The sequence below is a fragment of the Gobio gobio genome, assembly GCF_949357685.1.
Source record: "Gobio gobio genome assembly, chromosome: 4".
In the NCBI taxonomy this organism is placed as follows: Eukaryota; Metazoa; Chordata; class Actinopteri; order Cypriniformes; family Gobionidae; genus Gobio; species Gobio gobio.
Window position 1 is genome coordinate 43,189,901 of NC_137100.1, and position 242,133 is coordinate 43,432,033.

Genomic DNA, 242,133 nt, shown 5'->3' on the forward strand with positions numbered 1-242,133 from the left:
TGATGCATTTGTATGGTTGAGATTCATGTTAAGTACCTAACAGGAAAAGATTAAGTATGCCATCTCTCTGCACAAGCCCAACACCTTGCCTCAGTTTTGTATTACAGAATAAAAAACTTCCTGATAATAAAAGAAACAGATCACATAAACTGTAAGATATATTGGAAGATATATTTGGACTAATGAGATGGTCCAAAACAGCTCAAATACACATAAAAACACGAACTAAATCAATTTCTTATTATATCACTATTTTTTTAAGGGTTAGTAGGAGGTATTTTGTACCATGATCACTAATAAGACAGCATCACAGGGTCCTGACATATGAATTTCCATATTTGACCTATCACAGTGTACTGGTGTTGAGGTCATTGTGGGTAACGACAAGATGGGCTATAACACCAAAAAGAATACTGCTTAGCTGGCCATTTTTGCTTATTGGCACTTTTCTTCTGCTCTGAAATATTAAAGGTGCACTCAGTAACTTTGTCCGTCCCTGTTATTAAAAGTAATTTTGGCAAAAACATGAATAGTAATTTTTGTCCCTTTTATTCATTACAATAGTTTTGGACTATGCAGTTGACTCAGTGTCCTTCATTGTTGTGTATATTTAGATGTATTTTTATTGATCATTAAGTCTTAACCACTGGGAAGGCATATATCAAATAAACTTCCCTGGAAACTGAATGTCAACAACGACATGTTAATGTATCATTGTAATCATAATAACTTTCAAAAGTGCTGTTTAATTCTCTATATAAAACTTTTAATAAGACATAAAATTAAGGAGTGCGCCTTCATATGGATCAAAATGATAGCTCTTGCAATCTAGTATCTAGTTCCAATACATTGAGGCAGCACAGAAACTAGTCACAGCCTGCCATCTAGTGACTAATAAGAACATTTCATACATCTGCAATAGTAAAGGGATGGTTTATTAAAATGAAAATTCAGTCATTATTTATTGACACTCATTGTTTTTCCAAACCCTTATGCCTTTATTTTACTTTTTCTATGAAACACACAAAAAAAAAAATATTTAAATGATTTTCACACAGCTCCCTACATTCATTGACAGCTCAGAATGACAACATCTGTCAAGGTCTAAAAAGAACAAGAAAACAAAAAGCATAATACCATAAAAGTATCATAAAAGTAGTCCATATCACTCATAAGTTTTCTGAACCTTATGGGAAATGGGGGGGGTTGGGGTTGGAACAACAAGAGCTAGTAAACAATGACATTTTGGGTTAACTATCACTTTCAGAGACACTTGAAGCACATTTGTCCAATTTTTTCACCTAAACCAACTGATTTAAATAAGGCAATATCTTAGTCATACATACGAAGAAAAATCTGAGATGGGAGGTAAAAATAAATGTCAATGCTATTGCGTTCTCTCGCAAAAGCATTGACATAATTTTTCCTAAAATATCGTATTTGTTTCCTTCACCATGTCCCTTTAGGGGCTCCGAACATACACAATCTCGAATGCATATCCATGAGTTCTGCAGTTTCCAGAATACTGTGGTGCATGATTAAATACACAACTTACTTGAGTGAGAGGGCGTCTTTCAAGTCTTCCATTAGTATGTCACGGATGCAGCACACTTTCTCCTCTGCAAAGACACAGCAAACACGTCCTCATTGCTGCACAAACACTCAAAGTACTAGAGACTCAACATTAAAAAAAAAAAAAAAACTATAGCTGTAGCAGACTTCAACACCATGAACAAATACAGGTCTGAAAACAGGTGCAGTACATCTTTCAAGCCATACTTGCCCATCTGCATCTCAACAGTTTAATTTAATTTTTAGATTAGATTATATTCCACTGTATTGCCATTGAGCAGAGTTCAAGTACAGACCCAAGGAAATGCAGTTAGCATCTAACCAGAACTGCAATAGCAATAATCTCTGAGGTAGCCTACATACCAGCTAGAGTGCACATGTGCAAAGAAAAGCGCAATTGGATGTAACGTTACAAATATGGGCTTCCATTCAACATTAACGCATTTCAAATTAAACTGGACACAATAGCATCATTTCAACATTAGATGATTTCATCATACATGTTTCTGTGTATAATGTATTTGAAAAGTAGGGTTTACCTGTTAGGATTATGGCAAAAATGAATTGTCAGGTCCAGTCAAAATGCTTTTAAATAGCATTCAAATGCAAAAAGAATACGGGATGCTAGCAGTCAGTCGATGGCAAAACAAGAGGCCCTTATTAACTTTTCAAACAATTTGCTATATCAAATATTGTTGAACTCTGGACATGTCAATTTTATGGACTACAACTATGGGCTCTTTTTTATATAAATTTACCAACCTGTCATGGTAGTTTTGTTGACAACTCAACATTGAATTACTTATTCCAGAGTTCAGAGAAGCTTCGAAACGCCGCCTCACCTGGCTCGGCTGGCTGGCTGGCTACTAGATTAGCCACATCACTCACGAGCTCGTGCATGTGACGTTTGCAGCGAACAGCCAATCCCGAAAAGAAAAATGTGAACACATTTACACATTAATATGATTATTATGAACAAAATAAGTCACACATTAATTTAGAGGGAGAGATACCAGGAGAGGAACTTTATTGCGTCAGCTTACATCCATTAATATTTGTGATTGAAAACGTAACGTATGGAGCATGTTAAGTTTTCAGTCAGATCATACTGGATGTTATCAATGGATATTAACAAAACGATATGTTAATACAATTAATAATACACATGATATACTGATAAAATTATTAGAAAATATCATTTAAACTTTAGTTTCAAAATGATTACCTGTACAGGGCCCAACAACCGGCACCCTTAGTAAAGCAATAACAATATAGCCTATTATTTGTTAGTAGCGTAGCCTACCCTTTACTTAGTTATGTCATTTCAATGAAAGAAAAAACTCTTCAATGCAGGATGACAAAACATTTATTTGCAAACATGCTTTACAAACGTTACGCATTAAAATAAGTCGTAAAATAAATGTCAACAATCATATTTAAAAAGATAGTTTTGTGGTGGAATGTCATATGCTTTTGGAATCTCAATTCAAATTCTTTACGCACTGAACTAACATATTTTTTTGTGCAGTTAGGCTATTTCATGAACAACTTTTCACTATGAATTGGTTAAATTTGCATTTTCTTCTTGTGCATGCAAGGATCAATTTTAAGCTTCTGAAATGCCCCAACATTAAATTTGAATAACTTGAAATAAATCAGATGACCTGAATGAAAGCATATATTGATAACTAAACATGATTCCAGGCAGGACCAAACAACAGTCAAAACTAATAGCTATAGTAATCTGTAATATCTTTATTTTTACCCCTATATTTCTTACTATTTTGCATTTAGATTTCGTATATTTATAGGTTTCCTCAGTCATTGATCAGAAAGGGTATATAAAACATATTGGGTGTCTAAGTATACACCCCTAGGAAAATGATTCATATATATATATTTTTTAAAATCAATGAAGCACTTTGGCTCATATTACACTTCATTTTAAAATAGTCAGAAGAAGTTGCACACATAGCATGCTTCTGAAAAATTACACAGTGACAATATTACCTCTCAGTGAATCAAACATGGTCTGGATCAGCTTTTGACAAGCTGTACATTCAACCCTCTGTGGTAATATACACACTGATACACTTGATGGGGTAGTTGTGTGTTGCCATTTTTGGAAGAACAAGGATCTATTCATGGTAGACATGTTGTAATGGCAGACAAGGGCAATTTAATAAGGTAAGCATTTTCTTTTTCTATCGTATGAACACTCAACCACACCCCCACTCACGCTTAGACTGGGTTGACCAAATAAAAATCTTCATAAGTTCACAAAGTCATCTGTGCTGAGATAAATGTCTCATTTAAATTAATGAGTAGGAAGCCATACCAAATTAATGAAGAAAGATTTGTCTCAGACTCCCTGCAATCAGAAATGTTTGAAAGGAATAGTTCACCCAAAAAAAAGAAAATTCTGTCATCATTTACTCACACAGGTTCCAATCTTGACTATAACTTTCTTCCATGGAACACAAAAGCAGACTGGTCTCTATATGCAATTACAATGAAATGATTATAAAATAGGCTGAATGTGCAATAGTACTTTTTCAAGTCTTCTGATGTCATATGATGATTTGTGTAGTACACAGGCGAAAGTTGTTATTCACTGATATCTTGCCCTTGTAGGTGAAATGGAACCGGATCATTGAGTTGAGGCCATTAATTGATTTATTAAAAAAAGATCTCAAAAGAAAGCTACAAGTGGTCATATGCAGTCACACTAGTCCTCATTTACTTTGATTATCTTGAAAAGATCATTGGTTTATACCATATACATGTACAAAAAAATATTGAATGCATAGCCTTCTCAAAATTCTAAACTGTGATTGTATAAAAGAATGACTTAACACGGCTAAATCAGCAACTACTGATAACTGGAAATTCTTCTCTTTCAAAATATTAGACTGTAATAAGAAAATGCATTCTTTTTTAATGGATCCTACTATTGATCTGGTGTTTCTGTTGTTTTCCCCTGTTTGTTCATTTTTGATGTTTCCTATACATTTGCAATGTTTTTTTTTATATGCAATACAAATTTTGGTCACAAAAAAAGGAGAGTGGCCCAAATATTATTTAAAAATTCAGCTTTGAAAAGAAATTTTGGGTGAACTATCACTTTATTAGTTCCAACATTTGTCCTCTGACAGGACTCATTTAGGCAAGAGATCAACTCTTAAATGCAAATAATAATAATAATAATATTAAATAAAATAAAAACAGCAACATCATAAAACTGTCAAAAACATTATGGCAGATCTATAAGCTTGTTTGCACACCCTTGGCATGTTTGGCCGAGCCTAACGTCTACATTTACCTTTAAGTAAATACATTAGATCAGGACATATCGAAAACTATGCCAAAAATTCCATAAAGCTCACTTGATTGTGCAATGCACTGCACACCTCATTATGCATGCCTCCTCCTTATCATCATTAAATGTCAAACCATGGGTGGGCTAAAATAGTTATGAAGTTCAGGGAACACAGATGGCATATTACAGTAACCGTAACAGATATGCTTATGTAAGTGCTTGGAGTGGAGAAAAACACTGCATTATATAGTGATTTATATCGTCATTTGCTATGGCTTGATTTCTCTATTCCAATAACAGGAAATAACAAACAAAAAACCTGAAGCACCAACATCTCTTTACAACTATCTTATGAATATATAAATAAATGCAATTATAATTATTCCATTTAAAGGCGAAACACATCAAATGGATGTTACTATGTACTAAGTATATACAGACACATTATGCATTAATGTACAATTCTTTACATTGTTGAAGCATTCTTTCCTGTTTGGTTTGATTTTTCAAGTGCTCAGAAAGTAAAGCTTGCCTTACACCAATGCGTTCCTTAACAGCTGCACATAACATTATTTAAGCTGCTGCTTAAGAAGTTTTAACCATGTGTGGCATTGTCTTCGAATGTTTGATGATGCCTTAGTAGGTTTATCATCTTCCGTTTCGCAAAATCGACCCTACATGCGAAAAGTGCGACAGTACACTGTTAAATACTGTCTCCAAATAAGCCCTAACTAACAGTCCTCCCAATGTGTCCTATAGTTGCAAAGTGTTTAAAAGTAGCAGCATGACAGCAAGGCACAGGACGAATGTGCTGTCCACCAAATCCATTTCTAAACGACTTTAACGCTGCTTCTCAGTCTATCTGATTGCCAGATTATATTCTTGTGCTTTCAGGAGGTTGGTGAGTGGGCTTGTAGAAGGGGAAATCTTGATGCAAGAGGTTGTGCATGTCTGCTTGATTCACAGTGTAATAGGGAGAAATCTCGTTCCCCTACAGAGTCTGGTAAAATGGAGCTTATAAAGGGTGCGGAGACCCACCCCGAGTCCAGCGGCATCCATTTTGGAAGTGTTGGATGATGACTCTTCAACTTCGCACACTATTTCCTCCTCGCTGAGGCAGGAAACCTGAGTTTCTCACCGTGTATTAAATTCTGTGTATGATGACGTATGTCTTTGAAGCGCTCAGATTTTTAGTTACGCCTGGGCTACAGTTGGAAGCAAGAGTTCTGCTGCAGCTTAAATGGTGTTTAAGCACATTATGGAAATCTATCGCAAATATTTCTGCTCTTATGCTGTATATATATTAAGACAGAGTCAATGAGGTGTACTGTAGCAGTGCAAGAACGTGGCTATAGAAGCAGGAGCTTTTTATAGTGCTATAATGCAGGTCTGTATTGATGTGACTGTAAGCTACGTCTTTGTTGCCTTTGGAGGAAGAGCAGTGATGGTAAAGTTGCAGCGCCTCTCAGTCCTGCAGCAGCGTTTCTCTCCAGTTAAAGCTGTGATTGGGTCCATGGGTGAGCGGCAGGATGGGCGGGTCCACAAGCTGCCAAACGCCTGTCTCACCCATCTCTTCAGAAGCACAAAAGCCTAAGTAAGGTATCTGTGAGAGAAAAAGGAAGGGGGGAGAATATATAGATTGTTTATCATATGATATATATGAGGTATGTTTGTCATATGATATATATATATCACATTAAAAATCTAAATAAATATGGAAATTGACAAAAGTTTGGGGTTGGGATATTTTTTCATGTTTTTGAAGTCTCTTATGTTCACCAAGCATTTATTTTGTCAAAAATACAGTAAAGAAAAGTATATTGTAAAATATTATTACAATTTAAAATAACTATTTTCTATTAAAATGTAATGCATTCCTGGGATGGCAAAGCTACATTTTCAGCATCATTACTCCAGTCTTCCAAATCACGTAAATCATTCTAATATGCTGTTTTAGACAAGAAACATTTATTATTTATAATCAATGCTGAAAACAGTTGTGCTGCTTAATATTTGGTTGGATCTGTGTAACATTTATTTTTCTTTGATGAATAGAAAGTAAAAAAAAAGAAGCATTTAGTTGAAAGTCTTTACTGATCAATTCAATGCGACTTTGCTGAATAAAAGTATTAATTTATTGCAAAATAAAATCTGACCTCAACTTTTAAACAATTATGTATAAATCAAAATATTTTTAAGTTTCTTATATTAAATATCATCTGTAATTTATATAAATACATATAGTCAATATTCACATCCATAATGTATGTATGCATGTATGAGATCTGACCTTTCTGACCACTTGCACAAAATCTTTAGAGTTCTGTGGGGTCAGACCCTGTATCTGCCTCGTACAAGCCTCAAGAGAGGAAGCATGGGCCACAATCAGCACTGTGTTTCCTGTTGGACGCAAGAACAACTTAGTAAATATAAAACTTCTTAAAGCATTTAGATCAGTATAGATTCAAACAACAACAGAAAAATATAAATATATTTTGCTGTTGTTGTTTGAATCTATACTGATCTAAATCGCCTGCATAATTATTAGGCACATTGATTTTCTGATCATATTTTGTTTCCAGGCACATTTTACCAATTCCAAACCACATTAATCTTAATAACTATTATTAATTTTAATTAATATTAACATGTATAAGTGATATATAATTGTTCATGAAGGCTGGAAATGAAAAACACCTTATATTCAGGTGTGCAGAATTATTAGGCACGTTTTCTTTTACAGATAAAATGAGCCAAAAAAGAGATTTAACTTATTTTAAATTATTAAATGCCCATGAGAAGGATACAATACTAATGCAATACTAGACATTGCAGTTAAGGCATGACCATTGGACCGTGAAATGCTCATTGGGTCAGCAGGGTCAGACAAAAACAGGTGGCGCAGAAAAGACAAACGTTAACTGCAAAAGAATGAAGAATTAAGGTGAAGAATTAAGTGTGAAACCACCAGCAACCCTTTAATTTCCAGCGCCACCATTTTCCAGAACTGCAACCTACCTAGAGTATCCCGAAGGGCAAGGTGTCAGGATCTCAGTGAATCCTAAAAAATTACCCCCACTTAATAATAATCACAAGCTGAAGGGTTGTAAAATACATGAAGTGTTACATGAAAAAGACTGTTATTTTATAGGCTTTATGGACAGATAGGTTGAGAGTGACTCTTGAAGGACCAGCACCACATCCTCTTGTACCACTGTTTAAAGAATTCATCTTCCAGAATCTGTCGGTAAGTTTTGGGAGTTCATTTTTAGTCCATCTCCTATCCTGAAGTCCGTTTTGCAGAGATGGACTAAAAATGAACTCCCAAAACTTACTGTCAGATTCAGGAAAATTAGTTCCTCAAACAGTGGTACAAGAGGATGTGGTGCTGGTCCTTCAATGTGGTGCTGGTCACTCTCAACCTATCTGTCTAAAAAGTCTATAAAAAAAAAAACAGTCTTCATGTATTTTACAACACTTCCGCTTGTGATTTTTATTAAGTGGGGGTTATTTTTTTTTTGTTGCATTTTTTAACATTAATACGAGTTTCCCTAGCTTGCCTATGGTCCCCCAGTGGCTAGAAATGGAGATAAGTGTAAGCCAAGCCCTGGTATCCTGCTCTGCCTTTGGGAAAATGAAAGCTCATAAGGGGCAATCTGGAATCTTCCCTATATGTCATCATACGGGGAAAGGTTACCTCCCCTTTGTCTGCTTTGCCCGCCCAGAGATTTTGGAGAAAATGGTTTCAGTTTATGTCATTATGATTGTCAGTTTATGATTTAATTCTGTCGCAATGTCAGAACAGCCTTTACAAACAGACTTTTACGATATGGATTCGACAGCATTGCCGCAAACAGTAAGTAACAGTGTTCATTAATGCCTGATCTGTGATCAGTGATTTCTGATGTGTAGCTAATTATTCAAGTTCCTTACATGCCTTTTATTTCTAAATTATGACATTTTATGATGTCAAAATCATACTAACAATATAAGTACACCTCAGGAAACATTATAAAATAATACAAAAATCCACATCATGGGACCTTTAAGTCTCTGAGATCCTGACACCTTGCACTTCTGGAGACTCCAGGTCGGTTGCAGCCAAAATGGTGGCTCTGGAGACTAAAGGGTTCCTGGTGGTTTCACACTTAATTCTTCATTATTTTTCAGTTAAAATGTGTCTTTTCCTGACCCAAAATGAGCTGACCCAATGAGCATTTCACTGTCCAATGGTCATGCCTTAACTGCAATGTCTAGTATTGCATTAGTATTGTATCCTTCTCATGGGCATTTAATATTTTTTTACTTTTCAGTCTGAGTTAAATCTCTTTTTTGGCTCATTTTATCTGTTAAAGAAAACGTGCCTAATAATTTTGCACACCTGAATATAAGGTGTTTTTCATTTCCAGCCTTCGTGAAAAATTATTAAGATTAATGTGGTTTGGAATTGGTCAAATGTTCCTGGAAAAAAAAGCAAAAGTACCCACACTCATGACCTACCCAGATTATTGCACTCTGACAGAATTTCACGTGTCACTTGGAAGCTGCGACTGATGTAAGTTTCATAGGACTCAGACACAGCCAGTTTACTGATGGGTATTTGAGGTCTGCAGGGCAACAAGACAACTTAATAATTCCATTCACTGCAGGAAGTTACTAATGAAACCAAATGGAGCCATATAAATAATGCTATCAATAAGCAACAATACAAAAAAGGACGTATAGTACATTCGGTTGTTAAGTCTGACGTCACGCGGCAGCGCTTCCGGGTCCAAACGCTCTCTCTCATACCACAAGAAAAAAAACAACAAATGCTAACATACACACACAATGTGGTGTAATACTACAAAAAAATTATAATCATAACCTTTATCTCCATACCAAAATTCCAGATGGCCAGACAGTGATTCATCTTTTATAAATCGATAAAATATTAATATATGTGACGCTGTGAGCACAGAGACTGTTGTGTAGACTGTAAGAATTTAAAATATTTAATTTTTTTTAATGTTTGATGTTTAATATGAATAAATAGCGCTCATAAACAGTCGTCGATGGCATTCTCAAGTGAAACGATTTGAGGCTTGGACCCAGAAACGGCTTTCCTTACGTCATGACTTAACAAGCGGATTGAATGTCTAATGAAATACCTGTACGTTGTATCCACACTAAGGTTAGCAGCCGCCAGGTCTGCAGGAGGGATCCAGGCGGGTAATGAGGTTCCCGACACCCATTTAGTCCACTCAAACAAACCCGGCTCAACTCTGATCTTAGTCTTCCCATCCTTTTGAAGACCTGAGACATACAGTCCATAACAGCGAAAGAGGCACATGGGAAGAATTGCTTTAGGGATGTAAATGGGCATGGCTAATGAAGTAGAAACCAATTCATGAAAAAACTAAAGAAAGATGAAAGAGTGATGAAGGAGCTATTTTACCTCTGAGGATATTATGAGCTGTTTGCACACAGCGCAGAGATGGAGAACAGTAAACAAAGTCTAGCACTGTATTACTTTCTAGAAGAGCCTCCCCTGTGAAACAAATCACACATAAACACATGCTAGTGCAGATAGTGGAGCAGAAATTACACCGTTAATGCAATTAGTATGAGAAATAGAAAGGAATTGATGTGATCTTGCTCTTAATGTGTATTTAACAGTGATGGACTGACCAACTAGGCGCGCCTGCGTGGATCCAAACACAGTGATAGGGCAGTCTTTATCATAGTCCCTGTACCCCCCACTCCTCGCTGGGAGACTCTGCGGCATATTGAGGTTTGACCGCACATACCGACCTGCTCAACACACAAGCATAGACAAATGAGTATACATCCAGAGATTAAACATTAACAGGGTTCTCACACATTTTGGCAGATACATTTCTTTCATTTTTTTCTTCTGGATATAGTATATATTTGTCAATTTATAGCTGATGAAATATTTTAGAGCATAATATAACTGTTTATAAAACTTGCTGATATTTCCAGCTTTTTTCCTGATTGTGAGAACAACCACAAAGAACTGATTTGGAAAATTGAAATCAGACCTTTGGCATCAAAGCACTGATTGATCCAGTGTTTCCCAAACACTACGTCCATTCTCTCACCATGGCGACACACAAACAATGTTCTCTTAGGCAATCGTGACTGATTGGGTCGTAGGATCTAAAACAAATCATTTTGAATAAAGCATTATACATGAAAAAGATTTAATATTCTGTAACATTAAAACAAGACACCCACCCCCCTCAAAGAATGATCAGCTAAAGACAAAAAATAAGTAAAACTTGTCCACACCCCACCCCCAGCAATTATTATTATTTTTTTAAAAAAATTGAATGAATAAAAGACATATCTTGTATTGCAATAATACATACTATTGTACTGTAAAATATAAAACATTTAATAATCATGATAATAATATAATATATTGTAATACAATAAATGTTATGATTAAATAATTAATATAAATGTTATTATTATTATTAATAACAATGCTAATAATTATTTTGAACATTATTATTATTTTGTGTAAAGTTACAATACAAACATTTATGGCTGTCTTAATTTCTGTGCTTTCAAACGTAAAAACCCACTGAGCTTTGATTTTTGCGGAAAACCACAGGAAGATCTTATCGCTTCTCTTTGTTGACAACAACAGATAAACGATTCTCATGACAAATTTGGGAAGATGGTTGGCGCATGTTGGCGCAGACTCGTGCAGCACTGTCAGGTGCAATCTGTGCATGAAATAAATGTATTTGAAAATGTAACATTTTGCTGTTTATTTAGCAATTGTGAGATTTCAACCATCATACAGTAATCAGCACCGACACCCAACCACCCCCATTTTTTCTCGGATTTACGACCCGGATTTCTGATTCACATCCCTGAAATGTTTTACCTGCATAGGCTGACATATGACGCTAAGACTGGAGTGATCCAATGGCATGGGATCATCAAGGAGACGACCATCCAAGTGTGGGTCAAAAAACATTCCACCCATTGCACCTCTGATATTGGATGGGGGGGTTCCATTAAGGAAAGAGAAAGACCTGAAAAAAGTAAATAAAACAAAGAGGTAATGAGAAGCAGATATTTCAGTTACTGCTTTTAGATCTAGCATACTGTCACCATGAGAGCTCAACACCAAACTACCATTCAAAAGTTTGGGTCAGTACGATTTTTATGTTTTTGAAAGAAGTATATTACACTCAAAAAGGCTGCATTTATTTGATTAAAAAACCCCAGTAAAAACAGTGATATTGAGAAATATTACAATTTAAAATAACTACTTTCTATTTTTATGTATTTTAAAAAGTTATTCCTGTGATGAAAGCTGAATTTTCAGTCTTCATTGTTACATAATCAATGATCGTTCAGAAATCATTCCAATATCTTGTCAAAAACATTTCTCATTATTATAATTCATGGCTGCATATCAATATTTATGTTTCAGGATTCTCTGATGAATAGAAAAATAAAAAAGAACAGCATTTATTTGAAATATAAATCTTTTATAACATTTTAAATGTCTTTACTGTCACTTTTGATCAATTTAAAGCATCTTTAACTTCTTTCATAAACAAATCATACTGATCTCAAACTTTTGACCGGTAGTCTACAATCAGTTTTAGTTTAGTTTCTTCATGATCCATCTTACCCATGAAAGACCCAAGTGTCACACTCGTCTGCCCTACTGACATAATTTTCTGGCAGTAGCCCAGATAACCCTGTGCTCATCGAGGTCCCGTAGACCCAGCCCTCACTGGCAGTGGTCTGTTCTATAGATGACATGAAGATGAAGTCACCGGGCACCAACTCCAGTTCATCATCATTCTGAGGCACATAAGGGTACATCACCCGCAGGGTCTTCAAACAAAGAGACAGAAAGTTACAAAGCCACCAAAGCCAAACAGTCAGTATTTGATAACATAATTATTAATTGGTAATCTTTCAGCATTTTCAAGCATTTGTATTAAATATATTCAGTGTTCAAAGTATTAACCCATGTGATACCAAAACCATTGTACGATAAAGTGTATCCATCTAACTTCGTTACATTTTAGAAATTATTAAAATGGTTGTACGGATGCATATGAATGTAGCGATACAATGATACATTTTATTTTCTATAGACTATTTCTGTAGCAAATATTTGGCATCAACAACGGTAAATGATATGCTAAATAATGCTAAATTCTCTTGAAACAAAACATTATATTATTTAGGATGTTAGCAAAAGAAACAATGGATGACAACCATTAGACTACCTCATGATTGGCAAATCGGATGTCTCGTGAAAAGAGTACAGCTTGCCAATCACAGCACAGGGTTATGTCTACACCTTTGGCAAGTTTTTCTAATGATGCATGATGATTGGTTTGGAAGTGGTAGGCCAGAGTTACGTGAAGCTGCTTCTTATGGGGCTCCACATGAACATCTGGAGAGAAAGAATATACATCGTTTTACATTGCACAAACCTATTGGCAATGTAAATATCGGTTTTCTTCCATGCCAGAAAAGCACACTAAAATTTAACTAAATAAGGAATAAAGGGAGCAAAAAAAAAGAAAGAAAAATCAAGATTATTGCTCCACAGTGTCATCATCAGTAGCAATAACAAACAAACAAACACACACACACACACACCTGCTTTGGATGCCGCCTCAGTGGCAAAGTCTGCAGCAAAGCTCTTGATCACCTCAGCCACCTTCTCTTCCACAAATAGGCCAATGAAGTTTGAGGATGAGTAGAACTCGAGGGGGAGTGGGGAAGGGAAACGACCTTTCCACTGACCTACCACAGCCTGCAGAGCTTCAGAGAGTGCCTCTACCTTAGCGTCTGCACACTACAGTGACAAAGAGAGAAATCAAGTCCTACAGAGATGCTGTCAACAACACCGAACATACACTACTTCAAAAGTTTAGGGTTAGTACGTTTTTGGTTTGGGGGAAAAAAAAGAATACTTTTATTCAGCAAGGACACATTAAGTGGATCAAAAGTGACAGTAAAGACTTTAACATTCAATTTCATATAAAGGCTGTTATTTTAAAATGTCTATCCAAAATCAGCATATTTGAATGTTTTCTAAAGGATGATGTGACACCGAAGACTGGAGCAATGATGCTGACATTTTAAAATATATTAAAAGAGAATTTATATTGTAATAATATTTTGCAATATTACTCTTTTACTGTATTTTTGATCAAATAAATGAAGCCTTGCTGAGCATAAGAGACTTATGTAGAAGAAAACAACAGCAATTTTGAATGGTAATGTATATCATACATGCTGGAGAAAATTATCAATAAATAATGACTTGAATTTGGTCTGTTTGTCACACAAAACTGTTATATCACTTGAAAGGACAGTCTGAATATTGGACCACTTTAAATGGTACTTTTTATATCCTTTTGAAGTGCAGTCCCCCCCCCCCAGAAATTATATTTGATAATATTCAAATATAATTAAAGCTGCAAGCAGCATTTAACAGGGTTCAAGCATTTAAGGCCTTTAAGCATTTAACGCTTTTTGCAATTAAGGCCTTTAAGCAGTAAATTAGTTAAAACAGAGCTTAGGTGAAATGAAGTGATAAACTGACAAAATGTGATTGTAAATGTTATAATAGTGGCTTTATAAAGTCTAAATGTGAATTATAGAACCATATTAGCGAGTAGTATGACAAAAAAATGACTATTTTGACAAGCAGGTGGCAGCAGAGAACCATTCATTGGCTCACTTTCATTTTAAAATATTCTGTTTGTTTTATGGCACATTTTCCATGTTAACTCCTTTAAATGTGCTTACAAATACGCATTTTCTTCCAAATATAAATATTGTTATTTGAAAAAACGTATTTTGACTAAATGTGATTGTAAATGTTATAATAGGGATTTTATAATGTCTAAATATGAATTAAAAATCACTATTACTAAGAATTAAGACATAATTACTATTTTGACCAGCAGGGGGCATCAGAGAACCACTCATTGGCTCACTTTCATTTTAAAAGTGTTCTGTTTGTTTTAAGGCACATTTTCTATGTTAACTCCTTTAAACGTGCTAACACACATACACATTTTATTGAAAAATATAGATATTTGAAATAAATGTATTTTGACTAAATGTGATTGTAAATGTTATAATAGGGATTTTATAATGTCTAGACATGAATTAAAAAAACAACATCAGTGAGTAGAATGACAAAATGACTATTTTAAGCAGGTGGCAGCAGAGAATGTATTTTTTTTATTTAATGGCACATTTTCCAAGTTAATGCCTTGAAACCTGCTCACACGCGCACACATTTTGTTGCAGATATCGATATGTGAAATAAATGATGGGTAACAAATTGCTTATTCCAGTTTTTCCCCTTTAAAACATATTTTTCAGGTCTTATTGTAAATGCAATATAATATTATTGCAAAAACATGGTACATTTTGAGAAACTGTGATTTGTAGTGTTATTATAATGATTTTATACAGTTTAAATATGATAAATTAGTGAGCATAATAAACCAATGAGTGGTCCTCTGCTGCCCTCTGGTGGTTTTGTAATTGTAATTGAAAGGAATATGTAATAGGCACATTTTCCATGTTAACTCATTTAAACTTTAATTTTGTTGCAGATATATTTAAAATAAATTATTTTGACAAAATGTGATTGTAAATATTGTAATAGTGACTTTATAATGTCTAAATAGGAATTATAGAACATGATAAGTAAATAGTATGACAAAATGACTATTTAAGCCAGCAGGTGGCAGCAGAGAACCACTTATTGGCTCATTTTCATTTTAAATGTCTGTTTTTCATCTAATGGGCACATTTTCCAAGTTAATGCCTTCAAACCCTTAACTCACATGCACATTTTGTTGGAGATATAGATGTTTGAAATAAATGATAGGTAACAAATAGCTTATTCCAGGTTTTCCCCTTTAAAACATATTTTCAGGCATTATTTTAATTGTAATATAATAATTATTGTAAAAACATACATCAAATGAACAAATTAATTGGTAAACATTGACAAAATGTAATTTGCAATGCTATTATAATGTTTTTTTAAGTGAATTTAATACAGTGCAAGTCATAATGTGATTTTAATTCTAACATTTAAAAAAAAATTTGGTGTGACAAAAAAAAAAGAAAACCACTGCTAAAAATACATTTAAAAAGTGGGAAGTAATACGCATGGTTGAGATATGTTGATGAAGTGCTCTGACCATGAAGAACTGGCAGAGGGTTATGTGAGGGAAGATGTTGTGGGCTTTGTTCTTTCCACATGTAATGCGACTCTGCTGCCAAAAGTTGGAGAGCTGGTTGAGGAGGGGACCGCTGGGTTTCAGGTACAGCACATACTCCCTGGGTAAAGGATCATCCAGGAACGGGTCATCCACATGGGAAAACAACCTGTAGAAAATAGATATTCATGCCATGTTTGATATACTTTGCCAAGACATTATGAATAAACGAGCATGATTGGCTTAAATTTCATTTTTATAGTGAGAACATATCAACGGTCAAATACTTAAATACTTCTGACTCCCTGCCAGCAGAGGGCAGCAGTAATCCATTACAAATTACATTGAACTGCACATAAAGCGGAGTTCATGAGTACATGTGAACCTATCAGATAGTGTAATGTTTCTTTTCTGTGTGTGTGTGTGTGTGTGTGTGTGTGTGTGTGTGTGTGTGTGTGTGTGTGTGTGTGTGTGTGTGTGTGTGTGTGTGTGTGTGTGTGTGTGTGTGTGTGTGTGTGTGTGTGTGTGTGTGTGTGTGTGTGTGTGTGTGTGTGTGTGTGTGTGTGTGTGTGTGTGTGTGTGTGTGTGTGTGTGTGTGTGTGTGTGTGTGTGTGTGTGTCTTCATGTTAAAATGCCTTATATTATCATTTCAAAGCTCAAGGAGTGTCTGTGGATCAGCATGGTTCAACTGGAATGAACGACTGTCAAATACAACATGGGTCACGGTGCATGTGTGTGGGCGTGAACACTCACCAGTCACAGGCGGCTTGTACATTTCTGCCCCCAGTCGAAACCAGAGCTTTTAGCCTGTAACAGAAGAGAGAGAGAGAGAGCTCAATTGCTGTACTGGTCACAAAATCAATGGCCTTCTTTCCGGAGGATGTTTATCAGTACATTAGCACTGAGGAGTTTTCTCAGAGATCTGAATTTCACATTATAGAGATGTTCCTCTTTTGTTCCGATCTCTGTATGTGAAACATATCACGCATGAAATCACACGCAGAGCAACACTGGGAGGGAAAGCTAGATAATCATTTGTTTCCTGGCATTTATGAATATCGAGGAGGCTTACTTCTCAGCAAATGTTTAAAGAGGGTCATGTCAGCCAAAACCACCTATAAGAAAAGCTCAAAACACTTTTATTGAGGCAAGTCTACTACATTTTTTTTTAATTCTGCACTATTTCTAGGTCACAAATAAAAATAGCAAATTTGTGGCATTTATCATGTGACTATCTTTATGCAAAATGTCTAATTTCACTTCAGAATTCTGGAAGCCTGAGCACTGCTGTCATTAAAGCAAAAACTGTATATACCTAATACTAAGAAATCTGAAACGATTAAAGTCCCCCTCAATAATTGTATCCCTTAAAACTTATCTTTGATCACTAAAATGATATATTTAAAAAAAATTCCTGTGAAAAAAAATATTAATGCGTTAAAATACATTGAATGTAACTCTACACCCTTGCTTTATTTAGTTGGGATGATGGAACCGAAAGTACTACAATGCTAACTTGTTTCTACATTTTGGCCTACAAAGTGATGTCATACCTGCACCACTCTATAGCTGATCGACTCGCTCAACTTTACTGTAGTAAACGCTGCACAATGGCAAGTGGAAATACTGGTTTAACACTGGCACTTTTGGGGCCCCTAGAGATTGGTTTTATTAGTAGCAACAGTACTAGTACTAATGTAATAGAAATTATAAATGTATAATATACCAGAGTAACAAATAAAACAAAATCAACTTTCATGAGAAATCAACTTTCCCTTGAGCTTTTGATATATAAAAGGTCATGGTAATATAAGAATATCCTATAAGAATACCCTAATAAGTTTTGGAGCTGAAAACTTCCTTGTTAGTCAAAAAAAAGCTTTTATTGACACCAGGCCCAGCAAACGAGAGATATCAGAATGTGTCTAGATGTGACGTCAGAGTGTAGTGAAACACCGCCTCAACAGAAGAAGAAGAACACCTGATTGTGTAGCCCCGCCCACCGACTCGTGCCTGACATGTTATAGATAAATAACATAGGCCAACGTAGAGCTAAACCGGATCGAACTTCCAAGCAATAAATATGCCGCATAAGCTTCATTCGGATTCCAATATTATGCATAGATGCATGGATGAACTTTATTTTTAATGAATATCCAGCTCACGTGGGCAAGTCATTGCGCATCTGTTCCTTCATTTAACCACGGATTCGTTTGTAAACAAGAGACTGGATTTGCAGGCAGGATGAGATTACATGAATGAATGAAGCAACACACTTGTGTGAGTAAAATAAGTTTTTATTTTATGTGATAGTATTGCATTGTTACAGATTGTTTGATATCTATTGATTTATGTTTACATGTCCAACTGAACATAACTTCGCACGCTGTCACAGGCTGGAGAATCCTTTATATGAGCTGTTGTTGGTTCATTGTGATTCGTGATCAGACTATGGGCCAGGGCTCACAAAGCCCAACGTCCCGGGGCTATGCGTTTTCCAGACATTCTACCAAAACATATCACCGGCCTATCTTAAATATTAAAATAGCATTCTTTTTTGAGGTGCATTGTTCACTCTCTTGACTTGATATTTGAAGGAAAAATAGCTTGTCCGCTTGGCACTCTGCGATGACGTAATTTTTGCCGTGCGCACCCTCGCGCTTGTGCGGACCAAGCGGCAACCTCCCGCAGTTTCTCTTGAAGCCAATACGGAAGTGACTTAAACTGCAATTCCTCTACTTATTCATTATGATGTTTTTGAATGTAGAAACCACGCAAACATCATAAGTTAACTTCAGACAACAGTATTAAAAAAATGTAAAAGCCAGTTTAGGACCCCTTTAACACGTTACATAGTAAAATATCTAGCTTCCGGTGGACCGCCTTCCAAATTCGACTTACGGGAAAAGCGTAACTGATGCAACGATGACGTCAGACGTAGCGTAAGCATTGCCAGAGGCGTTACACTTTATTCATAAGTTGAATACGCAAGGCAGTCCGCCAGAAACTAAATATTTTACTTTATAAAGTTTTAAATATGGATATTTTTCTTACAAAAACCCATCGATACGCTTCAGAAAGGTTTATCAACCCCCTGGAGCCTCCGGATTACTTTTATAATGGATGGATACACTTTTTTGGGCTTCAAATTTTGGGCTGACTGCCACAATGTATCAAAAGTGACAGTAAATACTTTCCACTGTAACAATTCTATTCAATTATATGTAACAATTCACTGTAAATTAATTTTCAAATAATTGCTGTTCTTTTAAAGATTCTATTCATCAAGAACCTTGAATGAAATGTATTATGGTTTCTACCAATGATACTAACAAGAAATGATTCTTGAAAAATAAATCATCATATTAGAATGATTTCTGAAGGATCACAAGGATCTGAAGATGGGAGAAATTCAGCCATCACAGAAATAAATGTCAAAATATATTAAAATAAAAAAAACAGTAGTTTCAAATTGAAACAATATTTCATAATATTACTGTTTTACTGCATTTTTGATCAAATAAATACAGCCTTGGTGAGCTTCAGATACATTTCAAAAACATTTTAAAAATCTTACCAACACCAAACTTTTGAACGGTAGTGTATATATTCATAAAAAAGTTATATTTTGGATTACGTATAGAGCAACCCCCTGAATTTATCAATGCATTGAACATCTCACAATTGCTCACCAAGTCTGACTCATTTAGCAGGTGTATGAGGCTTATTAAGATCTGTGGTTAGCAGTGTTGAAAAAGTAAATGTCTCTTTCAATCTCTCTCAGTTCATAAAACACTCGCCACTGCCTCCTCCTCTCTCTCTCCCTAGTTCTCCTCTATTCTTGCTTTTTATCATACATAACTAAAAGGTGTAATTAAGAGCAATCTGACACCTATAGTACAATAATTTAGGGTCACAGACCCACTTATTTGTGCAAGGCCATATAATACATGCACACACACACACACACACACACACACACACATTCACAGTTAGAGGAAGTACATTACTTGGAAGAGATAATTGCACATAATCTTCTCATGTGTAGGATGATATTATTTCCTCTGCTCGCATCTATACAGTAAAACGACATATAATCCAATCTAAGGTCACGCTAAACTCACTGTGTCATTTCCTCATGTGTCAGCTGACATCTCAAAGGCTTTTTTCCTGAGCAGATTAAATTATCTTCTAAATCTAATTAGCGTCTTTTTATAAAAGCTCAACAAAAAAAAATCACACACTCTGACTAACTCTCAAGGGAAATTGGGTGTTGTGCACTGTGGATCAGTTTGAAACCTCACAGTAAAACTGAAAATGCTGCTTGAGGTTTGAAGAAAGCAGAAAAAACACACCAAAATGACTACAGACAACATAAAGGGATGGTCTGCTGATCAACAATGAGCAATCAGTGAAATTATGAGTACTATGAGATACATTTAATCTCATTCTATCATAAACATTTCATTTCCACTAATTCAGGATCACAAAAAGTTATTTAGTGACCGATTAATGAAGCAAGACGAATGAACCAGAGAAACATTTTACTACAAGTGTACGTGCTTCGCTTACACCTTGCGAGAAAAAACATGACAAGACACAAGAACAGAGTCACACGTCAGAGATGAGGGAAATTATGCAGATTATGCTGATTGTTCAAAGTACAGGAAGCCTCTGGTGATCGGCGCTCCACAATGCATATCTGACAATATATCAGTGCATTATAAGCAAACTAACAACAGACATTTATGTTTATTGCAGATGCACCAAAGCATTTATAATATTACTGTATGTATAATACAGAGCCTCTACTATCTGCAAAAAAGTATGAACACAGTCAAACAGTAATTTTATGATATAATTTAACAATTTAAAATAACTTATAAACTGCTCAATAAAAAAATCTCAATATTATCAGTGTTAAAAACGTTAACTTTTGTAACAATATAAATGCCTTTACTGTGTCACATTTAAACATGTTTTACACACACAGACACACATATACATATATTTGTGTATTGTAGTGGGATCCGGTATTTATCCCAGTTCCTGATTAACCCTTAAGATACAATTATATTAATTGCAGATAAGCAGTCTTGTGCTGTCAGGTCAGTATTAGGTCTAAGCCTACACTAGCTCGTTATCTCATACCATTAATCTAGTGATATGAACATCTCGTCCCTTAATGAACAATACAAAATCAATAAACAGTCAATAACCCTTGTAATGAGACCATACTCACCACCCGGTGGTTTTTCTCAACGATGGTTGCTTGACCCCTTGGCCGTGTCAGATGTGATAAAAATGCTCTATCTATTCTTTATGCAATTGACTTTATAAGCTGAGGTAAAAAACTGAAAAATACTTTTTCTTTATAAAATGAAAATTTATTTATACAAAAGATAAAAGTACTGGTTAAACAATGATCCAAAAGTAATTAGCAAAATAATAAAAGGTTACAGGTTATAATACTTCAGCTTATCCAATCTCAGACAATCATGAATGAGTGGGTCAATATAAAGGTTTGAAATACCTGGTATGCAGTTTCAAGCAATAGATGTAAAAAAGTAACTTGTTCTCGTCCGAGCAATACAAGTCAGAATGATACAGCAGAGCAATGCAAATAAAAATACAGAGAGAGAGTAATTCTCAATGATGGTACATCAATCAAAAGAAATCGAAAAGGAATGCACACCGACAGAAAAAATACAGGGGTATTTATACCGAACTGTTTACATGTTAAGCAATCTGGGTTCTTTCCAAAGAGGAAGTCTATTTTGTCTGCAAAGGAAATCAAGTGTGTCGATATCTTGTCATCTTAGTTACTCTTGTACAGACGATGCTGGCTCTTGCAGATTCTTCCATACTTTATGGTTCTTCCTTCCTTTTCTCCCCGTCATCTTAGGATGTCGTTTAACATGAGTGTGGGTGTATAATTCAGGAAGTGTTTTCGTTAGTTCATTTATACTCATATTGTAGCTTTCCCTTACACCCCCTCTTGCACTCACGGAAATACTTTTACTATTAACTTTGTCAGGGTATATTACGTTCAATTCATCCAATCTAACATTAAAAACATAGACAGTAGGAAGTACATAATCCAAACAACACTCATGAAACCGATACCTAGTCTCACTCTCTTTCCAGAAGAAACCAATCACGAGAGTCCCGTACTGTGCGGACAGATTCTTAACCGTCTCCCGGTACCATGTCTTCGACACGGACATCCATCGGAATGAGTTCCTTCTCCTCGGGGCTCGATCCATTGCCATCAGCACTTGCGGAGATAACGCCAACTCGGCACCACTCTCCAATATGCTTTCGTCTACCATCCTTGGAACCCAGTGGGCTCTCGACAGACGTACAAAGCAGAGCTGTTGGATCGAGCACATAGACAAAGACAATTTGGCCGTTAACACGCGCCATCCTTGTACAAAACCCCGGAACAACCATTTTCCGCCATAGATAGGTTTGAATCTCCGCACAGCACCGTCCTTTCGAAATAGTTTCTCTGTGTCCAATCAAAAGCTCAACAGCTTCGTCTAGGTCTACAATTATCCATTTCATGTCAATAATAAAGCTCAATGCGTGATAATCGAGATGATGAGTGCTCTTTGGGTCAGTAAAATCCGCCATCGCTTTATAAAATGTAATAGATCTTATTTCAGCCATGTAATAACCCTGTTTGATTACACATTCTGTACAAAAATTCACATACATCAACATTTCTCTCTTATAAACTATTAATTTCAAAGGATAACAATATTTTTCACATTCGTGACATCTTCTCTGCATTGCCCCGCCCGGTGTCTTTTTCATTATAGGCACCTAATTTAACACACAATCATAAAACAATAAATCATTTATCCTGCCCTATCTAGGATAGTTAATTCAAAAATAAAAGAAAACAAAAATAAATCAACTTATCGTCCTATTAATCATAATAAAAGAAGCAGGGAGAGAAAAATAAATCAACTTATAATGTTGCCGTTAATCATAGTTCATTCAATGACAGAAAACCTAATACCTCCAAACCAAATCAATGTTAGATGATGGTAGATTATGTTAAAGAAAGAAAAATCAACAAAAACAAAAAGAAATCATTTATCAATCATAAAGAGTGAAATCCTCTTTGTTGTCTGCTTTTATTTGGCCAGAATAAAAACAGAGAACATTTTAACATACTATTAAAAATTTACTATCAATTACTCGTAAATCTGTTTTAGTCTATAACTCAAAAAAAAATGAATAATTTGAGCAATAGATCATAAATTTTCAAAAAAATTGTTTTGAAAGAAAAAATCAAAATACAGAATATTCGTCTTCTTCATCTCTCGTCATCAATGATAACAAACTAATACAATTCAAGTTCCAAAAAATGTCATATCTTCCTATTTACCAAACTATTTGGAAAAATCTATGGAGAACTAAAAATAATGAAGACATTATAAAAATAATCCTTCTAATTTTATAATAAAAATAAAATGAAAACAACTCATCATGGTCATAAAAATAAAAAATGATAAACAAAATCATCTTGGTCAAAAAACATAATGAAATGAAAACAAAATATCCCCGACCCTTTCAAAAAGAGGGCAATGACTCATTTTTTTTTTTTTTTTTTTCTTCATGAGTCATTCTCCTCCTGTGTTCAACTGTGTTTCAACAACACCAAAATTTACAATTATCTAAAAATTTGAATAATCGGCTGTAATCATTAATGCCCACAAGAATTGAGAGCATGAATAATTTTGGCTCTTCAGTGTGCCGAGAACTGGCAGCCATTATAATTACTAAAAAATACAAAACTGCCAGTTTTATCACAAGTGGTCTAAGCATATTATTTCTCTGATAGCTTAATGCGATCAGAAAAATGTATGTTAGGATAGCAATCACTATTCCAACATATTTCAGCCAAAAAACGTCAAGATAACATCTAGCGAAATTGTATACAAAAATTGCGCCTGCAAAAATCATTACCGCAAAAATGCCTCTTTGACCAAAAAGTTTTACATATCTAGCGCTTCTCAACAGCTGTGATACTAAAATCAGAACTAAAGAAAAATCATCCAAAATGTTAAAAAGACCTAGGCTCAAACACATTATCAAAAATTGTTGGCGGTGATTATAGAACAGCCCAGAAATCCAATACATAATTAACCAAAAGGTTATAATAAACATACTCACTATATCGCGGTTCGCTTGTTCTTGGCTGGGCCAGGACGAGCTTGTGTTTGAGCAATTTAGATAGGCCATTATCTTTTTTTTTTTTTTTTTCGTAATGACCGCTGTTGTAATTCAGTTATGTTCAGTCACCTTCCAGTGTCAGTCTGTGTCAAGTTCACTAGTCAACATGCCATGCTTATAAGGCCTCGAGGGGCCTTTTAAAATTGCGTAACTCTCAGTCTTCAAACTTTTCCATCCTCAATGTCAGAGTCGAACTCGCTTGCAGAGAGAAGCGCTTTCCGGTCCTTTAAGGAACCGTTCAGTTTCGACAGTCGATTGCAAACCAATCCTAATTTGGAAAATTTAATTATCATAACTGTCGATACTGTCACTATAAAGATGACAGCCAGGCAGATTACCACTATTTGTATGTAAAACCATGATTCTACGAATAAATCCCAAATGGAGACAGCAAGCTCCTTAACATTATCCAAAGCCCACAGAATCGCTTTAGTTTGTACTTTCCAATAAACCGTAAATAGATTCCCTGTATTGGGCCTTATTAATTGAGATGAGAAGTCTGCAGAAAACATAAAATGCGGGCCCATTGAAAGGCCTTCCAGGTAATCGTCGACTAAATCAAAAATACCCCCCAGCTCAAGTTGACTTTTCACCATCGATGAAAATGCACATTTTTTCATTATTTGATTTTTTGCTATCAACATTAAAGGAGCCCCTGGCGTAATTTGACTTATATCTTCCCATCGTTCCTCACTTCCAATCTTGTCTTGGCCCAATTTCATCAAGTCTTTAAATGTACAATATAAGTGTTCCCCTTTATACATCCATGTTATATTAGGGCTGAACATGTCACCTGGGGTTTTAACAGTCCATTCATCGAACATCTTTTTGTCGCAAGCCTGTTCTATACCCGGAAACCACAAATATTTCTCCTCTTCATCTCTTTTAAATTGAAACTTGCCAACTCCAAAATTCCATGAGCTTGATCTAATTTTATTCACGTCCTTTAAATAGTCATCAGACCGTAGACTATGCCTAGAAAAAGGACTCGATCTTTTTATATTAAAATTAGATGATGCCATCAATACTTTATAATCCTTACCATTGCTACCCCGATGTTCGCTAGGTTTCAACATTGGTAAATAGTATTTATTACTCCAATAGCCATGGGTCAACACTAATTTGTTCAGTCCTATATTTGATTTATTATTCCTATAAGATATAGAAATTGGGAATACATTCTTATTTTTGCTCTCTTGGAACGTTCTCCAAGTGACTGTTTGGCTAGATATCTCATCCAATCCCATTGCTACAGGGAACACATCCCAAACACGGTACTGGAAGTTGGATAGTCCAATCCATCTTAATGTACCTTTATTCATTCCATCACTATGATTACTCCAAATACCTTGATTTGTATGAGTCCACCGAAGTGGGCCTTCAATTGCCAAACAATAAAGCACTATAGCGGATCTATATTGTTGATCAGATATATTAGTTAGAATATAACTCACTATCCCTGATGCATTCGCTAGTTCTAACGATATTCCTGCTCGTGGCGCATAATCCAAAGTCAATGGGTGTAGTCTACTACCCCCTACTCCGTTTTTCCACAAGGTGTCGTTAATCGTCCATGTGTCTCTTTTTGACTCGGCCTTAACCATTTCATTGTTTGCGTCTTGATAACTCATCCAAGAATGCCACAGCTTGATGACCTCAATGCCATACTCTTTAAATTTATCGTTATCCCATTTGGATTCACTATCCAAATAGCAAATCCAGGCACTAGTCGTACCATATTCCGTTTTACAATGTATATCTAAGTTGTACCATAACTGGTTTTCAGGTTTATTACTCAAAAACCTATTTTTAGTCAAATATGGGCAATCTTTTCTGTTTTCACACAATGCAAGCGGCACAACCTTTTTCTCACATGTCACCCAGTCTAACTCTGCATAGGCTGGTTTGGGTCTATTTTTAAACACCCCCAAAATTAATACATGTGGCTTCAGTCCTATCGGCCAATAACTTTTCTGTACTGGGTTGCTCAAATCTGCATTATTCCACGTGTTCTTAGTTATTGTAATTTTACTAGCAGATCTAATTTTTCGTTTTTTGTTTGCTCCAATTACACTGTCATTTTTTATTTCCATAGTTATGGGTCTTTCTATGCCACTTTTCCCCATCCAGGTTTCCTGCACTGTAGTACTGACCTGTTTAGTTAAACAATCCCATTTGTCTTTTTGCGATACTTCCACAAGAGGACTATTCCATATTTTGTACACATGCGACCTGAACGTAAGGTTAGTTATATCTGAAAAATTATAAACCAAACCCTTCAATTTTACATGTGTCTGGTTATGGGCTTTTAAACTACTCCATTGTAACTTTGTTTTATTCTTTATTACTTTATTTCCATAAAGAACTGGCCCTTTGGTTGCACTGATTCGTTTTGTACCCTTACAATTCCAAAAAGATTTATCTATTTTAGCAATAAATCCCTTGAACATTTCCCTTATCATTCTTGGCCCATATATTTCGCCTTTTAAAGTTACATTTTGTTTATAACAAATTTTACTAACTATTCTTTCAATTGCAGAACACGAGGCTACTCCTATTTTACTTTCTTTATTTTCTACAGATATGCCCAAGCAAACTATGAAAAAACTTATTAACAACGATATTAGTGACGCAACCAGGAACAGACTTAAGGTTCTCCTTTTTCCTCTCAGCGTCCTCTGCTTTCGTCTCGTTTCCGTTCCTTTACGCCTCATGTTGCTGCAAAACAGGAAAAGAGACACAGAGAGACATGTCAACCTAAACTTTCCCTAACTGCTTTCTGAACCAATTGGTTACTTTGCTCAGCGAGTTAGGTTTAGGGATTACTGATCGTTCCACATGAACCCCCTCTATTGATCTTCCAACCCCCATGTAATCTGAGGTAGTTGTTAGTGAGACTTTCACTTCCCACTCTATACTGTGCTGTCCAGGTTCTATCTTGACCTTTACTATTTCTGACCCTGTAAACGTCCTCTGACGACGTGCTTGGATAGTAAGGTTCGTTTCCCAGACATAAAAACTATACTCTCTCGGCATATAAATAGGGAAGTCTTCCTGGAAAGACATTTCTTTAATTACATCAATCATCAAATCGTATAACAATTTTTCCTTGTACTCTCCCTTTTCTTTATAGTTCACAAGACCATCCCCGTCATGCAATGATTCTTTCACCACTTGCTTCCATAGATTCAGGTCAGTGTCTCTAGACAAGGTTTTGTCCAGAACCTCCCCTTTTCGGAACGGGTCGGAATCTAACGGTATTTGTTGTCCACAAATAAACAGCCTGTCCCATAAAAATGCCTTTTCTTTGTCAGAGATTAAGGCTAATGGGTTCACTTCCCATTTTTCCATAATTTTACCATGTTGGAAACATCCTAAACTGGTACTACTTTTCCTAGTTTGCCATACTCCTTTCTGGCTGGTCACAACCATCCAGCGTTTTTTCAGAAGAATGACACACTTGTCACACCTTTTAAGTTGTCCTTGTTCAACCAGAACACACTTACACTCTTGGCCTCGTAGATTAAATTTTAACTTACAATCTACACAGTTTTTACAACCACAATTCCCAGTGGTTAGTTCGTACTGCCAAACGATCCAATTCTGCGTTTTTATTCTACATGCCCCACAGATTGAAATGTCTCCGATTGCACATGGGCCAACGGTTCGTTCACTACAGAACCATTTTGGCACAGTTTCCACCTGCGCTTTAAGCCAGGTGTGGCTTTCCCTCATTTCTCGAGGTCCTGCCCAGAGGAGTTTGCAAACTTCCTGTTTGCCACAGATCACACAGTCAGTTGGTCTCCGTCGGATAGAGATAGTGCCCTCTCGACTTTCTCTATGCCACGTTTTCACCAAAAAGGATTCACTAGAATCTTTAACAACTACTACAGCACCCTCAGCCGGACATTCAAAATCCTGCTGAAAGGTCACTCGCTGTTTGTTCATTATAGTTGTCTTAGTCTTTGCTCCCCACAAGATTTCTAACTGACCAAATTCCGTTTGCCTCAAGTTTAACGGTGGTATTCGAAGTTAATTCTACTACCTTATCTTCAGTTCCTGTTTTACTTCTAAAACGTCCCTGTTTTTGTTTTAATAAGATATAAACTTTTTGGCCTACCTTAAACGGATTTTTGCTTGTGTCAGTCGGTTCAGTAATTTGATTTGTCTTTGAAACCCTATAATTCAGAAAATGGAGGCATTCTGGAATTAGTAGGTCCCAGTCTCCTAGACTCTGATTTTTAATAAACCAATTTTTACATCTTTTCACACAATTCTCAGCTATTCCATTTGAACTTGGCTGATATTTAACTGCTTTAATTAAGGTGATACCTTGTTCTTTACAAAAGTTTTCAACCTCTAGCCCTGTCAAATTATGTGCATTATCACCACGAATACGTTCTGGCGCACCTCTGTATTTTATCCAGTCCTTTAAGCTATTTACAACCACTGTGCTCGTAGCCTGTGGACATGGGTATATTTGTGTGAAATTTGAGCAATTGTCCACTATTACTAAGAAATAAACATTATTTCTCTTCGTTTTAGGTCTCAAGGGACCCGCGTAGTCGAGGCTTATTTCGACATTCTCTTTTTCAGTTTTTGATTTTTCCAAAATCATGATATACACTGGTCATTACCTTCCTACAATCAGGACAGTTAAGCTTGATTTTGTGATAGCTGGTTTTCAGGTTCTGCACATACAAACCCATTTGTTGGCAGTATTTCGCAATATACGCTCTGGAAGGATGCTTCAGTTTATCGTGCAGTTCTTGCAATAGGGTCCCCTCGCTTGCTTTCGTAACTGCTCTCACTCGAATGTATTCATCGACCTTTCCTCTTGCAGCTTCCGTTTTTTGAACACTGTGGCTTGTCTTATTCAATACTCTTGGTTTAGCAATCTCATAGTTGTCTTTAATATTCATCCATAATTCTCTTTGTGCTAAAGGTTTCCCTTTTGCATTATGGAATTCATTCTGTTGCCCTATGTCCAAATTTTGAACTATACCCATATATACATATTCACTGTCCGTTACTAGTATACAATCTTTATGATTGTTATCTTTCATATGTGAAATTGCTCTGTCCACTGCAGTTACTTCAGCTTCCTGAGCACTTTTACTATCCTCCACTTTTACTATCTACCTTTCTCTCTATGGATAATTTTTCCATTTAGCTTGACTAAGAAACCCCACCATTCTTGGCCTTTTTCTGAACTACCATCAGTAAAGTAACACATTTGTTTCGGGTTTATCATAGTCTGTTTTTCCTTTTTAGGCGTTTTTTTCATTTCTAAATTCAATCTGTTTATCAAAGATTAATTTCTTCCATTTCGCCCATGTAAAGGTTTGAATCATCTTCTGTTCATTCACAAGATTTTTGGCTTCTCTTACCAATAAATCTATACCTTCGCCTTTAGCTACTACTATTATCAGTTTCTCTGCAGCTAAGGATTTAATTGTCAGTAAATTTCTAGCTAGCGTTGCTAATATGTCAACTGATGACATATTTTCATGCTTTCTTTGATTTGCCGGTTTTTCATGCGAAATGAACATCACTGGTGATTTTGGGCTACCTTCATTATACAAGATAACTTCCATTTCCTCATTCGTGTTATTTACTTTAACTACCAGGTTCTTATCAGGATCTCTTCGGATAATCCTCCCTGAGTTTAAAGCCATTTCTATTAGGTCACATTTGATTTTTTCTAGGTTTTCATCCCATTTAAAGCTATCCCCGGCTGTGGCTTTATACAATGTTTTCGCTTTCGCACTATATCCTGGAATTAAATCTCGTATGAAATTTAATCTCCCTAGCCAGTTTTTGCAACTGTTTCAAGTTTTTTATTTCTGTATTTTTTAACTCTTTAAGTTTTTCTTGGGTTGATTGTGCAATTCCCCTTTCATTTCCTGAAATTTCAAACCCTAGAAAATTGACCTTCTCCTTCCCCAACTCTAGTTTTTTCAGATTTAACAGGAAGCCAGCTTCTGCTAATCTGCCAATGGTGTCCGTTAGGACTTCCATATGATCTTTTACGGTTTCCGTGGCAATTAATACATCATCAATGTACACTGTGACAGGTAAACCTTCCAAAATTTCCGATATTATTGCCTGGAATACCTTAGGAGGGTTGCAGAACCCTTACAAACGGTTAAATATCATCTGTTTCCCTTCAAAGGTGAAGGCCGTACGTGGTCGGCTTTCTTTAGCCAATGGGACTGACCAGAACCCATTAGCTAAGTCTATTTTAGACAGGATTTTACCACCTTGCAGGCCATTTGTTGCGTCTCTCGCATTAATTAAATACCTGGTGTCAGGTACTGTTACTTTATTTAATGCTTTGAAATTTAAACGATAGGTCCCATCCGGTTTTTCCATGCTTTGAATTGGGCTGTTGGTGGGACAATTTTCCTGTATACTTATAACCTTTTTATGAAGCAATTCCCCTATAGTTTGTTTTATTTCTGCATATGCAGCTTTATTTAGCGGCTATTGCCTCTGTGGTGTTGGGATTCCTCCCACTATAGTATACTCATATTTATCTGATAACTTCCCACAATCGTTTTTACTTTTTGCGCAGTTATTTTTATATTTTTCGAGTAATTTTCTTAACTCGTCTTTTGGTAGTAGAGTCTCGTTTACAACTCTATTTATCTCTTGCCCCAGGTCGACTGTTTTAAGCCACTTAACTTCCCTGATCTCCTCAGGAACCTTCTCTGTCATTTCTTTAACGAAAATAACATCTTTCAAACACATTAAATTTGAGCTGCCTAATATGCAATGCAAACCTTCCCAAAGATATCTATCTCTAGTGACAGGCCCCATTTCCTTACTAAATCCATACACTCTATATTTGCTTTTTCACTAGGCCTGAGCTTATGTCGGTCATTTGATAGGAATTTATCTTTTCGAAAGTTAGATTTTTGTTTGTCTCTCGCTCTCTCCGCTGGTCTGTTCCTTTCTGGTCCTGAACTGTCTTTCATTCTTTGTCTTCTATTTGTTTCTCGGTCATATCTTGCTGCAAATTTAGACAATTCTGACCAGTCAGTTTCCGCCCCCCAACTTGCAATTTCTCTGCAACCTGGTAGGTCTACAACCATCTTTTTTTTTTTTTTTTTTTTTTTTTTTTTTTTTTTAATCTGGCTAGCATTTTTGTTTCAGTCCAGCCTTCTCCAGCCTTTTCAGATAAATATGGCCACAATCCTGTGGTTTTTACTATCTCTACTTCTTTCCTAAATTCGGCTTCCTCATTTATTCCAATTACTTTTGAATTATGATCTTTTAATGTTTCCAATCTTAGAGACAACCCGGTATGATACTTAATCATTTGTTCAATCAGTCTTTTTGTGACATTTAACGTTTCCCCCAATTCAGCTACCATCCTAGCTTTGGCCATGTTCTTTTCGCCTTCGCCCTGTAATCTCATATTCTGCAGTAGCTGAATTGAAGTGACGCTGTCAGTTTTTGCCTGTCTTTTCGGCCCACGCCTCAGTTTAGGCCTTACTTCCTCATCTGATTCTGAGTTTACTCTTCCCTTTTCCTGCCTAGAGATGGCTGCCATTAGTGACAAATCTATTTGAGGCTTAGGAGGAAGTAACTGTTTCTTGCTGCTGGTCTCCTCTCTGTCATAAGTTGAGTACTCAGATTCAGACAGAGATTCTGAGGATTCTTCTTCATCCTCTATTTTCCTTTCATATTTTTCTATTCTGTAGTATCTTTCACTACTCTCCCTGATAAGCTTTCTAGTTTTATCAGGTTTTAATTGTTTTCTGGGAGCTTTGCCCTTACGGGGCGGTAGCTCCTGATGTGTGTATTCTCTCAACTTCCAAATTTCGTTGTTAGTCGGTTCTTGTCTGTCGTTTCTGTTATCATCTAACAGCATGTAACACAACGATTTCTGCATACAATCTAATTGTTCTGCTAACATATCTATTTTAGCCTTTGAACCTGTTCGATTCGATTGAACAGAATCGATTTAAGTATTATTCAGTATGATAATCAGATACTTAATACTTTTTTGGCCTGGTCCCTTTATATTTGTTAGGTCCGAATATCCTGCTTTAAGAACAAGACCGTGGTAGGTTAAGAACGTTCTTCCTCCCAAACTGTCATGTTCTCTTTAATGAGAGCTACTTAGCCCCTCACGAGATTGGCTTCTAGATTTTTTTGTAAATAATTTTCTTTCTACGAGGTATTTCCTCATCCTCACTATATTCTGAACCAGAACTTTTATCAGATCTACCTTCTACCCGTATTCTGTAATTATCTTTTACTTTTTCTTTCCGTGGATGTTTAATACGGTCTAAACTCATTTTTTCCAAATTCCCATGATCCTCCCCCCGTTATCAGAGGCCTGAATCTTTTAAGGAAAGCACTATTTTTAGGAATCGCCCCTGCCTCCATTAGCATTATTCTACTTCCTTCTTTTAAATGGTCCGCATCTCAACCCGTCGCTCCCTCCCTGTCAGATTCTGATGGGGTAGGCGAGTTTGCTAAGACCAATGCTTCCGTATTGGGAACACCGTTTTTAATCACTCGTATGTTAATTCCTTTAACAATTGGAACTGTGGTTTCACTGTCTTCAATATCTATTATAATTTGTTTTCTTTTACTCGATTCCCCAACCTTTTTGACTAGTTTTCGTAAACTTTCTACATTAGCGGTGTATAAAGTGTTTCTAGTGGTTAACATTTCCTCACTTCCTTCATATCCCGCATTTTTTAGTCGTTTAGTTAATTCATCTTGGGAGAGCAAATTGATATTAGTTATATTATCCATAGCTGTGTATCTGTTTCCTCTCTTTTGGTAATTATCCTTTTACATTTGAGGTCCTAGTATTGGGTACTCTCTTGGTCCCACAGCGCTGTCCTCCAGATTTTATTACCAGTTTTAACAACAGAAATATCTTTTCTCAGGCGTCCCTGAAATATATTACTGAAGTTAAAAAATGCGGAAGTTACTTTCCTAGTAGCTTCCTCTCTGTGCTTTGAGACTCTGATGGAGCATTTGAATAAAAACGCTTTATTGATTTAAATTATTATTGTTCACTCGGATTCTTTTTAGGTTTGTCAATATTAAATTATATTAATATTAAACAATCCCGGACGATAGCCCCCATGTAGTGGGATCCGGTATTTATCCCAGTTCCTGATTAACCCTTAAGATACAATTATATTAATTGCAGATAAGCAGTCTTGTGCTGTCAGGTCAGTATTAGGTCTAAGCCTACACTAGCTCGTTATCTCATACCATTAATCTAGTGATATGAACATCTCGTCCCTTAATGAACAATACAAAATCAATAAACAGTCAATAACCCTTGTAATGAGACCATACTCACCACCCGGTGGTTTTTCTCAACGATGGTTGCTTGACCCCTTGGCCGTGTCAGATGTGATAAAAATGCTCTATCTATTCTTTATGCAATTGACTTTATAAGCTGAGGTAAAAAACTGAAAAATACTTTTTCTTTATAAAATGAAAATTTATTTATACAAAAGATAAAAGTACTGGTTAAACAATGATCCAAAAGTAATTAGCAAAATAATAAAAGGTTACAGGTTATAATACTTCAGCTTATCCAATCTCAGACAATCATGAATGAGTGGGTCAATATAAAGGTTTGAAATACCTGGTATGCAGTTTCAAGCAATAGATGTAAAAAAGTAACTTGTTCTCGTCCGAGCAATACAAGTCAGAATGATACAGCAGAGCAATGCAAATAAAAATACAGAGAGAGAGTAATTCTCAATGATGGTACATCAATCAAAAGAAATCGAAAAGGAATGCACACCGACAGAAAAAATACAGGGGTATTTATACCGAACTGTTTACATGTTAAGCAATCTGGGTTCTTTCCAAAGAGGAAGTCTATTTTGTCTGCAAAGGAAATCAAGTGTGTCGATATCTTGTCATCTTAGTTACTCTTGTACAGACGATGCTGGCTCTTGCAGATTCTTCCATACTTTATGGTTCTTCCTTCCTTTTCTCCCCGTCATCTTAGGATGTCGTTTAACATGAGTGTGGGTGTATAATTCAGGAAGTGTTTTCGTTAGTTCATTTATACTCATATTGTAGCTTTCCCTTACAGTATTTATGTTTATTTTTTTATATACTTATTCGCCTCAGTTAAATTTGAAAATTACTGTAATAATAGTAGTGTCAGTAGTGTTGTGTGTACATTTCTGTGTGTGGCATTCACAGCCTATGCACAGCGCTCAATTACTCTATATTTAGTTGGCTTCCAAGAAAAAAATGGTCATCATGCCAACTAACCCTCAGGGCCCAAAGCCACAATGCATGCTGGGATGGGGAAGCCCACAATGCACAGCCATATGTCTACAAATGCATAAACATGCAACGATGTATGCATTTGTACTCTCACAAGATAAACACATATGAAGGAATGCAAGCATTCACTGTATGTAGTGCCAAAATATGTTCAAAGTGTGCATAATCACACACACAAACAAACTCTGGACATGACTTACTCACCACATGGCATGGTTTACTGACATAGAAACACGGTGAGACACATATTCAGACTTTCGTACATGCATGATCAAGTTCAGATATCCTGTGCAGTCTCGCATACGCAAATTTTTCATTTGTGGTGAGCTATTCTGTCATGAATGAAAATAAAACAAAGATTGTTCCGCTACCTAAAAACTTGCTTTACAGTTAATTACAAAAGGTCTGATGTACAAAATATATGTATGAAGTTTGGTGTCGATATATAAGGTGTTGATTGTAGCAGCAAAATCCCTATCCAACTGCAAAAGCACTACAATTAAACTTCAACTTCCGGTTTGTTATGAAGTTAATATGTAAAAGAAAAAAAACAGAAGTTTTGCACAGGAAATATATTCCTAAACCGCTCAAGGTTGGCCTGAAGTTGAAGACTAGCTGTAGTCGCATATAAACCTGCATTAATCAAAGAGGTTTACACAGGTTTTAAGAAGCATTTGAACAAACTCTACGGTTGCATGTTCAAGACTTCATCACACCCCAACCTAACACTCCACCCACATGCTTAAACTTTCATCACGTATACATCCACAAACAGACACAAACACACAAGTGATGCCACACACAAGAAATAAAAGTGAGGCCACACATACCAGTTCCTATACAGACCATACTAAACAGCAGAGATATTTATTCTACCTAATGCACATAAGAGAACTGAAAATCATTGTGCATCCGGGATCACACACACACACACACTCATGTTTGTTTTTGTGAAATGTGAGGACATTCCATAGGCGTAATGTTTTTTATACCGTACAAACCGTATTTTCTATCCCCTTACACTGCCCCTGCCCCTAAAACTACCCATCACAGGAGACTGTGCAGTTTACTTTCTGTGAAAAAAACCTCATCCTGTATGATTTATAAGCATTTTGAAAAGTGAGGACATGGGGAACGTCCTCATATTTCACCCTCTTTTTGTAATACCTTTATAATAAATAATCTTGTCATACCCATGTCATTATACACATTTGTGTCCTGATATTTCTCACACACACACACACACACACACACACACACACACACACACACACACACACACACACACACACACACACACACACACACACACACACACACACACACACACACACACACACACACACACACACACACACACACACACACACACACACACACACACACACACACACACACACACACACACACACACACACACACACACACACACACACACACACACACACACACACACACACACACACACACACACACACACACACACACACACACACACACACACACACACACACACACACACTTTACTCGTTTGATTATCCACCAGCCTCTATATATGTGTGTGTCTGTATTGTGTTACAGGCCATCTCCTCCTCCCTTCCCCTCTGGTCAGTGCTCAAGGCAGGAACTCAATGATTTATTTATAACCTGTATTTCCTGTGCAGCATTTGAGAGGGATGAAGAGGCTGGTCCAGGGAGTACATTTATCTGGGTGTGCTTTTGTGCATGGGTTTGGTTGAATATGACTATTCATGTAAGAAAAAAAAACTATTATCTCGGGAGGTTTTTTCTATCTTTCTGTCTGTTATTAATCAGCCCTTGTAACATTTTCTTGAGAGGTGGAGTACAAATGTGTAACATGCATAGAGAATAGGGTCTAGGTCTGTGCATATTTTCACCATCATTCAAGCTGCTTTGGCCCAATCTCCAAACTCTGGGGAAATAGTCACTTCCTGTTTACAGAGGAGTAAGTTAGCATGTATTCCCTTTCAGCAATACAGCGCAACACCCACCCACACATTCACACACACAAACGCACATATAGAGATATAAAAGGGTGTCCTAAAAGGGGTGTCCTCGGTGCGAATTTGCTCATGAAGACTGAATGATATTAATATTGAGGGGATTTCATCAGACAATGAAGCCTGATTCAGTTCCTGGACACTTTTGTCTCACAATTCTATTACAAAAAACTGTTTGTTTTTACATTATTTTTTGCTGAGGAACTATCCACATTTCACATGCATTTTAAGTTAAGCTGAGTAAATAACAGTGATAACTTTCTTAGTTTGTCTAACTTGTGTTTCAGAGTTACTTCTATACTCCAAAATATATACTCATTGAAATAAAAAGAAACTTCACAGAAGAGAACATTAATCACTTGTGACTTGAAACAGAACTTTTACTATCAAATATAAATCAAAAATGCTGTGTAGAGCTAAAACATCAAATCAATCTGAATAACAAATACTTATGTCATCATAAGTGCCCGTGCTTTGTCCAACATCAGTGATCAAACGGAGCATGCTCAGAAGCCGGTTAGTTGGACCCTTGCCACCAAATTTGAAATTACAGGTTCATGCTTTGTTTAAAGGGATCATGAACTGGATTTTTTTGTTTTGTTTCCTGAGGTGTACTTATGTTAATGTTTTTTACATTTAAAAAAATTGTCATAATTGCCTTTGTCATAACGTTTTCTACATTCGACAGTTCAAATAGAGTCTGACAAAACAGAAGTTGCATTTTTTACAGTGTTTTGAGAACAAAAACCTTTCCCAATAAAAAAAATTCCTCTGAGCACAAACTTGCACACATCACACATACATTAGTGAGGGTCAGATTATAATTTTGATTCAAACCACATATTGCAGTTCGTAATAAGTTACTGGCCAACTAGGGAGCAACTCCACTTTACTTGGCAAAACCTATTGGGCGCTTGAACAGTGTTCATTTTGGATCTTATCATCACACCAGCTCTCTTTCTCTTCCATTCTTTTTATTGCTCCTCCATCCCACACAGAGAAAATGAGAGGAAAGAATAACAAATGCAGTGTGTGATGTCTCTGATTGTTCTGCTTTCTCCCTCCGTGAACATATCCTCATGCACAATTGTTATCCTCTGACAATAAGCCCTTCTCCCTCTGTAACAGAACTGGCTGGTCGTGAAGATCTTTTCACACTCATCTCGTGTTCTCTAACCGCCTTGTTAACAGCTTATTATGTTAAAACTACAGGGAAGACACTCGCAGCTTTTGTGAGTGTGTTCTCGCTTGGTTAGGGTGCATGAGACTGGGCAGATGGTGACACTGTTTATGTAGATAGAGACGGGAAGGACCAGCAGGGCATTAAAGAAAGGAAGAATCAGAAGATTCATAAAGAATTTTTTTTTACTTATTCATGTAACAAGCAGTTTTAAAGAGAGAACTGAAAATGGCTTCTTCTTCTGAATTACTGTACAAGCAAATACTATTAATTTAAGCCTATGAAACTGTAGTTGAGCTAAACACTCTTTGAGATAAAGAGTGTGTCGGTATTTAGGTGTGACCATGGGTTTGAACATGCGAATGCATGACTAAAAGATGATTCATTGTGACTGAACAATTAACAACCATTTCTGCCATTTGGAAATGTCACAATAGACAGAAAGAGACGTATGAAGGTCTAGATTCAAAGACATAATAAGAATCACACTGCTGCTTCTTCCATTACAGCTCATCATCCGGAAACTTTGAGCTTGATTCTGTAGTGTTTCTGTCTCATGTTCTCAGAGTCAGTGTTCAATTTGGTTCAAATATAATCAGGAAATATAAGAGATGTAACTGCAAAAAAAAGTGCTTGCGTGTTGTGTGAAGTGTTCCAACATGCTGAACTTGACAAAAAAAAGGCTAAATGGACTGTGGTAACACCATGGTATTCTATGACGTGCAATGCAAATACTGTGCATCTTCATTCAGTAGCATAAAATATATCAAAGTACCATGGTATTGCCATTTGATACCATAACTGACTACTTTTTTGTAAGGGGTCCAACACAAAAATCATGCATTATACTGAAAAAGATGTTGTAACTTTTACAGGGAAAAAAAGTAAAAATGCTACAGTGAAAACATGTTAGTCGGTTAACAGTAAGTTGCCTTACCATATACGGTGAAAAACTGTGAATAGTTTAACATTGCATTATATGGAAATTTTAATGTATGGTTTTTGCAAATAAAAACTATAAAATATTATATAATTACAGGAGATTTTTTTAAAGGATATTCCCAGAAGTCCCAGCGCATGATCACATATAATTATATTTTTTTTATAGTTTTGTTTCTTCTTATTTTTGTTATCAGAAATGCAATTTGTTTTGTGTTACATTTACTGTTATTTTGTACTGTAATGGTGTTTTGTCTTTGTGTGTATGACCCTGTGCACCGTCTACGTAAATGATTGGCCATGTTTTGTGGACAGACCACTTGTGATAGACTGATTCATCATGTGGCTTTCTATTTCACCTTCTGTACTATAATGATGGTTATTAGTAGGCCTACATTTTAAGGTAAAAAGCAGGTTTTGGTATTTTAAGTAGATATACAGACACCAATATGCTATCCCGTAATATCTGAAACATTTGCTGCTTTCCGGTACGCCTACTGATACTAAGCCTTAAAAGTATGTACTGTAAGTATGTTTTTGTGAAGAAGTAGTATATACTATTGCGTTTGTAGCAAATCAGTAGGCAAGCTTTGGGACATACTCATTTTCAAAACGCTCTGTTGCTTGGTTACGTGCATCCTGTCACTGTTTAAACTGCCCTGTTAATCATCTTGTCACAGTTAAAATCCTCCACATTCAATTTAATTTAATTTCCTACCGTTTCGGAGAGAAATGTAATAGCATGTTAAACTGCTAGTCGTGGGTCTTTCATGCAGAGAACTCACTTCATGTGTTTGCAATTTGCATAATTATGCATTTAAAAGTTAATGACCAAACGTATCTATAAACATAGTTCACAATGCTGTTGCAGATTAAATATAATGTGGATAACATTGAATAAATATCTTTTAATCAGGTTAGATACTGATTATCAAATCACTCAAACCCCTTTATCTAAACGGACTCGCACATCAGCCATTTTTTATTTGTGTTCGTAGTTCTAATCGAATCCTTGTTTAATGTGCAATGGGTTGTGGGCAATATTAGCCGTTAAAGTGTGCATGGATCTGCACTTTGGATTCCAATCAGGAAAAGTAGACCATTCAGATATCTTTAGAATAGTCATTTCAACATACTACGATTTGGGACACACTAATTCTAATTTCAAATACTATTTAGGACAGATAGTATGCGAATTAGGTTGCAGCAATTGTCGCCATATTGTTTAAAGTGAATCTCTGGAAAACACAGCTGCTACAAAACGTTAAATATAGTTATGGCAAATCTGGTTTCTGCCAAAGTTCCGATAACATAACTGTATTAATTTAGTATTAGCCACTGTTGTCATCAAAAAGAAAATATAAAATTAGAGAAAAACAGAGGAAGAAAAAGATAAAAGATAATATCTTGCATTAATTGATTATTACACTATAAACTAAAGGCATTAGTGTATTTGGGATGATGATTGCAAGGCACAGAGGAAACTTTGTTTACCACGATCAATTTTGAACGTAAAGCCACAATGTCATCTGTAAGTGTGATATTCATCAAAAAACAGCTGTATGAAAGCACAGCAAGCTTTAGAAGCTACAGTACATTATGTCCCAAACATTTTTAGATTATTCATTATGACTTATTCATTTCTGCTCTATGATTTATTCAGCATTAGTTTATTCATAGCCAGAGGAGACAGGGTAGATGAGAAAAGAAACATCAGAGAACGGTAAAAATTTAAACCCTTCCGTTTATGCCTTTCTAAACAAATGCCCTATCACCCTATTAGACGACACCAGTCGACTGTCAGCTCCAGGAAAATACCAGTTACTACAAAAATATTGGTCACTTAATAAGATAATAATAAAATTAGTAACATTTAGGGATGCACAATATAATCGGCCACCATATATCGGTATCTGCTGATATATACTCCTTTTTTAAGTTATCGTTATCGGCCCGATAAGAAAATGTGGTCGATATATTAAAGACGATAAATAATGGATTATTTGCTTCAACAGAGACACTTCAGATGTGGACTGTTTGCCATGATAGTTTTGAATCACTTGAAATATGATTGAAAGCACTTTAAAAAGGAAAACAGTTAAGTGCAATATGCACAGCACAGAACAAGTCTGTCATATAGGCTACATACAATTGTAATGAGAACATTATAATTGTGTGCTTGGGACATGGCTTTTGGTGAGACTTTTGTTTTTGTAATCAGGCCCACACAAATTTTAAATTTGGATTTAGATTTAATCGGCCAATATGTCGGTTTTCAGCTTTAAAATGTAAAGAATTATCGGTTAGAGGTATCAGCCAAAATGTTCCTATCAGTGCATTGCTAACATTTTACAAAAAGGTTCCATTTGTTAACATGAACTAACAATGAAAGATAGATCTAAAGCCTTTATTAAGCTTGGTTAATGTATATTTCAACATTTACTAATACATTATTAAAATTAAAAGTTGTATCTATTATTATATATTATTGAACGGACCTGATAACATGAACTAACAGTTTTTTTATTAATGTTAACAAAGGTCAATAAATATGGTAACAAATTTATTGCTAACTGTTGATATTATAGTTAATCGGTATTGTAGAGTGTTACCATAATATCTGTAGCAACTGTGGTATTTAACTACAGTTAGCATAAATGTAAAGGCCTTCATGGAAAATGGAAATTAATTTTAATTTGAATAAACGTGAGGACAGAATATCAAAAGCAAAACAGAGATGCATTTGTGTCTGTTTGTTCTCTTTCAGTACGCTCACCTGACTTCACACACAGTTCAGTGTATGGTTGGGCTCATATTTACTGTGACTATAAAGGAGGCTCATATACGCATTTGCCTGTGCCACTCACTCTTTTGATTCAGTTTCTGTGAAGTCTTGCCATGGTATTTCATATTATGCATGCAAATGTCTATGTATGTACCTCACTATATCTGAAGTTGAGCGTGCCGTGCATGTGTCTTTCCACCCCCACGTCTCTGTGTCTCAGCACATATGGGTTCCTTTATGTCCCAGCAGCCACGGCGCTCTCTAAAGGTCACAAACCACTTCCTGAAATGGGGCACTTCCTCTTAGCGGACAAACTTTGCACTGTGAGTTTACATGGAGTCTGCAAGCATAGGAGTACTGTTCATAAACATGCTATTTTAATTTCAAAGACATATATGACTTCTTTTAAACTTAACATTAATTAAAATTACTTGTAACTTTAAAAGCTCTACTTGCAGTTAAAAGTACGTCTATTTAACTTAATAAATAACAAAGTTACTAAGTAACCGTGATTTTGTAAAACTTTCTAAAAATCTGTGCTCAGGGAATAGAGTTCTGGAGCTGTGATTTCACGTGTTTGCATTCTCAGGTAAAAATGACCAAAGGTGGGAGACTAAGAAAAAAAAACAATTTCACCATGGAAAAATATTTTTCATAACTCAGGAGATTTAATGGAGTTCTCAGTTACGACCCAACAATTTGTTGCAGATGTTTCTCCTAAAAATAAAATAAAAAAACCTAGGTGAACATAGAAAACAGAAATATATACATTATCATTCAAATGTTTGCAGTCGATAAGATGTTTTGCGAAAGAAATCTCACCAAGGCTGCATTTAATTTTTCATATTAAAATTTTCAAATTAAAATTATTTTCAGCATTACTCCAGTCTTCAGTGGCACATGATTCCTCAGAAATCATTCTAATACGCTGATGTGGTGTTCAATAAACATTTCTTATTATTATCAATGTTGAAATCAATGTTTGGAAAACCACATTTTTTGTGGAAACCATATATTATAATTTTTTTGTAACATGTAAAATGCTTTACTGTCACTTTTCATCAATTTAATGCATCTTTGATTAATGATAGTATCAATTTCTTTAAAAGAAAAACTTATATATACATTTGCGTGTGTGCATTCTAGCTTAGCTGTGATGTTCCTCATTTGTAAGTTGCTTTTGATAGAAGCGAGAAGTGTCTATTGAATCATAAAATGTAAACGTAAGTCTGATAAGCACAATGACTTGAGAAAAAGTTTCCGTTTGCTCGTCAGTCAAATCTCACCTCTGTATAGAGGAAATACATAAGAGAAAGTTATTTTTCCGATATTTGGCCGAGCACAAATATAAATTCCATTTAAAATGTTTGTGCAATTACAAACATCAAGCAGACATGCATAAATCCATCAGTGCTGAAAAGCATTCAAGGCATTCATTGTATTTTTTAAAAGCTGAAACAAGCTAACTTTTATACATCTTTTTCTTTGTGTTAGGTCTCCAACTGCCTGGTTGTTTGCAATAATTTTGTGGGACAGTAAGGGTTGATTGGTTTTTGTTGAGCTCAAGCCTCTAGATTCTGCACTGTCATGGCCTTCCTACTTCCCATATTTCCTCTGAGAGAAGCTCATCATGTGATGACTCCACACACACAAAGCAGAGGCTTTGTTGTCATTAAGAGTCTTTGAGTCATAGATTATTACTGAGTATGCGAGAATGGACAAATATTCCCATGTCCTGTAGTATAATAAAGAATAGACACGCGATGTAGTCATATTCATTAGGAGCTCCATACCAGGTAATGGGAGTCAACGTAACATAATGCAAAAATGAGAACAGATACAAATCTACACACCCTACAGGTGATGAACCAGAAAATATGACTCATGTACAAATACGTGCACACCAACACATGGCCGAACCCAGAACGCATAAAAAGTTTGGCTTTCATCCTTACAAAGCATACGAGTACATGTGGACAAGCACAATAAGCGGACAGGCAATATGCTAACGTTTCGTCTTGACGTCACAAAGAAACGGCTTGAGATTTATTTAAAAAACTATTTGTTTAATTGACTCAGAGTCGACTCTTACTTTTGAGAGACAATAACTTTATATAGGGTGCACTTTCAGATTTAAAACTTTGCAGGATGTTTTCATTCACTTAGAACTATGTTACACACTACACGAAAGGTACTTTTCAAAAATCCATAATAGGGGCACTTTAAGTTAAAATACACCCCATAAAAGGTATATGTCTACTCTTATCATTTTGAGGACAAACTTCACCCTGACCGGGAGCTGTGTGTAGGATATGGGCACCCATCGAATGTAGCTAACTCTGAGCAGCTTCATGTCATCTACACACTCATTAAACTTTGACGGGTGAGACACTGACAAAAGTGTACATTTTGTAACACTGTACAGTGGTGGCACTATGGAGCCATGTTTTTTTTAAACCATTTTCATAGGTTTAATGTTACATTATCAGCTCGTAAAATACGCTAATTTAACCAGAAACACCAGAGACTGGAAATTTAAAGCATCATTTCGCAAATCATCTATATGATTCAAGAATTAGACTCATTTGGTTCAGTGAGCTCAACTTCCAGATTTAAAGATTTGGTGGCAATTTTGGTCACATTCTTCATTAGAGTATTATCATTCATATGGGTTTGGAATGGCATTAAGGTGAGTAAACAAAAGCGGATTTTTCATTTTTGGGTGAAATATCCATTTAAATAGGATATTGGAAAACACTTTACAATAAGGTTGAATTAGTAAACATGAGTTAATGCATTAGTTAACACGAACTAACCATGAACAACACTTCTGTTCAGAATTAGTTCATCTTTGTTAACGTTAGTTCATAAAAATACAGCTGTTCATGGTTTGTTCATGTTAGTTCACATTAGTTAGTGCATTTACTAACGTTAACAAGATTTTAATAATGCATTAGTAAATGTTGAAAGTAACATTAACAAAGATAATAAATGCTTTATAAGTGCAGTTCATTATTTGTTCATGTTAACTAATGTAGTTAACTAATGTTAACTAAGGAACCTTATTGTAAATTGTTACCATGATATTCTTTATCGCCAGTATCGTCAATATTTAATACCACCATCTACTTTATAAAAGCCTCGACTGATACACAAAATTAACTTTTTCAAACACAAAGTAGCTTTGAATTTTGTCACAATGCTGTGTTCTTTGAACTGAGTGTTTCCACTTCGAGACAGACTCACACTCTCCTTTTAAAATTCATTGTATACTCCCTCTCTCTATTCTCCTCCTGCCTTTCTCTGGCGGAAAATGTGTGCAACTCCTGCATCATCAGGCGAAACTGGAAAGAGTCCCTAAGCAGCTGGGACACAGAAACATCAGTGTTTCCACCCAATATATGAAAGCTTCCCACTCAAACTGACCTTAACACACACACACACACACACACACACACACACACACTCACATGGAAACCTCCAAAAAGACCAACGTTTCAAAACTTGTACACATCTGGTTATAACACAATTGAGTCAACAGACACTAAAGTGGTTTCTACCACTATAAGAGATACAAATCTGGATGCCTTTAGACGTAAAATGTGTATTTCTGACCGGGTTTAAAGGGCAAAAAATACAGTGGGGTCTAAATGTTTGAGATCACACTGAAAAAGTAAGATTATTTGAAAAGAAAATTTTACAAATTAACAAAAATAGTTATGAATAGTGTGTGTGTGTGTGTGTGTGTGTGTGTGTGTATGTGTGTTTATATGATTTATGAGGAAACAAATCTGTATAATGACATGGGCATTACAGAGTAAACATGGTTTATGTGAACATTTCCTGAGTCTTCATATTTAAAATGGCTTAAAAATAACATCCTAAAAAAATGTTTTATTAAAAATGCAGAAAGCTTTCTATGATGGGTAGGTTTAGGGATAGGGTTAGTGTAGGGGCACATAATTATATAATTATATATATATATATATATATATATATATATATATATACATATACACACATACATGCACACATACATATATATATACACACACAGTGGGGAGATCAAGTATTTGATACACTGCCGATTTAGCAGGTTCCTACTTACAAAGCATGTAGAGGTCTGTCATTTTTATCATAGGTACACTTCAAATGTGAGAGACGGAATCACACATTGTATGATTTTTAAATAATTATTTTGCATTTTATTGCATGACTTAAGTATTTGATCACCTACCAACCAGTAAGAATTCCGGCTCTCACAGACCTGTTAGTTTTCCTTTAAGAAGCCCTCCTATTCTCCACTCATTACCTGTATTAACTGCACCTGTTTGAACTTGTTACCTGTTTAAAAGACACCTGTCCACACACTCAATCAAACAGACTCCAACCTCTCCACAATGGCCAAGACCAGAGAGCTGTGTAAGGACATCAGGGATAAAATTGTAGACCTGCACAAGGCTGGGATGGGTTACAGGACAATAGGCAAGCAGTTTGGTGAGAAGGCAACAACTTTTGGTGCAATTATTAGAAAATGGAAGAAGTTCAAGATGATGGTCAATCTCCCTCGGTCTGGGGCACCATCCAAGAGCTCACCTCGTGGGGCATCAATGATCATGAGGAAGGTGAGGGATCAGCTCAGAACTACACAGCAGAACCTGGTCAATGACCTGAAGAGAGCTGGGATCACAGTCTCAAAGAAAACCATTAGTAACACACTACACCATCATGGATTAAAATCCTGCAGCGCACGCAAGGTCCCCCTGCTCAAGCCAGCGCATGTCCAGGCCCGTCTGAAGTTTGCCAATGACCATCTGGATGATCCAGAGGAGGAATGGGAGAAGGTCATGTGGTCTGATGAGACAAAAATAGAGCTTTTCGGTCCAAACTCCACTTGCCGTGTTTGAAGGAAGAAGAAGGATGAGTACAAGCCCAACAACACCATCCCAACCGTGAAGCATGGAGGTGGAAAAATCATTCTTTGGGATGCTTTTCTGCAAAGGGGACAGGACGACTGCACCATATTGAGGGGAGGATGGATATGGCCATGTATCGCGAGATCTTGGCCAACAACCTCCTTCCCTCAGTAAGAGCATTGAAGATGGGTCGTGGCTGGGTCTTCCAGCATGACAACGACCCGAAACACACAGCCAGGGCAACTAAGGAGTGTACCGTAAGATGCATCTCAAGGTCCTGGAGTGGCCTAGCCAGTCTCCAAACCTGAACCTAATAAAAAATATTTGGAGGGAGCTGAAAGTCCATATTGCCCAGCGACAGCCCCGAAATCTGAAGGATCTGGAGAAGGTCTGTATGGAGGAGTGAGCCAAAATCCCTGCTGCAGTGTGTGCAAACTTGGTCAAGAACTACAGGAAACGTATAATCTCTGTAATTGCAAACAAAGGTTTCTGTACCAAATATTAAATTCTGCTTTTCTGATGTATCAAATACTAATGTCATGCAATAAAATGTAAATTAATTACTTAAAAATCATACAATGTGATTTTCTGGATTTTTGTTTTAGATTCTGTCACTCACAGTTGATGAGTACCTATGATAAAAGTTGGGAAAACCTGCAAAATCGGCAGTGTATCAAATACCGGTTCTCCCCACTGATATAGAGAGATATATATATATATATATATATATATATATATATATATATATAGATACAGAACACAAAACGCTTGATCCATGCGTGGCGTGCATTTGGTCTTAAAGTGACAGCATCCTAATAATCCTGCTACTGTCTGCGATTTTAATCAAACAACAAAGGACAAAGAAAAAATCCCTATGAAGACTATGCAGTGTTATTTATTTGTTTAGCCTACTTTATTAAATTTCGGCACCTGAATTAGACCTGCCTGTTCATTTAATTTGTATTTTTGTTGTATTGTATTTATTGGTGCTGATGCTTATAATTTGATTGTTTGTTCTTAGCTTAGGTTTGAGCTGTGGTAACGAAATTGGAATAGAGGATTGTGACATTCACTAGTACCTAAACTTTTGATGTCATAACTGCCTGTTTTTGTGTCATGGCTGGACTACACACAGTATTATATATATATTTCTGCTCTAACTAGTGCTATAAAAAGGGTGAAATGAAAGTGAGATATGTTGCTGCGGTTTAACATGGTGTACACATCACTTCATTTCACAGAAACCTGGGGCCTATACCATGAAGCCGGTTTAGCTGGCTAGCCAGATATGTTTAAACTTAGTTAATCCTGGGTTTTAGGTACCATTAAATTGGTTTTAGCAGTGTTCATCTCCATAGTAACTTGCGCTCCACGGCTAACCTGCTCCAGGGCAGGTTATGTTCTGGATAAAAGATGCCAAACTGAGATTGGACCAATCGGCTGTGAGCAAAGTGACACACCTCTGATCCAATAAAGTCACTCCCCCTGTTTCTACTTCAAATTAAAGGTCACTACATAGCAAATGGCTATTAAAGACTAAAGTGTCTGTCTTTAAACAATGCTTATTTATAATAATAATTTTGAATGATTTAGATATCATTTATGTAATTATTATACCCTTAATCAATTACACATGTATAATTTTAGTTAATCAATCATTAATAGGCACTTAGTTGAAATTAATATAAATGGCCTATATAAAAGGTCATACAAATAAGTTTTAAAATCAATAAATAAAGCTATAAAAATGACTACATGTGAGCTTAAAGGGTTACTTCAGCAATTAGCATTAAGCTTTGTATCAGTAGAAACCCGGTAGTATATTCAAATTATCATAATTTCCCCCCTCATGTCCCCCTGAGAATTGCATTTTATTTCTGGAAAAAATCCGCAGATGACGCAAATATCGTCATTTTGCGTCGTCGGAGGATTTTTTTGGCCAGAGGCTAGGGACTACAGCCAGTAGTAGGAGTTAGTTCCGCATGTTTTCAACCCGTCCACAGGGGTGGGATCTCACTCACAGAATGTAAATGCGCACGGCCGCTCAGCTTGGGGATTAATAAGGGAGCGGTACGGAGCAAAGTGAGTGTTTCAACTTTTCAATGAATTCCTAGGAAAGTTAAGCTTCCATAGGCATGATCTGAAAACGCGCCAGACTGGACACGCGCCCTGAATGACTGCCGCACTTACCTCAGCTCTTCTCTTGATGAATGAAATCGGACTCCTGCTGCGTCTGTGACGTAACTTTCGTTCAGCTCACTCACGCGTTATTGGTGCCGCAGTGGGCAAGTTAAATAACCAGTAGCGTGGCTTTGGGACTGGCCTTGTAGGGCAGCGAAGCAAGTGCATTCTGGGATTTGTTGTCTTTCATCCACATGAGACAAAAATAAATGTTCTGTCTTTTCTCGGTCTAGAAGCACCAAAATATCAACTAAACTACAACCCCAAATCAGAAAAAGTTGGGACAGTATGGAAAACGCAAAAAAAGAAAAAAAAAGAAGTGATTTCTAAATTTTACTTTGACTTGTATTTCATTGCAGACAATATGAACACAAAATATTTCATGTTTTGTCTGGTCAACTTCATGTCATTTGTAAATATGCATCATTTCCTGTTATTCAGACCTGCAACACATTTCAACTGTCCCAACTTTTTCTGATTTGGGGTTGTAGTTTAGTTGATATATAGAGAATCAAACATTTAAAGGGGTACTTCAGCGCTGGGAAGATGAATGTGAATTTAAATTGGGTCATTTATGTAGTAGAAATGTGAAATTATTTTTGAATTTGGTGCCTTCTAGACCGAGAAAAGACAGAACATTTATTTTTGTCTTGTGGATAAAAGACAACAAATCCCAGAATGCACTTGCTTCGCTGCCCTACAAGGCCAGTCCCAAAGCCACGCTACTGGTTATTTAACTTGCCCACCGCGGCACCAATAACGCGTGAGTGAGCTGAACGAAAGTTACGTCACAGACGCAGCAGGAGTCCGATTTCATTCATCACGAGAAGAGCTGAGGTAAGTGCGGCAGTCATTCAGGGCGCGTGTCCAGTCTGGCGCGTTTTCAGATCATGCCTATGGAAGCTTAACTTTCCTAGGAATTCATTGAAAAGTTGAAACACTCACTTTGCTCCGTACCGCTCCCTTATTAATCCCCAAGCTGAGCGGCCGTGCGCATTTACATTCTGTGAGTGAGATCCCACCCCTGTGGACGGGTTGAAAACATGCGGAACTAACTCCTACTACTGGCTGTAGTCCCTAGCCTCTGGCCAAAAAAATCCTCCGACGACGCAAAATGACGATATTTGCGTCATCTGCGGATTTTTTCCAGAAATAAAATGCAATTCTCAGGGGGACATGAGGGGGGAAATTATGATAATTTGAATATACTACCGGGTTTCTACTGATACAAAGCTTAATGCTAATCGCTGAAGTAACCCTTTAAGCTCACATGTAGTCATTTTTATAGCTTTATTTATTGATTTTAAAACTTATTTGTATGACCTTTTATATAGGCTATTTATATTAATTTCAACTAAGTGCCTATTAATGATTGATTAACTAAAATGATACATGTGTAATTGATTAAGGGTATAATAATTACATAAATGATATCTAAATTGTTACGTCTATGACATATTGTATGCTGTGTATATGTTCCTGTGTGTCCTCTCTGACAGGATTGGCCCAAGGCTTAACGAGAGACCGTCGATGGTTGGACCAGAGATGAGGCCTGGACTATAAATTCCTCCAAGTCTCCCTGGAGGGCGCTCTCACTTTTTGCACTCTCTTTGTTACTTGTCATGATCGCTGCTGTGTGTCTCTCTCCTTGATCCTTATTGCTCATGTGTTAGCCTTGGTGTTCAGCTTTAGTGAAAATGCTGTTTAAGTAAGTTACAGAGTGCTGTTAACCATTGTGAGAGCTTTATGTCCTGAACGTCCATGTCCCATGAACCTGTTTGTAAATCACGTGTGTAGCTGTAGGGGGTGAGTGCCTTATTTATCACCCTTTTCTCCCGTTTTGTTGGATAGATAGGGAGGTAGGTTATGTTGTTGTATTTTGGTTTCTTTATTTTGATGCACAGGGAAGTTAGTTTATTAATGGGAAGTTAGAGTGTTGTTTGTTCATTATTTTGGCATTTGCTCACCCCTGATCATTTGCTTCAGTTCTTTTGTTTACTTATTTTGTTTTTGGTTGGTGTTCTCCAATGGCTGCTGCACAAAAGAACTGATCTGAAAGATCTAAGAAACTGAGAAAATAAAATGAGTACTTGAACAGCCATTTTGTGTTGTGTCATTTATGTTGCGGTCCTGACCTAGACCGGGGCCGTAACAAAATCATTCAAAATTATTATTATAAATAAGCATTGTTTAAAGACAGACGCTTTAGTCTTTAATAGCCATTTGCTATGTAGTGACCTTTAATTTGGAGTAGAAACAGGGGGAGTGACTTTATTGGATCAGAGGTGTGTCACTTTGCTCACAGCCGATTGGTCCAATCTCAGTTTGGCATCTTTTATCCAGAACATAACCTGCCCTGGAGCAGGTTAGCCGTGGAGCGCAAGTTACTATGGAGATGAACACTGCTAAAACCAATTTAATGGTACCTAAAACCCAGGATTAACTAAACCGACTTCATGGTATAGGCCCCAGGTTTCTGTGAAATGAAGTGATGTGTACACCATGTTAAACTGCAGCAACATATCTCACTTTCCTTTCACCCTTTTTATAGCACTAGTTAGAGCAGAAATATATATATAATACTGTGTGTAGTCCAGCCATGACACAAAAACAGGCAGTTATGACATCAAAAGTTTAGGTACTAGTGAATGTCACAATCCTCTATTACAATTTAGTATTTGCGTTTTCCACACTGTCCCACCTTTTTCTGATTTGGGGTTGTAACTTCATAACTTTTACTTGCATTGACCTAGTGAATATTTTCTTTAAGTTGTACTCTTTTATAGACAGCTCTTTTCTTCTTGCGGTGTAAATTTGTTTAAATTCATATTATTTTTCAATCATGTAATATTCTGCAGAAGAGAGAAATTAATCTCGCTGCTTCTCTCGCGAGAAGTGAATCTCAGTTTTACTGATCCACAGCATGTGATTGGCTGTTCACTACTGATGTCACAGCTTAACTCCTAAACTCAGGATCAAAGCCTGAGTTGACAGAGAAAGCTGATGATCAGCATCATGGGACCAACAAAGCCTGAATAGATTGGTTTGGTTTTGTCAACTCTGAAACTAATCCCGTAACCCTGAGTTTGTTAAACTACCATCATGGTACAGGCCCCACGTCACTAAGAGTCTCTTGCCCAGAACAGATATTGAAACAAACAGCTAGTGCTTGTCAAACAATGCTTAAGGCCCTTAAAGTAGTACACTTCAAAGAACATATATAAATGGTATGGCAGATTCTTATGATTTAAAATACAAAATAATGTCTAAATCTCAGATCAAACATGATGGGAACTTATTTAGCTTAAACAAATTTAACAAATGCAATGTAACAGCCACTGAAAAAAAAAAAAATCTTCTCATTAGCTATTCGTAGTAACATTTCACTTATCTCCCCACTGAAAACAGTCTCCCGCCCTTCCATCTCAATGACAATTCCAGCTGGGTTACTTGTGTCCAGCAAGACTGATGGGGAGGGACTCCTGGCATGTGTAGCCATGTTTAGGCTATTACGTAGCATTCAGAACAAGAAAAGTCTCATACAAATGTTAAATATCTGACTTTTCAGTGTGTCCTTTAAAGACCCTTCAGTGCTGAAACTGTCGTGATCGGTTTCGGGCCTAACCAAAATAAGTAGTTCCTGCTGACTGATACGTGTCTGAGTTCTGTTCAGGGACAAAATCTGTATTCTTTCAATCACTAACTTAAGTAGATTACCAGTGTTAATACGGTAACACTTTACAGTAAGGTTTCATTGGTATACTTTAGTTAACACAAACTAATAGTGAACAAGACTTCTACAGCATTTATTAATCTTGGTTAATGTTAATTTCGAGATGTATTAATACATTATGAAAATCAAATGTTGTATTATTTGTTAACATTAGTTAATGCACAGTGAACTTATATGAACAAACAATGAACAGATGGATTTTTATTAACGAACATTAACAAAGATTAATAAATAATACTGTAATATATGTATGGCTCATTAGGTAATACACTTACTTGTAAAGTGTTACTGTTATACTAACTGGTATTTTGTGAGAATGTGGGTTACAATTACATGTGGGTTGAAAATTAAGTGAGTCAGTTAAGTCATGAATTTCATATATAATAGTCAAATAAAATATATTTTTTTATATTATAACCTAATTGCGTCCCATTCTTCAAAGCTAAACCTTGACATGGTATGGCAGATAATGTATAAAAAATTTAAACTGAATTAAACATAACATGGACATACATAATATAACATTGTTTTTGTTGTTATTTTAACTGAGCTATAAAAACTTTTTCATTGATGATGAAATAATTTCCTAATCGCAATAAAATCTTAACAAATTTTTACCGTCAAAAAACATTCATTTGAAATGTCAAATCAAATTACTCTGTATGGCCTTTAGAGGATATGTCAATATAAGGAAATTTATTACAAACATGGTATGCAAAAACAATAATTATACTGTTCTGTCAACATACAATTACCCATATGTGGGAGAACCAGTATAAAGGCAGTGCATATTGTACATTATGTTGTACAAATTACAGGTCTGTACACCTAAACATAAAAAAACAACAAATACAAACATGGTCACAATTATACCTATACTCCCATACTGATGTACATAAGTATATGAAAACATCAGTTCAAGTCAACTACACTACTTTGGCAATGAATGGTTTGAATTTATTTACTTTCTCTTTCTCCACTTGAGGACATGGTCAGTTGCGTCCCATGTATCCAAACACAATTTATGGTGTGCCTTTTTTTTTTACCAACATAAAAACAAGACAGATCACTATCATTTAATCCATAATACGGCATTAATCACATTAGAGTTATTAAAAGCATGTTATGCCAACCACCCAAATGTGACCCTGGCCCACAAAACCAGTTATAAGTGGCACGGGTATATTTGTGGCAATAGCCAACAATACATAGTATGGGTCAAAATTATCGATTTCTCTTTTATGCCAAAAATAATTAGGATATTAAGAAAATGTTCCATGAAGATATTTTGTAAATTTCCTACCGTAAATATATCTAAAATGTATTATTATTTGTAATATGTGTTGCTAAGGACTTCATTTGGACAACTTTAAAGGCGATTTTCTCAATTTTTTTTTTTTTTTTTGCACCGCCAGGTTCCAGATTTACAAATAGTTGTATCTCAGCCAACTATTGTTAAATATTATCCTAACAAACCATACATCAATAGAAAGCTTATTTATTCAGCTTTCAGGTGATGAATAAAACTCTTTTTTGACCCTTATAACTGGTTTTGTGGTCCAGGGTCACATAATATGCAACTTGATGTCTAACACTCTTCCGCCGGAACTAGACCCGCGTATAGCCGTTACCGGAAGCAAGTGGTTATAGTTTATAAATTTGTAAATATGGATATTTTTCTAACAAAAATGTATCGCTTCTCTTTAGAAGGCCTTTATTACACCCCTGGCCTGGAGCCGTATGGATTACTTTCATGATGGAAGGATGAGTTTTTTTGGGCTTCAAAATCTCAGGTACTATTAACTCCCATTATAAAGCTTTGAAGAGCCAGGATATTTTTTCATATGACTCCACTTGTGTTTGGCTGAAAGAAGAAAGTCATATACATCTAAGATGGCCTGAGAGTGAGTAAATCATGGGATAAGCAAACTTTGAAATGTTATCAGAGGCAGACAGACTAACCATAGAAGGTTAGAAATCTAGCATACCACTGCTTCCGATGTCAGCAAATGACAAATATTTGGTCAAATGTTTAGAATTCTCATGCCAAGGACTCAAGGACAATGACCAGCTTAATCCACTGACTGCATACATTCATGAACAAGATCAGCGTTATTCACATAGCCACAAAGCCTTGATCTGCATCAAATTTACCCACAACATTCAATAAAGACATCTCGCCCCATTCACATTTGTTCGCTCTCCCTGGATTAAACATGAAAGGAATCATTTGGCCTGTGCAATCCCAATCTCAACATAAACCGTAATAACACACAGAGGCAAGGAGGATTCCAAACAGATTATGGAAACTGCAGGATTAAGCCCAAACGGAAAGTTAAGACGCGAGTGAGTGACAGAGAGAACAGGAGGGAGAATGTGTGTGGCTAAAAGAAGCAGAGATGAACTGTAATTATGATAAATGAAAACCTTGCTCCTCACTGACAGCACCTAATGCAGCCTTCATGGTTGGTTGGAGGTACCTTACTCCAACCGTCTTCCTTAGAGTAGAACAGTGATGGAAAGTGCAGATGTACAGCTTTGGCAACTTGATCTAAATCAAGAAACTTGCTGCATCAAAACGTGGAATGGTACCACATATGGTATGATGTCACTTTTTGTAAAGACCTGAATTGTATTAATTGTATTGATCTCAATCAGAAAGAAGAAAAACCCACTGGAACCCAATGTTTCTGAAAGTGTTTCCTGCATTATTAAGTGGTTCTGCAATAGCACAACTGAAACAACACGAACAACAAAGCACAACGAGTGAGGTTCCGAACAAATGACCGGTTCATTCCGTACTACATGCCTTTTTGTAGAAAACTGATACGCTTAGTCTTCATTTCATGCGTGTCAAAATTAAATTTATATTTTCATGATATTTATTTTCAGTTCTATTCTTTTCTTTATGTTTTAATTAGCAAAAAAAAAAAGGTGTTTTCTTGTAGGCCTAACAACTGGTAGTTTATAAAATAGCCTAAATATAAACGGTAACACTTCACAATAAGGTTCAATTTGTTAACATGAACTAATAATGAAAAATAATTGATTTAAAGCATTTATTATTCTTCATAATGCTAATTTCAACCTTTATTATCAAAAGTTGTGCCTGCCATATTTAGTGGACCTGAGGTACTAACAATGAACAGCTTTACTTTTATGAACTAACGTTAACAAATGAATTGCTCATTGTCAGTTAATTTCAGTAGGCTAAATTAATTTTGGGTATGTTATTATAAAGTGCTACCATAAATATGCCACGTTTTGTTTGTTTAGAAATTGTACCGATAGTAAACAGTTAGCTTGCATTTTATTTAATAGCAGTCTGTAAAAAGTAATTAAAAGTCTGTGCAAACAAGAACTGTACTTTTACATTATTTCTGATTATAACTGTTATTGTAAATGCGGTTTTGGCACAGGGACTAAAGAATCATTCGTGGAATAGCCAATGTGTTACAGGACATACCAACATTCCTTACATACATGTTCAATCGCCATGATGCCAGAAAAAAAAAACAAGCAGCCGACAGTCATGGATGCGCTGACACAACGCCAATACGACGGACAGCGGTGATCTGACCTCCTCAGCTCGAGGAAGAGCTGGTAGCGCAGGAACATGTCCTGTCTGGACAGATGCAGCCCAGACCACGTATGACTGGTTTAAAAGAAGACTTCTTAATGAGGCAACAGGAAGACAACTTTATAACCGATCGATCCTATTTCCCACTTCGTCATATTAAATCAATAACACAACCGGACCGACGCCATTACAAAACTTGCTCTACATGTTTTTTAAATATCTGCCATGTTTCTGTATTTCCAAAGGGGTTTTGTAGTGCTCTTAACGCATGTGTTTGTTTGCGTTCTTAACGTTTACAGCTGTGATTGCAGCTGCGTGATGCTCGCGATCTGGGAGAGATGAAACTCTGGTACTTACGCCCTGGTTTTTGGGAAGCCCATTGACAGCAGTACATCCAGACTATTTCCATGTTTGACAGTTCCTGGCCGGCTCTGCCGCTGCATCCGTGGAGCGACTTTGGCATATAGGTCCTCTTTTGCAGCCATGGTTCAGCTTTCCATTTGGTTTCAGAACAGCGATGTGCTTACTTTTGATGTGTCCAAATGGACGGACACGACACACATTTAAAACATCGAATCAAGCGCTACAGTAAAGGCTGGTTCAAAAACGCCCCATTATCTCCCACAGTCGGACAGACAGAAGTCTTGGCGGACGCGCTACAATGTTTCTAAACACAAAATGATTTGAGCTTCCTGCTGGAGCGCTCATGTCATTACAGTTTGAGAAAGGGGTCACCAGTCGGAAGTCAATCTCATTTGCTTCGCGAATCGACAACCATCGTTGTCGCCTGCCACAGGAAGAAATATCTTTCGAAGGAGTCTATCGCGGCTCGGCGTATAGTTAGAAATGCTGTTGCAGGCTCGTCGCGAGCGAAATCTATCAATACTTGTTACATCGGTTCCTCCTAGACATGTCTTATTTATGAATGGGGCTTGACTGAAAGCGGAAGCAGCCTATCAGCAGACGGGGCACGCCAAACCCCGCCCCCTCATCCTTAAAGTCGCAGTTTTGAAAGGTGACGTTGAGCAGATCAGATGCATTCGAATGGCAGGCAGCGCAGTTCGGTGAGAAGCATCGTCGTCATCGACGTTCTCACATTCAGCCGAGCGTTCTTATGTAACAATGCGCAGAATGGAACGTGGAACGCATCATGTGGAAGATACTTATATTTTGTAAAATGTTAAGGGTTGTATATGGCCATAACAGAGAAAGGAGTAAAGTCTTGAATATCATTCATTCAGAAACCAGTGAATGAACTGTAAACAAAGCTGCCTTGTGCAGATACTGTATTTGATTCAATTTTATGGAAGAAGAAAAAAACAGCCTATGAAAATCAATAAAATTCCAAATTAATTTTATTTTCCAGACATCCTGTTGAACCTCATAGATACATGCCAATGGCAAACCGATTTCAAGAGTTCAAAGCGGTGCAAAATGTGTTGTTCCTACACTGCCTCCTAGTGATCATATTCAGAACATTTTAGATCTCATGAGGTTATTGACACGTTAAGAAATAATTAGAAAATAAATATATTAATTCACAATCTCATTCCACGTGATAGAACATTTATATTTCCAAAAAGAGAGTCAAACTGTTCAGTTGAGACAACCACAAATAACATTGCTTAATTTCACATTCAGAGGTCAGCACTACATATAATATTGCATAGGTAATATTCAGTAAGTTTAATTTATTGGAAAAAGGGGATCAAGTCAGACATTAAAAACAAACAAGAAAACTGCTTTGTAATTTGTTTCCAGTTGAACAATGCAGAGAGAGGTCAATAAACCATGATTTTAAATCCAATAAAGTCCAGAAATAACTATTTACATTTATGAATGAAGTATAAAACACATAAAAATACAAACAAAGTACACTATCATAAAAAATACCAGTGAAGTAAACAAAAACATAGGATGACTACAATGTAAGGCAAATGTTTATATCAAGGGGAAGGGGGATTGTTTCCTGAATGGGGAACATTCAAAGTACCTTCTTTTCCCCCAAAAGCTTTTATCCCATAGTGCAGAATCACATAGAATTAGCCTTGGATGCCTCGATCCATAAATAACTAATCCAATGAATATAATTTGAGCAAATTATATTAATAAAGGATTGCTAATAAACCCTTTAAGTTTGTTTTCCATTCACAGATTAATCGTGGTTCAATAAATTACATTTCTATTCATTTCTGCAAAAGAGAGAGACAGAATTTAGACTCCTAAAACTAAATCTGTATGTTTAAGCTACTGCATACACATTTATGATGGCTTAAAGCTTTTGGACATTTCTATGGTCAACTAGTATGGTAGACAGGACGGGGAGGCACATTAGATGTCACACTTTTCACATACAAACAGATCAGGATTTGTATGAACTTAAATAGAAAAAAAAAATTGATCTAGGCAACAAATCTTGACATTTCATCCAAAGCAGCACAGGCTACACCACAAAAGATGATTTCTGTCTGAATTCCCCCTGAAACAGACACACAAAACAGTGTAAACAGAATTATTTTACCAGTACCACTTCTCTGGTGAAGAATAGAATAGAACACAAATTGAAAAGGACATTCAAAATGAACTACTGCAAACAGAATTGCAAAGAGGAATTCCATTCAGCGGTTAAATATAATTTACACAACTAAGCAAGTGTGTTGTACTTACATCCCCATCATCCCCATCAACTGCTCTAGGCTGTGTATATACAGCTTGTGATTTCGGTTTGCTGCAAGAGATCATTTATCATTTTAGAACATATTTAATGCAAGATATAGTATTACATGATTATGCCCTGGTTTCACAGACAGGGTTTAGATTAAGCCAGGATTAGGCCTTAGTTCAATAAGGACATTTAAGCAGCTTTTATAAACGTGCCTTAGAGAAAAAAAAAACATTAATGGTGTGCATCTTTAGACAAAACAATGGGACTGATATATTTTAAGATTTGTCAATGCAAGTTGCTTTCAGTTAAAACAACTCAAACATGCATTTTAGTCTGGGACTAGGCTTAAGCCTTGTCTGTGAAACTGGGGGATAAAGATTTAAAATTGTATGTGGCATAGAAATAAACTCATACCTTTCAGCCATTACTGTGGAGGAAGAAAAAAAAAAACAGCAAATTAGTCAAATAGTTTTTAATTTCTAATTATTATAGCCATGGCATCTAATGACTTGAATTTAAAATGATTCCCCTCTCCCTCTCTCAGACACATACAAATAAGCAGTAAGAACTTACCTGGTAGATATCCCTTTTTATTGGCAAACCAGAGACCAAAGAGGAGCAACCCTACTGCCAGCAATGCCACAATAACCCCCGCAACAATGCCACCAACATTCAGATCACCTACAATAAAGAAAAACAACAAATTAAAGTCATCTGTTCGAGAAGCAAATAACAAAAATCATACTTGGTTGGTTATCTCCTCTATAGAAGGTCGTCATAAAGATCAATATGTTGCTTTTAGAATAAATATAGAATTTTCGAGCTATGGCAGAGAGCGGGAGTTAAAGCTAGGCCTGTCACGATAACTACTTTTTGTTTCGCGATATATCGTCCCAGAAATAATTGCGATAAACTATATTATTGTCATTTTAAGACTATTTTATGCCACTGAATATATAATCCTAATATAACAACATAATAATGCAAGTAGACCTACACACTTTCAAATGACAACCTTTTAATTCTTTAGATCATGGAAATTAAGGGTAAAAAAATATATCCTAAATAAATTTGAATAAATAGTAAATAAACATTTTCCCTTGTGAAACGGCTTAAACACTCGTCATTCTGCGTTGACATTTATATGTGCACCAGAATAGGGTATTGCGGCTTTGAAATCGAGTACATTTGGGCTTATTATTCCAAACTGTCAGTAGTTGTCAGGAAAACACTATAACGCCTCAAATGGTGCCTATTTTTCACCTGACGATAACCGCTCTGTGTATGAAGGAACTGCCCGAGAACCACTTTCGCCTCCGTCACGGAAAACATACAAGATGACAGCACAATTGAGTTAAATGTTGGTGACATTCATTATCATGTAAACATAATGGGCGATATATTGCATCACAAAAAATTATTGAGGTCATGTACATATATTGAGCGATGATATATCGATGTATTGATTATTGCGACAGGCCTAGCCCGTTCAAACTAAGAATGAGAACTACATCAGCATCCACACCAACACACTGATGTTCTGTTCGTTAAAAGCAAATGCTGCAGTTGTCGTCTGTAGCTTTAAATGCTCAAGCTATTTAAAGTCAAGTGGATTCTGATTTGTTGTTGACTAGGTCTGCCCCAGTAAAAATTTCCTCTGTTACAGTAGATGCGTCTAAGACTAAGACTAATGACTATTTTATAATACAACGTTGTAGCTGAGGAGAGGTAACTACCAGGCTAACGCTTACCGTTGTGATGAGTAGTATGTGAATTCATATTTTTTTTGTTGACCAAGGACATCCCGTTTTCCAGATCTAATTTACTTGGCACACATTTGATGGATAATGTTAGCTTGTTAACCTGCTAAAATAATGTTTGCTTATCTCTTCAGGCATCATTTGTAAAGTCTTTGTCTTGATTTAGTCATCATCAGTGAAAGCTTTTTGAAGTGATGGACCCTTTTTAAACAAATTAGTGGCGGCATTTTGGACATCTTTCCCTCTTCTGAAAGCTGTAATCTATATCAGTGTTTCCCAACCTTTTTTCAGTCATGGTACCCTTTGAAAATGTTCTCAATTTTGTGGCTTATTGTTACGCTAGGGGTGTAACGGTACAGATTGCTCACGGTTCGGTTTGTATCACGGTTTTAGGTTCACGGTTTCGGTGCGGTTCAGTATTTGCTATGTTCAGGGAAAAAAGGACTACTATCAAATAAAAATAAAGAAAAGAATAAGAACAAATAATTTGAATACAAGCAGCAGGACAAATAAATACTATCGAGCAAAGATACTATTAAATTAAACTATGCTTTTCAGGTTTTTCAGGTCCGTAAATAGTTTTCAAGTACCGAAAATGATCAAATGTAAAATAACTGCATATTTGACTGTATAAATTAAAGATTAATCCTATTAAACTTACACAAGCTATTCAATCAAGAGCAGTGAGTGAGTGAGTGATGTCCTTGTCTTTTGTTGTTGGACATTAAACAGACAGCAGTAAAGGCTACTGCCCCTTTAAGACCTAAAGCACGGACATGTGTCGTCTTTCTCGAATGTATAAAGTTTACTCAAGGCATATACAGACTATGTCTGCTAGAATACTCATCAAGATGGACATGTTGACATACTTTTTGTGTGAGTTTGTCCGTTCAAGAGCAAGACTTGAAACTTGAAAGAGAACTCAATATGTGTGCACTGTGAGACGTGTGCGCGCTGTCGGATGAGTACGCAGAGAAATTCTCACAGCACGCGCGACTTCTCATTCGCGTCTTCTGGCACTACACCCGGGTGATGACGGCAAAAATGACTGGTCATATTCGAACATCCGGCAGCACTCGCATGCATTGAACATAGTTTACAAAGAGAGAATTATTTGAAACGTGAGAAAAAAAAAAAATATATATATATATATATATATATAAATTAGGGATGCACCGATCCACATTTTTCCACTTCCGATCCCGATACCTGAATTTGGATATCGGCCGATACCGATACTATTCCGATACCAGAGCTGTGTTTGCTTTAATATTATTATTATCATTATTGTTGATTTTATATGATGCTGACATAAACTCCACTCAACAGGCAAGTATGATATGAACATAATAGTGACCCAAATTATCACGGTTATCAATTTATATTTGAAAATCAACAAACAAAAAATAAATCAAGCAGCTCTAAGCACTTTTTTAAGCTAGATTCTGTGGGATTTCCTTCCTTATAATAGCCGTCGTCAATGGCAACGCATAATGCATAAATCTCTAATATTACATCTGTAGATATATTCTCAAGCAATATTCTCAGTGTTCTATCAGCTATGACACATTTAAATCTAGCATATTTTGTGTAAGAGCCCATACAGTATTCTAGTGAAATAAAGCATATATTTTCATATGACTTGACAGTTTATTTGATTAAATATCAAAAATCCAAAAGGTGTGCATCATACCGAACACCTAGATGAACACTTTACAGTCAGTTTTATGACTAAGTCATTCTCTTCAAATGCCATTTAAGTTAGAAACGTGTATAGCCTACCAATGTTGTATGTAACTTTAGAGACGGTCCCTAGATTCGCGAACGTCAAGCCAACCTAATGCCAGATGCGCTGTGGTTCTGCGTTGTTTTTTTTAAACTATTTTCGGTGCTGAAATATAACTAAAACTGTCAATCACTGTATGATGAATTAATCTCCTGCGTGCATCGCACGTTCATCTCTGCTTTGAGTGTAGATTTCAGCGAGAGCCGCGCGCGCTCTGAACAAAACTCCGCTAATCTGAACGCCTCTGATTATTATATTCATAATCTCAATATAAACACGTGTGATTGGTTATAATGCGCAACGCGATCATAACAGATGGCTTTTGAGAAAACCATAATAAGTTTAAAGTGGCTGGTGTGAGTGTTACACAGCCGAAATACACGCAGATGGCGATTGTCAATGTCAAGCCCTGATTATTATCTCTTAAATGTCACCCTAGTCTTGTCTGCTTTTTTAAATGTTTGATTGCGTTCGTTGTGTTGTACGACGCGAGGGAGCTTCCACCAGTTTTGCAAACATTGTCTTGCTCTGCGGTGTTTCCAGTGTGAAGTATTTCCACGCAGCTGACATGTTGGCTAGCCACAATGCTGCTCAATGCTATCCTGCTGCAAACTGCGGAATAGATTTCCTGAGTGGGGCGTGTCTCATAACTCTGTGTCTCATTGAGCCGCGCCTCCGTTCAGGAAATCCATTCCATAGTTTGCAGCCAGCTAGCAGACAAGCCGGCGGGAATCACTTTTGGAAAGCGCAGACGTGGCTCATGGGTATCGGATTTCTCCGCAGGTTGGATTGGGAAAATCCGATACGTGAATTAAGCTGGTATCGGTCTCGATACCGATACTGGATCGGATCGGCCCCATACCTAATATAAATATATATATTTGAAGGACTTTTACACGGCACCCCTGCTCTCGTCAGGCGGCACCCCAACACTGCTCTATATATTCCCCTAATATCTTAAGTCGTGGAAATGCTATAATGTATTTTTTTTCTTTTGCTATTGGAGCAAATGGAAATACAAAATGTTAATTGCCGTCATCTGACGACTTCCACTTCTGAAAACTCCAGAAATGTGAAACGGATCCATTAGTTAATTTAGGGGGCTGGCTAGTTAGTTTGCTAATGAAAATCCGGGGGGGGGGGACCAAATTAAATCTGTTCATCATTTAAAGCAATCAAGTCTCTTCAGAAAATTTGAACTAAGCCACTCAATTCATGTGGATTCGTTTTACGATCTCTTTATGAACTTTTTGAAGCATCAAAGTGGTATTTGCGTAGACTGTCAATGGAGGAACAGAAATCTCTCAGATTTCATTAAAAAGATCTTCATTTGTGTTCCAAAGACAAACAAAAGTCTTACGGGTTTAGAAGAATTTTCACCCCACAATGAACGAATCACTCTCTGAGACAACTTGTTATTACAGAGTCATATAAAAGATTCGTTCAAAATTAACAAATCATAATTCATAATAGACCCATCTCTATTACTTACGGACTTCCATCTGCATGGCATCGCCACGCTGAGGGGCACCTTCTCCATTACTGGCCTCACAGAAATATGAACCGGTATCCAGCTTAGACACACTCGGGAACTCCTGATCAAACAAACAAAACAATTTATCTTACATAAACCTAGAATTATACTGAAGTGCAAAATGACATTTCAATAATAGCAATATACAGTATAGTACTGAATGTTTTCACCAAAGAGTTTGATGTGATTTATACATACCCACTCATTAAATATGCTATTTTGTATTTCCCAATATTTTAGATCAACACTCACCAGGTTACCATTGAAAGCGTTAATCTTGTAGGTGAGGTTTTTAAAAGAGGGGAACTTGCTGGGATCCTCAGGAAGGGGAGTGTTGTCTTTGTACCACTTATAGGTGGGTGGGGGGGAACCAACGTTATCGAAGCAGGTCAGAAGGGCGTTACTGCCTGTTGTGACCGATGAAGGAACTCTGGATACAGGCTTGGTAGGAGGCACTGGAGTGGAGGGAATTACAGTGGGAATTGTAAGGCTAATTATATATACAACAGGGCTAAAGGCACACCTTAAGAACATTTTTGTATTGAACATTGATGGAGCAATGGTTTATTTGGTAAATGTATCTTATAAATGTATGAGGTGGCATGATTGGCCTTTTACCCCACACAATATGTTTAATATCATATTTTTAAATATGATGGTTTCATTATAAATATGGTGATTATCTCTAAGGTGGACACCCAACTTAATATATGATATTTACCATCTGAATCGAACCATGTCATATCAACAAATGGAAAAGTCAGCCAGATTTTTCATTTTTATGTTAACTATTGCGTCTTTTGCCCCAAATACCATACTTTCACATATTCTTCCGTTATTGAAAAACTGTTGCATTAATTAGCTTGAACAAAACTTAGCTTGAAAATCATTAAGATGACATTTGTCTCAATATATATTCAATAATTTTAGCAATTCTCATTTGCTAATTAAATCTACAACATTTAAAAAAAACATCATATATTAGATCAAATTAGCGCAGAATCAACTTTGCATTGCTGTCCGCGACTATGTCAAGAATCAGCCATCATGTGCATCTTGAAAAGTGGGTTTTGGAAAGTGCTGCAGCAATTTTTGCAGTGGTTTACGTTAAAATAAAATAAAACCTTTTACCCCATTTCGCTCCATTGTACCATATATATATATATATATATATATATATATATATATATATAAAAAACATTATTTAGATCAAAGCTATATATTGTAACATAACACTGGAACCCACTGACTTTCATTGTATGCATCACTTTTTCAAAATATATTCTCGTGTTCCACAGAAAAAATAAATGCATATAGACTTGGAACTAAATAAGGGTGAGTAAATAATGACCGTAGTTCACATTTTTGAGTGAACTATCCCTTTAAAACAGCAGGACTGTAAGCTATTTCAGCAGTTTTGCTGATTTCTAATAGGCTTAGCCACTGAATTAGACCACCCATGAACATTGTAATTGGCTAAAAGTAGGCTGGGCCACTCCCAGACACTTTGTTTGCTGTTTATAGTCTAGGGTTATGATTTCTCAGGTATCAGGTATCTATCAGGTAGTAAATGTTTATGTGAACAACACAATATGATTTACCAAGGACAGTGAGTTTGATTGTCTTCTCGCCATATCCACCATTTCCAGACACCTCACAGTCATAGTCTCCAGTGTCTGCTCGCGTCACCTTGTTAAATCTCAGTCCTCCATTATACAAAGTGATACGGTTTGCATACTGAGCTGATGAAAGAAAAAAAGACGCACATCTTTCCTCAAATTGTCATTTTTTCAGATCAATAACACACAATAAGGAAATGCAACTGCAATGATGACACTGGATGACAACACAAAGGTAAACTTTTCATCCATACCAGTTGGCTTGCTATCAAAGTAAATGAACGACTGAGAGCCCTTGAGATCCTTGAACTTCCATTCCACTCTGGGTGTTGCTCCAAAGTCAGCGGTGTAGGTACATTGCAAGTCAACTCCTGAAAAACAGGTAGTACTTTGAATAATAACCTGTCCTTATCCCAGTCAGTAGCGAGAGGCTCTCCAATAAATGATTACATGTGTAACAAACACCACACAAATTACTATGAGTTACTTCAGTGCAAAACCTATGCAGGCAGGCACCTTATCAACCACACCACATTCTCCATTAGTAACATCTGACAGACAGCTCATGACGACACTCAGAAACTATTATAAATGAAACTTACCCTCATTCTCTTTCACTTTTACTGAGGGACTACCAACATTAACCGTAAAGTCGACAGATAATATGCCTGCAGATAGAAAGAGACAGAATGATTCAGTACTAAATTACATCAGTAAGAAGAAAATCTTAAAATCACATTAATTAAACACTATAAATTGCATAAACAGTGCCATCCAGAGTTGAATGGTGTTCTGACAACGTCATCATATAAGCCGGACACTTATTTATTATTGTATTACATAGCAACATCAGGATATGAAGTATCAAACATGTAAGATGGAACTCTGTTCATTTGGGCAGGCTCAGAAAAAAAATGTAATTCCTGAAGCTATGCAAATGAAGAAAACCTATTATGGTATTAAAAACATGAAATGTCCATATAGTTTACAAACATCCCATGTAATCTTCTAATGTGTTCTATACTTATTGGACATCCTAGCCTGGTTTGAACAACTGTAAATGTTTCAGATAGTGTTCAAATGTGTTTCAGACATATATCTTCTCAAAGAGGCAAAGGTTGAAGAAAGACATTTGTGTTTTGAACATTTACCCTTTAAAATGACCTACTTTATTGACAAACATAACAGTAAAGGATGTTGGGTCACCAAGTCCAAAAGGAGAAAACAAATACAGGTCTATTACAATACAAAACACATGCTGATATGTTGCTACAAACATCATTCATAATTATTTCATAAGTTTCCCACACTATTTGCCATTCTAACCTGTTTTTCCCCAGGGGACTTGAGGGTGACGTTATAAACAAACACGATACTCAAATACTCTGAATTCATGAGTTCCCCCATCTGCTCTACAGGATGTTGTGTGTGCGCGCAGTCGATGCTATCAACAAACAACTGTCCGCGTCACTGCCTGAGTACTAATACAATTCGATAACAAAAAAAAAAAAAAATCAACACACGTTTACTATTTTAGTCTATTGCGACTATACTGTTAATGTAATTTGTTTTTATTTGGTCACGCTTCCTGGACTGCTTTTCCGCGGTCACATATTCCTGGTTGTCGAGCTCAGGTTTCGGGTGGGGGATGGGCGAGGTGGAAATACAGGTTCTCCAGGTGATACCGCCGAGCCGTGAAAGACCTTCTTTCGCGTTTAAACAGCATTGCTATTACATTTAATCTGCTGGTTTTATTGAAAAAACGTAACTTACGATAACTAGGTATCATATGAAAACAGAGAAGCCTAGTTTTGCTACGTACAAGTTGTTTTATCCAAACGGTTCTTAATTGACAAGAGCCGATTCAAAACAACGAATCGTTACCTGGTTGAATAATGTCACATTTGAGTGACAGGTAACGTTACAATGATGGTTTCTGTTCTTGCAGACCTGTACTAAATAAACTAATCATTTAAACGCCGAACTCCACTATACGCAAATAGTAATTGACGACGTAAATCGACGACGAGTAAATAACATTGACGAAACTCAAGTATGAGTAAGTATTTTAGCAAAGTAGCAGCTAATTAAAAAAGTTCAAAGTTTACACTGAATAATTCACAGAAGTCAATGACTCGACGTAATACAAAATGAAATGTAAACATGATTCAAACACTGAAAACATGGACGCCTAAGTTACCTGTGACTGAGATAGAGAGGCACACAAAGACGAAGGTCAACATATCCACTCTGAAACGATACAAGTCTTCCAATATATTCCACTTTTCTTTTCTAAAAAAAAAATACCTGGTTTAATATTGTTACTACAACTTTTAGAGAGGTGTGTATTTGCTAGCCCCTCGCAAAGCCAAGTAAAGATAAACTGAAAGGTTGAAACTAAACGCCCTTCCGAGTGATACCGTGCTACCTGTGCCGTGCTGTGATTGGTTAGATACGAGACACTATGGCACTCCCACTGCATGACGTATTGAAAGTAAACGGAGGTTCAAGGAAGACAAACTCTCAGAATAAACCCATCCTTATTATGATTTAGACATTACCTGGGAATTATACATAACTCAGTCAGTATCTCAAACGATAAGATCTTCAGGAACAAACTTGTCAGGAATGTGGAGAACCATAAGGTACAAGTCTTGTCAAATAACAAAGTTTGGGAACTTTGGATATACACCAGTCAAAATTTTGGAAACTGTACTATTTTGATTGTTTTGTTTTTGTCTCTTCGGCTCACCAAGGCTGCATTTATGTTATTAAAAATACAAAAAAAGCTGTAATATTGTGAACTGTTTTCTATTTGAATATATTTTAAACTGTAATTTATTCCTGTGATGCAAAGCTGAATTTTGAGCATCATTACTCCAGTCTTCAGTGTCACACATGATCCTTCAGAAATCATTCTAATATGATGATTTGCTGCTCAAGAAACATTTATGATTATTATCAATGTTGAAAGCAGTTGTGTAAAACAATTTTTAGGATTCTTTGATTAATAGAAAGTTCAAAAGAAGCTTTTGTAACATTGTACTACCGTTCAAAAGTTTTGGGTCGGTAAGAATAAAAAAAAAAAACAATTGTGGAAAAGAACTTAAAGAAATGAATACATTTATTCACCAAGGATGCATTGAATTTATCAAGTGACAGTATAAACATTTATAATGTTGCAAAAGCTTTATTTTTCAGATAAATGCTGTTATTTTGAACTTTCTATTCATTAAATAATCCTGAAAAAAATTATACACAACTGTTTTTAATATTGATAATATTAAATGTTTCTTGAGCAGCAAATCGGCCAATTAGAATGATTTCTGAAGGATTATGTGACTAAAGACTGGAGTAATGATGCTGAAAATTCAGCTTAAATCACAGAAATAAATTGCATTTTAAAATATATTCAAAAAGAAAAAAGTTATTTTAAATTGTAAAAATATTTAATAATACTACAGTTTTTGCTGTATTTTGGATCAAATGAATGCAGCCTTGTGAGCAGAAGAGACTTTTTTCAAAAACAATCAAAATACAGTTTCCAAACTTTTGACGGGTAGTGTATATGAGGCTATTTAATTTGAGGTGCTGTGAAAACGTTTAATATTCAAAACCTAACGCACAAACCTTATTTTACACACATAAATTGATAGCCTTACCTTCTTTATTAGGGACATGATAAACACTTTCACATTCACATACTGCAATGCCATAAAACTCCATATGGTTCACGACAGATTTGTTTAAATTATAATGAAACATTTTTAAATGCAAAGCCACGACGCATGCGCAAGAATATGACGTAGCGCCAGCGTTCGGGAATCCATGAAATGCACACTTTTGCCCGATTTTGAGAACTACGCCGAGACCTAAAGCACGATCAATGTAGAATTCAACAGCTTAGATACGTGCGTCTTCCTCTGCTTGTAAACAAATCGCTTCTGGGTCATGTGTCCGAACGCCGGATCTGCGTCATATTCTCGCGCATGCGTCGTGGAGGCACACACGGAAGACAAGAACAAGTTGGATAAAGGTGTTATTTAGATTTTTTTTTGCGCACAAAAACTATTGTCGTCGCATCGTAAAATTTTACGACGTTTTAAGTGCCTTTTATGCGTCTTGGGAGTGTAAATGTACTGAATGCCAATGGAGGCCTATCTGAAGCCTTTCTCAGCCATCAGCTTTCAACTAAAATATCTTAATTTGTGTTCCGAATATGAACGGAGGTCTTACGGGTGTCGAACGACATGAGGGTGAGTAATTAATGACATAATTTTCATTTTTGGGTGAACTAACCCTTTAATAAAGGCCTTCTGAAGCGAATTGACACGTTTGTGTAAGAAAAATATCCATATTTAAAACTTTATCAAGTAAACTTTCGGCCGACCGCCTTCCCTGTTCAATTTATGGAAAAATTGTTGAAAGGTCCTTTGCCGATCGAAAGACTAACGCGACCAGGTAGGCTCGTCATGACGTCACGTACGCATCTTGAGTTTCACTTTCAACGTTCAACACTTTTCCATGGAAGGCGGTCGGTTGAAAGTTTACATGATAAAGTTTTAAATATTAATATTTTTGTGGGAAAGTGTTGAATGTTGAAAGTGAAACTCAAGATGCGTACGTGACGTCATGACGAGCCTACCTGATCGCGTTAGTCTTTCGATCGGCAAAGGACCTTTCAACAATTTTTCCATGTCGGCTATTGGTTGGAGCACTGTTTGTTGTGCTTCAACAAATGTTTTGGCCTAAAGACATCGCTTAGAGCACCTTAATCTTCGGCAAAAGAGATTTGAATCACGTTGGTTCTCACGAGAAGTGAATCACACTTTCTCTGTTTTGAAAGGCATGTGATTGGCTGTTCACTATTGACGTCACACTCTCATGTGTACGCGTTCCACGAACTCAGGATCATAGCCTAAGTTGACAGAGAAAGCTGATGATCAGTAGATGATCAGCATCATGATACCAACAAAGATTGGATTGGTTTGGTTTTGTCAATTCCAAAGTAATCCTGTAACCCTGAGTTTGTTCAGCTACATTCATGGTACAGGCCTCTGAAGAGAATAAAGCCGCATTTCCACCGCAGGAACTTTCCCCAGGAACTAGAAACTTTGGGGTGGTACTCAGTGCGTTTCAACCGCAGGAACCAGGGTCTAAATGAAATTCCGGGTAAATATTTCCCCCTCAGAACGGCCCTGCTTGCGAGCATCTTGCGAGTTAGTACTTTTTCAAAGTTCAGGAACTTTTGGGGGTGGGAAATATTTCCTTGGGCACTGAACATGCTGATTGGTTGAGTTCATGCAGCATTTTATTTCAACCGGCATTTTTAAAAGTCAAAGGTCAATGTCCGTAGCTGATAACATACGTTGTCTTATTTTAAATCTAGCTTTACAAGCTTTATAAGCAGAATACGCTTTAGTATCAGTACTCGTCTCTTTTCCACCGTTTTGTTAACCCATAAGATCCCACAGTGACACGGGTGTCACAAACACTGGTGATTATCTGGAAAGGTCTTTTTAAAGCAATATCCCTAAATTTCAACTCAGGAAGTCCCTAAGTGACATATAAGGAACACCCAGGTTCAGTCATGTGACAATTTGTGCATTTTTGTTGCCATGGCAACATTTCCAAAATGGTGGCCTGTCTGGTTAGCACATGTTGCAGTGTGAGCAATTTTTTAATACGCTTGTTTTTGTTACAAAAGGTATGTTTCTTTCAACCCATGCAACAATTCTAACATTTTAATAACTTATCATAGATTACACTTAACCTGATTTTAATACACTTCTTAAAGCTACACTGTGTAACTTTTTTAGTTTATTCTTAGCTAAAAACACTTAGTTCTTTCAAAAATATATGTGCTCATTAATGTATATTTACTTCTTTCAAGTAATAAAGTATTCTCGTAAGTTTATAATATGCCATTGAAAATACATACGGGTAAGGGGTTCGAATTCGGGTCGCCATGTTGCCCCTCCATCTTGAAAGTACATTAGACAAAGAGGGACATACCTGTAAATTCAAGTTTCATCTTTCGCGTTTTAACACTCGATGGCACCGTGTCGAATGTGGACGAGGTCAAACTGGAAGCCATGTTAATCTTGGACTAAATCGGCCACCGCAGGAGTTCAAACGAAATCGGAATTGAGAGGAACAGAAACTAAAATTCACTGGATGGTCATATACATTTTCACCACTAGATGGGGGAAAATATCACACAGTGTAGCTTTAAACAAATTGATATAAAACAAGTTACGAAAATATTGTGGTGACATATATGTCACATTGGGCTGTTAACATTAAAACAGTGGTGACATATATGTCACATCGGGCTGTTAACCTTACAACAGTTGGTGGAATTTTGATGTTATGTATTTGTCATATTAAGAAAAATATTATTGAGCTGCTCAATTAATTTAGCAGATTCAATAATTTTGTTAGTGTTATACATTTTCTCTATGTTTTATATAAAATCTGGGACTCAGAAAAATTTTAACAGCACTGTTTAATATAATTGAAATATTGATTGGTATTGATCTGCGCATGATCTGCACCAAATGTCAGGAAATCATGCATACTTGGGAAAATGACATACCATGGTGGCTGACAAAATGTCACGCAACTGTTTTCAGACTCTACTAGCATGTCTACATTTCACTGACAACAATGATTCTTAAAATCAGCAAGCAGGGGATAAGTGTTGGAAGATCCGTCTATGGCTTGATATGTTTTGTTAATCATTTTTTAATAATATACATAATTTTGATAAATGTTGTGGAAAAGAAAAGAAACAGAAAAAAAACTGCTATTTAGCAAAAAAATTATAAAAAAAAAAATTTTAAACTGAGAAATAAATGCCCAATGTGACATATGTAACATAAAAAATGATCATAAACGCCCAATGTCACATATGTGTAACATTATAGTTCCCTTTTGAGAGTACTCTCGTATTGCGTTTGCCAGGGCCGTGCAGAGAGTTCTTCATGGGCAGGGGCTCAAATGTAAAAAAGGGGCAAAAAAAAAAAAAAAAATTTGTATATATATATATATATATATATGCTCATCAAGCCTGCATTTATTTAATCAAAAATACAGAAAAAACAGTAGCCTAATATTGTGAAATATTATTACATTTATATTCTTTTTAACTTTTTATTAATCAAAGAATCTTGAAAAGAGTATCACAGTTTCCATCATTGACATTAAATCCTCATATTAGAATGATTTCTGAAAGATCATGTGACACTGAAGAGTAATGATGCTGAAAATCCAGCTGTGATCACAGGAATAAATAATATTTTAAATTATTTTAAAATAGAAAACCATTATTTTAATAATATTTCACAATATTGCTGTTTTTTTATCAATGCAGGCTTGATGAACATAAGAGAGTTCTTTCATAATGCTGCATAATATTCAAAAATGGTAATATAGCTAATAAAGTCCTTTCACGTAACCATTTAACACTTACCATTAATGCGACTTTTGCTGCTGCATGGTTTTGTTTGTTGTCAGTTAAAATCCATTTTGTCAGTGATGCAATTTATAAAACGAGACAAACCGCAGGAAATCGTTCCACAAACGTTAGTTCGTCTGTCCATGTAATTTAACCGATTTATGAATAAGAACAGAAAATGACCGCTTCACATCGCCCAATGGAATTTGAACTTGCTTTGCCAGATCACGATTGGTTGGTGTATATACATGACAAACGGGCATTGGTGAATTGTGTAATACTTTAAATTATATAATATATAGATTTGTAATTAAATCAACACATTAGCTCTGATTATGGATGAAAAAAAAAATGTGTTTACTTTTTTCCCGCGAGGCCACAAACTCTCTGAAAGGACCATATTTGGCTCGAGAGCCGTTTCCGAACAGTGGAAAATCAGCTGTCAATCAAAACGCACGCAACCCATAGCAACGCGTTATGACAACGCCTCAACAGAAATTGTCTGACTTTTGAGCCGTTCGTTACTATTGTATACATTGTCATGTAATAATAATCACATTTATTTAGTTTTATTGACCACGATATTATCATTGATATTTGTCTGAGAGGGGCACTTTTGATTCATTTTGAAAAAGGGCAGGGGCTCGAGCACCCAAAGCCCCCCCCCCCCCCCCCCCCCCCCCCCCCCTGCACGTGCCTGGCGTTTGCTGAACGCTATGGGGGAATTCCTTTCCTCGAGATATTGAAGCAAATTTTTATCCAAAAATACCAAATACACGCAGTGCAGCTGCACAGCTCTCAGCAGGAAGCAGCTGCGTGCTGATTGGCTGTGCCGCTGCAGCTGCAGCAACCTATGGCGAGACCGCGGGGCGGGACGAACCAATCAGGTCCTTCTAAATTCCCGCCACAAGGGGCAACAGAATTTGCATAGCCATGGGTATATAAGACCCTGTCTCGTAAGGTTAGTCAGATTAATTCTTCTTCGCTCTGGATCGAAGCCTGCCGTCGACATCCACCCAGCGGAACTCTGCAGCCTGAGGACGTCGGATTCTCCGCCTTCAGCCTGCCTTCCAGCTGCGCCATCCGGCACATATCCTTTTATATACCATTCTGTGTGTTTGTTTACACACTCAAAAAGAGCCGAGACGTTGTTTCAAATGTCTCGTTCCTGCGCCTCGTGTAGAGGTTTTCTCTCGGATGAGGATCGGCACATCATCTGCGTCTCATGTCTCGGACGAGACCACGCGCAGGCTGCACTCAACCAGGGCGGCTGCCCAGAGTGTGATGAACTGACACTGCAGACCCTTCGGGCTCGGCTCGCCAGTTTCGACCCGAATCCCGTCCCTTGCTCTTAGCCTCTCGAGCCACGGAAGAAGAAACGTCGCGACCAGAGGCCCCCGGAGCGCTCTGACGAGCACACGCCGGATATGTCCCCGCGTGCCTCGCCATCGCCTGTAATGTTCGTTGAGGAACAGCACAGCTCCCCTCGTCTGGCGGCTGCTACTGTTTCCTTCGGCGGACCGGAGGAGGAGGAAGATGAAAGCCATTCTCTTGCTGCATCCGAAAGCGGGTGGTCGGATACCGTCTCAGAGCATGCCACTTCGACGCGGACTGCCACCGGCGCCAAAACCTCAGTCGACGCTGAGCTTATGCGCCTGCTCACGAAGGCCGTGGACGACCTCGGCATTGACTGGTCTCAACCCGAGGAGCCCACGAGAAGCAGACTGGACGAGTGTTTTTTTGAGAACTGTCGTCAACCGACCGCTCGAAGACCCGCTCCCTTCTTCCCAGAAGTCCACGAGGAACTAGCTAAATCGTGGAAGGCGCCATTTTCTTCTCGCGCCAAATCCTTTTTTTCTCCAGCGCTCTCGGTGGTCGATGGCGCTCAGAAAAAAGGATACCAAGCCCTTCCTCCCCTCGAGGAAGCCGTCGCTGCACACTTTGCCCGCCCTCCACCAGAGGATGGCAGTCAAAAGCTGTGCACCCTTCCAAAGCCTGCCGCACTACTTCCAGCCTCGCCGGTCGAGCATACGCCTCCGCCGGCCAGGCGGCCTCAGCGCTACACTCGATGGCGGTGCTTCAGGTCTTCCAGGCCAAACTCCTCCATTCCCTGGATGAGTCTGTCCCTGATAAAGAGGCTCTGAAGGATCTGCGCGGCGCCACTAACTTGGCCCTGCGCGCCACCAAGGTGTATGGCCAAGATGCATGGCCAACTTGACGGTGTTGGAGCGCCATTTGTGGCTCAACCTAACCGAGATGAAGGACTCGGACAAGACCGCTTTCCTGGACGCGCCCATGTCGCCTTCAGGACTATTTGATCCCTCCGTGGTTGGGTTCACGGAGCGCTTCACCGAGGCACAAAAGGCTTCGCAGGCAATGCGACATTTCCTGCCTAAGCGTTCCAGCTCCTCTGCTAGCCATCACGCTAAAGCTGGACCAGCCCAGCCCACCAAGGCGGCGCCATCAGCTCACCAGCCTTGCGCGGCTTCTAAGCCCGGACAGCGTTCCCGCTCTACGAGCCGCAGCAGACCGCCGGAGCGTCGAGGTCCCCGACCCAGCAATGTGACGAAACCTGAGCCTCCGAAGCCGTCCTAGCCAGAGGCACAAAGAGAAGGTGGAAAACACCCGCTTCGGCCGGTGTATCACCTCGCACTCTTCTAAAACGTTCCCCAGCTCCCTTCAATCAGGTGGCTGGGAACATCACATATACAGCCAACGAGCCCGCAAGCAAGCGCGCTCGCCTGTACACAAACGCCGTTTTCACGGCGACCCATATGAGTCACACAAAGAGCTTTTTCTCTGTAGGCAGTGTGCCAGCATTAAAGCATGTACCCCTACACTCAATCACTCCCCCATGTTCCCTGGCTGGAAACACTATTCTCACAGTCAACGAGCCCATGCTCAAACGCGCTCGCCTGTACACAAGCACCAATATTCAATGTCCCCCGGCCCCCTGCACTCAGGCGGCGGGAAACAATTCCCTCATAAGCGCCACCTTGGCGCAAAATTATCGGGCCACCGAGTCCCTGTTACTCAGCGACTCGCCCCACAGATTAATTCAGCCCCTGGCTTCGAAGGCCGAGGCCTGGCAGGCCATGCCCGGCATTTCAAAATGGGTGTTGAACATAATAGAACAAGGTTACTCGCTACAGTTTACTCGCAGACCACCGCGCTTTCGCGCCGTGGAAGAGACAACGGTGAGAAGCGACACAAGTCACGTGCTTCGAACCGAGATATCAAAACTGTTAATAAAAGGGGCTGTGGAAGCCGTACACCCCTCACAGAGCGAGTCAGGCTTTTACAGTCGTTACTTCCTTGTACCAAAAAAGGACGGTGGTCTCAGACCCATCCTAGATCTCAGACATCTGAACAAAGCCCTTATGAAGCGCCCGTTCAGAATGTTGAGAATGAAACAAATCCTCGCGCACATTTGCCCGGGAGATTGGTTTTTCAATGTGGATCTAGAGGATGCCTATTTCCACATACAAATAGCCCCTCATCACAGGCCATTCTTGAGATTCACCTTCGAGGGGAAAGTATACCAATACAAGGTGCTACCTTTTGGTCTATCTCTGGCTCCTCGCACGTTTACGAAGTGCATGGAAGCAGCGCTAACCCCGCTGAGGCTTCGGGGAATGAGAATTCTCAACTATCTCGACGACTGGCTCATAATAGCTCAGTCAGAGATTCAGTTATTAAACCACAGATCTTGGCTTCTCAACCATTTAGAATGCTTGGGACTCAGAATCAACGTGGCAAAGAGTTCATTGTCTCCCACACAGAAAGTTTAGTTTCTGGGAACAGTATTGGACTCACTGCAGATGAACGCGCGACTGACGTCACAGTGCGTGCTCTCTGTTCAGAACCGAGCGGTTTCCCTCAGGTCCGGTGCACTCACTCCTCTCAAACACTTTCAGAGGATGTTGGGTCTCATGGCCTTGGCGGCGCCAGTTCTCAGACTAGGTCTGTTACACATGCGCCCTCTACAGCGCTGGCTGAATCGCCGCGTTCCAGCTCACGCATGGCTCTCGGGCCGATTGCAAATCAAGGTAGACCACAGCTGTGTGTTGGCTCTGGCCCCTTGGAAAAATCCCGTCTGGTACCAGACGGGCGTGAGTTTGGTCACTGTTACGAAGTGGAAAGTTATCTCAACAGATGCATCCAACCTAGGTTGGGGAGCCCTTCACGAGGGCAGGCCAGTCTCCGGTCTCTGGTCAGACTCGGAGAGGAGCCTTCACATAAACTGTCTAGAGATGAAAGCGGTCACGCTATCGCTAAGAGCTTTCCTTCCGTACATAAAGCACCACCATGTCCTGGTCCGAACGGACAGCAGGTCGGTGGTAGCCAATATATTTCGTCAGGGCGGTCTGAAATCTATCGATCTGCACACAATGGCGGAAGAAGTCCTAATATGGGCAGAGCACAACCTGAGCTCGCTGAGAGCGACTCATGTGCCAGGCATTCTGAATTTGGGTCCGGACATGCTGTCCAGGGGCAAAGTGTCCCCAGCAGAGTGGTCTCTTCACCCACATACGATTCAGACAATTTGCGGCAGGTTTGGAGAGGCAAAAGTAGATATTTTCGCCTCACAAGACAATGCTCAATGCCGAATATATTTCTCCAAGCACAAGGATGCGTTGGCCCACGAATGGCCCAACCATCCTCTTTATGCTGTTCCCCCAATCTCAATATTACCTCAGGTCATAGAGAGGATCAGGGAGAGCAAATGCGCTGTGCTTTTAATAGCCCCGCTTTGGAGAAGTCAACCTTGGTTCTCACTACTGAGTCAGATGTCAGATACAGCTCCGTGGCCGATCCCGCTGAGGAGAGACCTCCTCATGCAGGCGGAACGGCAGATCTGGCATCCCCGTCCCGAACTATGGGCGCTTCATGTCTGGCCCATCAACGGGTACATGAGAACCTCTCTGAAAATGTATTGAATACTATTACTGAAGCTAGAGCCCCCGCGACCAGGCGGCTCTATTCAGGCAAATGGTCAGTCTTTTCGGACTGGTGTAAAGCACGAAGTCTGACCCCACATGATTGTGAAGTGTCAGAAGTGCTCACTTTTTTACAAGAGCTACTGGACGTGGGTCGTTCCCCCTCCACGCTCAAAGTTTATGTGGCCGCTATAGCAGCGTATCACATTCAAGTGAACGGACTGTCACTTGGAAAGAACGATCTTATCGTGCGCTTCCTCAAAGGGGCTAGAAGGCTTCACCCACCTCGCCCCCCTTCAGTCCCTATATGGGACCTGTCCACGGTCCTGGATGCCATGAAGAGCTCTACATTTGAGCCTCTGCATTTGGTGAGCTTAAAGCTCCTATCACTAAAGACTGCTTTTCTGCTAGCGATCGCGTCAGTTAAGCGAGTGGGTGATCTGCACGCGCTCTCAGTGAGCGCCTCGTGTCTGGAATTTGGGCCAAACGACTCCAAAGTCGTCCTCAAACCAAGACATGGATATGTACCTAAAGTGCTTTCAACTCCGTTCAGAGCACAGGTCATTTCACTTTCAGCACTTTCATCATCGTTAGATGAAGAAGATGCTAATTTGCTCTTTCCTGTCAGAGCGCTGAGGATATACATAGAGCGTTCCGCTGCTTACAGGCAAACTGAACAGCTCTTTGTATGCTTTGGCGGCCGCACCCGAGGGTGCGCGGTTACAAAGCAGACCTTGTCACGATGGATAGTGGATGCCATCTCACTGGCTTATGGGTCTAAAGATCTCAGCTGCCCTATAGGCATCAAAGCCCATTCTACTAGAGGCATGGCCTCTTCGTGGGCTTGGTCTACTGGCATTTCTCTGAATGATATCTGTGCGGCGGCAGGCTGGGCCTCCCCGTCCACTTTTATCAGATTTTATAATGTAGATGTTCCGGCCTTACAGGCTGGGCTTCTTGCTGTGAAATAGATTTAACCCCTTAAGGCTCGAAAAGTCCGGTCTGGGTTAAATATTTGTATAAGTCAAAAGCACATTCCTTATACGACTCGAATTATCTGGTCATTCACTATTCTTGGCCCGACTATGTCTGGTCTATATATATATATATATATATATATATATATATATATATATATATATATATATATATATATATATATATATATATATATATATATATATATATATATATTTATATATATACTACACGTATCTTGTGTGTTATTCTCATTAAAGGCCCGACTCAGGTCTGGCTCATATTGGGACTTCATGATATCATATTACGGGCCCACCTAGGTTGGCCTGGGTATGGTGTCGCCGGGCTCTAAGAGCCGTTAAGCAAGCAGAGCGTTTTGCATTGGTCCCCCATAGAGTTTAGCAAACGCAATACAAGAGTACTCTCGAAAGGGAACGCTTCGGTTACTAATGTAACCTCGGTTCCCTGAGATGAGGGAACGAGTATTGCGTTTGCTTGACCGTGCTTTGCTTGCTCAGGAGTCGCTTCAGTCGATTAAGTTGACTAACCTTGCGAGACAGGGTATTATATACCCATGGCTATGCAAATTCTGTTGCCCCTTGTGGCGGGAATTTAAAAGGACCTGATTGGTCCGTCCCACCCCGCGGTCTCGCCATAGGTTGCTGCAGCGGCACAGCCAATCAGCACGCAGCTGCTTCCTGCTGAGAGCTGTGCAGCTGCACTGCGTGTATATGGTATTTTTGGATAAAAATTTGCTTCAATATCTCGAGGAAAGGAATTCCCCCATAGCGTTTAGCAAACGCAATACTCGTTCCCTCATCTCAGGGAACCGAGGTTACGTTAGTAACTGAAGCGATCTCTCGCAAGGAGGGGTTGTATTTCAAAAACAACTGCAGAAACATGTTACAAGTGGTCCATTAAGCCTGTTTTATATGCCCCATAATTTTCCTAAAAGGATAAATTGGTCCGGGTTCTTATGGGTTAATTACCTCTTTTGTAAACAATACATAACCAGCTAAATCAGCACAGCTTGAATCTCCTCCACAGCCTACTTGTTATTGTTGCAGACAGTGTCGCACTAATTTCCTACATCACCGGACTAATTTGCCTAATCTTCATGGTACTTTAGACCGCAGTGGAAACGCAGACAGTAGCAGGTCTGGGGGAAAAAAGTTCCTGGTACAAATTGTTCCGGGTAATTTCGGTGGAAACAGGGCTTATGTTATTATTTTGGCGTGTAACTAACAATAAGCTGTGGAAGAAGTTCCTCCTATAACACATGATGATGGAATGAATGAAGTGGGGCTCATTGTTCTTTCAGTGAGCTGATGTTTTGAGTCTGAAAAAAATGGACACAGAGTGGCATTAAAGGAATGACATGCTCCCTTTGCCATATGAGCCTATCCTTTTCAAAAAAGAGAAAAGAGGCAGAATGTGTGGAGAGAAGAGTGCACAATTTGCCAAAGGTATGTGATTTCATTTAAAGACAATCTATATCTCTGGGCCTCCACAAGTAGGACTTTTTTGTTAAAAAGTTTGTTTGTTAAAATTAGTGTGTCTATTCATTTAAATTGCTTGTGTGTAATGGGTTTTATATATATATATAAATTATAAATCATATACAATATTAAATTAAGCAGGTTAGCTGTGGAGCTTAAGTTACTATGATAATGAACACAACTAAAAGCCAAGCCACCTTCATGGTACCTAAAACCCAGGATTAGGCACAATCTAAACTGAAACTTACCTGGCTAGCCAGCGAAACTGGCTTCATGGAACAGGCCCCAGGTTTTTAACAATAAAAGTTCTCTTTCACCATCTCGTGTTCGAGATCCACCTATGGGAAGGGCATCCGTACCTGACCTCTGCAGAAGCATCCAATTGCACCAAGTCTGGCAAGACAGACAGGAGCGCGCAGCCAATGCCCGGTAAGGCCCCGCCCCTTACCTGCGGGCATAAATAGCCTGCACGCGCTACTGTACTCCAGTTGACATTCGCTTCTCGCGATCTCTGCTTGTACACAGCTCGGTTGAATTGACGCTGCTCACTAACTGTCTACAGGAGGAAATATCCTTTCGATCAGCCTCCGCCAGGCGTGACAGTTTTCTATTCCGCCAGATTGTCTGTGTCTGCTCTCGGAGCCGCCCACGCTCTCTCACGTTTTCCTGTCCCACGGCTGCCCGCCACGGATTTCTCTTCGTTTTTCGCCGGTATGTCGCTCTATCCCTGCTTCCTCTGCCATCAGCTTGTCACGGGCCTGCCCGGCCGCGTGTGGTGCGCTTATCGCCGCTAAGGACCTTCACTCGTTCTGCGTGGTTTGCTTGGGCCTCAAGCATGCGGAAGAGGCCTTGGAGAATCCGGAGAACTGCAGCCACTGCCTCGTGCTGCCTAGGAAACTCCTGCGACGCCGCCTTAAAGTCGCTGCTACCCAGTGCGGCGAGCTCGACTTTTCGGATTCGGACGTGGGACACGGTGACGACAGCGCACCACCGGGGGCCTCCCGGGACGCGACTTTTCTTGTTTGGGCTGACCAGCCTAACTCTGAGTTCCCCGAAGAGGACATCTTCGTGGGCAACCTCCCGCTCGTCGACGAACCGGCCGGGTCCGGTGACGACGACGACGCGGGCCTTCTCGGGGTCTCCGAGGACGAGGATGCCATCCCGCCCTCTGGTATTCCCCAGGCCAGCGTCCCCGCGGCCTCCCAGTCTATTCTCCTGGATGTTTGTGAGCGAGCGGCCGCTCGTCTCAATATTGAGTGGCCGGCTCCACAGAGCGCCACCGACCAGGAGAGAGACATTTATGATGGGAAAGTGTTGGGAGCGCCTCCTGGCCCAAGGAAGCAACTCTTTCCCGCCGTTCCAGCATGTGCTAAGCACATGAAACATTACTGGAAGGATCCGCTCGACTTCAAACACGGTCTCGCGGGCCTGGAGGTTAAAGACATGGCGGCTCTTGGCATGGGTGAGCCGCCCGCTATAGAGCCCTCTATCGCCAGGCACCTCCTTCCAGCCCAGGGAGGGCTGCTCGCTCCCCCTAAACCGGTTCTTCCTAGTAAGATGGACCGTTTTTCTGCCTCGGTGCACCAGGCCGCCTACAAATCATCGGCCTTGGCTGTTAGAGTCCTTAACGTCTCTTTGCTCCTTTCTGCCTACCAGGCGGAAATCCTAGAAGACCTGGGCCAACAGCTCGACAAGGGATCTCCCTCCCCTTCACTGTGGAAGGAGATCATCACGGTGAACGATCTCGTCCTCCGCAACACTCGTCAGGCCGTCCAAGCCTGGTAGTGCAACGGCGGGCCCAAAGAGAGCCCGGCCGGGCTCTACCGGGGCGCCTGCGATGCGCCTCTTCTCGCTGTCCGGGAGGCCTGACAGATTGAGCCAGAGCGCGCGCTCCCCTACAACAGAAAGCGCCATGGAGCGCCCGCTCTGGCTCAATCTGTCAGGCCTCCCGACGACAAAAAGAAGGAGGACGAGGCTTTTAAGTTATGTCTTCCTATGAAGGCGGCTCCACGCCAGGCGCCCCCTGCGCGTTTGCCTAACCCGCCGGCCCCGGCGCGTCACTTTCATCAGGGCAAGGAAAGGCCCCACAACAAACCCGGCCCGCAACGGCAGAGCAACCCACCCTCGACCAAGCCCTGGGGGAAACCTACTGCTGCTGCCGCCGCGGGAAAACCCCCAAGCTCTACCCCCAGCGACTCCAAACGCAAGCGGCCTGCCAGATGTTTGGCCGATGAGGGTTTGGGGTCCATGTTTTCGAGCGACAAGCTCTCTGGACTCGCTTCCCGCACTAGAGCCCCCGTCCAAAAGACGACGGGTCACTTCTGGAGGGTCCACCCCTCCCATGGCTGCCCAGCCCATGTGTTCAGTGGACGTTGTGTGTTCTCCCCCGTTCAAGGGGTCTGTTGTGAGGATGTGTTCAAAAGCAGTGTCACCACACCGCACATGTTGTGTTCCCCTCACTCAGCTAATAAAGGCTTCGGCCCCATTGTTTCCCCGAAAACAAAACACACAAAAAAACACAAACACATTAAATCAAACGAATCAAATGAATTCGTTACAGAGGGATGTCCTCCCTCTGCAGGGAAATCACTTTTCTCTGCAAAGGGTGGACAGCTCTCTGAACCCACGCATGCAGTTCCTAGTTTCCCCACTAGAGGGCGTCACAAATAAGCCAGCTGGGCACACACGAAGCCGGCATCGCTCGGGTGGGTACGCTCGAGAGCCGTGCGGCAGTTTGGCGAGCTGCAGCGGCACCAGAATGGGTGATGCGCACAATAGTGCAGGGCTATCGTCTGCAGTTTGCTATGAAACCCCCGTGGTTCAGCAGTGTTCTCTTTTCACACACAGAAGAGAGCACTGCCCACGTTCTGAAGGAGGAAATCTCCTCCCTTCTGAGCAAAGGTGCGATTCAGGTGGTTCCCCCCAATCTGATAAACCAGGGTTTTTATTCTCGTTATTTCCTGGTCCCAAAGAAGGACGGTTCTCTCCTTCCCATTCTGGACCTCAGAGTGTTGAACAAACATTTAAGGAAATACAATTTCAGAATGTTAACTCATGGTTCGCTCGCCCGCGCCATAAAACAGAACGACTGGTTCACATCGGTCGACCTGAAAGATGCTTTTTTCCACATAAGCATTTATCCACCACACAGGAAGTTTCTTTGTTTCGCCCATCAAGGCGTTTGTTACGAATTCACGGTCCTGCCATTTGGTTTGAGTCTAAGCCCACGCTCCTTCTGTCTGTGCGCGGAAGCGGGCTTGACTCCTCTGAGAATGTCTGGTCTACGGATTTTGACATACATTGACGATTGGCTCATCATAGCCGACTCGAAGGAAAAGGTGTTGCAGGACACCTGCCGTGTGCTCGCGCACATCACATCCCTGGGCTTCAGGGTGAATGTGAACAAAAGCAATTTTGCACCCAGCCAGAATGTGATCTTCTTGGGCCTGGAGCTGAACTCAGTCTCCATGCGAGCGCTTCTCTCTCAGGAGCGCGTTCTCTCTCTGATGAACTGTCTATCGCAGTTCAGGGAGGGGGCGAAGGTGCAATATCGCACATGCCTCAGACTACAGGGTCTTATGGCTTCATCTATCCAGGTTTTGCCACTAGGACTCCTGAGGATGAGGGCGTTCATGAAATGGGTTTCGTCACTACATTTCAGCCCGTTACACGATCTCTGTCGCTCGGTAACAGTGACGCGCACCTGCGCCGCAGCTCTGCGCCACTGGAGGAGCACAGACTTTTACGCACAAGGTACCGTCCTGGGGACGGTAATGTTGCGGAAAGTTGTGACGACGGATGCGTCCTTAACAGGCTGGGGTGCCACCCAAGAGGGCAGAACTGTGAACGGCTTGTGGCCGAACAAACTACGTTCAGAGCACATCAATTATTTAGAGCTTCTGACCATTTGGAAGGCTCTGAATCATTTTCTGCCTCGTCTGCAGGGACATCATGTGCTCGTACGCTGCGACAATACCACGGCAGTGGCTTATATCAATCGTCAAGGCGGCGTGCGCTCGTCGAAACTTCATGCCCTAGCTTACAAGCTGCTGGTATGGAGCAGACGTTTTTTCCTGTCGTTACGCGCGACTCATGTTCCGGGAATCCTGAACAGAGGCGCGGATCTTCTATCGAGGGGGAACCCGCTCTTCGGAGATTGGCGCATTCACCCTCAGATAGTGAGCATGATATGGATGAGATTCGGACAGGCGTCCGTAGATCTATTCGCCTCGCGCGAAAACAGCCATTGTCCTATGTTCTTCTCGCTAAAGGACTTGGACGCGCCCCTCGGGGTGGATGCACTGGCCCACCCGTGGCCCAAAGTGCTGCTGTATGCCTTTCCTCCCCTGTGCTTGATAATTCCTACACTGGCCAGGGTGAAAGAGGGGCACCCGTCTCTCATCCTGATAGCTCCCAGGTGGCCCAAAGCACCCTGGCTGGCGGAGATAATCCCTCTGTTACATGCTCAGCTGTGGCGCCTCCCCCTCCGCACGGACCTATTGTCTCAAGCGAACGGGGAGATTTATCACCCACACCCAGACAGGGTAGCTCTCTGGGCCTGGCCCGTGAAAGGACGAACCTGAGCGCGTTAGGGCTTCCCCCGCACGTGGTGGCTACTATACAGAATGCCAGGGCCGTTTCTACACGGTCCTTATATGGCTGTAAGTGGCAAGTGTTCGATGAGTGGTGTGATGGGCGGGGTCTCACGTCATATCAGTGCTCAGTCTCTGATGTTTTGTGTTTCCTCCAAGACCTTATGGATAAAGGAAGGTCCTTTTCCACTATTAAGGTCTATCTGGCAGCTATCTCTGCTTGTCATGTGGGTTTTGAGGGCTCAACGGTTGGGCAGCATCTTCTAATCCGCAGATTTACGAAGGGTGCCCGCCGCTTGTTGCCAGTCATTAAGGGAACGATCCCTGAATGGGACCTCTCCTTGGTGCTGGAAGCTCTGTCTCAATTCCCTTTTGAGCCACTGGGGGATATTTCCCTAAAGTTGCTGTCCTTTAAGACAGCTTTGCTCTTGGCCTTGGCGTCTGCCAAACGTGTCAGTGAGTTACATGCACTCTCGGTTCACCCCTCGTGCATTAAATTCTCTCTGGGCGGAAATAAGGTTTTCCTTAAACCTAATCCAGCCTTCATGCCGAAATGTTTTCCTGCGTTCACATCGGGGGTATTGGAGCTGTCCGCTTTTCACCCTCCGCCCTTTTCCTCCGCGGAGGATCAAAGGTTAAATGCTCTGTGTCCGGTCCGTGCGTTACAGACGTATTTGGCTAGGACCAGTGCATTCCGGAAGAGTGATCAACTCTTTGTTTCATGGGCTCCTCCCCACAAAGGATCCCCTGTCTAAACAACACCTTTCGCATTGGCTTGTGGACGCTATCATTTTGGCTTACGAATCAAAGGGAGAGCAACCTCCAGGGGACATCAGAGCTCATTCCACGAGGGGCTTAGCCGCCTCTTGGGCTCTGTTCAGGGGAGTATCACTGCAGGATATCTGCTCTGCTGCCAGTTGGGCTTCTCCCCATACGTTTGTGCGTTACTATAGGCTGGATGTTACCAAAACTCCGGTAGCACATTCGGTTTTGGAGGTGGGGTCTTCCTAACCCTGCCTTCTCTTGTGTGTGCCACACACATTTCATGTCCTGCTTGCACACCGCAGTTACGTGTGTGCGTCGGTGTGGCGGGTTCATGAGTATGAGACGTGTCAAGCACCGCCCCCTTGGGGGTGACCGTCTTTTTCTGGCTAACAGAACCTCACTGTGAGTATATTGGGCAATCGGGGAGCTGTCCATGTCTCTCCCATAGGTGGATCTCGAACACGAGATGATGAAAGAGAACAATAGGTTACTGTCGTAACCCCGGTTATGTGAAACATCGAGTGGAGAGATCCACCAGCCTTGCCCCGCTTGCTGCACGAGAAGCGAATATTCTTACTGGAGTACAGTAGCGCGTGCAGGCTATTTATGCCCGCAGGTAAGGGGCGGGGCCTTACCGGGCATTGGCTGCGCGCTCCTGTCTGTCTTGCCAGACTTGGTGCAATTGGATGCTTCTGCAGAGGTCAGGTACGGATGCCCTTCCCATAGGTGGATCTCTCCACTCGATGTTTCAGAGAACCGGGGTTACGACAGTAACCTATTGTTTCTGTCTTACTTCCTCCTCAACACATAAAGTGACTGGACGAATCACGGTTTTGGTCATTAATTAATGTTTGATTTTCTGATGATCAGAATTTGGAACAAGCTGTTGTTGCAGCTTAGTTTCCGTAGTTTTTGGACCAAGGAGGAAGTTTTCAGTTCTGATGTTTACATTGTTTGTTGAACTATTTTAATTAAAAAAACACTAGACCTGAAATATTCTTTTAATTGTTTTTACTGTAGGTCAAGTGAGGAGGGAGCATGTTCTCTTAATGTAAACTAAACCCCTTTCACAGAATTCAGTATAATTTTATGACGGACAGAATACACTGTTTAAGGACATGGCCTAATAGAAACAGTTGGTCAAGCAGCAAAACATAGTTAACCAATCAAATTGAATAAAATATATCAAAATGTCAAAAAAAAAAGACTGTTTTCATATCAAATGTAATCAATATTGTGTATCTTGGCATTATATGAGGTTCAGTAAAGATTTTTTCAAATAATGGTATATCAAGACATTCTGTTCATGTTAAGGTTAAAGGTAACTAAAACTGATGGTCTAGTGACTGTAAACTCATGCTGGCTAATAATAAACTTTCTGAAAGAGATTAGGAGAAAGTGTGATTTTCCACAGTGAGAATGATTTCTTACATGTGATTTAAAATCGGTATAATCGGAATGAATTACAAGACCACAGCAGGAGAATCTTATATAGCGGATCTACAGTCCTTCACTGAGAGTCCACTGGTTTCTGATCATCTGATTCTTTGATTTCCACCAGTGAGTGTGGATGGCTGAGAGGCAAGAGAGAGACAGACTACATAACCAAATGGAATTTTTGGTTCATACACTTCGGTATTTGGAGTTTCATTCTGACAAAATATTAATGTATTTAAACAGAGAGCACATCCTCTGTTAGTGCAGTTACTATTTTAAAGCAAAGACAACATTACTTAGGAACTTCTATCTGCACTAAAATCATTGATTTTGTAGGGGAACTTGCTTAGATTTATAGGAAAAATCCCCTTCACATGAGTTAACAATACAAAATGATATAACATAAGCAATTGGGAGTCACGTTTCTTCATGTAGCAGATGTTTTTTTCTCAAAAGCGACTTACAAATGAAGAACATCACAAGCAATTTTTCTTAAAAGGCATCAATATTTCTGGTAATGAGTGTTTGTGGGTATTAAAAAGTAACTGGAAGTAAGAATTTTTATGATTCAAATTTAACAAAGACTGTTAGTTTGATAGTCTTCTCATCATACTCACCATTGCCAGACACCTCTCCGCCATAATCTTGCTTGTGTCGCCTTGTTAAACCTCAGTCCTTCACTATACAGTGATATAGCTTTCACATCAAGAATAAAAGAAAAAGACAATGCAATCACATCCCCCAACATCACATTTAAAATATAAATAATCATGGAATATGAATCCCTGCTTCACAGTACACTTTGTTGACATGCCAAACACATTAACTTCTATGCTGGGGCAAAAGTTACAATGATAAACTGGAAGACAACAGTTCATAACAACAAGTATAGTTTTTATCCATACCAGTTTCTTTTTTTAAACATTTTTTATTTATGTGCAACATAATCTGTCTGCATTGTTCTACACAATATGGCATGGTAAGAAGAAATACAAACAATTCGACTGTAATTTGGACTTCTGGATTCTACATTTCCTCTGAATACTCAAAAGCTTTAAGGTAAAGATCTTTCTTTGAACAGTCTTGCACTCTCAGACCTGGAGGAAGACCGAGTGCTCTGGAGATGTTTGACAAATGATTGTAGAAAACAGGCCGATCAACACAGAAAATTGAAACAATGACTAGTTGGAATATGTATGCAAAATGTGGTTGAATACATTGAACAGAAAAAAATGAATAATACTAGATTATTCTAGTTCATCACTCACAGTATAAATGAAATTATGTATTTTTTAAATGAAAAAAAATATCAGAAACCGTTACATAAAATAAATTCATGGACTCTACACTTCATGTCCACGTTTTTGCAGTTCCAGTTTTAACTTGGTTATTTCTAATTCCAGTTTTTGTATCTCTAGTTTTAGTTTCACCTCTTGCAAAGTAAATACACCATAAATTTTTTCCAGCATGTTGTTCATGGTGATCTTGCTTGGCACATTGTGTGTCTCCGTGCTCAAGGTGCCCTTCGCAGCTGGCACTTGGCTGCTGTCTACATCAACTATATTGCAAAAACAAAATTAGCCAAAATTTAGCAATGCTAGAGAGACATTAAAAAGCTTAGTTTATTGACAAATTTGTAACGAGTTGTACACCGGCAAAACAGTGATGACGACTATCTAAAATAGAGGCAATTAAATTTTTAACGGCTTTCTGAGCTTGGGCCGACTCCCTACATTTTTTTAACATGTTTGAAAATTATCGGGAGGTTGGGATGTGCTCGAGCATACTCAGCTTGTCTCATAATTCCTCTCACACATTGCGAGCCGTGACTATATATCAACAATTTCCACTTAATTTCTTCTGAGTAAAAAAAAAAAATGCCTGCGAGCTCGTACGGAAGCAAAAGAGTATGTTCCTGGAAAGTCCCCATAAAACATGAAAACACAACGTGTGTGTGTGTGTGTGTGTGTGAGGGAAAGTGCATTCCCTCTCTTCTCCCCCTTGTAGTCACATTTACCTAACGTATCTACTATTAAACACATTTCTTACCAATTAAACTTACTTGAACTTCATATAAATGTATGACAAAAATGTGTTTAATATATCAAAACAAAACAACTTTAATTATTCTGTTTATACATTAACTGGAACTCTCTTGTCATTTAGCTTTAAACGGATTACAAGGATTCACAACCCTGGGTCACACAACCACAAATGATAAAATGACTTCCTTGAAGTGACTATTGCATGTACTCTTTGCTAACAGGCTTATGGAAAGGCCCTTTGTGAAGAGATTCAGCTATTCACTTTAGTTTAGAACGCCCCTACAAATGGTGTCCTCTACCCGAATTGCCCAAATGCCATTTGGAATTCGCCCCAAGATGATCGACTCGCTCTCGTAGACAATTTGATATTACAGAGTTTTATAAAAGATTAGTTAAAAATTAACAAATCGTTCACGATCGACCCATTTCTATTACTTACGGACTTCCATACGCACTGCATCGCCACGCTGAGGGGCACCTTCTCCATTACTGGCCTCACAGAAATATGAACCGGTATCCAGCTTAGACACACTCGGGAACTCCTGATCATACAAACAAAACAATTTTACAAAAAATAATTTACCTAACAAAAACCTAGAACTATACTAAAGTGCAAAATGACATTTAAATTATAGCAATATACAGTATAGTACTGAATGTTTTCACCAAAGAGTTTGATGTGATTTATACATACACACTCATTATATACACTATTTTGTATTTTCCAATCTTGTAGATCAAAGTAAAAAAAAAAAAAAAAAATGTGCGCACAATCCTCAAACCCAAACAGGGCTCAGGTGCAGGACAAAGGAAACAACTAAAGCCAAAAACTAATGTGATGTCCACACACTGATTTAACTGCTCCGAATTTATTGCAACATTTCGATCAACGGGTGCCTGATGAAAACCCATTGGTCGAAGCATTGCAATAAATTGGAGCGGTTTTATCAGTTTGCGGACATCACATTTGTTTTTTGCTTTAGTAGATCAACACTCACCAGGTTACCACTGAAAGCGTTCATCTTGTAGGTGAGGTTTTTAAAATTGGGGAACTTGCTGGGATCGTCAGGAAGGGGAGTGTTGTCTTTGTACCACTTATAGGTGGGTGGGGGGGAGCCAACATTGTCGAAGCAGGTCAGGAGGACGTTACTGCCTGTTGTGACCGATGAAGGAACTCTGGATACAGGCTTGGTAGGAGGCACTGGAGTGGAGGGAATTGTAATGCTAATTCTAATTATAAAACATTATTTAGATCAAAACTATATATTGTGTTAAATATAAACAACACTGGAAACCACTGATTTTCATTGTATGTATCACTTTTAGCTGATTTCTAATAGGCTTAGCCACTGAATAAGAACACCCATGAACACTGTGATTGGCTAAAAGTAGGCTGGGCCACTCCCAGACACTTTTTTTGCTGTTTATAGTCTAGGGTTATGATTTCTCAGGTATCAGGTATCTATCAGGTAGTAAATGTTTATGTGAACAACACAATATGATTTACCAAGGACAGTGAGTTTGATTGTCTTCTCGCCATATCCACCATTTCCAGACACCTCACAGTCATAGTCTCCAGTGTCTGCTCGCGTCACCTTGTTAAATCTCAGTCCTCCATTATACAAAGTGATACGGTTTGCATACTGAGCTGATGAAAGAAAAAAAAAGATGCATATCTTTCCTCAAATTGACATTTTTTTTCAGATCAATAACACACAATAAGGAAATGCAACTGCAATGATGACACTGGATGACAACACAAAGGTAAACTTTTCATCCATACCAGTTGGCTTGCTATCAAAGTAAATGAACGACTGAGAGCCCTTGAGATCCTTGAACTTCCATTCCACTCTGGGTGTTGCTCCAAAGTCAGCGGTGTAGGTACATTGCAAGTCAACTCCTGAAAAACAGGTAGTACTTTGAATAATAACAGACCTGTCCTTATCCCAGTCAGTAGCGAGAGGCTCTCCAATAAAGGATTACATGTGTAACAAACACCACACAAATTACTATGAGTTACTTCAGTGCAAAACCTATGCAGGCAGGCACCTTATCAACCACACCACATTCTCCATTAGTAACATCTGACAGACAGCTCATGACGACACTCAGAAACAACTATAAATGAAACTTACCCTCATTCTCTTTCACTTTTACTGAGGGACTACCAACATTAACCACAAAGTCGACAGATAATATGCCTGCAGATAGAAAGAGACAGAATGATTCAATACTTAATTACATCAGTAAGAAGAAAATCTTAAAATCACATGAAAGGGGCTATATGCAACTTTTTCCCCAAAATAAACGTAACAATAGCCTTTTTATTTTACCATTTATGACTCAAACATCTCCTGATGAGCATACTGACACCTTGTCCGCTCACAGTGGGTGCACCTATAAGCCTGTATCCTATTTTTCCTATTTTCTGGCGGGTCGTTTTTTCCCGCGCTGTCTGCGGATGTGACGTCACCACCGCTGCGAGAGCGAGCAGAAAATAAGAGCAGTTCTGTTTTTTGGCCACAGGTGTCAGTCGCGAGTTTAAATTTCAGAAAAACGCATATAGCCCCTTTAATTAAACACATTATGAAATTGCATAAACTGTCAGGGTTCTGCCCTGGCACTGGGTTGCCACCTTTGGTGTGGCAAAATAAGGGACACCCATTCACGACCCCCCCCCCCCCCCCCCCCCCCCCCCAAAAAAAAAAAACACGTCATGAAATTATTATTTCTACATTGACAACTTGACAACTTGGCTCAATAATAAACCATAAGAAAACATGAGATCAAGTATGTGAACTTGCAACAGAACACATTTTATATTATTTTACACTTGATTATTTTATTTCTTTCTAAAGAACTCTTTAGTAACCTATTTGGTGCACTTTAAAGGGACAGTTCAGCCCAAAATGAAAATTCTGTCATCATTTACTCGCCCTCATGATGTTCCAGACCTGTATGAGTTACTTTGTTCTGCTGAACACAAAAGAAGATATTTTGAAGAATGTTTGTAACCAGGGGCCAGTTGCATAAACCGTTAAGACTACAAGTTAGACATACATTTTTTTCTTTAAGAGTGTTCATCATTTTTTAAAATCAGTTCCATAAAAACATAGACTGGCCTATTTTGATACGATAAGTAAGACTGAATGCCACTTGCCTAACTGCTGGTGGCTCATACTAGATCTTAAGACACTGTCTTAACATAATGTCTTAGTTTATGCAACTGGCCCCAGGCTTCTTTGGGGGCACATTGACTTCCATAGTAATCTTCCTATGTGTTCAACATAACAAAGAAATGTATACATGTTTGGAACAACTTGAGGGTGAGAAAATGATGACAGAATTTTCATTTTTGGGTGAACTGTCCCTTTAAGCAGTCATTCTGAACCAGTCATCACTTTTTTTAATTTCAAAAATGTAATTTTTTAAAATTAATTTACTTAAATTATGACTATATTATCATGTAATTATTTGTCCCATTTTTATCTAAACATTTTTTTTAAATGTCATAAACTTTATATGACAGGATTATTGGTTATGTATGATTAGCTAAATTATAAATTAATAATTACATTTATTAGGCTGTAATCTATTAATTAACCTGTCTAAAAAATAATAATTCTGTCTGCCAAGCTCTGATAATCTATGGAATATTATATTAATATATTATCCATTAAAAAGAACTATAGGTTAGAAGCACAGATGTGTCTGTCACCGCTGTTGCTTTAAGACAGTCAGTCTGAGCAACTGAAATGCTTCTCATAAAGTGTGCAGTTGGCCTGAGGTTCATCATGAGTTACTGGACAAACCCATTGATACCTTTTTGATATTCAGCTCTATATCTGGAGATCCTCTTGCGTTTAAACGGTGGATGCACGCGACGCGAGCTCGACATGTTTTTTTAAAAAAACGCGCAAGTTTAGAGGCACACGGCACAGCGCATGTTCTCGAGACTCCGCCGCTATGACAACAAAGCCGCTAAAACGCACAAATGAGCTCCTGTACTACTTATTGTGAAATTGATTTGTTTATATTTGCTATCAGTATTCTCCACACTGCAAAATCCTTGTGTGTTTACTGAACTATGTGTGGACCTATGAAAAATACGGAACAAATCGCGTCCCGTATTGGTTTGATACGGAACGCGTCATTTTGCTTGTAAATACGGGACGATTCTGTATTTTACGGGACGGGTGGCAACCCTACCTGGCAGCCTTGTCTGTGTTGTCCTTGTATAATGTTTGTGTTGTGTCTAAGCACATGGCTCTGTCTCTGTTTGTGTTTGCCATGTCTTCCTCTTGTCCTGCCTCCTTGTTTCCTGTTACCACGCCCCCTTGTTTAGTCCTTGTCTATTGTGCTCACCTGACCCTCGTGTGTTAATCCCTTTATATTGAGCTCCTTTCCTTCTTGTCTTTGCTGGTTTGTTGTATGTACGTGTTCGCTCGTATATCTAGTCCAGTCCTTTGAAGAGTTAGTGTCCCTGTCAGTTCTAGATTTGTATTTCATTATGTTCCTAAATTTTTAGTCTAGTTTACTATTTTGCTCTATTTTATTTCTTCTTATTTGTTAGCCACTCTTTTGTGTTTCCCCTTTTCTAGCTTCAGTTATTTAGTTTCTCATTTATTTTCAGTTTTTTCTAAATTTGCCAGTTTGTGTTTTTTTTTTCTTTTCTTTTTTTCTTTGTCTTGAGTGTAGTGATGGCCAAATGAGGCTTTCTGAACCACTGAGGCTTTCCAGCCCATTGGTTCACCAAAAGGTTCATTTAGCCGAAGCCTCATGAAACAGTGTGCTCCCTAGTGACACCTGCTGTGCAAAGCAGTGTATCGCACACAAATCTATTCATCCTGAGCAACCAAATTGTCATAGTGTGGGCACACCCTTTTTCTATTGCCTGTGTATTAAATAAAGTATTTTACTCTGCTTGTATTAACCTATGCACACACAACTCACACAAACACACAACTTTGTGTTCAACTATTCAGTAGTTCTTTGGGTTAGTGATGACAGTGAATGGCCCAAATGATTGTAAAGAAATTATTGTGTGCAGTGCTGATTGGGAGTGCAATAGTGCATGGAACTGGGAGGCTATACATATATATATATATATATATATATATATATATATATATATATATATATATATATATATATATATATATATATATATATATATATATATATATATATATATATATATATATATATATATATATATATATAATTTCTATCTGTATTGTCTTTATTGTTTGATGAAACTTTTATCTTTTGTGTGAACTTTGTAAGGTGTCCTTGAGTGTCATGATTGGCGCCTATAAATAAAATGAATAATAATATATATATATATATATATATATATATATATATATATATATATATATATATATATATATATATATATAGGTATAGGTATTACAACTAGATATAGGCTAATTTACTCTAATAATCTACTGAACTAATTTACTCTAATAATCTACTAAACTAAGTATAATGTAATATAATATATAATACAAGCTATGATATATAATGATAACTATGCTACTACAAACACGCTACTACTCGCTACTATGTACAACCAACACCTCAACACCAATGCAAACGCCTACTGCAGACCCCACAAGAGGCGCGAGGTTTCGAACCACTTTTATCCGGAAGCGATACTCAGAATGAAGCAATGACGTATTCAACAGAAACCGAGGCCTCGTTTGTCATCGTCACGTGATTTTCACGGAAACGATACAAGCCTCGAATCGGGGCTTCATCTGGAACGCCCCTTTTTGCTCGACACAAGCTCCGGAGCCTCGCTTCAGATGTCCCGTCACTACTTGAGTGTAGTCTTGTGTTGGTTCCTGGCCTCCCTGTGCCCTTAGTTTTCCCTGGCCACTGTCTCTACTGCCTGGCAACCAAGACTGGAGAGGTTTCTGAGAGAGAACATCAAGCCTCAGGTTCCTGGTGTTCCTGCCTGGTTTTCCCACCGTTGCCCTGCCTGGTGTTTCCTCCCAAGCTCAAGTTCGTTGTCTCCCTGGACTGGTCATCCTCCCTGCCTGTCATTGTGGCATCTTTCCCCTGCCCTGCTGTTTGAACTCTCACACCTTGTCTTGCCCTGTCTGGTTAATAAAGTCTCATTATTTGTTCACTCTGCATCTGGATCCTCCTTCATTCAGCAGCTCTGACATAAAGTCATATCCAGAGTATCATCATCATATAAGCCAGACACTTATTTTATTACTAAGTACTAATAACATTCGATAAAAAAAATCTCACTTTTACTTTATTGATCTACTGCGACTGTGTTAAATGTTTTTGCTACCTACGAGTCATATTTCGAACCGTTCTTAATTGACTCGGTTCACTGATTCATTTGAGTCAATGTAAATGAAAATATTTCATCAACTGGTTCGACTTCAAATATTTGCGAGTTGTTTCTCAAGGTTCATTGACAAGAGCCACATGAGTGATGGAGTTTTTTTATTGCAGACTAAATAAATTTTAACGCTGAACTCCACACGCAAATGTGATATTTAAAGTAACAAAAATAAGAAAACATTGACGAAAATCAAGTCTTTTAGCATGGAGGCTAATTAAAATATTTTAAGTTTATACTGAATAATTCACAGCAGCCAATGATACGAAGAAATAGAAATGTAAACATGATTCAAACACTGAAAACATGGACGCCTAAGTTACCTGAGGCTGTGACTGAGATAGAGAGGCACACAAAGACGAAGGTCAACATATCCACTCTGAAATGATAAAAAAAAGTATTCCAAAATATTAAACTTTTCAAAAAAAAAATGGTTTAATATTGTTACTTGAATGTTTAGGGAGCTGTATATTTGCTAGTCTCTCACAAAGCTAAGTCATGATAAAACTGAAAGGTTGAAAAACGCCCTTTTGAGTCAAAGACATTTGAGTCAAAGACGCCTCATTGGCCCGTTGCTGCGATACGTCAACGAGTCCACCGTACAGTCAATGGGCAAGAATCTCGATAGTTAGATCTCGAAAATTATTTATTGGAGTCGTCAAAGTTATCATATATATAATATGTATATTTATACATGTATAGTTATCAAATATACATATATATTTGGCTCACACTGACAGTCTGCTTTCTGTATTTTTAAAACATTCAATGAACTGATACAGAAAATGAGATATTTACAGATAGATACTCCAAAACAGACAATAAAAAAATAACTGATGGATCCTTTATGGTAATACATATTGGTACAATTACAGTGCAATGCAAATAGTATCACATTTCAATGTACAGATAAATTGAGAGGTAATAGGCCAATTAAATAAACAGTAATGAATAGTACAATGATATAATAGTTCAAGTAGCCTACAATAATAGCATAATAACAGAATGAAAATAGCCTATAGTAGGCTATATGTTTAATACTCTAATAATAGATTAATAAAATCAATAGAATATGTAATATCAATGCAGAATAAATAAAATAATAATAAAATAAATAGTAAGTTAAATAATGTGTGGAGAACAGAACAATAATATAATATAATTATTATATATATTAGCAAATGGTATAATATAATATTAATAATTAACAATAATAGCAAATAGAATGTAATAGCAATTGGAGAATAACATAAACAATAATAAAAAATAGTAAATTAAATAGCGAGTACTAGTAGTGAATAGTACAAAATAAAAAATACACAATAAAAATATACAATTTTCAGATCTCAAAAGTCATTTCTTTGTGGCTCGGTCATCTGAGTTAGAGTGTGTACCAGCGTAAAAATGGAATACTGTACTTTTCAAAATGACCACTACTGTAATGGGCAGATGTAAGATGTTGAATGTGATCAGCATGTTGGCAATGTAGTTTGTGGAAGACAGACACAACTAATGACAAGAGAGAACATTTATGCCACCACAGTGTGTTTGTATCATCCAATGTGTGGATGTGTATACTTGTACACATATGTGAATGTGTCTGAAAATAGTGGCAGAGAGGTTTGAATATGACCAGGGCCATAATGCTCACAGCTGTTGTGGGTTTGACAACAAATACTCACAGCATTAGTGCATTAGGAAGAGGAGATACAGACTAGTAAGGTAGTAAGTAAGATACTTTATTGTCATTGTACCAGTACAAGTACAACGAAATGTAGAATGGCAGCTCTCATAACAGTAAAATAAACATTTACTCATTAACTATAGACATAAAGAGAACTCTAAAAACATATTGCACATTGTATAAAAAGTGATATGATGCATGTATTGAATGTCTTTCAACATTTAAAAACCCAGTCCTCAATCCTTGATATTCTAAAAAGTTATAGAGTTACTTTGATAATAATAAAAGGGCTGAGGAGGAGTAGAAGGTCTAAGGGCAGCTAAGTCATGACAAATAGGTTAAAGTGCAGCTTCTTTGCCAAAGCTGTACTTTAACCTATTTGTTCTGGACTTAATGGCCCTGTACCTCCTCCCAGATGGTAAAGGGACAAACATTCTGTATCCTGGATGGGTGTGATCCATAAAGATGCTGCTGGCCTTTGTGTGTAACCGACCAGCATAAACAGTATCCAAACTCAGGAGCTCCGTGCCTATGATCCGCTGTGCTGTTTTAACAACACGGCACAGTTCCTTGTGATTTTCCCCAGTACAGCTAGCATACCATACAATAATCCCATAGGAAAGTATGCTCTCTATGGTACAATGATAGAAATTAATTAAGAGCTGTGTGGGTAACCTGGCCTGCTTCATTTTTCAAATTAAGGATAGCCTTTGTTGTTTATAACTAGATGAGTCTCAGTCTCTTGGAAATGCAGGCTCTCCTCAGCTTTCCTTGAGGATTGTGTTGTCCTGGCTGCCACTGGCTAAATAGGTCATAAAAATATAAACAAGTCACGATTTAATAAACTATCAAATCATAATAATCTAATGATGATAAACCTACTCTTTGTAGATGAGTCGGGAAACTGAAGACCGATGGTTTGGATCCTGACTGTCTGACCTATCCGGTTAAAGTCCTCTGGCTTGAAGTGCTTACTGCAGTAGCACAGAGAACTCGCTTGCAAAAAAACTTCCCTTCTTACAGCTACTTCTGTCTCCTCAACTGTTTGTCTTTGGGAAACCTTCATTGTGTGTGATAAAAGTTAGCTGGCCAACTCACTACAGTAAGATTCACAATATGTCAGTCACTCGTCCAAAACGAGCAGCTTGTCAAGTCGGTTTTAAAACTGTAATAGAAAACATGAAAATTTTTTGATTTCTTATCATTTCTCAACTTTCATTGCGCTATTGCTAGCTATTAATTTTATGTGGTGCCAAATGAGGTCTAGACCTACCTCTCTGGACGTCATGGGTTGACCTAGTCTAGCTCCACCTTTATGGATCTAATGGGTGGAGGGATAGTTATGAGCAGGGTTAGGGTGTGGTTGGACCTTCTAGCTCCACCCATTATGCCCAAATTACATCCAGAGAGGGGGAGCTGAACTTGCATTCATTGGTTCGTGAGTGAGCAGCCTCTCATTAATTCTCCAATGGAGTCTTCTCGACTGACTCCGGTGGCCAACTACTGTCAATATAATTACTGTATATAGTAACCAAATACAACTAGCAATAACTGTTCAAAAAATTCATTACCATCCAAAAGTGACTTACAAATGAGGAACATTACAAGCAATATTTCTTAGGAGGCAACAATATATTCCAGTAACGAGTGGAATATATTGACTACCAAAAAGTTACCAGAAGTAAGTTAAATAGTTAAACTAGAAAAAGTTACAATGATAAACTGCAATACAACAGAACTCATAACAAGTTTCCTTTTTAAAACAATAAAAAAAAAAAAAATGCACTTAGAGCAATCATTTGGAGACACATTAGGATTCAAGCATTCTCAGTATAACACAAGCCAAAACAAATCCTTGCATGGAGATCTCAGAATGAAACCAGAGCATGAAATCATTATGTGCAACATAACCTGTCTGCATTGTTCTACACAATATGGCATGGTAAGAAGAAATACAAACAATTCGACTGTAATTTGGACTTCTGGATTCTACATTTCCTCTGAATACTCAAAAGCTTTAAGGTTAAGATCTTTCTTTGAACAGTCTTGCACTCTCAGACCTGGAGGAAGACCGAGTGCTCTGGAGATGTTTGACAAATGATTGTAGAAAACAGGCCGATCAACATAGAAAATTGAAACAAAGACTAGTTTGAATATGTTATACATATATATGCAAAATGTGGCTGAATACATTGAACATAGAAAAAAAAATCATCACTCACAGTATAAATGAAATTATATATTTTTTAAATGAAAAAAATATCCGAAATCATTACGTGAAATAAATTCATGGACTCTAAACTTCATGTCCACGTTTTTGCAGTTCCAGTTTTAACTTGGTTATTTCTAATTCCAGTTTTTGTATCTCTAGTTTTAGTTTCACCTCTTGCAAAGTAAATACACCATACATTTTTTCCAGCATGTTGTTCATGGTGATCTTGCTTGGCACATTGTGTGTCTCCGTGCTCAAGGTGCCCTTCGCAGCTGGCACTTGGCTGCTGTCTACATCAACTATATTACAAAAACAAAATTAGCCAAAATTTAGCAATGCTAGAGAGACATTAAAAAGCTTAGTTTATTGACAAATTTGTAACAAGTTGTACACCGGCAAAACAGTGATGACGACTACCTAAAATAGAGGCAATTTAATTTTAAACTGCTTTCTGAGCTACTGAAAAAAAGCAAAAACATCAGAAACACAATATTCTACTTACATTCCAGATTCTATGGCTATGTTCATGGCGAGGGCCAGATTTAGTTATTCAAAATTAAAACTAATTAGATGTTTAAGATTATTTTTTTTCTAAAACCCTTAAGACTACATTTGGATTTACTACTTTAAAAACATTTTCAAAAGTATCAACAGAATTATAGTTTCTCAAAGGGGTAGAAGTATTACAGTCCAGTAAATTCTGACAAGATGAACACTTTGGCGAAATTAAAATTATGTGTGAGTCTCGAGTGTCCCATCTGGCATTGTGTGCAAATGACTTGATCCCAGCGATTATTAAAATGGAAAATATGTTTTTATAATGTCTATTTCGTGTAATTGGTTGTTTAAGTACTGATCGCATTCCAATTGCCATTTATTTTTGGTGTATGCGTTTAATGTTAGTCTCAGATCTGTGATAGGTATAGAGCATTTTACTGGTTCAATCTGTATATAATGCTTCTTTGGCAGCACTGTTGTTTGCTAGGTGGTACCCAACAGAAAATAATAATAATAAAATGTTTGAGATGACAATTTGATTAAAATCTTCACAGTTGTTGGGTTGTTGGGTGCACAGTTGTCACAGTTTTTATAGATTCCTCTTGCAAGATTGCCTAAGCGGCGCTGGGATTATGGATGTCAAAAACTGAATGCCTATCACCAATACTGGATTATGGCTTGTCAAGTGTTGACATTTTTTTACAGTCTATGAACCGACATAGCATCAATTTTGCTTTACCAATTCGAGCCAGAGTCCGACGAGGAAACATCCAGAGTTTCTGATGAACCAGAGAGTCAAATGCAAACAACGACTGGAGCAGGATCTTTCTCAATTGTAAGTGGCAATGTAGTTTGACACTTCAGGCCGATTGAACACTGTAATCTGATTAATCTTCCTGTGTGTCGCCATTTGTTAGTTCAGTGTAACACGTCACAAACAAATTAATTGCTGAATTTATTTAGGTGCATGTGAGGGAACTGGAAATGTTGGCAATATACTAACGTTTCGTCTTGACGTCACAACGAACGGCTTGGGATTTATTTTAAAAACGATTTGTTTAATTGACTCAGAGTTGACTCTTACTTTTTTATATACGGTGCACTTTCAGATTTAAAACTTTGCAGGATGTGACATGAACAGAAAGGTAATTTTTAAAAATTTAAATTAAATTGATGGCTATGCTTATGCAACCAGCCCCAGATATATAATGGATATTTATTTGTTTGCTTACATTGTATTTTGAATTTTTAAGGAGGTACAGCTGATGTGAAATGTAAAAATCTTATAGTGCCGTAACAACTGAACTGAATTGAGTATTTTGATTTAAAAAATAGGATATTCATTTCTTTAAATTGAGAGAACATCATCTGGTGACCCCTATTCTGAAGTTATGTAACTGCCAGTCTGTGTGAAAATGTGCAGTTATTATTTGAAAGCAATGACAAAGTTACTTACAGACTTCCATCTGCACTGCATCGCCGCGCTGAGGGGCACCTTCTCCATTACTGGCCTCACAGAAATATGAACCGGTATCCAGCTTAGACACACTCGGGAACTCCTGATCACACACAGACAAAAAATAATTTTACATATTTGATTTACCTTATAATAAATTACATGATAAAAAATCTATAATTATTTTAATGCACAAAATTACATTTTAAATATAGCAATATATAGTACTGAATGTTTTGACTAAAGAGTTTCAATCATCTGATGTGAATATAGACACATATTATTTATGCCATTTTGTATTTTCTTAAAATTATAGATCAACACTCACCAGGTTACCATTGAAAGCGTTCATCTTGTAGGTGAGGTTTTTAAAAGTAGGGAACTTGCTGGGATCGTCAGGGAGGGGAGTGTTGTCTTTGTACCACTTATAGGTGGGTGGGGGGGAGCCAACATTGTCGAAGCAGGTCAGAAGGACGTTACTGCCTGTTGTGACCGATGAAGGAACTCTGGATACGGGCTTGGTAGGAGGCACTGGAGTGGAGGGAATTACCAGACTGTTTTTGTGCGTTACATTATTTAATCAAAGCAATGATCTGTGCACCCCGCCAACCATGTCCAACAAAACGTCTTCTATAATCAAACCTCTACTCAAATGTACCGAGGACCGTGAGTTTGATGGTCTTCTCATCATATCCACCATTTCCAGACACCTCACAGTCATAGTCTCCAGTGTCTGCTCGCGTTACCTTGTCGAATCTCAGCCCTCCATTATACACAGTGACACGGCCTTCATATTCAGCTGAGGAAAGAAAAAAAGATGCACAATCCTAAATCTTTTCCCTATTCTCATTTCCATAAGACACACATCTACACACATTAAGGGAATGCTACTGCAAGGTTACAATTATGACACAGGAGGGTGTGACCACTTTATACCAGTTAGCATGCTACTGAAGTAGATGAAAAACTGATAGCCATTGAGATCCTTAAACTTCCATTCTACTCTGGGTGTTGCTCCAAAGTCAGCGGTATATGCACATTTCAAGTCAACTCCTGAAAAAAAAAATTTAAATTTAAAAAAAAAAAAAAATTTGTTTCACCTGATGCATTTTTCACATCAAAAACGGAATCCTTGCCCACAGGAGAGAGGCTCATTTGTAATACCACACAAAAATGGTACCATATCAACAAAGACAAAGAAAGTAAAATAAAAAAAAAGTCAAATGAAACTTACCCTCGTTCTCTTTCACTGTTATTAAGGGATTACCAACGTTAACTATAAAAGATGCATTTAGGCCTGAGGACAGAAAGAGACGAATTCAAGCCTATACAAACTACATCAGAGCAAAAGAATTCCTAAAACATTAACATTAAATGCATTATCAGCTGTATCCAGAGAGGAATGTTCAGACACCATCTAGTAAACACCAGGACAAAAACTATCAAACAATAACATGCGAGCTGTTCATTTGGACAGGCTCTGAAAAAGATAAATAGGCTATGTAATTCCTGAACCCATACACATTAATCAATATTTCAGAAAACTCTCCAACAGTATTATGACACACACACAACATAATCTACTATATTCTGTATACTCACCGGACACCCTGGCCAGCTGTTCATCGGCAAAAAACAATTCAAAATACGACTGTTTATGAAATTAGGCCACATTTGAAAGGTTCACAGGCACACAGATGTGCTTGCAGACTACTAAATAAACTATACAATTCATTTTACTATACGCAATAGTAGGATACTAATTTATTATTAATTGACTAAAATAGAGAGAATAACTATGCTGGAAACGGTCGCAACAAAATTTAGCAAATTTTCAAAAATTGACACGATGTAATACTTTTTTAAAAATCTATAAACAAACAGAAAGCACAGACTCCTACCTGTGACTGAGATGGAGAGACACACAAAGACGAAAGTCAACATATCCACTCATGAAATTATACAAACTTTTCAAGAGTAAATGTTTTTCTTTTTAAAATGATGTTAGCAGAACTTTATTGCAGTTGTTTATTTATGTTCCCACAAAACTCCAAGACTAGGCTACTGTGTTACCTTTGCCGTTTGTGATTGGTTGGATAATGGACACTCCTGCTGCATGACGCGATGAACGTAATCACAGACTCGAGGTTAAACAAATAATTGGAAATCGTTCTTAGAATGAACCCTGTTTAGGAGTCCAAACTTTTGCCAATAGGTCTTTTTATCCTACATAGTAAGTAACCCGTATAAGATCTACAGGAACAAACATGTCAGTGGAGAGTGGAGACCCAATAAGATGGGTCTTGTCAAAGACAGAAAAAAGTTTGAGGATTTTGGGATATGTATTATTTAAAACCAGGTGTAAAACATTTAACAATCAAAATCTAAGACACTTTGTTGAAACAACACGTTAATATTGGAGACAAAAATATTGTATTGAGCTCTTTGCTCGTCAGACATGTAGGCTACTTGTGTGAAATGAGATTTGAACCTGTAGCTTGACCTGAAAGATGACTAGCGTAAGAAAACGAAAGAAAAGCTGATTTTCTTGTTCTTCTTTTTACTAGCTGGCCCTTTTTTTAATGTTTAGATGTGGACAGCAGAAAAAACAGCGGCATACTTCTTCCTGACAAAAACAGAATAACCAGTGTGTAAATGTGGTGTAGCATTTCCTGTAGGGGTGGACCGAGATGGGATCGAATCAGCTGTGTGGAGACTGGTTACCATGGTACCAGCAGATGTGTGTCTGTGATAGCATTTTTCTCCAGTCTAGACTAAATAGACTATAAAAGTGTTTCTGCTTTCAAATATTTAGGTAAATATTGTGTACATTTTATTTAATTACAGCAATTTAGTCATCTCTACTTTGTTCATTTGTACACAAAGTATTATTTCATTAAGACACAACATACATAAACATAAAATATTTATAAAAACATACTTGTATAGCAAATACAATCATAAATAAAAGAATTAATCCCTCATAATCAAATTATTTATAATAAAAGAAAACTCATACTTGTATATGAAGATTTAAATCTGTATTTCTGGACAATGTCTCTTTAATTCATTAACCCTTAGTATTTAATCTGAAATATTTCTATAATTTTTTTACTTGCATTATTGAAATAAAAGAAACTCAATTTAGAACTTGCATACATTCTCAAGAGACTTCGGCTGTGATGTGTGTTATATAATCATAAGTGGCATGATGTGACGTGATGGATGGTAACCCCTACCCTACACTAAATTTGTCCTCTGCATTTAACCCATCCAGGTTAGTACACACACACAGAGCAGTGCCTGTGGAGCGATTGGGGGTTACTTAGGCGCCTTGCTCAAGGGTACCTCAGTCATGGGATTTGAGGGTGGGAGACAGCGCTGTTTATTCACTCCCCCACCAACATTTACCTGCCAGTATTGAATCAGCAACCTTCGGGTTATAAGTTCAACTCTCTAACCATTAGGCCACAACTGTATTATACTGTATTTATGCAGTATTATGTCTATATTAACTGTATTTTGGTGTATTATACATACACCCAAAATGACTTACTCATGTCTGGTCTAATCTTTTTATACAAATGCTCTATGCATGGTTTGCTCCAGCCAACCCCTTCCACACTCTCCTGATGTATACTAAGGTAATACTCTTGATAATAGTATATGTGAATCTGCTGTATTAACAGACAAAATCTACGGTTCAAATTACAACAACGTTGGTTGCTTTGTTCATTTGCAATTGTTTATTTTTTTATATTTAGCAAATAAATGAACAAACTTACCAAGGGTTTCCATTCAAAATGTAATCAAAATTGTGCTATGAACCTTTATATGAGGTTCAATAAAGACAATGTTATGTAAAGACATTGTGTAAATTTATTGGTGGTATGTACTTTTCATAATTACAATATAAATGACCAAAACTGGTGTTCTGGTCCCAGTTGATTGTCCAGTGTGTAGGAAATGGTTTTATCAACAACTTCGGATTGAATGGACATAATTTCATTTTTTTTTCTTAAAGAACCCAATCAACTGTAAACACCAAAAAAAAAAAAAAAAAAAACTGAAACACCGCCACAGTAGTTCTAAAAAAGTAAAGTCATTCATTAGACACCGATCTACAAATATACAGATCTGACAATTACACACAATTTCAGTGCAGTTATAATACCAGATCACCCTGAAAAGAATCTGAAACAATTAATGGCTGTGTGTGTAAAGTCAAACAATAAAAGAGGGAAAGAGAACATTTGTGTCCACAATGAGAATGATTTCTTACATGTGATTTCAAACCTGTATAAACGGAATTAATGAAAAGACCATAGCTTGTGAATCTTATATATTGGATCTGCAGTCCTTCACTGAGAGTCCATTGATGCCGCCACTATGCCGTGCTGTCTCATCTGGTTTCTGATCATCTGATTCTTTGATTTCCACTCTTCCATCTGTGTGTGTGGGTGGAAGCAAGGGATTAGACAGAGAATGACTGGAAGAGGAAATGAAACTCTGTTTTCCGTTCTTCAAATCATTCATGTGAAGCTTTTGCTGTGGAATGTGAAATACCTCTTGTTTGAGAAGCTGATTGTCCATCCTCAGTCTATCCACAGTGTTAAGCTCCTCCTCCAGTCGTGCGTTGCTCTGACGCAGCTCCTGGATATAGTCACATGCCTTCGACAAGATCCCACCTTTACTCTACATGGAAGAGCGAAAGAAAATCTGAATAACCAGGATTCTCAATCTATTTACATGATGGTGTACAAGAATTTTGATGTACAAGGAGCTGTACAGGAGGAAAATCAAGGGCAGAGCTGTGAGGTGGGTGGCTCTTTTCAATGCAAGTGCTACAGTTTTCAAAAACGTTGTAACTTTTGGTTAAATTTTATCCATTTCATAACAAATTAGGTGGATTATATTCACTGTAGGTGTATTATGTCATTGGTAAACGAACATACAGGTCAAAGGGCAATGCCAACATTAATAATGTGTGTCCAGGAATGTATTTATACTATGTAGTGTGTTGGTTTCTTTTTGGTTTACAGTAAAAATGTATTGTATAACAGATCTAACTAATGGAATAAGGGATAATCCACAGCTAGCTGTGCATGAAGCGATTTTAAGGCATAGAAGTGCATATATACATTACACCTACATTACAAACTTCCAAATAGGATACTGCTGGTGCTTGTGCTAACTAAACTTACTTGACCATTTTTGGTTGCGTCCACATTACAGTCGGGGATGGTTTTGGAAAGCTGGACAATCCAATTGTTGATCTTGTCCCTCCGTCTGCGTTCCACTGAGGGCAGAAAACAAAAGCTTACATTAAAAGATTTGTTCACTTTTAAATAAACTTTTGCTGATAATTTACTCACCCCCCATGTCATTCAAGATGTCCATGTCTTTATTTCTGCAGTTGAAAATAAATGATGGTTTTTGAAGAAAACATTCCAGGATTTTTCTCCATATAATGGACTTCAATGGGCTCCAAATGGTTCAAGGTCCAAATGAGTTTCAGTACAGCTTCAAAGGGCTTTAAAAGATACCAGACGACGAATAAGGGTCTTATCTAGCGAAACGATCAGTTTCTGCAAGAAATCGAGCAGTATTTATGCTATTATTTGACCTCTTATCAGACGAACGTGATCATCTCTGAGCTCCGCCATAACTTCCGCTAAGTGAGGTCAAAATACAAGCGGGGTCATAGATATATCGATCGTAGATGCCTCATTCTACTGATCCGTGCAGGCGCTAATGAGGCATCTACACATACATCTATGACCATGCTCGTATTTTGACCTCACTTAGCGGAAGTAATGGCGGAGCTCAGAGATGATCACGTTCGTCTGATAAGAGGTAAAATAATAGCATAAATACTGCTCCGTTTCTCGCAGAAACTGATAGTTTCGCTAGATAAGACCCTTATTCATCTTCTGGTATCGTTTAAAGCCCTTTGAAGCTGTACTGAAACTGTCATTTGGACCGTGAACCGTTTGGAGCCCATTGAAGTCCATTATATGGAGAAAAATCCTGGAACGTTTTCATCAAAAACCTTAATTTCTTTTCGACTGCAGAAAGAAAGACTGGGACATCTTGGATGACATGGGGGTGAGTAAATTATCAGCAAAAGTTTATTTAAAAGTGAACTAATCCTTTAAGATGTATCTCCACAGCACGTTTAAAGGTAAATCTTTTTCAGTGTAATAGGAAATAAAGCAGCAGGGAATAGACAACGAGGTGAAGCTGCTAATTTTAAATGAAAGAGAATAACCTTCATTGTGTTGAGCCCTCCGTTTGTCATCCCTGGAAACGCGTGGTGTTCCCGACTTACTGAAAAAAGGAGGATATAGGATTGGTTGAAGAAGTTGAAAAGAAATAGATTATAGTGATTGGACATGTGGTTTTATGTAGGCTAATGTGATACGAGATGACAACCTCTGCTGTGTTGTGGCTAGAACATCCTGAGGTGACATCATTACATAGAGTTGACCTGCAAGAAAGGCAATTTAATCTATGTATAGTTGATTTATTGCATCATTAGACATACAATGGAATTAAAAGTAGTGAGTAACTTTTCTGCAACAAAATAACAGGATAACATTATATACACTACCGTTCAAAAGTTTTGGCTTGGTAAGTTTTTTTTATGTTTTTGAAAGAAGTCTGTACCAAAAATACAGCTAAAACAGTAATATTGTGAAATATTATGACAATTAAACATATTTAAAACGTATTTAATTTATTTCTGATATGGCAAAGCTGAATTTTTCACCAACATTACTTCAGTCTTCAGTGTCACATGATCCTTCACAAATCATTCTAATATGCTGATTTGGTGCTCAAGAAACAATCCTAATACCAATACCAATATCAATATTAAAACAAAACATATGCTGCCGATACTTTTTTCAGGATTCTTTGATGAATAGAAAGTTCAAAAGAACAGCATTTATTTAAAATAAACATTTTGTAACATTATAAATGTCTTTACTGATCAATTTAATGCAGTAGTGTAAATGGAGTATGGCATTACCTGTAGGGGTGGGCTGAGATAGTACCGAATCAGCTGTGTGGAGATTGGTTACCATGGTACCAGCAGTTGTGTCAGAGATAGTGGCAGGATAGTAGTATTGAGTTTCCGACGTCTCTCCCTCTAGACTCTCAGACTGAGAGATTATAGCCTATAACCACAAGCGCAAAAGCACCTAAAGACACTTTTCCACCATCAGGCTGAGCGGTTCTAAGAATGGTAAGGAACGGTTCCCTTTGTATTTCCACTTGAGCCTGGTACGCAAAGGTGTCAAGTAACGAAGTACAAATACTTCGTTACCTTACTTAAGTAGAAATTTTGAGTATCTACACTTTACTGGAGTAATTATTTTTCAGCCTACTTTTTATTTCTACTCCTTATATTTAAGCAATTATCTGTACTTTCTACTCCTTACATTTTAAAAATAGCCTCGTTACTCCTTTTTTTTTCTTTCCGGCTTCTCATAAAAAAAAACCTATCCAGATAAATCGCGCCATCTGGACAGAGTGAATTTGATTGTGGTTGGATGAGAAGGATAAACACAAACCATTCCGACACCCTACTGGGTTGTACGCGATCAATCCCGCATGCACCTGCACAAATCACACACCATGTTGCCAGATAGGGCGGGTTCTCGCCGACGAGCACATACTTTCAGCCAATCAGCGATCAGCAGGCAGACGCGCTCATTCATGACTTTAGCCGGGTTTTTAGCGTGATAACTCGTAGCTGTATATTCCAGTGATCGCTATGCCAGTGGCATAAATATACAGTAAGTTGTATCTACAGTAAAGAGTGGGAGAGTGACTCAACTCTCAAACGTGAATTACACCTGTGACTCGAAGACTCTTTATAAATATAACCGTGACTCCTGTCCATCATCATATACACACTTAGGACATCTGCAACTAGCAACCCCGACAGCTGCTGAAAGAGGTTAAAATCAACGATTAATCCGTTTTGACTGTGCTAAGTTTATGTGCCATGTACTTCACGAAAGACATACTGTAGTTTTGTCAAAGCAAAGTGCAACATAAAGGTAAGCGCATTGTTGTTATTTTTTGTTGGCAGATTATTGTACAGTATCAATGAACTACTCATTTTGGCAGTGCTGTATCCATTAACGTGTGAAATGACTGTTTATTACATTGCTTTTTCCAATCTCTATATTGGGCACTTTTTGCACGTAAATTGGCTTCTTACTGTTGACATTGAAAATTATGTATGTGTTTTTCTGAGGGATAGCCGTTTTGACCGTTTCTACCTGGACATATAGTCATATTTGATCCGTTTTACTGGGATTTTTTTATTTTTTATCATGTTTTAAGGAGATAAAATGGTAACTTACTTATCAAAATAATACATTATTTTGGCAGTTAAAGTTTTGGGTGTTTTTCTTGGAGTGACTAGTTGCCTATAAGTATTGTAAAGATGCAAAAAGTCAAAATTGTTATCAATAACCAGGCATGTTATCAATAACCTTTTTTTTATATAAATGTACATTTGGTGAGGTTTTTGGGCTGGAAATCGTCGACCCAATCTGGCCACACTGATCACACATTCAAAAAATGGTTATTGATAACATGCCTCTGAATTGTGACTTTTTGCACCTTTACAATATTTATAGGCAACTAGTCATCAAATCTTCCGCTCCATGAAACACGTTAATGCTCAGTAGTACACATATGGTTCTTTAATGAATTAGCATTGTCCTAAAATGCGTTCATTTTCAATGGGAATATATGCGGCTGAAACGCGTAGCCAAGTGCATCTAAAAATGTTCAACATTAACTTTTTAATATAACATAGTCATTATGGCCTTTAGAAAAATGTTTCTTTGAGCAGGTGGGGTATGCACTGTGGCGCGGCCTAATCTTTTGTCCTTAAAGGGATACTTCACCCAAAAATGAAAATTCTGTCATCATTTACTCACCCTCAAGTTGTTCCAAATCTGTATGAGTTTCTTTGTTCTGAAGATTGAAGAATGTTTGTAATCAAACAGATAGAGAAACCATTGACTGCCATAGTAGGGGAAAATACTATGGCAGTCAATGGTTGCATATAATCTACTTGGTTACAATCATTCTTCAATCTTCAGAACAAAGAAACTCATACAGGTTTGGAACAACTTGAGGGTGAGTAAATGATGACAGAATTTTCATTTTTGGGTGAACTACCCCTTTAATGGCATTTTTTCCCCTTACATTACTTTTACTGTTATACTTTAAGTAGTTTTGAAACCAGTACTTTTACACTTTTACTTGAGTAAAAAGCTTGAGTTGATACTTCAACAGAAGTCTTTTTAAACCCCAGTATCTATACTTCTACCTGAGTAATGAATGCGAATACTTTTGACACCTCTGGTACGGTATGGCACGATTACAAACCTTATTTGGCCCGTAATTCTTGTTAACCAACCGTGTCGGTCGAATGAATGTAGTGACTCAGGATTGGTCACTTGTCTGTGGCCTGGCAATCAGTTTCTCTGTAGCTGGCTAAGCGCGTTATTTGAACGACAAACACAAATGAATAATAACATTTTTAAAAATATCTGATCATCCTCCATAATGCGGTCGCTATTTACATGTCGTATTGTCTGTAAACTAGTGTGTTACAGAGGCAATGACTGAAACATTTCTATTGCATTCCAAAGAGCTCCGTTATCAGTCCCACAGTAGAAAATTAAACCATATCCATACTGGCTGGCCCTAATCGGCATGGAATGGAACGGTTAGCAAAGAGAGCAGTTTGGCGGAAAAGCGACTTAACACAACTACCTCTCTTATGTATATACACATACATATAAAAGATTTTCAGAAACAAGCTCAAAATTATATACGTGTAAAAAAAAAAAGTAATACCTGGGTTACAGGTGGTGTTCCTGCCTGTGTTGCCGTTGGAAACCCAGTCACCACACTGACCGCTGCAGCCCCATCCACCTGTCCTTCTACCTGCCCATCAGCCAAGTGGATTACCCGGTATGTTACCTAAACCAGGGAGGTCAAGGGTTAATCGTCGTAACACATTTTCTATATTTACTATGCATTCATGTGCCACTTACCTGCCCCCCTGTTCCTTCCGTTTTGAAAAGATGATACTTAATTTGCTGATCTGCGGAAAATGCGGTAGCTGGCTGGATGGTTGTGATAGTCAGTGGGTCATCTGCTGTTTCATCAACACCTGGTAAAGCAGCACATAGAGGTTATTTTTTGGTGGCCCTCTCTTTTTGGTCCAACAACCCCTAAAACAACAGGAAGTACATTTGTTTTATTTTCAACATGAAGTTGTCTGTTTTTTTGTTGTTGTTTTGGCAGTTGAGAGGTCAGATATTTTAATACACTGACAATCTCACCGATGCTGGATTTAACAGATGGGGTTTTTCAGTCTTGCTAGGGGAATATACGTGACTTTATTTTTTGCACTTTATTTAGCACTATATTGTGCTATACAGGCTATGAGCTGTCACAACTAAACTACTGGCTGAAACCAAGCATTTTATTATGCTGTTAATTTCCCTACACAGACACACACTATGACCTAAAAGGACAAAGGAACCTATGAGACAGTTTAATTCAAACAATCTCACCTTCCTGCAGTATGGGAGAATCTTCAGGATCATGACTTTTCTGTTCTCTAAAACGGAAATAAATGTAGGAAATAAAATAGTAGATTTTATATAGAATTAAGAGATGTAACGTTATATATTACAATAAAATAAAAATACAAGAATCATATAATTACACTAACGGCCTGTCTCGGTTTTTCAGGGCATGTAAAGTCGACGTCAAAATAGTGTACTGTATTTTACAGGAGTGTGGATTTCAGAAATTTGATTAGCATAAAGTGTGACTCGATGACATTGAAGATGAAACTCACCTCATATTTGTGCGTGAATGATGATCTGTGCTTCAGCTTTGTGGTCCTCAAACGTAAACATCCACTGCACAAACACAATGGTCAGTAACAACAAAGCAGATTTGATACATAGACCTTAAACTATAGCTCTCGTTGAGTAGGTCCAAAAAAAGCAGGTGTGGCGTCGGCAATCCGGAATGTTATGAATTTTTAACGCTGCTGCGTTAAAAGTCCCACCACACCAATCTGTTGAAAAACCGCGTGCAAAGCTATAAAAAGCTCACTTTGCCTTATCATAACCGATATGTTGTGCATCAGCTCTTTACGTATGAATGTGATATTTATATCACCACCACTATAATTACTACGACGAACTTCGCAAACAAAAACCAGAAGCATTTAGCATTTGAGCTAAGCAAACAAAGAAGCGTGAAAAACAATCAAGCACAAAAAAAGTTCCATTAGGATTCAGAATGTATGGCAGTTTAATAAGAAGCCATATTAACGTTTCGCTAAAAACATATATTTCTTTGTATAAAATTAAAGAGTTACCCGTTTATGCTTGGAAGCAAACGTTCATGAGACATATCCTCTCTGCGCATGTGCAGTAGTGTTTTTTTTTTTAACTGGCAGTCACTAGAGGGCGCCATAGACAACGTCACTATTTTACTTATTAGGGCATGTTTTTAAGGCTACTCACACACAAATTCATGCCAAAACATCACATCGCTCACCACACCAACGTATGTTCCCAATCCGTGTACAAATTTTATTTTAGAATTCATTATACTCATGCCAAACAGTGGGTTCACGTGACAACTTCATATAGCATAATTCAACATCCAAAGTACATGATTTTACATGGCATTTAAAAAGGACATGCATCACAGCGTTTTTGACATCAGCATCATGCAAACCAATATATATGCGGTGATTGAAGGTGCTCTCAATATATGAACCCCTTGATTTCTGAAGAAACACACAGATTTCATTAACATGGTATTTTTGTTACATGGTGTAGTACAAGCTAGAGGATTTATAATTTGTATTTTTGGGGAAGTGGAGTTGTACAGGGAGATCCATTCTACACTCAAAGAAGCTCGGACAAGAGTGGGAAAGTGAGGAAAGCTAGCAGGAGTGCTGCTCCACTGTGCTGCACAACACACCAGGCAGAACAGGTCTGAAGCTTACCTAAAGAAAAACAAAAACAAAATCATTCACCAATGCAGAAAAAAAACAGCTTAAATACAATTGATATGAAATGTTATTTTCTTTACGGAAAGCAAGACGTAATAAATGTTAGTTTTGTTGTCTTACTCTTGTCCAGAGTTGCATAGATTGACACTGGAGTGGCAGTCTGTTTGATGTAACAAGTGTAGTTTTTGGGTTTGTCATCTGAGAAACCTTTCAAATACAGGTCACACTTGTTATCGGAAAGGGAGACACTGGCACGGCCCTTGAAGGTGGGTTCTGGGGTGCTGCTGGTGTTGGTACTGCCAATCAACTTATTCTCCGTCATGAAGTAGCAAGTCTTCGAGAGCTTGGTGTCTGAAGCTGGAGTAAAACTGCAGGACATCTGCAGGTTTTGCTCCTTCGTCAAGCAGGACGAAATCTGAAGGGCAGTCTGGCCAGTAGCAACACCTAGAAAATGAGAACACCAACTTAGCCAAAGTTTGAGCCCAAACTGGTACAAGACTGTCCTGTGTATTTTAATAGGATCAGGTAACGTTTTGTTAGAGAACATCATTTGAGAAGCAGATATGACTTTGGTGTATCGTTTGGGGAGATTCATTAAATAGAAAAAAAAGAAACAAGAAGAGGACCACCACATGTGGTTCTCTTCTCTTTTCTACATGCATATGAAAAACTTCAGTTTACCTAACAGGATCAAAGTGGCAAATGCGGTACAGAACATCATCCTGACCACAGTAGACTTCTGCATATTACACACACAACAGAACCTGGGGAACAAACAAGACAAGACAAATCACACAAAGTAGTAGACTACCTCAGTAGTGCATCCTACTTGTAGCATGCTTAAAACATGAGCATCAATTACTTTTGAGGACTTCAGGGTGTTCACCTACACCATTACATTTTTATGTGCATGAGGTTTGGGGCGTGGGGTTGAGGGTAATCTATATATTCCTGGCAATTTGTACAGACATTAAACAAGCTCTCATAGCCACTGCAGCAAATGTCTCAATATGGGTGGGGTCATGACATATCGGCGCACATACATACATAGGCCTACATAAATTATTGTAACAAAAGCACACATATACATGACCCAAACTACACACAATGCTCTGGCAAAAAAACCTCAGGACTCGTAATAACTAGACTATGTGAAGAACATCCCTACAAGGCAACGTGTATCTCTTATCTTAGGCAAGACTGAACTCGTGAAGATTCTTTTGAAATGACATGTCGCATCCCATGAGACATTCTTTAGCAAGAATTCAGCTCGAACTTCTGCAATAAAAGTAAAAACTGATTTTCGCCGCCATTTAATGCGATAACGGGTTTTATTTAAACTTAATTGCACTTAAACGCGTCATGCACAGAAGTCAAGGTAGCCCTGCCAGTCCGTTGAGGAGTAACAGGGACCAGACCGCTGCCAGCGAGTTACGTTATCTAGAGGCGTCTTTGATATTTATTTTGATATTGGCTATATTTTTTATATCGACGTTCTGGCGGGATGAAATGAGTTTGTTGTGGTTCTTACCTTATCTTTTCTGCTTTCGGATGCTGGAGCTGTTGATTATTGAGGCAACTCCCTCAGTGAGCACTTGAGTGAGACGGCAAGATGAGTAAGGGCAGATGCACGCCCATATATATCACGTTGTGTCATTATAATACCACGACCTCCCCATTATGACCAGCTGAAACTTGTGTGGACAAAATGTTTAAGAAATCAACATGATAGCACCCGTGTAAATAACCTGGACAAAGTCATGTAACTAAAGTTGGCTGCATTGTAAAAAGATACTTGCGCCACCATTTGAGGTCGCCACACCCTTAAAAGTTGTTTTTATTTATTGCTTGACATAGGCCTACACACATACAAGATAGGCAACACAAACACCCTTTGGTACCTCGGATGTTTTATTGTGCACACATACCTTTATTTCAAGCTTGTCTTAGAGACTGTGTTACTGAAGGAGTTCTGGCAAGAACTTATGAGCTCCATTTTGTAAGTTCAGAGAACTGCCCTTTTTGAAAAGGTGCCTAGTTTCCAGAGGGTTCTGCCAGTGTGGTAGTCTGAGTTGCTGCCTCAACTGGTAATGTTTACAGTAAAAATTAAACCAAATTAAAGTCCAAAGACATAACAATGTTTCGTTTCGCACTAGTTACAGACAAAACGTCGGCAGTGTGATTAAAGATAGGCTACATTGTCAAAATATAGTGGTTACATTGAATGTAAAACATGAAAATAAATCAATAGGCCTATATGTAACATTAGATTATTTTGCCACTGCACTGCACACATCTTTCATCTCCTTATTTCTCTTTCTTCTCGCACAATGTATTTTAACATTAAGAAAAACAAATATGCTTAATTTTGTGGAATGCTTATTTATTTTATTTTTTAATTGGATCAACCACTATGCAGAAAATTATAGGGTTGATGTGTCCTCCTTAGTGTAACTGGTGGTCCTGCACATTTTCCGCAAAGCTGTTCATAATATATTTTCCCGATATTGTTTGTACAACTTGTTTTTGCTTCAGTACAAGGACAAATAAAACCCAATCATTTAATTTGCAGAAACAATGTGTTGTATTTGTAACATCATGCTTACTATTTGTAAGAAGGTGATCCCTCTTAAGGGTATCATCATATTTCAGGGTCCTCTGCATTAAAACGTTTGAAAACTAGTCTAAAATAGGTTTCTGATATACAGCATTTCTGTTTCTTCCTAAATATTGTTAAATCTCTTAAAAAGCAATTAGAATAATTTGAATCATTCATAACAAATGACAGCATTCTAAAAAGTGTAACAAAAATAAAAATATCTGCACGTTACACTCTACATTCCTTTATTGTTCTCTGTGACATATCTCAGTATAGATCCTTCAAAAAATAAGATAAGCATTGGAAAAAGATACAGTGAAACAAGGGAAGACCAATGTTTTCCATTCAAATATGAGTGCGTGAAATGTGCATGTTGCTTGATCATATTGCTATGCAGTCTTTGTGAGACATTATGGTCAAAATGACAACAACAAAAAAAACAGACAAAAGCACTACATTGCAAAAGCTCAGGTCACCTTAAGTCAACCTAAGGCACTTAAGGTTAGTGCAAGGAAGCATGTGCGAAAAGCAGCTAAACATGTGAAAGCAAACAGTGCAATTAAGCGTGTACACAGCAGCTTCATGTGAGCGCAATGAAAGACACATTAATACATGTAAGAGTACATTAAAATACTTATGTAGCCTTGATAGTCTCATTCTTATGCACTTGTGTTCTGTTCCAGGCCTGTATCATTCTTTCCCTTGAAACGTTACTGGGCAAAAAAGTCCTTGAGTTGTTTGCGCATACAGAATATTTAGTTGCATCATGTGTGAGTGCTGCAATATAATATGTCAACAATGGTGATGTCCTTCAGACAGAGCTGTCCTTATTCAGGTGACAAACAGAGGTGCTAAGACAATGAAAAGTAGTATAACGCATTTTGCACTGGACAAATAGCAAGGATCGATAAACCAGCCAACCGATCAATGAGATTATAGATTACTCTTACAATGATTTCACTCAATTATTTCTATAAATATTACAAAAATGTTTGCAATAAAAAGTATATGACTTGATTTGAAGGAAGCGCATAATTGGCATTACCATATAAAGGTCCCAAGCATATCAAAACAATATTATATATTTCTTATAACAGAGAATATTTTAGGTGATAAATATTTTGGATGCCTGATCAACTCCAGCTTCAGCATATACTTTTTGGTGCCATCCTTCATCTGAATTCAATGAAATTGACAAACATGCTGCAATCATTAATACTAATCTTACTGTAAGTGATCATTCATTAAACAGTTGCAATAACTGCTGTTACAAACATCTTGTTTGTAAATGTATTTTAAATCAGTGTACACTACCATTCAAAAGTTTTGGGTCTTTAAGATTTTTTTAAATGTTTCTTGTCCCTGCATTTATTTGATTAAACATGCTCTAAAAATAGTATTGTAAAATATTATTATAATTTAAAACAACTATTTTCTGGTTTAATATATTTTAAAATGTAACTTATTCTTGTGATGGCTGAATTTCCAACAGCCATTACTCCAGTCTTCAGTGTCACATGATGCTTCAGAAATCATTCTAATATGCTGATTTGGTGCTTGATAATCAATTATTATATTATCATTGTTAAAATGTTGTGCTGCTTCATAATTCTGTGGAAACTGTGACATATTTTTCAGGATTCTTTGATTAATAGAACTTTCAAAAGAACAGCATTAATTTGAAATCGAAATCTTTTTACATTATAACATTATAAATGTCTTTACTGTCACTTTTGATCATACAAATATTGATTTCTTTTAGGGTCTTACTGACCCTAAACTTTTGAATAGTAGTGTAATTATACATCTTAGTTTTAAACAAAATTGTGGCCATATGTACTTGAGTGGGTAACGTCACGTGCATGTCCGTTTGCTTTTCTCAGTGAATCCTGATGTTGTAATGACGATGATCTCAACAGAAACTTTAAATGGGCCTGTAAAGCAAAAAAGAAAGAAAGAAAAGAAATCAACATAACCATGTAAGATGAAAAAATAACTAAATATAAATGTAAATGAAAACGTGAAAGGCGTGAGAATGGCTTTGAGTTTTAGGTTGCTTGATGTAGGGCTGGTCATGCTGACAGAAAACCAAGAGAAATAGGAAGTGATATCACAACTGCAAGAATCCATGGTCCAGTGTGGAAAAATATGCTCAATGCAGAGCACACCAGAAGATTTCCTGTTTGAAACAGAGAGACAGTTAATTAAGCAACAGAGCAATGACTAAAGAACACACAGATTACAAAAGCACATAGATTGTGGAAACCCACAGATTTTGAAAGAAGACAATTTCACAAGCAGTGACAACACCTTTAATTTCAATTTGAGCATGCTTTGCCACTCCCAGGTAATATTGTCTTTCAGCATATGTTAAGGGGGTCTTGTCGAGGCATGTTTAAACTCACTTTGGTGGAATGCCATGCTGTTCTCCTTCCAGGTGTTGCCCTGATAAACCCTGCAGGTGTAAGTGTAAGCCCGGTCATCGGACATAGGCATCCAGGTGAGGCGACAAATATTAGGTGGCACCAGGGAGACATTGGTTCGGCGTCGGGTCTCAATAGGTGGGATCATGTGGACCGGGGTGTTTGGGTAGGTGGATCCCATCAGTCGCCCATCCTGTTTGAATTCGCAGAAGGGCCCGGGAATCTTGTGGGTCTCTGGGAATTCACAGTCAACCCGGAGGTTCTTTTCCATGTAGGTAAGGCAGGAGTACATCTGTGGCCCTCGAGGGGTGTTCCAGAACCAGGAGTCAAAATCCAAGAAGCCGGGTTTCTGGTATGGGTTTGTTCCAGTGACCACACACACCATACATAACAGACATGCTACTGGGAGAAAAGCAAAACCAATGTAATTTTGTCTTTTTGTTGTTTTAATAGAATAGTTATGCCCCTACATACCTATAGACATATATTTCAGATATATCTATATGCTGTCACAGTAGGTCAGGAAAAAATTAGAAGGGGATCTAATTGGAGCACTTTTATTTTAAAACAAAACAAAGAATATTAAAGGATGGAATACATGGCAGCATAAACAACACAAGGCAAGCTTTTTGTTGTTGTTGCAACAGGACGTTATATAATGTATTTCTATAATAGAAAGATAGGCTTATATATGATATATGATTTTTTTACAGCCATGTTATATTTGCAAGCACAAACTGTTACTTAGTTTAATCTTTTTATAATATATTTACCATCAAACAATATAGTTCACAGTGATTAAAGATTATTAAACAAAAAGATTGAAACATTTTTGCACAATCACCAAATAGGTGGCGATATGCACTAAGTATGTAATAGCCAATACATAAAATTCAATTCAATTAAATGTATTGTCATTTTGAGCAAGTACGAATACAAGCCAACGAAATGCAGTTAACAACCAACCAGGATGCAAGATAAAAGTATTAATCTTAAGTAGTGCTAAAAAAATGCTGAATATGGCCATGGATATGCATACCTATAACCATGCATACACATATTAGATGTACATATTCACGCGTTAAAAAATGTGCAGTTTGATAAATGCACAATTATGAATAAATAGATTGAACACTTGGAGGTGTTCAGCTAATGCTAAAAGAGGAATAGGAGAGCCACTAAAAAAAATACTGTGATAAGTGATGATAATGTCTCAAGGCAGAGAGTTTAACAAAGTCACAGCCTCAGGAAAGAAACTCTTTCTGAGCCTGCTGGTATGGGACCATAGGCTCCTGTAACGCCTACCAGATGGAAGAAGAGTGAACAAAGAATAGTTGGGATGAGATTCATCTTTGATGATGCCATTTGCTCTTCTCAAGCAACGTTTCCTGTAAAGGTCCTCGATTGATGGTAATTGGTAACCAATGATTCTCTGGGCCATTTTTACCACCAGCTGGAGTGCCTTACGGTCTGATGCTGAGCAATTGCCAAACCATACTGAGATGCAGTTGGTCAATATGCTGTCAATGGTACATCAATAAAACTCAACCAAAATCTCGGGGCAAAGTTGAGCTTTTTTAAGGCTGCATAAGAAATAAAGCAGCTGCTGTGCTTTCTTGTAGATTATGGAGGCGTCCCATGTAAGGTCATCAGAGATATGAATCCCCAAAAACTTGAAACTTGAAACACGTTCAACTGTGACTCCATTGATGTTAATGGGTGCATGTGCATGGTTCTTAGTCCACAATGATCTCTTTGGTCTTCTGGGTATTGAGGACAAGATTGTTATCAGCACATGCACTGGACCTCATCCCTGTAGGCCGTCTCATCAAGAAGAAAGTAGTAGTATGGCTTTTTCTTAGTGTCTGTTTCCATGGTGACTCATCGATTCGTCGCTCTGTTTAGAATGTCTTGCGTTAACTTTTAAAGGTGCTATTTAAAGGTAAAGTTTTTCACTTTACTAAAGCATAAAAATACCATAATATGCTTGCAGATATGTAGGAAACATGCTAAATTCACCAACTTGTTTCTTAGAAAAACAATGCAACAGCCAGTTATTCTACTTTGAATAGTTCAGTGTCAGAATGTCTGTTCTTGTTTTGGTCTGTGCGATACCGCACACCACCAGTTTACCCAATACTATTTCGACACCACAGGTTGCCAGTTGATGGAAAACACATCGTATTGCTGCCATGGAAGCCAGCAAACAAACTGGATCAGAGATCGCAGATTCTACCTGACCTAAAAAGCCTCAGCATCCATCAAAAATCTCTATGAACGAGAGCATATTAAAAATGTGGATAAAACAACTCATCAACTTACAGTGTGGCTTTCATTGTCAATTGTGCTCACTTCCTATGCATGTCCTCAAGCTGGCAACCTGTGTGAGCATCAAGTCTCAGGAGGAGGGGGCGGGTGAAACAACTCACTCCAATATTTTGAATTTGGACTGCAGTACCCATTTCCATCACTAGGTGTCATACTACATACAGCACCTTTAACATACTCTGAACTTACTCCCGGATGCGTTTTTGGAACCTACATTCCTCGAGTAAGCAAGGTTTGGAATAATCATAAAAAAGTGTTAGGGGTGCATTTCAGAACCACCTTCTAGTACAAAGCAGTCTTTTACATGCTAAAACAGTATTATATTAAATAGAAACTATTTTTGGAGAAGCAGATGTCAGGAAGGGAAATTGGACCGGATTCATTTGCCCAGTATTGTACGGCACTCTCTGACCTTGGGATGTTTGGCTCAGGTATCTTTATTTCCTACAGCACGTCGATTGTTCTTCTAATAAAAAATGTTTATGAGTGCTAGATTTATTTTTGTCGATGCCTGGGGAAAAAAATTATGATGCCAATATTGAGTATAAATACTCAATATTGAGTTATTCAAATTAAGTTTTGACACAATATGAAAATAAGCTTTTAAAAAATTGTTAGTTGCAATGAAACGGAAGTAGCAACATATATTTTTTTCTTGTATTTTCAAGTACATTAAGTGAAATGGATTTCAGAAAATGTAAGGTGGGGACGTGGAGGCAGATCTGAATGTGAGGAGTTAATGGTGTTTAAGGTTTAACCATAGACTGTAAAAAAATATGGACGTAGTGTCCGTGACGACACCCATAGGATTCTGAAGAGCCGTTTTGAAGTAGGGTCGAGCTGGCCGTTGCCATCTTGTCAGCACGTCATCGCGCATCACTCCCGGATAATAGAAAATGGGCAAAGAGGCGGGACGTGGGTGGAGCCGAGGTGACGCGATAACTAACAGACAGCAGATAAATGGCTATCCACCTGTCACTCAAAATGGCCACGCCCTTAATTATGCAGGACTTTAAAGCTTTATATAATGTAAACGAACGAGTTATAAAAAAATTCACCCCCCTCACAGTTGTCATGAAGGGCAAAATTAGCCGTATAGACCAAAACCACAATTTGTACCAGGCTGTAAACATGTTTTATTCTGCTGTAAAGTTGGGCATTTTAAAATGGGGCTCAATGAGATTCTGCTCCTTTCTGGAACCTAGCCAGTCGATGAATTGCAGTTTAAGTAACTTCAGTATTGGCTTCAAGAGAAACTGGGGAGGTTGCCGCTTGGGTTTAACCAGTCTAACCCCCGGTTTCACAGAAAAGGCTTAAAGGGTTAGTTCACCCAAAAATGAAAATTCTGCCTTTAATTACTCACCCTCATGTCGTTCCAAAGAGTCCTACATAGGCCAGAAGAAACTTTTAAATAAAGTAGTTATTTTTGTTTGTTTTTTGCGCACAAAAAGTATTCTCGTTGCTTCATAAAATTAAGGTTGAACCACTGGGGTCACATGGATTTTTTTACCAATATTTTTACTAACTTTCTGGGCCTTGTAAGTGTTAATTAAATAGCTGTCGATGGAGAGTCAGAGAGCTCTCAGATTTCATCAAAAATATCTTCATTTGTGTTCCGAAAATGAACAAAGGTCAGGTTTGGAACGACATGATTGTGAGTAATTAATGACAGAATTTCCAGTTTTGGGTGAACTAACCCTTTAGCAAAAAAAAGGTAAAACAACGATATATACCTAATTTTGAAGTTGAAAATTGAGTGTTTTTGGTAAAGGCCGTTTGTATTAGTCTTCACACGAGCGCTTTGTAAACACGGGGGCGGTACTTCTGCCTACCTCTAGCGTGACCGTTCCGACGTGATTACGTCATCCTTAGCACCTTGCAGAGCTGCACAAGATGAACAATTTAGGTTAAAAAATTATATTAAATATTTTTTTATATTTTTTTATGACCGATCGTTTCACTAAATAAGACCCTATTCCTCATATGGGATCACGCAGAGCCTCTGGAATCCACTGCATTGATTTGGACCTTCAGCATTTTGGTTGCAACTGAAAACTATTATATGATGAAAAACCCGGGAACGTTTTCTTCAAAATACTTAATTTCTTTTCGACTGAAGAAAGAAAGGCATGAACATCTTGGAGGAGATGGGGGTAAATGAGTAAATTATCAGGAAATTTTAATTTAGGGGTGAACTAAACCTTTAACCCAAACTTTTGAATGGCAGTGTATCATGGCCCCTCCCCCTTGGAATGATTAGAAGATCTTATAATGATTTCTGAAAGATCATGTGACAGTGAAGACCGGCTAATGATGCTGAAAATTCAACTTTGCCATCACAGGAAGAAAAATATTAAAAAACATTTAATTTAAATTGTAATAATATTTCACAGTATTACTGTTTTTACTGTATTTTGATCAAACAAATGTAGCCTTGGTAAGATTAAGAGACTACTTTCAAAAACATTAAAAAACCTTAATGTTTTCAAACTCTCTATTCTTTTAAGAAGACCCAGGAAGAATATGTGTCCTTCCACGTGTCTTAATTATCTCGATCAAATTAAAACTTTAAAGAACATGTTACTTACATAACACAAAACAAGCTGCTAGTGATGGATAAGACTTCATTGCCTCTTCTTTGCAGGGACCAAATTCAATTTCTGTCTCTCAATAACTGTAGAAAAAAAGAAGTTAAACATGTTGGACATCTTACCTACGAGACATAAAATAAAGAACCCGAGAGAGATTTAAAGGTCATTACCATGGTGACACAACCTGATATTTCAATATACTAGCTAAATCTCATAGGCCTACACCTTTCAATCAAATTGTGGGAAGGCCTAAACAAATAACAAAAATTAGGTCGGGTTAAATAGCAGGTGATAAATTGCCGAATAGCCTACCGCAGACCGACCCAACCCATATCTGTTCAAGGACAGTTCAGGTCATTCAACTGGGTTTTTTTTTCCTTTTTTTTCTTAGTCTACTGAAATAATCCATTGGGCATATCATGAAAACACAGGCAAATGCAAACGGTCATATAGCTAAAGGACAATGTTACCTCAAAGCCGGTATATTCGTGCCGTTGCTTCGTCTTGCAAATCAAGGCACTCTAGATGAGAGTGGATGGAGATGCTGATGCTGCCGAGGAAGCCGCAGCTCCGCCGCAGTCAAACGATGACCGCAGTCACCGGGTCCCTCCTGCATGCACGAATGTCAACTGAAAACTCTCCTTAGGGCGATTAGCCTTGCCCCCTGACTAATGCTGATTGTCTTGTTCGATTTTTTTCCTTTTGTGAAAATAAGTCAAATTACATCGCTTTAAACTGGCATGCTGGATGTGCCTGGGCTATAATTGTAAACGCATTTTAGACATTGTAAAGGATGTGGTAACTCCTAAAAGAGCTCCATAAGACCCGTAGGCTATATGTGGTCATCTGTGGGAATTTAGTCAGTCGTAGATGAGATCGCGCAAATGATGACGCAGCAGATCTAAGAAATTGCGCGCTTGCCAGTGTTACAATGTCCACCAGCAGATGTCGCTATAAACAAGAAATGAAGTGCTCCCGCTGCTCTTCACGCGAAATGGGGTCGTCTAGGGCAGTTTCAAAAGTCCACCGCCTCTCAGACCATATCAGGAGGTGCTCTGAGTTTTGTTTGCTTGCTTGCTTATAACCTGCATGTTTAATGCACAATTCAAAAGGTTTACTCTTTTTTTGTTCATTGGATCAAATTACATATATATGGTTAATTGCCCATTGTTCTTAACTTTAGGAACAAATGTTGATAAATAAATGAGTGTGTGTGTACCCAGCTAACAACAATAAAAATGAAGAGATTCATTTTATTATTTTTTTGCAGTCGAACAAGTGACACTATAAGACCTCACAGACTGAGATGTAACAATTGGTAGTACAAAGTGCTACATTAAATAAAACAAAAAACAAATGTATTAAAAATGTAAATAGCCTACATAAACACTGTAGGGGGTTATACAAAATCATACTGGTTAAACAAATCAAATAATTTTCTGGCTTTATAAGATCTCATCATTTCTAAGGCATCCGTACAGGCTAGCTCTTTTTTATATATATATATATTAAACAGGGATGCAGTTTTTAAAACTTTACATTTGTGAATAAAATATTTTACTATAAGAAATAGACAATTCACAATTCAAGTCTACATTATTGTCCTCCAAAATTCACCATGTCTCAAGTAATAGATGAAAAAAAAAGATATATGATGTTTTATCCAATTAAGCACCTCATTCCAAAATGGATTCACCAAACATTGAAAAAATAAATGTTCAATTTATTAGGGTTTCAATATCATTGTTTCAATTAGAGTTTCATTATCATTATTACAAAAAGTGTTTGAATCCACATTAAAAATTAATCTTAGAAATTCTTTAGCAGGGTAAATATTTTATTTTATTTATATTTATTTTTTTATTGCAAGAGAAAAGATATGAATAGTATAAACAATACGAAACGCTTCGGTTACTTACGTAACCTCGGTTCCCTGAGCAGAGGGAACGAGTATTGCGTTTAGCTAAACGCTAGGGGAATTTCCTTTCCTCAAGATTTTGAAGCAAATTTTTATCCTAAAAATACCATGTAAAACGCAGTGCAGCTGCACAGCTCTCAGCAGGAAGCAGCTGCGTGCTGATTGGCTGTGCCGCTGCAACTGCAGGAACCTATGGCGAGACCGCTGGGCGGGAAGGACCAATCAGGTCCCTCTAATATTCCCGCCACAAGGGGCAGCAGAATTTGCATGGCCAAGGGTATAAAAGACCCTGTCTTGCCAGGTTTGTCAGGTTAATCGGCTGAAGCGACTCCCTGAGCAAGTGAAGCAACGCAATGCAATACTCGTTCCCTCTTCTCAGGGAACCGAGGTTACGTAAGTAACCGAAGCCGAATATATATATATTAGGGATGCAACAATACAGTTAGTCCACGGTTCAATACATACCTCGGTTTTTAACCACGGTTTTCGGTTCGGTTCGGTTCTGATGGCTTGTCACATCAGTTTTTTGCTATTCTATTCTTAAGCGACAGGAACAGCAAGAGGTTAAGGAGAAAAAATACTATTTTTTAATTGCACTTTTAATTTAATTTAACTTTCTTTATTTTACTTAAAATAATTGAGAAACCTTACTTAAACTTAAAACTTTACTTTAAAAAAAAACCCTTGTACACATTCCTAGTGTATTGTATAATATATATATATATATATATATATATATATATATAAAGATTTACACTGGCAGCTCAGAGCTGTACAGCATTTAAGTATGAAATTGAATGAATAAATGTAAAAATAAAACGCTACATAGACTTCACAAATATACACTGATTCTTATTAAAGCTGTATTAAAGTTTTTCAGTCAAGAGCAGTGAGTGATTTTCTCTTTGTCTTTTGTTGTTGTATTAACATTAAATGGATAGTTCACTCAAAAATGAGAAATTAATACAGGTTTGGAACAATATTAGAGTGAGTAAATAATGACATAATTTTAGAGGTGAACTGTCCCTTTAAGGACAGCGTTTTCACTAGGCTGCCTGCTGTCAATGTAAAAGACCTGCGTGCATCTAATACAGATATGCGCCGATTTTACTTTCACTTTAGACATAACCGACTGTGTTTATGTAAACCTTGTGTGTATTTGACAGTATTAGCGCAGTAAGACGACTTAGTCCAGTAATCACGTGTTTGACAAGCGTTTAGTGCGCACGCTCGGAAAAGCGCATGTTAAAACCGCACACGCAAATGAGCCGGCAAGGCTTTAAAACGCATGCAAATAATGAACTTTCGTGATTGTGAATTACTATAGTGTTCCGTGAGTATAACTCTACCACTAACGTGTGATGTGAATGTATATCGCATTGTTCAGTAAGGCAAATGGAGGCAAATTATAGAATTTGTAGAAAAATACTTAATTAAATGCAAAACCGAAAAAACGCAATTCACAGGCGCGTGTTGAACCGTGAAGGCCGTACCGAACGGTTCAATATTATATTGAGAATTGTGGCAGTCCTAATATATATATGTATAGACCAGACATAGTCCGGCCAAAGAATATTGAATGAACAGCCAATTCGAGTCATGTAAGGAATGTGCTTATGACTTATACAAATACTTAGTACTCTAGTAGAATGGGCTTTGATGCCTATAGGGCAGCTGAGATCTTTGGACTCATAAGCCAGCGAGATAGCATCCACTATCCATCGTGACAAGGTCTGCTTTGTAACCGCAACCCCGCGGGTGCGGCCGCCAAAGCACACAAAGAGCTGTTCAGTTTGGCTGAAAGCAGCGGAACGCTCTATGTATATTCTCAGCGCTCTGACAGGACAGAGCAAATTAGCATCTTCCTCATCTAACTATGATGAGAGTGCTGAAATTGAAATGACCTGTGCTCTGAACGGAGTTGAAAGCACTTTAGGTACATATCCATGTCTTGGTTTGAGGACGACTTTAGAGTCGTTTGGCTCAAATTCCAGACAAGAGGCGCTCACTGAGAGCACGTCCAGATCACCCACTCGCTTAACTGATGCGATCGCTAGCAGAAAAGCGGTCTTGAGTGATAGGAGCTTTAAGCTTACCAAATGCAGAGGCTCAAATGTTGAGCCTTTCATAGCATCCAGGACCGTGGACAGGTCCCATATAGGGACTGAAGGGGGGCGAGGTGGGTGAAGCCTTCTAGCCCCTTTGAGGAAGCGCACAATAAGATTGTTCTTCACCAGTGACAGTTCATTCACTTGAATGTGGTACGCTGCTATAGCAGCCACATAAACTTTGCGCGTGGAGGGGGAACAACCCGCGTCCAGTAACTCTTGTAAAAAAGTGAGCACTTCTGACACTTCACAATTATGTGGGGTCAGGCTTCGTGCTTTACACCAGTCCGAAAAGACTAACCATTTGCCTGAATAGAGCTGCCTGGTCGCGGGGGCTCTAGCTTCAGAAATAGTGTTTAATACACTTTCAGAGAGGTTCTCATGTACCCATTGATGGGCCAGACATGAAGCGCCCATAGATCGGGACAGGGATGCCACATCTGCCGTTTCGCCTACATGAGGAGGTTTCTCCTCAGCGGAATTGGCCACGGGGCTGTATCTGACATCCGACATAGCCGTGAGAACCATGGTTGATTTCTCCAGAGCAGGGCTATTAAAAGCATAACGCATTTGCTCTCCCTGATCCTCTCTATGACCTGAGGTAACATTGAGATTGGGGGAAAAGCATAAAGAGGAAGGTTGGGCCATTCGTGGGCCAACGTGTCCTTGTGCTTGGAGAAATATATTAGGCATTGAGCATTGTCTTGTGAGGCGAAAAGATCCACTTTTGCCTCTCGAAACATGCCCCAAATTGTCTGAATCATTTGTGGGTGAAGAGACCACTCTGCTGGGGACACCTTGTCCCTGGACAGCATGTCCGGACCCAAATTCAGAATGCCTGGCACATGAGTCGCTCTCAGCGCGCTCAGGTTGTGCTCCGCCCATATTAGGACTCTTTCCGCCATTGTGTGTAGACCAATAGATCTTAGACCGCCCTGGCGATTTATATAGGCTACCACTGACCGTTCGGATCAGGACATGGTGGTGCTTTATGTACGGAAGCTTTTAGCGATGGCATGACCGCTTTCATCTGTAGACAGTTAATGTGAAGGCTCTTTTCCGAGTCTGACCAGACACCGGAGACTGCCTGGCCTGCCCTCGTGAAGGGCTACTCAACCTAGGTTGGCTGCATCTGTCGAGATAACTTTCCACTTCGTAACAGTGCCCAAACTCACGCCCGTCTGATACCAGACAGGATTTTTCCAAGGAGCCAGAGCCAACACACAGCTGTGGTGTACCTTGATTTGTAATCGGCTCGAGAGCCATGCGTGGGCTGGAACGCGGCGATTCAGCCAGCGCTGTAGAGGGCGCATGTGTAACAGACCTAGTCTGAGGACTGGTGCCGCTGAGGCCATGAGACCCAACATCTTCTGAAAATGTTTGAGAGGAGTGTATGCACCGGACCTGAGGGAAACCGCTCGGTTCCGAACAGAGAGCACGCGCTGTGACGTCAGTCGCGCGTTCATCTGTAGTGAGTCTCACCGTTCCCAGAAACGAAACGTTCTGTGTGGGAGACAATGAACTCTTTGCCACGTTGATTCTGAGGCCCAAGCATTTCAAATGGTTGAAAAGCCAAGATCTGTGGTTCAATAACTGTATCTCTGACTGAGCTATTATGAGCCAGTTGTCGAGATAGTTGAGAATTCTCATTCCCCGAAGCTTCAGCGGGGTTAACGCCGCTTCCATGCACTTCGTAAACGTGCGGGGAGCCAGAGATAGACCAAAAGGTAGCACCCTGTATTGTTAAACTTTCCCCTTGGAGGCGAATCTCAAGAATGGCCTGTGATGAGGGGCTATTTGTATGTGGAAGTAGGCATCCTCTAGATCTACAGTGAAAAACCAATCTCCCGGGCGAATGTGTGCGAGGATTTGTTTCATTTTCAACATTTTGAACGGGCGCTTCATAAGGGCCTTGTTCAGATGTCTGAGATCTAGAAAGGGCCTGAGACCACCGTCCTTTTTTGGTACAAGGAAGTAACGACTGTAAAAGCCTGACTCGCTCTGTGAGGGGTGTACGGCTTCCACCGCCCCCTTTTCTTAACAGTTTTGATATTTTTTCGGTTCGAAGCCCGTGACTTGTGACGCTTCTCACCGTTGTCTCTACCATGGCGCGAAAGCGCGGTGGTCTGCGAGCAAACTGTAATGAGTAACCTTGTTCTATTATGTTCAACACCCATTTTGAAATGCCGGGCGTGGCCTGCCAGGCCTCGGCCTTCGAAGCCAGGGGCTGAATTAATTTGTGGGGTGAGTCGCTGAGTAACAGGGACTCGGTGGTCCGATAATGTTGTGTTAAAGTGGCGCTCATCAGAGCGCGTTTGTTCACGGGCTCTCTGACTGGGAGAGAAAGGTTTCCTGCTGCCTGAGTGCAGGGGGCCGGGAGAATATTGGTGCTTGTGTACAGGCGAGCACGTTTGAGTACGGGCTTGTTGACTGTGAGGATAGTGTTTCCAGCCACCTGAGTGCAGGGGGCTGGGGAACATGGGGGAGTGATTGAGTGTAGGGGTACATGCTTTAATTCTGGTACACTGCCTACAGAGAACAAACCCTTTTTGTGATTCATATGGGTCGCTGTGAAAACGGCGTTTGTGTACAGGCAAGCGCGTTTGTTTGCAAGCTCGTTGGCTGTGTATGTAATGTGCCCAGTCACCTGGTTGAAGGGAGCTGGGGAACGTTTTGGAAGAGAGTGAGGTGGTAATCCGGCCGAAGTGGGTATTATCCACCTTCTCTTTGTGCCTCTGGCAAGGACGGCTTTGGCGGCTCGGGTTTCGACACATTGCTGGGCCGGGGACCTCGCCGCTCCGGCGGTCTGCTGTGGCTCGTAGAGCGGGAACGCTGTCCGGGCTTAGAAGCAGTGCGAGGCTGGTGAGCTGGTGGCACTGCCTTGGTGGGTTGGGCTGGTCCAGCCTTAAGCCCCGGGTATTCATCACTTACCGCGTCCGGACGCATCACGCGCGCAGCCCTGTCCGCGCGTCTTTCAAAGTATACTACACCACGGATGCGCGCGGATGATCGCATTCGACACATGCGCAGTAAAAAAGTGTCTATGCTCTACCAGACATCGGATGGCAGCACTGAGTCCTGTCATCAATGGGACATTCGCTGGGCATGATCGGAGAAGAACTGTAGTGCATCCACCATTGCAACATAGTTTGGAAGAAACACAGAAGAATCAAAAATTCTGTTTTTTTTCAAGCGTGTTGTTTTTAAAGGGTAACTAAACCCCTGCTCAGAGCTTAACTCCACCCACTGGCAATTTTCAAAAAATGCTGGAAAAGTGGGCAGAGCCCGGCGGACACAGAGGGGACGAACCGAGGGCGGAGCTGAGCGGAGGGCGTGCACCTGAGACCCGCAGTGACGGATTGATTGACAGCTGTCTGACTCGCGAGTCACAAAGATGGAGAATGACTGGAGTGACGCCAGCTTTGCAACAGAGCGGTCATTTCTCCTACCTTCACCTGAAGTGGAGGAGGGTGGATTGTCTGTAACAGACACAAACCCGGAGCCTTATCAATGCGAGCCGCTGGCTCAAACTGCATTAACTCCCGATGCAGACGATGCTAGCGAAGCAGCCGCGCAAGAGAACTGACCTAATCTATCTGCGTCCGTGGCAACCACTTGCGTGTCAGGGTTTGAAAGCGCGTCTCATGTATGAAAATTATCTGTACACATGACGGGCGGCAATAATATCGCAAGAAAAGCCTGACGTGTACTGACAACTGCATTATTTAACCGTATTTTCTTCAATACAATGTTAAAGCAAGTGTCAAGTGAGTTTCATTCATAATGTTTACTTCATGTAACATGACAGTTCATACTGGAGTGAAGCCGTTCTCATTTATCCCAATTTTTGGCGTCCTCGTGAACGAACTTACGAATCATGGCTTTTAATGTGCGCTTAAAACGCTCGACCAGACCGTCCGTTTGTGGGTGATAGACGTGGGTGCGAATCGATTTAATGCCCAACAATTCGTAAAGCTTGCAGATTGTCCGTGACATAAACGCCGTGCCCTGATCGGTGAGAATCTCTTTTGGGATTCCCACCCGGGAGATTAAAGAGAACAGCGCGCTCGCAACACTTTTCGCCGAAATAGTGCGGAGCGGAACTGCCTCAGGATATCGCGTTGCGTAGTCGACGAGGACTAACGCAAAGCGATGCCCTCGTGCTGACCGTTCTAATGGCCCGATGAGGTCCATACCAATTCGTTCGAAGGGGACCTGCATCAACGGAAGGGGGCACAATGGTGCTTTTGGAGTGGCCGGTGGATTCACCAACTGACATTCACGACAAGACGCACACCACTTGCGTACATTCTCGTGAATGCCCGACCAGAAAAACCGGGCCATGAGACGGTTTAGTGTAGCCGTTTGTCCTAAATGCCCGGACATTGGATTAGAATGAGCCGCCTGGAAAAGCATTTCCCGGCGGCTTTTAGGTACCAACAACTGGGTTGTATCTTGTTTTGACTGGGCGTCTTGGGTCACCCGATACAACCTATCTTTTATAACTGAAAAATAGGGATAGGAGAGCGGTTGGTCAGGGTGGAGGAGGTGGCCGTCGATGGAACGGACCTGACTAAACGCGTGTTTGAGCGTCTCATCCTGGGACTGTTCCAGGGGAAAGTCATCGCGGTCTGTGAGAATGGGAGTCTCCAGAGCGCTCTGTTCCCCCGGAACTGACCCCAGAGGTCCCGAATCCACCTCCTCCAACTGAGCAAGCGTCACCTTCCTTTTTACTCTTTTCCCCCAAGAGCTGAAGAGAGTGTGGGAGAAAAATAGGATTTGGCGCCTTCCATGACTTGGATAATTCCTCGGACTTCTGGGAAGAAGGGAGCGGGTTTTTGAGTGGTCGTGTGGCGGCGGTTCTCGAAAAACCACTCGTCCAGCCTGCTTCTCGTGGGCTCCTGGGTTTGAGACCAGTCAATACCGAGGTCGTCCACGGCCTTAGTGAGCAGGCACATAAGCTCAGCGTCAACTGAGGTTTTGCCGCTCATGGCAGTCCGCGTCGAAGTAGCGTGCTCCGAGGCGGTGTCCGACCACCGGCTTTCAGGCTGTCATTCCCCTCCTCTTCCGGTCCGCCGAAGGAAACAGTAGCAACTGCCAGACGAGGGGAGCTGTGCTGTTCCTCGGCGAACATGACAGCCGATTGCGAGGCGCGCGGCGAAATGGCCGGCGCGTGCTCATCAGAGCGCTCCGGGGGCCTCTGGTCGTGGCGTTTCTTCTTACGCGGCTTGAGCGGCTGAGAGCACGGGACTGGATTCGGATCAAAACTGGCGAGCCGAGCCCGAAGGGTCTGCAGCGCCGGTTCGTCACACTCCAGGCAGCCGCCCTGGTTGAGTGCGGCCTGCGCGTGGTCTCGTCCGAGACATGAGACGCAGATGATGTGCCAATCCTCGTCCGGAAGAAAGCCTCTACACGAGGCGCAGGAGGAACGAGACATTTGCAACAACGTCTCGGCTCTTTTCGTGTCGACGGCAGGCTTCAATCCAGAGCTCAGCGAGGTGAGTCGCTGAAGAAGAAATAATCTGACGAACCTGGCGAGACAGGGGCTGCGTCCGAAAACGCGTACTATGTGAGTATGTACTACATTTGAATTAGAACGTACTTCACGACCATTAAAAAAGTATGTTCTATATAGAATGAATACGGGTAGTATGAATGGAGTCCGGACATACTACATGCGCCATGATGGAATTGTCACGTGTCATAACAGCGCATGTCACGTGACAGATGCTGTCATAACAACGCGAAAATTTACAGAGCCCATTCCACTGACTGCACCAACTTCGAGCGATGTTTTTAGTTTTGCTTTCCGCTTTCATCTGCGTTTTTACGTCGTTCGAGCTCACAATCCAGAGGAGGCGTCGGTCAGCTACTTGCAGATCACGCCTACGTCGAGAGCTTTTAAGGAATTTCTCAAATAACGTAAGTATTATAATTTATTTAGCTATTAAATTTTACCTCAGAAAAAAACACACACACAAACATGTGAACAATGACAGATGTTGATTTTTGGCAAGGAAAACGTACTTTATTTGCTTGTGATATTATCATCAATGAATAAACATGAATTAATCAATAGAGATAAATATATGTGTGCGTCTCTATTGATTCATTCAGCCTGTCAGAAACAATACACATGTATACATGTGTACATATGAAGAATTCAGATGTAAAAGCCTCTAAATGCCGTCTGAAATTTTCTTCTAAAATGAAAATTATATCAAGCACGTATGTTTAGGTTCAGTAATTTAATTTTAATGGCAATAGGTCATTTTCATTGTCATTACATGATATGGACATGATATCTTCAGGTAAAGGGAGTCCTCATAACTCTTTTATTATATAACTGTTTTTTTTTACTTAGAGGATGAAGTTAGAAATATATATTTGTCATTACAGTGAAATAACTGAACGGAAATATACAAGTGATTCGGTGATACTTTTAATCACCAAAAGTATTTTACTGAAACTGTAGCATCTTTCAAAGACAGAAATTCAGAAAAAGATAGAAGGTCCTTGAGCACTAAACAAATCAGAAACAAACAGAATATTTTGATTCACCCATTCCTTGAAAAAAAGGTGATTTTTGTTACCAGACAGTAGCCTACATTTTCATTATTCCAAATAATAGGCTACACGTGTGTGTTGAGAAATAATGTTTGAAAGCAATCTTCCAGGATTCTAGAGTTTGTTTGTGAAAATTTGAGAGTTTAATAGGCAATTTTCTGCACATAAAATGACAAAATAAGAATTTAAGTCACCACAATGTTTGAAGGTTAGTTTAGGGATCCAAAACCAGGGTAATCCAATATTCGATATAATATTCTTAATCCAGATAATTTTGAATGACTGGTTGATAGATTAAAAATCTAAAGCGTTAAGACCACCATCCTTGTAACTTTTTACCAAAGATTTCCTTTGGACACATTCCGAGAGAGAGAGAGAGAGAGAGAGAGAGAGAGAGAGAGAGAGAGAGAGAGAGAGAGAGAGAGAGAGAGAGAGAGAGAGAGAGAGAGAGAGAGAGAGAGAGAGAGAGAGAGAGAGAGAGAGAGAGAGAGAGAGAGAGAGAGAGAGAGAGAGAGAGAGACTAAGTCTTTTTGTTATAATTTCTATTTATACATAGGGAAAGAGCTGGGTAAAACAGGCGTGATATGGCCTCAGCCTAGCTGGGTAAATAATATCATACATAATTTTAAAATGTAGCCTATTTCTTTATATTTGGGGGTGAAAGGGTTGGAGTGGTCTGGTCTCAGTCTTGGCTGAGACTGGCATGCTGCCCTCTATCGTACTGGAGGCGCGAGCATGACCATCAAGACAAAAAGTTTGAGCTTGGAATTTTAGTTACGGAGGTTATTTCTTTCAAAACAAGCATATATCGCGATAATTATAAATAATTAACGAATTTTTTTAATGAATAATTATCGTCAATAATAAAACTGCGTGCTTGCAGAAGCGTCCCATCTCCATGACAACGCAAAACAACCAGAAGGAAGGTTTGCCTCACGGCCTGTGAAATCGCTGAAGTTGTATGTAAGTTAACACACTTAGTATTTTAGTGCTTTGAACTGCAATTACCACAACAAGGTTCGGCAAGGTTTGTTTATCCACAAAACAACACCCGGGAACCGTGTTTTTCAAGGTGTTGTCTCACCGAACAGGTTGGAGATCTTCTTTCAAATAATAACGTTAACCCTAACAATTACGTGACCAAAATATGTCGTAGCTGATAATTCGGCGACGTTGCAACATAATCGATATGTACTATAGTTTTTTTTATAACAATATATATATATTTTTTTATTTTACCAGGGATTCAACGAATCAGAGATGGAAAGTCCTCGTGTTGGTGTGGTGAGAGAGTCTATGCTGCATCGTCCTCTATTAATTAAGGTCAGGACTGATGTTGATGGATTTGACTAATTTACAGTAAACTAACGCTGTAAACTTATTTATCTGCACTGCTATGCACCATATATATGAATCTTTTTTTCTAACAAATATATTTAATATATCATTAATATTCTCCCATGCAAATAATTATTCTTTAGGTGTTTCACAAATTAATGGTGGAATCATTCATATTGTTTGGAAACGCAACAAATAATAAAATAATAAAAATAAAAATAAAAATGACCACTAGATGGCAGAGTTAGTCTCTGAATAAATCTCACCATGACAGTCATGCTTGTGTGATCTAGTCCAGTGTTTCTCCGCAATGTTCCTGGAATACCACAGCAGGACTGCACAGCACATTTCTCACACACTCTTTATCTCAGGTCACGTAGCACTAAGCTAAAGAGTAAACCATAGAGGTTCCAAAAAAGGGTTTTCACTGTGATGCCATAGAAGAACTTTCAATGAATTTATTTAATTGAACGAACCGTTTTCCGCTGCAAGGAACCTTTAGTGCAAGGAAACATAGAACATAGAACTTTTATTTTTAAGAGTGTGTGGTACTGAAATTTGAGGAATGGTGTTTTCATGCAAGATAGTGTTTTTCCTCAGCTTTTCCCCTCTTTGTTAGACCCAGCGCAAGTCTCGAATCTGTATCTAAGTACTTCCAGCGTATCTTTCATCTAATTCTGCTTCATTTCAACTTCATCAAGTCTTCCATTGGAGCAGAAGGGAGAATGAAATGAACCTTCACAATCTTCAATGTTTCTCCTTTCCCCTCGCTCCCATGGCCTTTCTCTCTTTTCACACTCATCCAATCATCCTGTCCATCCCTGCTGGGATAAGAGGCCTCCGCTAGACCTTTGCTTGCTCTCACCCCTCCTTTCTTTCTAATGTTCTCTAGGGTTATTTGATATGCCCCTTTTGACTGATGCAGAAAATAGGATTACTGTATTTAAATGACTATGATAATGAACTGCGTGCATGTTCCCATAGTCCCACGAGATCAAGGATTTCTCATTCTTTTTCATTGTGTGCAGTCATAGCTACAGGTTTTGGCAATGCGCTGGAACAATGACAGAGTCATCTGTGAGGATTTAAGCTTTTGTTCTTGTGGCGTTGCCTGATGTTGCTCTATTTCTTCCCTCTCGTGCATCTAGTTTTGAGAGCTGAAGGTTCGAACATTCACCCTCATCCTCCTTCAATCAGCGGAGACTGTCTTTGCTTGCTTGCTATGTAACGGGAGACCCGTGAAAGGCTCATATTCATTAAGAAATAGGCCAACTGCAGCAAGTCCCTTGTGCTGAGAGCATCTCTTGTCGGCCTGCACAGCAGTTCATCATCGCTGGAGTTTTCTCTGCTTATGCAGGGCTGATGTATAGCTGTCCCGTGGGGAAAAGGGACATACATCTTAGTAATGTGCTAATGGGCCTCAAAATGAAAAGGAGATGAATTAGTCTGCATCTACACTCTTAATAAATAAAGCTTCTTTATTGTCATCAATGGTTCCATGAAGCTTTAACATCCATAGAACTTTTCCACTGCATAAAAGGTTATTAAAATGTTCTTCACAAAAAAAAAAAAGTTTGTTTAAGAACTATTCACTGACAGGTTCTTTGGGGAACCCAAAATCATTATGCTATGGCATCACTGCGAAAACCCGAGAGTAGAACCATTTTCTGTGTTTGTGACCAAAAAGTTGATGGTGAGAAAAAGGTACAAAAAAAGGCCTCTCCTCTCCTCTTGTTAATTCCTTTTTGATGAGGCATGGCCAATAAATCCTGTTTTCATGCCTGTATTCCCTGATGACCAGTAAATTAGAGATCAGGGGAGCAGATTTGGGGCTTTTGTTGTTCTCTGGTGTCTGAGAGAGACCTGCTGTGCAGCAGGCTGGCTGGGCCCTATTCACAGTCCCCTCTTCCCACTCATTACCATTCACTTCATTCAGCCTATGTAGCTAATGTTAGACACACGGCAATCTGCGGCTCATTCTTAAGCAATTCTGTACTGTAGCCGATATTTGCCTGCACAAATTTATTATGTATATGTGGTCTGGCCTAAAGCTGTTTTTGCCTGAATTAAACTTTGGTGTATAAAATTAAAAAATATATTTTGAAGGCTCAGTGTGCTTTAAAAAGCATTACAAGAGTGTGAGATTTGGCAAATGAAGCTAAAAATGTTATACAGTTGCCTACTGACTTTAATTGGTCCCTGGAATTTATTTGAATTGCAAAAGAACTGGCCCCAACCTTGACCTTCACCCACCTCAGCTGTTCATAGGCATCTACAGTTAGGCCCACGCGTACAGTGCCTCATAAGCCCTCATACCACCTCTGCAAGGTGCTTTAGCTTCCACGCGGTCGCTGTAGCAACACAGGCCCTTATTATTAATGGGATCCAGCTGGGACCACTGTAGACACAGGCACAGAGAGACAGATACATATCCATGAACCCAATACATAACTGTAAAGTGCTTGCATAATAGATAAATGTAAATGAGATATGTAAAGAGGCACATGTAGTCTGTCAAAACAGGGGCCGTATGCATTCATTTATGGATTAAGAGAATGAAAACACATATATCATTCTTGTCCATGTTCAGTTGTAGTGCTAACTATTTATGTTCTCTATTTATATCTATTTACTAACAGCTGGGTCAAAGACAAATAAGGAAAAAGTTCTTAAGGCCCATTCACACCAAGAATGGTATAGCGATAAACGATAACAATTTAGCTCTAAAAATCAGTCTAAATATAAAGACTAGGAGGGTCTACACCACAACTATAACAATAACGGTAGAGAAACAATATTCTTGGAATCACTTTCAGAACGATTCTTCCTTTGTTGAATGATAAAAACATTGACAGCCAATCAGTATCCCTCCTGCTTTAAGAGCTTGAGCATTTAAAGCAGCAGACAACATAACTGCAGCGTGCGCTTAGAATAAACAAAACAATATAGATAATATACAGTAGTTATTGATATATGGTATATATTTCAAATGGGTTTAAAAAACTTTTATTTCATATTTAAAGGAGATTAAATTTAATAAATTCATTTTCAGCAGCCATTACTCCAGTGTCACATGATCCTTTCGAACATGCTGATTTGCTTGCTGAATCAGGAGACATTTATTATTATTATCAATGTTGAAAACAGATGTGCTGCTTAATTTATTTCTTCAGGATTATTTGATGAATAGAAAGTTCTGAAGAACGGCATTTATTTGAAATAGTCATCTTGTGTCCTTGCTAAATAATAATTTCTTTAAAACAAAACGTTACCGACTCCATACGTATGCAGAAGAGAAAAAAGAAAAAGAAAAAAAGTAATGTCACTGACCCAGCTGCTTTTTTTGTAACTGTCCATGTACAATTTTAGTCCAGGTTGAGGACAGCTCGAATCATTGGATATGTCTAATTACTATACTGCTTGTTCACATGGTTTAAACACAGTTTGTTATCCATTTTTTTTATTAAACGCACCCACACGTACATACTTAAGCATACATACATCTAAAGAGGTAGGATAACACTCATCTGTATTGAAGAAGGGTAGCACAAGCTTGCCCAGACACATGCTCCCAATTAGCTGGCCCTCTTTATGGAAATGCCTCATCAATTATACCCAAAGCTTCAGGATTTGCCACACATAAAGAGAGTTAGCATCTTAATAACCAGCCAGACTATAGAGGAGATGAGATGAATGTGCGTGTATGTTTGCGTTGCACATATGCGCGCATTGACATTCTGGGGATTTTAGAAGTGGGCTGATTTTAATTTGGAGTTGACGGATTTAGCTAGAGAAGAGAATAGCTGTGATCTGATGAAAAAGTTAGGGTTATGATTCCACTTCCTCTCCTCTCAGCATTTTTGACCTAATCCTTAATTAATACATGTATTTTTTCGCTGACTTAAACATGTTGACATTTCCCAGATTCCCTTCTAGCACATTATGATTAAAAACCATGTTTCATTCTCCGCTTCTTCATAACAATGGCAATATTTGAATTCTCGCCCAAATGAATTGTATCAGATCATCACACAGCAACAAAGATACAGATTCTTTCTAGCGCTTTCCCCACTTTCACTTTCTCTCTGCCATCCATTCCCCCAATTTAGCTTAGTTGAGATGAAGAGATTAATTTTAAGCCAATGTGCCCGCTGTCCTGTAATCAGGCACCAGATGGCGCTGAACCGAGCTGGAAGAGCGGGATAATAATTAGTGGAGACAGTTCGGTGAGCATTACTGCAGTTATCCTCTAATCATCATCATGGGCACTTTTATTTGTAAGTCTGACAGAGGAACTCATGGCAAAGCTGTCTGTCAGTGCTGATGAGATGAGATGATTAGGCCTGGCTCACAATTCTCCATGCCGCTGCCTGACTAGATTAAACCGGTTCCACTGGGACAGCGCAAACCTAGTAGGTCTTGGACAGGAGGTGCAGAGCAGTTTTATCCAGAAGCTTCCTCCCTGAAATTTGTGTAAATCTAGTGGCAAGGCTGCCGGGAATGATGTCTGGGTGAGAGATTTAGGAGAAAAAAGACAAATACTACATGGTATTCGCTTATAGAGACAACATCTGAGAAAAAGCAACTTGTGCAAGTGTTCAAATAGGACCGGCGGCGGGACTGTGCAGTGCAGTGATAGACTCTCAGGGTCAGCGCTAAGCTAATCTCAGCAGCTCAAGCGAAATCCTAAAAGCACACATGAGCAAGGGAAACACAAAAGGACGGTGAAATTAAAGCACGGGTGCCTGAATAGACTGAAGGGGTCTCCTTAGTAAGAGATGATTATGTCCCCCTGTTCTCTGTCTCTTTTAGCCTGTGCGAATAATCTGCTCCCGCTGACCCTCGTGTAGCCTCTCCTGAAGCCGCCCTATTCTCATGCCGGCCTCTGGCTCATTCAGCAGGTCCATGCCTGGTTAATGAAAACACAATATAGAGACAGATCACCAGTAAATGACAATATAAAAGGAGCTTTTGCTTAACATAATCCTTTGCCCGACTTGCCTTTTCTGTTGTCCCCTTCTCTTTCAGCCCTTTTTTTGTGAATGAAAGGGCCAATAATGTTTTGAGGGGTCTGATTAGCCGTTTTACGCCAGCGGTCAACACGTTCCTTCAGGCATCTCTAAGTGATCTCCTCAAAACAATCTGCAGATTAAAATTGCAATGGGGATTAAAGGGCTGGCCGAGAAGCCTGGTGGCACTTGCTCAAAAGATTGGCGCTTTTAAGAAACGTTTGATACGTTTCAGCAGATATGTTAACAAGAGGTTGGGTGTCTGTGAGTTAAAAAGGCCCAAAAAGATTTAGGATATCTCAATTTGGTCGTACTTAGGGATTCGGCATAAAAAAGAGCCGAGTTTGGCAGTTGTATTCGCTTTTTGGAGGGCTTTACTTGCCCAGCGTGATCGGTGGGGGTCCAGTGACAAATACCTTTCAAATCCATTTTTCAATGTAGACTATTCAAAGCTCAGAATGAAGGATTGAGGGTTTTTAAACAAGAATTAAGTCTTTAGAACACAGCAAACACACAAAGATCTCCAGAGATGACGACAGACTCACCACGCTAATTCTTTTCTCCTTCCAAAAATCGCATACGGCAGCGTGAGGAGAACCGCCGACATGAATGTAACTCTGTGACTGACACATGAGCACACCTCCCTCATGTTCCGTCAAAGATCAAAGATACCTGCTTCTGGAACGCTCAGGCACCATATTCCACAGATCACTTTTGATACATCCGGTTGTCACCTTTGCCGTGGTTTGATTCTCAATTTTCCACCTTTTCGAAGATAAGCTGCTCTTAAAACAAGGCTTTGAGCTGTTTAACAGAGCTCAGAGAAAAATAGTGGGCTTTTCTTTTGCCCCACGAGAGATTCTTTTTGAGTAGATTAAGATAGGGGGTAAATCCCCCCACCCAACCCCCCAGCACACACATGGCAGGATAAGTGTTGCCTTTTTCAACTCTTTAGCTGTCAATCATCTTACAGTTATGACTCTGGAGACATAAATCATACTTTACATGAACTGACTGGACTACATTGTGCTAGTGATTCAGACTGAGTCCTGACTGAAGAAATCAGCCATCAAGATCACTCGCATCAACGTTCAATGGGAATTTGTTTTTACTGAGCTGCCAGACACTGCAGTCATTTGGGCTTCTTTTGCGGCATGCTTTATGGTAATAAGTTTGTGCATAATTATGATTTTATTAATAGACACAATCAGATGCTTTTGGTGTGCTAGAAGTTATGGGTCGAAAACTGCCTGTCAATCAAGAAATCAGCTGCCACTCTAGAGGTCCATAAAACTTTGACATTGTGATGAATGCATTGTCTTGCGCTGTTAAATGCTTCAGTTTAACGGCGTGTTTATTGGGGAGATGTAATTGATGCTGATTGACAGTTTGATTGACAGCTTATGGGTTCAGATAAAAATTGCTCAGAGCTACTGTTCTCTATCAGAAAATATTCACATAAAATGGTATTTGGAGAGAAAACTAGATGCAATTAAATGTATTTAAAATAATTATTTCATTTTAATTTACGTTTAGAACAAGAATCAGAGAATTGCCTATATTTATTTGAATATGCATCATTAAAAGATAAGTAATATACAACAAGACAGAAAATATTACTTAATTTTTAATTATACCCCCTAAAATAAAATTGGGTTAAACAAATAACACATGAACACAATAAAAAATAGACAAAACATCTATAGATACAGCTATGTGAGGGAATGTGAATAAGGAAAGTGGCTGGATATGTGAAATAAATATGAGTTTTTTATTGTTATTATTGCACAGCGGGGAGAACCTGGGGGCATTTTAACTGTTCATGAGGTAGATGGCCTGTGGGAAGAAAATTTTCCTTGTGCCTTTAATACATTTTTATCTAAATGTATTTAAAAAAGAAAGCATAAGGACACTATTCATGAAATAGTTGTATTTATCTCAGTCCTGTATGTTCTTTTTAGCCAGCTCTTGGAAAGACCAAGTCGAGAGGTTTGTCCTGTCCAGGACCTGATTTTGTTTTTGGGACGGCGACTACAGTTCAGGATGGAGGAGTGCCAGAGGGTAAGCGGCAAACTGATTTTGTAAAATTGACACTGGAGTAGTTCTATATTTACCTTAAAAACTTGAACACTGTTGGTTTTCCATTGAAAACATCACAATGAAGCTACATCTACACTAACTCAAAACCTTTTGTTTATGAGACACCACACCCGTTCCCCATCAACTCTTGTCACAGGATGATGTCACAGTGCGTTTTCTTGAGTAAGTGTCCCCTCAGGCTCTTAGCCTGTGCTGTCAGTGCGCTCCTGTTAGCATACTAAACTGTGCCTGGCTTCTGCACTGGCTCCCCTGTCTCACACTTTAATTATGCACTTCCAACGGACGACAGGCAGTGACTGCAAGTGTCAAGCCCTTATACAGTCCCATGAACTATGATGCAGTTACCCTGTCATTCTTATCTAAGCTTACTCATCACAAATCCTAATGTAACTATTATTTCAGAAAACACCCCAAACTGATCTCTGCTTGTTTTTGAACATGTCAACCAGAGCCCTGCCGGAGCCTATGCCTACTGTTATTTACCTGGTGCCAGAGAACAGTTTCTCTTGCTGTCTATGATAATAGTTGTAGTGATAAAAGTGACACTATGATTAAAGTGTCTAATAGTTTGAATACTGTTAATATTTCTAACTGAAGTGTCCCAAAGAAGCTAGAAGTATATCATTTATATTAAAAAAAAAAAAAAATTAAGTTGATCCAACTGTTCACATTTTAAAGTGTACTCCATCCAGGATACTAGTTTTTCTAGTTATCCTGAAGACCTTGGTTAACTGGTTTGTGTGTGTTTAATTAGGGTTTGAGCTAAACTCTGCAGGACAGTGGCCCTCCAGGAACTGGGTTTGACACCCCTTGTCTAAGTTGTACAGAAGTCTTTTGGTAAACTAAAATATGACTTATTTATACACATAAAACCAGCTGCCACACTGCAAGAAAAAGGCAATTTTTTTTGTACTTTGTCTTGTTTTTAACTGAAAATATCCATAGCACGTTTACTATCATTATCCCAATAGCAAGACAGTTGGCATAATTCATCCTCTGAAAACCATTTTGAAATTACCATTGAAAAGGTACTTTAAAACCTTTTAGCAGGCTCAACTTTTGTTTTATCTTCAAATTTCAAAAAATGAAAAACTTCAAATTTGGAACACAACTTGGTTAGACACATGGTTTTGATTTTCTAGTGATTTCACATTTATTTGTTAAATATATATTATGTAAAAAACTAAAATATTTAGTTGCTTTACTTCTATAACTTTTTTACACTTTAGTGAAGTGCTTTTACTTCTGCAATAATCTGCTGAGTGTCTTTAAAAAAAAAATGTATTCCAAAAGCGCTCATGAATTACAACCATTAAAGTGGGGGGTGTTAACAGTTAACATGTTAAAACAAGATAAATGTATAAGACTTGCTTTCAGAGAAACGTCTTGAATTACCTCTTTCTAACCCTGTTGGCAAATTGTTTTTCTTGTTTTCTTGATTTATTCTGTATGTCAAAGATACTTTATATCCTTTGAAAGCAAGTCTTTGTAGCCTCTGCATTTTTGCTTCTCAAGTAAATTTAAAGATGTTTTGATATTTAATAAAAAACAAGACAAAAATACTGATTATAAAAGTTTGTAGTGAAAATCCTTCCTCAAAGGAATTATGTGTGCTGAACTGTATCACTGGAGTCTTACTTGATTTCATAGTATTTTCCTCCTGTGATTTCTCTCTCTTTTAGCAATCTCCAACTGGCACACTCACACTATGTCTACCAGAAACAGGGTAGCTGAGAGGGATTTTATTGCCCTTAATCGAGAAGGGGTCAAGTCAGGCTTGGTTACTGCTAAAGAGCTGCAGCAGTACCGTGCCACCCACGACATTCAGCGCCAACCACTGACCAGAGAGGGCTTTCGTAGGTCTGCCCCAACTCGCGTACCACCAGATGCTTCATTTGGTATTTCTAACAGGTGAGTGTAGTTGTGTTCACCATAACGGTCTCTGTCTCATTCATGGTTTGCTCATCTTAAGAGTCTCAAACCAAAGCTGTGCTTAGAAGAATTGTAAAGAAGCAAACCATTAGTCGTAATGAAAACAATCCTTAACATTTTTAATATTTCTATTAGTTAGGCTGTTACTACGTAATTTGAAATCTCAGTCATATTTTTTTTAATAAAGAGGAATAGACCATATTAACAGCATCTCTATTTATTGATATGCATCTTAATGACGCCTCCATCTGCCTTCTGTCTTTGTCTCTTTCCCACTGTCTGTTTACATCTGCCACCCACATATACACATCCTTGCTTCAGATATAGGCAGTGAATGAAAACATTCAAAAACACTTGGCTCCGAACAGCAACAAAGCCTAATCTATAAAAATGTCAATAAAAGTTGTTCGTACAAAACCATTATATTTTAGATATTTTACATATTTAATAATCAATAATATTTCTGGTAACACTTTACAATAAGGTTGTATTAGTTAACCATGAACAACAGCATTAGTTCATCTTTGTTAACATTAGTTCATAAAAATACAGCTGTTCATGGTTTGTTCATGTTAGTTCACAGTGCATTAACTAATGTTAACAAGATTTTAATAATGCATTAGTAAATGTTGAAATTAACATTAACAAAGATAAATAAATGCTTTATAAGGGCAGTTCATTATTAGTTCATGTAGTTAACTAATGAACCTTATTGTAAAGTGTTACCATATTTCTTACATTATTATAATAATAATTGGTGGAAAATTATTTGGAAAATAATTATACAATTTTAAAAATGTTGTTTTGCTTAGCCACAAAATGTAGCCCAGCTGTGTAAATAAATGTCTGAAGAAGCATCTGCCAATTGGTTGTACACTGTAAAAAAGTATTTTTTGTTGGAAATAAAAAAAAACAAAAAAAAAACTATTTCAGTCTTTCTACTTCAGAATATCAACATGAAATCAAAATTGGCTATTCTTATTTTTTAAATGGAATATTGCAGTATTTATTATAAATCAATGCACATCATTATTATGTTTCACCATTAATTCATGTGCACTCATAATCTTTAATCAAAATAACTTCCCTTTGCTTTTGCATCAACATCTCTTCTCTCCTCTCCTCTTCTCTTCTCTCCTCTTCTCTCCTCTTCTCTTCTCTTCTCTTCTCTTCTCTTCTCTTCTCTTCTCTTCTCTTCTCTTCTCTTCTCTTCTCTTTTCTTTTCTTTTCTTTTCTTTTCTTTTCTTTTCTTTTCTTTTCTTTTCTTTTCTTTTCTTTTCTTTTCTTTTCTTTTCTTTTCTTTTCTTTTCTTTTCTTCTCTTCTCTTCTCTTCTCTTCTCTTCTCTTCTCTGATGACATGTTTACTGGCGTAAGGGCTGGCTTTCACTCACAGAAATAGCAAACCACAACCATCCAATCAATTCCAGATGGACAAAATCAAGTCCTGCACTAAATGTTTTCTTGTATGAGAAGCCGTCTCACTCTGATATACATCAGAATAGGAAAGTAAAGACTATCACAACTTCAGTTTCATGCTGACTTTAATTCAAAGCGTTACTTTTGGCATTTCCTTGTAATTATTTTGTGAAATTTACTAGCAATTTCTAAGTGAAAATGGTTTCAAAGTAAATCCCATGCCATTTTTCCCCCTCAGTGTTATTAAACTGAATAAATCTTAATATGGCCATCAACCACTTACCAGCCTTTCAGCAAATGTCCCTTAATTGATATTCATGAACAACTCTGATAAGGCTTATAATGTGTCTCCCTCACTTCTCATATCGTTCTTACTTTCCTGATATGTTGAGGGAGTAAATCTGTAAATAAGTGTAAGAACAGGACCCTCTCTTGCATCATTTTTGTGTGGGAATAAGACGTGGGTGAGTTTTGATCAGTTTACAAAGTGATTTGTGCTGTCTTGTTTTACTGGATAAGGCAAAAAAGTAAAAGAGGTACAGGTATATCTGTAAGAAATAGAGAAAGAGGGAGAATGAAAGAGGAGAGCACTCATCTTTGAGCTCTGTGCCCACTGAGGTATGACACGAGCGCTCTGCTAAGAGCAGAGGTAGGGTTATTACATTGGTCCACAGCACCACAAGCTCCCTTCACTCCTTCCTTCTGCCTTCCACCTGCTTTCTTTTTTGTTCTCCTTCTCTTGGGCCTTGATACTGTTGAAATGGAGCTGAATTATTTAACTGAAAACACAGCTTTGTGTCCAGACTCTCTCTTTCACTCACACACACACGCACACACACACTTGATGTTGATACATCCAGTGTGAGAAGTGTTGAGTGAGAGTGTGTTTCAAGAGCCAGTCAGGAGGAAGGAGGTCTGGAGCAATGAGAGGTAAGATCAGGGGTCCACAGGGACTTGTTTGGCCCTGCACTCTATCCATCAAATGCTGTTTGCCAATGCCACGGTCAGCCCTAATGAGGGTGTGCTAGGATCCTTGCACAAAATGTCACCATCCCCATACACACACATGAAATACAGCATACATACTGGAGCAACACTACAACATCTAGGGATGTCTACTCGAGAAAAAAAGAATTGCTTTCACAACTTTACACCTGGCAGTCCTGGATCAAATGCCAGTGAAAGGAAAGCGCTCAGCATTCCAACTCCACCCAGTTTTGGGATGATTGGATTGGGAAGCTTTCTTAGCAGCCTATTTAAACTCATTAGGATGTTGAGCCATTGATCACAAGGCCCAGATAGAAAATGCATCCACATTTTTTTTATTTTAAATAAAGACATAACAACATGGTATGCATATTACTGGAGATTATGAGTCTTATGTATCACAGGCTTACTAGTGCATGTTATTATTTATACAGAGGCCATGTTCAAAGCGAATATGCTTGTAAGTCCTGTTTTTGAGGGCTCTATTTATTTACAAGAGTGACCTTTTTGGCAAGCCCCTGCTGTGCAAACGGAATTGTATACTGGAGTTGCCTGTTATGGCATTCGAAAAGAACCCAAAATAAGACTCGTCTCACTGAATATGACGTCTGCATCTGCTGTATGTAACATCTGTGTCTGTAGATTACTCATTCGTCTGCATAAACGTGACACGTGGGATGATAATTCATATATTCTTACTGTACATTGTATTCTATTTTGTTACATGGGTTTCCAGCACAACACCAGTTTAATGTTTTAGCAGCGCACCATGCAAATCGTTAACAGAAAGATTCTTTCTTTTTAAGACTGTTAGTAGATTAAAGCAATAAATACATCATTTTCTGTCGTTTTAACGTACTTGCCTCTATTTATTAAAGGGATTGTCCTCTCAAAAATGAAAATTCTGTCATGTAGTTCCAAATCTGTATGCCCTTCTTTTTTTTCTGCAGAACACAAAAGATATTTAAAGAATGCTTATTTACTTCCAATCTGTGGACAAAAATAAGAAAGAAATTTTTTTTAACATTTCTCCAAATATCTTCTTTTATGTTCCAAAGAAGAAAAAAAGTTATACAGATTTAGAACAACATGAGGGTGAGTAAATGATGACAGACTTTGAATTTTTAGGCAAACTATCCCTTTAAATATATCGTCTAATAATTTGATTTTGCTTTTAAGTACCAAAACGAGTGTAAATCAGTTCCACAGAATTGTGCAGAGACAGATGTGGGCAACCTGAGAAAACTGTTTTGTTTCATTTCAGACCATCTACCCCAATCTCTGAGATCATGGAGTACAAGTACGCTCAGAGATGGCTGGAAGAGCAGCAGGCCAAGGACAGAGCCCTACAGGCCCATCAACATAAGAAGGTCTCACTAAATCACTTTGATAATAACCTTTACTGCAAAGAGAAAAGTGATAAGGCTGTAAGTGACAAGGCGTCAACAGAAGCTGCCCCCTTTCTTTACAGGCTAGGCTTGGACGTATACAGGACACGCGAACCTCCCTGCTCCGGAAGAGTCTGCCCTTGCCTGAGGCCCCATCCATGTGGAAACTACCTCGTTTCCAGCAGGTGAAAACTGAACACTCTGTAAACTTCAGGCTGTTTCTTCGACTCAACTAATCATTTTAAATAATTTGTCATTTTTGTGGCAAATTTTCAAAACTATATGCATTATTTGTTATATTTTTTCATTCAGAGGTTTAGCTGAGTCAGACTGAAAGGATAACCATGCACGATAAGTGTACTGTGTGTGTATTATCCATGCAAGAGAGAGAGAAAGAGTGTGTGCACACACGTACATGTTTTTCTATCCCGGTGGGGACTTCAACCTGAATGCGCACAGACTCATGGGGACTCGTGTCACTGTCTGTGGGGACCTAAATTGTGGTCACCATGAGGAAACAATCTTATAAATCATACAGATTTCGTTTTTTTTAAAATGTAAAAATGCTGAAAGTTTTGTGTGATGGGTAGGTTTAGAGGTAGGGTTAGTGAAAGGGGATAGAATATACAGTTTGTACAGTATGAAATCCATTATGTCTATGGAGAGTCCCCACAAAGATAGCGAACCAGACGTGAGTGTGTTGTGTGAGAGACATTCCTTTCGGAAAAATGTAATCTGAAAGTTACAATATCTGCCTCAAGCTCTTACAATTGTTCAAATGTACATAACCCCTTCCATTTTGGTCCCTCTGCTGGCCTTAACGCAAAAGCACCAAGTAAATCAAAAGTGCTTTGTTTTTATTGGTCTTTTGCGTTGACAAGCACACAACCTGACAGCTCTACCTGTCAGCGGTGCATAAAAATTCTCCATTGACAATCCCCAATGCTTCCAATTATGAAGGAATCAGACTCCCGCTGAGCTAATGATGGCCCTTACACACATCATAACACACCTTTACAAGCACTGACGGAACACCACAAGATATATAATGCACTAGCCACAGTATTTATTTACACAGGGCTCCAGACCACGATTAAAATAGTTGCAATAAATACAACAAAAATAATAATTTTGTATCCGTGTTAAATCATTTAAAACCCAGCCGGGAACGCTTAATGTTTAGTCCATATGAAGTTTACTTTTGTGAGATTTATATCTACTTAATTTGACAGTGTAAAAACAAAGATATATATTCACAACAGTTTTGTTGGATAAATGAATGATGTTATTCTAAAAGACGTAAAATATTTTATAACAAATGTTCCTTCATAATCTTTTACGCAACAACATATATGTGTGTGTGTGTGTGTGTGTGTGTGTGTGTGTGTGTTTGTTTGTATATATATATATATATATATATATATATATTTGCATTGTTCCACCTTGACACATAAACATGTATATTATGCTTGTACTGTACATTGATATCCCATACTGTTAGTTTTTCTTTTAACTCTTTCCATGCCCTCCTCCTCCATTCTATTTTTTCTCTCTGTCTGGATATCCTCTGCAAATTACAACCCCCTCCTCAACACACACACACACACGCACACACATCCCGTGGCTGCCTGTCCTGTCGTCCACCCTCAGTCGGCTCTAATGAGGGAGGGAGAGTGTTATTTTGGTTGCACGCCTGCGCTAAATTCTCTCTTGTATGACAGCTGATGGAGAGAGAGAGGAGCGTTAACCTTATAAAAGATTTACCTCTGCTCATTACAGCTTGTCAAGTAGCTGTCCTGATGGCGCCAGGTTCGACATTTGCATCCTTGACTCTCTTCTTCATTCTACACTCATTTTCATCATTCCTGTTGTTTGTTTGTTTGTATTGTCACCTTCTCTTACATCTCTTTCATTCCACCTTTCTTGAGACGTGTGTTCCTCCTATTTAATTCAAAAAGGTTTGGAGGTGTTAAAAGTGTTTGTGGGAGGCAACAGATTTTTTTAGGTTAGAAAAAGATAAAAAAGTAAATATATTTAAAACATGATGTGACACACTGGTAAAGTTTAAGTGGGTTTCTGCTGTTCAGAAACATGCCAAAAAAACATGAACTAGCCTTTGGAAGATGTAAAACGTATAAAATACATATTTGAATCCGCTTGGCTCACATACTGAGCCATTGTTCAAATTATAAATGTGCTGTGCCAACAAGTTCTATTATTTAATAGCTGTCAGTATACATTTTTACGTGCCAGCTTAGATGCTACAGAAGTAAAACGTGGGCAAAGCATCCCTGCCGCCTTTTACAGGGCTATGTTTTTTAATGTTCAACTATTCTGACTACACTTTTTTGTATCAAAACAGAATGTCTTCCATGTTCCAATAGTGCCATCCGTGTTACTTTCCTCTGTCATTCATATTTTTTGTTGAACTGCAATAGGCCTCAATCTAGGATCTATCAATCTAAATCTCTAGGACAATGTATCAGATCGGATGCTATTGTATGCTCTTTTGCTATATTATATAAATATCAGAAATGTTATGTTGTATACACTGCCCGGACAAAAAATAAGTCGGGATTTAAATAGGTAAATGCTTTAAATAAATAGGCAAATGAGTCCAGACCTTAAAGAAATAGTTCACCCAAAAGGAAAATTCTGTCATTAATCACTCACCCTCATGTCGTTCCAAACCTGTAAGACCTTTGTTCATCTTCAGATCACAAATGAAGATATTTCATAGACATAGACAGCTATTTAATTAACACTTTTAAGGCCACGAAAGGTAGTAAAAATATTGTTAAAATCGTCCATGTGACCAATAGTTCAACCTTAATTTTATGAAACGATGAGATACTTTGTGTGTGCAAAATCCCCCCCCTTCTAGCCTGTGTCAGACTTGCGATGTTGACGCAGTGTAAACAGTGCAGTGATTCCAGAATGCCGGCTTACCATTGGCTGACGCTGTTCACGTGAGCACCACGATGCATGCGCACGAGTCGTTCTACCGTAGAACAAGGAAGCGCTATTTTTGTTTGTTTGTTTGTTCTTGATGATGTTATTTCCATCAAGAGGTGCATACATTTTTGGTCAAGATCTTGTATTGACAATGCAAGAGTCAAGCACTCTGTAAAGTTTACTCCCGCACATCCCAAAGACTTTTAATTATTTCTTTGAATGAATCCCAATTAATTTAAGGTCAGGACTCAGAGGTGCCAATTCATGTGTGAAAATGATTTTTCATGCTCCCTCCCATCCATTCTTTCACATTTTTAGCCTGATGAATTTTGACATTGTCTTCCTATAATATGGCCATGATGTGCCTTCCTACATGGTTGTTTAAGACATGAAAAGCTACACAATCCATCAGTTAGAGTTAGAAAAACTATTGCCAAATATATAACATGCTAGAAACATAATAATCACTGCAATAAGGATCCAATCATAGACATATTACACACACACACACACACACACACACACACACACACACACATCTCATACAATTCCTGATATATATTAAACGCACACTTGACAGCAGTCCACTGAATATCAGTGTGATATTTATTGGATACTCTGTTTTGTATTCTGTAGGTGGGACCAGCTCTGGACACCTTTCGAGATCCCGAAGCCCGGAAGAAAGCCATGAGCGCCCACTACGCACAGTCTGCAAGCCGGAGAGGGATTCTTGGCCAAGGCACTTACACGGTGGATTAATAGAGCTAAGATTATTACATCTCAGCCCCTTTGTTTAGCAATAATCTCTCAATAAAATAAAAAAAATGGACAAAATTTGTTCTGTTTTTGATTTTGTCAAACCTACACATACACCCACACACAGACAACATAGAACATTTCTGACTATTTGAATAAATATCAGATAAAACGAATGGACCGATAAGCATAATGTAATAAGTGTTATTGATAAATCTTTATTTTTATATTGGTCTCTGTGATATCTGAGAGTTCGGGTGGTGGGGGTCTGTCATTCTGTACAAGTTTTTTTTGTTCTTTTGTTTTTAAAAACCTGGTTTAGATGTTTTGTTGAAGAAAAAGAAACAAAAACGGTGGCAAAGTGCTAAGTGAAAATACGGCATCTTGTGCTGGATCTACATGTCACGTATTACGTGTCTGCGTTTTATTTAGGACAAAAAAGGGGGGAGGGTTGACTATGTTTCTCCCCCTCCCACAACACATACGTGATCATCACCCCCCAAAAACACCCTTTAACCAATAACGATGTGGCGCTCGGGACAAACGCGAAATGGACACCTTTAAAAGCGTGTTCCTCCTCCGGTATTGGCTGTTTCCTTGAGGGTGTCATTTTCAGGTCGCGGAGATCACTGCCTGTGTTTATACTCTGTTACACAGGTTTAGTCCTCGCAGACCTGGACTAGAACTTTACACATCAGCATCGGGTTTAGGTCAGAGGATTAGGGGGTTAGTATGGTTGTAGTTGTGCCTCGAGAAAGCCAGATAAGTTTTCAAGCTAATGAATAGTTGTATAACGAGTGCGGTTGAGTAGTTGTACCTGTCCTTGGTGCTGAAACTGACCTGTGCACTTCCCGGATTCGCTTTGGAGGGACTGTACGAGAACAATTTAAACAGAACTGAGCTGCGATTAACAACGGAAGGAGGATCTGGTTGGACCTTTTTTTTCCTGGGACAATATCAAAAGGAGTTTGGAAGACTTTTTTATTTTTCTTCTTCTTCAGAATTATGATCTGATTTTACCGTTTTGAATCTGCTAATTTTCTCAGCTACATCACAAAAACCAGTGTCACAAAGGACAAATGCACATTTGATATTAATTTGACTCGCAATGGAGGTATCAAACGGGTCGAGCTTTGGGATCGAGTCTATACTTTCTCACAGACCTACCAGTCCATGTATGTCTAAGGGGGAATGCAGGTCTCCAGCGGAGTTGAGCCCGCGGTCGGACCTGGACAGCGGCTGCTCGTCGCCTCCTTCCCCGAGACGGACCTCAGTGGAAGACGCGGTGCAAAGACACGCTCGCGCTCTCGGACTCGGACTGGACTCTCCTTTACAAATATCCCAGCAGCCGAGAACAGTCACGTCCTCGTTCTTGATCAGAGACATACTAGCGGACTGCAAACCTCTGGCAGCATGTGCTCCTTATTCCAGCACTGGACAGTTAGCACAAGATGCTGAAGACTGTATGGACAAACTTCACAGCAATTCGTCCTCGGACAGTGAATACAGGGGTGAGACACACTATCGGTCACATTTCGCAAAGAAACATTGAAGCTACATGCATAGGATTTTTAATACAAACAATTCAATTTTGTTTTAATTAACATATATATATATATATATATATATATATATATATATATATATATATATATATATATATATATATATATATATATATATATATATATATATATAGCCTATTATTTATTACGGTTTGCTGTAGGCCTGATAATAAGAAATATAGTCAAAATATATAGGCCAATCTATATGTAGCTAAATTATTATGATGTTTAAAACCAAGATCTAAAATAAGAAAGCCTGAAAACCAGGTTTTTCTAACAGATCGCAAAATAAGTATCCTACGAATAAATAGGCAGCATTGCTGACACCCGTCAAGAAAAATGTATCAAATGATTTAGATTTGTATGATCATACTTTCGTTTTCGTTTCTCTTCGTTCCTATAACGCAGTTTAATGTGATTAATTGTCAAGTTAAGGTATTTAAATGAGAACTAATCTAATGTTTGACACTTCACTTTCAAAACCAAACCAGATTTCCTTGGTGATACATGTCCAATCGAGAGGATCTGTGTGCTCACAACTGACAAGCAATAAAGGTGTTTCATTAAATAATTTTGGCTATGGATTTGGCCATCTGATATAAAATGTGTAATCCAAAGCGCCTCATAATATCAATCCGCATTTGAGAGATTTTCAAATTCTCATTGCAGCTCGATTAAGCATTTTAAATTATTTTAATGCTACATTACAACAATATAGACCTAATATTATCAAAAGGTTTTCTGTGCTGTTGACACGTTTGTCTAAACCACAGACATTTCAAATAAAATGTGAAGAAATTAACTAAGGGGAAATAAGCAGTAAAACAAACACGAGAATGTAGCCTACAATAAAAATGTGTTAATGTAATTTCTGTCGAAATGCCAAATGTTTATGGTGTATATGTGCATGTTTTTTTCAGTGAGAGACGAAGCTGATCGAGAAATCTCCAGCAGTAGAGACAGCCCCAGCTCCAGGCTGAAGAAGCCTCGCAAAGCCCGCACTGCGTTCACTGATCACCAGCTGGCGCAGCTCGAGCGCAGCTTCGAGCGTCAGAAGTATCTGAGCGTTCAGGACAGGATGGAGCTGGCAGCATCTCTCAACCTCACTGACACACAGGTCAAAACATGGTACCAGAACCGCAGGTGAATACAAACATCTTCTGAAACATAATAGCCTATTTTCTTTTACAGTCAACGATACAAGTAGCTGTTAAAGGCTAGCAGTCCTAATGTGGACTGGAACACTTTAAAAGGCAAACATATAGGCCTGAGGTTTTATACACACACACAAAAAATCACTAAAGGTTTTAAATGTTATTAATGTCAACATTATACTGTAAAATAATTGTTTGTTGCTGTTTGCTGTCAAATTAAACCACAACGGGAAAAAGTTGTGCATTTACAACCTCGCACACCATGAGTCCAACACATTTAGTCATAAATAATAAATTAATGCATCGTGTATCAATAATTTAGCTTCCGAGTAGTAATTAAACAATTGCCAAAATTATGAATTATTTATCTGAAATGGCTCTTTGCTGAGTGACAATTTGACGGATGAGTGTTCAACAGGATACACGGATTCATCCTCGAAGAACCAAACTTTACATGAATCAGCAAATATTTGTTTACAGTTTATATTTTAACATTCAGAAAACTAGGCTAACTGCATTAAGGCGATGTTGGAATCGATTATTTGTATTCATGTTGGTTTAAGACATAATTTTGCTGCACCTTATTTAAAAAAAAAAAAAAAAAAACCTTTTCAAATCACAAGGTTTTCTTAAGGTTGTTTTACATGACTTTCAAAAACGCTCGTTTTCACAATGTCAATTCACGTGGAAAATTTTTTTTTTTAAAAAAGACGTAAGAAAAAGGGTCATCTTTGTTTTAGGGTTTGTCACATGACAACAAAATGGCTTCCTGCATGTTAGTTACGCCACACTTTGAACGGGCTTACATGTTTTTCCGAAAATATTGTATTATAATATTATTTTAAACTACCTGAACATTTAATTTCCCCCCCAAGAATTTCAGCTATTTAATGAGTATATTTTAAGAAAACATGAACACAATAATGTAGCTAAATCAACGAGGCCTATACTATTTGTTTCAGAACGAAGTGGAAACGGCAGACAGCAGTTGGGCTGGAGCTCCTCGCGGAAGCAGGGAATTACTCGGCTCTACAGAGAATGTTCCCATCACCCTATTTCTACCCACAAAGTTTAGTCACTAACCTGGACCCGGGACCAGGGTTGTATCTCTACAGAGGGCCGTCCGCGCCTCCACCGCCGGTTCAGCGGCCTCTGGTCCCGAGGATCCTCTTGCACGGTCTCCAGGGCGGCGGAGATCCAGCATCTCTCTCCGGAGTGATACCGCGACACACGCCGCGATGAACTGATCCAACCTGACAACAGCTCCAACCTCAGGAACGACAGGGTCGCGCTTGGACAATACCTATGTAACGGAAAACCTAAACGCGCAATAATAAGACTTTCCAAATGACTATGACCAAAAGGTGAATGCTAACTATTTATTAAACTTTAACGTGAGAAAGAAGTTATCAGAAAATTATTTGATGAGGTTCCATCACCCCGTGAACCTCGTGACTGTGTTCTGATAAGAAGTTGCTTTTCCCCTAAGAAATTGCGTGGTTTATTTGCACAAAATTATGACGCAAACAAACCAAAATAAACATCATGCAAACAAGTTTAGTCAATTTCAGTGGAACCATAGGCAATACTGAATAATTGTGGATTTTTTTTTTATTCTGCCTAATGATAAAAATGCATTTTACGAACAAAAATAATAAAAACTAAAATGACTTATTAACAAATGATTGTATACTGAAATGTAATTTGTCACCGATTGTTGTGATGGTGGTTTTATTGCTGTGCGGCTGTTAAAAAAAAAGTTTCCTCAATGAAATACACAGTTCAGCGCAAAAAAGCCACTACAACCTGTTTAGACATTTAAACCGTTTTTGTGGAAATGGTGTTGTGGTTATGGGTACTTTACAACCCCAATTCAACAGACGCCAAAATACTTTTCTAAATAAAAGACTGCATTTGTCACATCTGACGGAAGTAATTTATTCTTCGATATCCTCTTGATCAAACAATTATTGTATATTGGTTGTGGATATGTGATGCATAATATGGGCTTCAAAAATAAGCAAAAATGTGTATACACACTTAACAAAAATCGCATTCTAAAAGTGCATTACAGCTGCAACGGGCCATCACACCCAACAGCCCGTGAAGGCAATATAAATGTCCTGTTTCCGGCGCTCATATTGTAACTACAAGTACACTTTCTCTCAAACTATTTGTATGTACATCAATATTTACGTTTTGAATGAGCATAAGACTGCCAATGGAAACCTTTTGTGAGCTCTCTTCACAGGCGCTTTGTAAAGAACAGTTCAGCCACACCGAAATGAGCGTAACTGGGTAAGTGGTTTGTTGTGTGGGTTTAATTGACCAATCATAATAGGCGTTTCATTATTACAGACCAATCAAATTTTACAAGCGGCCTTAGCGGTAATAAAGCGACCGTGAAACGTAATATTCAAGTCAAATTTCTTCTAGCGCTCGCAGCGAAAACTCGGCCAAAAGACAGCAGCTGGTGACCGGGAGAGACAGACTCAACGCTTGGACAGCTGGTCAGCGTAAGCCTCCATACATATCCACCCCTATTTACCTGACCAAATCGAAATTCAAGCCAGGGAAAACGAGCTAAAAAGCTTTTAACGAAGACGGTGCTTTTTTATGCGGTGTTCTCATAATCTTGTGTACAACATAAAAGGCATGCCATGTTAGCAAATTCTATGTAGAGCCCAAAATCAAATTAAATCAGACACAACATCAAATACATACAACTCACTTTTATGTCAAATTCATTTTTTACAACGTTTTGATGAAACATCACATTACTCATAGTCATATTTACGGCACCACATTTGTAATAAATTCACTGAGCAATAAAACAGATGCATTTCACTCCAATAGGCGTATTTCACCATCTGCAAAGCTTTTGCATGGAGCAGGTTTTCAGACCACTGCTGACCTGTCGTGCTTTGTTCCAGGTAAAAATGTCACTGTGTAAAAACACCTGTGAGTTCATCCATGAGAATGCACCTGGCTACGAAGGCTCCGACCTCAGCACTTCTCGGCTGGAAAGAGCATCTCGGATAACTCCTATATCTTCCACTTCATGCAGATTCCTCTTCCTCTGCTTGACCCTTCTTCTTTTTCCTCTTCTTCTTAGACTTGGATTCTCCCTCTATCCCACTGAGATACTCTGAGCGCATTAGGTTTGACACCCGCTCCTTTGATGTGATTTTCTTGGGAGGCCTGAAAAACATTTCAATGAAGACTATCACTCATATGTGTATTAAAAAGTCTTTCCTCTCAACAACAGCACAAAAAAGCGCTCATGATGAACAGGAACCGTGTGAATTGCTCTAAACATTTCAAAATCATACTGAATCTGAGATTTTTTCCTGTAAAGAGAGGAGGTAGAGTCTTGAGCCTGGCTGAACAAATTTCCCACTGTCGTCAATAAAAGGCTCGTAGACAGCAGCGGGGGCCTGATGTAAAACTAGTGACTGTTTATCTAATCAATAACTCTGGAGAATGAAGCGGCGCTTTGCCCCCGTGGGGCTGCTTAAGGATCCAATACACACACACCTACCTCATGGTGACACACAACACACTCTACCCCCAGGGCTTAGAGCGGCTATGAGACAGCAGTTATTGTTCTTTTGGTCCCCGAGCGCTTTACAGGGACCCCTACAGGCGAAAAGCAGGATATATACAGACACACAATGGTCTATATTTTATATGTATAGAATGACACTGTATTTACACTTACTGAGAGACATGTCATAAATATGATATATGCCTCTGCAGCAGTGATCTATCAGCTAGGTAACAGAGTTACAGAAACCCATCAAAGTTCTCCCCAGAAATAAAGAACGTACAGAGGGAGATCTGCAAGCAGGCAAAGCAACAAAATGGAGTGAAATTAACAAAAGCACCTGGCCATAAAATGAATACAATGATATGTCCATAATTAACACCCTCAAAACTATTCACAGCCAGACTAAGATGATGCGCCAAATAAAGACAAAAAGACAATCCTGTGGGATGCTACAGGGTTCCCATTCATTCTGATCAATGAGTCTCTGATTTGTCCATGACTTTTTCAGCCATTTATGATGACTAGATAAGAAATAAAATGATACTTAATCTCTGTTTTATAAATATTCTCTTTTTTCTAATAGTAATAATTAACTAATACATTTAAAGCAATTCAATTTAATGCATTCTTGTTAAAAAAAAAAAAAAAAAAACCTTACTGGCCCCAAACTTTTGAGTATGAGTGTGTGTGTGTATGTATGTATGTGTATATATATACACACACTCACCTAAAGGATTATTAGGAACACCTGTTCAATTTCTCATTAATGCAATTATCTTATCAACCAATCACATGGCAGTTGCTTCAATGCATTTAGGGGTGTGGTCCTGGTCAAGACAATCTCCTGAACTCCACACTGAATGTCAGAATGGGAAAGAAAGGTGATTTAAGCAATTTTGAGCGTGGCATGGTTGTTGGTGCCAGACGGGCCGGTCTGAGTATTTCACAATCTGCTCAGTTATTGGGATTTTCACGCACAATTTTTTCTAGGGTTTACAAAGAATGGTGTGAAAAGGGAAAAACATCCAGTATGCGGCAGTCCTGTGGGCGAAAATGCCTTGTTGATGCTAGAGGTCAGAGGAGAATGGGCCGACTGATTCAAGCTGATAGAAGAGCAACTTTGACTGAAATAACCACTCGTTACAACCGAGGTATGCAGCAAAGCATTTGTGAAGCCACAACACGCACAACCTTGAGGCGGATGGGCTGCAACAGCAGAAGACCCCACCGGGTACCACTCATCTCCACTACAAATAGGAAAAAGAGGCTACAATTTGCACAAGCTCACCAAAATTGGACAGTTGAAGACTGGAAAAATGTTGCCTGGTCTGATGAGTCTCGATTTCTGTTGAGACATTCAGATGGTAGAGTCAGAATTTGGCGTAAACAGAATGAGAACACGGATCCATCATGCCTTGTAACCACTGTACAGGCTGGTGGTGGTGGTGTAATGGTGTGGGGGATGTTTTCTTGGCACACTTTAGGCCCCTTAGTGCCAATTGGGCATCGTTTAAATGCCACGGCCTACCTAAGGATTGTTTCTGACCATGTCCATCCCTTTATGACCACCATGTACCCATCCTCTGATGGCTACTTCCAGCAGGATAATGCACCATGTCACAAAGCTCGTATCATTTCAAATTGGTTTCTTGAACATGACAATAAGTTCACTGTACTAAAATGGCCCCCACAGTCACCAGATCTCAACCCAATAGAGCACCTTTGGGATGTGGTAGAACGGGAGCTTCGTGCCCTGGATGTGCATCCCACAAATCTCCATCAACTGCAAGATGCTATCCTATCAATATGGGCCAACGTTTCTAAAGAATGCTTTCAGCACCTTGTTGAATCAACGCCACGTAGAATTAAGGCAGTTCTGAAGGTGAAAGGGGGCCAAACACAGTATTAGTATGGTGTTCCTAATAATCCTTTAGGTGAGTGTATATGCACAGACACACACACACACACACACACACACACACACACACACACACACACACACACACACACACACACACACACACACACGAGTTTGGGGCCAGTAAGATTTTTTTTTTCAACAAGGATGCATTAAATTGAAAAGCTACAGTAAAGAATGTAAAAAAAAAAAAAAAAATTTCAGAGACACAACCGTTTTTATCACTGATAAGAAATGTTTCTTGAGCAGCATATTATATAAATATGAGCAAAAAAAAAAGATATATACATAAATACACACATATATATATATATATATATATATATATATATATATATATTAACAACATCCTACAAAAATAAAAAATAGAATTAAACTCTCAGAAGGATTGATGCGTGTGTATTTTTGGTTGCCTGTAATGGCCTCTCTTCTGTGTACCAGAGGTCTTTGTTGTTCAGTCGCGAGTCCATAAGTGTGTGTGTGTGTTTATATTGGTGTGATCTGCTCATTAGAGAAATCTTGTCTGGACATGGACAGTGTATACCACAGCCGCTGTAATGAAGTCTCTCCTGACAGGACGGCTAGACTCGACTGAGACTGTAAGGCACAGCGCAGCACAACACAGCAATGTCACACACACACACACACACACACACACACACACACATAATTAGGCTGGGAATGGTAAATGTTAATAGGGCCAAAGCACTGACCAGTTAAGTTGCATCGACATAGTGCAGCATGAATATTCTATATAGAGTGATGGTTGGTAAATATAGATGTCAGCTGTCAGCTATGACGGCTGATAAGTTCATTACGGGTGTTGTCTGTTGTCTGGGCGGTAGAGAGAGAGTGTGAGTACGTTTGGCCTGCTCTGGGGGCAGCTCCTGTGGGACTGACCTATTGTCCCGCTCCATGGGTTTCATTCACAGGTCCTGCTGCAGGTCACCCTGCCAATTACTAGTGGTTAGACACAAGCTTCTCCCTATAGTGTCTGAGCCAACATGTGACAAGTTAAAACTCAGCACTACCATAAAGAAGTGCACATGTACAAATGAAGCCATAAAATGATTTAATATAGAATTGTGAAATAATTAATTAAACTAGGTAGTTTTTGTAGTTGATTCAATATACAGTCAAACCAAAATTTATTCAGACACCGTCAACATTTTCTCACGTTATCACAGTTTATTCGCTATAGGATTCTCCCTCTATATCCAAATGTCAGTTTTATATATTATATTTCCTGTTGCTGATTACGTTCCCCTCCAGTGTGTAGTTCTCAGTGTAATATAACATGTCGCGCTCAGTCTCAATGGTCTCTATCCACTTTTGTGTCCTTAAACGCTCGTTTTTTGGGTCGACAGCTTATAAAAACTTACTTCTGGGTTTTTGGTTCCGGGTTTTGTTTAGCTTGTTTGCATTTTGTGAATTTTGAGTGACTCAACAAAAATAACCAGTTTCTTCATGATTCGGACATTGCAACTCACGCCGTGTTCGTAGTTGTGTAGAAGAAACTCTGGTGCATGTTTTAATTTTTTGTCACATTTTAAATCATAGCCTAAAGCCCTAGAAGTACTCTATCCTAATAGTTTTACATATCGCGAACGTTCAAAACGCCCTTCCGCAACAGGATAAGTTCTTCTGTAAAGAATGACTATTGGGACTCTGTTTTCCACCAATAAAATGACGCTACTCAATTAAATTTAATGTGTCACTAACCTTGAGTTAAGCAACTTTAACATCAGTTTTACCAAACTGTACCTGACACCCCCTTCATAGCACAGACGGCACGCAGAGGCTTTTGAGCCTTTATCTCAAAGGCACACTGAAGAACAGAAGGTGGGATGAAAGACAGGGGAGTAAAATCTAGCAGAATACACCGACAATAACAGAAATGTTCAAGTGACAGTTCTTGTCTGACAAGAGAACTGTGATCATTGCATGTGTGGGTCAGCTATGAAACACATTCTGAACCCTAAAGAAGAGGCCTGTATGTGAATATTCTTTATTTACACAAATGCACGCAGATACAGATAAAGCTCCTCACTGTGACTAATGACGTTCAGGACGATCTTTGGCTCTGACTCAGTTTAATTAAGTGTCCTGTGGATAATCTGAACACACACGGATGCACTGACAAATACACGCTCAAGGGCTAGTCTGGACATGGCCTTTGCTAACCAGACCCCACGCTTGCAGCAGCACCACATTCAATCCTATGGGAAATGACCACTAATAACCCTGCAGTGTCAAGCACTAGACAAACCTCATATTTAGTGATGTACTGGCCACATCATCAGCACCTAATCAATCATCACCTGCCATCACAAATTACACCTACTTACAGCAAAGACTGCTATCAGACTAAGTAAATCCGACCTGAATATAGTATGCATCGAAAGCAACAAAAGCAGCTCTTTATAAAGGATGTCATATTCAATATGCTTTGGGAATAACGCAGCTAGGGCATCACAGCATAAAGGAAACCGAGGGAAACCGAGAGGGGTGAGTGTATCAAAGGTGAAAGGTAAAACATACAGCTGGTAAAGGCAGGATTTGACTAGTCCTCTTTGACCCTGAAGAGCTCTGCTCCAGTGAAAGACTCGCAGCTGCCAAGAGTGTGTGTGTGTGTGTGTGTGAGCTGTGGGCTTTTCTCCAGCGCAGCCGTGCTGGCAATTTTCAGAGCAGCCTTTACAAGACACTTACAGTAAAAAATTGTCCAAGCCTCGAAGGCATTTCTCTTCTCTTTAAGAAGTGACATTAGATAAGTGGTTGAATGTTATAGGATATTGGTGGTTTAACATAGGCTGTGTTTTGCTCAACACAAGCTTTATAGTCTTGCTAAGAAATGTCAAAAGTACCGGTACTTCGGTGCCTAGTCGCTACAAAAATAAAAACGTAAACAATTCCTATTCACTCTACAGCATAAGCAGTACCGAGTCTACAGACTCAGAATTAAGTTTTGCTGATATTGAGAATCACAGCTATTGGTATTGATTACTGAAATTTGCTTTCATGACAATCATAAGTTAAATAATGAGCTGTATTATATATGCACTTTTTGCCTAATCTAATATATGATGTTCAAATGTCTGAGGTCAGTACGATTTTTTTCATGTCAAGATACAGCTAAAATATCAATATTGTAATATAACTTTCAGATGATAAATAACTTTCAAAATGTCATTTATTCCTGTAATGTTAAAGCTGAATTTTTCAGCATCATTACGCCGATCTTCCGTGTCACATGATCCTTCAGAAATCAGTCTAATGTGCTGATTTGGTACAATTAATATTTCTTATTATCAAGAATAAGATAATAACTGTTGAAAACAGTTGTAGTGTTTAAGATTTTTGTACAAACCCTGACATGTTTTTTTCTTCCAGGATTCTTTGATGAAGAGAAAGTTGAAAAGAACAGCATGTATTTGAAAAAGAAATCTTTTGTAACACTAAATGTATCTTTACTGTACCTTTTAATCAATGTAATGCATCCTTGGTAAAATTTATATATTTTTTTATAAATGTATTTTTGTACTGACCCCAAACCTTTGAACTGTAGTGTACATGCCATTTGAGTTAAACAGAAAACCTCCCTTTAATTTATAATCCATGAGTGAAAAAGAAAAATGACAAATATGAAGTATTATATGGGAAAATATGAAAACGTTACAGAAGCCACTGAGGAAAATGTAGCATCAAACAGAACACAGCTAAATTTATCAAATAGAAGAACTAGATCATGCTATCAGGCATCGCTAACTGTTTGACAGGTTCATAAATTACTGTCCAATTTCTGAAAACTTGCAGTACCTCTTGGCTTTGTCTTTGCCCTTCTTGGAGTCTTTGCTGTTGGCAGGATTATTGGTTATGGAGCTGCCCAGGCCCTGGGGTGCGTCCCTCAGGCCAAAGCTCTTAGCAGCATGGCCCAGGTGCAGGTTGCGGATGTGGAAGACGTGTTTCAGACTGGAGGGGTATGTGGTGTATGCTCTCAGGAAAGACTGCAATGCTTCAAGACCCAAATAAAAAAGGGCATTTAGAGTGCAGGTAGAAGACATTTCCAAGCACAATAAAGGAATAATTTTAACCCCAATTTTGTTCCCGTTTACACCTGGTATTAAGATGGGTTTTGGTCGGTCGGATAACAAGAGGACGATGCTAAATACAGGTGTAAATGGGGTCTAAACCTTTTTGAGCTTGTCCGCTTTCGATCAATTATAGACATAGTCGAAAACGCATCCAACCGGATTGCTTTCGTAATGTTAAAACTCATGTGGTCGAATGCTTTGAACAGAAACAATAGACTGGCTGCTCTTCTACTGGCCAAATGTATAAACATAATGGATAAGCGCGTTAGCCAGCTGGGATTTAAACTTTGTCGGCTGAAGACCCAAGTTTAGTTTGAAGACGAAAAACTTACCAAGCACAATGTTCTCTCACCATTCCTGATTTCTAACATGCACTCACAGCGTTTGGCAGGGTTTTGTGGCTGTCACAGCAGAAACTAAATCTGCTGCTCTCTGTGTGTTTTTCTGTCGTCTCCAGTCGCATTCATATATAAATTGCATGAGATTATTGCATCCATTAAAAAAAAAAAGACACATTTACCCGCCCATAGACCCCCCCCTCGAAAAAATCAGGACAGAAGTGGTTGAAAGTGGACAGAAGAGACGGAGTAAAACACCAGGTGTAAACCGGTACGAGTCTCCCTCATCTGCTCGTGATCTGATCGACCTGACCGCATCTTAATACCAGGTGTAAACAGGGCCTTAATGTTAATGACATTCCTTAATTTTAATTAATTATTCATTACATTTTTTTAAATATTTTTATTCTTAAATAAAACATTTTATATTTAATATTTAATTGTTGTTGTATAATTATTAAAATATTTGTTTATTTTATTAAATACAATTTCAATATCAAGGAAAATTATTAATTAATAATTATGATTTAGCAGTTAAATCATTGTCAAAAATGTACAAATATCTATATTTAGATATTCAACTAAATGTAGCTGGGCTGCAAAGCTGTAGAACAAAATATCAGTTTAACACAGTAACCCTGCATGATGATTCGTTTTTCATCTTACCGCTCTTCGCTGTTTGCAGAGACTCGTTATTGGCATGAACATAATTCTCAAAGTCAGTCTGTAAAACGGTGGCTCTCTCTCGCACCTCCTGCTCAAAAGCAGCGGCTGATCTCTGTACAAAGAGACACACATCAAAGATAAACAACAGAAATCAGTGAAAAATCACATTTTATTATATTAAAAGACAATAAAAAAAACAAGAGCAGCACATAAATGTTATTGGTTATACACACACTAATGATATCACCCCTCCCCATCAATGACCTTTGACCCTCAAATGAGGCTGCTAACAAGGGGGGTGGCATGGGTTAGGATTACAACCAGCTGATTGGTGCTGGGAGGGAAAAGGACATTAAATCAGGATTAGGACTGACTGAGCGCTGGCAGAAACATTCACTCATTGTTGTCAGACGGCTCTCATTGTCGAGAGAGAGGGGAAAATAAGAGATAAAGAGAAAGCCATTCTTCTCGCACAGCTGTTCTCTAGACGTGCATTTTCAACCAAGCTAGGAACGTTATAATAGTTTTGCAGCCAAACAAGTCAACATTGACTCTTTGGGTCAGAATCACCGTTTTTAAGGTTTAGTTGTCAGAAGTTACCTTACTGTCCCATTTCCCTCTGCCTTTGAAGCGCTCGTCCTTCATCAAAGTGGCCAAGATGTCCGCCATCTTCATCTCTGACAAACTGAGGGAGAGAGAGAAGCCAAAAGGTGTAGATGGATATTTTAAATGAAAATATTTATCAATGGGGGAAGAAAATTGCACCAACATATTCCAGACTGTGAGTTTCCAAGTTTATCTCAACATATCGAGCTTTGCTAATGCTACCAAACTCCTTCCGATCATCCTTTAGTACTGTAAACCATAATGTGAGCCAAATATGATAGTGCTTGTGCCAGGAGAACAGATTCATTCTGCTCTCATGCAGAGAGACTGAGAGTGTGTTTTCTCTTCACACAGGCTTCCAGTACCGAGATCAGCACAGAGTCATCAGTCCAGCTCTTGACTGTTATATTGTGGGCTTTGGAACAGAGACAAGACCTGTTTGACCATCTTTAATCACTATGTCAGGGACTGGACTTCATCCACACATCAGACAGGACCTGCCCCACAGTCCCCTACTGCTGTGTTGGAGTTCATCGAAATGATCAGTAAATCTGATATACATGAGATGCCAGTCAGCACACCTGATGTTGTGATTGGCCAGCACATCCACAAAAGCCGTCTCAGAGGGGGTGAGGAAGAGCAGGCTGCTACCCTGAGCTCCAATTCGTGCCGTGCGGCCCACACGATGAACATACTCAGCGGCGGAAATGGGCGGGTTGTACTGCAAAAAAAGGTGATATTCTTTTTTTTAAAAATGAAGAACTAGAAGTTTGAATTAAGCTCAATTATAGTAAGAAAACTGGCTAAATTTCTTGTTGCACACTGGCTATTATGCAAATGGTGAGATTTTAGATGAAGAAATCTAACCTGTACAATCCACGTAACCTGAGGAAGATCCAATCCACGTGCAGCCACATCCTAGGGGTAAAATAAACAACAAAAACATATTTAAATATGAATCTATTTAACCATTAACACAAAGCATCTATTGAGTCTAGAAAAAAAGACCTCAAAACTTGTGCATTAACTAACTGGCATAGCTAAAGCTACATTAAATCAATGCATCAATTAGCCATTTAACAAATGTACTATATCATAAAAGAAAAATCAATTACATGTGGGATTGCAGATGTCACACAGAAAGAAGGACAGTGATATGTATGGAGGGGATAATAATTTGTAAATTAATAAGTATTCCTAGTAACTGTGCAGGTTGGCCCTCAAGTATGCACACACCTGTTTGGGAATCGCTGCTTTAGACTGCAGTCAATGTCAGTTACAATACAAATGGCATGAAATTGAATGACTTACTGTACACAGTAGAATTCCAGTTTTACACAGAGAGAACTCCTGGAACACCTCAGTGCGCTCCTGAAGGGAGAGAAACGGGCAAAGAAAGTGCATAAAAGAGAAATACTTGAGCTTAATTTGTTCACAGCAAAAGAAGTATCTGCACTTATATCAGAACAAAAGACGAGGTAGAAACACTGATAAGAGCCCATCTTAAAATGGGATGTCCGACAGATCCTCTCTTTTTCTCCATGGAGCACAATCTGTTGTGTGCTGGAACAGCTGCTTGTCTCCTGCAGTTCATCTCATCGGAGGAGACGTCCAGAGCCCAGCCTGTGCTGTCCCATTACCAAACCCATCCATAACACTACAGGCCAGCACCACACCCAAACCTGCTCTCCCATACATCTGACCAAGAGACTCCTGAGTCTCCTGCCCTACCAGTGCCATATGGGCGACCTACGGCAGCTCCATTTGTGTGGGGGTAAGGGTGCAGGTTGGACAGTGGCAGGATGCAGTTCCCTTGACACTGCCACAGGGCACCGACTGCTGCTGTTGCCTGAACGCCAGCTGGCCGAGAGCCGGCTGACCCCACCGTTCAACCAGACCATGATGGTCTAACTCAGTGTCATATGCTGCTAGTGCTTCTGGATGCTTTTTAAAGACATGGTCATTTTAATAAATAAATAAAAATTAAAACAGAAGGCTATATACTGTTCAAGCATGATTGATGCATAGACATACTAGCCTTCAATGTATATAAATGCTAAATAATTCGTTTTGTATTTATACATTAAATATAGAACTATGAGGTCAAGACTCATGATTCATGGATAATTTTTTTTTTAAAGTGATTGCACTCAAAAAAAGTCATTTCTAGCCAATAAAATATTTTAGAGCTTTGCATAACATGTAACATGTATATTCATTATAGAAATGTACATTAATTTTAGATTTTATTACTTTGCAGATCTGAATATCATACTTTTAAAGTTTTTCAAAAACTTTTAAAAGTTTTTCATGACTGTGGGGACCCTGATATATCCACAGACAACTAAAAATACTTTCTACTGATATACATTAAAGAGAATATCATGGAAAATTATATCTACACTACCGTTCAAAATTTCAAATGAATGCTGTTCTATTAAACTTTCTATTCATCAAAGAATCCTGATAAAAATTTCCACAAAAATATTAAGCCGCTTAACGGTTTTCAGCATTATTAATAATAAGAAGAAATGTTTCTTGAGCACCAAATCAGCATATTAGAATGATTTCTGAAGGATCATGTGACACTGAAGACTGAAGTAATGATACTGAAAATTTAGCTTTGCCATCATAGAAATACATTTTAAAATACATTTAAATATTTTATCTTTTTTAATTATAATTATTTTAATATTATTTATTTTACATTTTAATAATATTTCACATTATTGTCGTTTTACTGTATTTTACTAGTTTTCACATTACAAAATAATAGTGAAGTCATTTACTATAAAATAACTGAAATGGAAGAACAGGAATTATGTAGTGACCAAAAATACATCAAAACCAATTTAAAGGTGTTCAGGGGTGTTAATAATTTTGCATGCAAAGCGGATAGTCAGTAATTATTTACATACATCAAGTCAATTGTTAAAGACACAGCAGCAAAAACCGACAGTTTAACTGTAAGTGTGGGATGAGGGAGTCGAATAAAACTGAATTACAACTACACTCCTGGGCATTATGTCTACAAAACCTTGACCAACTAGAAACCTTCGGAAATCTGGGAATTAGCCTCTTTAAAACCCATAGCTCTTTTCTGAATTGGCACATAATGTCTCACCTCTTGTCTCATATTGCCGTGGAGCCTGTAGAAGTTGAGGAATGAGGTACGTTTGGTTGATGTGGTGCTGGGATTCTCACAGAGGACTGCAGTGAAGAGAGTGAGTAGGAACTCTACAGCCTCACAGCTGGATATGAAAATGACCATCTTCTGGCGCTGCTCAAACTATGTACAAAAAAACAGCAACATACTTAAGTCCAGTGACAGCAAGGCATGTATCTAACAAGCATGTAACATGAACAAATGACTTTCTTGGTTACAGTAAGCTCTAGAAGTAATAACATAGTTGGTTATCAGTTAAAATAGAAGATAATTAAAAGAAATTCACAGAGTTTTGGGGTCAGTAAGATTTTTTTTTTGTGAAGAAATTAATACTTTCATTCAGCAAGGATGCATTCAGTTGCTCAAAAGTGACATATAAAGACATTTATAATGTTGCAAAAAATGTATATTTAAAAGCAATGCTGTTCTTTTGCACTTTCTATTGATTAAAGAATCCTGAAAAACAGTTTCCACAAAAATATTAAGCAATATCAATATTTATAATATTAATAAGACATGCTTCTTGAGCATCAAATCAGCATATTTGAATGATTTCTGAAGGATCATATGACACTGAAGACTGGAGTAATAGTGCAAAAAATTCATCTTTAACATCACAGGAATAATTTATTTTAAATTGCAATAATATTGTTTTTTCCCCTGTTGATCAGATAAATGCAGCCTTGTTGATCACAAGACTTTTTTCAAAAACCTAAACGGTAATGTATAAGGTAGTATAGTTTTATAATGCCATGTCAGCATCTGAGGCAATCTTCACGGCAAAAACAGGTTTACAAAAATACAAAAGTTGCATATACACAATAAAAATAAAAGGTAAACAAAAATAAGAAAAGAAAAACAGCAGTTAATATTATACAAGATGTTTTACATTTACATACATAGTGTATATAAGAAAGAAAAATTACTATACGTATATAAAGGGTTCATCTAAAACAGTTCCAGCTTTCTTCTACACACCTTTGGCAGATTATAAAACGTTTGAATGATTCACTTTAGTCAAACTGAAATGACATGAGGTGATCTACGGCATAACAAACAAAACCATGGAGCGTTAATAACTGGGTTTTAACATATGGTGTGCTCTACCTTGCATTTGGCCAGAATAAAGGCAGCCAAACAGACCAGGTGGAGTTTGCTGGGCACCACCACCACATGCTGCTGCAGTCTCTCAGGAACCGCGTAGCTGTCTGACAGAGCCTGAGGGGCCGCCTGGGGACACGCTTCAACTGTCTCCCCACTCCCCTCTGACACATGGATACTCACAGGCTCCTTCATACTGATACTAGCTAATCGGGACAGTCCTGGAAATGCAGAGAACAGGATCAATGTATGTACGTAGATTGTCACCAAAAATGCTTTTGTGATCGAAAATGTTGTAAGAGTAAGACGTTTTGTGACGTAGAGCTGCTTAAAACTGAAGGGTGCTATAAGAGGCTCAAAAACTCAGTTTTCATTGAAATAAAGAGCCTGTTTTCTCACGCCAAGAGGAGACAGAATGGACCTGAGAGACAACAACTCCTGTCAGCTCATCCCAGTCTGCTTCCACTAGAATAAAGTAAGTACGGTACCTCCCACAGTCTAAAGTGAGCGCTTAAGCCACTGTCTCACTTTACAGCCAGACACATTCTCTCATTGTGTGACCGTGATAGTGAGCGGATGCTGAGCTTACCCTCGGTGAGTGTGGCTGAAAGCAGCACATTCTGTCTGGCAAGTCCAGTGGCGTTCAGAGCATTCAGAATCACAGACAGATCTTTCTCAAAGCCCAAATCCAGAATCCTTCAGTACAGAACACATATAATGGTAAAATCCACATGATACTGATACATCTGCTAACAAGGCTGCAAGAACTAATCTATGATCTAATCATTTTTTCCGTTATCGCACTCATGGTTAATGTTTGCTTGCTGTCGTCTGCTGTGTTGTGACCGAAATAGCGTGCGAGAGTTTTGTGATATAAATGATATAGCCTATCATAATGATAAAATAAAAAATGATATATGACAGTGAACAACAACATGAGAGTGAGTAAATGCAGAATAATTTTTTTTGGATGAGCTAAACATAAATTAAAAAAAAAATTCAGATTGCATTGATCATCTGAAGCGCTTGCGGAATGACACTCCTCAAAGTGAAAGCGCAAACATTATTTAAATCACCAGATCATATTTAGTTTTAGTAGTGTGATTATTCAAAGCATTTTAGATGGTTTATTCTTATATGTATAATGCATTAATAGTGGGAGAGGCAAGACATAGCGAGCACCGGGAGAGTCTGAGTGAGGGTGTTTACGGCGTTTCAGTGACATTACTACATTAAACGACTATATATAATGTTAAATATAATGTATAATGTAATGGGGGAATATTTGTGGATCCTGATAATAATACAATAATAATATTTTAATAATAATAATAATAAAGTAGAAAAAAAAAAACATTTCATTATTTTGGCTTTAAATATTGCGATACGTATCGTATCGTGAGTTCAGTATCACAATTTGTATCGAATCTTGACATGAGTGTATCATTACACCCATACAAATGATAAAATGTCATAAATGAATTAGCTAACGTAAACCACATAATGTCATTCTTGGTTCAAATCAGCAAACACACTGACCTGTCGGCTTCATCCAGAATAAGCCAGCGCACAGCACTGAAAGCTATACTTAGAGTGTTCTTGATGTGGTCCACCAGTCGGCCTGGAGTCGAGATCAGAACATTAATGCCTTTCCTCAGTCTGAAGTCAAGACAAAGACAGACAAGCACAAACTGAAGTGATACTGCAGAATAAAATATACACTTGTTCAAAAGTTTGGTACGGTCCGTAAGACTTTAATCTTTTTAAAAGAAGTTTCTTATGCTAACTACGGCTGCATTTATTTGATCAAAAATACAGTAGAAATAGTAATATTGTGACTTATATTATTAGAATATGAATAAACTGTTATTTTAATATATTTAAAAATGTAATTTATTCATTTAAGAATCATGACACACTGAAGACGGAAGTAATGGCTGCTTACATAGCAAAGCTGAATTTCCAGCATCATTGCTCCAGTCTTTAGTCACATGATCCTTCTGAATCATTCTAATATGCTGCTTCGGTGCTCAAGAAACATTTCTTATTATCAATATTGAAAACAGTTATTCCGCTTAATATTCTGTATAAACTGTGATACATTTGTTTTCGGGATTCTTTTATGAATAGAAAGTTCAAAAGAACAGCTTCAAAAGAAACAGAAGTCTTTTGTAACTTTGTAGTCTTTTGTTTTTACTGTCACTTTTGATACATTTAATGCATCTTTGCTGAATAAAATAATTTATTATTTCTTTAAAGGGTAGAGTATTTTCAGCAAATTTGAAATCTATTAAAAAAAATTATAATACTGATACAATAATTTTACATTTGAATAATCAACAGAAATCTACTTCAGAACTCTTGCAGTGGATGCATTTTGTGTGTGTTTTTTTAACCTGGCTTTTTCTGCTTTCCTTTTCTCTCCTCCCATCAGAACTCCTGGCACAATCCAGGTGAAAGGCTGAAAGGAATAAATACATCGAGTGAAGATTGGAAATTTACGTTAACTCAATTACGTCAATGATACAGCATATTCATTTAGCAAAAATGCAAAATCTCACTCTTAAAAGCTTCTGAAACATCTGAAAGCTCTGCAGGGCAAGCTGGGGAAATAAAAAAGGGTATATAAGACGGGTATATAACAAATATATATGTATATAACAAACATATATGTATGTATGTATGTATGTATGTATGTATGTGTGTATATATATATATATATTAATGATGGGAATCAATAAAAAATTTTATAATTAAGGTTTTGGATGAAAACATTCCAGGGGTTTCCTCCATATAATGGACTTCAATGGGATCCAAACGGTTCAAGGTCCAAATGACTATAATGTTTCAGTGCAGCTTCAAAGGGCTTTAAATGATACCAAACGACACCAGACGATGAATAAGGGTCTTATCTAGCGAAACGATCAGTTTCTGCGAGAAACCGAGCAGTATTTATACTATTATTTTACCTCTTAACAGAGGAACGCGATCGTCTCTGAGCTCCGCCATAACTTCCGGGGAGTGAGGTCAAATTCGATCGTGGTTATAGATATATCGATAGTAGATGCCTCATTCTACTGATCCGTGCAGTCGCTAATGAGGCATCTACGTATACATCTATGACCACGATCTAATTTGACCTCACTCTCCGGAAGTAATGGCCGAGCTCAGAGATGATCGCGTTCCTCTGTTAAGAGGTAAAATAATAGCATAAATACTGCTCGGTTTCTCGCAGAAACTGGTCGTTTCGCTAGATAAGACCCTTATTTATCGTCTGGTATCGTTTAAAGCCCTTTGAAATTGCACTGAAACTGTCATTTGGACCTTGAACCGTTTGGGTCCCACTGAAGTCCATTATATGGAGAAAAATCCTGGACTGTTTTCATCCAAAACCTTAATTTCTTTTCGACTGCAGAAAGAAAGACATGGACATCTTGGATGACATGGGGGGTGAGTAAATTATCAGCAAAAGTTTATTTAAAAGTGAACTAATCCTTTAATCTTTAAAAAAAGATTTTTTTTTATATTTTGATAGTGTAATAATTTCAGTTACTCTCCAAATTAATGTAGAAACAATTTAAAGACAGTATATTTTAAATGTGTTGTAATGGCATCTTTTTATGAATGAAGGTCAGTATAACTATTACTAATGTCTCTATGAAACATTAATGACATTACATTACAGTATAAATGAAAGCTACCAATTTCAACATTTATTAGGCTTTAAAAAACTACTTTTAATTTAAGTGAACTTAAAACAATCTTTAAATAAACCTATTATAATAAATGTTGTATTTACCTGTGGCCTACCCTGTTAGACATATACAGAAATGTAATATATACTCGACAAAACTGGCCTTTTGGCAACATTCTCTGTGTTGTTGTTATTGTTTGTTCAAGAACGAAAGAGAACTCGATGTGTGCAAGAGACTGGCGCAACTAGGGATCTGATTTTAAAGCATTTACATGAGTAAGAGCGTGATCATATAATGTAACGCTAGGCAAAAATGTATATAAAAAACGAACACTGCATTAATTGCGTTGAATATTAATTCTATTAAATATTAATTGCATTAATTTGCCCAGAACTAATATATATATATATATATATATATATATATATATATATATATATATATATATATATATATATATATATATATATATATATATATATATATATATATAAATGTATGTATATGTATGTGTTTGTGTATGTGTGTGTTCATCCACAAGATCAATCAGATATTCAATCAGTACAATACCTCTCTGGTTGGAACAATCACAATAGCTAAAGGCCCATCTGATCTCTGAAAAAAATTAATTAAGTTGAATTCATAATATCAAAAGTTGTTGAACATAACTACAAATACACTATTAATGGTGCAGTGGCTCTTTTATTGATCACATGTTCAATCTGACTCAAAACTGATTTTGCCAATTTGATGAATATATATTGTGTACCTCATTTTAAATGTAGAATTTTCTAACTTTCATGTATTTCTTGTATTGTATGTTATGCTGTGTAATGTACAGTGTTGAATGTTTTCAAAGTAAACAAGAATCTGCACAATGCCACTCCAAAGGATTTATTAAAAATAAATGTATAAAAAAAATAAAGACATTCAGTGTTGAATGTCTGACTGCTACCGACCCCAATTTCTCCACACAGGATCAATAAATGACATTTATATTGCAAAATAAACAAGTGTTCTCCTTTTTTAGCCAACTATAACAGATTCTTAGCCAAGAATGATTATGTGATCAATCAGTAAAGTCCTGATGTTGAGTGTGCTGTTTTAGAGATTCAGTTTGACTTACCTTCACTTTAGTTTGCATCGCTTGTAAGAACTGAACCACTGGAATTCCATATGCCAATGTTTTTCCTGTACAAGACATATAAATAATAACAATCTTTTAAAATTATTTTCAGTTTTTTTTTTTGTTCTTCTTACTCATCTAACTTTTGTGATTACTATTTTTTTTTAATAAGAAATACAATTGTCAAGTTAGTACTGCATGTAGGATTGTTGTAAAAAATATGAATCGTGAACTGAACACTCAATACAATCAATTTATGACATTCTTGATGTATTTCTTTATATTTAATTTAGTCATTTTAATATAAAAAACATGAAAGAGGCCAGAAATCCCACCTGATCCAGTCTGTGAGCGCACCACGGCATCTTTACCAGACATCAGCACTGGTATGGTTTGTTTCTGGACACTGAAAAAACAGATGAAAATGAGAAGAGAGACAGAGGAGGAGGAGAACAATACAATGATAACATGAAGCTACAGTACCTCGTCATACTGGTCACGTTCAACACCTTATGGAGCGTTGCCACCTGTGAAATTGTTTAGATGAGAAGAAGTAGTTATGAGACTAAAGACAGGAGAAGCATTTCAGAGAGACTTGTTAAGAGATATTGAGGTTTGTTCTTACCAGATGAGGATGTAGATTTAGTTCTTCAAATGTGTTGCTGGTGAAGACTTTCTCCTTTACTAGATTTACAGCAGGACTGAGAGGAGAAAAGAAAGAAAAATAAATTGCATGGAAAGGTCAATTTTGAGAAAGACCCGAGTCCATTCACACAAGCTCAAATGTGTTGCATCTACCTGAGGACATCAGGGATCTCTGGGTTGTTTCTGAAGAGAGACGATGTCTTGATAAATGGTCTGCCATGGTCTCCATGCACTTCGGGAGCTTTCTTTGGAAATGCTTTCACCTTTGATGGCGACTTTGCTGCAGAGATTTCACTCTGGTCTCCGTTCTCCTCTGTGTCTCTATTATTACTCCTCTGAGAGGGGCTTTTGGGGGTTTGCAGCTTTTGCTTATGTGTGTGCTGTTGACCAGTTTGATTAATCTTCCTCTGTTTGGAGGCACTGCTCTCTTGGGGCTCAAAGACAGCCTTCCTCTTTGATTCTTTCTTTTTCTGTAACATAAACACAGACAGTACAGCACTTCACAATCAGGCTGAAATAAACTTGTGTGTAAAGCAGAGTACATCAGTGCGTATGTGTAATGAAAATGACAACAGAGGATGCAAGACTGACTCACCGGTGTCCATTTCTCTGTTGGTGACAAGGGTCCTCGGTCTGTCTTTCTGTGAAACGTTACGGGAGCTGAGGAGATGTTGAGCATTAGCATGTCCTCAGCCATGTCAGCAAGCAGGAGGCTTTTTTTAAAGACTCTGTAGTAGCTAAATAACTGTTATACTAAACTCTCACAGATACCGACTAACGTTACTTACAAAATGATAAATGGCGTATTATACTTCGTTTGAATAGCAGAAATGTCAGTTTCAAGCTAAATGCGCGTGACGTTAACTTGTGAACAGTAACAGAACATAAACAGCCGTACATCTACAGAGTAAACTTTCACACGTGTTTTCCCTCCGTACACTACAACGTGAGGAGATTTCCGGGTAATGACGTTACCAAAATAAAAGTCCCATGCTGTTTTCAATTTTTTTGACTTGTCCATCACAATATGGGTATATGCCTCTCAAATTTAATATTTCGTGCGGTATGTTCTGCTGTAATTATAAAAAAGCTGCTTGTTTTCAAATTATTTTATTAATAGAAATTGAAAGTGTCAATATATTACATTAACTACACGAGCTGTTTTCTTTAACTAAAATGTTTTTACATTATTTTTTTAATTAATAAACATATCAGAAAACCTTTTTTTAAATAAAGGTTGATTAGGAGCAATTCATTGATACATTTTAAAAAAATATCAGTTTACACATTGTCTATCTTTAGCATTTTAATAAAGTTATATTATTTTAATATAACTTCATTTAAATTATTTTAAGTCATCCCTTAAAAGTTTGCTGAGGATTCCTGGTTGAAACCCACTGTTTAAAATATTATAAGATACACCTCCTATTTTAAACCTCAAACATAATCATGCTTCCTATTCAAATTTTTTTACTTTCTGCTATTAGTGTAGCTTACTTTTACTTACCATTTTGATTTCAACGAATTGTGAACTCATGTGTTGCAGTGTGTGCCTGTGTTCATTTTATAATGTAAATGTATGCTGTTAAGCGTCTTTCATCTGCACATTATTTAAAGCATAAAATGTGAATCTTTCTAACAATCAAATAAAAAAATTCTGCATAGCACTTCCCATCCAACAATTTGAAATAACCAAACCTTTGTTAAAAATTAGTCTTTATTCCGTGTATAAAAATATTAAGGTGCTACAGAACCAGAGGGAGCTCAGGGAATACTTTCTCATTTAGACGCATTTCATTTTTGTAGCCTCCTCTCCCTTTGGATATACACTGGCCCTCGTGTTTACACATTCAGAGGAGATGCATATTCTGGACCTCATCTGCTATAATTAAGTCAGTGTCTGCCTGTCATAGCATACTATCTGAGGGGAATTTGAAAATCAGCCTGTTAACATGTTACACTAACCAGTGTATTTAACTCCATTCCTCCCTGTGGGAGACATCAAGTGACCTCAAAGAAAGGAAGATAGAAGGAGAGGGAATTTAATAATCAAAGCAGCATTGGCTGGTTTCTTTAGCATGTGAGCACTGAAGCGGGACTAATACTGCCCACCACAAGGGCTCTGGCCGGTCTGCCTTTTCCTGTTATGTTAATTAAACATACGTCAAATTAGCAGGTGCCATGCACTCCCATGAGCTCACACACAGTCAGATGGCAAGAATGACTACTTTAGTTGGGTAATGTATTTTTCTGTGATAAATTTGGAGACATGCCAGTGTTCATTAAAATATAAGATATAAAATATATATAACTATGACTAAGAAAAGAGAACTGAAGTCAAATTCAAAAAAAATTTATTAAGTAGCCTTTCAGATGTACAAATGACAGGAGAAAAATAAAAGCACAAGGAACAGATCTAGAATTTGCATTAAAGCTGATCTATGTGTATGCTTAAAGGGATACTCCATCCAAAAATTTGATGTATATGACTAACTTTCTTCTGTGGAACACAAACAGAGATCTTAAAGCAAGTGGATGAGTCCCTCAAAGTTGATGGCTCAAAAAACAAGCAAAACGAACACAAAGGCAGAGGACGAAACGATATGTGTGTAAAAAAACTATTTACACTATAGACCATTGCTTACAGTCAACTGTTATATGAGTTCAAGCTTGACGCAAATGCCAGCATGTTGTAAAGCGTGATGAAAGCGCATTGTGAAACTCAAGAAGTGACGTCTTCTATGCTTCCACATGACATCTTGCGCGAGTTTTACAAGGTGCTGACGTTATGCCAACACATTGATCCATCCACTGGCGTCGTATGGATTACCATCGTGTTTGTTTTGTGTAGTTTTTGAAGAATCAACTTTGAGGGACCCATCCACTTGCATTATATGACCTCAGAGAAATAAATTATCTTTCTAAAAATCTCCATTTGAGGTCCACAGAGGAAAGTCATATACATTTTGAGGTGGAGTATCCCTTTAACAGTGTTTAAAGAGAATTAGCCCTCATATTTTTCTCGGCTAGACAGGACTTTGGGTAGTCGGCTCACTAGCCTACTCTCCAGTGACTCAAACACAGTGTGTGGTTCCTGGTCAGCATTGATAACCACTGCCTGTGGGTAGAAGGCCTGCAGGTCTACTGCTTGGCTCCAGTACTCCTTAAGCCTTTTTAGCAGCTGTTCCTCTGAATTCCTCGGGTCAAACCGAAGCCGGGCCTGCACTGACGCACTAGGGGCAGGTTTATACACTGAGTGATACCTGGAGAGTTTAAACGCAACATTCAGAATGTAGTTATGCATTTAGTAAAACCCGAAGGAATGGTTTCTTTACATACAAATTTACAATTTGCTAAGCAGATTCCTTCTCACCATTCTCCAGTCACAGGATCCACAGCCCTAAGTGTTACCCTCTCGATAGCAATGTCATCAGTCATCTCCAGGAAGAAGACCCTAGAGGGGACAGAGGCAGAGATCATGTGGAAGTGTGTCATGATATCTGTTATCCTCTCAAATCGCCGGAGTAACGATATTGCTTGGTAAAAATATTATATACCAACCAAACACATAAAAGGCATCATGGTCTAATAAAGGATGATCAAAATTTCAATCAAATATAATAAAAGACAAAAACCCACAAATAAAAAAAAAAAATTAGAGAGAGAAAGAGAGAACCATGACTTATGAGTCACTATTAAGGTGTTCATTTATTTATTTATTTATTTTTAGAAGATCTTAGCTTACCTAACTGTAAGACCAGTCATTTAGTTAAAGACAAGCATTATGCGTTTTGTCAGTGGTATTTTATTAATAAATGAATGCAATATGCTACAAAAACAGCCAAAATAATAGTATTTAAAAGTCTGTGTAAACATACACTATTTTTCAAAAGATTGGCATTAGTAAGACTTATTTCTTTGTAGGAAACTAACACTTCTATTCAGCCTTAAATTGATCAAAAGTGCCAGTAATGACTTTTATAATGTTACAAAATATTTATATTTCAAATAAATTATGTTCTTTTAAACATTCTATTCATCAAAGAATCCGGAAAAAAAGTGCACCACGGTTTCCTTAAAATAATAAGCAGCACAACTGCTTTGATAATAAGAAACATTTCTTAAGCAGCAAATCAGCATATTAGAATGTGCCATCACAGAAATAAATTACATTTGAAAATATATTACATAAAAAAACAGTTATTTTAAATTATAATAATATTTCACAATATTATTCACAATATATTTTAATCAAATAAATGCAGCCTTGTTGAGCATAAGAGACTTCTTTCAAAAACATTAAAAAAAACTTTCCAACCCCAAACTTTTGAACAGCAGAACCAGAATTGTAAGAGCACCTGGAATCGTCAAATTCATTATGATTCTCAAAATGTCTTCAAAAATCATAACATGTCATGCGAAAACCATACCAATCCATTACTCAATTATATATAGACTCCATCTAGCATTCAAAGAGAAATAATCATAATGCGCTGGTATTAGAGCTAAATAAATGATGAAGAAAATAATGGAAAACAGGGATACTCTCCTGGGTCATGAGAGGACTTCAACAGAGGAATGTTAGGGGTTCTACCCAGGGGTCATTGTGTTTTGACATTGTCCAGACACAAAGTGGGCCTAATGGTGTGGTCAGGTGGGGGGTTTACATGCCAGTCTTATCCCAAATGATTTCGATCAAGCCTCCAGAGGACAGGGACCTCCCAGCCTCGTCCACATTATTTAATATTTAGCCATCTAAACATTTTACACAGACTGAGATTGTAGTGAGATGCAATTTTGAACCAATTAAAGCTATAGAGAAACACAAACAGGAATTGTACATTATAAGGTCTCCTTTTCCACCAAAAGGGGTTGAGAAGGAAAAAGGGAGAAAGAGATCTAAGTTGGTGCTTTTGATAAAATATTTAAATGTCTTTGTGTTCCTGGCTCTCAGTACCACTGTGAACCACTAGGCCCTCTGAAATGGACAAAGGAGACATGGTGCTTTAACTGACTATTAGTCTGGACCGAAAATGCTAGATATTTGATGTGTTTAAGAGCCATAATAATGTGTGTGTGTGTGTGTGTGTGTGTGTGTGTGTAGGTTTAATCATTTCAGAAAAAGGCTTCTCTCAATTTTTAATGAATATTTGTCTTAAAAAAGAAATAATAACTACTCTGCAAAGCTATTAGAATTAATATTTATGCTTCCTCATGAAATATTTATACATTTTGAGGAGCAAAAGGATGGTGCGTTGTGTCTGGGGCTGGAGGATGGGGGCTTGTGTTCGTCTTTCTTCTCATTCCCCCCACTTTTTATGTGGGGGGAGCTGTACAAGATGAATTGATTTACATTAGATGTTTCTTACATGACAGCTTGAGATCCTCTAACAAATGACTGACTAAAACAAGGCAGATAACAAGAGCCTGACAGTCCTCAGCTGCTACAAATGATCCTGAATTGCACTAGTCTTAGCATATCCTACCATCAGTACGTGCGTGCGTGTGTGTGTGTGTGCACGTGTGGTTTCTATTCTTCCACGGGTATACGGTATACATTAAGTAGATGGTAGTAACCTTTGACCCTTTTGTTCTTCAGTTTACTCGCTGAGCTGAAGTGATCCAAGAAGGTCTCAGTCTATCCGATCTCTCGGAGCGCTGCCGCTCCCGTCGGCCCCTCTGCCTCCCTTTCTATCTCTCCAAATTAAGAAATTAATGAGGGAAAGATTCTTTACAGGTGGCCACGGCAATGTTTACCACTGATTAAATTGTAATGCTGCCCCTGCTGTATAATTGATAAGCCAATCAGAGGAAGTGTTGCTTGATTTGATGGGAAGCGGACACATGAAATACATTTTACTAATAGAGAGCAAGAGCTCTGTGCAGGTGGAAAGAGAGAGAGAGAGAGAGGGCAGGGACGGGACGAGAGCAGGTAATTGGGCCAGACTCTTAGATTACATGGCTAATTGCTCTTCTTTATCTACCTGTCACAGGTAGCCATGCATATTTCAGAGCTTCCAAAGACTCTGATTGTTTGCAAGCGTGTCAAGGCTGTAAGAGGCTGATGACTAGCCAAACTAGAGAGTAGTTAAAGACTGGTAGGAGGGGTGGGAGTTAGACCAGCGAAACTAACAAAGTAAAAATGACCTGCTATACAGTCTGAGATTGAGAATGATCATTTAAGAGGGTGGACATGGGTCTTTAGAGAAGCTCAGGTGCTACGTTTCGTTTTATATTATTCTTAAGGGATATTTCAGCCAAACTTGAACATTCTTGCATCATTCGCGGTTTTTCCAAACATGTATGACTTTCTTTATTTTGTGGAACACAAACACATTTTTGTAGAATATCATGTCGACTGTTTTCCTTGAAAGTGAAAATGAATAAGGGCGTTCAAACCTTGACAAAATAAGCAACATAAAATATTATAAAAGTGGTCCATATGGCCTATGTTCTACATTTCAAGTCTTTTGAAGTCAAACAATCATTTTGTGAAACAGACCAAAGAGTTGAATTCAAGAACCGGATCAGTTTGATTCATGAATGAATCATTGAGACCTGTTTAGTGAACTGGATCAAATGATTCACTGAAAGGATCTGAATTAAAAGAATGATTCTTTCATGAATCGGACACTCCTATTCACTCATGACTAGGGCATATGTCATGCTTTGCAAAGGATAACAAATTTCTGTTCCTCAAAGTGCAGCTTCAGAAGTTTTGAAATATAGAGCCAAAAACTTTATATACAGAAAGACGGTGCACTCGTATTACTATGAATGGGAGAAAGTGCAACACGCAATATGGGGGAATAAGTCCCGCCTTCTAAAGAAAAGAGCCAATTGCCGATTGGTAAAGTCAATATGTCACTGCAGCTGCCGTTAAAAGCTTTGGTTCCTATAGAAACTGATCTCATCTCAGTCGAATTTAAGTGAAGTATAACTAAATCTTAAGTGTCCGTCTTAGAGATGATTCACGACACTTTGCTGTGCCACGAATGGGATTTTGGATGATGACTACGGACCAATCACTGAATAGATTACCTTATTTAAGAATATTCTCAGATAAATTCACATTGAATGGTGAAATTCCAAAGAGGAGTTTGCATTCAACACACATTTGACAAAAAATAATTTAAAAGAGAATACATCATGATATACACATTGGAAATGAAAGATAAACACATTTTCCACCATGTCTTAAAGGGTTAGTTCACCCAAAAATGAAAATAATGTAATTTATTACTCACCCTCATGCCGTTCCACACCCGTAAGTCCTTCGTTCATCTTCAGAACACAAATTAAGATATTTTTGTTGAAATACGAAGGCTCAGTGAGGCTTGCATAGCCAGCAATGACATTTCCTCGCTCAAGATCCATTAATGTACTAAAAACATATTTAAATCAGTCCATGTGAGTACAGTGGTTCAATACTAATATTATAAAGCGATGAGAAGTGATAACAGATTTCAAAACACTGCTTCATGAAGCTTCAGAGCGTTATGAATCAGTGAGTCGAATCATGATTCGGATCGCGTGTCAAACCACCAAACTGCTCAAATCACTTCCTGTCTTACGAGTGTGGAACGGCATGAGGGTGAGTAATAAATTACATTATTTTCATTTTTGGGTGAACTAACCCTTTAATTAAAAATTTTAAACCTGTGAGCTGTTAACTGACCTGCCTATATAGCTTAGATTTTATGATATAATCAGCCACCATGGATTTCAAAATAAAACCGAACTGGCGGGAGCAAGAAGCGCTGACAAAGATGCTCTGTCCAAACAAGACTGCTCGTCGTCAAACATTTCTTCCTCCCTGGGAGTGTAAGTGCTTTAAGACATTTAATAACTTGCTTTTATACTTAAGTTTGAAAGTAGGAATACATTTCATGAATTCTCAGCACATAAGACTAAAATGGCACTTTGAGAAGCTTGATAAATACGGGCCCTGGTCCTCTCTCGTTTATATGAAATTATATGAAAAACGTGGCCAGGAAGTTCACCTAAAAATTCATACATTTGGTATGATGACAGAATTTTAATCTTTTGAAATTAATATGTATTCCCTTAATCCAGTGGTTCTCAACCAGACTTCCAAACTTTCAAGGGGTCCTCAAGATGAATTAAAATGATTTGAATTATGAGAAAACAAGCATTAAAATGTTAAAATAGCTTAATTAAGTAGCCTAATTTTAAAAGTGTGATTTCTAGACCTGGAAAAGTCATGTAAACTAACAAAATATTTTAACTCCATGGACATTTTTAATGATGAGTATACATTTTTGAATATACAGTTATTTCAAGCTCTAAAATATTTTATCTTTTTTTCCCTTATCCAGTAAATCACAAATGACAGGAGAAATCATGGGGTCTTCAAATATTGTTGAAGGGCCTTGAAGTCAAAAAGGTTGAATACCACTGCCTCAAACATAGCTCTGGGGTTCACACTGTAGACAATAGATAATGATTTTAGATTTCCTTCTTAACAAAGTGTCATACGTTCAAAGCTAACTGTGACTGATAAGCTTTTGAAAGAGGATCAGATGATTGCGGCATGAGAAACCAGAGCAAAGGCATCTTCATTTATCTGATGAGGTAACTTCATTAGCGAGCGTCCTTTTTCTTTTCTTCCTCTTTTGTCTTTCATGGATCAGGTAACTTCCTTTACATGACAAAAGACTAGCACTAACTGGAACAGACAGCCACTACTGTGGATCGCCTGCAACTACAACTTCAGCAAAGCAAACAGGTTATTATTGTATGTATATTTTAACAACACACAAAAAACAAAAACAACACAAAGCAAAATAAAATTAAAACCAGAGCAGGTTTATTCTGGGTTAGAGATCACAAACCAAAATTGGACCAATCAGCTGTGAGAAAAGTGACATATGTCTGAGCCACTACCCCTGTGTCTGTTGCTTCAAATGAAAGCAGTTTGTAGTGACAAAATTGCCCACCTTTTGTTGCTAATTATTTATTATATTCATATAATTAAATAAAAAAAATAAAAAAATAAAGCTTCTTTATTGGCATCTGTGGTTCCATGAAGAACCTTAAACATCCCAGAACATTTTCATTGCACAAAAGGTTCTTTATAGTAGAAAATGGTTATTTAGATTATTAAAATGTTCTTCACACTAAGAACATTTTTTGTTATTTTCAGAACTGTTCACTGAAAGGTTTTTTAGGGAAACAAAATAGGTTCTTCTATGGCATCATTGCGAAAAACCCCTTTTGGAAGTTTTATTTTTGAGAGTGTGTATATATTAAACTTTGCATTTAAATTAATGTACATATTTACATATAAATACAAGCTTCAATATATAAAGCTAAAACGAACTAAGCTTACAAGTTTTCTTTTGATCTCTTTGTGAATCTATACATTATTATTATTTAAATTCAGTTGATTCACTTGCATTGATATATTCAGATATTTTCTTCAAACTTTCGCTGCAGCAGCACTGTTTATTCCTGAAAATTCATAATATATTTCATAACAATCTCTTAATCTTTATCAGAGAAGTGAATTGCAACGGCTCTCTTGTGAGAAGTCAATTAAACGGATGATTTGATTGGCTGTTCGCTGCACGTCACACTTTTTAGGTCCACACACGCTCCAGAATCAATCACAAACTCTGGATTAAGCCCTGAGTTGACAGAGAATGTTAATATCAAGCGTTGTGAGCCCACTGAACCTGATCTGAACCAGGTTGGATTTGAATGGTATTGTCAACTCTAAACATACTCTGAAACTGCTACTTCATGCAACAGGCCTCTGGAGTCACACAAACAACATCGCCTTGGCACTTATCGCAGGCAGTGACTCTTTGTTAATGGAGCCCTTTCAGGAAATGGGTAAAGGGATCCACTCTGTCCCCTCTCTCTTCTGCCAGTGACACCTATTAAATGCCCATGCCCTGGCACTGCTCCAGGAGGAGCTGACTTATTCATCCTCACTAAAGCCTGGTAACCAGAGAGCTGTTAATTAATAAAGCTGTCAGGTACAGCGCCGCCATCGGGCCATCATCGGCCCATCTGAAACATTATCTCCCCATTGTTTCAGGGCCAGGCTAACCGCGGGCCTTCGAATCAATTACGCTAATGCTATGTAAATGAGGTCTCCTGCCATTAGCCTAAACAACAGGGGCTGTTAATGGAGGAAATAAGGCCTTGCTACGCTGAAGCAGCGAGGGAAGCGGACACCATGTCTGCTTGCTGACATATGGGATCAAATTTTAATACCACAGAGCATATAAAGCGATGAGAAATCATGACGAGAAACAGCAGGACAGGAAAACAGGTTGAAAAGGGGGCCCTGCGGTGAACAAGTAGATTTTTCTAATGTTACAGCACAGATTTGTGCTCCTGCTCTTGTTTCTGTGTCAAAGGAGACAGAATTGGGACACGGTTATTTTCACTGATGACCTAACCTCAAAGTGAGCTCTCTGATGAGGGGACACACACAGAGGACAGGTTGTATAATCTAAGTGCCATCAGATCCTCCAGGGCAGCTGAGTTAAGGGTAATCTGAGAGGGCAATCTGAGCCCTGCAGTTACACTCACTATTTAGGATAGAATAGGAGACGCAAATCACAAATAATAACCAGAAAGATTCACAGTGCAGTTCATAAAATTCTCTTGTGTTTTGTTTTCATTAGCTGTTTGTCACTGTGAAAGTCCTACAGTGTTCAGTGAATGGGAATACAGTGGATAGATGATGCATGGGTTGAAATCGATACAGGAATGGACAGAAGAATTGAATGTAAAAAAAAAAAAAAAAAAAAAAACAGTTTTCAAAGTGTGGTGCATCCCCTTGCTCTCAAATATAGTGCACTTCCTTAAATTCAAATATGCCATGCTTGCATAGTTGCATATCTACTTACTCATCGTGACACATACTGCCATTAAAAGTCAGTACATCAAGGATGCGTCAAGACTTTTATATAGTTATAAAAAAAATGTATTTCAAATTTTGTACTTTCTATCCATCAAAATAAATCCAACGAAAAAGAACCACTGGAACAAATCATTGTGATAATAGTTTAGATCCCTGCGCAGTCATATGCCTTTTATGGCATGGCAGTTAACATGCTAAGTTTTAAATTTAAATCAGTTTATAGTGACTGATATACCTGTTTGGTAGGAAATTAGACTCTTGGAGTCTTTCTGCCTGCTCCACATCTTGAGGAAATCCATGGAGCACCCAGCCTCGTGTGGTACAGTCCATCCTGCTCAGTCTCTCTGAAAGGATCCCCATGACTATATTGGATGGCACTGTATGGATTAAACACAAATACAGCGATATCATGATACAGTTATCGCCTATTTATACATTTGTTGTGCTTTTTCCTAATTACGTGACAGAAACACAAGAATGCAAACCGTAGAAGTAGAGAAATCTCATTAAGGCAAACTTCGAGAACCTCAAAAATGTTCAAGAGGTTCAGACTCCAGAGAATCAACTTGCTGTGTCCTTTGAATGACACTCGTCCTATATACTGTAAACATGGTGTTCAGAGGGGGTTACCCCACGAGACACACACACACAAACACACCTGCTTAGCATTTTGTTTGAAATACTGTATACGTTCCTCCCTGTAGGACGTCAGATCACAGTGTTATAGATCTAAAGGACGGGAGAAAGGCCTTTCATTTGCTTACTTCTTTCCAGGTACTGTGAAGAAGACTTTATAGAAAGAAAAAAAAAAACAGTACGAGAACTTTTTGAAATATGAAAGATGTTGATATAGGATGCCGTTTTAAGGGTTTAAACCCACAAATAAACAGTTAATTTGGTCTGATTCAAAAACACATGGGCAGAAGCGGACAGAAAACGGAATATGTCACTTAACCGGAGGTGGAGGCCATCTAGAGCGCTGGAATGCCCCATTAAGAGGATTCAATTAAAGGAGATGGTCTGAGTAGAACTGAAACAACATCATCTCCATGCAAAGCATCAGTGATCTCATCATCAAGCGGTATTGTCAAGGACGTGCCTTTTGTTTGTATCTGTATCAAATCAAGGCGGTTTATTCAGATGTGAGGTGATAAATAATTAGCAGACACGGTGTCATTTAAATTCATGTATGTACATTTTGTCTTTTGAAGATATTTCACGTGTCCCTCTCAGAGTACAAAAGCAGTCAACGGCTGGCTGACAGGCAACACGAGTGAATTGTTTAAGGGGATGATGGCACCTCTTAAAACTGACGGACAGCATGGTAGAGAAGCGTAGCGCTTGTAATGCTGTGGGAAAATTAACGAGAGCGGCGGAGGACAAACAAATAATGAGGGTGAAGAGAAAATAGAACAGCATTCTTTAAGGAACGCAAGCTGGCACCCAGGGGGGTCCCCGCAGCTGGTGAAAAATTAAAGTCGACGGTTTCAAACTGTCCAATTTCCACATCAAACACACGCAGCCTCTTGCCTATCTCTGCAGCCCTGCTTCAAACATCAGGCAGCCTGGAGAGGCTTTCTCTTCTTTCTTTCTTTCCTTCCTCTTCTTCACTTCTGCTAAGACTATTTTTTTTTGGTTTGCTTAATAATCTGGCTTCTCAAATCCCAGAAGCACTGTACTGGTTACACTAGCCACCATCTCTCCATCGCCTAATTATACCCCTGTGAGGCCATTAATCAACTTGTAAATTATTTAGGCAAGCTCCCTGCCTCAAATACTCAGTCACAGGGAAAGGGGGGAGAAAAGCAAAGGGGAGAGAACGAGAAGGCACAAAAATCCCCCTCTCCCAAGATACCGCAGCCCTGTTCAACAAGGCAATGAAATACGAGCTAACAAAACATTTACATAGCATTTCTTATGCACACATTGCTATTTCAACAAACACGCAACATGAATTTATGAACATAAGTTGCACGTGACAGATACTGCTAGAGCTGAAAAGATACTTAACATGCTATGACAATCACATGGGGTGTGCATGTGTAGTCATCGGAGGCAGATGAGTTTTTTTATTGAAAACAATAAAAGTTGAGTCAACTCTCAAGACTTTCGTAAGGTTATATTTTCACAACATTCCATATATAATTAAATATGAATTGGTAGCACTTTATAATAACTTTCATTAATAAACCACAAACATTGTATCATAACAGAAAATTCATGTACAAATATTTGCTCTAATATTAGCAATATTGAATTTAACAGTTTTGTGATGTGTAAATATTTCAATGTTCATGAACTAAGGATCTGTTTTAATAATGCTAGTTACAGTTATCCATAAATTATAATATGATAGAAATAATTATGCATTGCAGCTGTTTTCTTCCTGTGAATTACTAAAAATCAGCTTTGAAACAATCTGTTTTGTATAATGCACAATATAAAAAAACGTTATATTATATTTATTATATATTATATTATATTTATTTGTTTTCCCAGAGTGTTATACAAGCCTTTAGTTCAAGTCAAGATTTTCGTATGTGTGATGCAACTGGTAAAATAACATCAGGCTGAATTCAGATTTAACTCTCAAGCCCACCCAAAATGAAAATTCATTATTTTTGCTGTGAAAACAAAAGAAAAATATTTTGATTATTTTTCTTTCAATAAAGTTTAATGTTGTTTGGACACAACTGACTTTCGAAATGTTTGTGTTACACAGAAGGAAGAAAGTCAGGTTTGGATCACTATGAGCTTAAGGTGAGTAAATGATGACAGAACGTTTATTTTTGGGTGAACTATTGATTTAAGGCTTGAAATAATGACATGCTGCTTATCTAAGCGATGCCAGTTTGAATCTGGCTTGCATTATTCCCAGTCCCATTCTCCATCTTCTCCCCATTCTTTCATGCCCTCTCTGTACTATTCCTATCAATGAAAAGACCAAAGATAAAAATAAAATAATAAAAACACACAGAAAAATGCATGCTTACATTCTGTGCTTTGCATCCCTTGGGAATCTTTATTAAATTAATGAAAACTTGCTCAAGGCGAGTGACTTGGGTCAGAGCTGTGATAAATGCAGTGATTGGCAGTCCCAGCGGCTGAATGCATTCTCTGAGGGGTGGGACTATATATCTATATTTATTTACTTATAGTCTCTGAGGGATTTAGAACAGAGAGGTGTTGGGCAGACACAGAAAAGTGTAAGATGAGAAGGGGATAACAATGATGAGGATGAATGAAAGGTCACAGACAGTCAAGACAAGTAGAGCATTATGGTGTGTTCTAACTATATAAAAAAAAGATAAATAGTTGTCTTACAGTAGATGCAAAACCTATAGGGTAAGAAGCCAGAAAGTACTGTGATGTTGTTTAGACACATCTGGACAGTAACAAAACATTTCTGTTTACAAGTGTAAGTTATATGATAGTCATAATTAGACTACAACTATCATAAACCAATATCATATCTGTGAATATGTGAAAATAGCACAACATGTTCGCTGACCAGACTATTCTGACTATGGGGGAGGGGGTCCAATTATCTGGTCAAAAGCAGGAAACAGAACTCTACATTTTACAGACTGGGGTTTCACTTGTTCGGTGTGATTGACCTATTTGGCAGTAGGTATAGAGGAGGTAAGGAGGCATACCTTGCTGTTCTGACTCCAGGTAGGGTTTAATGAGCTCCCCCATATGGTTCTCCTCAGCTGACACAGCCTTCAGAAGCTCACCACAACAGACTACAGCGACAGAGATATGGGAAGGAACAGAAGAAAGTAACAATAATATTAATACTTTTAAATAAACAACATACTACTATGGACAATGTACAATGGTTCACTTAAAAATTATCTAAATAAATGATTTACTCACTCTAAACCCTTACACCCAAAACCCAAAAATGATGCATTATTTTAGGTGTTTTTGTCTACTTTTGTGTTCTTCAGAAAGAATATAAGCATAGGGTTTTGAAACACCATGAAGATGACTTTTACATAATATAATAAATGTTACATTTTGGCTAAACTACAATTTTAAACTATGTTGAACCTTGCAGATGATGAAGAGTACAGTTGAAAAGTGACAGTAATTAATAACATCATTAACAGAAGATGTAGAGTTGAAGCAGGAGCTTACTGTTGACAATGCCGTATTTCTGAGCAATTAGTTTTGCCTGAAGACTTTTTCCTGAACCTGGGGGTCCAGACAATAGGATTCTGGGAGTGTAGGGTGAGGCAGAGTGACGTGGAGTATGGACATAGTTCAGCACTACAGTATAAATACAAAATAACCATATAGGAATGAATGAGAAATTTCATGTGATATGTAACAAAGTGTCAAATGTGTGGCAGAAATGCTTAGAATAAATACATTTTCAGGGAATAAATGTGACCTATTAAAATCTATTGTTCAAGCTGAAATGTAAATATAGCTATCAGTGCCACTATAAAATGCATTAAAAATGTTGAATCAGTGAGATTTTAGTTTTTTCTAATGTTTTTGTTTTTAATGATAAGTCTCTTATGCTCAACAAGGCTGCATTTAAAATAATACAGTAAAAACAGTGTTTAAATAACTTTTTTCCATTTATATACTTTAAAACGTGATTTATTCCTGTGATGGCAAAGCTGAATTTTCATCAGCCATTACTCCAGTCTCCAGTGTCACATGATCCTCTAGAAATCATTCTGATTTGGTGCTCAAGAAACATTATTTATTGTTATTATTATTATTATCAATATTGAACTCAGTTGTGCTGCTTAATATTGTGGAAATCTTTTTTTCATGATTCTTTGAAGAATAGAAAGTTCAAAAGAGCAGCATTTGAAATGATCTACGACTTGTGGGTCCTTTTCGTACCGTATGCATTACAAAACATTTTTGTTTGTGCAATCAAACACAGATTAAAGCTGCAGTCCGTAACCTTTTACGCTCTAGCAGTTAATAAACAGAAATGCATGCGTTTTACGGAAGAACATTGCAGCCGGAGCTACTTCTCTCTGTTTATGTCTATGGCGAGTCACACAGGGACTGTGCTCCTCCGCAGCGGTTCCTACCAGACCGGTCTGAAATAGTTCCAATTTAAACACTTATTATAAGTGTACCATAATGATTCAGGCTAAGACAAAAACACGGTTTGGAAAATGGATTTATGTAGTACATTCTTATTATATATTTTTTTAAAATCTTGAACATAAAAAAAGTTACGGACAGCAGCTTTAAATATAATTTTCATCAACCCTATGGTCTTACCATACTTTAATACAAAACAACACAATGCAGGCACAGATAGACTCTACTGAATGTTTAATGGAGTAAGATAATAGAGCACATTCGTGAGGCTGGTGACAGCCCATTCGCTCAGATCATAAACAGAGATTGCCACTAAACTGAATATAAAGCCACTTGATTAATTAATCATTAGAGTCTTCCTTTCATGTCCACGGGGGCATTTGCTTGTAGTGTCACATCCACGTCGAAGCCATCTGTTTGCAGTTGGGTTTCACTCACAACAATGCTGTTTGTCTGGAACCTGTGCTGAGCCGCCATTCTAATGTGCAATGATTAACAACAGCCTAATCATAACTAATGAGTTCCTCTCATCCAGCCCTTTATGCTGCTAATTGTTATACAACAACATGATAAATGCTTAATATGCGAAACATGTTAATGCGCTAAAAGGCTAAGTCAGGGGGAAACTAGCGACGTTACAATCAAACCGCATGCTGAATTAGCGCTAATCAAGATTTAGGATGACAGCCTTATTGCTGTTTGCTCCTCAGTATGGGTTTATGAATGTTTTATGGCAGAGTTTATCTCAAATATTTATTTAATGTCCTCCATTTAGACATATCAAGAAAATCAGGTGCAGTTAAGTCAAGATTAGGCATAATGGCACACTGTGGTTGTTCTAAATCTACAATTTACAAAACCAGCCCACAGCGCAAAACCATTAGGCTGGAGGATCGCTTCCTTGATGGGTAACTCAACGGAGCATTTTGGCTTTAATACTAATGTGCCATGAGACTAAATAAGCCTTTATTTCCCCCCAGATAAGCCTAATTTCTATGAGAAAGCGAGAAACGGAGAGAAACCAGTCCAAAATTGGATTTGAATTTCTCCCGGCTCATGTTTATGTAGCTTGAGCTGGCAATATATTGTAAAAGTGATAGATAGAGGTCAGTTTTGACATCTCTAAAAATGCTGCCCATAATATACAGTGACTAGCTATCAGTTCCATGCATACTCATTCCTATGATAAATATGCATCTTTATAATAAAATAAAAAAACTGTGGTATGAATTTAACAAAATGCTGCTAACCTGCCTAATGCTACAGTCAAAGTGATGTATGCAAAGAGCGGTTTAAATATTCACTGCCTAGCTCTACCTCACAACTAAAGGAAGGGAAGTGACAAAATTATTTTGTCAAGTTGAGCGATATAATATTTAGACAGGTTGGATTCAGATGGTTTTAATGTAATTGGCGAGGACCGCTCATCCCTGCCCAGGTTCTCATGGGATAGTCTGTGCCTGCAGAGCTGCCTGAGGCAACCTCCTCAACTGGAAGAGTGCCTGACAAGCAGGTCAATCACAGCCTCTGAATGCAGCCGCCACACTACTGACCTCCGACCAATATGGGGCGGTAGATTGCAGTAGGTGATATTACTAGAAATGTTTGAAAAGCTCTAAATGTAACTCAGTGACCTACCCAAGCCTAACCTGCACGCATTTTTAAACCTGCAGCCTATATTTTGAATTCAAATGGCTTGATTAAAAGAGCACCCAATGGAAAATACCACCTAAGATCAATTTTATACCTCATACAAAGTCAGTGATAACCGGTAGCTTGGCAAGAAGATTTGTAAACATTCATTTAAAGTGATGGTTCAGACAAAAATGACATTTCTGTCATCATTTACTCACCTATATGTCAAGTCAAATCTGTATGACTTTTTTAGAAGATAAAAGAGTTAGAACACTAAAACCGTTACTAACATTCTTTAAAATATCTTCTTTTATGTTCCGTGGAAGAAAAACATGCAGTTTTGGAACAACATGATGGTGAGTAAATTACTTTCATTTTAGGTAGAAGTATGCCTTAATGCAGATGTACCAGAGCGGGTGAAGATGATGGTGAAATTTACCTTGTGAGAAAACATCTACATGGGGCTGGTCAGCATTGATGGTCTTCAGGCAGCTGTGGTATGTGCGCTTCAGAGCATGAGCTTCCGTGTGGTATTTCTGCAGCTTTTTTGCTATAAGTTCAGCTGGCATCAGTGTTCTGGGTGTTTCTAAACGCTGTGCAACCTCTTCACATTCAGGCCACATGAAGGTGACGTGATATACATCTGAAACATAGAATGGAAACATGTGGATAAGGTCATCTCATATGTTTTATACTCCAGGATATACAGGAGCTGGTCATATAATTAGAATATCATCAAAAAGTTGATTTATTTCACTAATTCCATTCAAAAAGTGAAACTTGTATATTATATTCATTCATTACACACAGACTGATATATTTCAAATGTTTATTTCTTTTAATTTTGATGATTATAACTGAAAACTAAGGAAAATTCCAAATTCAGTATCTCAGAAAATTAGAATATTGTGAAAAGGTTCAAGAGCACTTCATGCTTCCTGCTGCTGACCAACTTTATGGAGATGCAGATTTCATTTTCCAACAGGATTTGGTACCTGCACACAGTGCCAAAGCAACCAGTACCTGGTTTAAGGACCATGGTATCCCTGTTCTTAATTTGGGTCTAGCAAACTCGCCTGACCTTAACCCCATAGAAAATCTATGGGGTATTGTGAAGAGGAAGATGCGATATGCCAGACCCAACCATGCAGAAGAGCTGAAGGCCACTATCAGAGCAACCGGGGCTTTCATAACACCTGAGCAGTGCCACAGACTGATCGACTCCATGCCACGCCGCATTGCTGCAGTAATTCAGGCAAAAGGAGCCCCAACTAAGTATTGAGTGCTGTACATGCTCATACTTTTCATGTTCATATTTTTCAGTTGGCCAAGATTTCTAAAAATCCTTTCTTTGTATTGGTCTTAAGTAATATTCTAATTTTCTGAGATACTGAATTTGGGATTTTCCTTAGTTGTCAGTTATAATCATCAAAATTAAAAGAAAAAAACATCTGAAATATATCAGTCTGTGTGTAATGAATGAATATAATATACAAGTTTCACTTTTTGAATGGAATTTGTGAAATAAATCAACTTTTTGATGATATTCTAATTATATGACCAGCACCTGTAAGTGCTGAGGTGAAAATATTGAGGGTAAAATATGAAAAAAAACTGATTTCATAGCATTTACTTTGACAGTGAATCTCCTGAAAAAGATTCATAAAAAGAGATCATAAATAAACAAAAGGGAAAATGGCAATTATGTGGAAATGGTGCATCCGCACCATCATAAATCTGCAGGGAGCTCTGGCTTTTGTTCATTACAGCTGGGCTTTCCGAAACCCTAAGGACACACAGGCCCGATTTGGATTCGGCAAACAAGTCGAGCGCTGTCAAGGTCCACAGATAATGAAATGCATTCTAACAATCGTGCATGTTAGCTGCCTGTCTCGCAGTCCCACACTCTGAACTAAGAAATGTGTAATGATCATACAGACATTACCTCCTGTGACAGGGTCTATCCTCTTGCCCGAGCTCCTTTCCATCAGGACGACATCAGGAGCTTCCAGCATCACTGCGAGGAAAGAGTTAAAAGAAGGCACTAGAGTTTGACACATCCTCTGGGGAGTGATAGTGAGTCCCAGAGAGATATTTGGACGGTCTCATTATCGAGTCCTGATTCAAATCTCTTGTTTTTCAGTTGGGAACAACAAAGTGTTTGGACAACATGCCACTAACCAACATGATGTGGGGTGATGGCTGCTTCTTGTAGACATAGTGCCTCTTCCTGCGTCTTGGGAATGGCCTCCAGAACCCAGCCCTGGAAATACAATGCATGTTATGCACACTTGAGAAGGAACAAACAATTTGCTTTAAACAATAATAAAACTCCCTGGTGACATATAGAGTCCAACTTTGCTAGTGACAGACAATGCCGACACAATCTGCTATTAACACAGCTGAAACCTTGCATTTTGTCTTAAATAAACACCCACACAATTCTCCTGTTTACATTTCTATAAATGAACTTGCTTTTCCCCATGGTCAGCTACTGTGCTTAAATTGTTGTTTAAAATACTTTTCATATAAGCAAAACAATATCCTGCCTGGGAAAATACTTTAAAAAAACAGTAATAGGCTTTGAATGAATAATTTTATATGAATAATTCATATAAATTGCTGCCCTGTACCAGTGTAAATAATGAATGTATAAATTGTTGTATGAATAAGGAGTAAAACTGGCCCATATGGGGTCTCATGCAGGGAGGCAAATGGAGGGTTAAATCCATAAAAACCTTGAAAATGTGCCTAATTCTCCAGCTCCTCTCCACACTTCTCACTTAGCAATAAAAATAACATAAGAAGAAAGGAAACGCATGCATATCATTCATTAGCTACAAATCCATAAAAAATCCTCCTCTCTAATAGTCTCCTAAATCCCAAGGCTTGCTGTGCAATGGTGCGGAAAAATAAAGAAAAGTCAAAGAAACCATCTCCCAAAAGTGCTTGTTAGGGGCCAACTTATTACTGCAGTGAATAATCTTAAAATAAATAAATATATGCAACAAACATTTATAGATCTAAGTATTATCAGAGGAGCTGTGGGTTTTTGCTTCCGAGTTTCGCGTGTCTGTTTGATATCAGCCTTTGTTTTTTCAGGCTTTGATCTTTAACGGCAAACCTATCCTTTGCTTCACCTGATCTCAGCGCGCAAGTTTCCTCCCACTTACTTTCCCATTAAGCATTTGATTGCCTCTGTGGCTGGGAAGCCCATGAGCAGGGCCTGACGCACCGACTGCATGAAAGGCCTCTAGCCTACACAATCTAACTGGCATGAATGTAGGGAAAATACAGGGTTGAGCTACAGCCTCTTGAAATATAAATGTCAGTAGTGTGGTGTCTGTTTAGTTTGTTGATGATGTGCAGCATGTCTAGAAGAGCATGATGAAATAATAGGTATTACACAACACAGAAATCATATAAAGAGCAGATTATGTACTAATATGCATCTGTAGATGTTCAGAGGTTTGACAAGAAAACTTAGGTAGAGTCCAAACTTGCTTCAGTCAAACTACCGTACACACATACGCTCTATGCACACATTAACTCCCACACAGACATCTGAACACAGCCCCACTGCGACTTGCTCCATTCCGTTTCATCCCCACATCAAAAGGGGCCGTGGTGCAGAAGCAGTGCGGAGACAGAGACCCCAGGACTGGAACATCTGCAGTGAGGCCAGCTATCACAGGAGGGACATGCATAGAGCAGATGTCACCAGCCAGCCCAACAGCAGGCAAGGCAGGGAAGCAGAAGCGGCACCCTGACATGTCACTCACAGACCCCAACACACAGCTCCCCCACACAATAGATTGACAACATGGCAGCAGTAGCGGCTGCAAAACACTCCACTTGACTTTAACAATTAGATCTCAATTAGCTGTTCACTTATCTGTTAACCACTGAGTCGCTTTAATGTTGCTCTAGTTTCAAAATAATATAATAAAATCAAATAAAAAAATACAATAAAAATAATTGAACTGAACCCAGGTCAAGAAATTCTTTTAACTTGATATTATATCTTAAACACAGCACTCATAATGCAAACACTGAAAAAAACTGTGAGACGTCACAACAGTCAAAGACATCAATCAAGCATGTGTTTAATAGAAAAGAGATTCCAAACTATGTGCACATACATATATTATATACACTACAGCCTAAGTTTAAGGTCAGTTAAGAAATATTAATAGTATAAATACTATTAATATTAATTAATATTATATAATAGTAGTATATAATATATAAATACTATTTATATATATATATATGTGTGTGTGTGTATTAATATTTAATAAATAGTTTAATAAATAATAAATAGTAATATTTATAGTAAGTTAGGAAGAAATATTTTTATTCAGCAAGGATGCAGTAAATTGATCAAAAGTGACAGTAAAGCCAACTATAATGTTACAAATGATTTCTATTGCAAACTAATGCTGTTCAACTTTTATTAAATTACATAAAAAAATATATTGAAATAGAAAACAGTATCAGAATATTACTGTTTTTTTCCTGTTTTTTTTAATCAAATAAATGCAGCCTTGCTGAGCATGAGACTTCTTTTGAAATATTTAAGTCTTACCCACCCCAAACTTTTAAATGACTTTAAAAATCTTGTATTGCTGTACATATTACTATATTTTAAAATTAAATATCAGGCAAAACAACTCCGTAAAGCATTATTTGCATTGCATGCTCTCAAAAAAGTTGAAATATTTAATTTTCAAACTTTCCTTTAGATTCCTCCTTTCTCCCTCAAAATAGAATTACAGGCACTATGCAAATTCAAACAGCATAACTTTATTTGGAAGCCTCATTAGGGATCCGGATGACTGTGACATGCGCCCCGTGATCTTTCTTTCTTTCCTTCCTTTTTTTTTCTCATTTACTTTAGGGTCCATCTTTTTTTTCCAGGACTGAAAGGCACTCATTAAATTGACATTTTACTTTAAATCACTATTCATTACCTATGCTCCGTCTCTTCATTTTCCACAAGAGTACAAGTCTAAAGTTTTACAAACAGCAGCCTCATGAGAGAATGAGAGAGGGAGAAAGAATTAAGACAGCTTGAGAAGCAGTGACAGGCGGAGATGAACTAGATGCCCTAGATTAGGCATGATTAACATTCATTGTTGCTTAATTTGGAAAAACAGGTAGACAAGCACACACACACACACACAGGCATCAGTGGCAGAGCAATTAAGCTTAGCTGTCTAGGCTCCAGTGGTGATGTGACATGTCAATCATCCCATTCTTTGGCCCATTTAAGTGTGTGCGAAGCAAAAGACCATGAGATGAAGGCTCCTTGTGGTGAGCCAGAGATGCTTTGTCAGGTGTCTAAATCTACAGAGGAAAAACTCTACATCAATCCTCTGCTCATATGCAGATCAGTCGGGATGGAAAATAATTAAATAACCTGATAAATACTATCAGACAGTTTGCCTGAAGGGATAAACATCCATTACTAGATTCAAAGGAGTCGCTAATCACAAACTACTGAGATTAAAAGGTGAAAGTTAAAGGATGCCAAACGGAAAAAGTTTCGCGATGGGATTCTTGGCTGAGTAAAGCCATTTGCGGAGTTTAGTGAGGAATAAAAGGAAATGCCGTTTGGAGTCGGATGATTTACATATTCCTCTGTGCGGCTGCACAGAAGAAACTGACACTTCAGAAAAAGAAACGATCGGGGAGTCCGTGATTGATTGTGTGATTTGACTGAAAGATGAAAGGAGGAATCAAAAGGTGTGAGATCTGAGAGTAAACGTGAACGGACACCTCAGCGGTGAGGTTCTTAAGTGGCATTAGTGCTGAGATCACATGTTACTGGCAGCCGGTGAGGGGCCTGCTGGTGATGAAAGGTTTTCTCTGAGAACTCTCACCAGCAGTCTTGCATTCCCCGAGACCCATCCCAGCAGTCCTCAAGGGAGGCAGAGAAACACACGTCTAATTATTTATCATAGGAGGTTGAGTTTAAATAAAGAAAAAATATGACACGTTTTTTGGGCATCACGCTTGTAAACATTACACGCAGTTCAAAACGTGGAGGTTACGTGCAAGTTCAGGATGAAAATATTTTTCTCTCACTGGATTGTTTCATTTTTCACATTTTAGACAGGTTGAGTAAAACATGCAGTGTTCATTGTTCTAAAGTAATTACAAAAGAAATAAAAAGAAAAAGCAAGTCCTTACCTTTCGAACACAGTCAGGTTTTGATAGGCGTTGCAGAATCAACTGACTCCAGAGGTCCTTGGGGATCTTCTATCAGACCAACATTAACGACAATAAATCGCAGTGAATAAATGTTTTAATGAAATTAAATTGTTAAAAATAATATATATATATATATATCAATTAAGTTAATGACAATCCTATATATCAATCCTATATAATAAAATAATACATATTTTAAATTAAAACAGCTTTGTACTGATGGCCATTTATTCAGATCATCAAATAATAATAAATAACAACTGACTCCAACATTAACAACCATAAATCACAGAGAATAAAAGTTTTAATCAAATTTAATAATTAGTAAAACATGAATAATAATGAACTTAAATCATGTAATATAATATAATAGAAATTTAGAACAACTGACTTCTGTCGTTCTATCTAAACCTACCTGAGATATATCTGTTTTTTTACTAAATGACTGTCCACCAAAACAATCCAATTATTATTAAACAAATACATTCAAATATGCTGTTGAATCTCTAATTATTTATGACATCCTCTGCTGCTTTCATCTCACTCTCCTTTGCGAATTTTGTGAAAATGATAATAATTGGAATCTTTTGGATCGTTCTATTTTAAACTCAAGGCCATGGCGAGTTTAAGTGAGAGGATAATTAGAATAATTAAACCATTGGGAGGCACTTTTCCTAAGCACATCTCTCTCTTTTCTTCTAATTCTATTCAACTCTCCTGATTTATCAACTAACTAGCCTGCATTGCATTTGCATGATCAGACTTCAGACAAAACCAGTTCTATGTCTTTACAATACCATAGAGACCGCAATTACCGGCATCCAGAGAGTGTAGCAAATGCTGACAACATTACCTTTCCTACTTCCTACATCTAAAATGAATATAATGATCAAGGCATTCCAGAATACTTTTCCTTGAAGATACTTTGCAATTAAGTAGTAATACACACAAATACATGCAGACTCCCAGTTCTAGGGCTGCTAAAAAGGCAAATTTAGTCATAAAATATCTATGGGAAACCTAACAGTATATGAGTTTGCAAGAGAAAGGACAGAGAAAGAGAGACCCCACCTGCTTTTTGTCTTGATACTGCTTTGCAGCTCTGGTCAGGTCACTGTCATCCTTTAAGATATCACTAAGAGTTATGTGAATAGCCTGTGTGAACTCACACAACTTCTTAGCCTGCGGCAGGACAAAAGAGGACGCAGCATATAAAATGTGGAAACACTGACAAAAAATTCTCAGAAGCGCATGATGTGCTACAGAACAGGTGATTCTCTACAGATGACTGAAGCAGCCAGTATTGGGATCTTTGAGGCCTGACAGTGTAACTACGATGAATATTTTATTTCATTTAACTCTAATGAAACTCAGACACGACAGGCCTATTTATAAATAAACTTCAAGCCTGAAGAAAGCACAAAACACTCAAATACATGCAGAGGTACATACAGGGAGCACAACACTTGCTGGATATCACCTTTAAAAGACATAAACAATAAAAATATACACTAGAATCGTTTAATTGTCACTTAAAATAAAGTTCAATTAAATTAGCTACTCATTCATTTAGTACTTAAAATTACTCTTACTATGGTTCTTTTCCCAGACGCTGGAGGACCCAACAATATGATTCTTGGCACTGAAAAAGAAAACTGTCCTCAATACATTATTGATGCGAGATGACATTGATAGTTAATTAAGTCTAATAATGTATATCTATTTATAAAAAATAAAAAAGCTTCCAGTGGGTGTCATTCCATAATTATAATAACAGCCTTTTTCTCTGAACAATGTTAAACGAGTTGGATATCTGCTGCTCCTCCAACTTATATATTATATACGACTGCGCCATCTTGTGGTATGGAATATATGTTTGTATTGCTGTAAAAATGTATTACTTTTATAAGATAATTAAAACAAATAAATACAAATAGGTAAGGATTTATCACGAGTATAATGACAAAAATATTACCATCAACACTGTCCCTTTTCAGGAAGTTAATCAGGTATTGAATGGGGTCCTCTGGTTTGTCCACCATCACATTTCTCACTAGTGTCTGCAAATGTGTCATTTACTTGAGTGAAATTGCCTTTTGATCATAAACTTGTAAACCATTGTCTAGTAAAATGTCTATACCTGGACCAGAAGAAATATGTCATGTTTCTCAGCATAAATGGCCATCTCAGGAGGGATTCTGAGGGGCCTAGTTGCATCCATCACTGTAGTAAGTTAACGTACACCACGACACTGAAAGTCACCAAGGGCTTGAAAACCTGTAAATAGCTGTTTAAAAAAAGTGCCTTTGTTCACAAAGAGAGATCATTAAATCAACAAAACACATTAAAGGGTCTTTTATGAGGCTAAACCACATAGGTCCTGTACAAAAGTCGGGAAAAGACCTAAACTTATGAAGTAAACAAACCGTAGGTTTTCGGGTTGACCTTTCAAAGTCAGACAAACAGAACAAAATGACTGCATTTAGATTGGTTTTCTTTTGCAGCATTGACTTGCTCTTTGCTGTTACAAAAACGGAAATTAAGGAATGTTACGTAAACTACGTACCGTTAGGTACTTGATTTAAAGAAGATGGTTCTGACGGAGAAAATATTTGATGTTACCTTGAAATGTAACGTTAGTTGTTGATGCCATAGATACATATGGTTGATGAGGATGATATAGGTCAGTGTGCGCACGCGTTTGTTAATGTTTGTTGCCATTGGTAACTTGGTCAGCCAATCACCATCACCACCACCAGAGGGCGCATGTGTTTCTCAGAGCCGTTGAAAAACGGAGCTTGTTGCTAAGCAGCGCACATTCAATGCAACAGAAACACTTGACTTTACAGATGTTTGACATAACTTACCTCTACAGTACGTACGAATACAGGTAGGTTCTAATACGTGTGAATTATGTCATTTTTTATGATGAATACAATAACTGTTCATCTTCCATCAAAACCGCTTTTTCTTTTCATAATAAAATACCACTTTCACAAACATTTTCAAACGGCTAACAACAATCTAACTTACCTCGAAACAGTAGCCTACAGTTCTTATGCTCTTTATCCATTTCAAACAGGTAACGTTACTTCCACTGAGATGGCTGGCGTCAGAGAGCAGTTACTTTCCATTGAGGAGAAGTATAAACGTTTCAAGCAACAGCAATTTATATTTATAACAGCTCTTGAGCGGTCGAGGGAGCAAGCCAGGGACAAAACTGAGCATGTCTCCACCGTCGAACAGGTTATGATGCATGCATAGTTTCCAACTGTTAACAATATTGTATGGTGTAACATTATTATTACTTCAAGTAGTGCTAGCAGCAATAACTACAAAATAGTTGGAGACGCGGTAAATCTCATGCCTTTAGGCTGCAATCGGTCAAAAATACAGTAACAGTTAAGACAAAAATGTTCTGACATTTTACCATTTAAAAAATAACTGTTTTCTGTTTTATATTGTATATGCAATGTATTTGTATGATGGTATTTATCTGTCATTACTAGTGTCGCATGGTACTCATTCTAATATGGTGCTCGAGAAACATTTATTTTTTATCATAAATGTTGGAATACGCAGTTGTGCTGGTCAATACATTTTTGGAAACCGTGACGCATTTCTTTTTCCAGGATTGTCTGATAAATAGAAAGTTCAAAAGAACAGTATTTATTTGAAATCATTTACAAGTCTTTACTTTCACTTCAATTTAATGCATCCTTTCTGAATAAAAATATTAATTAAAAAAATACCCCAACATTCTGAATGGTAGTGTGTGTATTATAATCCATTCCACATAATATCAAATAGTGTTTATTATTTAATATTATGCCATTATTAACTGATGTTCCTCTGTAGGTCCAAAGGTACATGAATCACCACTGCAGCAATTCCACAGACAGACGCATCTTTTCGCTTTTTTTGGAAATTATTTCGGATCTCGGAGGTGTGTTAAATCATCTGGAGTCCTCCCTGTCCAGCCAAAACACTTCCTGTGAAGGCCTGGATACTTGTAGGGACCTCCTCGGCCCCAACAGCAACATCAGTCAGCTAAGGGCACAGTTAAGTAAAATAAATACAATTGAAATTGCCATCTACATTATTAAAGGTTCAAATTTAGATCCAGGATAAGGATGCTAATCTTTTTCTTTTCGTTGATTGATATCACATGGTAACAAGAAGCTCAAGAGTCATCTTAACATGAATAATAGCCACAATTAATCACCATCCATTACTTTTTTCCCCCCTTCACAGCTACCCACACAATGAGATCAACCGGCTAAGCTGTGATGAAGCAAGGAATTTTTATGGTGGGATTATTAGCGTGATTCCACTGGCTTTAGACCTCCTCACCACCTACAGTAGAGGAGGTGCTCAACGTCTCACTCCAACGACTACAGAAACATCTCAACAAACAGTGGCAAAGAATGTGGGGATGGTTGGAGACCTTGATAAAGACACTAGTAAGAACCTGAGTAAAAAAGGTACAGGAGGGTGGCATGCTGGAAAACCAGCCTGGAAGCCACCAGGAAATACAAGGAGATAGATAACACTTTTTCAATAGTTACGTATGTTTTTGCTGTGAGTTTTCACATTAAGTATTATATACAATTACCATTTAAAAATATATGACTATGACAAAAAATATGCAAAACATATATTTTATTTTTTTGTTGACCATAGCAAGTAGAACACAAATCTGTTTTCTCAAATTCAAAATAGAGTCCCTGGTTACCCGTTACACCAATCACCGTCTGATTGTACCATAGTTCAGATAACTTTCGACAAACGACTTCAGGTGATGGACAGGTTTCCTACTTTTTTCAGTAAGGCATTCTGTGAAACAACAAAATGTTTGAGAGGACTTATGGTATAAAAACAGAACGTAAAGTCTGGGTGACGGGGGAAACAAAACACAAGCTGTGAGATCACACTCATAGTGAACTGTGATAAGAACAGTCTGAACAGAAAGAAAAAAAAAGCAGTGATTTCAATTCTCACTGTAAACTCTCTGAGCCTTTCCCCAGCTGGCAGGCCAAAGTCAGCCTTTTATTTTCTTTGCAACAGCACTTCACATATTCCATTTATATCTTGCACTGAAAACAAAGCCCTGGGGCAAGTTTTTTAGAAAGAGAAAAGTATATTGCTCTGCTAGGGTTTAGCAATCTTAAGAGGGCCTGGATTAAAAAAGAAGTGCTTTTACTTCAGCCAGCTGCAGCCCATTATGCGAAGCCTTTTTGCTGAAGACGGGGTCTGACCTGTGTAAAACAGAAATGAAAGAAAATAATAGAGGGATATAAGCCTTCTGGGCTTACAGCGAGCAGCTTCCTTTCAGAGTTTAGTGTGTCGAAGTATTGCAGTGGCCACTATTAACACAAGTACATTCACCCGTCAGACACATCTTAGACCACAAAGATATTTCCATTTCACCGGTCTCAACTGGACAAATGCACATACAGCAGCCAGGCCTATGTTCTGTAAGGCTCTGACGGTCCTGCAAAGCAGCAATCTAAATCTGTTTATATTTCCCATCATCACTCATACCTTCGAGCTGGCATGAAGTGTTAGCTAAGAAGTATTGCACTGGTGACTGGGCGCTACAATCCCAGTGGAGAACATTAATGCATAAAAATAAAATCTATTACTAGAAATACAACACAAGACTTGCTTATTCTCTATAGGCGAAGCGCACAAAGCACTGCTATGGCATTTACACTCGACTTGCCTCAGCAATGAAATGTGATTTCTCATTCTACTTCACCTACGCCACATAGCTTTTTAGTTTTTCACATTTTTATCGGACTGATTGACTGTTTTTTTTCAGAGGCATGATCTATTTACAGTGCTCCGTTTGCAGTGATCACTCTGTATTGTGCAATTTTTTGAGTCACATCAGTTGAAATGAATGATGCTAATTTCGCAGTGACTCAAAGGGACATTTTGCATGGACAAATTTAGGAGGATTGGAAACTGGGCAAATACAGTGATTAAGTCAATACATTTGCTGGAAAGTACAGTACAGAGGCCCAAATAACATCCAGCCACCATGCAATATAATCACCACGGTCGCTTACTGAATGCCAATTATAAAAAACAAAACAAAAATATACTGAATTACAATTAATTTGTATTAGACAGGAGATAAGTGAACCATTTTTTTTGAAGACAAGATGTTCTCTTGCCACTGTGGTGACTATATGGCAACTGCCAAGCGACAGCCTGTTTTGGCCGTTTCATAGTACAAGAGCTTTTAAAATGAACTAAAACATTGCAAACCACTCTAACAAAAAGAGCGTTGCGTTCTAATACTGGGTCCAAAATGATCCTCTTCTAACTGCGGACAATCATGTCAGCAGTGTACAATCAATGCTCATGGAGGGTCTCGTTGTAGTCCATGATCCGCAGATCCTGCTGCCTCCGCCGCTGAATATTATAGGCCCGAGGTCTGTCCATGGGCTGCAGGTCAGCCTGGTCAGTAGCCCCTTCAAGCTCCATACTCTCTGTGGGGTCTGTGATTGGCTGAACCTTAAGATCCTTGGAAAGGCAGGTGAGGACAGCCGGCTCGCCTTCATAGTGGCTCTCGCTCTTATTGCGAAACATCTCTCTGGCTCTCTTACCCAAAAAGCTTCTGGTACTAGGGTAAGAGCCAACAGACAGCGGGGAGTCACAGGGGAGGGAAGGAAATGAACGGGTAAGGGCGGAAAGATCTTCTTCCTGGCTTCCATTAATGAATGCTGTGGGTGTTTGTGGAGACGCGGCAGATATTTCACCATTGAAACACATATGCGCGCCTTCCTCTCTTTTCATTGAGTCAGCTGATAGAGATGGAGCAGATGGGCCTGTGCGGTTGCCATTTGGCCTGAAACACAAATGGAAATATAACTCTTCTACAAAATTCAGCAACCCATCATCTTTCTGTTTTATATTATGTCCTGAAAAGTCTAAAATGCATTACAGAACGCATTGTTTGCATTTGTAAATCAGTATGTGGAGGAGAAACATCGGTGCGTGACAATAATATGGAACACACCTCTGGTTGATTGGGCTGCTGGGCTCAGAAGTGGGCTCTGCTGGTGCATTAGTGTTCAGGTTTTTGAGCTCTATCTGGCTGTAGAGTTCAAGCAGCTCAGATTGTAATGCCCGAGTGATGTTCTTCTGGGCCAAATAGCGGTTTTCTGAAGCCTGTAGCTGCTCCCTACAGGAAAACACAATGCAGACAAGGATTAAATTAGTAGGGCTGGGTTTCGATTCAAATTTCAAGAATCGATTCGATTCCGATTCTCAAGATCTTGAATAGATTATCATTATTCGATTCGATCCGATCCGATCTTCGAGATTTAGATAAGTGTTTTTTAAGAAAGCATTTTTTTCCAGCTGTTACCTGAATTACAGGACTGTAGTTATGCAACATATTGATACTATTATTATAGACATTCAACTGCAAATTAATGGAGGATGGTTGCAAAGAACAATCCCCCTTCCAGAGTGTTGATACAACTGCTTTCACAAACTTGCACTGGTGTAGACGACAGAGGACGCAGAGGTATATCAGCAGCAGTAGACCAATTATTTAGATGCAAACCTGATATATTATTAAAAATGACATTAAGAATTGACATTAAGATCGCAAAGGTAAAGGAGGCGCTAAGCGTCACTGTAAAGTTTTGCGCGATAACATCCAGGGAATCACCAAACCCGCCATCCGTAGTCTGGCTCACCGCGGCGGTGTCAAGCGCATCTCCGGTCTGATCTACGAGGAGACCCGCGGAGTGTTGAAGGTGTTCCTGGAGAACGTGATCCGCGATGCCGTGACCTACACCGAGCACGCCAAGAGAAAGACCGTCATGGATGTTGTGTACGCGCTGAAGCGGCAGGGACGCACCCTGTACGGCTTCGGAGGATAAACGCCTGAAATCAAGAGAAACCACAATCTGCCAGATCGCAGCTTTTAGCGTTTCTGGAGTTTTCAAAGATGCCATGTTCATTGTTTTAATGTCCTTCCACCTCGCGCGAATGCGTGAATTCAATGACGCGGCAAATTAAAATTCACCTGGAAAATGTAAGCCTATTATTAAATCGATCCTCTGAGTTACGGATCGATCTTTAGAAATTAATATGAAAATCGATTCAGAATTGGTGAATCGATTTTTTCAACACAGCCCTATAAATTAGTACATCCGATCTTACATTAAGAATTGATTGAAGAGAAGGACAGAAGCTGATGATCCATATTCTACAGATCAATAAAGTACCAATTTATAAGATTTATCATTAACTAATCATTATATTACAGGGGTTCACGAGCTGATGAAAAGCTTATAAACAATGTAAAATTAACTTTTATTATATATAAAAAAAAGACTAAATATATGTGTGACCCTAGATCACAAAACCAGTCATAAGGGTAATTTTTCCATTGATGTATGGTTTGTTAGGATAGGACAATATTTGGTCGAGATACAACTATTTAAAAAATCTGGAATCTGAGAGTGCAAAAAAATTGAAATATTGAGAAAATTGCCTTTAAAGTTGTCCAAATGAAGTCCTTAGCAACACATTACTAATAATAATACATTTTTGATAGATTTATGGTAGGAAATTTACGAAATATCTTCATGGAACATGAGCTTTATCTTTACTATATCCTAATGATTTTTGGCATTAAAGAAAAAAAATCGATAATTTTAACCCATACAATGTATTGTTGGCTATTGCCACAAATAAACCTGTGGGACTTATGACTGGTTTTGTGGTCCAGGGTCAGTCCAGTAGATATTTTAGGTCAAAGGGGTTTGTTTGGCTGATACAAAGTTTGGGGTTCTGTGATAATGTAATACACTATATTATTATTTAATTAAATATTAGGGCTGTCACCGTTAACGCATGCAATTAATTTAAATTCCTTAACGCGTTAAAATTATTTCACACAATTAACGCAAATAAATTACAGAAGTACGTGAAGCTGCGTCATTAACGTATTTTTCGTCACGCAGTTAGATGATCTTCGAAGTAGCATCTACAAGCACATGTAACCCTGGTAGGAGGAAATTTCCATTCTAACTCTTTAACCCGATTCTGCTTCTCTATTTGTGATCAAGCCATTTTAAGCCTTTAAATTCTGCGAAAGTTTTCAGTGATCCAGTAATCGAATTCATTCAAACAGTCCAAAACAGTGCTAATGTAAAGAAGGCCAGGCTGATTACATCAGACATATCAGAGCTTTGCTTTAAAACACGTGTGCTTTGCTTTAAAACACAAGCTCTGTCGTATTCTGCGATTGTTTCTGAAGAGCGCAATGTTGGTGACGTCCCGGAGTCGTACAGTAAGCGTTAGAGAGTCTGTTATATTGATGCACAAAGAACAAACCATGTATGTGCACGCTCTAGATCACTGATCACACGCTGCATTCATGTACAGACACACAGTACATTTGCGTTGTTTCCACACACACTCGGGAAGGATAATGTTTGGTTTGTCATGTGTACGTTGTTGTGTTTAGTAATAATAGGTTTATTTATGCAGTCAAAGCAGTTGATTTAGGAGTTTTTTTGGTGTCTCCGTGTGGTCATGTTCGGTATTGCAGCTTGACTCGGCTAAAATTAAAATCTCGTTGTTGCTCAGTACACATACCATACACTGAATTCTGTAAAGTTTTTTTCAGTAATGTTTTGTTTCATGGGTGCTTAGGTGTGTAAAAATGTATTATATAATGTAATTTTATGGATTCCTTATTTGGTGTCCTTTTGGAGTCTCCAATGATCCTTGAAGCTTGCAGAAAATACTGTTTACTTTGCTGGATATAGCAAATGATGCAAAATGAAAGTGTTTAATGAGATAAATGGCATATTATTAATTTTATGATAAATGTGTGATTAATCGCTATTAATCACACAACAAGAGTGTGATTAATCGTGATTAAAAAAAATGTAATCCATTGACAGCCCTATTAAATATACAATACCCTGTGTTTGGCCATAGAAACAAGATTCAGGATTTTTTTTTGTTGCAAAAAATTAATTAAAATAAATTAAAAACTCAACACGTAATTCAACAAGACTACAAAATCAGAGATAACCACATACGTGGCTTGGCTTTTGACATTCTCCAGCAGTTTCTTTTGCTCTCGGATGACTTGCTCTTTCTTGGCGAGTTGCGTCTCCAGGTCTGTGATGCGCTGTTGGGCGGTATCAAGTCTTTGACTCTGCTGTAGAGAGCCCTGCCTCAAACGCTCAACCTCACGCAGTGAAGATGCCTGCAGCATATTCAGCTCCTAAAAGTCACAAAAAGATCAAGTCTGAGTTGATCTGAACAGACCCAAGTCATTTTCAAGTTCAATGGTTTAAAGCTCTTATGATTGGGTGTTAATGTCCTGATATCAGTAGAACAATTGATCATATTACCACTATTTCATGGATTGCTGTATAACAATGTCACATCTGGCAAACTGAAGATCTGCTGCGTTACAGCAATGATGTGATTTAAGTCATCAATAGTTAATAATCATGACTACCTTGCTAGCCTCGGGCCCCAAGCGGTCGATTTCATCCACACATAACTTGTTGGCTTCACCCAAAAGCAGCAGCTGCTTGTTCAGGAAAGCCATCTGCTGCTCCATGTTTTCACTATTGTTTAGCTGATGTTGGATAAATCAGGAACACAAAATTAAACCATCAATAAATATAAGCCACATCTAAAATTTGCTTTAAAAAAAATTAAACATTCTTGCACTGTAATGGATAGTGTTTTATACATATATATATATATATATATATATAGTATTTTTTATTAACCTTGATGGACAGCTGGGTGATCATGTGTCCCATATTACACACTTTGTTATTGGCTTTCTGCAGCTCTGCCTCCATTTCTCCAACCTTCTTCTGGTTCTCCTGCAAATCACTCTGTAAATGATGCCACATAAAACAATTAGCTTTTAACACACATTGTCTGCTACATTTCAGCAACAAAATGGTAAACAGACAATTATAGTTGCTGTATTATGAGTGAACAAGAGTATGTAATTATGTCCTATAACCCTATGATTACCTTTAGCTCCTGCATCTTTGAGTAGTAGTCATTCCGCTCTTTCTGTAGCTGCTGGATTTGAGTCTGCAATTGGTTCACAAGAGCCTCTCTGTCTTCCTGTACCCGTCTAGAGCGCCGCTGCTCCTCCTGCAGACTTACCTGCACAGTCTTGATCTCAATTTCCTGAAGTTTGAGTTGTGTTTTCTGTAACACAAACACAAAAACCACACTACTGGAAAAATGCTGATATTAACAACAACAATTCTAAGTAACAACCAGCAAAAAAACAACAACAATTTCAGAGCATCTGTGCATATATTAACAGACTTGTGAAGCCTGTCAAACTTTTAAGGGGTTTTAACATTGTAACGTCACCAATTGACCGTTCGCAAAGACCCGCCCCCTTTAGTTACTGTTGCTATGTCCGACAAGCCATGGCGCTCTCACACCACACGTTCTTCTCACGTAGAGAAAATACATCACAGAGCAAAGAGGACACTGACAACACGCCGACAGACAGGACAGAGCAAGTTACTTTTGATATGAAACAAAGTCTTAACTTTGAAATTGTCATTTTTTTAAAGAAATTTAAACAATAAATACCATTTTGTGGCTCTTTAATGTTTTGTGATCGCTGTAGCGCCTCAGTTAAAGCTGCTCGTGAACCGATTATCTCTTCCTTGCAGTTCATTGAGAAGCACGAAATAAACATGAATGAACAATAAAAGAAAAGTTGTTTCAACCGCGGAAAGACGTCAGTACACACCGTTTTTCCAAGTTCAAGTCCATCAACGTTAATCTACTAACTCTACTGACTGCTTTGGTCGGACAAACCGGCAGATTCGGCGTTGTGATTTGTCAGATCGCCTGTCAATCAAACTTGCGGCGAAGGGTGAATTATGCCTAGACCTGAACACTTTTCACTAGGGCTGTGAATCTTTGGGTAGGCAGTGAATCATTTTTTTAATTCGATTCAAGAACGATTTTTGCCAATTCGTCAATTCGAGACAATTCACATTAATATTTAATGCAATTCGATTAATTTGATTCTGCTTTTTTTTAATATGCATTCATAGGATTATTAAAATGCTTCCCCCAATGTATCTTAGTCAGGGTGTGAATTACAAAAAAGCAGCCTTCAGGGGTCAGAGAGTGGGCAAAAAAACCCTTTTGTCCATTGTTAATGTTAGTTCATATTATTACTTTATTATTTTATTATTAAAAAAAAACACGCCGGTGTCTACTGTTGCTATAGTAACGAACGCAACTTTAATGCGCATCTGACTGATAGATAAACCGCACGCTCTTATTTCAGTGTTGATAATGTTGTAGTTATTTCAGCAGTTTCCATCGTATATTCAGTTAACTGACATTAAGTTAAATTTCATGTATCATTCATCAGAACTGTGCGTATGCAATCCAGTGAAGGCGGTAAAGAGTGCAGCGCGTGTTTGTCACTGTGAAGGAGAGCTGTGAGGGCGTGGATGACGCAGCACAAAGTCACGCATGTAGTAGATATAATGTAATGTTTATTTTAAAGCACTGGATTGCGATTAATTCGATTAATTCTTAACATTTTAAATCGATTGTCGACCAAAATCAACGATTCACGATTCAAAAATACATGTTTCAAGATCGGTGCATATGCATCATCAGGATTTGTAATCGATGCATCGAGAAAACGAGTGAATCGTTACACCCCTACTTTTCACTTTTTCTGCACTGAAACATTTACAGAATTTCTCTGAATGCATTTGGTAAAATGTGCTCAATGGAGCTAAAAGTATAATTTAATAAGTAAGCTAAGAATGTAAAACTTAATGACTGAGAGGCTTTTGAATTTTTATGCAGAATTAGGCACAGGCCTGGGTAATTCTTTTCATTTATTACCATAGAGTTGTTTTGCTCTTCCAGTGCAGTCGTGTTGACAATACGGCCAAACAGACGGCGGTTACGAAGAGCGTGTTGCTCTCTCTTATGTCTCTCATACAGCAGCTGGTTATGCAGCAATAGCAGCTGACTGCGCAACATCCCCAGCTCATCTGATGCTGCAGACACAGGACCTGTAAAAATACATTGCAGTCAGTTAAAAAAAACAACAGAAAAGTGCTGTAGTGTAAAAGTAAAATAAAAATAAAAAATTGCATTATGGCTGCATGCATATTGCAAACTGACATTGCAATATCTTGGGTTTCTGCAATATATACTGCAATTAGTGTCAATCAATAATTTTTTTTTAAAATTAACTAAAATCACAATTTTTTCGTATTAATCACTATTAAATGGCGCCAAACATTAAAGTTATTAAAGGGTTAAAGTCCATGTGACTACAGTGGTTCAACCTTAATTTTATGAAGCGATGAGAATACTTTTTGTGTGCAAAAAAACAAACAAAAATAACTTTTTTCAACAAGCTCTCGGATTTCATCAAAAATATCTTTATTTGTGTTCCGAAGATGAACGAAGGTCTTACAGGTTTGGAACGACATGAGGGTGAGTAATTAATGACAGAATTTTCATTTTTGGGTGGACTAACCCTTTAATATATTTTTATATTGTAATAATTTCACATTTAATCTCCAAATGAATGTAGAAACAACAGATACCAATACTGCTACTTATGTCTCTATGATAATTTTATGAGATTTTTCCCCCCTCAATTTTAGCCATTCCGCATTACAGTATCATTAAAAGCTATCAATTCTAACATTTATTAGGCTTCAAAAAACTTTTAATTTAAGTGACCTTAAAACATTCTCCACATAAACCCTCCAGGTCCTGCACATTCTTCAGTTTTCCAGCATCTTTTGCATATTTGAACCCTCTCCAGGAGGGACTGTATGATTTTGAGATCCATCTTTTCACACTGAGGACAATTGAGGGACTCAAACACAACTATTAAAAAAGGTTCAAACATTCACTGATGCTCCAGAAGGAAACACGATGCATTAAGAGCCGGGGGTGAACCATTGTGTCTTGTGTCAAGCCACTCTTGAACAACAGACAGCGTCAGAAGCGTCTCGCCTGGGCTAAAGACAAAAAGGCCTGGACTGCTGCTGAGTGGTCCAAAGTTATGTTCTCTGATGAAAGTCAATTTTGCATTTCCTTTGGAAATCAGGGTCCCAGAGTCTGGAGGAAGAGAGGAAGAGAGGAGAGGCCCAGAATCCATGTTGCTTGAGGTCCAGTGTAAAGTTTCTACAGTCTGATGGTTTGGGGTGCCATGTCATCTGCTGGTGTTGGTCCACTGTGTTTTCTGAGGTCCAAGGTCAACGCAGCCGTATAGCAGGAAGTTTAAGAGCACTTCATGCTTCCTGCTGCTGACCAACTTTATGGAGATGCAGATTTCATTTTCCAACAGGACTTGGCACCTGCACAGTGCCAAAGCAACCAGTACCCTGTTTAAGGACCATGGTATTGGGTAATTTGGGTCTAGCAAACTCACCTGAGCTTAACCCCATAGAAAATCTATGGGGTATTGTGAAGAGGAAGATGCGATATGCCAGACCCAACCATGCAGAAGAGCTGAAGGCCACTATCAGAGCAACCGGGGCTTTCATAACACCTGAGCAATGCCACAGACTGATCGACTCCATGCCACGCCGCATTGCTGCAGTAATTCAGGCAAAAGGAGCCCCAACTAAGTATTGAGTGCTGTACATGCTCATACTTTTCATGTTCATACTTTTCAGTTGGCCAAGATTTTAAAAAATCCTTTCTTTGTATCGGTCTTAAGTAATATTCAAATTTTCTGAGATACTGAATTTGGGATTTTCCTTAGTTGTCAGTTATAATCATCAAAATTAAAAGAAATAAACATTTGAAATATATCAGTCTGTGTGTAATGAATGAATATAATATACAAGTTTCACTTTTTGATTGGAATTAGTGAAATAAATCAACTTTGTGATGATATTATAATTATATGACCAGCACCTGTGTGTGTGTGTGTGTGTGTGTGTGTGTGTATTTATTTATTTATTTATTGATATATATATATATATATATATATAACACATTTTTATTTCAATATATCACGCAGCTCTACTTAGAGTCAACAGGAATTCAGATTATAGCTGTTAGGACCACCAAAGAGCTGTTTCTAAGGATTTGATAGTGAACTACTTAGAAGCCAGTAGAAAAAAAGAAGAAGTTGTATTTAAAGGAAAGTGGCAGGAAAACAAACACACGAGCTGTTGTGGGAGAAAAGTTGGAGGACACAATCGTCTTGAGCACGGAGAGCCTATAAATTATTAAAATTACTAAATACCTTTTCCTTTATTGCTATGCTGTTTACCTCCAGAGTGTTGGTCTGCTGTTTGACTTTGAGAGGACAGAGTTCTGTAAGAGAGCAAACAGACACACATCTCCATCACATTTCCTCTTAAACATTTTCACTAGTCATTATAGAAGTCAGAAGAACAGATGCATACCTCTTCAGCACTTTCTCATGAGTGTCGTGACCCTGCTGAATAACACGGTCCAACACCTCCAGAGGGGAGGTGGCAGAAAGGTCCTCCCCTTCCAGCTGCTCTCGGTCCTCCTTTTCTCCTTCAGCCCTCTGAAAGGCCTCTGCGGTCTTCCTCTCCAAAAACAGAGATGCCACCTTAGGCAGAGCAAGGTCAAAGAGTGGCTCATAAGGCATGGATTCCTTCGTCAGATCAGAAAATGTACTGCTCTTCCCATTCTCGATGGGGGTGAAAGCGGGCCAGAGGGACCAGGAAGGTTGCTGATCCCCTCTTTTGGCAGAGCATTCAACCCTGTCAGGTGTGGACACTAAATTCTGCTCATGGCTGGGGTGGGATGAGAGAAGAGTGTCCAAGGAGCCGGAAAAAGTGCAATCTAGGCCTGGCCTCATTCCGAAGTCCAGTCTCCTCTGGGTCAGACTCAAAATCTCCTCATTGATGGTATCTAGAAAGAAAATGTTGGTGAGAGCAGAGCTCATTGAAAACGAAGGGATGATTGAAAACACTTGAAAAGTCGAGGCACGCATTGTTCTGCATGATGTCACCACTCTCACCATCCTCTCCCTCCCCGTCTGTCCTTTTGACAATGTCAGAGAGCTGTGCCAATGACACTGGACTCTTAGCATCAAATACTCCTCCTAAAAGTTGGAAAAAGCAAAGCATATTTATCAGTGTCACTTACTCAATGAAATGACACTGTATAAATCTCAGTGAATATTCTCACCGTTGTTATGAATACTTTTGGGTGTGACTTTTTTCAACTCTTTGCCCATCTGATTCACCTGAGCAGTTTTAGACAGAAAAGCATTTTCATGAAAACATGTACATGGATCTTTTCTCTTTATGAGTTGAATAAGTACCAAAGCAAATGCTTTATAAATCAATGTACTTTAGCCTGAGTACTGCTGGTATTTTGGGCAGGTTGCCCTATGTCGTCTGAAAGTGATGGGAATGGAGATGACCCTGAAGGCGTGGAGGGAGATAGGGCCCATTTTCCATCCCCTGTAACAAAAATAACCCCTGAAACCACCTGAGAGACCAAACAAACAAACAAACAGAACCAGTCTGCTTCATAGATAAGAATGCATTTGGCTGACCTGGAGTGCTGGGGATCCGTCCTGAGAGGTGGGAGGCACTATGTGAGACGTCAGAAACTGTGGTGGGGGACATTCCTCTAGAGCTGGGAGGGGTGGTCATCCCACACATTGAGGAAGGGCTCCACATCTCCTCCTTCGTCCCTGAGGAGTTCATCTCATCACTCTGTTGATGGACCAAGCATACATTCATGCAGTCACGGTTCATATAAGTGCAAATCTATTTTTGCAAGGCTTGTTTTGACTTTCTGAACAATTTGGATAACCATTTACTAGGGTTTGGCGACATACCATTCTGTCAAAATGCCCTTCTTGCGGAGTATTTACATAAAAACAGTCAGCTATGACTTAAGTGGACATAGACAGTTGAGATTAGGGCTGCACGTTTTGGGGAAAATATCTAATTGCGATTATTCTGGTTAAAATTGCGATTGCGATTTAAAATGCAATTTTTTTTTTTTTTTTTTACAAATGAAAAGTGTGTATATAACATTTTGTGTTTATATATTAATATGGCTAATAATAATGATTATTATTATTGCTTAATAAAAATAAGAAATATTACTATTACAATATTAAAAATTTTAAATAGCATTTAAGAATAAATATAACAATTATATAGAATTGTTATATTTATTCTTAAATGCTATTTAAAATGTTTTATATATATATATATATATATATATATATATATATATATATATATATATATATATATATATATATATATATATATATATATATATATATATATATATATATATATATATATATATATATATATATTTTTATATTTTACTAGAAAACTTATTTTACAAAAAAAAATTTGGGGTTACCTGTTAATATGCAGACAGCCTATGACTAAAATCATTAGAAAGGTCTAAGGATTTATTGTAAAAAAAATATATTATTATAAAAATCTGTGCTTTTTATCTGTGATATCAACTTCTTAAAGTCTATGTCTCTAATATGAAATATGAGCCTCTTATGCGTCCACTGTGGGGATTAAAACTCCTGTACATTGAAGAAAAACGTATGGATTGTCAAACTTTTGGGTAGAAAATAAGAAGAAATACTTCTAAATAAATGTATAATTCATACTGGAAGGCAGAGGGCGCCCTCGAGCAGAAACTCCACATTTGCCTCAGTAGAAGTAATCGTTCGTTTTCAGGAAATCCCTTTCCTATGGGAAATCCCTAAAGTGAAGCTTGCTAGTAGTGGGAAGTTCGGATCATTTTACTGACTCGGATCTTTGAGTCTCGTTCAGAAAAATGAACTAATCTTTTTTCGAGTCATTTTGTTCATTTCAGAAAAATATAATTAAAATGACATGTTAAATAGCCCAACCCATCTAGTACTTATGAAAATGTTGATTACATTTGTAAAACTAAATAAAAATAAACTGCAACTGCAACCAAAGCCAAATGATAAGAAACTGAAACGTTTAATTAATTGATTAGTTGTTGGGTCAGGCTATTGCAGTCTAACTCTGTTAGTTCACCTCACCTCCTGATCCGAGACATTCTTTCTTTTGCAACTTCATATTTATCACGTTTGTTCTCCGCCTCTCGTGTCTTCGAACTCCTCGAGACATTAGTTGTCGACTCGTCTGTGTCTGACTCTGATCTGGGACTGGGCCGGGCCATGTGACACAGGTCCGGGAACAGAATGATTAGTTCATCTTTCGAGTCTCGAGTCTCGAGTTCGGGTTTGAGTCTTTCGTTCTTCCTGTCAGTCCCATAGAGTCTATGCTGTCAGTAGCGGGAAAAGAAAAGATTCGTTCTTTCGAGTTCGGGTTTGAGTCTTTCGTTCTTCCTGTCAGTCCCATAGAGTCTATGCTGTCAGTAACGGAAACAGAAAAGATTATTTCTTACGAGTCTTTCGGGTTTGACGTTTGAGTCATTCGTTCTTTTGCCACGTGACGTGACTTGTCACTGTATTGAACACTAGTTCACAACCTTTTTACTAACAAGCACGTAGTTATTTTATTTTTTTATATATAATTCTCAGTTAATATCAGACATAAACAAATATGGGAAATATATTGACTAGTCAAGTCTAACATCACAAATTCAAGTCAATTAGACTATTACTCATTCTGAATCATATAGCACAAACACACACACACATATATACACATATATATATATATATATATATATCAAATATCAAATTAAAATTTGATACCAGCACATGCCTAATATGTATATATATTAGGCATGTGCCGGTATCAAATTTTCATGTTGCGATTAATTGCTGATGCTTTTATCACGGTATACGGTATTATCACGGTATTAAAATAAGTTGCAAAAAAACGTGTTGTCATACTATAAACAGGTTTAATAACTTTCTTGTAACAAAAGAACCAAACATTTAAATACAATAAAGCAATACACAAAAATGTATAAAGTAAACAAATATTTAAAACAGATTAAAGTGCAAAATAATTATAAAGAACAATAGGTACGCTGAAATGTACATTTACCTAAGATTAATACATGCTTTAGAAGTATTTTTCATTGTCAGTTTGTTAATGAATGAACTAATGTTAAATAATGGAGCCTTGTAAAGTGTGTGATTGAACAACAGTCAGAACATATTCAAACAATATCTAGGGCATGTAATTTAGTCCAGATTAAAATATAAATTGCTCAAGTTTGAAAATGAATAGCCTTAAATCTTTAAGTATTAACTATTAGGTTATGTGATGAGAGGGGAAACGGCTGCGTTTCTGCTGTTCCGTCAGCGCCCTCTGCTGTCAAAGAGTGAATGTGCACTTCAGCACTCATTCCACCATGTGCTCCGCTCATGCACGGTCTATTTATATCATTGTGCGTTCCTCTTGGTCTATTTACATCATTGCATTCCTCTTTGACATGTTGTTAATTTTAAATGGTTGATGGGTAAAGTATTCTTAAAATTCATTCAAAAAATCTGATTAATTCGTAATAAATAATTATTCACTGTATTTTGAAGTGCCCACGATAACAATATTGAGCATGTTCATTATTGCGGTATATCTTATTACCGTTTACCGGCACATGTCTAATACATATATATATATATATATATTTATATATATATATATATGTGTGTGTGTGTGTGTGTGTGTGTGTGTGTGTGTAATATGTTTTTCTATAGGTGCTATAGGCCTATAAGCTATGTTACAAAGGTTTAGGTAACATTTTTAAACTGATTTTTATTCATTAATAACACAAGGACAAAAAAAATTATAATATAACTCAATAGAGAAAAATAAAATACAGTTGATTCAAAACGAGTAATAGTCTAATTGACTTGAATTTGTGATGTTAGACTTGAATAGTCAATATATTTGTATATGTCTGATATTAACTGAGAATTATATATAAAAAAATAAAAATAAAATAAAAAAAATAACTACATGCTTGTTAGTAAAAAGGTTGTGAACTAGTGTTCAATACGGTGACAAGTCACGTGGCAAAAGAACGAATGACTCAAACGTCAAACCCGAAAGACTCGTGAGAACTAATCTTTTCTGTTTCCGTTACTGACAGCATAGACTCTATGGGACTGACAGGAAGAACGAAAGACTCAAACCCGAACTTGAAATAACAAATCTTTTCTGTTTCCGTTACTGACTGCATAGACTCTATGGGACTGACAGGAAGAACGAAAGACTCAAACCCAGACTCGAGACTCGAAAGATGAACTAATCATTTTTGTTCTTTCCAAATAAACGAATCGTTCATGAACGACACATCACTAAAGCTTGCGCTGTAGGCTGAATAAAACGAAGATAGAAACGCTTTGACTGATTAATAATAAACATGAAGATAATACTTCTCCGACAAGATATGGTGTATTTGAGTTCTTCAAGCCTTCTCTGGTATTTTCATAATAGGGCTTGGGCGTTGTGACGTCATTATTGGCGTGGTGGCCATGTTGATGGCCTCCTTTACTGCTACTTGGACAACTGCGCACAGTTTATAGACGTATTACCTATCAGTCGTGTGTCTTAATTTGATTAATTTGGCGTTATTATTTCAACCATGGTAAACCGTTGCTGCATTGTGGGGTGTAACAGCGCAACACATAATCGCCATGGGAAAAAGGTTGAAAATGGATTAACTTTCCACCGCTTTCCTGCTTGGAGGCGCAACCACAGAGACCAAGTAAAGTTATCCGAGGTAACAGAGTCGTCGGCTTTCACAAAAGGACGCTGTCAGCTGGATGCAAGAGATGTGGAGAGCACAAGAAAAATTGCCCCCCCTCCGAATTCACGTGGAAAGGGCGATTGGAACCGTCCGCAACAAGTACACTATTTTGTCAGATAAAAGTACCGATTCACATGGTGTTGCCAAGCAAGGATGAAGACATGACATTCCTTGAAGATTGTGTCTGTATGTTGTGCTCTGACAAACATGAGCCCTAGTGTTGTCCTGAAATAAATGTACATTAAATACAGCCATAAGTGTCTGTTGCATCCATACCCACAATCTTAAAAATAAATCAACTTAAATTAAATGCATGTGTCTTATAAACAAGAAGCAATAACAGTCAGTGATGCGCGGGTCAATGTATAAACAACCCGCACCCGACCGACGTTTTCAACTAACCCGCCCGCAACTCGGACCGCAAAAAAAAAAGAAGAAAATATTGTACCCGACCCGCTTCCTGACCCGCATTTTTTTAAAGTAATAAATGCTCATCGTAGCTCATTGGGCCATTGAGAAAATGTTTCAGGCCCTGACGTGGTGCGCTCAGAGGTGCAGCGGCGAGAGCAGGCAGTTCTTGAGGCGGCCCATCATTTTCCATTTCAGCTGTCTAGATGCATACTATTGATGAACGCGATGTTTATGTTTCGACCCGGCTTGAAGGTCATCAGCAGGTCAACTGCGAGAAAGCCCTTAAGAGCTAGTTTCACTTTCTTATGCCAGCTGAGTGATGTAGTTGCTTTTGAATAGAAGCTTCAACTAAATTACATGTTTATTACATAACACTAGACTATATCTAATGTAGTTATATTATATCTATAGTTATATTCAGAAAAAGAACAGTTTGCGCTCCTAATGGATTGATTTATTCATTTATTTTGTTTCATTTTCTTAACAATTAAGATGCTGCATGTGTTTATCCAGTCTAATCGATGTGTGCGTCTCTCCCCTGACAACAAAAATCCCGCCCCCTCTCAGAAAATACATAAAACTGACTTTTCTGAGCTATATGCGTTTAAAAGTAGCCTATTAAAATGGCACAATGGCATTGCTCAGTTCAACGTGTTGGGAAAGCGGGCATTTTGTCCCGCGTCAGTATTTATTAAAAAGTTAATAACGCTCAACATTCAAAAGGAAAATAAGGATGACCCGACCGACCGCGACCCGAATATCATTAAAAATTATTTTGGATGACTCGTTACCGCGGGTAACCGCGGGTGACCGCAGGCACCCGCTCATTTTGGATCAACCCGCGCATCACTGATAACAGTATAATGTGCAAAAGCAAGAAGTGTCTCACAATCAGATGTTTTTCAGTGTTTATTTGCAAGTAGTGCAACCTGAGAACACAGAACGGTGCAGTGCAGTTGGAATGCTTCAAAGGTAAAAGGTTACATAGGCTTCATGATCTGCAGCTCCTGAACCCATCCATTTGTGAACTGCACATTTCATATGGATCCAAACTGTTAATAGATCCGATTTTGCCCATATACCGGTCCCTGGCTTCCCTATTTAACATATCCCAGTAAATTCCACATCCTTTTCGGGATTTTAACATAGTTTTTCTTTCTCCCAACTCTGCTTCTCCTCGTTCGATTTGCTGTGTGTTTACATTCGCGAGGCCATTAAGGCAAGGCAAGGCAAGGCAAGGCAAGGCAAGGCAAGTTTATTTGTATAGCACATTTCATACACAGTGGCAATTCAAAGTGCTTTACATAGAAATTAAGTTAAAATAGTCATAAGTGAAAAAAAATAATAAAAATATATATAGTATAACAGTTATAATAGGAATTAAAAGGATATAAAAAATAAAGCTGGAATCCCCTGAAATCTGGGGTGGAAGAAAATGGAGAGTCAGGTTTACTTTAAAAATATTTGTCAGGTAACTGAGCGTTTAGACAGTACCCTTACAGACAAATCTTCTTGGCCTAACTTGAGGGCGTTCTCTAGATGTTTTACCCGCCAGAGCAGATCTAAACGGGTCTTCCTCGCACCGGAGGGAGTACTCAAAAAATATTTGTCAGGTAACTGTGCATTTAAACATTACCCTTACAGACAAATCTTCCTGGACAGGTACACCAGGGCTATCTCTACTTTGTTCGACCGTCAGAGCGGATCTACACGGTCCTTCCTCTTATCCACATGGCCGCCACAACCCAGAATGCAACGCAGCATCCAAGCCCTATAATAAAGTATGCAGTGCTGATTGACATTCTGTGATAAGAAGCCACATCAGCTCGACTGACTATATGAAGTGAGTTAAAATTTGTTATTTAACGTATTTTGTTGGACAACAGGTTTATGAACACTTCACACTGCTAGTTTGTCAAGATGTTTGACACGTGTTGCTTTTTCAAACGCACGTTCTAAGCGACTTTGACGGAGTGCTTTCAGACGGAGCAGCGTTTACAACTGATCACAGAGCCGTTCTTCACTGACACACTGGGCATTTATTTATTTTATAAAAATTGCAGCCTTTGTGCTTTCATAATAGCACATAACCTAAATCGCGATTGCAGTTCGATTTCGATTAATCGTGCAGCCCTAGTTGAGATCGAAATTGGATGTATAGCAATACATATCATATACTAATCAAACTGGATGTATATCAATACAGGAGATTTGAAGAAAGAGAGATGGCTGAGACATTACAAAAGACAAACAGTCAAAGGAATATCACTGGAAAAAGAAGGGTTATGATAAGGCAAGAGCTTTAGGACCCGTATTAATATTAGAAAAGCTTTCCAGCGCTGGAGAGATCCAAGCGGGATGGCCTGAAAATGAATTCAAAGTTTGTTTTCTTTCTGCTCCATACGAGAGGTTTTAAGTGTGTGCTGTTGGCGGCTAACAATGAACTCTTGCTTGTATATACAGTTGCAAGAAAAAGTATGTGAACCGCTTGCAGAATCTGTGAAAATGTGAATAATTTTCACAACATAAGAGGGATCATACAAAATGCATTATGTTTTTATTTAGTACTGAAAGACTGAAAGCTTGCATAATGCCAATATGTCTGGTGGAGGACAATAACTCACTGAGAGGACACTTTTTGCAGACAACGTCACACTGAGTGAATCAGCCTTAAGAATGGCCTGAGAATGGCCTTAATCTACGTCTTTCCCTTCACCTGAATTTCCCCCCTGAGAGATCACCTAGAATTCACCCAAAATCTGTATGATTTAAATGTCAGTTCCCACTATCCAGTATTATATGTGTTTGATATCGTTTGAAATGTCTCAGTGCGACTGGTACAAAAATCTCATCACCACAGAAGTATACAAGAAGATAATAATAGTTTTTAGAGCTTAGAGATATTTTGCTCATGACAGTGGGTGTGGCTGTTGGAGCCATTTGGTCTCTTGTCAAGACAGACATATGGGAGAGCGATTCAATTTAAATTCCCATTGTTATCATGCGTTTCCATTTGAAAGAGGTTTCTGTCTGATCTGAGTACTTAAAGCGATGTAGCAGAAAGATCGGGGCTCGATGCTGTAATGAGTTCGGCCCGTAACGCAGACTGTGTCTATTAGACCAGGGGTCTCCACACTCGGTCCTGGAGGGCCGCTGTCCTGAAGAGTTTAGCTCCAACCCCAATTAAACACCTGAACCAGCTAATTAGTGTCTAACTAGGGCCTTGTGCCTTGGGCCTAATGAAGTTCCGGGTAAATATTTCCCGAACGGCCCTGCTCGCAAGGGAGTACTTTTTCAAAGTTCAGGAACTTTCGGGGGTGGGACTTGGGCACTGAACATGCTGATTGGTTGAGTTCATGCAGCATTTTATTTCAACCGGCATTTTTAAAAGTCTTTTGCGAGGTTCATTCTGCATTCAGTAAATATCAAGCTTCATGTCTTGCTCTTTCTGTCCGATGGCACGCGTTCGTCTCAGCCATCTCATGGTCAATGTCCGTAATAGCTGATAATAACATACATTGTCTTATTTTAAATCTAGCTTTACGAGCTTTCAGAATACGCTTTAGTATCGGTGCTCGTCTCTTTTCCGCAGTTTTGTTAATTACCTCTTTAGTAAAACAATACATAACCAGCAAAAGCAGCGCAGCTTGAATCTCCTCCATACTTGTTATTGTTGCAGACAGTGCCGCGCAAAAATGATTACTGTCTGTTGCTGACTGGGAGGAAGAGTCGCGCCCAGTCCCACATCTCTGGACTAATTTGCCTAATCTTCACAGTACTTTAGACCGCAGTGGAAACGCAGACAGTAGCAGGTCTGGGGGAAAAAAGTTCCTGTAAAAAAAAGTTCCTGGTACAAATTGTTCCGGGTAATTTCGGTGGAAACAGGGCTTTTTGAGTATTTTGTTTGTCCTGAGCAGTTAAACTGACCAACTTTCTTCAAAAAAAATCATCCAGGTCCTGCAAATAATTTTTTTTTTGTCTTGTGGACTATATGTAAAAATGTATGAAAATCTCTTATTCAAGACAGTACTAAATAAAAAAATAATATGCACTTTGTATGATCTCTTATTTAGTTAAAATTATTCACATTTTCACAGATTCTGCAAGCGGTTCACATACTTTTTCTTGCAACTGTACTTGTGTACTGTATGAACATTTTTTGTTCTTCCATGTCACTTGTTCGTCATCACTTTATTTTGCTTCGCGACTGCTATGATAAAGAGATGTCCACTCTTGCATTGTGCATTCGTGCATTTTGGGGGCGGAGCAATGAAGGGAGGTGTGTGTTTGTTTGGGTTGATTTCAAATATCAACAGTGTTCAACAATGGTTCCCAGAAATCACTTTCAGCACCTTAAAAGCACACTTTAATTTGTATATTTTTTCTGTTGTATTTATTTGTCATATTGCTTGTATTGACATTCTTTGTTCCTATTTTATTACTGACCGTTCACTTGTCTTCAATAAGCTTGAGAACTTTTACTTCTTACTGTACATTAGTTAGTGTTCATTTTAACAGCCTTATTTCAAGAACAAAATAACTATATTGCTATACTATATTGTGCTATATATCATTATCCAACATGACATCATGACTTTGATGCCATGTTGACACTTTCTAAAGCCTGTCAACGCCGTGTGATTCCGTGTGTATGTCAACGCCGTGTGATTCCGCGTGAATGTAAATGGATTTATCAACATACTAAATTATGTTTTTTTGAAAATGTAAAAATGCAGAATGTTTCTTGTGATGGGTAGGTTTAGGGGCAGGGGCAGTGTGTGTGTGATGGGTAGGTTTAGGGGTAGGGGCAGTGTAGGGGGATAGAATGAAACGGCATTCATAAACACGCTAAAAAGCGATTATGCGTCTTGATAGCACGCCAAAATGGCATAGCATATGTATGACACACCAATTCGCTATTTCATGAGACCAGTCTGCATTATCATAAAATCATTATTATAAAATTTCTCAAGGTAATACAAGATATTGGTCAGATTGTCTACCCCCTACTACCTACGTAATTGTTTCCATTCCATGATAAAAACTGTATGCATTTTTGGATCGATTATTGGAGTATGCTTACTTGATGATTGAGGGCCTGTGCGCTGGAACCTGAGTCTTGGGTTACAGTGAGATAAGGTAGTGACAGAGAAAGAGACTGACGAACAGCAGCCATTGGTGTGACAGATGTGATTTCTGTTAGGAGAAAAGTAGGTAAGATTCAAAATCAGTATTCTCACAGGAAAAAATTAAGATTTGTATTAATTAATAAATACACAAAAAAAAATGTTATTACATGTAAAACTTTGAAGTTGATCTCCTTTAGAGATGAATGAAGAGTTGGTAATAAAAGAGTTTCTATTATAGTTGTTTAGTCTATGTGTACACACACTGATGTTCCAAAACATTATGACCCCTCACAGGTGAAGTGAAAAATGTTGATCTCCTAACAAGGTCACATTTCAAGGTATGGGTTGATTGGATGGTAAGTGAACACTCAGTTTTCATAATCAATGTGTTGGATGCAGGTCAGCAAATGGGCAAAAATAAAGATCTGAGCGACTTTGACAGGGGCCACATTTTTATGGGCAGACAAATGGGTCAGAATATATCTGAAACGGCAAGGCTTGTGGGTGGCTCCAGGCCATCAGCGTCCAGAACAGTGGTCCAAGGAGGCACAAACCGGCGACAAGATGTTGGGCATCCAAGACTCATCGATGCACGAGGGCAACAAAGGCCATTTCGTCTGGTCCGAACCAACTACTGTGGCACAAGTCACAGAACATTTTTAATGACGGTTATGGGAAAAACGTCACAACACACAGTACAACACACCCTGCTCTGTAGCCGCAAACCTGTCAGTGTGCCCATGAGGACCCCGGTCCACTGTTAGGGGTCAACTACAACTAGACCATGGAACAGTGGAAGAAAGTAGCATGTTTCTATCTGTCCCATTTTCGTTTGCATCACATGGACAGCTGTGTACATGGGAAAGTGATGGCACTAGGATTCGCTGTGGGATGACAAGCTTGTGAATTGAGTGTGATGCTCTGGGCAATGTTCTACTGGGAAACCCTGGGTCCAGCCATTCACGTGGATGTAAATTGGACACTTTCCACCTACCCAAACATTGCAAACTATGGCAATAATGGTCCCTGGTGAGTGTGTCGTCTTTCCACAGGATAATAAACCCTCCCACAAAGCACACATTGTTCAGGAATGGTTGCGTTCAAGGAGTTGCCCTGGCCTCCAAATTCTCTAGATCTCAATCTGATTGGGCATCTATGGGATGTGCTGGATCAACAAGTCCGATCCACAGCAGCTCCACCTCGCAACTTACGGGACTTGAAGGATCTGCTGCTAATGTCTTGGTGCCAGATACCACAGCACACCTTCAGGGATCTTGTAGACGCCGTGGTTTGTCGTGGTCTGCTGTTTTGACGGCACAGGGTGGACCAATAGCATATTAGGTCATAATGTTTTGGCTCATAGGTGTATTTGTTTTGATAATTGTATTTTTTCTCTTCTTTTTTATAAAAAAATATGATGTGGATAAATCGTGTGCGGAAATGCCTTTTTTTTTTATACCATTTTACATTAGTAAGATTTACAGGAAAGAACAACACAGGACTTCACAGAATGAATAACAGAAAAGTGCACTGCATATTGCATGTCATTTTACCATGGATACTGAGCTCTGAGTATGATCGGCTATGGTCTACAGGGCGCCGTGGTATGTGATCTGACAGAGAAGAGTATCCCTCTTCAGATGATGCCTCCTTAGAATCCAGCGAAATTTTGGCACATTCAATCACAATATCATGTGGCTCAAATCTCTTCCATCTACACAAAATTAAAAACAGGGAAGTATGAACAATAACATTATGATATTATAAAAAAGCATAATATTTCATTTAACATACCTAATTGGATCAATCTCGTAGTCTTTGGTTCCAGTGATGAGCTCAGGATGTATCCGTACATGCTCTAACATGGGCTGACATAAAAACAGGAAATTATAGAACAGGTTTTTGGAATAGCAAAAATAATTTTGGCACTTACATTAAGTGACAATTTTTAAAAATTGTGTGGCACGAGAGATAAAGCTCACCTTCACCACTTCCTCAAATGTGTCAACATTTTCTTTCATACTGTAGTGGGCACGTAAATATGAAACAAAGTTACAAGGATACATCCCATATAAACGATGAAAAAGCGAGTACACGCTGGCATGTAGATGGACTGCAAACACTCCCTGAGCACCTACAGGACACATCCATTGAAAGAGTACCTTTACACCAAGTTGTGTTTCTATCATCTAAACATAGTACTTTCAAGATATGAAGCTAAAAAAAAAGACAAAAGGTAATTTTGTTTGCAATGTTTATGCCAGAGTACCTGGGTGACGTTGGTTCCATGCAGCAAGCCGTCCAAAGATATCAAAGTACTCGCACAGAAGTTGTTTGTTGGTTTGAGGAATCATGGGTAGTAGAGTGATCAACACCAGCACACCAGTTATGAGAACTACTACATCCGAGTCAGTCTGGAAGTAGAAATGAAAAAAATGTTAACTACTACCACTAGCATTCAAAAGTTTGGGCTGAGTAAGATTTTTAATTTATTTTATTTAGCAAAATGCTTTAAGTGATCAAAGACAGTAAAGACTATTTGTAACTATGTTACAAAATATTTTTGAAATATTTCTATTTCAAATAAATACTGTTCTTTTGAACTTTATATTCATCAAAGAATTCTGATCAAAATGTTTCACAGTTTCTACAAAATATTAGGCAACACAACTGTTTTCAATATTGATGAGAAGCACCAAATTAGCATATTCAAATGATTTCTGAAGGATCATGTGACACTGAAGACTGGAATCACAGGAAAAGTTACATTTTTAAATGCTCTGCCATGGCGCTTTAAGCTTGACATCTACTAGATCGCTGATCATGGTCTATAGATGGTGCAACAGAATAAGAAATCTTTGAAATCCAATTTTACGCTCTGTTTCCAACAGTTAAAATGACAAATAAATGCATAATCTGGGAGCGCTCCACAAGATGTGTTTGATTATCTGGATGCTCAATATTGATTGGGTGAAACCACGTTTTAAACAGCTTATTGTCAGGGATGCAAACGGGTGAGGGGTAAAAAAGGTGAGAACATTGCGTGGATAGAGAAAACATTCTCCGAGGTCAGGTTTTTAAAAAAATGTTTTCATGCTCATCTCTAGTCTCTATTAAGTATCTTTGCATCTGCCTGAAAACAAATTCTGCCCCGTACGGGTTGTGTCGAGCCATTCGTTAGTCTTGTTGTTTTGATGAGAAAAATATGAAATGTAGTTGCAATAAACGCTGTCCAGCTGTAGCAGCGCAGGACTCTTATTCTGCTGTGCAGAACTGAGGAAGAACCAATGACGGAAAAGTTTGATCTTCGGCTGACCAATCAGCAGAAAGGGGCATATAATTCCCGCCCACGTGTAGAAATAGAATATTCAAACTGTTTATTCATTTTTCTACCTCTGTACGAAAAACGAAAAAGCAAGCCGAAATCTCGTTTTTCTGAAAAAACGCTGTTCTAATTTTTCTGCTTTCAATATTAAATCAAAAAACGACTGAACGAATGATACACGGATTCTGAACGGACCTGTGAATCTGTGATTTATCAATAAAATAGCGAGAAACTGATTCTAGCATATATTTTAGTAACTAAAACCCCCAGCTTCACTATTAGTAGAGAGACACTGCCAGGTATAATTAATTCACACACGCAATTGCTCTCTCACTAATGCATTCATATAAATGTAATCTTTACTGTGCTACTTTACCTGTATGTGGTTTAGAACGAGCAGAAATCTGTGAGAAATATAATGACCCTAAGACAACCCCATCACTGTGCACAAGACGACCCGCGTTCAAGTCTCAGCTCGAGGTTCAGGCTTATTTTTCATTAATGACATCGTCGACTCGACTTTAAAGGTGCAGTGTATAGTATTTATGAGGATGGATCTATTGACAGAAACGCAATATAATATACATAACTATGTTTTCAGTGGTGTATAAAGACCTTACATAATGCACCATTGTTTTTATTACCTTAGAATGAGCCATTTCTATCTACTAGGGATGCAGCAATACAGTTAGTCCACGGTTCAATACATACCTCAGTTTTTTACCACAGTTTTCGGTTCGGTTCGGTTCTAATGGCTTGTCACATCAGTTTTTTTGTTATTCAATTCTTAAGCGACAGGAACAGCAAGAGGTTAAGGAGAAAAAATACTTTTTTTACTTAAAAGAATTGAAAAACCTTAAACTTAAAAAAAAAAAAACATGTACAGATTCCTAGTGTATTGTATAATTTAAAATAAATATATATAAAGATTTACACTGGCAGCTCAGAGCTGTACAGTAGCATTTAAGTATGAAATTGAATGAATAAATGTAAAAATAAAACGCTACATAGACTTCACTAAAATATACATTGATTTTCAGTTTTTCAGTCAAGAGCAATGAGTGATTTTCTCTTTGTCTTTTGTTGTTGTATTAACATTTAAAGGGATAGTTCAATCAAAAAGGAAAATTCTGTCATCGAGAAATGAATACAGGTTTGGAACAATATTAGAGTGAGTAAATAATGACATAATTTTAGAGGTGAACTGTCCCTTTAAGGACAGCGTGTTCACTATAGGCTGTGCTGCTGTCAGTTTAATAAGACCTCTACACATCTAATATACAGACACACGTGATTTTACTTTCACTTTAGACATAACTGACTGTGTTTATTATATACCTTGTGTGTATTTATACCTTGTGTGTATTTGACAGTATTAGCGCAGTAAGACGACTACTTAGTTCAATAATCACGTGTTTGACAGACGTTTAGTGCACGCGCTCGGAAAAGCACATGTTAAAACCAGAGGTGGACAGTAACGAAGTACATTTACTTAATTACTGTACTTAAGTACACTTTGAGTATCTGTACTTCACTGAAGTAATCTTTTTTAGGGAAACTTTTACTTTAACTTCAATACATTTGAAAGACAAATATCGTACTTTTTACTCCACTACATTTCTTTCAAGGTTCTCAAAGTCAAAAGTCGTTTCTGTAGCAGCTTTGCAAGTCAGTGGATGATTTTTTTTTTCTTCTTTAAAAGTTTTTTTTTTTTTGCAAAATGTAAATGTCTGGGAGAAAGAGAAGCATAGACATATGGATGAATCTGAAAAAGCATGATGAAAGAGCGCAGTTCAGTCTGTTTTTTTAAAAAAAAAAACAGATACCAGAGATACCAGAGCACGAATACTGAATAGAGCTTTCTTTTGTGTGTTTTTCGCACTTAAACAGACCAATACACACAAAATGTCAATTTTCATTTTGGAAAGTATTCACGTAAACAAAGTTGATTATGTCTTAAGTGAACGTAAACAGTTGGGGGAATATCGGATGTGTATCAGTGTGTAGGATTTGTGCATTCTGCCTTAAGGCGAGACACTACAGGTGAATAGGGAATTTTTTTTAATTACAAGATATCACTGTGAAACTTCTCCAGTTTATTACTGGCATAAACATGAGAAAAAAATGTATTACAAGTTTTGTGTAAATTAATGTTTTAATATGCAAATGAGGCCTTATATACTTAAATATACGCTCATTTGCATAGTTTTCCAAAAACAAAATCTGGAAATTGGAAAGGACCATGTTTAAAATTCTTGGTTCTATTTGTTGACATGTTAGATGAGAGGGCTTTTACAGAGGGGATTCTGGATATCTTATTCTGTGCTTTGATAAATTAGAGAATACTGACAATAGCCTTAAAAAAATCAATTTTCTCCATGTTTTTTGGAGTTAAAGGACCTATAACTCAGGATAGGAATGATATATCAACAAATCCCTCTGTAAAAGCCTTCAGAATATAGTTCAGTATAAGACTGCTAAAGATGGTGCTTGTAGGTGCTACTGAAGTGGATATATCTGATTCTGAGTGTGAGAAAATACTCATTCTGAGAAAACGGCCTTTAAAGTTTTATACTTTATAACTGCATACATTTCTATAAAACCTCCAACCTACAAATAAAATATATATTCAGTTAATTAATATCAGTAGTGTATAATATTTAAAACACGTGGAAATTGATAAATTAATAAATTATTAATAGCAATAGCTATTAGAGAACTACCTTAAGAGAACTACCTTAACAAACAGCAGTCACAAAAACTGCAGACAAACTGTCCCTGTTTGTTGTATTGGTCCATCTATAACTATTTGAATCTAATTCTGATGGGGTTTCGTCGTCTAATCTGTTGTTGTTTACTTTCTTTTTACTTGCTCTTGCTACTTGGTCTTTTCTGTGAGCGTTTATGAGCCGATTTCAGCGTTGTCTGCACTTTCTCTCAAGCAGAGAATACACAAGCAAGCGGCAGCGCGTGAGAAATTCACATCGACCAATCAGATGTGGTGTTCGGCTGCAAACTTTCGCGGTTGGTTAGTTCTACAAAGGAAATATCCATATTTGGATTAGACAGTGCTGTGTGTGAGACTGCGAGCTTTATAATGATACCAGGCATGACATGTTTCTGTGAATGGAGACGGCACGAGAGATCGCGCTAGAATAACTTTTGATGATTTCGGGTAGAAATCTAAAGGCGCACGGTGACAAAATATAATGAAATAACCAACTTAATGTGTAATGTTGACATTTTTTTTATTTTGACATGAAAGCTTACATGTTAAGGGAGCAAACTGGCCCAAAATCTCAAAATTGACCACTGCATGAAAAAACGATGTTTTCACCTGCCGTGTCTCGCCTTAAAGTGACAGCAGCTTTGTAAAAAGCTTTGTAACTTTTAAGTATTTAAATTAGTGGTTGCATGGAGCATCACTGACTGGCTTAAACCACCATGGCATAGCGTGCCTTTATACAGCAATGCAACAATAATAAAATAATGCATTGACATAAAAAAGGAAATCTACTTTTGATACTTAAGTACTTTTAAAAGCAAGTACTTCTGTACTTTTACTTAAGTAAACATAGTTTTAAACAACTTTCACTTGTAACAGAGTAATATTTGACCAGTGGTACTTTTACTTTTACTCGAGTAATGGAGTTGTGTACTTTGTCCACCTCTGGGTAAAACCGCACACGCGAATGAGCCGGCAAGGCTTTAAAACGCATGCAAATGAACTATCGTGATTGTGAATAACAATAGTGTTCCGTGAGTATAACTCTACCACTAACGTGTGATGTGAATGTATGTCACGTTGTTCAGTATATTGGGATGGAGGCAAATGATAGAATTTGTAGAAAAATAATGAATTAAATGCAAAACCGAAAAAAACGCAATTCACATGCGCGTATTGAACCGTGAATGCCGTACCGAACGGTTCAATATTATATTGAGAATTGTGGCATCCCTACTATCTACATACACCGCAGGTCCCCTTACAGTGAAGTTGTCATTTTGCGTTGCCATGTTTCTACAGTAGCCCTAAATGGACAAACTGCTCTACAGAGCACTAGCTACTCTCTGCTGTCTCTCAGACGACGACATCTTTGTCCTGTGTCGGCCACCATAGCTTCTCTAGGTGCTTCGAAATTTGCAATTCGCAACCTCACCACTAGATGCAGCTCAAATTTAAACAGTGCGGATTTAAATCACATAAATGTCTACTTAAAAACATCTGAAGTCGTTCAACCACTAGTAGACATACACACACACACACATTTAGAAGACACATTAACAACATAAAGGTGAATAAAGGACAATCTTCATCTTTGGGTGTAATATCCCTTCAAGACATTTTCTACTGTAGTATTTCACAAATATCTCAGGTCAGAACAACCTGCATATAGGACATTCTCCATGTTCAAAATCCCATTCGTAACCCCATCACACTTCACTAGCCTTTAGTTTGGTACCTTGAGGCATTTGAGCAGCGAGGCAAGAAGAGGGAAGCGTGCGATCTTGTGGATCCATGGAGGCTGTTTGCGAACCACATGGCCAAGGAGCGTGATAGTAGAGAGACGGCAGCTCTGCTTGCCCATGCATTCATTCATCTTATCTAAAAGATACTACAGAGAAATGAATCCAGATAAGGCTGTTATTCATCAATCACTGGTATTCTGTAATCCATGATGACATCAAACACCATTCATCAAATGTGTATATGAAAGAAAACTGAAGATGGTGGCCATTTTCCCTCACCTTATCATGGGGCTCCCTGACAGATGACAGGATGTCTAAAGCTTGAGGTGAGCTCGTATCCAGGAAATAGTCCACGAGGCTATTCAGCAACATGGACCCTTTATCTACCGATCAAAATTAAAATAAATGTATTCATTGATACTGACAACAAATTACAAACATAAAGTAGTGAAATGCAAACAGAAGTTGGACTAGTTTAGTAATACAATTTTCTCAATTTGACCAATGCACCCGAGAAATGATGTAAACACAAGAGATGACTAACCTGCACTGAGAGTTTCCTGCAGCAGGTTTTTGACCTGCTCCAGCTCGTGCAGGTCAGTGGACCCCAGAAGAGGGACAAGGTCAAACACATTTGGCTGGTCTTTGGCCATAGATGTGCAGGACAGTGGGCAGGACTGATGCCTTTGTCACAGCATAAACCGATGCCCTGTGGTGTCAGCATGGGGTGTCTATGCATGAACTAGAGACAAAAATGGCAAAACACAATTACTATTAAAAACATAATAGACAATTTGAATGACAAACTTGCTACTAAATCTACACGCATCTATACACACATTATACATAAGTGTGTGTGTATAATATATACATACATGCATACATAAATATAAATACATATAGATTCCACTACCGTTTAAAAGTTTGGGATCAGTAAACATTTTTTTTTTTTTTTTAAATAAGTCTCTTACGTTCAGCAAGACTATTTATTTGATCAAAAATACAGTAAAAACTATAATATTGTGAAATCATTTTACAATTTAAAACCGCTGTTGTGAATATATTGTAAAATGTAATTTATACCTGTGACGGCAAAGCTGAATTTTCTTGCTGATCAAGAAACTACTGATTATTATCAATATTTGAAAACAGTTGTGCTGTTATATATTTATTGTGTAATCTTTGATACATTTTATTTTTCAGGATTCTTTGATGAATAGAAAGTTCAGCATTAGTTTGAAACAGAAAACTTTACTCACTTTTGATCAGTTTAATGCATCCTTGCTGAATAAAATTCTGCATAACGATTTACACTGTTAAAACAGTTTCCACAAAAACAGCTTTTTTTTAACATTGATAATAACCAGAAATGCTTCTTGAGCAACAAATCAGTATATTAGAATTATTTCCGAAATATCATGTGACACTGAAGACCTCAGCTTTGACCACAGGAATAAATTACATTTTACAATATATTCACATAGAAAACAGCAATTTTAAATTGTAAAAAAATTCACAATATTAATGTTTTTACTGTATTTTTGATTACATAAATACAGTCTTCTCTCAAAAACATAAAATCGTACAGATTAAAGCAAACTTTTGAACAGTATTGTATACCCACACGGGTTGGACAAAATAATGTGAACACCTGGGAAATACGCAATGTTTCTTTATTAAGGTGTTTACCAAAATTTGCCATTAATACAGCTTCCAACCTTATTAGAATAGATTAATACAACTTTTGAGTTGAATGTTGAAAGTATTCAGTTGCTTCAGAGATGATGAAGGAGGGAATCTGCTTCTCACTCTTCTCTCCAAAACTGCCCACAGTAATATTCAAGTCAGGTGATTAAGCTGACCAGGGCAGAAGTTCATCTTGGCACTCCAACTGTCCAGGATTTATGATCATAACACCATCTTTTTCACATTTTAGCAGTGGTGTCTGAGATTGGACACAATCCTTCTTAGTATTTGACGGCCCCTATCGGTTTTTGCCCTCTATTATTCTTTGCTGATGAAGTCTTGCCATGCTTTCTGTACACAGTCATAATCATAAAGACTGTTGTTCTTAAAACACACACAAAAATGGGGCGGTTAAGGTTACAGATGCTCTTGTTAAACGGGCTCTGATGACTTGCCCTGTTTGATGATTTGCCCATTTCTAAACACTGCTGAAAACCACTTACTCTGCACTTATATACATATATAAGAAAATATAAACTACAAAAGGATAAATAAAAGATAAATCGCAATGTTTGTTTTTTACTGTAGCCTACACAAATGATATTATTAACCCCTATAACAATGGGTGTTCACATTATTTTGTCCAACGCCTGTACATACTGTGCATACAATCTTTCAAATGCCTGGGGTTAGTAAGGTTCTCTCTTGTTTTTTTGGAAGAAATTAATACTTTTAATTAAAATCACCGTTTTTGGGACATGTGCCATGGTAATACTTTTGTATTATTGTTTCAGTCTGGGCACATATTGGTAGGTTATTCTTTAAAATACCACCACGTAAATACCATAGTACATGAACATGGTATTCATTCAGCACCATGATACAACCATCCGAGACATCACGAAACAGAAGTATTTTGTAAGGGTGTAATCTCAACAACCCACTCGTCTATGATGCATAAAAATGCTGTCTAGGTAGTCAGCTTACTAGGTGTTGCGACGCAGCCATTATGAAAATCAACTGTAGCGTGTCATGCTGGATCCAGACTCTCCAGCGAAGAAAGTTGGACTGCGAGTGTCCATAAAGAATGACTGAGAGCAAAATAAAGGCAATTGGACTTTTGACTTTACAAATACTAAACCTAATATTAATCTAAAGACATTTAAACTCAATGATTAAAGCAAAGCAGTTATTGTAAACGCCATGTAGCCTACTAACGTTACGTGACAGCAGCGTACTGCTGGCAAGCGAGGGCTTTAACTCTGCCTCGCGTCCATGACAGCTTTTGCCATCTAGTTGTACTAACACCCGACGTACTCTTAGACAAATGTGGCACATTAAACATGTACCAGGCGCCTCAAAAACAATGTATTACCGTGCAGAGAGAGCGAACTTCAAACAGTCGCCATCTTGAACGCCTCACGACCTTTTACACTGCTGAGCTGTTTGCGCAGATGAAAACTTAATATCCGTGAATATCCCGGTGTAAGTGCAATCCAGTGGTGAGGGTTAATGAGTTTAAGTTTAATCATAGAAAGGATACTGACCGACTCTTCTGTCTTGCTGTCACAAGATCACGGCATGAGTGACAGAAAGGTGCGAAGTGCTGCTGTGCAATATGAGAGCTAGCTAAGCATGTAGCGGCTTCAGCGTGACAAAATCTCACAGCGCATGCGCGGGGATTTAAAGGACAAACATGTTTATTTGCAAGACTATAACTACAAAACCGTCAGATAGTAATTTGCCGTTCATGATACTAAAACGTATTTTATCACACACTGTCAGTGAACATGGCAAAGATGTACAGCTTGATAATAATAACAATTAATAAATTATTATTTAACATCAATATATTAATATTATTTGTAGTAATGTTGTTGTTATATTTAATACAAAAAATACATTTCAAGATAAAAGTTGCACTGTATTATAAGATGTATTATTATTAACATAATCATAATTCATTATAATAATAACAAACTCTGAGCTTGTTGTCTTGCAGTGTGCAAACAGCTCCTGCTATACTGCTATAATTATGTTTTTTCTCATGCAATTTTATACTAATTTTATAATGAACTGATGTAAGGACTATTAGCTGGGTGTTTCCATACACTATATTTGCATTGTGTGCTCAGATTTTCATTCTCTGAAATCGTAGGACGACAGCATAGAAAGTGGAATTCTTAAGGACAAAAAATGTTGACCTTATTTTAATTCAATAAGTGTCCCCACAAGTAAGAACGCTTAAGCCACACCAGAAAACATAATTGTCATACCAAAATACTAAACCAAACCAAAATACCACAACAGTAAATTTAATAGAATTTATCCAACAAAGTAATTCATAAAAGTCTAATATCGGTCTTTGATTGAACCAACTCTTTTTGCTTCTGTGATTATCTCTTTCATCAACTAAGTGCAAACAAACCAGTCTTCATGTCACTGAGCTCTTCTCTTAATGAAGTGTGGTGTAATTATAGTCTGTTAAGAGGCATTCAGTAATCAGGCTGCTAATGCATATCTGATTTATTCATTGTTCAAAGGAGAATATCAAAGAGCTACTGGCAAAAATTAGAAAGGATAGCAATCAGATAACACCCTTACAGCATTTACAGTGAGCACTGCAGGACCCGATCCTGAGCAAAAGACCAATAAGAACCAAAGAGACGGGCGTGAGATTGACCAGGTGCAAACCCAGATAACACTCCAGCTTCATGCTGATATGATGATGTGAGTGCTGTGAATTCAGCAGAAATCTCTGCAGCGGTTTTTATTTTTTATCTCACTTATTTAACATGCCCGCTCGAACTTCTAGATCCCCTGGCATGACGCAGTGGTCTGGCAAGCCCCTCACCACTTCAGACAAGTATGATTTAACCCTACAGCAATCATCCCTTAATAATTCAGTGTGCATATGCCCTTTATTTAATGAATGCGTAGTCAAGGAAAAAAATTACACTAAAAAATATTGGGTTATTTGTTTTCTACCCAAATCCTGGGTTGAGTCTTTTGATTATTTTTTCAGTTTGGGTAGTTTTTGTGTTACACTGATCCTGGGTCAGGCGTATCAACACAGTTTTTGAGTTCAGATCCTCGTCAGACCTAACCCACACTCTAAAAAAAAAAAGGTTCTATATTGCACCAAACATGGTTCTTGGCTCGTAATCATAGGGGAACCTTTTTTAGTGCTATATAGCACCAATTTTGGTGCTTCAGTGGTTCTTCAGCGGTTCTTCAGAGGTTCTTCAGCGGTTCTTCAGAGGTTCTTCACCGGTTCTTTGACTAAGGTGCTATATAGCACCTCTGAAGAACCGCTGAAGAACCACTGAAGCACCAAAATTGGTGCTATATAGCACTAAAAAAGGTTCCCCTATGATTATGAGCCTTTTTTTTTAGAGTGCAGGGCTTGAGTTATTTATGACGACCTCTTCAGAGCAGTTCTCAGCTCCGTAAAATTGGTGCATGTCTTCGGTAAACCCACCCAAATTGGGTTATTTTTAACCCAGTGTTTTTTAGCGTGTGGCATATGACTGTTCTGTTCCATTGTAATTGTTAAATATTAAAAAAAAAAATTTAAAAATACATTAAAATTTAAATAAAATGGTAAAACATAATGTCTCATTTGTTAACATTAGTTAACTAACTGTATAAGCAAAATATGTTTAACCTTTGACAATGTTAATAAAAATAATTGTTTGTTTCAGTTCACAGTGCATTAACTAATGTTAACAGAAGCAACTTTTTTTTTTTTAAGATTAATAAATGCTGTAGAAGTATTTTTCATTGTTCATGTTAACTAATGAAACCTTATTGTAAAGTGCTACCAATAAACTACAATTTAATTAAAAAGCAAGTCGAAATATGTGGATAAAATATTATTGTTACTTTAATCAAATTGAAAACTCAACCATGAGCTAAATATGCACTCCTGGGACTTGAGATAACATTTCAAATTTCTCGGATGATTGCCTTGCATCCTCAAAACAGACTTGAAGGTCTACTATTACACCATTAGGTGGAGCTATTTTCCTGCCACACAACGTTGCACTCCCCTGCTCTTAAGAGTTCCATCACAACACATCTAGATTTGAACACATCTAGCATTAATCAAACATCAGTGTGTTTTGGGAAAATATATGAATACAGTAAATCATATTTTGGATCTGGATCAGAAGGAGAGCTGATTTTCTTTATTCCAGTTGCACAATAAATAAATATTGCTTCTGCATTTTTCTACCATGTATTCTCAAAATATTTTTTTTTTAATTAAATTATTACTTAGGGACAGTACAAAAAACATGAAAAAAGAAAAGCAATAAAACTAAGCAAAATAAGAGAAAAATATGCATTGTACATATAGGGAAAACAGCATGCTAATTTGCATCTGTGGTCCCTACAAAGGCTTTTTTTTTCTTTTTTTTTTTTTTTAACCAGACACACACTACAATGCCAACCCTGCTTACCTTTTGACTAATACAATATACCCATACATGCATACATACACATACCTATGGAAAAAAAACACAAAGGAAAGCTTTACTCAGAGTTAAAACATTAGACCGAGCCATTATTACATTGTGTTGCAAATGGCTCTGCCCTGAAGCTCTGCTAAATTCTGAGTGGAAGAGATTTTAAATGTTGCATGCACATGCAATGTATTTCTTGCCCTGCACAGCATTTACACTTCACGGTTTAATTCCAAGTAATCTCCTTTAGATTCATCAAAATGCGTCTGTCAGAAGAGATAAAAACATTCAGCTGAATCCCATTTCCCTCTGCGCTAATAGCACCATTACAAGGCTATGTCTGTTTTCGTTGTACTGGATAATTATGTGCGAAAGCCTCTTCATTAGGCACGGCTGAGAATAATTAAACAGACATTTTGGATATTTTTTTTTTTTCGTGTGGAAGAATGATTTCAATTATGCATGCAAAGGACCACATGTTCCAAAAAAAGTTGATAAAGCATACAGCCAATGAAATATGACTGAAACATTACTGCTTGGTATCTATCAGCTACATTCAATTTCCAGGAGTCTCAGTTCAATCCATAAGGAAAAAAATCTTACAATGTAGCAAAGCTGCAGTGATTTGCTTATATCTCCAATGCATCTGCATATATATTTTGTGTTGTTTGCATTCGAGTTTGTGTGGGAGATACATATCAGTTATCCCCTATACTGAAATCACGCTAACAAGCAGTGCAGCCTGTATTATACGGTACATCACCACTGCATGATCCAAACTGACACTTTGGGAGCTGAGAGCCAGTTCGAGACTAACTCTGCTGGTATCATTTATTGAGAGCCTGAAGCATCTCAGTAGTGGTTGGGCTGCCATCTCTTCTTATTCACGTTCCCTTGTCTTGCAGAGATCCACACTTCAGTGCTCTGTGTATTGCTGTCTAATGATTCCCCTGCTTTTTAATGAGTTCACAGATCACATAACTTTCACTGTGTGAAAGTAACATAATAAAGAGGCTGCCGATTATTTGATCCGTATATTTCCTGCCCTGCTGTTGTTTGCGCCTGCATTCAAGTGATGTCATGTCTTAATCCCCCTCTGCATGTGTTTGTGGGTGTGTGACTAATATGCAAAGCACAGTATGTATGCTATATGTGAATGTGGCGTAGCAGGCTTGGTATTTATATTTTTGGTGCATACAAACAATTTCTCATTGTAAATCCTATACGTTGGATTGTGAATATAAAGTAATTGTGTCATTGTTTTCAGAGTCATATATATATATATACACCTAAAGGATTATTAGGAACACCTGTTCAATTTCTCATTAATGCAATTATCTAATCAACTAATCACATGGCAGTTGCTTCAATGCATTTAGGGGTGTGGTCCTGGTCAAGACAATCTCCTGAACTCCAAACTGAATGTCAGAATGGGAAAGATGGGAAAAATTTTGAGCGTGGCATGCATGGTTGTTGGTGCCAGACGGGCCGGTCTGAATTTTTCACAATCTGCTCAGTTACTGGGATTTTTACGCACAACCATTTCTAGGGTTTACAAAGAATGGTGTGAAAAGGGAAAAACATACAGTATGCGGCAGTCCTGTGGGCGAAAATGCCTTGTTGATGCTAGAGGTCAGAGGAAAATGGGCCGACTGATTCAAGCTGATAGAAGAGCAACTTTGACTGAAATAAGCACTCGTTACAACCGAGGTATGCAGCAAAGCATTTGTGAAGCCACAACACGCACAACCTTGAGGCGGATGGGCTACAACAGCAGAAGACCCCACCGGGTACCACTCATCTCAAATAGAAATAGGAAAAAGAGGCTACAATTTGCACGAGCTCACCAAAATTGGACAGTTGAAGACTGGAAAAATGTTGCCTGGTCTGATGAGTCTCGATTTCTGTTGAGACATTCAGATGGTAGAGTCAGAATTTAGCGTAAACAGAACGAGAACATGGATCCATCATGCCTTGTTACCACTGTGCAGGCTGGTGGTGGTGGTGTAATGGTGTGGGGGATGTTTTCTTGGGACACTTTAGGCCCCTTAGTGCCAATTGGGCATCGTTTAAATGCCACGGCCTACCTGAGCATTGTTTCTGACCATGTCCATCCCTTTATGACCAGCATGTACCCATCCTCTGATGGCTACTTCCAGCAGGATAATGCACCATGCCACAAAGCTCGAATCATTTCAAATTGGTTTCTTGAACATGACAATGAGTTCACTGTATATGGCCCCCACAGTCACCAGATCTCAACCCAATAGAGCATCTTTGGGATGTGGTGGAACGGGAGCTTCGTGCCCTGGATGTGCATCCCACAAATCTCCATCAACTGCAAGATGCTATCCTATCAATATGGGCCAACATTTCTAAAGAATGCTTTCAGCACCTTGTTGAATCAATGCCACGTAGAATTAAGGCAGTTCTGAAGGTGAAAGGGGGTCAAACACAATATTAATATGGTGTTCCTAATAATCCTTTAGGTGAGTGTATATATAGTCAGTTAGTGGTTGGTTTTTAGACAACATGAATGCACTTGTATGTTTGTAAAGGTAAACAATAACCTACGGCAGGTACAACGATGGCACTTGATGTACGAAGACAAGATCTTTAAAATC

General features: G+C 38.2%; 12 protein-coding genes across 18 annotated transcripts; 3 read left to right on the forward strand and 9 right to left on the reverse strand.

Annotated features, from left to right (window-relative positions):
• Window positions 1-4,681: 4,681 nt before the first annotated feature.
• ubash3ba (ubiquitin associated and SH3 domain containing Ba) lies at window positions 4,682-56,941 on the reverse strand. The gene is made up of 14 exons (XM_079814933.1): window positions 56,361-56,941; window positions 16,888-16,941; window positions 16,117-16,303; window positions 13,541-13,739; window positions 13,162-13,331; window positions 12,552-12,760; window positions 11,793-11,943; window positions 10,936-11,053; window positions 10,562-10,684; window positions 10,329-10,421; window positions 10,042-10,186; window positions 9,392-9,498; window positions 7,182-7,291; window positions 4,682-6,494 (listed from the first exon to the last, which is right to left on the reverse strand). The coding sequence occupies exons 1-14, from the start codon at window positions 56,486-56,488 to the stop codon at window positions 6,357-6,359; spliced, it is 1,932 nt and encodes a 643-aa protein (XP_079671059.1). The 5' UTR covers window positions 56,489-56,941; the 3' UTR covers window positions 4,682-6,356.
• A 400-nt stretch (window positions 56,942-57,341) lies between these two features.
• Window positions 57,342-95,955, reverse strand: LOC307125418 (uncharacterized protein). The gene is made up of 19 exons (XM_079815269.1): window positions 95,770-95,955; window positions 91,218-91,283; window positions 90,866-90,982; window positions 90,590-90,730; window positions 90,081-90,283; window positions 89,522-89,624; window positions 88,398-88,595; window positions 82,430-82,642; window positions 81,977-82,138; window positions 81,002-81,835; window positions 67,568-67,681; window positions 65,970-66,035; window positions 65,622-65,738; window positions 65,350-65,490; window positions 64,001-64,203; window positions 63,707-63,809; window positions 59,238-59,349; window positions 58,671-58,731; window positions 57,342-58,482 (listed from the first exon to the last, which is right to left on the reverse strand). The coding sequence occupies exons 1-19, from the start codon at window positions 95,816-95,818 to the stop codon at window positions 58,447-58,449; spliced, it is 3,039 nt and encodes a 1,012-aa protein (XP_079671395.1). The 5' UTR covers window positions 95,819-95,955; the 3' UTR covers window positions 57,342-58,446.
• Window positions 95,956-97,165: 1,210 nt separating this feature from the next.
• Window positions 97,166-103,398, reverse strand: LOC307125224 (junctional adhesion molecule A-like). 2 transcript variants are annotated; one of them, XM_079814934.1, is made up of 7 exons: window positions 103,198-103,398; window positions 102,531-102,593; window positions 102,233-102,349; window positions 101,955-102,095; window positions 101,625-101,827; window positions 101,297-101,399; window positions 97,166-99,641 (listed from the first exon to the last, which is right to left on the reverse strand). In XM_079814934.1, the coding sequence occupies exons 1-7, from the start codon at window positions 103,238-103,240 to the stop codon at window positions 99,427-99,429; spliced, it is 885 nt and encodes a 294-aa protein (XP_079671060.1). In that variant the 5' UTR covers window positions 103,241-103,398; the 3' UTR covers window positions 97,166-99,426. The 2 variants fall into 2 exon arrangements, with proteins under 2 accessions (XP_079671060.1, XP_079671061.1); XM_079814935.1 differs by lacking the exon at window positions 102,233-102,349 and having other exon boundaries at window positions 97,167-99,641; window positions 103,198-103,351.
• Window positions 103,399-104,108: 710 nt separating this feature from the next.
• Window positions 104,109-112,793, reverse strand: usf1l (upstream transcription factor 1, like). Its single transcript, XM_079816212.1, has 11 exons — window positions 112,734-112,793; window positions 112,203-112,266; window positions 111,913-111,959; window positions 111,388-111,506; window positions 111,188-111,313; window positions 108,330-108,477; window positions 107,732-107,786; window positions 107,568-107,626; window positions 106,501-106,595; window positions 105,863-105,991; window positions 104,109-105,744 (listed from the first exon to the last, which is right to left on the reverse strand). Exons 2-11 carry the CDS (start codon window positions 112,205-112,207, stop codon window positions 105,658-105,660), a joined length of 870 nt encoding a protein of 289 aa, XP_079672338.1. The 5' UTR covers window positions 112,208-112,266; window positions 112,734-112,793; the 3' UTR covers window positions 104,109-105,657.
• Window positions 112,734-115,187, reverse strand: thy1 (Thy-1 cell surface antigen). The gene is made up of 4 exons (XM_079816213.1): window positions 114,910-115,187; window positions 114,060-114,142; window positions 113,499-113,822; window positions 112,734-113,372 (listed from the first exon to the last, which is right to left on the reverse strand). Exons 2-4 carry the CDS (start codon window positions 114,121-114,123, stop codon window positions 113,272-113,274), a joined length of 489 nt encoding a protein of 162 aa, XP_079672339.1. The 5' UTR covers window positions 114,124-114,142; window positions 114,910-115,187; the 3' UTR covers window positions 112,734-113,271.
• Window positions 115,188-115,748: 561 nt separating this feature from the next.
• On the reverse strand, window positions 115,749-124,216 carry LOC307124580 (uncharacterized protein). Of its 2 annotated transcripts, none has more exons than XM_079813913.1 (4): window positions 123,790-124,211; window positions 123,317-123,402; window positions 118,383-118,802; window positions 115,749-118,156 (listed from the first exon to the last, which is right to left on the reverse strand). In XM_079813913.1, the coding sequence occupies exons 2-4, from the start codon at window positions 123,354-123,356 to the stop codon at window positions 118,050-118,052; spliced, it is 567 nt and encodes a 188-aa protein (XP_079670039.1). In that variant the 5' UTR covers window positions 123,357-123,402; window positions 123,790-124,211; the 3' UTR covers window positions 115,749-118,049. The 2 variants fall into 2 exon arrangements, with proteins under 2 accessions (XP_079670039.1, XP_079670040.1); XM_079813914.1 differs by having other exon boundaries at window positions 115,947-118,156; window positions 118,383-118,799; window positions 123,790-124,216.
• Window positions 124,217-134,627: 10,411 nt separating this feature from the next.
• On the forward strand, window positions 134,628-151,846 carry cfap77 (cilia and flagella associated protein 77). 2 transcript variants are annotated; one of them, XM_079816314.1, is made up of 7 exons: window positions 134,628-134,875; window positions 135,155-135,235; window positions 142,221-142,320; window positions 144,042-144,270; window positions 147,959-148,064; window positions 148,166-148,267; window positions 151,674-151,846. In XM_079816314.1, the coding sequence occupies exons 2-7, from the start codon at window positions 135,173-135,175 to the stop codon at window positions 151,794-151,796; spliced, it is 723 nt and encodes a 240-aa protein (XP_079672440.1). In that variant the 5' UTR covers window positions 134,628-134,875; window positions 135,155-135,172; the 3' UTR covers window positions 151,797-151,846. The 2 variants fall into 2 exon arrangements, with proteins under 2 accessions (XP_079672440.1, XP_079672441.1); XM_079816315.1 differs by having other exon boundaries at window positions 134,831-135,003.
• Window positions 151,847-152,901: 1,055 nt separating this feature from the next.
• Window positions 152,902-156,157, forward strand: barhl1a (BarH-like homeobox 1a; the record flags this gene model as incomplete). Its single annotated transcript, XM_079816316.1, has 3 exons — window positions 152,902-153,304; window positions 154,279-154,501; window positions 155,475-156,157. The coding sequence occupies 3 exons, from the start codon at window positions 152,902-152,904 to the stop codon at window positions 155,752-155,754; spliced, it is 906 nt and encodes a 301-aa protein (XP_079672442.1). The 3' UTR covers window positions 155,755-156,157.
• A 1,068-nt stretch (window positions 156,158-157,225) lies between these two features.
• Window positions 157,226-176,366, reverse strand: ddx31 (DEAD (Asp-Glu-Ala-Asp) box polypeptide 31). Its single transcript, XM_079814731.1, has 20 exons — window positions 176,010-176,366; window positions 175,568-175,884; window positions 175,395-175,470; window positions 175,253-175,296; window positions 175,105-175,175; window positions 174,770-174,834; window positions 174,214-174,258; window positions 172,510-172,551; window positions 172,345-172,409; window positions 171,488-171,607; window positions 170,538-170,644; window positions 169,955-170,169; window positions 168,806-168,970; window positions 166,993-167,052; window positions 166,549-166,599; window positions 166,263-166,402; window positions 165,676-165,760; window positions 165,076-165,187; window positions 163,797-163,992; window positions 157,226-157,713 (listed from the first exon to the last, which is right to left on the reverse strand). Exons 1-20 carry the CDS (start codon window positions 176,109-176,111, stop codon window positions 157,572-157,574), a joined length of 2,220 nt encoding a protein of 739 aa, XP_079670857.1. The 5' UTR covers window positions 176,112-176,366; the 3' UTR covers window positions 157,226-157,571.
• Window positions 176,367-178,418: 2,052 nt separating this feature from the next.
• On the reverse strand, window positions 178,419-201,465 carry ak8 (adenylate kinase 8; the record flags this gene model as incomplete). The annotated part of the gene is made up of 13 exons (XM_079815270.1): window positions 178,419-178,677; window positions 178,788-178,868; window positions 186,550-186,691; window positions 189,971-190,060; window positions 190,458-190,589; window positions 193,468-193,671; window positions 194,974-195,045; window positions 195,210-195,291; window positions 199,224-199,292; window positions 200,316-200,426; window positions 200,837-200,886; window positions 201,220-201,304; window positions 201,385-201,465. The coding sequence occupies 13 exons, from the start codon at window positions 201,463-201,465 to the stop codon at window positions 178,419-178,421; spliced, it is 1,458 nt and encodes a 485-aa protein (XP_079671396.1).
• An 881-nt stretch (window positions 201,466-202,346) lies between these two features.
• Window positions 202,347-203,790, forward strand: spaca9 (sperm acrosome associated 9; the record flags this gene model as incomplete). The annotated part of the gene is made up of 3 exons (XM_079815831.1): window positions 202,347-202,490; window positions 203,103-203,305; window positions 203,499-203,790. 3 exons carry the CDS (start codon window positions 202,347-202,349, stop codon window positions 203,788-203,790), a joined length of 639 nt encoding a protein of 212 aa, XP_079671957.1.
• Window positions 203,791-203,891: 101 nt separating this feature from the next.
• tsc1a (TSC complex subunit 1a) lies at window positions 203,892-236,718 on the reverse strand. Of its 4 annotated transcripts, none has more exons than XM_079815788.1 (22): window positions 236,419-236,718; window positions 233,902-234,099; window positions 233,637-233,740; window positions 233,351-233,503; window positions 227,832-227,976; window positions 227,545-227,696; window positions 227,357-227,430; window positions 227,116-227,276; window positions 225,517-225,629; window positions 215,830-215,992; window positions 215,622-215,734; window positions 215,457-215,514; window positions 215,287-215,370; window positions 214,700-215,177; window positions 214,564-214,607; window positions 212,160-212,332; window positions 210,291-210,473; window positions 210,035-210,145; window positions 209,755-209,877; window positions 209,327-209,514; window positions 206,275-206,439; window positions 203,892-206,103 (listed from the first exon to the last, which is right to left on the reverse strand). In XM_079815788.1, the coding sequence occupies exons 2-22, from the start codon at window positions 234,008-234,010 to the stop codon at window positions 205,608-205,610; spliced, it is 3,390 nt and encodes a 1,129-aa protein (XP_079671914.1). In that variant the 5' UTR covers window positions 234,011-234,099; window positions 236,419-236,718; the 3' UTR covers window positions 203,892-205,607. The 4 variants fall into 4 exon arrangements, with proteins under 4 accessions (XP_079671914.1, XP_079671913.1, XP_079671911.1 ...); XM_079815787.1 differs by having other exon boundaries at window positions 236,591-236,712; XM_079815785.1 differs by having other exon boundaries at window positions 214,537-214,607; window positions 236,591-236,712.
• Between the last annotated feature and the right edge of the window lie 5,415 nt (window positions 236,719-242,133).

Bases quoted from the DNA above. Each gene is read 5' to 3' on its own strand.
- ubash3ba (XM_079814933.1), bottom strand. From the start codon at position 56,488: ATGGCTGCAAAAGAGGACCTATATGCCAAAGTCGCTCCACGGATGCAG. The intron at 11,054-11,792 runs GTAAAACATTTC...GATTTGTTTTAG, and splicing joins TCATATGTCAGCCTATGCAG to ATCCTACGACCCAATCAGTC. The intron at 10,685-10,935 runs GTCTGATTTCAA...TGTGTTGAGCAG, and splicing joins TCAGTGCTTTGATGCCAAAG to GTCGGTATGTGCGGTCAAAC.
- LOC307124580 (XM_079813913.1), bottom strand. From the start codon at position 123,356: ATGAAGTCTTATCCATCACTAGCAGCTTGTTTTGTGTTAT. The intron at 118,803-123,316 runs GTAAGTAACATG...CTTTTCTCCCAG, and splicing joins AGCAGCTTGTTTTGTGTTAT to TAGCATGTCTGTTATGTATG. The intron at 118,157-118,382 runs GTGAGTTTAAAC...TGTTTCAAACAG, and splicing joins CAGCATGGCATTCCACCAAA to GAAATCTTCTGGTGTGCTCT.
- LOC307125418 (XM_079815269.1), bottom strand. From the start codon at position 95,818: ATGTTGACCTTCGTCTTTGTGTGCCTCTCTATCTCAGTCACAGCCTCA. The intron at 89,625-90,080 runs GTGAGTGTTGAT...TTGTATGATCAG, and splicing joins ACGCTTTCAGTGGTAACCTG to GAGTTCCCGAGTGTGTCTAA. The intron at 82,139-82,429 runs GTAGAGCTTGGG...TTTCTGTTGTAG, and splicing joins TGCGTTTGGAGTCGCTGGGG to GGGAGCGCGCGCTCTGGCTC.
- cfap77 (XM_079816314.1), top strand. From the start codon at position 135,173: ATGGAAAGTCCTCGTGTTGGTGTGGTGAGAGAGTCTATGCTGCATCGT. The intron at 135,236-142,220 runs GTCAGGACTGAT...TGTTCTTTTTAG, and splicing joins ATCGTCCTCTATTAATTAAG to CCAGCTCTTGGAAAGACCAA. The intron at 144,271-147,958 runs GTGAGTGTAGTT...GTTTCATTTCAG, and splicing joins TCATTTGGTATTTCTAACAG to ACCATCTACCCCAATCTCTG.
- tsc1a (XM_079815785.1), bottom strand. From the start codon at position 234,010: ATGGCCAAAGACCAGCCAAATGTGTTTGACCTTGTCCCTCTTCTGGGG. The intron at 210,146-210,290 runs GTAATCATAGGG...CATCATTTACAG, and splicing joins CAAAGATGCAGGAGCTAAAG to AGTGATTTGCAGGAGAACCA. The intron at 206,104-206,274 runs GTGTGTTCCATA...TTTGTGTTTCAG, and splicing joins AGCAGCCCAATCAACCAGAG to GCCAAATGGCAACCGCACAG.
- usf1l (XM_079816212.1), bottom strand. The intron at 111,314-111,387 runs GTAAGTGGCACA...TCCCTGGTTTAG, and splicing joins CGGAAGGAACAGGGGGGCAG to GTAACATACCGGGTAATCCA. The intron at 105,992-106,500 runs GTAAGTTTAGTT...TCTTCCATGTAG, and splicing joins ACGCAACCAAAAATGGTCAA to AGTAAAGGTGGGATCTTGTC.
- thy1 (XM_079816213.1), bottom strand. From the start codon at position 114,123: ATGCAGAAGTCTACTGTGGTCAGGATGATGTTCTGTACCGCATTTGCC. The intron at 113,823-114,059 runs GTAAACTGAAGT...CTCATTTTCTAG, and splicing joins TGCCACTTTGATCCTGTTAG to GTGTTGCTACTGGCCAGACT. The intron at 113,373-113,498 runs GTAAGACAACAA...GTTTTTCTTTAG, and splicing joins CTATGCAACTCTGGACAAGA to GTAAGCTTCAGACCTGTTCT.
- ddx31 (XM_079814731.1), bottom strand. From the start codon at position 176,111: ATGGCTGAGGACATGCTAATGCTCAACATCTCCTCAGCTCCCGTAACG. The intron at 172,410-172,509 runs GTGAGATTTTGC...TATTCCTTTCAG, and splicing joins TGTTTCAGAAGCTTTTAAGA to CCTTTCACCTGGATTGTGCC. The intron at 163,993-165,075 runs GTAAGATGAAAA...TGGGTCTTGAAG, and splicing joins TCTGCAAACAGCGAAGAGCG to CATTGCAGTCTTTCCTGAGA.
- LOC307125224 (XM_079814934.1), bottom strand. From the start codon at position 103,240: ATGTTGACTTTCGTCTTTGTGTGTCTCTCCATCTCAGTCACAG. The intron at 102,096-102,232 runs GTATAAAGTGGT...TTCTTTCCTCAG, and splicing joins CTTCAGTAGCATGCTAACTG to CTGAATATGAAGGCCGTGTC. The intron at 101,400-101,624 runs GTGAGTGTTGAT...GTGTGTGATCAG, and splicing joins ACGCTTTCAATGGTAACCTG to GAGTTCCCGAGTGTGTCTAA.